This window comes from Moschus berezovskii, chromosome X (genome assembly GCF_049115385.1).
Source record: "Moschus berezovskii isolate FMDL1 chromosome X, NW_MosBer_1.0, whole genome shotgun sequence".
In the NCBI taxonomy this organism is placed as follows: Eukaryota; Metazoa; Chordata; class Mammalia; order Artiodactyla; family Moschidae; genus Moschus; species Moschus berezovskii.
Window position 1 is genome coordinate 97,216,441 of NC_142488.1, and position 288,358 is coordinate 97,504,798.

At 38.1% G+C, this 288,358-nt stretch overlaps 3 protein-coding genes and 1 pseudogene across 7 annotated transcripts; 2 read left to right on the forward strand and 2 right to left on the reverse strand.

Moving 5' to 3' along the window:
• Positions 1-16,696: 16,696 nt before the first annotated feature.
• On the reverse strand, positions 16,697-84,344 carry RBM41 (RNA binding motif protein 41). Of its 5 annotated transcripts, none has more exons than XM_055438197.2 (8): positions 84,298-84,344; positions 81,253-81,369; positions 80,499-80,691; positions 79,838-80,042; positions 77,898-77,969; positions 49,225-49,628; positions 24,980-25,127; positions 16,697-22,778 (listed from the first exon to the last, which is right to left on the reverse strand). In XM_055438197.2, exons 1-8 carry the CDS (start codon positions 84,303-84,305, stop codon positions 22,612-22,614), a joined length of 1,314 nt encoding a protein of 437 aa, XP_055294172.1. In that variant the 5' UTR covers positions 84,306-84,344; the 3' UTR covers positions 16,697-22,611. The 5 variants fall into 5 exon arrangements, with proteins under 5 accessions (XP_055294172.1, XP_088690319.1, XP_088690317.1 ...); XM_088834193.1 differs by lacking the exon at positions 84,298-84,344 and adding an exon at positions 83,988-84,215 and having other exon boundaries at positions 24,980-25,055; XM_088834191.1 differs by lacking the exon at positions 84,298-84,344 and adding an exon at positions 83,988-84,215.
• Positions 84,345-88,307: 3,963 nt separating this feature from the next.
• On the reverse strand, positions 88,308-174,903 carry NUP62CL (nucleoporin 62 C-terminal like). Its single transcript, XM_055437637.2, has 10 exons — positions 174,779-174,903; positions 132,291-132,394; positions 130,658-130,756; positions 125,448-125,604; positions 123,375-123,525; positions 123,082-123,131; positions 122,809-122,940; positions 119,700-119,811; positions 115,730-115,796; positions 88,308-89,554 (listed from the first exon to the last, which is right to left on the reverse strand). The coding sequence occupies exons 2-10, from the start codon at positions 132,346-132,348 to the stop codon at positions 89,463-89,465; spliced, it is 918 nt and encodes a 305-aa protein (XP_055293612.2). The 5' UTR covers positions 132,349-132,394; positions 174,779-174,903; the 3' UTR covers positions 88,308-89,462.
• A 197-nt stretch (positions 174,904-175,100) lies between these two features.
• On the forward strand, positions 175,101-223,582 carry DNAAF6 (dynein axonemal assembly factor 6). Its single transcript, XM_055393399.1, has 7 exons — positions 175,101-175,163; positions 181,319-181,441; positions 185,998-186,061; positions 188,281-188,386; positions 191,184-191,280; positions 218,561-218,646; positions 223,418-223,582. Exons 2-7 carry the CDS (start codon positions 181,322-181,324, stop codon positions 223,545-223,547), a joined length of 603 nt encoding a protein of 200 aa, XP_055249374.1. The 5' UTR covers positions 175,101-175,163; positions 181,319-181,321; the 3' UTR covers positions 223,548-223,582.
• Positions 223,583-280,192: 56,610 nt separating this feature from the next.
• Positions 280,193-281,329, forward strand: LOC129564401 (splicing factor C9orf78 pseudogene; annotated as a pseudogene).
• The last annotated feature ends 7,029 nt before the right edge of the window (positions 281,330-288,358 follow it).

Here is a 288,358-nt window from a genome sequence, read left to right on the forward strand (position 1 = left end):
AAGGTTCCGTGTGTGCTTGAGAAAAAGGTGAAATTCATTGTTTTGGGGTGAAATGTCCTATAGGTATCTATTAGGTCTAACTGGTCTATTGTATCATTTAAAGTTTGTGTTTCCTTGTTAATTTTCTGTTTAGTTGATCTATCCATAGATGTAAGTGGGGTATTAAAATCTCCTACTATTATTGCAATGTTGTTAATTTCCCCTTTCATACTTGTTAGTAATTGTCTTACATATTGCGGTGCTCCTATGTTGGGTGCATAAATATTTATAATTGTTATATCTTCTTCTTGGATTGATCCTTTGATCATTATGTAGTTTCCTTCTTTGTCTCTTTTCACAGCCTTTGTTTTAAAGTCTATTTTATCTGATGTGAGTATTGCTACTCCTGCTTTCTTTTGGTCTCTATTTGCATGGATCTTTTTCCAGCCCTTCACTTTCAGTCTGCATGTGTCCCTCGTTTTGAGGTGGGTCTCTTGTAGACAACATATATGGGGGTCTTGTTTTTGTATCCATTCAGCCAGCCTTTGTCTTTTGGTTGGGGCATTCAACCCATTTATGTTTAAGGTAATTATTGATAAGTATGATCCTGTAGCCATTTTCTTTATTGCTTTGGGTTCGAATTTATACACCCTTTCTGTGTTTCCTGTCTAGAGAAGATCCTTTAGCATTTGTTGGAGAGCTGGTTTGGTGATGCTGAATTCTCTCAGCTTTTGCTTGCCTGTAAAGCTTTTGATTTCTCCTTCATATTTGAATGAGATCCTTGCTGGGTACAGTAATCTGGGCTGTAGGTTATTTTCTTTCATAACTTTAAGTATGTCTTGCCATTCCCTCCTGGCCTGAAGAGTTTCTGTTGAAAGATCGGCTGTTATCCTTATGGGAATCCCCTTGTGTGTTATTTGCTACTTTTCCCTTGCTGCTTTTAATATTTGTTCTTTGTGTTTGATCTTTGTTAATTTGATTAATGTATGGCTTGGAGTATTTTGCCTTGGGTTTATCCTGTTGGGGACTCTCTGGTTTTCTTGGATTTGGATGATTATTTCTTTCCCCATTTTAGGGAAGTTTTCAACTATTATCTCCTTAAGTATTCTCTCATGGTCTTTCTTTTTGTCTTCTTCTTCTGGGACTCCTATGATTCGAATGTTGGAGCGTTTAACATTGTCCCAGAGGTCTCTAATATTGTCCTCATTTCTTTTAATTAGTTTTTCTTTTTTCCTCTCTGTTTCATTTATTTCTACAATTGTATCTTCTAGCTTGCTTATCCTGTCTTCTGCCTCTGTTATTCTACTGTTTGTTTCCTCCAGAGTGTTTCTGATCTCATCTATTGCATTATTCATTGTATATTGACTCTTTTTTATTTCCTCTAAGTCATTATTAAACCTTTCTTCCATCTTCTCAATCCTTTTCTCCAGGTTATTTATCTGTAACTACATTTTGCTTTCAAGATTTTGAATCATTTTCACCACCAAAATTCGAAATTCTTTATCAGGTAGATTCCCTATATCTTCCTCTTTTGTTTGTGTTGGTGGGCATTTATCTTGTTCCTTTACATTGTACACGAGACAGGGACCAAGATCATTCCCATGGAAAAGAAATGCAAAATAGCAAAATGGCTGTCTGTGGAGGCCTTACAAATAGCTGTGAAAAGAAGAGAGGCAAAAAGCAAAGGAGAAAGGGAAAGATATAAGCATCTGAATGCAGAGTTCCAAAGAATAGCAAGGAGAGATAAGAAAGCCTTCCTCAGCGATCAATGCAAAGAAATAGAGGAAAACAATAGAATAGGAAAAACAAGAGATCTCTTCAAGAAGAGTAGAGATTCTAAGGCAACATTTCATGCAAAGATGGGCTCGATAAAGGACAGAAATGGTATGGACCTAACAGAAGCAGAAGATATTAAGAAGAGGTGGCAAGAATACACAGAAGAACTGTACAAAAAAGATCTTCACAACCAAGATAGTCACGATAACGTGATCACTGACCTAGAGCCAGACATCTTGGAATGTGAAGTCAAGTGGGCCTTAGAAAGCATCACTAGGAACAAAGCTAGTGGAGGTGATGGAATTCCAGTTGAGCTATTTCAAATCTTGAAAGATGATGCTGTGAAAGTGCTGCACTCAATATGCCAGCAAATTTGGAAAACTCAGCAATGGCCACAGGACTGGAAAAGGTCAGTCTTCATTCCAATCCCAAAGAAAGGCAATGCCAAAGAATGCTCAAACTACCGCACAATTGCACTCATCTCACATGGCAGTAAAGTCATGCTCAAAATTCTCCAAGCCAGGCTTCAGCAATATGTGAACTGTGAACTCCCAGATGTTCAAGCAGGTTTTAGAAAAGGCAGAGGCACCAGAGATCAAATTGCCAACATCCGCTGGATCATGGAGAAAGCAAGAGAGTTCCAGAAAAACATCTATTTCTGCTTCATTGATTATGACAAAGCCTTTGACTGTGTGGATCACAATAAACTGTGGAACATTATGAAAGAGATGGGAATCCCAGACCACCTGACCTGCCTCTTGAGAAACCTGTATGCAGGGCAGGAAGCAACAGTTAGAACTGTACGTGGAACAACAGACTGGTTCCAAATAGGAAAACGAGTACGTCAAGGCTGTATATTGTCACCTTGCTTATTTAACTTCTATGCAGAGTACATCATGAGGAATGGAGCACAAGCTGGAATCAAGATTGCTGGGAGAAATATCAATAACCTCAGATATGCAGATGACACTACCCTTATGGCAGAAAGTGAAAAGGAACTCAAAAGCCTCTTGACGAAAGTGAAAGAGGAGAGTGAAAAGGTTGGCTTGAAGCTCAACATTCAGAAAACAAAGATCATGGCATCTGGTCCCATCACTTCATGGGAAATAGATGGAAAAACAGTGGAAACAATGTCAGACTTTATTTTTTGGGGCTCCAAAATCACTGCGGATGCTGACTGCAGCCATGAAATTAAAAGACACTTACTCCTTGGAAGGAAAGTTATGACCAACCTTGATAGTATATTAAAAAGTAGAGACATTACTTTGCCAACAAAGGTCCATCTAGTCAAGGCTATGGTTTTTCCCGTGGTCGTGTATGGATGTGAGAGTTGGACTGTGAAGAAAGCTGATCGCCGAAGAATTGATGCTTTTGAACTGTGGTGTTGGAGAAGACTCTTGAGAGTCCCTTGGACTGCAAGGAGATCCAACCAGTCCATTCTAAAGGAGATCAGTCCTGGGTGTTCATTGGAAGGACTGATGCTAAAGCTGAAACTGCAATACTTTGGCCACCTCATGCGACGAGTTGACTCACTGGAAAATACTCTTATGCTGGGAAAAGTTGGGGGCGGGAGGAGACGGGGACGACAGAGAATGAGATGGCTGGATGGCATCACCAACTCTGTGGACATGAGTTTGAGTGAACTCCAGGAGTTGGTGATGGACAGGGAGGCCTGGCGTGCTGTGATTCATGGGGTCGCAGAGAGTTGGACACGACTGAGCGACTGAACTGAACTGAACTGAACTTACTTGCTGGGTATTTCTCTGCCTCATCTTGTGTATATTGCTTTGCTTGGTGTGGCCTTTCCCTCTTCTGGCAGTTTGTGGAGTTCTCTTTATTATGTAGTTTCCTCGCTGTGTGTGGGGTTGGACGGGTGACTTGTCAAGTTTCCCTGGTTAGGGAAGCTTGTGTCAGTGTTCTGGTGGGTGGAGCTGGATTTCTTCTTTCTGGAGTGCAATGAAGTGTCCAGTAATGAGTTAGGAGATGTCAGTGGGTTTGGAGTGACTTTGGGCAGCCTGTATATTGAAGCTCAGGGCTATTTTCCTGTGTTGCTGGAGAATTTGCATGGTATGTCTTGCTCTGGAACTTGTTGACCTTTGGGTGGTGCTTGGTTTTAGTGTAGGTATGGAGATGTTTGATGAGCTCCTATCGATTAATGTTCCCTTGAGTCAGGAGTTCTCTGGTGTTCTCAGGATTTGGGCTTAAGCCTCTTGCCTCTGGTTTTTGGTCTTATTCTTGGAGTAGCCTCTAGACGTCTCTATCTGTCATTTCCAAGGTGGTTCCCTCTGTTTTAGCTTCTGTTTGCTGGTTCTTCAGTGTCTAATTTCAGCCCTGACACTAGGGTGCGGGTAGACACTTTTTAAGGCTCAGTTGTTCAGTCCTGTTCTGGGAAGGGAGGAACACTGCAGACAAATATCTCTGGCGTCTGTGGGGAGTGCTCGCAGCGTCTCGGCCACACTGGGTTTGCCCCTGCTCACAGCGGGTGTGCTGTCCCAGTCTACACTGCACAGGACTCTAGGTTGCTCTGCCGGAAACTGTCCGAGGCCGGCGCCGGGTTGTATGCACTTCCCAGGTCTGAGTGGCTCAAGTTCAGGTTCTCGGGTACTCCACAAAGGTGCAGACTTGGTTGGGCCTGCGTTTTGTGCCTTCCCTGGTCCGAGCAGCTCAGGTGACCAGGTGTTTGGCGAGCGCAGTCGCTGCGACTTATCGCCTCCCCAGTCCCTGCCACTCGGTTTTCTGGGTGTACATCCGGCGCACCTTCTCAGGCGGATATCGACCGGCCCGAGCCCAAGAAGTCTTGATTAGCAATGAAGCCTGCCTGCAGTTTGGTATCAGATGCCTTTCTGGGGATGCGGTTGCCCCCTCCGGCTCTGGCTGACCTCCCTGCCTGTCTCGGAGGGGGATGGGGGATGGGCCGATCGCATCCGGCTCGCTCTGCTCAGCCCTTTGTTAGAGCTTTCCGCCTTTTCGTGGGGAAGCTATCGCAGTCTGCTTTGCTATCCCCAGTTCTCTCAGATTGCCCTCGCGGCATTCAAGCCCAGTCCTCTCTCTAAGCAGTTCAGCCGGCTCCTCCCTGCCCAGCCCCCGCTCGCTAATGGCATATGCAGGCGTATGCAGGTGTCTGCGCTGCTTCTCCGCTGGGAGTTACCGTTTGGCGGGTAATCTGTGGGTTTTAATTCTTTCTTTCTTTATCCTCCCGGTTATGTGGCCCTCTGAGCTTCCAAGGCTTGCCACAGATTCGCCAGTGAGAGTGTTTCCTGGTGTTTGGAAACTTCTTTCTTTTTAAAGCCTCCCTTCCCAGGAGGGAGCTCTGTCCTTACTTCTTTTGTCTCTCTTTTTATCTTTTATGTTTTTTCCTACCTCCTTTCAAAGAAAATGGGCTGCTTTTCTGTGTGCCTGATGTCCTCAGCCAGCATTCAGAAGTTGTTTTGTGGACTTTACTCCGTGTTCAAATGTTCTTTTGATGAATTTGTTGGGGAGAGAGTGGTCTCGCCGTCCTATTCCTCTGCCATCTTGTTCCTTCTCCCCCCTTTCAAATTTCTAATGGCATGTTTCACAGAACTAGAACAAAAAAATTCTAAAAATTTATATGGAATCATAAAATATCCTAAATAGCTAAATCTTAAGAGGGAAGAATGAAACTGGAGCTATTACTTTCCTTGATTTTAAACTATCCTACAAAACTATAGTAATCAACACAGTATCATATTGGCACAAAAACAGAGACACAGATCAGTGGAACAGAAGTGAGGGGTTGGAAATGAACCCACAGGTATGTGAACAATTAATCTGCAACAAAGGATCAAGAAATATACATTGGAGAAATGACAGTCTCTTCCATAAATGGTGTTAGGAAATTCGGACAGCCACATGCAAAAGAATTAAACTGAACTACTATCTTATATCATATACAAAAACTAACTCAAAAGGGATTAAAGACTTGAATGTAATACCTGAAACCATAAAATTCCTAGAAGAAAACATAGATGGTAACCTCACTGACATCAGTCTTACTAATGTTTCTGTGGTTCTGACTCCAAAGAAAAAGGAAACAAGCAAAAATAAACAAAGGATTACATTAATCTACAAAGCTTTTGCACAGTGAAGCAAACCATCATTAAAACAAAAATGCAACCTAATGGCTGGGAGTAGACATTTGCAAATCATATAGCCAATAAAGAGTTAATATCCAAAAAGAATTCATTTAACTCAACAGCAAAAAAAAAAAAAAATTAAAAATGGGCAAAGGATCCAAATAGACCATTTTCCAAAGACATAGAGATGGACAACAGGCACATTAAGAGATATACAACATCACTAATTACTAGAGATATCCAAATCAAAACCAAAATGAGATATCACCTCAGAACTGTTAGAATGGCTATTATTGAAAAGACAAGAAATAACAAATGTTGGAGAGGATGTGGAGAAAAAGGAACCTTTGTATACTGTTTGTGGGACTGTAAATTGGTGCAGTTCAGTTCAGTTCAGTCGCTCAGTCGTGTCCGACTCTCCGCGACCCCATGAATCACAGCACGCCAGGCCTCCCTGTCCATCACCAACTCCCGGAGTACACTCAAACTCATGTCCACAGAGTCGGTGATGCCATCCAGCCATCTCATTCTCCGTCGTCCCCCTCTCCTCCCGCCCCCAACCTTTCCCAGCATCAGAGTCTTTTCCAGTGAGTCAACTCGTCACATGAGGTGGCCAAAGTATTGCAGCTTCAGCTTTAGCATCAGTCCCTCCAATGAACATCCAGGATTGATCTCCTCTAGAATGGACTGGTTGGATCTCCTTGCAGTATAAGGGACTCTCAAGAGTCTTCTCCAACACCACAGTTCAAAAGCATCAATTCTTCGGCGATCAGCTTTCTTCACAGTCCAGCTCTCACATCCATACATGACCACGGGAAAAACCATTGCCTTGACTAGACGGACCTTGGTTGGCAAAGTAATGTCTCTGCTTTTTAATATACTATCAAGGTTGGTCATAACTTTCCTTCCAAGCAGCAAGCGTCTTTTTAATTTCATGGCTGCAATCAGCATCTGCAGTGATTTTGGAGCCCCCAAAAATAAAGTCTGACACTGTTTCCACTGTTTTTCCATCTATTTCCCATGAAGTGATGGGACCAGATGCCATGATCTTTGTTTTCTGAATGTTGAGCTTCAAGCCAACCTTTTCACTCTCCTCTTTCACTTTCATCAAGAGGCTTTTGAGTTCCTCTTCACTTTCTGCCATAAGGGTAGTGTCATCTGCATATCTGAGGTTATTGATATTTCTCCCAGCAATCTTGATTCCAGCTTGTGCTTCCTCCAGCCCAGCGTTCCTCATGATGTACTCTGCATATAAGTTAAATAAGCAAGGTGACAATATACAACCTTGACGTACACCTTTTCCTATTTGGAACCAGTCTGTTGTTCCATGTCCAGTTCTAACTGTTGCTTCCAGACCTGCATACAGGTTTCTCAAGAGGCAGGTCAGGTGGTCTGGGATTCCCATCTCCTTCAGAATGTTCCAAAGTTTATTGTGATCCACACAGTCAAAGGCTTTGGCATAGTCAATGAAGCAGAAATAGATGTGTTTCTGAAACTCTCTTGCTTTCTCCATGATCCAGCGGATGTTGGCAATTTGATCTCTGGTGCCTCTGCCTTTTCTAAAACCTGCTTGAACATCTGGGAGTTCACGGTTTACATATTGGTGCAGTCACTAGGAAAACTGTATGGAGATTCTTCAAATACTTATGAATATATTCCACTTCTGAGTGGAATTAAAACATGAAAACAGTAATTAAAAAGATAAATGCACCCCTGTGTTCATTGAAGCATTATTTACAATAGCCAAGATATGGTAACAACCTAAGTGTCCATCAATGGTTAAGGAAGATGTAGTATATAAACAGAATGGAATATTCAGTTCAGTTCAGTCGCTCAGTCGTGTCCAACTCTCCACGACCCCATGAATCACAGCACGCCAGGCCTCCCTGTCCATCACCAACTCCTGGAGTTCACTCACACTCATGTCCATCGAGTCGGTGATGCCATCCAGCCATCTCATTCTCTGTCGTCCCCTTCTCCTCCCGCCCCCAACCTTTCCTAGCATCAGAGTCTTTTCCAGTGAGTCAACTCGTCGCATGAGGTGGCCAAAGTATTGCAGTTTCAGCTTTAGCATCAGTCCTTCCAATGAACACCCAGGATTGATATCCTCTGGAATGGACTGGTTGGATCTCCTTGCAGTCCAAGGGCCTCTCAAGAGTCTTCTCCAACACCACAGTTCAAAAGCATCAATTCTTCGGCGATCAGCTTTCTTCACAGTCCAACTCTCACATCCATACATGACCACGGGAAAAACCATTGCCTTGACTAGACGGACCTTTGTTGGCAAAGTAATGTCTCTGCTTTTTAATATACTATCAAGGTTGGTCATAACTTTCCTTCCAAGGAGTAAGCGTCTTTTAATTTCATGGCTGCAATCAGCATCCGCAGTGATTTTGGAGCCCCCAAAATAAAGTCTGACACTGTTTCCACTGTTTTTCCATCTATTTCCCATGAAGTGATGGGACCAGATGCCATGATCTTTGTTTTCTGAATGTTGAGCTTCAAGCCAACCTTTTCACTCTCCTCTTTCACTTTCATCAAGAGGCTTTTGAGTTCCTCTTCACTTTCTGCCATAAGGGTGGTGTCATCTGCATATCTGAGTTTATTGATATTTCTCCCGGCAATCTTGATTCCAGCTTGTGCTTCTTCCAGCCCAGCGTTCCTCATGATGTACTCTGCATAGAAGTTAAATAAGCAAGGTGACAATATACAGCCTTGACGTACTCATTTTCCTGTTTGGAACCAGTCTGTTGTTTCAGGTACAGTTCTGACTGTTGCTTCCAGACCTGCATACAGGTTTCTCAAGAGGCAGGTCAGGTGGTCTGAGATTCCCATCTCTTTCAGAATGTTCCACAGTTTATTGTGATCCACACAGTCAAAGGCTTTGTCATAGTCAATGAAGCAGAAATAGATGTTTTTCTGGAACTCTCTTGCTTTCTCCATGATCCAGCGGATGTTGGCAATTTGATCTCTGGTTCCTCTGCCTTTTCTAAAACCTGCTTGAACATCTGGGAGTTCACGGTTCACATATTGCTGAAGCCTGGCTTGGAGAATTTTGAGGATGACTTTACTAGCATGTGAGATGAGTGTAATTGTGCGGTAGTTTGAGCATTCTTTGGCATTGCCTTTCTTTGGGATTGGAATGAAGACTGACCTTTTCCAGTCCTGTGGCCATTGCTGAGTTTTCCAAATTTGCTGGCATATTGAGTGCAGCACTTTCACAGCATCATCTTTCAAGATTTGAAATAGCTCAACTGGAATTCCATCACCTCCACTAGCTTTGTTCGTAGTGCTGCTTTCTAAGGCCCACTTGACTTCACATTCCAAGATGTCTGGCTCTGCTGCTGCTGCTGCTAAGTCACTTCAGTCGTGTCCGACTCTGTGTGACCCCGTAGACGGAAGCCCACCAGGCTCCCTCGTCCCTGGGATTCTCCAGGCAAGAACACTGGAGTGGGTTGCCATTACCTTCTCCAATGTGTAAAAGTGAAAAGTGAAAGTGAAGTCGCTCAGTCGTGTCCGACCCATAGCGACCCCATGGACTGCAGCCTATCAGGCTCCTCCATCCATGGGATTTTCTAGGCAAGAGTACTAGAGTGGCTTGCCATTGCCTTCTCCGTGTCTGGCTCTAGCCAGCTACAAAAAAGGACATCCTGCCATTTGTGACAATATGGGTGGACCTTGAAGATCTTATGCTAAGAGAAATAAGCCAGATGGAGAAACACAAATGCTGTATGATTTCATTCATATGTGTAATTTAAAGAATGGCCACAAATGAACAAACAAAATAAAACAAAAATTCATTGATGAGATTAGTGGGAATTTAATCTCAGAGGGAAAGGGGCCTGGAGGGGTGAGTTTAACAGAAGGAAGTCAGCTGTATGGTGATGGATGATAACTAGACTTGTGGTGATCATTTTGTAGTATATACAGATATCAAATTATAATGCTGTATACCTGAATATATTTTTTAAAAAGAGAATAGTGTTTCAAGAAAGAGGTAGTGGTAAACTGCATTGGGTATAGCTGAGCAGTTGAGATGTGGACAGAGAAATTACCACTGATTTGGCAAGATGGATGGGAGAGGTGTTCCAAAGACCTAGTAAAGAATTGTGTCTTACTGAAGCAAATTTAGGGGAAAATGAAAGTGGAGACAATGACTTTATAGAGAACTTCAAGAAATTGTGCTGAGTGGCATAGAGAAATGGAGCAATAGCTTGGTTGTAAGTTTTTTTTTTTAAGTAAATGGGACATACTATACCATATATATATGCTGATGGAAATAATAGACTGGTGACACAGAGATTATAAATACATGTGTTAAGTCTTGAGAAGTGAGCTTCCCCAGTGGCTCAGCGGTAAAGAATCTACCTGCAATGCAGGAAACATGGGATCTATCCCTGGGTAGGGAAGATCTCTTGGAGGAGGGCATGGCAACCCACTCCAGTATACTTGCCTGGAGAATCCCATGGACAGAGGGGCCTTGTGGGCTACAGTTCATAGGGTCTCAAAGAGTTGGACACGACTAAAGCAACTGAGCACACATGCACATAAGACTTGAGAAATCAGAGAACTGGAATCCAAAGTACAAACAAAGTGGATGTAAATGATAATCTTTCATTTATTGAACTCATAGTATGTACCAGATACTATTCCAATACCTTATAGGTATTCATTTAGTCCTCAAAACAACCCTATGGGGTAGATGCTATTATTGCTGTTGTTGTTAAGTTGCTAAGTTGTGTCTGACTCTTTTGTGACCCCATGGACTGTAGCCCAACAGGCTCTTCTGTCCATGGGATTTCCCAGGCAAGAATACTGGAGTGGGTTGCCATTTCCTTCTCCAAGATACTATTATTACCCATATTAATTTTAAAAATAAAAAACCTGAGGCATAGCAAGATTAACTTGTTCAAAGCCACACAGCCAGTAAATTATAGTCAGTATTTGAACATGGCATTAGATCCCACACTCTTAACTACACTGTTGTACAGTGAATGGAGGATGCTAGAATGTAGGCACAAATATAAGTAGACAGTAGATTTGGTGATAAAAAGATGAAGCCATCATTTGATTGCTTTTATTTACACAATAAAATAAGAAACAAAGGTCCACATCAATATATATATAGATCAGTCTCATTCCTGTTAATACCAACATGATACTTTATCATACGGTTGTGCCACAATTTACTTACTTAACTAATAAGTCCCCTATCAAGGAAATTTTATTTGCAGACTTTTGTTATTACAATGCTGCAACAAATATTCTTGTGTATACTCAGTTCAGTCACTCAGTCGTGTCTGACTCTTTGTGACCACATGGACAGCAGTACTCCAGGCTTCCCTGTCCATCACCAACTCTCGGAGCTTGCTCAAACTGATATCTATCGAGTCGGTGATGCCACCCAACCATCTAATCCTCTTTCGGCCTCTTTTCCTCCTGCCTTCAATCTTTCCCAGCATCAGAGTCTTTTTCAATGAGTCAGTTCTTTGCATCAGGTGGCCAACGTATTGGAGCTTCAGCTTCAGCATCAGTCCTTCCAATGAATATTCAGGACTGATTTCCTTTAGGATGGACTGGTTGGATTTCCTTTCTGTCCAAGAGACTCTCAAGAGTCTTCTCCAATACCACAGTTCAAAAGCATCAATTCTTTGGCCCTCAGCTTTCTTTACGGTCCAACTCTGACATCCATACATGTCTATTGGAAAAACTATAGCTTTGTTAGTAACGGAATGTCTCTGCTTTATGATGTTTAGGTTTGTCAAAGCTTTTCTTCCAAGGAGCAAACGTCTTTTAATTTCACTGCAGTCACCATCTGCAGTGATTTTGGAGGCCAAAAAATAAAGTCTGTCCCTGTTTCCAGTTTCCCCATCTATTTGCCATGACCTTAGTTTTTTGAATGCTGAGTTTTAAGCCAACATTTTCACTCTCCTCTTTCACTTTATCAAGAGGCACTTTAGTTCCTTTTCACTTTATGCTATAAGGGTGGTGTCATCTGCATATCTGAAGTTATTGATATTTCTCCCTGCAATCTTGCTTCCAGATTGTGCTTCATCCAGTCTGGCATTTCACATGATGTACTCTGCATATAAGTTAAATAAGCAAGGTGACAATATACATTCTTAAGGTTCTCCTTTCCCAATCTGGAACCAGTCCGTTGTTCCATGTTCGGTTCTAACTGTTGCTTCTTGACCTGCATACAGATTTCTCAGGAGGCAGGTAAGGTGGTCTAGTATTCCCATCTCTTTAAGAATTTTCCACAATTTGTTGTGATCCACACAAAGGCTTTAGTGTAGTCAATGAAGCAGTAGATGTTCTTCTGGAACTCTCTTGCTTTTTGTATGATCCTAGGGATGTTGGCAATTTGATCTCTGGTTCCTCTGCCTTTTCTAAATCCAGGTTTAACATCTGGAAGTTCTTGGGTCATGTATTATTGAAGCCTAGCTTGGAGAATTTTGAGCATTACTTTGCTAGCATGTGAGATGAGTGCAATTTTTTTGTAGTTTGAACATTCTTGTGTGTGTATATATATACATATATATATAATATATGAACATATTTATAAGTATTTATGTATAATGGACTTCTAGAATTAGATTTTCTATATCTTCACAATTAAAAATTTAAAAGATTTTAATTGTCCTCCGAAAAGATTACACTTATTTATACATCCATCCAATGTATATGAGTGTCTATTTTCCATATCCTTGGAAACATATGATGTTATCAATCTTTACAATATTGACTTTCTGAAGGTTGTAGAAACATAACATATAGTGTGCAAATCTTGGTTTCTAAATACCACTTTTTTTTCCAATAAAAGGTACTAGGGAACCATGTAGAAATGGTTGATTCTAGTACTGGGGTAGGGAATACACAAGATGAACCTGGAAAATCTTATAGTGCCAGAAAATAAAGTAGTCAAAAAATGGAGACATCAAAACGACGTAGAAGCTCCCAATGGCCAAGGTTGGAGAATTTGAACAACAAAACAATGATAGCATTATGTTATAAGTCATAAAATAAAATAAACATCCATTAGTCTACATGGCTATAAGTAAATACGTGAATAAATGGGCGAGGAGGGTCATCTTCCTCATAGAATTTCATTTAATACAAACAGATGAAATAGGAGAAATAGAAAATCACCATTAGGTAAATACCACAGTAGTTAATTGTCATCATAATAACCACTGATGAAAGCTGAACTTGGTGGGTAAAAGTATGATGAGAAAACAATGTTTGAATGGTCTCAATATATCTTCCTATAAGGTATTTATTAATTATAAAGAGGAAAATATGAACTTTACAGTGAAGCATAGCAGACACTACCTTAACCAGGTGATCAAGGTTACATGTCACCAGTATTAAGACATGTCAGAATCAGATATCTCCTGATATGATGTACTAAAAAGGATATAACATCATTTCTGTGGTATCCTTACCAAATATGCATAGCATCAATCTAATCATGGCAAAATATCAGAGAAACCCAAATTAGGAACATTCTACAAAATAACTGACCAATGAGAACTGTCACAGTTAGGAATAGATTAAGGATACATGATAACAAAGTGCAATGTGAGATCCTAGATCATAAAAGGACATTAGTAGGACAGATGGAAAAAATCAAATAAGGTCTGCACATTAGTTAATAGTACTACATCAATATTATTTTCTTAGTTAACTTTTCTATGGTTATGTAAGATGTTAACATCGGGGGAGCTAAGTGAAGGATATATGGGAACTCTATTTGACTTTTCTATAAACCGAAAAAGGCTTTTTAAAAAAAATTTATTTTAATTGGAGGCTATTTACTTTATTTCAAGTCTTGAAAGATGATGCTGTGAAAGTGCTGCACTCAATATGCCAGCAAATTTGGAAAACTCAGCAGTGGCCACAGGACTGGAAGAGGTCAGTCTTCATTCCAATCCCAAAGAAAGGCAATGCCAAAGAATGCTCAAACTACCGCACAATTGCACTCATCTCACATGCTAGTAAAGTCATGCTCAAAATTCTCCAAGCCAGGCTTCAGCAGTATGTAAACCGTGAACTCCCAGATGTACAAGCAGGTTTTAGAAAAGACAGAGGCACCAGAGATCAAATTGCCAACATCCGCTGGATCATGGAGAAAGCAAGAGAGTTTCAGAAAAACATCTATTTCTGCTTCATTGACTATGCCAAAGCCTTTGACTGTGTCGATCACAATAAACTGTGGAACATTCTGAAAGAGATGGGAATCCCAGACCACCTGACCTGCCTCTTGAGAAACCTGTATGCAGGTCAGGAAGCAACTGTTAGAACTGGACATGGAACAACAGACTGGTTCCAAATAGGAAAAGGTGTACGTCAAGGTTGTATATTGTCACCTTGCTTATTTCACTTATATGCAGAGTACATCATGAGGAACGCTGGGCTGGAAGAAGCAGAAGCTGGAATCAAGATTGCTGGGAGAAATATCAATAACCTCAGATATGCAGATGACACTACCCTTATGGCAGAAAGTGAAGAGGAACTCAAAAGCCTCTTGATGAAAGTGAAAGAGGAGAGTGAAAAGGTTGGCTTGAAGCTCAACATTCAGAAAACAAAGATCATGGCATCTGGTCCCATCACTTCATGGGAAATAGATGGAAAAACAGTGGAAACAGTGTCAGACTTTGTTTTTTTGGGCTCCAAAATCACTGCAGATGCTGATTGCAGCCATGAAATTAAAAGACGCTTGCTCCTTGGAAGGAAAGTTATGACCAACCTTGATAGTATATTAAAAAGCAGAGACATTACTTTGCCAACCAAGGTCCGTCTAGTCAAGGCAATGGTTTTTCCCGTGGTCATGTATGGATGTGAGAGTTGGACTGTGAAGAAAGCTGATCGCCGAAGAATCGGTGCTTTTGAACTGTGGTGTTGGAGAAGACTCTTGAGAGTCCCTTATACTGCAAGGAGATCCAACCAGTCCATTCTAAAGGAGATCAATCCTGGATGTTCATTGGAGGGACTGATGCTAAAGCTGAAACTGCAATACTTTGGCCACCTCATGCGACGAGTTGACTCACTGGAAAAGACTGATGCTGGGAAAGGTTGGGGGCGGGAGGAGAAGGGGACGACAGAGAATGAGATGGCTGGATGGCATCACCGACTCTGTGGACATGAGTTTGAGTGAACTCCGGGAGTTGGTGATGGACAGGGAGGCCTGGCGTGCTGTGATTCATGGGGTCGCGGAGAGTCGGACACGACTGAGCGACTGAACTGAACTGAACTGAACTGATTTACTTTACATTATTGTATTGGTTTTGCCATACACTGACATGAATCTGCCCCGGGTGTACATGTGTTCCCCATCTTGAACCCCCCCCCACCTCCCTCCCCATCCCATCCCTCTGGGTCATCCCAGTACACCAGCCCCGAGCATCCTGTCTCATGCATCGAACCTGGACTGGCGATTCGTGTTTCAATGCCATTCTCCCAAATCATCCCACCCTCACCCTCTCCCACGTAGTCCAAAAGACTGTTCTATACATCCGTGTCTCTTTTGCTGTCTCGTATACAGGGTTATCATTATCATCTTTCTAAATTCCATTAAAAAAGAGCTAATTGCAAATTTCCTGGCAGTCTAGTAGTTAGGAAGTTAGGATTCCATGCTTTCACAGTGGAGGGCCTAGGTTCAATCCCTAGTTGGGGAACTAAGATCCCACAAGCCACATAGCATGGCCAAAACAACAACAAAAAACAAAAAAGAGAGCTAATTGTCCTAATTTTTATTAATACTCTGAACATTCAAAATTTTCTAAGTTTATCATTTATATTTGTTTCTCTATAAATTTTCATTTTGTTTACCCACTTTTTAATTGGATTAATGACTTTAGTATACTAAGAAAACTGTATGAATTCTATATTGAAGAAATTAGCTCCTGTGTGTGGCAAATTATTTTCCAGTTTGACCTTTGATTTTTTTTTTTATGGTGGGTTAGTGTGTATATGTGTATATAGATTTTCTTAAATGATTCCTGCTGACCTGTAGGCAGAAAATAAGGAATAGTAGTCAAGTGACTTTAAGTTTTCAATAGTAATCCAAAGACCACAGAATAGAAATAATATTTTATGGAAATGACTTTAAGAAACTTTCTTTCCTCCATTAAAAGCTACATTTATTTAAACATTTACATACAGTAAAATTCATCCTTTCTGGTGTACAATTCTAGGAGTTATCACAAATGCATACACTCATATAATTATAATCAAGATACAGAAAATTTCCATTATTAAACAAATTCCTTGTGCTACCATTTTGTAATCAGTCTCTTATTTTTAACCCGTCATCCACTGACTTATTCTGTTCCCATAAGAACTTGCTTTGTCCTTTTCAGAATGTTATATAAATGGAATCTAACAGTAAGTAGCCTTTTGAGTTTGGCTCTTTTACTTAGCAAAATGCATTTTAACTCTATCCAAGATGTTGCATGTATCATATTGCTCATGACAGTTTTTATTGCTGAGGAGGATTCCCTTGTATGGGTATACCACAGTTTATCTATGCACCAGTTGAGGGACATCCTCTGTTTTTATTTTCCCTTATTGTTAATGGTCTGTAGGTCTAGTAAAGGGCAGAGGTGAGATTTCATACAACAGGAAGAAGTTTCTTCTGAAAAGTCCACCTTAGAAGTATGCTCCTAGGTAACATGTGCAAAAGGTTATACCAGGATAACTTACTTCTTGTCCTTTAAACTATATTTAAAATTGGAGTTAATCCAAAGTGAGCAGTTTATCAAAGGAATAGATGTTTTTCCTGAGTATAGTTAGATGATATCCTCAGAGCAGGCCTGACAAATATTCTGCAATGCAAGTCACTGGCAGAGTATTAAATTTTTCTTTATTAAAAAACACTGAAAAAAGTAAAAATCAGCCCAAATCACACCTTAAAAATTTTATAAAGCAAAAGTCCCCTTTCAGTCTATCCAATCACATCTCTAAAAGGTTTACAATTTGGTATGTATATTTCCCAGATTTTTCCTAAGTTTATTCAGAAATATCTATATATACATATATCATATGTATACAAATGCTTTTGTTTATAAAAAAGTATTCACATATACATATATATTACTTTTTAACTTATTACAAAATCCTAGACACTATACAGATCAGAATGCATTAATAGATATACCTCCATTATTTTAACGGCTATATAGTATTCCACTAAATGGATGCATCATAATTTATCCATTCTCACACTGATGGACATTTAGGTTGTACCCACTATTTCAGTGTGTGTGACTTTATTAAAATATAATTTGGATATCATAAAATTCACCCATTTAAAGTATATAATTCATGGTTTGTACTACAATAACCAAGTTGTATAATCATCATCATAATCAATTTTAGAACATTTTCATCAAGTTCTAAAGAAACCCTATACACTTCAGCTATTGCCCCCAACCCTAAGCAACCACTATATATTTGGAATCATATAATATACAGTCATTTGGAATAGCTGCTTTCATTTAGCATGTTTTCAGCATCCTTCCACATTATAGCATATTTACCTGATATGTTCCCTCCTCTTCTACTTTTTGGAAGAATTTTTGAAGAATTTGTATTAATTCTTCTTTAATGTTTGTGAGAATTAATCTGAGAATCTATTTATGTTTAGGCTTTTCTTTTTGGGTATTTAAAAAGTTTTAATTAACCTCTTATTATAGGTATTTTCAGATTTTCTTTGTTCTCCCTTTTTCAACGATTGGTTTCAGTAATTTGTGTCTTTTTAGGAATGTGTTCATTACAAATAAGTTATCTAATTTATTGGCATAAAATTGTTCATGATGTTCCTTCATAATTTTCTTTAAATTTCTGTAAGATTTGTAGTAATGTTCCCTCCTTCATTTCTGATCCTAGAAATTTTAGTCTTCTTTTTTTTTAAATTTTGTTGGTCTTTACACAGAGCCAACTTCTGGTTTCATTGAACTTTTTATTCTCTATGCCATTTACTTACCTAATCTTTAAAATATTTCCTTCCTTCTGCTTTTTCTAGTTAGTTTTCTCCTCTTTGTCCAGTGTCTTAATGTACAAAGTGAGGTTATTGATATATGATATTTCTTCTTTTTAATTACAGGCATTTATACTTATAATTTTTTTCTAAGCATTGCTTTAGGTGCATCCCACAAGTTTTGGGATGCTGCATGAACCAGATATCAAACTGCCAACATCCTCTGGATCATGAAAAAAGCAAGAGAGTTCCAGGAAAACATCTATTTCTGCTTTATTGACTATGCCAAAGTCTTTGACTGTGTGGAACACAATAAACTGTGGAAAATTCTGAAAGAGATAGGAATACCAGACCACCTGACCTGCCTCTTGAGAAACCTGTATGCAGGTCAGGAAGCAACAGTTAGAACTGGACATGGAACAACAGACTGGTTCCAAATAGGAAAAGGAGTACGTCAAGGCTATATATTGTCAACCTGCTTATTTAACTTATATGCAGAGTACATTATGAGAAACGCTGGGCTGAAAGAAGCACAAGCTGGAATCAAGATTGCTGGGAGAAATATCAATAACCTCAGATATGCAGATGACACTACCCTTATGGTAGAAAGTGAAGAGGAACTCAAAAGCCTCTTGATGAAAGTGAAAGAGGAGAGTGAAAAGGTTGGCTTGAAGCTCAACATTCAGAAAACGAAGATCATGGCATCTGGTCCCATCACTTCATGGGAAATAGATGGGGAAACAGTGGCTGACTTTATATTTTTGGGGCTCTAAAATCGCTGCAAATGCTGATTGCAGCCATGAAATTAAAAGACGCTTACTCCTTGGAAGGAAAGTTATGACCAAACTAGATAGCATATTAAAAAGCAGAGACATTACTTTGCCAACAAAGGTCCATCTAGTCAAGGCTATGGGTTTTCCAGTGGTCATGTATGGATGTGAGAGTTGGACTGTGAAGAAAGCTGATCACCGAAATGATGTTTTTGAACTGTGGTGTTGGAGAAGACTCTTGAGAGTCCCTTGGACTGCAAGGAGATCCAACCAGTCCATTCTAAAGGAGATCAATCCTGGGTGTTCATTGGAAGGACTGATGCTAAAGCTGAAATGCCAATACTTTGGCCACCTCATGTGAAAAGTTGACTCACTGGAAAAGACTCTGATGCTGGGAGGGATTGGGGGCAGGAGGAGAAGGGGACAACAGTGAATGAGATGGCTGGATGGCATCACCAACTCGATGGACATGAGTTTGAGTCAACTCTGGCAGTTGGTGATGGACAGGGAGGCCTGGCGTGCTGTGATTGATGGGGTTGCAAAGAGTCGGACAAGACTGAGCGACTGAACTGAACTGATGTTCATTTTCACTCATCTCACATTAACCTTGTAATTTATTCTTTGACATATTGGTCATTTAAAAGTGTATATAATTCCCATTTGTGTCTCCTGACTTTCTGTTATTGATTTCTAATAGAAGTTTCATTCTATGTGGTCAGAGAACATACTTTGCATAGTTTGATCCACTTTAATTTACCATGATTTGTTTTATGGTATGTGATATAGCTATGATTTTTCCAGTAATCATGTATGGATGTGAGAGCTGGACCATAAAGAAGGCTGAGTGCTGAAGAACAGATGCTTTCAAACTGTGGTGCTGGAGAAGACTCTTGTGAGTCCTTTGGACTACAAGGAGATCAAATCAGTCAATTCTAAAGGAAATCAATCCTGTATATTCATTGGAAGAACTGATGCTGAAGCTGAAGCTCCAATATTTTGGCCACCTGATGTGAAGAGCCAACTCATCTGAAAAGACCCTGATGTTGGGAAAGACTGAGGGCAGGAGGAGAAGTGGGTGACAGAGGATGAGATGGTTGGATGGCATCACTGACTCAATGGACATGTATTTGAGCAAATTCTGGGAGATAGTGAAAGACAGGGATGCCTGGTGTGCTACAGTCCATAGGGTTGCAAAGAGTTGGGCAAGACTGAGTGACTGAACGACAACAAGAACAAAATGTGATATGGTCCATCCTGGAGATGTTTCATGTGTATTTGAGAAGAATGTGTGTTCTGCTCTTGTTAGGTGAAGTGTTCTATAAGTATCTTTAAGGTCTAGTTGATTTATAGCATTATTCAAGTCTTCTATTCCTTTGTTCATAATTCTGTCTAGTTCTTAATGAAAATGGGATACTTAATCCCCCACTTTTTGTTGTATACTTTTATATTTCTCCATTCATTTCAGTTTTTGATTCATGTATTTTGGTACTCTGGTGTTAGATGCATATGTGTTTATAATAGATGTCACTATCTACAGTAATTTTTTTGCTTTAAAGCTCATTTTAAATAGACTTTAGATAATAGTATAGCCACTCCAGCTTTCTTATAATTGCCATTTGCCTGATATTTCTATCCTTTAACCTTCAATCTGTATCTTTGAATCTAAAGTGTGACTACAATAAATAGCATAGAGGTAAGTCTTGTTTGTTTTTCTCATTTGATGATCTCTGCCTTTTGACTAGATTGCTTAATCCATTCATACTTATGTCTCAAGTTTTTACTTCTCCATTCCTCTTTTTACTTTCTTTTGCATTGGACATTTTCTAATAAGACATTTAAGTGTATTTAATATTTTTACTATATATTTTTAGCTATTTTGTTAGTGGTTGCTCTAGGGTTTATCATACACATCTTAACTGGCTTCAGCTATATACTAACTAAATTCCAGTGAGATGTAAAAACCTTATTCCTATGTAAACCTATTCCTTTTCTCATTTTTTGTGATATTATTGTTAGTAATGTTATCTCTACATGTTATAAACCCAGTAATATGTCATTATAATTATTACTTAGTATAACTTTATGTCTTTTAAAGAAGCTGACAGAAGAAAGAGCAAGTATATTATTTATAGCTTTTTTATATTAGCCTTCTTATTTCCTATTTCTTGTTTCCTTCATTTGTTCCTATGGATTTGAGTTACCACTTGGACTCATTAATTCAATACAGCTTTGTTTCTACCTTTGTCCCGCTATTGGTAAATATATTAGTTTTATATGTAATAGATCCAATAATGCAATTACATATATATTGCTTGATAAAATAGCTTTTAAAATCGATTAAGAAAGAAAAATGTATTTTGACTATCTTTTATAATTACATAATTACCTTTACCAGTGCTAATTTTTTGTATGTGTAGATTTAAATTACTGTCTGAGGTCACCTGTTTTCTACCTGAAGAACTTCCTTTGATATTTCCTGCTAGTCAGGTCTGACAGCAACATATTCTGCCAGTTTTTGACTGTGTGGGAATGTTTTTATTTCATCTTCATTTTTGAAAAACAGCTTTATTGAACATGGAATCTATGTTGACAGTTCTTTTTCATTTCAACACTTTGAGTAAATTTTCCCACTGCCACCTCCTTTCTTTCTGATGAGAAGTCATCTGTTATTGAAGCTTCCTTGTAAATGATGCTTCATCTATCTCATTTTGCTTTCAAAAGTTTCGTCTTTGGGTTTTAGCATTCTTATTGTGGTGTGTTTGTGGATTTCTTGTTTATCTTACTTTGGATTCATTGAGATCTCTTGGATGTGTAGATAATGTTTCTTATCAAATTTGGGGTGTTTACAGCCATTATTTATTGGAATATTTTTTTTTTGCTCCTTTCTTTCTCTGATATTCCCATTACAAGTATGTTAGAGTGTTTAATGGTTCTATACTCTGTTATACTTTCATTCTTTTTTCTTTCTGATCTTCATCCTGGATACGATCACATTTAATCATCACAACCCAATGAAGTAATATTACTATCCTCATTTTTATAGATGAAAAAAATTGAGGCTCAGATTTAATGACTTGCCAAAGTCACAGAGTGGTTAAATATGGCTGTGAAGTTCAAACAGGTCTGATTCCAAAGTTTATACTACTTCCTGTATATTATGTCATTTTTCTATTCTCCAACAATTATAAACAAACAACTGGGGGACTTGGGGCTGGCTGCCTCTCTTCTAGAAAGCTCTTTTCTTTCTACACTCCTTTGGTATTCTTTGCTAGTATGCTCCTCTTCTAAAATTCATATATTTAATCCCTAACATGTACTGACAATGATTCAATGCTTATTGCTTTGAATTCAATCATTATTCAATGGTAGCTAGTGTAAATGATTGTGAGAACACTGTTTTGATCTAAATTCTTTTATTAGAAAAAATGAACAGCTTTTTGAAGATACTGATAACTTAATAGGGAAGTGTGCATTAAATATTTGCTGACTAACCTGTGGAAACTACCTACTGTTACTGCTGAAGGTCTAATTCAACAGCATTTACTGATGTTTAGGCCCCTGGTCACTTATTTACTAGGTGAATAAAATTAGGGACAAGTGGGCTCTAGATATAAATATTTCAACATTTAATGACTTTTTTAGTTTTATATATATATAGGAGGCAGTCTTGGAAAGAACGTCGTCTCTAGGGATAAATATATAAGACCTCATATAAATTACAATGATTTAAAAAAATCCTTGGAAGTAATCTACTGTAATTTATCCTGAGAAAATGATACTCTTTATATCCAACCCTCTATACTCATTATATTGCCTATCCTAGATAATCTTTGATTATAGAAAATGTATCCTGCCAATTCTTTCTAAAAGCTGAAAGGGATTATCTTAATATTGCTTTCTCTCCCTCCGTTCCTCTTCTTCAGTTCCAAACAAACTGTTATCTATAAACAAACCATAGATCCTAAATTCTGATGTAAAAAAGACCTCCTGGGACTCACAATTTTTGTATCTTCTAACTGCCACTGATTTCAGTAGTATTATCTGTAGTAGATGATATTAGAGAAGCAGCCTGGAGATCTGGCCGTTGCTTTTTGTTCTTTCCAAATTCTATCACCAATATTTTCCCACGTAGCTTATATCCATTTACTAGACGCAATGCTTGCCATGCTATTTCTGTATCTAAAAGAGAAAGAAAAACCACCAGTTTACGTATGGCTTAATAATTCAATTTTATTCCAAGTCTAGTTTATGTTGTTTTGCCTTGGAGTACAATGTAGGCTATAATGCCATGTAGTTATTTGAGTTTATAGCGTTTTCCACAATCCCAAATTTGTATAACTCAGCAAGATTAAACTAATGGCTAAGAATAATGACAATAGAATCTTAAAAAGGATGCTTGAGAGTGTCTCCTAATTCAAGGATATAGGTAAAAAACAAAACGAAACAAAACAAGGATATAGACAGTGTGTTAAAGAGGGCTAAGCCACATCTAATAATATACAAACTTGTATCTTAGATAACACATTATAGGTGCTAAGAGAATGAAATAATTTTCAAAATAGGAAACACAAAAGAAGTTATTATGGTACTGGGGACATTTTCCTATTAATACTTTTCCTTTTGATTAGAGAGTGGTTGTCAGAGCCCTCATTTGGATAAGTTTAAGAATCCTTGTAGGCATATAGAAGCTTGAAGTGTAAGAGTATATAGGGAATAGCAGGAGGATTTAATTTATGGGTCTCAGAGTCTAGATGTGGGAAATTAGGAAGGAATGGACTTATTGCCCAGAGTCTGTCAAATCTTAAGTAGACAAGCAATAGTTTTAGATTGAACCAATTTATGTCTTATACGTATGGTCTACAAATTTTCAAACGTATTCATAACTAGTAAAACAGCTATTTATTTAAAAGCACTTAGTGTATAAAGCCTTTTTATTATATATTTTTTCAACTAATGGATCATATTAGGTGGGGGGTACATGAAATAATATTTTAAGTTTAAAAGGTTTCTTACACTTGAAAAGACTGAAAATCACTAAAGCTGAGGATCCAAAAACGTTCAGTGAGATAGGAAAGATGGTACAATGCTATATAAGAAGACTGCAGGGGAATTTGGCATTGCTCATGTGCAAAAGCACTTGCCTTTAAATATATTACTATGCAGTATATAAATTATGATAGTTTAGGTATAATAAAAGGTATAGTTCCTACCTAGCCTCCACCAAAAAAGAAAGATAGTTTGGTCTGTCATAGAAACTGGAATTCCTATAGAGATATAACTTGTTTAATTACACATTGTTTTATTATGCTTTGCAGATAATGTTTTTTTTTTCCAAATTGAAGGGTTTTAGTAACCCTGCACTGTTAGATGATAGTATTTTTTACTAAGAAAGTATTTTTAAATTAAGGTATGTACATTGTTTTTTGGACAAAATGTTACTGTTCACTTAATATACTACAGTATAGGATAAACACAAGGCTTTCCAGGTGGCTCAGAAGTAAAGAATCTGCCTGCAGGAGATGCAGAAGTGGGTTTGATCCCTGCATTGGGAAGATCCCATGGAGTAGGAAATGGCAACCCATTCCAGTATTCTTGCCTGGAAAATTCCATGGAGAGAGGAGCCTGGTGGGCTACAGTCCATGGGGTCACAGAGTCAGACACAACTGAGTGGCAGTGCATGCATGCATGCACCCTTTCTCCCAGTCTATGGTGATAATCTGCATACGATAGTGTAAATATAACTTTTATATGTACTAGGAAAACAAAAAATTCATGCAACTCACTTTATTGAGATAATTCACCTTATTGCAGTGGTCTGGAGTTGAATCTGCAGTATCCCTGAGACATGCCTGTATTATTCTTCCCTATGGTTTAGGATACTTAAGTCATGTATTAGGATGCAAACAACAGTTAAACAATGTATCACCCACTAGTTAATTATGAATTACTAATGAATTATCATAATATAGCATAATATCATAATAGCTTACAGTCTTACTCCTAAAGGAATAGGGCATATGCAACTATAAGTGTTCTGATAAGAATACCAATATGTTAATAATTAATGTAATTATAACTTGGACTAGAAATATTACTTTCAGCAAATGGAAAGTAAATTTTGATACAGTGAGTAGAAGTGCCAAGACTGGGGAAAAGAGAGGACAATGGTGTAAGGTGGTGGTGCACTCTCAAGGAGAGGAAACACAGAAGGGAGAATAGAAAAAAAAAAAAACACAACATGTTTTCCTTAGTTCTCTTCCCTTCCTCCTATGTGCTTCTTTTGTGGGCTATATTTAAATTAGAGAGGGTATACGTAGTTGCTAGTGAATTTATTAGTGACTCAGCCATAACTGAGTAATTATCCAGATGAAGCTACTTACTGGGAAAAGTGATAAAAGCCTGCCCCCTCATTCGTCCAGTCATCATTCGGAATTGAATTGGAGGTCCTTTCTTTTCCTGGAACCGAGCGAATAATGAGACAAGATCTCTTTCAGTCACCCGAGGGCTAAGGTTCTTCAGGTATAACACCTAATACAAACCAAGGATCAACAGAAATATCACATTAGGGAGATAAGGCAACTATTTCATTGTGGAAGGACTTAGTTTCAGATAAAGGTGATGGATTGAATACATGCATCTAATCTCAATCCCTCCAAAAAACTTTAAAACTATAGGGACTTAAAAAAAAAAAGTAAGGAAGAACAAGGAAATGAGGCAATAGCAACAATATTCTGGAAGCTGTAAAATAACTGAACAAGCATATTTGAGAAAGCTGAATCTTAAATCAGCAGTGGGGGAAACCAAGAACTAACCCAATCCACATCTAAGAATCCTGAAACATTTTAGGAACTGATATATTCTAGTATCTCTGGAAATGGATATAAAGAGCTGGAGTTAAGATAAGGTGGGTATGTTAAAAGTTCTTTAAAAAATTAGCTTATATCTTTAAACACCCTCCCCTACAATATGCTACTGGGTAAAGACCACTCCCAATCCTGCTGTATACTGGAGGTTCATTCTCTGAACACAGGGAATGTTAGACACCATTGAGGATGTGAATGGTGTTCCTGAAAATTAGGCTTTAAGAGAAATGATGCATTCTGAATGATGAGGATACCCCAAACACTTTCCTTCATTTGGCTCCTACAATGCTGGTGGTACCCTCCCCAACTGAGATTTCTGAAGTCTTCTCTGGGAAATCTAATCAGTCCCAAGAGGAAAGGTCTAAAAATGCTGATTTAGAATGGGGAATTTCTCTAACAAATGAATGAGCCAGATGACTTTAAGTGAAGCTTAAACTCAATAAGGATCACTTATTTGATCAGAGCTTCCAATTTTTGGCTCCTACTCATAAATATGAGCAGAAATTATCAGGCATCTGAGAAAAACTACTAATGTGAAAGAGACAGAACAAAAAAATAAATAAAAGCAAGTGGGAGAAAACAGAAACTATGCAAGGAGGAAAAAAAAAAACCTCAAAGAGCCATCACTAATATCCTCAGAGAAAGAAGAGAAAATATCCCATCTATTAGGAATGAAATGCTTTTTTAAAAAAGAAACATTCAAGAAAATAAACAAAAAGAGCTCTTCAATGTGATTGAACTTAAGTTCTCAATGGCTTAATAGATTATTACAAGGTGTTTTAAGTAAGTACCTTTGTAATCATAATTAAAATACCTATAGAAGGCACACAAAATGAGAAAGGAAAAAGGCAATTCACTACTAAAAAATTAGCAACAAGGGCTATAAAACAGAAAACAACTAACAAATGGCAATAGTAAATCCTCTCTATCAATAATTACTTTACATATAAATGGATTAAACTCCCTAGTCAAAGACATAGAGTGGTTAAACAAACAAAAAACAAAATGTGATTAAGTGCTGTCTACAAGTAACTTATTTTAGATTTAAGGCCATACACAGGCTGGAAAAGAAAGGATAAAAATAAATTCCATGCAAACTGCAACCAAAAAAAGAATAAGGTTGGCCATGTTTAATCAAGATAAAATAGACTTTAAGTCAAAAATTTTCAAGAGAGACAAAAAAGGACATTATATAATGATAAAAGGGTCAGTTCACCAGGAAGATATAATGACTATAAATACATATGCACACAACATGAGAGCACTTAAATATATGAGCAAACATTGAAAAAACTGAAGGGGGCTATAAATAGCAACATAACACTACTAGGACATTTCAATACCTCACTTTCAGAAGCAAAAGAAAAACTAGAAAATTCACAAATATGTGAAAACTAAACAACATAATCTAGAACAACCAATGGGTCAAAGAAGAAATCAAAAGGTAAATTAGAAAACACCTTGATACAAAGGAATATGAAACCACAACATTCCAAAATTTATGGAATGCAACTAGGTTAATACTAAAATGGAAGTTTATTGCATTATGCCTACATTAAACAAGGGGAAAGCTCTCAAACTACTTTGCATTTCAAGGAGCTAGGAAAAAACCAAACTAAGCTCAAAGTTATTGGACAGAAATAATAAAGATTACACAGAAATGATTGAAATAGATTAGAAAAATAATAGAAAAAAATCAACCAAACTAAGAGCTGTTTCTTAAAAATATCAACAAAATTGACTACTTTTAGCTAGGCTAAGAAAAAAGAGAAGACTCAAATAAAATTCAAAGTGAAAGAGGAGACTTTACAACTGATGCCACAGAAATAAAAAAGGATTATGAGAGACTACTCTGACAATTATATGCCAACAAATTGGATAATCTACAGAAAAGGATAAATTCCTAGAAACATAAACCTACCGAGATGAAATCATGAAGAAACAGAAAATTTGAATAGACTTATAACTAGCAATATTCAGTAATCAAAAATCTCCCAACAAAGTAAAGCCCAGGACCAGATGGCTTCACAGGTGAATTCTACCAAATATTTAAAGAATTAATACCAATCCTCCTAAAATTCTTCCAAATATTTGAAGAGGCAGGAACACTCCCAAACTAATTTTATCAGGCCAGCATTAACATGACCCAAAACAGAAAAAGATATTATAAGAAATGAAAACTATAGGCTAATATCCGTGATGAATACAGATGTAAAAATTCTTAACAGAAAAGTAGTAAACTGAATTTAAAAGCACATTAAAAGGATCATGGCCAAATGTGATTTATCCCTGGGTGCAAGGATGGTTCAACATATGAAAATCAATCAATATCACATAGCACATTAACAGAACGAAGGATAAAAATCACAAATCATTTCAATAGACATCAATGGACAGATCTTCCAGACAGAAAATCAGTAAGGCAACAGAGATACTAAATGACACAACAGAACAGCTAGACTTAATTGCTATTTTCAGGACATTAAATTAAAAATAAACCCAGAATACACATTCTTTTCAAGTGCAAATAAAACATTCTCTATAATAGACCACAAACTAGGACACAAAATAGGCCTCAAGAAATTTAAGAGGCCAGGGATTATTTCAAGCATCTTTTTGACTACAATAGCATGAAAGTAGAAATCAGCCACAGAAAGAGACATGAGGAAAAAAGATTACATGGAAACATAACATGATACTAAAGAAACTAATAGGTTAACAGTGTAATCAAAGAGGAAATTAAGAAATATCTTGAGACAAATGACAATGAAAACTCAACCGGTTGCAGAAAAGGTAGTGCAAAGAGGGAACTTCATAGTGATAAAGGTCTTCCTCAAAAAAAAAAAAAAAAAACAAACCAAGAAAAATCTCAAAGAAACAACCTAAACCACCTAAAAGAATTAGAAAAAGAACAATCTAAAGTCAACAGAAGGAAGTAAATAATAAAAATCAGGGAGGAAAATAATAAAATAGAGATTAAAATTGAAAAAAATGAAAACAAGAACTGAAAAGGTAAACAAAATTGACCAACCTCTGGCCATGCTCACTAAGAGAGAAGGCCCCAATTAAATGAGGAGAAATAACAACAGATATTGCAGAAATGCAAAAAAAAAAAACAAACATGAGAATACTATGAACAATTATTTGCCAACAGACTGGACAACCTAGAAGAAATGGACAAGTTTCTAGAAACACACAGCCCACCAAAACTGAATCAAAAATAGATAGTTTGAACACACCAATCACTAGAAGTGAAATAGAATCTGTAATTAAACAACAACAACAACAAAAAAAAAACCTCCCTGCAAACAGAAGTTCAGGACTGGATGTCTTCACTGGGGAATTCTACCAAACATACAAAGAAGAACTTATATTGATTGTTCTCAAACTCTTCCAAAAGACTGAAGAGAAAGGAATACTACCAAAGTCATTCTATGAAGCCACTATTACTCTGATACCAAATCCAGACAAAAACACTACCAATAAAGAAAATTACATTCCTCTTTGATGAATACAGATGCAAAAAAATCCTCAACCAAATATTAGCAAACCAAATCCAACAACACATAAAAAAAGATCATACACCATGATCAAGTAGGATTTATCCCAGGGTCATAAGGATGGTTCAACATACGTAATCATTCAGTGTGATACATCACATCAGCATAAGAAAAGATAAAACTCACATAATCATCTCAATAGATGCAGAAAAGCATTTGATAAAATTCAGCATCCATTCATGATAAAAAACTAATATCTTTATTAAAGTGGGTCTAGAGAGAACATATACGAATGAGTTCTGTTCCAAGAGCACAATTATAAGTCCAATTTGTTCGTAAGTCCAACAAAGTTAGCCCAGGTACCCAACTTAACACAACTGGCTATATAGTACTGTACTGTAATATGTTTACAATACTTTTCACACAGATAATACATAAAAAACAAGCAGAAAAAATAAAGACATCTTTAATACTGCAATACAGTATCTTGAAAAGTACAGTAGTACAGTACAACAGCTGGCATATAGGGGCTGGCATTGAGTGAACAGGCTAGAAGAGTTACTGACTGGAGGAGGGAGAGGAGCCGGGAGATGGCAGAGCTGAAGGATCATCAGAAATAGGAGATGGAGGGCAGGTTACAATTTCACTCCCACCTGATATTGATGATACACACTTTCACATCTTTGAGAGTTTGCAACTTGAAGGTTCACATGTAGGGGACTTACTGTAAAAGCTATTTATGGCAAACTGACAGTCATTGCTCAATAGTGAAAAGCTGAAAGCCTTCCTATTAAAATCTGGAACAAGACAATGATGCCCACTATTACCATTTCTATTCAATGCAGTATTCTAGCCATAGCAATAAGATAAGAAAAAGAAATAAAAGGTATCCAAAAATGGAAGAGAAGAGGTAAAACTGCCATTATATACAGATGACATTATACTATATATAGAAAATCTTAAAGACTCCACCCTTATAGCAGAAAGTGAAGAACTAAAGAGCTTCTTGATGAAAGTGAAAGAGGAGAGTGAAAAAGTTGGCTTAAAGCTCAACATTCAGAAAACTAAGATCATGGCATCTGGTCCCATCACTTCAATGCAAATAGATGGGGAAACAGTGGAAACAGTGGCTGACTTTATTTTTCTGGGCTTCAAAATCACTGCAGATGAAATTCAAAGATGCTTACTTCTTGGAAGGAAAGTTATGACCAACCCAGACAGCATATTGAAAAGCAAAAGGTCCGTCTAGTCAAGGCTATGGTCTTTCCAGTGGTCATGTGTGGATGTGAGAGTTGGACTATAAAGAAAACTGAGCGCCAAAGAATTGATGCTTTTGAACTGTGGTGTTGGAAAAGACTCTTGAGCGTCCCTTGGACTGCAAGGAGATCCAACCAGTCCATCCTAAAGGAGATCAGTCCTGGGTGTTCATTAGTAGGACTGATGTTGAAGCTGAAACTCCAATACTTAGGCCACCTGATGAGAAGAGCTGACTTATTTGAAAACGACAGAGGATGAGATGTCTGGATGGCATCACTGACTCAATGGACATGGGTTTGGGTGAACTCTGGAGTTGGTGATGGACAGGGAGGCCTGGTGTACTGCAGTTCACGGGGTTGCAAAGAGTCAGAAATGACTGAGCGACTGGACTGAACTGAAAGACTCCACACAAAATCTAGTAAGAAAATTCAGCAAATTAGCAGGATATAAGAACTGATAAGCAAATTCAGCAAAGCAGCAGTATACAAGATTAACTTACAAAAACCTGTTCCATTTCTTTACAATAAAAATGAAATATCAGAAAGGGAAAATATTAAAAAAAAATCCTCTTAAGACTGCACAAGAATCAAATACTTTGGAATAAAATTTGACCAAGGAAGTGAAAGACTTACATGCTGAAAACTGTAAAACACTGACAAAGGAACCAGAAGATGATTTTAAGAAATGGGAAGATACACCATATTCTTGGATTGGAACAATTAATATGGTTAAAATGGCCATACTACCCAAAGCAGGTTTAATGCATCCCTATCAAATTATCCATGACATTTTTCACAGACTAGAACAAATAAGTCTAATATTTATGATGAACCAGAAAAGACCCAGAATTAGCAAAATAATCCTGAGGATAAACAACAAAGCAGAAGGCATAACTCTCCAAGACTTCAGACAATTACAAAGCTACAGTAATCAAAAGAGTGGTACTGGCACAAAAACATACATATAGATCAACAGAATAGAACAGAGAGTCCAGAAATAAACCCACACACCTACAGTCAATTAATCTTCAATAAAGGAGGCAAGATATACAATGGAGAAAAGACAGTCTCTTCAGCAAGTGGTGTTGGGAAAGTTGGACAGCCACACATAAATCAATAAAGTTAGAACACCCCCTCACACCATACACACAAAGAACTCAAAATGGTTTGAAGATTTACATATAAGAGAGGACACCATAAAACTTCTAGAAGAGAATATAGGCAAACATTCTCTGGCATAAAACGTGCCAATGTTTTCTTAGGTCAGTCTCTAAAGGCAAAAGAAATACAAGCAAAAATAAACAAATGGAACCTAATCAAACTTATAAGCTTTTGTACAGCAAAGGAAACCATAAACAAAACTAAAAGACAACCTATCACTGGGAGAAAATATTTGCAAAAGATGTGACCAACAAAGGGTTAATTAAAAAAATATACAAACAGCTCATAAAACTCAGTAACAAAAAAACAAACAACCCAATCATTAATGGACAGAAGATCTAAGTACAAATTTCACCAAAGAAGACATACAGATAGCCAATGAGCACATGAAAAGATGTTCAACACTGCTAATTAGAGAAATGCAAATCAAAACTACAATATGGTATCATGTCACTGGTCAGGATGACCTTCACCAAGAGTCTACAAATAATAAATGCTGGAGTATTGGAGAAAAGAAAATCCTCTTACACAGTTGGTTGGAATGTAAACTGGTGTATATGAAGAACATTACAGAGGTTCCTTAAAAAACTAAAAGTAGAGTTGCCATATGACCCAGCAATCCCACTCCTGGGCATACATCTGGAGAATACTCTAATTCAAAAAGATACATTCACCTCAATGCTCACAGTAGTACTATATATAATAGCCAAGATATGGAAGCAACCTAAATATCCATCAACAGATGAATGGGAAGAAGATGTGGTAGATATTAATATATACAATGGAATACTACTCAGCCATGAAAAATAACGAAATAATGCCATTTGTGGCAACATGGCAGAGAAGGCAATGGCAACCCACTCCAGTACTCTTGCCTGGAAAATCCCATGGACGGCGGAGCCTGGTAGGCTGCAGTCCATGGGGTCGCTAGAAGTCGGACATGACTGAGTGACTTCACTTTCACTTTCATGCATTGGAGAAGGAAATGGCAACCCACTCCAGTGTTCTTGCCTGGAGAATCCCAGGGATGGGGGAGTCTGGTGGGCTGCCGTCTATGGGGTCGCACAGAGTCGGACACGACTGAAGTGACTTAGCAGCAGCAGCAGCAGCAGCAGTGGCAACAAGGATGGAACAAGAGATTGTCATAGCAGGTAAAATAGGTCAGATAGAGAAAGAAAAATATCATATGATATCACTTACATGTGGAATCTAAAATATGATACAAATCACAAAACAGAAATAGACTCACAGACATAGAAAACTAACTTATGGTTATCAAAGAGGAAAGGCAGGGAGGAAGGATAAACTAGGAGTTTGGGATTAGCAGGTAGAAACTACTATATAAAACAGATAAACAATAAGATCCTACTGTACAGCACAGGAAACTATATTTGATATCTTGCAACAAACTATAATGGAAAATAATCTAAAAATTATATATATAATATAAATGTAAAAGTTGTTTTATATATAACTGAATCACTTTGCTGTACACCAGAAACTAACACAACATTGTAAATTAACTATATTTCAGTAAAAAAAATATATATATATAAAAAAATTAAAAAAGAGAGAAATAAATGTAAAGACACCCCATACTCATGGATTGGAAATATTAATACTGTCAAAATGTAATACTAATCAAAGCAATCTACAGATTCAATGCAATTCTTATCAAAATACCAATGATGATTTTTATGGAAACAAAAAATATCCTAAAATTCATATGAACCACAAGAGACCATGAATAGACAAAGCAATCTTCAGGAAGAAGAACAAAGTAGGATGTGTCATATATCCTGATTTCAAACTACAGTAATCAAAACAGTAAGGTACTGGCATAAAAAAGTACATATTGACCAATGGACTAGAATAGAGGGACTAGAAATCAACCATACATTTATGGTAAGCTGATCTTAGACAAGGAGGGCAAAAATGCACATGGGGAAAAAACAGTCTCTTTAATAAATGGTGCTTGGAAAACTGGATATCCAGTACAAAAAATGAAATTAGATGCTTCTCTTACACCATACACAAAACCCAACTCAAAATATTAAATACTTAAAAATAAGATATGACACTCTAAAACTCCTAGAAGCAAACAGAAAAATCTTCTTGACCATTGGACTTGGCAATAATTTCTTAGATATGATATCAAAAGCACAGCCAACAAAAGCAAAGACAGACAAGTGTCATTAACTCAAACCCATATTCGTAGCAAAGAAAACAATCAGTAAAGTTAAAAGGTGACCTACAAAATGGGAGAAAGTATTTTCAAATCATATCTAATAAAGGGTTAACATCTAATCCATGTCTCTTTCTCCTGCATTTGCAGGCGGGTTCTTTACCAATAGCACCATGTGGGAAGCCCAAAATATATAAGGGACTTCTGAAACTCAAAAGCAAAAAAAAACAAAGATGTGCTGGTGAGGATGTGGAGAAATTTTATCCTTATGTACTGTTGGTGGGAATGTTTAAGCTGTTATAACCACAATGGAAAACAGTTGGAAGATCATAAAAAATTTAAACTAGAACTCATATAATCCAGCAATCCCACTTGGCTATATATCTAAAATGACTGGAAGAAAAATCTGCATTCCCATATTCACCACAGCATTGTTCACAAAAGCAAAGACATGGGAACAATCTAAATGTCTATTGAGAGATGAAGGGATAAAGGAAATATGGTGTGTAAATACAAAAGGATATTATCTAGCCTTAAAAATGAAAAAATCTTGTCATTTGCTGCAACATAGGTGAACTTGGAAGACCTGCTAAGTGAAATCAACCAGAAACAGAAGAAAAAACACTACATGATCCCACTTATATCAGGAATCTAAAGTAGTCAAACTCACAGAAGCAGAGAGTAGAATCATGCTTACCAGGGGCTAGGAAGAGGGGTAACTGAGGAAGTGTTCATCAAAGGGTATATAGTTTTACATATGCAACATGAATAAATCCTATAGATCTATCATATAGCATAGCATATATAGTTAACAATACTGTATTTGATAATTAAAATTTTGTTAAAAGGATAGATCTTATGTTAAATGTTCTTATCAAAAGAAAAACTAGAGGGAGGAAATTTCTGGAGGTGATGGTTAAGTTTAGGGCATTGTATTGGTGATTGTTTCATGGTGTATATGTACCTTCAAACCCAACAAAATGCATACATTAAATATGCACAGCTTTTTAATAATGCCAAACATACTTCAATTAAAAAGAAAAAACTTAACCAAGGAAGTGAAGGACTTATATACTGAAAACCACAACACACTGCTCAAAGAGATTAAAGACAACACAAATAAATGAAAAGATGTCTCATGTTCATGGACTGGAAGAATAAATTGTTGAAATGTACATACTATCCAAATTAGTTTACAGATTTAATGTAATTCCTATAAAAATTGCAATGGCATTTTTTGTAGAAATACAAAAACAACCCTAAGATTCATAAAAACAAAAAGGGAACCCTAAGTAGCCAAGCAATCTTGAGAAGAAAGAACAAAACTGGGGAGGCCTCACACTTCTTAATTTCAAAACACGTTTCAAATCTACAGTAATCAAAACAGTATGCTACTGGCATAAAGACAGACCTGTAGACTAATAGGAGAAAATAAAAAGCCCAGAAATAAATCCACACATATACAGTAACTGATTAATGGTGGGGGGCGGGGGGTGGGGTGGGGCAAGAATACACAATGGGGAAAGGATAGTCCCTTTGACCAATAGTGTTGGGAAAAGTTGATATCCACATGTAAAAGTATAAAACTGGCCTCATTTATACCATCTACAAAAATCAGCTCAAATTGGATTAAAGATTTAAACATAAGGCCTGAAACTCTAAAACTTCTAGAAGATAGCATAGGGGGAAAAACCTCATGATACTGGCCTTCGCAATTATTTCTTAGATATTATAGCAGAAATACAGGTAACAAAAGCAAAGGTAAAGTGGGACTAAATCACTAAAACACATCTGCACAGCAAAGGAAAACAATCTAAAGTGAAAAGGTAGCCTACAGAATGAGTGGAAATATTTGGAAACCATATATCTGATTAGAGGTTAGTATATAAAATATATAATTAACTACAAAAACTCCATAGCAAAAAGACAAATAACCTGGAAAAATGGGCAAATGACATAAATAGGCATTTCTTCAAAGAACACACACATAAAGTAAGTGTCGATGAGGATGTAGAGAAATTGGAATCTTTGTGCACTTTTGGTAGGAATGGAAAATGGTGCAGCTGCTATACAGAACAGTATGGCGGTTCCTCAAAGAATTAAAAATAGAATTACCATATGATTCAAGAATCCCACTTCCAGTTATTTATCCAAAATAATTACAATCAGAATTTTGAAGAGATATCTGAACTCACGTGTTTATTGCAGCACTGTTCACAAAAGCCAAGAGGTGGAAGCAACCTAAATGTTCATCACAGATGAATAAATTAAAATAACAACAACAAATGTGGCATATACATACAATGGAATATGATTTGGCTAGAAAAAAGGAAGGAAATCTTGCAATATTCTATGATGTAGATGCGCTTTGAGGGCACTATGCTGAGATAAGCCAGTCACAGAAGAAAAAGTACTACATAATTTCACCTTATATGGTATCTATTGTACTTAAACTCACTGAAGCAGAAAATAGAATAGTAGTTGCCAGAACTTGAGAGGATGAGGAAATGGGGAGTTGCTGTTCAGTGGGTATAAAGTTCAGTCATACAAGATGAAAAAGTTCTAGAGATATGCTGTAAAACATTGTGCCTATAGTTTACAATACTGTAATTTACACTTGAAATAGTGTTTAAAGGTAGATCTCAGGTTACATGTATTTTGCTACACTGGAGGAGAAAGAGATGCATAAGTTACTTATTTTATAACTTAAAAAAACTTGAGAAAAAATTCAGATAGGAGCAGCAAAAGCAAAGAGCTAGAAAACAGAGCCAGCTTAAACGACTTATCCACTGAAATATATGAGTAAATATGTTGAACACTGCAATAAGCAGTAGACTCTATGTCTCAAACCCTTTAAAAGCTGGATATTCACATATTTAGCATTTAACTATACTCTTAAAGGCAAGGACATAGAATAACTGATTTGTGATTCACTTAAGTAATTTCAGGTGATCTAGTTTTGGCTCTGAAATACTCATTATAAAAGCATCATTAAATTAAATAACCATAGAAAGGGAGAGGTATGTGACACATATTGCAAGTTTCTCACCAAGTAGGAAAGATCCATACTAAGATTATTGCCTTTGATATGAACATTTTTAAAAAATCAAGAGGACATCTAGTCAGGATGACTTGGTCACGTCTTGCATAGATGCATCTTCTCTGCTTCAAAAATATACATATATGCATGCATACATACATACAATATACATGGTTATGTATGTATGTATATATCTACAACATACATACATATTCATATATACAAAGATACACACAAAGACAAAACTAGGCTCAAAAACAAGATAAATATTTCTGTGAAAGAGAAAAACAGAAACTTCAAGTGATAATAGAGGATGAAACTCTTCCTGGTATCCCTCTGCAATTATTGTTTTATAGTTTTTGAACTTTATATAAATGGTATTATACTGCATGCAGTCTTCTGCATCTACCTGTTTAAATTTTTTAAAAATAGAGCTTATTTGTAAAAGTTTTAGATTTATAGAAAAATTGAGGGGATAGTACAAAGAATTCCCATACACCCCACACCCAGTTTCTCTTATAATTAACATCTTACATTATTACAGTACATTTCTTAAAATAAATAAATAAATATTGGTATATTATTATTAATTAAGTCCTGTTTGGGACTCTCTGTGCTTCCTGGATTGACTACTTTTGATTGACTATTTCCTTTCTCATATTAGGGAGTTTTTGACTATAATCTCTCCAAATATTTTATCTGACTCTTTCTCTTCTTCTTCTGGGACCCCTATAATTCAAATGTTGCTGCATTTAATGTTGTCCCAGACGCTTCTGAGACTGTCTTCAATTCTTTTAATTCTTTTTTCTTTATTCTGTTCCTTGGCAATTATTTCTACCATTCCAGCTCATTCCAGCTCACTTATTTGATCTTCCTCAATCTGCTATTGATTCCTTCTAGTGTATTTTTAATTTCAGTTATTGTATTGTTCATCATTGTTTGTTCTTTAATTCTTCCAGGTCCTTGTTAAATATTTCTTGCATTTTCTCCATTCTATTTCCAATATTTTGGATCACCTTTACTATCATTATTCTAAATTCTTTTTCAGGTAGATTGCCTATTTACTCTTCATTTATTTGGTCTTGTGGGTTTTTACCTTGCTCCTTTGTCTGTAACATATTTCTCTGTCTCCTACATTTTGTTTAACTTACTGTGTTTGGGGTCTCCTTTCCACAGGCTGCAGGGTCATAGTTCCTCTTGCTTCTGGTGTCTGCCCCAAGTGGGTGAGGTTGGTCCAGTGGTTTGGGTAGGCTTCCTGGTGGTGGTGGGGAACTGGTGCCTTTGTTCTGGTGGGTGAAGGTTGGATCTTATCCCTCTGATGGGCAGGCCATGTCAGGTGGTGTGCTTCAGGGTGTCTGTGAGCTTAGTATGACTTTAGGCAGCCTGTCTGATAATGGGTTCCTATCCTGCTAGTTGTTTGATGCTCAACATCACTCATTATTACAGGCATGCAAATCAAAACTACAGTGATATATCACCTCACACTGATCAGAATGACCATCATCAAAAAAATCTACAAACAATAAATGCTGGAGAGGGTGTGGAGAAAAGGGAACCCTCTTGTGCTGTTGGTAGGAATGTAAATTGATACAAACACTATGGAGAACAGTATGGAGGTTCCCTAAACAACAGAAAACAGAACTACCATATGATCCAGTAATCCCACTACTGGGCATATACCCTGAGAAAACAATAATGCAAAAAGATACATTACCCTCAGTGTTCACTGCAGCACTATTTACAATAGCTAGGACATGAAGGCAACCTAAATGCCCATTGACAGATACAAATGTGGTACTTAGCGATAAAAAGGAATGAAACTGGGTCATTTGTAGTGATGTGGATGGACCTAGAGTCTGTGATACAGAGTAAGTTAGAAAGAGAAAAACAAATATTGTATATTAATGTATATGTATGGAATCTAGAAAGATGGTACAGATGAGCTTATTTGCAGGGCAGGAATAGGGATACAGATGTAGAGAATGGACATGTGGACACAGCAGAGAAAGGGGAAGGTAAGATGAATTGGGAGAGTTGGATTGACACATATACACTACCATGTGTAAAACAGATAGCTAGTGGGAAGCTGCTGTTTAACACAGGAAGCTCAGTCCAGTGTTCTGTGATGACCTAGAAGGGTGGGATGGGGTTTGGGGTGGGAGGGAAGCTCAACAGAAATGGGATATATATGTACTTACAGCTGATTCATGTTGTATAGCAGACCAACACAACATTGCAAAGCAATTATACTCAAAAAAAAAAAAACCCAAAAACACAAAGCAATAAAGTCCATAGCTTATTTAGATTTCCTTAGTTTTTCTCTAACATCCTTTTTGTGTTCCAGGACTCCATCCAGGATATCATAGTACATTTAGTTTTCATATGTCTTTAGTCTCCTCTTTGCTGTGGCAGTATCTCAAACTTTTCTTGTTTTTAATGATCTTGACATTTTTGAGGAATACTGATCAGATATTTTATAGGATGTTCCACAACTAGAATTTTTCTGCTGTTTTCTCATGGTTATATTGTGCTTATGGATTATTAGAAGGAAGATTATAGAGAAAAAGAAGCAACTCTGATCACATTATATAAAGCATACATACTATCAACATGATTTATGAATGACCTTTGCTTTGATTGCCTGACTGAGGCAGTGTTTGTTAGGTTTCTACACTGTAACATGATTTTTTTCCCTGTATTTCCATACTGTACTCTTTGGAAAGAAGTCACTAAGAGTAGCTCAAAATTAAGTGGTTTGGTTGGGAGTTATGCTTCCTTTCCTTGAGGCAGAACATCTACTAGTACATAAACTATTTTTTAAAATTAATTAATTAATTTTAATTGAAGGCTAATTACAATTTTGTGGTGGTTTTTGCCATACATTGACATGAATCAACCACTGGTGTACATGTGTCTGTCCATCCCGAACCCCCTCCCCCCTTCCTCTCCATCCCATCCCTCTGGGTCGTCCCAGTGCACTGGCTTTGAGTGCCCTGCTTCATGCATCAAACTTGGACTGGTCATCTATTTCACATATGGTAATATACATGTTTCAATGCTATTCTCTCAAATCATCCCACCCTTGCCTTCTCCCATAGAGTCTAAAAGTCTGTTCTTTATATTTGTGTCTCTTCTGCTCTCTTGCACATAGGGTCGTCGTTACCATCTTTCTAAATTCTATATATATTTGTTAATATACTGTATTGGTGCTTTTCTTTCACTTTGTATAATAGGCTCCAGTTTCATCTACATTATTAGAACTGACTCAAATGCATTCTTTTTAATACCTCAGTTATATTCCATTGTGTATATATACCACAACTTTCTTATTCATTCGTCTGCTAATGGACATCTAGGTTGTTTCCAATTCTTCTTCATGTGATATTTGTCTCCTCTCCATCATTTACTGATTCACTCAATTATTTTATTATCAATATTGACTCACAGATATTCTATACTTTGGGTTATAATCCAATATTAATTTACTTAGTTTGTTGTACAAATTATTCCATCTTTAGTTATTAGAAACTCTCAGTTGGCTCCTTTGTGCCTGACATATCCCCAACAATATTTTTACATTATTTTGAGCACCTGCTTACTTTCTTGCACTACATGCTCAGCATCTTTTCTCCCATTCCTTCATTGAGGTTGTGTTATATATTTGTAATAGTTAAATTCTCGTCACAGTCTGCATTCTTTCCAGGGGTTACTCAATCTCCTAAATGATTTTTTAAAAATATTTATATTGTGTCATTCTTTATGCTGGACAGTTTCATGGATTTTGACAAATGCATTTCTCACATCCACTATTACACTATCATACAGAAAATTCATACTGCGCTAAAAACCCTCTGTGTTCACCATTCCTCTCTTCTCCACTCCTCCTGAAGTCCTGGCAACCATTGTTAACTGTTCCTACAGTCTTGTGTTTTTCAGAATGTCATATAATTGAAATCATACAATATGTAGTCTTTTCAAACTGGCTTCCTTCACTTATTAATAAGCATTTATAGTCCCTCTATGTCTTTTTGTGACTTGGCAGATTGTTTCTTTTTATTGCTGAATTATATCCCATTGTATAGATGTAGCACAGATGAATGTATCCACTCATCTATTGAAGGACACCTTGATTGCTTCCAGTTTCTGGGAATTATGAATAAAACTGCTGTTAACAGTCACATGCTGGTTTCTGTATGAATGTAAGTTTTTAAATCAATTGAGTAAATAACTAGGAACTTCATTACTGGATTGTATGGCAAAGCATGTTTATCTTGGTAAGATACTGCCAAACTATCTTCCAAAGAGGTTGTGTCATTTTGCATAAGAGCAATGAATAAAAGTTCCTGTTGTTTAGCATTCTCAATATTATCTGGTATTGTCAATTTTAGCCATCCTAATAGGTGTGTAATGGCATCTCATTATTATTCTATTTTGCAATTTCCAGGTGACAAATGATGATGAGCTTCTTTTCATATGCCTATTTGACATGTATATAACTTCTCTGGTGAGGTGTCTGTTCCTTTGCCCATTTTTAAATTGGGTAGTTGTTTTACTACTGTTGAGTGTTAGGAGTTCCTTGCTGTATTTTGGATATAAGTACTTTATGAGCCATGTGTTTTACAAATATTTTCTTCCAGTCTGTGGTTTGTTTTTTGATTCTCTTAAAAGCATCTTTCATATAGCAAAGTTTATAATTTTAATAAAGTAGGATTTATCAATTTTTTGTCTCATAAATCATGCTTTTGGTGTTGTACCTATAAACACATCACTAAACACAATGTCACTTAAATTTTCTGTTTTCTTCTAGAAGATTGATATTTTACATTTAAATGTATAATCTATTCTGAGTTAATTTTTTGAAGAATGTAAAATCTGTGTCTAGATTCTTTTTTTTTTTTGCATGTGGATATCCAGTATTTCTAACAAAATTTGTTGAAAAGATTATCCTTTCTCCATTGAGTTGCCTTTGCTCCCTTATCTAAGATCAGTTCACTATATTTGTGAAAGTTTATTTCTGGAGTCTTTATTTTACTCAATTTGTTTTCAGCCAGCATCAAACTACGTGATTATAGTTAGTCTTAAAGTTAGGTAACATCAGTCTTTCAACTTTGTTCTTCTTCTTCAGTATTGTATTGAGCATTCTGGATATTTTCTCTTTCTAAATAAACTTAGAATTAGTGTGTCTATATCCACATAATAGCTTGCTGGGATTTTTTGGGGACTGTGTCTTCCAATCTATGAACAGAGGATATCTCTGCATTTATTTATGTCTTTAATTTTTCACCAGGGTTTTATATTTTTCTACATATAGATCCTACACATATTTTGTTAGATTTGTACCTTAGTATTTCACTATTTTGTGGTGCTATTATAAAGGGTGTTGTGCTTTTTATTTCAATTTTAATGGTTCATTTCTTGGTATACAGGAAAGCAATTGATTTTCAAATATAAATCTAATATCCTCCAACTTTCATATACTCCTTAGTTTCAGTAATTGTTTCATGTTCTTGTTGATAGGTTTGAATTTTCTACAAAGACATACACGTCACCTGTTTGTTAACAAAGATAGTTTTATTTTTTCCTTCCCAATCTGCGTGCTTTTTAATTTCCGTTCCTTCTCTTTTTGCACTAGCTAGAACTTCCAATACAGAGATGAAAAGAAATTGAAAGAGGGGACATATTTGTCTTGTTTCTGATCAAAGGGGAAAACACTCAGGCTTTCACCATTAAGTATGGTGTTAGCTGCAGGGTTTTGTTGATACACTTTACCAAGTTGAAAATGTTCCCTTCTATTCCTAGTTTGCTGAGAGTTTGTGTCATTAATGGGTGTTTGTATTTTGTCAAATGCCTTTTCTACATCAACTAAAATAATATTTTTCTTCTTTAGTCTGTTGGTGTGGTGGATTCCATTAATTGGTTTTCAAAAGTTGAATCAGTCTTGGATATCCGGAAGAAATCCCATTTAATAGTGATTCTTCTGATACATTGTTGGATTCGATTTCCTAATATTTCATTTTTTTATCAAAATATTTCAATTTTCCTAATACAAAAGTCCCCCTTTATCCAGTTTCAATTTCTGTGGTTTCAGTTACAAAGGTCAACTGTGGTCTGAAAATATTAAATGGAAAATCCCAGAAATAAGCAATATATAAGTTTTAAACTGTACACCATTCTGAGTAGTATGATGAAATCTTGTACCATCCCACTCTATCCTGCTCTGTCCCACCCAGGACATGAATCATGCCTTTGTTCAGCATATCCACCCTGTATGCCCCATTAAGTAGCCATCTTGGTTATCAGATCAACCATCACAGTATTGCAGTGGTTATGTTTGAGTAACCTTTCAGTTAATAATGGCCACAAAGCTCAAGAGTAGTGATGCTGGCAATCTGGATATTTCATAAGTTAAAATTTTTCATAGGTAGGTATTGTTGCTCAGTTGCTCAGTCAAGTCTGACTTGTCATGACCTCATGGACTGTAGCACGCCAAGCTTCCTTGTCCTTCACCATCTCCAGGAGTTTGCTCAAACTCATGTCCATTGAGTCAATGATGCCATCCAACCATCTCATCTTCTGTTGCCTCCTTCTCCTCATGCCCTCAATCTTTCCCAGCTTCTGGGTCTTTTCCAATGTGTCGGCTCTTCACATTAAATGACCAAAGTATTAGAGCTTCAGCATCAGTCCTTCCAATGAATATTTAGGGTTGATTTCTTTTAGGATTGACTGGTTTGATCTCCTTGCAGTCCAAGGGACCCTCAAGAGTATTCTCTAGCACCACATTTCAAAAGCATCAATTCTTCAGTACTCAGCCATCTTTATGGTCCAACTCTCACATCCGTATATAAGAAAAAAAGCAAAAACAAAACTAAGTTTCAGTACAATCTGTGGTTTCAAGCATCCACTGGGGGTCTTGGAATGTATCTCCTGAAGATAATATGGGACTACTCTATTTAGGACTTTTGCATCTATGCTCAAGAGAGATTGGTTCATGGTCGTTCTTTACTGTAATATCTTTATCTGATTTTGGTATTAACCTAAGGCTGGTTTCAAAGTCAGTAAGAAAGTGTTTCTTTTGCTTCTATTTTCTGGAAAAGACTGTAGAGAATGGATATTTTCTGCTCTCTTTTAGTGTATCAATTATATCTTTTTATAATTTTTAGTAAAATACCTTAGAGTTTGCAATATAGCTTTAAAATTAATCTAAGTCCACTATGATATAATATGATACCACTTGACAGATAGTGGAGATACCCTGTAACAGTTATACACACCAAATACAATTCCTTTTTTCTATCCTTCATTCTATCATTCCTGCCATCCATTACACTTATTCACATCCTCTAATTACCTATCATGTTGCTATTACTATTTGGAACAGTTATCTTTCAGATCATTTAAAATAGGAAATTAAAAATTCTATTTCACCTTCATGTATCCTTTCTCCTACACTCTTCCTTTCTTTATAGAGATCTTATTTTCTGACATATATAATTTTTCCTTCTCTCTGGAGAACTTATAAACAGAAATATCTCTTGAAAGGCAGGTTTCCTGGTGACAAGTTCCCTCAGTTTTTGTTTGATAGTCTTTATTTTTCCTCCACTTTTGAATGACTGTTTTTCCTGGATACTGAATTATAGGTAAGTATTTTTCCCTCTCATCACTTTAAATATTTTACTCCACTCTCTTCTTGCTTGCATGATTTCTGAGGAGAAAGCCAATGTAATTATTATCTTTATTTCTCTATTGGTAAAGAGTTTTTCTCTTTAGGGTTGATTTCCTTTCCAAGATGTTCTCTTGGTCTTCAGTTTTCTGTGTTTGAACATGATATGCTTAGTTGTTTTTTTTTGAGGGGGGGTATTTATCCTACTTTGTGTTCTTTGCTTGGATCCTGGATCTGTAATGCGGTGTCTGTCATTAATTTTGGAAAATTCTCAGTCATTCTTACTTCAAATATTTCTTTTTTTCCCCTTCTGCTCCTTTCTTCTTCCACTACTCCAATAATGTGCATGGTATACCTTTCAAAATTGTCCTTGGATATTCTGCTACATTTTTAAAGTCTTTTTTAAAAATCTTTGCATATCAGTTTGGCAGGTTTCTATTGACATGTCTTCAAGCTACTAACTCAATCTTTCCTCATCTGTATCCAGTCTGCTGATAAGCCTATCAAAGGCATTGTATTTATTTTTGGCCATGCCACATGGTTTACAGAATCTCAGTTCCCTGACCAGGGACTGAATCTGGCAATGAAAGCCTAGAATCCTAACCACTAAGCCACAGGGAACTCCCAAAGGCATCATTTCTGTTACACTGTTTTTGATTTCCTACATCTCTTTATAGAGTTTCTGTCTGCTTATATTATCCATTTGTTCTTGCATGTTGTAAACTATTTCTAGCAGACTCATTAGCATATTAGTTACAGCTATTTTTAAAAAACCTGTGTCATATCTGAGCTTGGTTCTGATGTTGGTTTTGTCTCTTGAGACTGTGGTTTATCTTTTGGTAAGCCATATCATTTCTTTTTTGTTGAAAGGAAAAAATCATTTCTTTTTTGTTATGTTATATGTAACACAGTAGAAACTGAGATAAACAAGCCCTTCATGTGAGGTTTTATGTTAATCTGGCTAGAAGTTGGGCTATGTTTAATGTTTGCTTTAGCTGTAGGTGTCAGAGGTTTTCCAGTTTCCTCTAATATCCTTGTTTTTGTCTCCTTTGTTTTCTTTGAGTTTCCCTAAAAACATTTTAGAGTTTGAGCCTTGCAGGTTCTTCAGCTATAATTCATAGTTATCATACTGAAGACCTGTTGATGTGGTAGTAAGGTGCAGGGTATGGGAAAACATTCTGCATCTTATAATTAAGTCTCAAGCATTTACTGTGCCCATGTATCCAGCCTGTAACCTTCACAAGTATTTCACAGCTTTTGGCAACCCACTCCACTGTTCTTGCCTGGAGAATCCCAGGGACGGGGGAGTCTGGTGGGCTTCCACCTGTGGGGTCGCACAGAGTCGGACACGACTGAAGCGACTTAGCAGCAGCAGCAGGCAGCATTCTCTTTCTCATAGATGACACAGTAAGACTAGAGGGGCCTGGAGTTCAGTAATTTCCCTTCTCCCACACTAGAGAAGACTTTGGTTAAGTTGTTTTACTTGCTGGATAGCTCTTTGTTAGGTAGAAGCTCTGGATGCATTTCAAGTGGATTCCTTTTCCTATCAACATGCCAGAAACAGAAGACTTATTCTTGGCTCTTTACATTGAGAACCCAGTGGGGTTCCTGGAGGCAAAAGTCATGAATATGTGGGGGCCCCCTTAGACTGTAGCCCCCAGAAGTTTATTACTCAAACACTAATCTATACTCTGTTTCCAGCAATTTGTCAAAGTTACCACTTAAGTGTTCCTACCAATTTATGGCTCAGTGCTTTCTGTTTCTAATAAGCAGATCTGGGAAGTGATTCTTTGTAATTGCCTGTCTCTCCAGATTTCATGGTTGCAGTTTGCTCTCTGACTTCAAATCTCTGATGAATCCAAGAAAAGTCATGGATTTTTTAGTCTGTTCAGCTGTTCTTCCTGTTGTAAGACAGTAGTGATGACTTCTAAGCAGTATACATGTTGGCACTGAAACCCAAAGTCTCAAACAAAACGTTTTTCATTCAACATTGTTTCATCCATGTTGATACCTGTAGTTCTGTTTCATTCATTTTTTCTTTCATATCATATTCTATTTTATGAATTCACCATGCTTTATCCATTCTCCTGCTTATGAACATGTATGTTGTTCACAATCAATGCTACTATGAGCATCCTTATAACATCTCCTAATGTGTATGTGTAAGAATCCCTAGGATAGATACCAGGGAGTGGGATTACTGACCTACAGTGTTGAGCATCTTTCATTTTACTGAGTATTGCCACAATGTTCTTGAAAGTGGTTATACTCATTTATATTCACCCAGTAGTATATTAAAGAATTCTTACTGTTCCATACGTTCACCAGTACTTGGCATAGTCAGGCCTTTAAATGTATGCCAAATGTAAAAAGGTATTAAATGATATTAAATAGTATCTCATTGTAGTTTTATTTTGCATTTCTTTGATTACTAATGAGACTTCATATGTTAACTGGTCATTTGTGTTTTCTCCCCTATGAACTGCCTGTTCATATCTTCTGGCCATTTTTATTGGATTGCTTGTCTCTTTCTTATTGATTTATAGAGAAAGATCTCCTTCAAATATCTCAAAAAGCACAAACCATCAAAAAATACTGATGATTTAATTATGTCAAAATGAAAGACTTCTGCTTAACAAAAGATATCAGAAACAATGTTAAAAATACAAGCTACTCACCTGGTGCAGCAAAGGTTTGTGTCTAGAATTCTAAAATAAAATCTATAGGTAATACTAAAACCTAAATAATCAAAATCTATATATACTATTAAAAACTAAATAAATAATGCAAAAGAAACAGAACAGGCAATTCACAGACGGTTCCTGAAAGACTAATGAATATATGAATACATGCATAACTTCATTGGAAATCAGGAACATTGAAATTAAAACCATGAGATACCTTTCAAATACATTGAGTGGCCAAAATAAAAAAGCAAACATTTTTAAGCCTTAGCAAAGATGTGAAAGAGATTTCTTAAACTCTGCTCATGGAGGTGAAAATATACATATCCTATATTACAGTAATTCCACTTCTAGATGTATAATCTAGAACAGTGATTCTTAAAACGTCACTCAGACCAGCAGCATCATCAGTATCTCCTGGGAACTTGGAAATGCAAATTCTCAGGTCCTACTCCAGATGTATAGAACAAAAAATTCTAGGGGCAGAACCCAGCAATCTGTGTTTTAACAAGCCTTCCGGAGGATTCTGGTACATGCTAACGTTTGAGAATCACTGCAATAGAGCAATGTTTTTCTGGCCCTTTTGACTGAGATCTATAGGAAGAAATGTATTTTATATTCTGGCCCACACACATATCACACACAAAAGCACAATAAACAAAAGCTTCAAAAAACAATAATTATCCTTACTACTCTGTGGAATGCACTTTGATATTTTCTATTTCTTTAAAAAATTGCTGCTTGTGACCTACTAATAGTAATCTAAAGTTTGAAAAACTGTCCTGGAGAAACTCCTGTACATGTGCAACAGGAGATGTGTACAATAGTATTTGTTGCAGAACTGTCTATAATGGAAAAAAAAAGAAAAGAAAAAATCTTCAGGAGAATGGATAAATGAATTATAGTATCTTTCTACAATGGAATACTACACAGTTCCTTATATCTTTAGAGATAAATTTAAAAAACATGTATATTGAGTCAAAAAGCAAGTTGTAGAAGGATACGTAGAGTATGATATCAACTATGTAGTTTAAAAATAAATAAAATTACATGTTGATTATGAATATACAGATTTATAGTAAAAGTATAAAACCTGCATGGGAATGATAAATGGCAAACACAGGATGGTGGTTACCACTGAAAAAGAGAAAGGGGAATGGGAGTGGTGCAGGGTATATGAAAGTTTCCAGGTGTCTCTGTAAGGCCTTATTTTTAAAAATCAACCAAATATGGAAACTGTTAAGAATTGATAGGGAATTCCCCAGCAAACCAGTGGTTAGGGTTCCGCACTCTCACTGCCAAGGGGCTGGGTTCAATCCTGGTCAGAGAACTAAGATCCCACAAGTCGTGTGGTGCAGCCAAGGGAAAAAAAAAAAGGCAACAATTGGTAAAGAGAGTTGGTTAGGTACAAAGGTTCTTGCTATATTATTCTCTGTAACTTTTCATAGTTAATAATTTGCATAATAAAAAATTAAAAAAATCCAGCTACCCTTGAACATCAAGAATATATTAGAAATGTAATCACTCAAAGGAAACTGCTTAATAATACCTTTTTAAAATACCTTTTTAAAAATTTAGGGACAGCCAGAAGCTAACATTATTTTTCTGGTTTTGTTTTTTAAATTGAACACAAGTATATGCTCCAGGGTCTTGTGTTGCTTTTTTGAGTGACATGATAATGAAATTTTCAATTCTGGATGTAACACATACCATGAATGTGACATAATGATCTGATCAACAAAATGAGGATTATTTACAACTTTTCTTAGATATTCGCCAATTCCTCAAGGCTTAGAGGCCCTGTGCTTTCACTTTGCTGCTAAGCTACCAGCAATTTAAGTCATATGTCAAATGAAAGCCAGGTGGAGCATTCTGAAGAGAAAAACTCATGTGGTAATGGCAAACCCTACTCACAACCAGGCACATGGCTACTAGATATGGTGGGCCTATGAATTTTTCTTTAGTTGAGGGTTTCTAGTGGGCATGGACTAGAGTCTGATCAGGATTTCTTTAAAATTCTTGTTTTTTAAATAAAATTCTAAGGATAGCTTATGACGTTAGAAAACCACAACGAACATCATAGGAAATATGCTACTTATATAGTCAGAGCTACCTATATAGCAGAGAATTAATAGTAAAGGTCAAAGAAAAACACAATCACTGTGCCTATGTCATGATTCTTTGGTATAATCAAAGCTAATACAAAAGTATTACTTTAAGTAGAGGTTAATAAAAATGAAAACAACCCATTTTTTTTTTCTTGGTTTGGCCTATACCTTGTTTGGCTCCCCTGGATTATATGAAGAAAACATAGGAATTTTTCGGATCTCTTCCTCTGACAAACGATTTCTCTGGATCTCATCTTCTGGGACAAATTCTATTGGCTGCGTCAGCTTCTTAGGCCCAGTCCAACACTGCTCAGGTGAATTATCAATAACTTTTGCCACATGGAGACTGGGACCTTTACCCTGTGCTGCCTGTTTTCCCTTGTCCTGGAGTAATGACGGGTTCTCAGCTGTGCCACTATCTCCCACTGATGTAGCTGAGACCAGTGAGTGGGAAGCAAAGGGTTCACCTCTCATTAGTTGGAACTCTTCAAGATGCTTTTTCATTATCATCTCTTGGTAAAAACTTTCCAGCTTGTTCATGGGATCACCTTTGTTCTTCTTTTGGGGTTCATCTGGATCAAGACAAAGAGATACGGAAGTTCTACAAAGCCTACCAAAACAACCTTTGACAAATTAATAAAAATTAAATCTTGAATCTCAGATAATTAAACTCTGCTGGGGCAGGTATTTACAACCTGTGAAAAATGACAATAATATATAGCTATGTTATTACAGTGCATCTTGGGCAAGCCCGGGACTATGGTGAGGCAAGTGAGGCACCTGGGGTCCAAAATTTGAGGTGCTCACTCTCAGGGTCATGCAAGTACATGCATCTAACTGATAAAGGCATTTGAAAGAATGTAACTAGTATGGCATTATCACATTTTACAAAATTAATAATAATTCCTTACCATTATCTACTACTGAATTCATATTCAAATGGCCCTGATTTTCTCAAAGATGTCTTTTTACACTTGGTTCAAGATCTAAACCAGCCATTGGCTGTTATGTCTTTAAAACCTCATTAAAACACACACACACACAGCTTCCCTTCTTTCTCAGCCCTCAAATCCTTTTTCCCCCCAATCCCACTTATTCATTAGAGAAGCCACATCATTTGTTCAGAACAAATGAATTTAATTGGTTGTTCCTCATGATATTATTTAACTTGTTTGTCAATCCCCTCTATTTCTTGCAAACTGGTAGTCAAATCTAGAGCTATGCTACCATGTGGCCACTAGCCACATGAGTCTATTTAAATTAATTTTTTAAATGTTAGTTCCTCTGTTAAACTACGAATATCAAATGTTCAACAAGCACATGTGGCTACTAGATATCATTCTGGGCAGAATAAAGACCATTTACATTATTGTAAAAAGTTGTATTGGATATTGCTGATCTAGATTTGAGTTATTTTTAGGCAAGAATCCTCCATATGTTATATAGATGTGTATTTCCTATTACATCATATCATTAGGCACATAATGTTCAGTGGTCCCATTTCTAGTGATGTTAAAATTGATCAGTAGATTCAGGTGCTTTTGGTATGATCCTTCCATTATGAAGTTTTCCCATTTGCTTTTTAACTAAGGGGTTTGTGTCCATTGATGGCCATTGCTTAAATCCATTAATTTATTAAGAGTTGTAAAGTGGGGCTCCCCTAATTCTATTCTTTATTTTGTACTTATTATTTCTATTATTACTTCTGTATTAATTATTTGGAATCCTATAATGGACTTACCATCATCAACTATTTGGTTTCCCTACATAAGTTCATACAGGAAAAGTAGGACAAATGCTTGATTTGTTTCCCATGATTTTTCAACTATAAGAGTTTAATGAATTGGTACTTTAAAAGTGTCCAACGGTGACCAATGATTATTTTTAGTATAATTGTGAGACATGTATTTTCATATATTTGATGTGTTTCAATTAAACGTAGTTATTCTTTTTAGTGATTAAGTTATTCCACTTAGGATCAGTGCATGCGTGCAAAGTTGCTTCAGTTGTGTCCAGCTCTTTACAATCCTATGGAATGTAGCCTGCCAGGCTCCTTTGTCCACGGGGATTCTCTAGGTGAGGATACTGGAGTGGGTTGCCATGCCCTCCTCCAGGGAATCTTCCTCACCCAGGGATTGAACCCATGTCTCCTGCTGCTGCTGCTGCTGCTGAGTCACTTCAGTCGTGTCCGACTCTGTGTGACCCCTTAGACGGAAGCCCACCAGGCTCCCCCGTCCCTGGGATTCTCCAGGCAAGAACACTGGAGTGGGTTGCCATTTCCTTCTCCAATGTGCGAAAGTGAAAAGTGAAAGTGAAGTCGCTCAGTCGTGTCCAACCCTTAGCGACCCCACGGACTGCAGCCTACCAGGCTCCTCCATCCATGGGATTTTCTAGGCAAGAGTATTGGAGTGGCTTGCCATTGCCTTCTCCGGGCTCCTGCATTGCAGGCAGATTCTTAACTGCTGAGCTACCAGGGAAGCCCTAGGATCAGTGAAAAACCCTTAAAATTGGCTCCTGTACTGCTTTCTAGTTTTCTGGCATAGCAAGATATCCTAAGTTCATCTTACATATTTCCCGACTCAAAACTGAAATATTTCTCTAAGGACCACTGGCTGATGTTAATGTGAAATAGTATTTAGAAACAACATGTTGCTAAAGCTGTTCATAAATGTTGAGTTGTTGTTGCTTCAAGGCCTTTCTCAGCGAACAAAGGTAGGAAAATTTTTATGAAAAATAAACCAAAAATTTATACTGGTATTTCCACTTCAAATTAAGATTACAAGATTATTACTCAAGTCCATGATTTTTTACTTGTATCTCTCTCACATGTGCTTAGGATACTGGCTCCTAATGATATTAGCAAAATTATTTATTAGCTTTTTCCTACAATATATAGAATTTTAAAATGTCAATAACAATACTAACATGATTATCAAAAATAAAACTACTGAATATAGTTTTAAAATTCTTTGCAGTTACTTTTGTCCTTTAAATTATATCCTATTTGGAATATGCAAATATTATTTTAAATAATTTTAAATAACTATTTTCTCTGTATGGTTATGATACCAACTTTATTCATAGTTAGGCTAATTTGCTTCAGGCTGTTTATGAATTTTAGGGATTTATTTTTTTCCCTTTTGATTAATTTTTAAAATTATGCAAAACATTTACATGGGTCTAAAATGAAAACGAGGGCTTCCCTCATAGCTCAGTTGGTAAAGAATCTGCCTGCAATGCAGGGGACCCCGGTTTGATTCCTGGGTCAGGAACAACTGCTGGAGAAGGGATAGGCTACCCACTCCAGTATTCTTGGGATTGCCTTGTGGCTTAGGTGGTAAAGAATTCACCTGCAATGCGGGAGACCTGGGTTCAGTCCCTGGGTTGGGATGATCCCCTGGAGAAGGTAAAAGCTACTCACTCCAGTATTCTGGCCTGGAGAATTCCATGGACTGTATAGTCCATGGGGTCAAAAAGAGTCGGACACGACTGAGCGACTTTCACTTTCACTTCACTAAAGTGAAAACTGTATTATACAGTACCTTCAAAGAAGTCTCGCTTTCCATCTCTGTAAACTTCATCCCACTCCTTTCCTTCTCCATAAATAATAATTTTACTAGTTTTGGCTTTATGGTTCCATTGTTTCTTTTTTGAAATATAAGTAAATAGGCACAAACACATAACACATGCATACACACACGTGTGTGTGTTTATGTTTTTGTTTAGTTGGTCAGTCATGTCCAACTCTTTTGCAACCCCATGGACTGCAGCCCACCAGGCTCCTCTGTCCATGGGATTTCCCAAGGAAGAATACTGGAGTAAGTTGCCACTTCCTTCTCATACATATATATAATTCAGTATATCCCCTTCTCCTATATAAAAGGTAACTTACTATAAACACTGTTCTACAACTTACTTCTTTGCACTTAACAATATATCCTGGCAATAATTCCATGTTAATGTATAGAGCTCTTCCCTTTCCTTCTTATAGTTGCATAGTACTTCACTGTGTGGATGTACAAGAGTTTATTCAACTACTCCCCTACTGATGCACCCTGGTGGTGTTTCCAGTCTTTACTGCTACTGTGAATAATGCCCTGACAAACAGCCTGTGCATACAGGATTTTGTATTTTCTCAGTATATCTTTAAAATTGATTCCAAGAGCTGGCACTGCTGAGATAAAGGGTAAATGTATAACAAATTTTTCTCTATGTATTTCTAAATTTCAATCTGTAAGAATTGTATTATTCTGCATTTCCACCAGCAAGGTATAAGAATATTTAATGAAGGATTTCTTAAGACCTAAAAAGCAGTAACTATTAAGGAATATATTGACAAATTCAACTACATTAAAATTAAAAGCTTCTGTTCATCAAAAATATCCTAAAGAAAAAACTCACAGAATGGGGAAAGATATTTGTTGTACAAATAATTGATAAAGAAGAGAATCACTAGGAAAATGGGCAAAAGACAGAAAAAGGTGCCTTGCAAAAGAGGAAATACATTGGCTAATAAATATAAGGAAAGTGCTCAATATCAGAATTCAGGGAAATACTAATTAAGAAAGGAATACCATATTGGCAAAAAATAAAAAAGAATACCAATACCACATGTCAGTGAGGTTGTGGAGCAAATACATTGCTGGTAGGAATGTGCAAATCACTATAACATTATCTACTGACGCTGAATATGCTCATAATATGACGCATCAATTCAACTCCTACATATATACCCTAGAAGAATTTGAGCATAGTGCACCAAGGTACAATAATAAGAATATTTAGATCAGTACTATTTATAATAGCCTGAAACTAGCAAAAATATAAATGTCCATCTAAGAAGATTTATAAAACTGTAGCAAGTTTATATAATAAAATCCTATATTACAACAAAAGTCAGCAAATTTTGGCTACATATGATCAAGTAGATGAATACACTAATGTATATACTCAAAAGTATTTATTCGGTGGCCATTCTGATCCAGGTACTATTCCTGGTTCTTAGGAAACATTGATAAATAATACAAAGATCCCTATCTTCAAAGAACTAAGTGAATTATATGGTATGCTAGAAGGTTATGAGTGCTATGAAAAAGAAAAAATACAGCAGGATAAGGGATAATTGGAAGGGCTAGGGGTGACAGTAGGGTTGGTGGCAATTTTAATGCTGGTCTGAGTAGGTCTCATTGAGAAGGTAACATTTGAGAGAAGCCTTATGGAAAGTGAGGTAATCTATCATCCTGATATTGGAGTGAGGGCTCCATGGTAGGAGTATGTTTCAAAAAATTTTTAAAGTCTGAAATTACACAAAGTATTTCTCTGAACACAATGGAATCACATTAGGGATCTATTACTAGAAGAAATCTGGGAAAATATAAATATCTGGATATTAAACAAACACACTTCTAAATAACCCATAGGTCAAAGAACTTCCAAAGGAAATTTTTAAATATTCTGAACTAAATAAAAATGAAAACACAACATTTATGGATAGAGATAAAACAATGCACAGAGCTTTAAACACCTGTATCAGAAAGGAGGAATGGTTTCAAAGCTATAACTTGAGCTTCCAATTTAGGAAACTAGAAAAAGAGCACACTAAACACAAAGCAAGGAGAAGTAAGAAAATAATAGATTACAGAATCAGTGCAACAGTAAACAGGGGAAATATGGAGAAAAATCAATGAAACCAAAAGCTGGTTCTTTGAAAAGATTAACAAAATGGCAAATTCTTAGCTAGACAAACCAAGAAAATAAGAAGGAAGACAAAAATGACTAAAGTCAAGAATTAAAAGGGAGGCATCATTACTGATCCTATAACGATAGAAACAATTAAAAGGGAAAATTATATATAACTTTAGGCCAACAAATAAGAAAGCTTAGATGAGTGGACAAATTCCTAGGGAGATGTGAATTACCAAAGCAGTCTTAAGAAGAAAAAGAATAGCTGAAAACCCTATAATAAGAGAGCTTGACTTAGTGGTCAACAAACTGCTCACAAAGAAAAGTCCAGATTCAGATGGTTTCACTGGTGAATTCTACCAAATATTTAAGAAATAATATCAATCCTGCACACTTTCAGAAAATAAAGGAGGTAATATTTTCCAACTTATCTATTATGTCATTATTACACTGAAATCAAAGTTTAAAAAGATACCAAAAGCAAAGAAAAATCACAGGCCAATATCTCTCATGAAAATAGACACAAAAATCCTCAACAAAATATTAGCAAGCCTAATCCAGCAACATATAAAAATGATTATAATGATATACTTGTAAGTGGGTTTATCCCAGGAATGAAAGATTGTTTTAACATATAAAGAGCAGTTAATAAAATGTCATATTAACAGACTAAAACTTTAAACCACATACTCACTATGGTAGGTGCAGAAAAAGCAGTAAACGAAATCAAACACTCGTTCATGATTTTCAAAAAACTCTCAAATATCTAGGAATAGAAGGGAACCTCTTCAACCTACATGGGGTAGGCACCAAAGATGTCTGCACCCTGCACCCTGGGATCTTTGAAAATGTCGCATGGTAAAAGGGACTCTGCAGATGTGATTGTTACTGATAATGGAGGTGGGCCCAATGTAATTATAAGGGTCCTTACAAGAAGGAGGAAGAAGGGTCAGAAACAGTAGGAGATGTAGGATGGAAGTAGAGGTAAGAGTAATGTGAGGAAGGGGCCATGAACCAAGAAATGCATGTGGATTCCAGAAGCTGAAAAAGGCTCCCCTAGAGAACCCCAGAAGGAATACAGCCCTATGACCATTTTGATTTTAGGACTTTTGACCTCTAGAACTGTAAAAGAAAAATTCTGTGTTTCTTTAAGCTGTTAAATTTATGGTAATTAGTTACAGCATCCATAAGAAAGTAATATATTTCTAAAGGCATGCACAAAAAATCTAGAGGTAAGATCATAGTTAATGGTTAAAGATGGAATGTTTTCCCCCTAAGACTGGGAACAAGGCAAGGATGTCTGCTCTCACTATTGGTGAAATAAATTACATAAAATCAAAATAAAGGAAGATACCTTCCATATTCATGGATTAGAATATGCAATATTATTAAAATGGAAATTTCCCCAAAATTGAATTACAGATTCAGTACAGTCCTTATAAAAATTCCAGCAGGCCTTTTTTTTTTTGGTAGAAAAATTGACAAGCTGCTTCTAAATTTACATGGAAATATAAAGGACCTAGAATAACCAAAGCAATTTTGAGAAAGAGAAACAAAACTGGAGGAATTATACTACCTGATTTTGAAACTTACTATAAAGGCATTACTTTGCCAATCAAGGTCCGTCTAGTCAAGGCAATGGTTTTTCCCGTGGTCATGTATGGATGTGAGAGTTGGACTGTGAAGAAAGCTGATCGCCGAAGAATCGATGCTTTTGAACTGTGGTGTTGGAGAAGACTCTTGAGAGTCCCTTATACTGCAAGGAGATCCAACCAGTCCATTCTAAAGGAGATCAATCCTGGGTGTTCATTGGAGGGACTGATGCTAAAGCTGAAGCTGCAATACTTTGGCCACCTCATGCGACGAGTTGACTCACTGGAAAAGACTCTGATGCTGGGAAAGGTTGGGGGCGGGAGGAGAAGGGGACGACGGAGAATGAGATGGCTGGATGGCATCACCGACTCTGTGGACATGAGTTTGAGTGGACTCCGGGAGTTGGTGATGGACAGGGAGGCCTGGCGTGCTGTGATTCATGGGGTCGCGGAGAGTCGGACATGACTGAGCGACTGAACTGAACTGATAAAGGTAAGGAGGTTCAGAGTGTAAGGATAGGCATATATATTGGCATATAGATCAAGGGAACCAAACTGAGTGTCCAGAAATAAACACTTATATTTATGATCAACTGAGTTTTCTACAAAAAATCTTCCCTGGTGGCTCAGTCAGTAAAGAATCTGCTTGCACTGCAGGAGACCCAGGTTCAACCCCTGGGTAAGGAAGATACCCTGGAGAAGGAAATAGCAACCCAATCCAGTATTCTTGTCTGGGAAATCCCATGGACAAAGGAGCCTGGTGGCTACAGTCCACAGGGTTGCAAGAGTTGGACATGACTTAGTGACTAAACCACCATTTTTCTGCAAAAGTGCAGGGATAATTCAATGGGGAAATAATAATCTTTACAATAAACAATGCTGGGACAACTGGATATTCAAACACAAAATATGAACTTCGATCCTTTATCTTAACACAGAAAAATGAACTTAAAATAGATAATAAATGTAACTGTAAAGGCTAAAACTATAAATATTCTAGAAGAAAACATAGGAGAATCTCTTTCTAATCTTGAATTCAGCAAAGATTTCTTGGGTATGATACCAAAAGCACAAGACATAAAAGAACAAATTAATAAATTGAACTTTGTTAAAATTTTAAAAAATTGTTCTTCAAAATACATTATTAAGAAAATAAAAACAAATAAACTGGAAGAAAATATTTGCAAAGCATGTATCTTGTAAAAGACTTGCATTCAGAATACACAAAGAACCTTCACCACTCAATACTAAGAAAGCAAACAACCCAATCAAAAACTGGGTAAAAGATTTACAGAAACTATAAAACTCTTAGAGGAAAACTTAGGCAGAAGACTCGATGACACAAAACAAAGCAAGATCCTCTATGACCAACCTCCTAGAGTAATGGAAACAAAAACAAAAGCAAACAAGTGGGACCTGATTAAACGAAAAGCTTTTGCACAGCAAAGGAAACTATAAGCAAGGTGAAAAGACAACCCTCAGAATGGGAGAAAATAATAGCAAATGAAACAACTGACAAAGGATTCATTTCCAAAATATACAAGCAGCTCATACAACTCAATGTCAGAAAAACAAACAACCCACTCAAAAAGGAGAAAAAATACCTAAACAGACATTTCTCCAAAGAAGACATACAGATGGCTAACACATGAAAAGATGCTCAATATCGCTCATTATTAGAGAAATGCGAATTGAAACTACAATGAGATATCACCTCACACCAGTCAGAATGGCCATCATCAAAAAGTCTACAAACAATAAATTCTGGAAAGGGTGTGGAGAAAAGGGAACCCTCTTGCACTGTTGGTGGGAATATAAATTGATACAGCCATTATGGAAGACGGTATGGAGATTCCTTAAAAAACTAGGAATAAAACAACCATATGACCCAGCAATCCCACTCCTAGGCATATACCCTGAGGAAACCAAAATTGAAAAAGACATGTATCCCATTGTTCATTGCAGCACTATTTACAAAAGCTAGAACATGGAAGCAACCTAGATGTCTATCGACAGATGAATGGATAAAGAAGCTGTGGTACAAATACACAATGGAATATTACTCAGCCATAAAAGGAATACATTTGAGTCAGTTCTAATGAGGTGGATGAACCTTGAGCCTATTATACAGAGTGAACTAAGTCAGAAAGAGAAAGATAAATATTGTATTCTAACGTATATATATGGAATCTAGAAAAATGGTACAGAAGAATTTATTTACAGGGCAGCAATGGAGAAACAGACATAGAGAATAGACATATGGACATGGGGAGAGGGGAGGAGAGGGTGAGATGTATGGAAAGAGTAACATGGAAACTTACATTACCATATGTAAAATAAGACAGACAACAGGAATCTGCTGTATGGTTCAGGAAACTCAAATAGGGCTCTGTATCACCCTGGAGGGGTGGGATAGGGAGGGAGATGGGAGGGAGGTTCAACAGGGAGGGGATATATGTATACCTATGGCTGTTGGTGATGGACAGGGAGGCCTGGTGTGCTGTGATTCATGGGGTCGCAAAGAGTCGTACACGACTGAGCGACTGAACTAAACTGAACTGAATGGCTGATTCATGTTGAAGTTTGAAAGAAAACAACAAAATTCTATAAAGCAATTAACTTTCAATTTAAAAAAATAAATTTATAATAAAAAAGCAAAAAAAAAAACCTGGGTAAAAGATTTGAATAGACATTTCATCAAAAGACATATGAATGGCTCATAAACACATGAAATAGCATCAAGATTATTTATTACAGAAATTAAAAATAAAACTAAAATTAGATACCAGTACACACCCACAAGAATAGCTGAATAAAAAATATGCAATAACAACTGTTGGCAAGGATGTAGAGACGTAGGAATGCTCATACATCACTGATGAGAAGGTAAAATGATACTGCCACATTGGAAAACCATTTGGTAGTTCCTCAAACATTTGTACATAGAGTTTGACCCAGAAATTGTAAGTATTTCTGTATGACCCAGAAAATATTCACTCAAGAGAAATGAAAACATATCCACACAAAAACTTGCAAATGAATATTTATAGCATTGTTCATAATAGCCCCAAAGTGGAAACAACTCGGTGTCATCAAGTGGTGAAGGGATAAACAAAAAGTGGTATATCTATACAATGGAAAACTATTTAGCAAAAGGAATGAATGACTGATACATGCTACAACATGAGCAGACTTCAAAAACATCATGCCACCTGAAAGAAGCAAAATTTCCAACATCAAATATTAAAAGACTCTACTTATATGAAATATTTATAAATGACATATTCATAGAGACAAAGATGTAGGGTAGACATGGGAATTTATTTACTACAAATCAGTTCAAGGGAATTTTGCAAAGTCAAGGAAAAGTCCTAAAACTGGATGTAGTAATGACTGTACAATTCAATAAACTTACTAAAAAGTACCTAATTGAACAAAATAGGTGAATTTCATCATATGTAAATTGAATACACAGAAGAACTATATGAAAAAGGTCTTAATGACCAGGAAAACCACAATGGTGTGGTCACTCACCTAGAGCCAGACGTCCTAGAGTGTGAAGTCAAGTGGGTCTTAGGAAGCATTACTACAAACAAAGCTAGTGGAGGTGATGGAATTCCAGCTGAGCTATTCCAAATCCTAAAAGATGATGCTGTTAAAGTGTTGCACTCAATATGTCAGCAAATTTGGAAAATTCAGCAATGGCTGTAGGACTGGAAAAGGTCAGTTTTCATTCCAATCCCACAAGGGCAGTGCCAAAGAATGTTCAAACTACCACACAATTGCGCTCATTTTGCATGCTAGTAAGGTTATGCTCAAAATCCTTCAAGCTAGGCTTCAGTAGTACGTGAACTCAGAACTTCCAGATATACAAGCTGGGTTTCAAAAAGGCAGAGGAACCAGAGATCAAACTGCCAACATTTGCTGGATCATAGAGAAAACAAGGAAATTCCAGAAAAACATCTATCTCTGTTTTGTTGACTATGCTAAAGCCTTTGACTGTGTGCATCATAACAAACTGTGGAAAACTCTTAAAGAGATGGGAATACCAGACTACCTTACCTGACTTATATCTCTTTATGGAGTGAGTAAGGGCCTCTTGATGAGAATGAAAGAGGAGAGTGAAAAAGTTGACTTAAAACTCAACATCCAAAAAACTAAGATTATGGCATCTGCTCTCATTACTTCATGGCAAATAGAAAGGGAAAGAGTGGAAACAGTGACAGATTTTATTTTCCTGGGCTCCAAAATCACTGAGGATAGTGATTGAAGTCATGAAATGAAAAAACGCTTCCTTGGAAGCAAAGTTATGACAAACCTAGACATCACATTAAAAAGCTGAGACATCACTCTGCTGACAAAGGTCTGTCTAGTCAAAGCTATGGTTTTTCCAGTAGTTATGTAGAGATGTGATAGTTGGACCATAAAGAAGACTGAGCACTGAAGAATTGATGCTTTCGAATTGTGGTGCTGGAGAAGAATCTTGAGAGTCCCTTGGACTCCAAAGAGGTCAAACCAGTCAATCCTAAAGGAAATCAACCCTTATTGATTCAACCAATATTCATTGGAAGGACTGATACTAAAGCTGAACCTCCAATACTTTGGCCACCTGATGAACAGAGGAGACTCTTTGGAAAAGACTCTGATGCTGGGAAAGATTGAAGGCAAAAGAAGAGGGAGGCAGAGGATGAGATGATTGGATGACATCATCGAATCAATGGATATGAGATTGAGCAAACTCCAGGAAATAGTGAAGGACAGGGAAGCCTGGGGTGCTGCAGCCTATGGGGTCCCGAAGAGTTGAGAACACAATTTAGCGACTAAACAACAACAAAAGCTGCTTAAAAAATTAAGAAAAAACTAATCAGTTTCATAAAATGTTATAAGAAACAGAATAAAGAAAATATACTGAAAAATTAAAGAACAATTGAATGAATGAAAAGATAGATCATATTTACATTCCAAGATTTGAAGATACATATTATCAATATGTCAATTGTCCTTAACTGATTTCTTTGATGGAAACTCAATCAAAATCACATCAGAGAGAGTATATGTTTGTGTGTAAATGTGTGCATGCGCACGTGTGTGTGCAACTTGATGAGCTGATTCTAACATTTCCATGGAAAAGCAAAGTGCCAAAAGTAGATAAAACTCTTTTGAAGAAGAACAAGGTGGAAGAAATTGTCCTTCCGCTGTACAAGGTATCAAGACATAAAAAAGCTAAACTTATGATACTGGTTCTGTAATAGTTAAAAAGATCAAAGGAACCCAGAAGAACACCCATGCATATATGAATAACTGATATATGACAGAGTTAAAATACTATAACAGTGCAGGGACAATATTTTCAATATATGGTGTTGGGATAGAGGGTTATCTATATGAAAAAAAAAAGAAACTGGAATCCTTATTTCATATTATACATATAAATGAATCAACTTAATGACTTAAATGTGAAAGGAAAAAATCATAAAGCTTTTAGAATAAAGGAGAGTATCTTCCTGAGTTTATGTAGGGAAGGATTTATTAATCAAAACACAAAAGCACTAAGGAGAAATGAAAAATTAATAAATTTTATTACATAAAAATGAAGAACTTTTGATTCAATAAAGGATACCATAAAGGCAGTGAAATGAAAAGCCAAAGAATGGGAATAGATAATTTCAACACATATAAGTTGACAAAGAGTAAGTATCCAAAACGATAAAGAACCTGTACAAATTTATAAGAAATGCATATAAGATTAGAGATGAAATTTGGAGATGGACTATTCATGACATATAATCACAAGACTTTTCTAACATCCTCTTCTCTATAGCAGTACTGAAGTAAGTAGTAATCACTGAGATCTGCTATACATATCCTAGGGCTTTGGGGTTGAACTATTGTTTTGATACATGCTTAGTGACCTCTGAAACAAGAGTACATCTGAATATTTAGTGAATTTGGGAATCAACAGGTACACATCAATTTACTTAATTATTTTTGAACTTTTTATTTTGTATTGGAGTATAGCCAATTAACTATGTTGTGGCAGTTTCAGGTGGACAGCAAAGAGACTCAGCCATACATATACATGTACCATTCTCCCCTAAACTCCCTTCCTATCCAGTCAGCCATATAACATTGAGCAGAGTTCCCTGTGCTGCTCAGTAGGTCCTCACTAGTTATACACATCGCTATATTTAAAATGAATAACCAACAAGGTATAGCACAGGGAGGATGTGTTCTTAGGAGATGCATAACAAAGTATTTAGGAGTAAAACTTAATGTCTCATATTTTCAAATAGTTAAGCAATAAACAAACCACACATACACGTACACACCATTCTCATGCAAATGAACAGAGACATAAAGCAAATGTGGCAAAATGCCAACAGTTGTTAAATGTAGGTGAGCGGTATAGATGTATTATTTTTTCGATTTTTCTCCACGTTTAAAATTTTAAAAATAGAAAGCATGGAAAATAACACTTTACTAAAGATTAAGAAAATAAAAAGTAATATAAATGAATGCTAACTGTTTAGAAACGGGAAAAAGAATACAATAAAATACAAGCAAATACCAATTAGATTAGAGTCTGACAATACCTAGCATGGACAAAGATATGGAGCAACCTGAACCTTCACACATGGTTGGTGGAATTTTAATTTGTGACAATTCCTTCATAAAAGAGTTTACATCTATTAAAGCTGAAGATGTGTAAACTCTTCACGCCTTAACTCCACTCTTACACCTCCAGAAACTCCTGCACATGTGTCCCAAGATATATATACAAGAATGATCACAGTAGCAGCATGGATACTTACACCACCACAAATGGAAAGATCCACATGTCCAGAACCTTAGAATGTAATCTTATTTAGAAATAGGGTATTTGCATATATAATTAGGTAAGATGAGGTCATAGTGGATTAGAGTGGGCCCTAAATTCAATGACTTATGTCCTTTTAAGAAGACCATGTGAAGACACAGACACACAGGGAGAATATCACATGATGAAAGGAGCAGAGACTGGTGAAACATCTAGAAGCCAAAGACTGTCAGCAACCACAAGAAGCTAGGAGAGAGGTGTCGAGCAGATTCATCCTCACAGCCTCCAGAAGAAGCCAACCTTGCCACCTTTGATTTGAACTAGCCTCCAGAACTGTGAAAGAATAAATTTCTGTTGTTTTAAGCCATCCAGTTTGTGGTATTATGTTAAAGCAGTCCTGGGAAACTAACACCTAAAACTGTAGAAGTGATTTTGAAATTGGGTAATGGGCAGAGGTTGGAAGAATTTTTGAGGTGCTTGATAGCAAAAGATCGGTTACTTTGAAGGGACCATTGGTAGAAATATGAATGCCAATAACAGTTCTGGTGAGTGCTCAGAAGGAAGTAAAAAGGACAGTAAAGAAAATGTCTATCATCTCAGAGAACACCAATGTCATCATGAACAAAATTTTGCTAGAATACTGCTTGTGAAGCCTTAGAAGGAAATGATGAACACTGAAAATGTTGATTTTCATTTCAAATGATGATTGAACACTGAAAGAAAGGTGATATTTGTTATCAAGTGGCAGAAACTTGGCTGAATTGAGTTCTGATGTTGGGTAGAAAGTTTAACATAAATGATGAACTTGCATTTTTCAGTTCAGTTCAGTCGCTCAGTCGTGTCCGACTCTTTGCGACCCCATGAATCACAGCACGCCAGGCCTCCCTGTCCATCACCAACTCCTGGAGTTCACTCAAGCCAATATGCATTGTGTCATGATGCCAACCAACCATCTCATTCTCTGTCATCTCCTTCTCCTTTTGCTCTCAATCTTTCCCAGCATCAGGGTCTTTTCACATGAGTCAGTTCTTCACATCAGGTGGCCAAAGTATTGGAGTTTCAACTTCAACATCAGTCCTTCCAATGAATATTCAGGACTGATCTCCTTTTGGATGGACTGGTTGGATCTCCCTGCAGTCCAAGGGACTCTCAAGAGTCTTCTCCAGCACCACAGTTCAAAAGCATCAATTCGTCGGCGATCAGCTTTCTTCACAGTCCAACTCTCACATCCATACATGACCACTGGAAAAACCATAGCCTTGACTAGACGGACTTTCATTGACAAAGTAATGTCTCTGCTTTTTAATATGCTATCTAGGTTGGTCATAACTTTCCTTCCAAGGAGTAAGCATCTTTTACATGGCTGCAATCACCATCTGCAGTGATTTTGGAGCCCAGAAAAATAATTCCCCATCTATTTGCCATGAAGTGATGGGACCGGATGCCATGATCTTAGTTTTCTGAATGTTGAGCTTTAAGTCAACTTTTTCACTCTCCTCTTTCATTTTCATCAAGAGGTTCTTTAGTTCTTCTTCATTTTCTGCCATAAGGGTGGTGTCATCTGCATATCTGAGGTTATTGATATTTCTCCCAGCAATCTTGATTCCAGCTTGTGCTTCCTCCAGCCCAGCGTTTCTCATGATGTACTCTGCATATAAGTTAAATAAGCAGGGTGACAATACACAGCCTTAATATATTCCTTTTCCTATTTGGAACCAGTCTGTTGTTCCATGTCCATGTCTAACTGTTGCTTCCTGACCTGCATACAGGTTTCTCAAGAGGCAGGTCAGGTGGTCTGGTATTCCCATCTCTTTCAGAATTTTCCACAGTTTATTGTGATCCACACAGTCAAAGGTTTTGGCATAGTCAATAAAGCAGAAATAGATGTTTTTCTGGAACTCTCAAGTTTTTGATGATCCAGAAGATGTTGGCAATTTGATCTCTGGTTCCTCTGCCTTTTCTAAATCCAGCTTGAACATCTGGAAGTTCACAGTTCACGAACTGTTGAAGCCTGTCTTGGAGAATTTTGAGCATTACTTTGATAGCATGTGAGATGAGTGCAGTCGTGTGGTAGTTTGAGCATTCTTTGGCATTGCCTTTCTTTGGGATTGGAATGAAAACTGACCTTTTCCAGTCCTGTGGCCACTGCTGAGTTTTCCAAATTTTCTGACATATTGAGTGCAGCACGTTCACAGCATCATCTTTCAGGATTTGAAATAGCTCAACTGGAATTTCATCACCTCCACTAGTTTTGTTTGCAGTGATGCTTCCTAAGGCCCACTTGACTTCACATTCCAGGAAGTCTGGCTCTTGGTGAGTATGAGTGATCACACCATCGTGATTATCTGGATCGTGAAGATCTTTTTTGTATAGTTCTTCAGTGTATTCTTGCCACCTCTTCTTAATATCTTCTGCTTCTGTTAGGTCCATGCCATTTCTGTCCTTTATTGTGCCCATCTTTGCATGAAATGTTCCCTTGGTGTCTCTAATTTTCTTGAAGAGCTCTCCAGTCTTTCCCATTCTATTGTTTTCCTCTATTTCTTTGCATTGATCACTGAGGAAGGCTTTCTTATCTCTCCTTGCTATTCTTTGGAACTCTGCATTTAAATGGGTACATCTTTCCTTTTCTCCTTTGTCTTTCACTTCTCTTCTTTTCATAGCTATTTGTAAGGTAGACAATCATTTTGCCTTTTTACATTTCTTTTTCTTGGGGATGGTCTTGATTCCTGTCTTCTGTACAATGTCACGAACCTCCATCCATAGTTCATCAGGCACTCTATCAGATCTAGTCCCTTAAATCTATTTCTCACTTCCACTTTATAGTCATAAGGGATTTGATTTAGGACTGCTGTTGAAGTTGAAACTCCAATACTTTGGCCACCTGATGTGAAGAACTGACTCATGTGAAAAGACCCTGATGCTGGGAAAGATTGAGAGCAAAAGGAGAAGGAGATGACAGAGAATGAGATGGTTGGTTGGCATCACTGACCCAATGGATATTGGTTTGTGTGGACTCCAGGAGTTGGTGATGGACAGGGAGGCCTGGCGTGCTGTGATTCATGGGGTCGCAAAGAGTCGGACACGACTGAGCGACTGAACTGAACTGAAAAATGCAAGTTCATCATTTATGTTAAACTTTCTACCCAACATCAGAACTCAATTCAGCCAAGTTTCTGCCACTTGATAACAAATATCACCTTTCTTTCAGTGTTCAATAGCATGTTCATCATTGATTTAGGTCATACCTGAATGGTCATACCTAGTGGTTTTCCCCACTTTCTTCAATTTAAGTCTGAATTTGGCAATAAGGAGTTCATGATCTGAGCAACACTCATCTCCCGGTCTTATTTTTGCTGACTGTATAGAGATTCTCCATCTTTGGCTGCAAAGAATATAATCGATCTGATTTTGGTGTCGACCATCTGGTGGTGTCCATGTGTAGAGTCTTTTCTTGTGTTGTTGGAAGAGGGTGTTTGCTATGACCAGTGCGTTCTCTTGGCAGAACTCTATTAGCCTTTGCCCTGCTTCATTCTGTACTCCAAGGCCAAATTTGCCTGTTACTCCGGGTGTTTCTTGACTACCTACTTTTGCATTCCAGTCCCCTATAATGAAAAGGACATCTTTTTTGGGTGTTAGTTCTAGAAGGTCTTGTAGGTCTTCATAGAACCATTCAACTTCAGCTTTTGCAGCATTACTAGTCAGTGCATAGAGTTGGATTACCGTGATATTGAATGGTTTGCCTTGGAAATGAACAGAGATCATTCTGTCGTTTTTGAGATTGCATCCAAGTACTGCATTTCAGACTCTTTTGTTGACTATGATGGCCATTGCATTTCTTCTAAGAGATTCTTGCCCACAGTAGTGGATATAATGGTCACCTGAGTTAAATTCACCCATTCCAGTCCATCTTAGTTTGCTGATTCCTAGAATGTCAGTATTCACTCTTGCCATCTCCTTTTGACCACTTGCAATTTGCCTTGATTCATGGACCTAATATTCCAGGTTCCTATGCAATATTGCTCTTTACAGCATCAAACCTTGCTTCTATCACCAGTCCCATCCACATCTGGGTGTTGTTTTGCTTTGGCTCCATCCCTTCATTCTTTCTGGAGTTATTTCTCCACTGATCTTCAGTAGCATATTGGGCACCTACCGACATGGGGAGTTTATCTTTCAGTGTCCTATCTTTTTGCCTTTTGATACTGTTCATGGGGTTCTTAAGGCAAGAATACTGAAGTGGTTTGTCATTCCCTTCTCCAGTGGACCACATTCTGTCAGACCTGCCCACCATGACCCCTCACGTCTTGGGTGGCCCCACACGGCATGTCTTAGTTTCACTGAGTTAGACAAGGCTGTGGTCTGTGTGATCAGATTGGCTAGTTGTCTGTGATCGTGGTTTTAGTCTGTCTGCCCTCTGATGCCCTCTCTCAGTGCCTACCGTCTTATTTGGGTTTCTCTTACCTTGGACGTGGGGTATCTCTTCTATATTTAGGTGAAGAGATTTCCAAGCAAAGTGCGAAAGATGTAGCCTGGTTTCTCACTGATACTTATAAAATGAGAGAGAAGTGAGTTAAATTGAGTAAGTATCTGTTTAAAAAGAAATTCAGAACTTGATGATCTGGAGAATTCTGAGCCAATTTAGATAGCCCTAGATAAAGGGCCAATGGTATGTGGCTAGACAAACTTTAGACAAACTTTCACTGAAGAGATTATGTATGTGACTCATGGATCCAGTCAACCCTTTCAGCAGAAGCCAGGAGCAGCCAAGGGGTTATCCAGAAAGGATCTGTCAAGAATCCTCATATCTAATGGTGTGGCTCTCTTGACATACACAAGAAACCAAGAAAGTTTATAAGGATTTTATATGAGCAGAAACAGTGCCAGCCTGAGGTAAAAATGACAGAGACAAGCTAAAATGAAGGAAGGTAAAATGAAGCTGCAAAAGCCAGAGAGGGTGGGGCTGTAGCTGCCCTGGTAGGCTAAGATGATGGTTCTGTCCCAGAGTACCCAGAGAGCAAGGCTACCCCTGGCGACCACAGGACAGAGCACTGAAGCCAAAACATTACTCTTAGGTCTTGAAATCTAATGGAATTTGCCCTACTGGGCTGCTAACTTGCTTTAGAACAGTAACCCTTTTATTCTTTCCTTTCTGCCCTTTCAGAATGGGAATGCCTACTCTATGCCTGTCTCACCATTGCCTAGTTTCATAGGTCTCTGGACAGAAGGGAATTTTGCCGATGGAACATACTCAGAGTCCACCAACACCTGATTTAGATGAATTAGATAATGAGATTTTGGACTTTTTGAGTTAATATTTAGATGAGATTTGGGACTTAGACTTGATGCTGAAATAGGTTAAGACTTTAGGGGATGCTGTGATGAGGTGAATGCATTTGCCTTGAAGACAGATATGAATTCATGGAGGCCAGAGGGCTGATTATACTGGGTTGAATAGTGAACCCTCAAAATTCATGTCCATTCAGCTCAATATGTGACTTTATTCAGAAATAGGGGGTTGACAGATGTAATTAGTTAACATAAGGCCATAATGGATTAGGATGGATCCTAAATTCAAAGACTAGTGTCCTTAATAAGAATGCTATGTGAAGACATGGCTTCCCAGGTGGCTCACAGAGGTAAAGAATTCATTTGCCAAGCAGGAGACTCGGGTTCAATCCCTGGGTAGGGAAGATCCCCTGGAGGAGGAAATTGCAACCCACTCTAGTATTCTTGCTTGGAAAATGCCATGGACAGAGGAGCCTGACAGGCTACAGTCCACGGGGACACAAAGAGTTGAATGTGACTGAGCAGTAAGCATGTGCAGATACAGAAACACAGACACACAAGGAGACTGTCATGTTATAACAGAGGCAGAGACTACAATGATGCTTTTGCAACACCAAGGAATGTTGGCAATCACCAGAAGCTAGAAGAGATGAAAGAGGATCCTCTTCTAGAACTTTAGGAAAGAGCATAGCCTTGTCAACACCTTGATTTCAGACTTCTAGCCACCATCAGAGGATAAATCTCTGTTGTTTTAAGCCACTAGATTTGTTATGGCAGTGTTAAAAAACTAACAGTGATTTTAGAAAACTCTTCCAAGAAATTTTGCTTCATAGAGAGAAGGCAAAATTATAGATACACACAGTATAAATGAATCTCAAAAATGTTATACAACATTGTGTAAGTTAAAGGAATCTTACGCAAAGAATATAAGTGCATCGTTACAGCTATCTGAAGTTCTGTAACAGGCAAAACTAACCTATAATGGAAAAAATCAAAATACTAGTTGCCTCTGTGAGAGTGGGGTGGGAGTTACTGAGAAGAGGTATGATGAAATTTTCTGGGGGTGATGGTAACCTTTCATGTGTTAGGTCACAGAGATGCAGGTATGGTGAACATGGTTGGTCCAATGATTGTGTGATAACACATCGGTACCTTGAAACTGGCCATTGTAGGAATATGTATATCATGAACCGGCAAATGATACAGATAAGAATCTTTTTTTCCTGGAGAGCTGGCTGCTAAATATTTGCCTACACATCACTACAAAGATGTATGCTGCTAAGTCACTTCAGTCGTGTCCGACTCTGTGCGACCCCATAGACGGAAGCCCACCAGGCTCTCCCACCCCTGGGACTCTCCAGGCAAGAACACTGGAGTGGGTTGCCATTTCCTTCTCCAATGTGTGAAAGTGAAAAGTGAAAGTGAAGTCGCTCAGTCGTGTCCGACCCCTAGCGACCCCATGGACTGCAGCCTACCAGGCTCCTCCATCCATGGGATTTTCCAGGCAAGAGTACTACGCAAGTCAAAAGTCAGCAAATGAATACTTAAGGTTTGTGCATTTCATTGCATGGAAATTTTACATCAAAAGAAAAAATGTTAATATACATTTTTAGCTAACAATATATATACTGACATATTTAGGGGTACATGTGTTTACATTGGTGATCCATTTAAATAAATCAATAAAGTAAGATGGTTTAATAGATGGATAGAGGGATAGATAGATGGATAATAAGGATCACACTTACTGATTTCAAAATAGATTACAAAGCTACAGCAACTGAAACAATATGGTAGTGGCTTAAAGACAGATATGTGAACCAATGGAAAAGAATACAGAGCCCAGAAATAAACCACACATGTATAGTCAACTGATCTTTGACAAGGGTGCCAGGAATACATAATCAGGAAAGGATAGTCTCTTCAACAAATGATGCTTGGAAAAGTGTATATCCACATGCAAAAAAGTGAAACTGTACCCTTATCTTATGCCTTTAACAAAACTCAATTCAAAATGGATTAAAGACTTAAACGTAAGACCTGAATTCTCAAACTCCTACTGAAAACATAGGGAGAAAGCCTCTTGACATTAGTATAAACGTTGGCAATGTTATTGGCTATAACCTCCAAAACACAGGCAATGAAAGCAAAAATACAGAAGTGGGACTACATCAAACTAAAAAGCTTTATCATAGCAAAAGAAAGAATAGAGTAAAAAGGAAAGTTATAGAATGGGAGAATATACAGTAGACTCTTGAACAATACCAGTTTGAACTGTACAGGTCCACTTAATGCAAATTTTTTTTTTTTTGCAGTAAATATATACTATAGTACTATAAGATCAGTGGTTGATTTAATCTATAGATATGAAAACATGGATATAGAATGCTGATTATAAAGTTATACATGGATTTTTGACTGCTTGGAGTGTCAGTGCCCCCAACCCCTATGTTGTTCAAGAGTCAACTGTATTTGCAAACTACATATCTGTTAAGGGGTTAATATCCAAACCGTAAAGGAAATACCTACAATTCAATGGCATAAAAATAAAACCTGATTAAAAAATGGACAAAGTATTTGAATAGACATTTCTCCACAGCAGACATACAAATGGCCAACATTTGTATAGGTACATGAAAAGGTGCTCACCATCACTAATCATCAGGGAAATGCAAATCAAAGTCACAGTGAGATACATGTGCATGTGTAAGTATATGCCAAGGAAAGTGAGGGTCTCAGAAGTCACTAATCTCTCACTTCTAACTGATCGTGAGGCTCAGCATAAGCAGGAAGTAAAGTCTAAGATAGTGTTGCAAACTGCTTCCCTGAGCATTGAAAGAGTAACCTAACACACACACACACAGAGCCCCTTGATAAAGGCGCGTATACTTTTTGATTTAAGACATTTAAGAAAAATTCTCTCCAATCATTAGTTGCTCACTATGCTAACTAGACAGAGACTTCAGTGACTTCCCACGACAAAGAAATAAAAATTGACAGAATTGGTCCAGGAACGTCACTAAACAAACAAATAGCAACCAACAAACCCTGGGTGGGGAGGGGTTGATTGACTTTTCAGAGTTGTCACATAATATTATTTTAAATGTCTAATTTTCAACAATAAAATTATAAGACTGTAAGGGACTGAATATTTGTGTCCCACCCCGAATTCATATGTTGAATCCCCACCCTTCAATATGATAGTAATAGGAAGTGGGGATGCTTGAGTAGTAATTAGGATTAGATAAGGTCCTAAAAGTGGAGCCCTCATGTACGGGATTATTGCCCTTCTAAGAGTCATTAGAGAGCTTGCTTCCTCTCTCTGCTCTCTACCAGGTGAGGATCCAGTAAGAATTCAGCAGTCTGAAATCCATAAGAGGGTTCTTATTGGAACTAGACCATGCTGGAACCCTGATCCTAGATTTCCAGCCTCTAGAACTGTGAGAAATACATCTCTGTTGTTTATAAGTTATCCAGTTTGGTACTTGTTATAGCAGCCTGAGATGACAAAGGCATTGAAAACAAAACAAAACAAAACACCCCCCGCATTAAAACCAAGAAAGTATGATCCATACACAGGAAAAAAGAAACAGTTGATAGAAACTCTCCTGAGGAAGCACATTGGGCTTCTCAGAAAAAAACTTTAAATCATTATTATAAGTTATTCAAAAAAAGGAAACCACGTATGAAGACCTAAAGAATGTTTCAGAATATCTTACCAAACAGAGAATAAAAATAAAGATAGAAATAAAGAGTCAAATAGACATTTTCAAGCAGTATAATAACTGAGATGAAAAATACACTAGAGGGGCTCAACAGGAGATGTGAATTGACAGAAGAATCAGCAAACCTGAAGATATGTCAACTACATAATTTGAGGAAGCTTACTAAATTTGAGAAGCAGAAAGAAAAAAAGAATGAAGAAAAAGACAACGGAGCCTTGGGAACCTATGGGAGACAAGCAAGCATACCAACACGTGCATAATGGACTCTCAGAAGAAGAAACAAAAAGAATATCTGAAGAGTTAATGGTTGAAAGCTTCCCCAAATTGATGAAAAACACTAATCCATACATCATGGAACTTCAATAGACTCCAAGTAGGATGAATTCAAAGATACTTATGTGGAGTCTGTCCAAAGAGACACTTAGATAAGTAGTCAAACTGTCAAAAGTAGAAGATGAAGAACAGATCTTGAAAGCAGTAAGAAGAGGCTCACCATGGACAACGGGTCCTGAGATTAATAGTTGACTTCTCAATAGAAACTAGAAGGGGCCAAAAGGCAGTTGAGATGATACATTTGATCTGTTAAAAGAAGACTTCCAACCAAAAATTCAATGTCCAGCAAAAAACTATAATGTAAAACTAAAGGAGAAATGAAAACATCCCAAGATAAAGAGTTCACTACAAAATGATCTACCCTATAAGAAAAACTACAGGGAGTCTTTTAGACTGAAATAAATGGACACTAAATAGTAACTCAAATTTACCCAAAGAAAGGACACTAGTAAAGTTGACTACATAGGTAAACATTAAAGACAGTATAAACGTTTTTATCCCTGTAATTTTTTTGGTTGCTGTTCCATCTGACTTAAAAGATAACCACATGAAGCAATAATTATAAAACTCTGTTGATAGGCTTAAAATCTAGAAAGATGTCATTTGTATGACAATAATAGTACAAAGGAGGAAGGACATAACAGAGGTAAATAAGAATGAAGTTTTTGAACACTATTGAAATTAAGTTGGCACTAATACAAACAAAATTGTTCAAGCTAAGGTGTTAATTATAATCCCCAGGGCAAATTACTAAAAGAATAAAAAAAAAATAGTAAAAGAAGCAACAAGTTAATTAAGATGACACACTGTAAAAGCTTATTTAACATGAAGGAATAAATGAAGTAATAGAGGAACAAAAAGATACAGACATATAAAAATAAATAGCAAAATGGCAGATGCAGAACCTACCTTATCAACAGACTCCACTTAAATGCATTAAATATAAATTAACACTCTACATAATTGGAAGCAGGGATTTAAAAAAACCATTATCTAAATAACTATTTGCTGTCTACAAGAGACACTTTGGTTTTTTAAAAAGTTGAAAGTAAAAGGATAGAAAAAGATACTCGATGCAACAAAGAAAGTAAAGCAGAGTACAAGAAATTTGAGTCTCCCTTTTCTCCTCGGTAAGTCTAGCTAAAGGACTATGAATTCTGTTGTTCTTTCCATTGAGCCGACTTTTGGCTTTCTTGATTTTCTCTATTTTTTATTTATTTTTCATTTATTTTTGCTCTAATCTTTATTTCTTTCCTTAAGCTAGATATGGGTTTATTTGCCTTCTTTTTGTAGCTTTTTTCATTAAACTTCAATTTTCTTAGAGGGTCAGACACGACTGAGCGACTTCACTTTCACACATTGGAGAAGGAAATGGCAACCCACTCCAGTGTTCTTGTCTGGAGAATCAAAGGGCTGGGGGAGCCTGGTGGGCTTCTGTCTATGGGGTCACACAGAGTCGGACACGACTGAAGTGACTTAGCAGCAGCAGCAGCAGCAGCAGCTGTAGCTTCATAGCAAAATTGAGGGGAAGATATAGGGATTTCCCACCTATTCCCCTGACCCCACGCATGCTTAGTCTCCTTCATTACCTCCCACCAGAGTGGGACATTTGTTACAACTGAGGAGCCTACACTGACACAACATAATTACTCCAAGTCTATAGTTTACCATTTACTCTTGGTACCATATATCCAATGGGTTTGGACAAATTTTTGTAGTTTCTTGAGGTGGAAGTTTTGGTTATAAATTTGAAGTTTTTCCTCTTTATTAATATGGGCATTTATAGCTTTAAATAGCCCCTTGAGTACCTCTTCTATTGCATTCCTGAAGTCTTTGTATATTTTGTTTTCATTCATCTCAAAGTATTTTCTAACGTCCCTTGCAACTTCTTTTTGATCCTTGGTTATCTGGTAGAGTGTTAAATAATTTCCACATATTAGTAAATTTCCTAAATGTCCATCTATTATTGATTTCTAATTTCATTTCACTGTAAACAGAAGTGGCGAGAGTGGACATCCTTGTCTTATTCTTGGTATTGGAAGGACGATTTCAATCTTTCACCATTAACTATGATGTTAATTATTAAGACAAATAATGGCCAATAGATTTCTGACAAAAATGCAAAAGCAAGTTAATGGAGAAAGAATACTCTTTTCAACAATTAGTACTGGATAATCAGATTTTCATAAGCAAAAAAGTGAACCTTAACATAAACCTTACACCTTATATAAACATTAAGTCAAAGTGGATCATAGACTTAAATGTAAGATATACAATTATAAAACTGTTAGAAGAAAATAAAGAAATAAACCCCTTTTCATAAAATCTAGTGTTTTTAGATATAAAAAAGCACAATCCATAAAAGAAAAAATGGATAAACTGGATTGTATAAAAATTTAAAATATTTGCTCTGAAGCAAAAAATTTGCATACTGAAAACTACAAACGTTTGCCGAAAGACATGAATAAATACAAAGACATTCTGTGTTCATGGATTGAAGATTTAGTATTGTTGTCAGTACCACCCAAAATGATATACAAATTCAAAGCAATACTATCAAAATCTCAATGATGTTTTCTGCAGAAAGAGAAAAATCTGGGAATTTCCTGGTAGTCCAGTGGTTAAAGACTCAGTGCTTTCACTGCAGTGGGCCTGGGTTCGATCCCTGGTAAGGGAACTAAGATCCCACAAACCATGAGGCATGGCCAGAAAAAAAGGAAATAGAAAAATCTATCCTAAAATTCATATGGAATCTCAAGGGACTCAAACAATGAAAACAATTTTGAAAAAGAAGAGCAAAATTGGAGGCCTCATACTTTCTGATTTCAAAGTTTACTACAGATCTACAGTAGTTTAAAAAGTGTGGTACTAACATAAAGACAGACATATATACCAATGGAATAGAATGGGGAGTCTGGAAATATACTCTTTCATTTACACTCAAATGATTTCAGAGAGTGTGCCAAGACCATTCAATGAGGAAAGGCAGTCATTTCAACAAGTAGTACTGGAAAAGCTGGATATCAAACATGCAAAAAATGAAGTTGGATCCCTTATATATGAAGTTAACTCAAAATGGATCAAAGACCTAAACATAAGAGCCAAAATTATAAAACTTTTTGAAGATAACATAGGAAAAACGGTTTATGACATTAGACTTGGCAAGATTTACTGGATATAACAACAAAAGCACAGGGAACAAAAAAATAGACAAACTGGACTTTATCAAAAATAAAAACTTTTGTGCATCAAAGGATACTATTGACAGAATAAGAAGGCAACCCATAGAATAGGAGAAAATATTTGCAAATCATATATCTGAAAAGGGAGTAATATCCAGAATACATAAAGAACTGCAACTTAACAACCAACAACCCATTTAAATACAAGCAAAAGACATCCTTGTACATTGCTGGTATGAATTTAAAATGGTATAGTCTCTATGGCAAACAGTATGGTGGTTCCTCAAAAGATTGTTTAATCTTTTATGTTTAATCTTTATATGGATTACCATATAATCCAGCAATTCCACTTAACATATTCAAAAGAATGAAAGCAGGGACTGGAACAGACTGTTGTACATCCAGGTTCATAGCAGCATTATTCACAATAGCCAAAAGACAGAAACTACATAAGTGTCTATCGACAGATGAATAGATTAACAAAATGTAGTAGATACATACAATAAAATATTATTTAACCGTAAAATGGGAGGAAATCCTGATAACATGCTACAATATGGATGCTAAGTGAAATAAGCCAGACACAAAAAGACAAAAACTGTATGATTCTGTTTACATGAGGTACCTAGAATATTCAAATCCATAGAGAGAGAGAGCAGAATGGTGGTTTGTAGAAGATAAGGCACGGGGAGAATGGGGAGTTAGTGTTTAATGGGTACAGAGTTTCAGTTTGGGAAGATGAACAAGTTCTGGAGATGGATGGCGATGATGGCTGCAGAACAGTGTGAATATACTTAATGCCACAGAACTGTACACTTAAAAAATAGTTAGAATGATCGATTTTATGTTAGGTATATTTTACCACAATAAAAGAAAGTTTGCTCTGCAGAAGACACTGTTAAGAGAATGAAAAGACAAGCTGCACACTGGGATAAAATATTTGTAAATCATATATCCAACAGAGAATTGTGTTTTGACTATATAAAGAACTCTCAAAAGTCAACAGGAAAAAATAAACAACTAAATGAAAAACAGCAAAAGAGTTGAACAGACACTTCAGCAAATAGGATATAAGGATGGCACATAAGCATATGAAAGATGTTTAATATCATTAGCCACTAAGGAAATGCAAATTAAAGCTACAATGAGAAACCACTTCACAGCTATTAGAATAACTAAAACAAATACCAACAATACCAAATGCTGACAAAGATGTAGAGCAATTGGAACTCTCATACATTGCTGGTGAAAATGCAAAATGGTTCAGCCACTCTTGAAAATGGTTTGGCAATTTCTTATAAAGTTAAACAAACACTTACCATATGACCCAGTAATCCCACTCCTAGATATTTACCTTAGAGAAATAAAAATTTTATGTTCACACAAAAGCCTGTACAAGAATATTCATATCAGTATTATTTATAATCACCATAACCTGGAAACAGCCCAAATGCACTTGAATGGGTGAGTGGATAGACAAACTTTGGAACATTCATACAATGGAATGCTTTACTCAGCAAAAATGAACTATTGATACACACGACTTGGATGAATCTCAAAGGCACTACACTGCATGAAAGAAGTCACTCTCAAAAGATTACATTTTGTATGATTCTATTTGTATGACATTCTCTAAAAGACAAAATCACAGTGATGGAGAATAGATCAGTGATTGATTGCCAGAGGTTATGGGTGGAATTGGGAGTGACTTCAATGGACAGTATGAAGGAGTTTGAGGGTGATGGAGTTGTTCTTTATCCTGATTGTGGTGGTGGTTACATGAATCTATGTGATTAACATGATTTACAATTCACAGAATTGTACACACACCTCCTCCCCCAAAATAAACAGGCAATTTTATTGTAAGTTCATTTAAAAAATAAAGTAAAATATTAGCTACTATATCATCATCAATAGTTATACTTCACTGATTAAAAATATTCAGGATTATGAAATAGGATCAAAAAGACATTAAGGTCATTTTATGTCTGGTACAATAACTTAAAAGGTATAGAGAAAAAGATCAACAACACTAAATGTTAAAGCTTTAAACTTCTAACTCCTCTCTTTAATATTCTGTATCAGGATAATATGCTCCCTGTGGATCATGTCCTATAAACATTGTCATATACTGAATATGAAATTAAATAAGAACTCAACTTAGGAGTCTGGGACCCTAAGTTACATTCCTCAATCTAACACTGTAAGAAAACTCTCGACTTGCCTTTTGTGCCTAATTTTATCTTCCTCTTCATTGAGGTCATGTACTTGTCTGCACTTGTCTTTTTGTGGTATGCTGTGAAGGTGTAAAGCAAGGAGTTTCAAAGATAGGAAACAGAACAGATTCATACACTACCCACCCACCCCAAATACCAGGTACTGCTTTAAGTGATTTACATGTATTACCTCTCTTAATCCTAACAATCCTACAATATAGCTACTATTAATATTCTCTTGAAGGAAATCAAGCACAGTATGGTAACTTGCCCCACATCTTTAGATAGTAAGTGGGGGAGCCAGGATGTTCCCAGCAGTCTGTCTCCATAGCCCATGTTCTTGATCAGCAAGCTATAATGTCTCTCCACAAAAGCTGTTTCTTCATTCCTTCCTTCACCACTGCTCTTTCATGTCTGTGGTCTCTCTGTCTCTAACAAACCATTCATTCATTCTATTGACTTTATTGTCTAAGCATAGAGGAGTCCTGATTCTATGAATCTAGTTCTGCCCTCTCCCTGGAGCTTCACTGCTACATTTCCAACAGCCTCCTCAATATCTGCACTGGATGACCCTGCAGTCTCACAAATTTAACATGTTTAAAATCAAACTCATCATTTTTCCTCAAAATTTCCCCATAAAGGCTTTCTTAATTTTGTCAACTGTTAAGTCACACAGCCTTGAAACACCTGGGTTATCTTTGACACAGGCCTCTCCACTGACCTTCATTCTCAGTCAACAAGTTTTACCAATTGTTCTTTTGTGATGTCTCTTATAACCATACCTTCTTTTCTTTCCAATTTCTTTGCCATCATCCTAGTGCAGCTCTTCCTGAAGAAATGACTGTGATTACTCCTAAACTGTTTTCCCTGCTTCCAGTTCTCCCGCTCATGTATTTGATTTACTGGTCACCAGATTCATCAAGTTCAGATACTGCTTTTATCACGTTACTCCTAGTTCAAAGACCTTAACTATACCCAAAATGACTAACTGGATAACTAACTCCATGTAGGTCTATATTACTTGCCAAATAAAGTTCAAAAATTTTAGCTATCTTTTTAACTTTGTCTCTCACAATACCTCCAAACATGACTTAGTTCATGACATCTGCTACAAGTGAAATGCCCCTCCCTCTCCTTCCTGAAGACTTGGTAGTTTTAAAAGAACATTTAAATCTTATCTCCTCTGAGAGGCCGTCTTTAGTCACATCAATGCACAGTGACCTTTCCCTTCTCTGAACTCCTACAGCACTTAACAACTGTATCTAGCCTTGTTACTAAATGCTGTGTACTTCTCTCTCCAACTAGATTCCAACCGGCACAAAGTCAAGAAGTCATTTCTTAAACTTCTGCATACCTTCCACAGTGCCTAGCACAACTTCTCTGTTAAATCCACTCTTTCTGGCTAAGACACACATTTATCTGTATATTTTGTGCTAATTTATAGTTCCACCTCAGGCCCCTTCACAATCTAGCCTCACCTACCTTTTCCAGTGTCATCTTCTGTCAGTCCTCACCATGTCCTACACATTCTGTCACAATGAACTTTTCACTGTTCCCTAGACACACCAGGTTCTTTCACAATCTTGTTCCTACTCACCTACTATCTATAATGCCCTCTTCCCACTATTCACTGACAAATGCCTGTTGATCCATCAAGACTTGGTACAAGTACAAACATAAACTCCTGACTCACCCAACTAGACTTAGATGCTCTATGTCTTAGGTCCCCTCAGCATTTTATTCACATCTCTACAATAGCAATTTCCAGGGTGTACTGCAACTAACTAGGTACATATTTGTCTTTCTCATGGGACAATATATACATTCCTCAAGGGTAGCGATAGTTCATCTTTCCCCCACTCCCTCCACTAACTCTTCATAGTTAAGGCCCTGATGTTAAATCTTTCTGCCAGTGAAAGAGTGTATCAAGTCAGTGGTGATCACATACCTTGGTAATAAAGAGCCTTGAGGAAAGAGTGACGATCAGCTCCCTGAAATAAAGAATTTTCTATTTCCATTTCTCGCCGAGTCAGCTGTTTGCTCTTTGCAAATCTCTGTGGCAGGCAAAGGATGCGCTGACGCTCTGAGATCCTTTCCTCAATATCTTGAAGACGGTTCTGTATTGCTTCAGGGGTTGCCCTAAGTCTCGTCCTCTGAAATTGGAGAAATGAGGGCATATATCACAGAGGACACACCCTGAAAGTGACAATCTGATGCCTTAAACAAGAAAGAAAATGATCAGGGCCCCAAAATAGTCATTTATAGATATATCAGCTAGGAAGTCAAGGAGTGGGGATTCCCTGGTTGTTCAGTGGTTATGACTCTGTGCTTTTACTATTGAGGGTACAGGTTCAATCCCTGGTTGTGGAACTAAGATCCCATAAGCCACATGGTACAGCCAAAAACAAATAAAATTAAAAAAATAGAATCCCATTTGTTAAAAAAAAAAAAAGTCAAGGAGCAGCTTCTCTTTTACCAAGGTCCTTACCTTAAAAACCAAAGATTCAGACACAAGCTCAGTGTTGTAAGAACTCAAAATGAAAAGGTTGTCAGTATTAAATGAAGAAATTGTCCTTTTTATTCTCTAGAAAAAAAATTGCCCCACTCACCTTTTCACCTGAAACATGGCTCTTCCAAATCAAGATTTCCGTTTCATTAAGCCCCAGTTCCCTGAGAGAAGCAGTCTCCTGGTCCTTCTCATGCAGTGTCTGGAACTGGGACAAAGTCATAGTCCCAGCTGCTTCCTTCCCAAAGGGCTTATACATAGTACCAGGAGCAAAGCTCTCTTTCTTAGATACACATCTGCAAAACAAGCAGGAAGAGAGTAAGAACATCTTCAAGTTACCACAATGCACAGAAATGGGACTTGCCATTAGAAGGCACAATGAAACTCAGGGGCAATTTCTCTCTTACATCCTATTTCTAGGTTAAAGCACTACTACAATGATATGGAATTCCACCAGTAGTCCAGGACTAACAAATGACTGAATCAAATATTTATTTACTGAGCACTTACTATGCATCAGACATTGTGCCAGGTACTGAGGATTTAATAGTAAAAAAGACAACACTTTCTGCTTTGTGCAAGGAACTGTAGGAGAGAGGCAAGTAAGCAGGCAATAACACTACTGGATTATAAATACTATGAATGTTAAAGGAAGATACAGGAATGGTACTCAGCCTAGACAGAGTGGGATATGGAGGACTTCCTAGAAGAGACACAGAAGTAAAACTGTGACTAATCAGTAGAAATCTGCCAAGGAAAGGCGGGGTGAGAAAGGAGTCTTCCACCCAGACTTAAAGAGGTATCTGTCACCTGGAGCTGAGGGTCTATCATACTGTTTTTGCAAAATCAATACCTACTCCTCAATGGAGACAGAGGTGTCCAGTTGATGCTGAAGGAGGCTTTTCAGCTGCCTCTCCCCTTCTGTTTCCAGCTCCTCCAGGACATGCTCATCACTCTTGACACAGCTATTTACCCTGGAATAGATACAAGGATATATATGGAAAGTAGAAGAGACACTGAATCTCAAAATATATTATTTAGCTATATATATATATTATATATTAGTGATCCCATTTGTTCAAAGATACTTCTCTATTTGTTGCCCTTTATCATTCATTCCATAAACATTAACTAAGTACCTGTTTATACACAATGAATGCACTCTGCTGGGTACTGATGGAGTCAAAGATATGCAAGACACAGTCCCTCTCATTAAGAAGCCTGCATTTTATTTAGGGAAAAGTAATAGATATGGATGTGTTGTATGCGGGTGCCTGGGGGTGAGGGCAGAGCAGGAGAGAGGGAGGGAGGGAGAATGAAAAGCACAGGTAGAGAGTGACAGAGAGGAGAGAGAAAGAAAGAAAGAAGAGAAGGAAGATATAAAGAAGTATATGCCAAATCAGTAAGAGTTCACAGAAGAAATAACTAGGAGGCAAGGTAGTAAATGAAGACTGTGGAAAGGTAATTCTTACACTGGCATTTGAAGGACTCTGTGTGATGAAGGAAAGAACAGGGAGAGAGAGCATGAAGAGACAGAAGTATGTTCTGGGGGATAATAAGAAATTTAATTTATCTGGCATTCATGTATGGCAACCTTGGGAGATCATGCTGGAGGGATAGTTAGACTGTGAATGGCCTTAAATACACCAACTAAGAGGTCTCAACCTTAATGTACAGACATTAGAAGGCAATTTATGAGGCAGTTAAGTGACATGGTATAAGTGATGGTTTAGGAAAATGAATGTGGTTGTAATAAGCCTTATGGATTAGTAAGAACAAAACCAGAAGAACTAGTTAGGAAACTATATAATTTATCAAACGTGATGTGATGAAAGTTCAAAGTGCAGTGCTAATAGTGACAATAGAAAGGAAGGCTTAAATGAGAAAGGACTTTTGAACATAGGGGTAAGGAAGAAGTGAAAAATAACCCCAAATTTCAAGCTGTGAAACTGAGCGATGGGACCAATGAACTAAAGTGGAAGTTCCAGATGGAGTAAGTGATTTGGGAAAGGGAAGTCATTCTTATTTTAGCTATGTTGAGTCAACTAACTATTACAATTGAAATACCAGCATGAAGTATCAGGAATGCTTCAAAAACATACTGAGCCTGGGGTGACAGAAGGTGATATTGGCTAGAAGGAAAGTGAGAGAGAGAAGAAGTGTTGTATAGATGAGAGTCTGAGGTTGCGCATGGAAATCTTGAGTCATCTGTATTGTCAGGATCTGGAGCTGTGAGAGAGGAGATCACCAAAGGAGAGAGTATAGAAACAAAGGTGAAGGGGATCATAACATTTTATAGCTTAAGCACTACTGTGTGGATATCTAGGTAATGCTAAATAATGAAAAATTCTGAGCATAAAGAAACAGCAGGACCATTTAAGTGTGCAAGAACAGATTTTAAAAGGAAAAAGCAAAGTGAGCTAACTTGATGAGGAAAATAAATACTAAATACCTTTCTTAGCCCTTTACTATTGGGGTTATGATGAGACCTAGAAGATGTATCTCTCATAAGGAAAATTCCCATACTCTAGAAAGACTTATAACAACTCTGGGAAATTTTAAAAGATCCATAGGCCCAGGGTTTTTAAAAATTCCTTTCAAGTATCTTAATATTTCCTTATTATTTAGAATTCTGAAAGTTCTTGCTAAATTTGAAGTGGCTTTGAAATGAATAAATCCTAGCTAAATACATCAGCACATATAAATTTCAAAAAGAAATGTAGAGTGAAAATAGCACCAGAAAAATTCATACAATATGTGTCTATATAGAGTTGAAAATGGAATAACACTAGCGATATTTTGTTTAGATATAAATTCATATGTGGCAAAACTATTTAAAAAGAAAAAAGCAAAGAAATGATTAAGGCAAAATACTGGATAGTGATCCTCTCGGGAAGGGAAGAGAAACACTCAGGAGCACACAAGCAGACTTCTGATACTGATAATATTCTATTGTAGTGAGGACGACTCTATTATTATTCTTTAACCTGTACATATTCATAATTTTGCATGTATGAGAGATATTATAAACAATTTTTAAAAGGCATTTTGAAGCAGGGAAAAGCAGAAACTACTTTTTAAAAAAGATGCAGAAACTAACGGTGCAGGAGAGCATCATACCTGTAAGAATTAAAATGCACTGCCATATTCCAGTGATTATTCTACTTGCAAAATGAATACAAAACTAATTTGATAAGGAGCCTTAAAAAAGGTTTCGTGTACCGTCAGTAATCGATTGCAAGCGCAGGCTTTCAACAAAGATCAGCCAAGTTAAAGCTGCCATTTCCTGCAGAACCGGTAGGGGGAACTGCTCGCAGCGGTGCCTTTCTTTTCTTACAATAGATGGATACGGGTTTGGTACTTTGCTTCCAAATTTGTAGAACACAAAGTATCACTTGCTTACTTTCAGGTCTGAAAGTACTACACGGTCTGTGAGCCCGAAAAAGTCCGCTATAAACACAAACACTGCACATAAACGCGCCCACCCTGAGCCCATTTCTGAGGATGGAGAGGAGGTCGGGCGGGACAGGAAGGATCTGGCCCGGGATTCTAGGGCACAGACTGGTTTCATCAATCGGTCAAGACCTTTTACCTGAGTGGGTCGGTCTGAAACAGAAAGGAGCCACAGCATCTGTCCCGGGGCCAGCGCCGTTGCCTAGGGGCCTGTGCCAGGAGGGCATCGCTACGGGGACCCGCAGCGGCGGCGGCGGCCCTTCCTGAACTTAGCCCTACAGGCCTGTCCAGCCCGTCTCCCCTTTTCCCTCCTCCTCTGTCTTCCCGCTCACACGAAACCCTATCCCCAGAACGTGACATACCCCAAACCCAAAGTAACAAAAGCCATTTGAAAAGTCAAAAGGTAGAACAGAGCACCCTTCGCCGTCTGTTCTCAGACAATCCCTTACCTCTTCATGTTTCCACTGGCCCCTAGATCTAACTTGGGTAAAATAGGCCGCGGACTTCAAGTCCCAGAACTCTGCGCGGCCGACTCGAAGGGGATTGTGGTGGAGCGCGGTACTCTGGGAATTGTAGTCTTGCGGAGCTAGAAATCGAAAGCCCGTACTGAGCAACCGGTATATTGTGAATTGCCCGAATATTTCTCTTGAATTTCTCGTATAGGTTAAATATAACACCCAAAATATCCAGCTCATAAACCTAGGAGTCGCCTTTGACTTCTTAACTGTCTCATTCAGTATCACCAGATCCTGGCCCTTCTAATTTTCCTCGAACGTGTCCCTATCAACCTTGCTTCTGCTTTCAAGGACTTCTTATCCCACATCCTGCCTACTTGCTATTTCCAGTTGAGTCTCTGGTCCACCCTCTGCAGTGTAGCCAGGGTGATCAGAGAGTGGCCACATCACTAGCACCAATGGTTCACCTCTAACAGAGGCTTACAAGACATTGTACTTCCTGAGAATCACACAACCACACATATTCAAGCTCATGAATATTTTTACTGATAATTAAGATGACTCAAGAGACTGGTAGAGCATACTAGTTAAGATAATGGGCTCCTAGTTTCTAGAAATGGAAATACGTATATCCTTGGTGGTGGTGGTTTAGTTGCTAAGTCGTGTCAAATTCTTGCACTATGGACTGTATCCTGCCAGGCTCCTCTCCGTGGGATTTCTCAGGCAAGAATACTGGAGTGGGTTGCCATTTCCTTCTCCACTATGTCTTTAAGTATATGAAAAGAAAAACGTTTAATCTCACTCATAAGTGACATGTAAATTTCAAAGTACATGGACTATAAAATATCTGACCTCTACAGCTCCAAATTGTCGAGGTCACCAAACCATTAAAAGTCCTTGTCACAGCTAAAGGAATCAAAGGGACATAACTAAATGTAATGTGGTATCCTGGATGGGATTCTGGAACAGAAAAAGAGCCCTGAATAAAAAATAAGGAAATATGAACAAACTATGCACTTTAGTTAAGAGTAAGATTCATCAGCTGTGACAAATATACCAGTTATATATGATGTAAACACTAAACCAAGTGGAGGAATACAGAATTCTGTACTTGGCAACTTATCTTGTGTGTGTTTGCTTGTATATGCAGTAGAATACCTTGCAGAAAAGGAAGACATACTTCCTATCCTGAGAATTTCTAAAAGATGAGACTGTCATGGCAAGTACTAGAGTTATCCAAAACCTGGCCTCATGTATTAGTCGCTCAGTCGTGTCCAACTCTTTGTGACCCCATGGACTGTAGCCTGCCAGGCTCCTATATCCATGGGATTCTCCAGGTAAGAATACTGGAGTGGGTAGCCATTCCCTTCTCCAGGGGATCTTCTTGTTCCAGGGATCAAATCCAGGTCTCCTGCATTACAGGCAGATTCTTTACTGCTGTCTGATCCACCAAGCAAAACTTGGCATATGCAAACAACTGTGCTTCTGAAGCACACAGGTGAATGGATACAGCTCTAACATGCCCTTTTGTGGCTTTAGCACAGAACAGGGTTGGAATCTAAGCAAAAACAGTGTGGGTCATATCATAGTCCACACCAGGTAAATTCTATTTGGTGGTGGGGATGAATTCTGCTGCTCATCCAAACTGTCCAGTTGACACAGTGATAAACGACGAAATGGAAAAATACACCAAGGTTGCTAGTGTGTCTGTCCCCTGGGAAGGTGGCAAAGGGTGGAATACTACACTGACCACCACACCAGACTTGTACGCAACTTCTAATAAAACATATATCCTATTGGTACTGAAGTGATACACATTACATTACAAATCCACTAGGTTGGATGAGTGGAGAATGAATGGCTAAAGACATATACAGGGTGGAATTACTAGAAAGCAAGATCATAAGGAAGTGCTCTATGTACCTGTGTATAATTGTAGCCAGTTTAGTGGTAGGTACCAAGGGACAAACACTTAAAAAATTGCACTAGAAGGAAAACTGGGTTATTTCTAGCTATGCCAAATTTATTAACTGTGGAATAATAATTATTCCATTTCCCACAGCATCCTCTCCCCAGTTCATAAGGTTATCGGACAGTATATAAAAAGTGTTGAGATTTCTAGATGTTATTCATGGGCACAGAGATCATATCATGAGGTAATTTCACAAATTCACCCCAGAAGAATTTATGACAAGCTGAAAAATATGCCTCATTTGTCTTTCTGACAATTTAACAAGGTTAGTTTAATTAAGCCAGAAGTTCCTCCTTAACACAGACATATTTTCAGGCTTTGTCCTTTTTAGGTGCTTTGTTCACAACACACTTTTGATGAATATATTATGAAGCAATTATAATTTCCAGATATGAAAAGATGCTAGAACCAAAAATCTTCTCTTGAAGAGGAACATCACTCATCTAATATTAAGAGTAAACAATTGTGCATGTCTTTCAAATTCTCCAAATTAGATAGCATAAATGCCATTATAGAGAGAACAAATATAGCATCTTTTTCAAAGGACAAAAAAAAGTAGATAAGCACTGGGAAAGTGTCAGCATGACAAATTTAAGAATTCTCCTTCAGCTAATACAGCTGGTCTGTAACAATGGTTGAGGAGTGGAGGGGTCTCAACAAAAATGTAGACTTAAAATTACTGGCATGAATAGGTTATTTCTGATCTTGTAACTCATGTCTGCTCAACAATGTCACATTTTTTAGACACATTAGAACCACAGTCAGTGAAAAAGTCAAAGTATAAGTCACTCAGTCATGTCCGACCCTTTGCGACCCCATGGACTATACAGTCCACGGAATTCTCTAGGCGAGAATACTGGAGTGGGTAGGGTAGCCTTTCCCTTCTCCAGGGGATCTTTCCAACCCAGGGATTGAATCCAGGTCTCCCACATTGCAGGTGGATTCTTTACCAGCTGAGCCACCAGGGAGCCCAAGAATACTGGAGTAGGTAGCCTATCCCTTCTCCAGGGAATCTTCCTGACCCAGGAATCGAACCAGGGTCTCCTGAACTGCAGGCAGATTCTTTTACCAACGGAGCTATCAGGGAAGCCACGTCTTTTAGATACATGTTAGAACTACAGTCAGAAGTAACCTTCAAGACGATTTAGTCCAAGGCTCCAAACAGTACAGAGATCCACCAGTAAACTGACAGTGTAACTGCACTGATCTAGAAGTCACGTGCCATTCACTTGCCTTTTTTATGTCCTGGAAAAAAAATATTAGACCTCTCAATGTAAAGTCAACAGGAAAACTATCAGTTCAGTTCAGCTCAGTTGTGTCCGACTCTTTATGTTACTGAGGAAGTTTTATAGTAAGCATGTACTGGTAGTGAAAAGATATAAAGGAACCACGAAACTTGAGAGAAGTGGAAACTAGTTTATTCCAGTTGGGAAAACTTTCATATGGTCCAACTCTATTATGTTGCAGACAAAAGATAATTCTCCAAATGAAAGTATATGTCTAGTTAATTAAGCAGGGACAAGAGTAAACCCAGTGTTTTCTTCTATATATTATGTTCTCTTTACTGAATGTGAAACAAAGTATTCACAGACTACAAGAGTTAAATTGTCAAAAAAATACAGAAAATGTCTTTATCTAGGGTGCAGTAGTAATAATATTGTACTCAAACATTAAAGATTACTCAAGATTATACTCAAAAGCTGTATACCTACAGAAATCATCCATAAAATTAAATGGCCTCTGAATTTTTTTCATATTCTATAATTTTGAGAGGTAATAAAAACTTATCTGATTAGAAGCTGCTACTTTGAGAAGTGTGGGTAGGAAAAAAAAGAGGCCATGTAAGTATTGATTGGCTTACTCATAAGGTGATGTAAATTGCTAATACTCATTTCAAAAATATTTTCTTTCCATAATATGCCTCCCTCAGGATGGTCATGTTCAGTCAGTACAATAGAAATTCAGCGCAGTAATGACAAGTAACTAGCACTAGTCACTCAAAAACTTTTTAAGTAGTTTATTTTATTTTTCAGCGCATCACCTTTATTTATGACTTAGGTAAAACACGAAACAAGAAATCAGAAGCTAAGAACAGGGCTTTTTCTTGAAAAACAAATAAATACACAAACCCCACAAGTATTAATCACATGCTAAAATCAAGTAAAATGCCAGATTATTTGCACATTGAAAATAAACTGCCTGAACCATACCCTTTAAAAATAGCCTAATTCAAGCCCTAAATCCACTCTAACTTTTCCTCCCTTCTCTGAAATTCTTTTAATATTTTTATTTATTTATTTATTTGACTGAGCTGGGTCTTAGTTAAGGCAGACAGGATCTTTTTTTTCTGATTTATTTATGATTTTTTAAAAATTAATTTATTTTAATTGGAGGCTAATTACTTTACATTACTGTATTGGTTTTGCCATACATTGACATGAATCCGCCCTGGGCGTACATGTGTTCCCCATCTTGAGCCCCCCTTGTGGCATGCAAGGACTTTCAATTGTGGCATGTGAACTCTTTAGTTGTGGCATGTGAACTTAGCTGTAGCATGTGGGATCTAGTTCCCTGACCAGGGATTGAACCTGGGCCCCTTGCATTGGGAGTACAGAGACTGAGCCATTGGATCACTAGGGAAGTCCTACTTCCCTGAATTTCTATAGCATACTTTCTGTAATTCATAACACGCTTTTTGTATTGTCTATACTATTTTCATACAGAAGGCATTAATTGTATCTCAAAGGAGACAGTAAATGCCTTTGAGGAGAGAGACTTCATAGTAACTAACACTATATGCTGAATGTTAACAAGCACCCAGTAAAGACTGGCTGGCATCTATTTTTTGGCAAACATTTCTCTATGATCTGGCTGGAGTGAAAAGGACAATGTGTACTGGCAGTAAGATATGGAATCTGGGAGAGTATGCCATGAATTACACACACAGGGTCAACATCAAACAGGTTGCTGCCTAGACAGAAGAGCTGATAAAGTTTTGATTTGCTAATACTAAAAGCCAAACTACAGTATCATTTTCAAACAGCACAATATTTCAGTGGAAAAAAATACATGCATACTTTATTGTCACCAAAGAGGGAATAGTAGCTGTAAATACTATTCTAATGAACACCATCAAAATTTGAAGGTGATGTATAATCCAAAAACAACATGCTCAAAATAGGGTCATTTAATCAAAAGCCATCTTGACATTGCATTCTTCCTCCTGGTAACGGCGATCTAGAATTTGTGTTACCTCTTCTACCTTCCTCTGCAGCATGTCTATAAGGGAAAAAGGCACACAGCATTACTCAGAGGTAGAAATATCCCAGGCACATAATAACTTAATTCTCCCTTCAACATATGATTGATAAAACTTTACATGTCAATTTTAATAGTGTTAAGTATTAAAAGAAGAGAAAAACATGTGTCTATCTGGTAGGAAACTACTGGAGAAGAGTGTTCTTGATTTTCTCTCCCTAGCTTTCATGGAAATATGGTCTATCCTGATATTTATGTTTTGCTGAAGAGAAGTGTTAACTGCTTTTTACTCATTACAGCCTAAAAGTGCCATACAGGATGGCCGTGAAATTGAATGTGTAGATCTTTGCTGCCTATAAGCAAATTAGTACACTGAGTAGCTTCATATTTCTATTTCATTCTAATGATTAATTTAACTTGGTGGTCCTTAAATTTGCTCAGAGCAGAGCAACACAAAATACCATTAGTTTTACAATATAAAACAGTAACTTTCTGTAGTAATAAAAATAAGCTGTTGAAGTAAGTGTGATAATCTAAGTTTTTCTATTACTGTGCATAAATAAATGTGGTCATTTCTTTTAGTGTTCATTAATGCTCACTGGCTGATAAGCAATAACTGGGCCCAAAAATTTAAGAAAAATTTTACAAGAGAAAAACTAAAAAGTGTAGAGCAATATAGTTTAATTTTCTTCAGCCAATTGGAAAAGAACAGATGTTACAGAGTTTTTGAAGTGTAATACCTCATTTTATCTTATGACATACAGGTGCTATAAGATCACATCTTTTAAGAACAAGTGATTTAAATGATGGTTGTCTACTGAAAGGCTAGGAAAACAGTCTGGCAAAAAACATCTCCTTTCTGTTGAAATAACAAACTGCAGAGTGCAATTTTTCCCCCTAAATAACATTCTTCAATGTGATAAAAGCACAAATGAGCACTACAACAAATCATTAACTTGAGGCCAGAAGTGTCAACATAAGCACAATCTACTTAATTTGCTGATTGATATATATTAAAAGCAAAGGAGTAAATTTACAAACATTTAAAAAAATCAATGAAATGTTGAGAAACACAAGTCAGCATTATTAAGAGAGCCTTACCATAAATATTTTGTCATGTTTTCAAACTGAATTCTCAAGACTATTTCTGTATTAACATACTTCATATTTTTCAGAAGTGTCATTCTTTAAGGGCAAAAACTGCACCTAGGCACTTAACTGCCCAGAGTAATGGTCCCATGATATGCATCAGTGATTAGTCCCTGCATGTGTGCATGCTAAGCCACTACAGTGGTGTCCAACTCTTTGTGATCCTATAGACTGTAGCCCACCAGGCTCTTCTGTCCATGGGGTTTCCCAGGCAAGAACACTGGAGTGGGTAGCTGCTTCCTCTTCCAGGGGATCTTTTCAACCTGGGGATCGAACCTGAGTCTCCTGTGCCTCCTGTATTGCAGGCAGATTCTTTTACTGCTGCAGGCATATTTAATTATATGCCACACTAGAAGTAAAATGCTAGTAATAGTTGAAATTTGATGGGAAATACACTATACCTATACCCATTTGCCATTATTTACAAAGGAACTGTACTGAACAATATGAAATTGAAATTAATAAAATAACTCCATTCACAATAGCATAAAAAAGAAAACACTCAGGAATAAATAAACTAAAGATAAATTTAGGAATAAACAGCAAGTGAACTATAAGACTTGTACAATAAAGACTATAAATCACAGCTAAGAGAAACTAAGAAGATCTAAAAAAATGAAAAGATATTCCATGTTCACGGACTGAAAGACTCAATAGATTTAAAATGTCAATTCTCCACAACTTGATCTACAAATTCAATGCAATGCCTATGAAAATTCCAGCAGGCTATTTTTTGTAGAGATAAACAAGCTTTAAAATTTACATGGAAAGACAAAGGACCCAAAACAGCTAAAATAATCCAAAATAGAATAATAAATTGCAGGAATTATATCAACCAGTTTTAAAACTGATTACAAAGCAATGGTAATCAAGACACTATGGTATTATTATAGGATAGCCACAGAGATCAATGGAACAGAAAAAAAGTCCAGAAAAAATCTTATATTTATGGCCAATTCATTTTTAACAAACGTACCAAGATAATTCAATGGGGGAAGCATAGTCTTCAACAGATAATACATGGAAATGAAGTAGAACTCCTACCTCTAACTGTGAACAAGGTGGACTACTGGTTAAACCTAAGAGCTAAAATTATATTTGGAAGACAAAACACAAACGTCAAACAATTGATGAATGGATAAACAAGATATGATATGTCCATACACTGGAATACTACACAGCAGTGAAGGGGAATACAATACAACGATATGTTACAACAAATTGAACCTGGAAAACATTAGGTCAGATAGAAAAGGCCACATATAATATGAGTCCATTTAATTAAACTCTCCAGAAAAGGCAAATCAATAACGACAGAAAGTAAATAAGTAGCTGCCTAGGGTTCAGAGTAGGAATGGGGATTAACAACAAACAAGCTAGAGAGAACTTTTCTGAGGTAATGGAAATGTTCTAAAAGTGGATGGTGTGATGTTTGCACAGGCCTATATCTTTAAACAGCTATTGTTTAAGACTGCATATTTGTGTGTTCAAAATATTTCTTAAAAATGACTTCCCCCAAAAAGGTTCTGGTAAAACTGCTTCCAGCTAGCTCCATTCTGTTTAGGGACAGACGTTTTCTTTACCTTTCTTAGTCTACTTGCAAATATTTCAGATAAAGATTGCAAGATTTTCATAGTAATTTATGAAAATTAGCAATTTGGTCATTAAACACAAGCAGAGCCTTCTACTGTAATTACTTTTAAGTTACACACATAAATATTATTAGATGCTATTAAATTCACTATCAACAGAAGCAAAGTATTCTTATAAACACTACTATAGTATACCTCTTATTCTCCTTTTAGAAAAACAATTGGGGTATTAAAGGAAAAAATAATCTGACAAAAAATGATCAAAAGACACAAATAGGCAACTTAGGAAATGAAGTTTCCAAGGAAATTGTTTATAAACATTTTTAAAAGACTCAACCTCATTAATAATGACAGGAATGTAAATTACACAAGGGAAATATTATTTTCATCTATAACTTTGAGCAAGGAATGATAACAACGATGATGGTGGTAGTGATGATGATTTCAGGTGCAGAAAAATGGGTACCTATATGAATTGTATGGATGTGAGAGTTGGACCATAAAGAAGGCTGAGCACCAAAGAATTGATGCTTTTGAACTGTGATGCTGGAGAAGACTATTGAGATAGTCCCTTGGACAGCAAGGAGACAAAATCAGTCAATCCTAAAGGAAATCAACCCTGAATATTTACTGGAAGGACTAATGCTGAAGCTGAAGCTCCAATACTTTGGCCACCTGATGTGAAGAACTGACTCACTGGAAAAGACCCTGATGCTGGGAGAGTTTGAAGGCAGGAGGAGAAGGGGACAACAGAGGATGAGATGGCTGGATGGTATAATTGATTCAATGGATATGAGTTTGAGCAAACTCCGGGAGATAGTGAAGGACAGGGAAGCCTGGCATGCTGCAGTTCATGGGGTCGCAAAGAGTAGGACATGACGGAGTGACTGAACAACAATGAATTGGTAGTGAAAATATAATTAGGTCAACTTACTTGGAAAGAACCATAAGTCAAAAGCCTTTAAAACAAATATTACTCCTAATTCAGCATTTTAACTTCTAAGAATTTTATCTACATCCAATAACTATGGATATATACTAAAATTTACCTACATTGGGGCTCACTGAGGCACAATTTAAAAAAGCAAAAAGCTAGAAACATTAACTAATATGTAATAACAGGTACTAGTTAAATAATAGTGTATCCTTATAATGCAAAATTTAACAACCATTAAAATGCAGACTATTTAATAATATGGAACAATATTCATGTACACATGTCTGTTACCTCTGTATCTCTTTTACCATCAAAGACTGAGTACAGTGTGCTGTGTAAATATCAGGGGATAAATAAATTAACAACATATATACTGGCCCCCAAGTTCACCTCCAGTGAACCAGTGAAGTTACTCAGTCATGTCCGACTCTTTGCGATCCCATGGACTGCAGCCTACCAGGCTCCTCCATCCATGGAATTTTCCAGGCAAGAGTACTGAAATAGCTTGCCATTTCCTTCTTCAGAGGATCTTCCTGACCCAGGGATCAAACCCAGGTCTCCTGCACTGCAGGCAGACGCTTTACTATCTGAGCTACCAGGGAAGCTCAAGTTCATCTCAGACAATGCTAAGTTCTGAAGATAGACAAATAACTAAGATATAACCTCTATCATCAATAAGCTCAAATTCCAGTAATGAAGGTAAATATGTGAATAAATAACTACAACAGTGTACAATAAATGTTGACATTATTGTGTATAGAACAAGCTATTAAAAACAGGAGTCAAGGAAGACTACATAGAAGAGATGGTCTGACATGGGAGCAATTACCAGGCAGACAATGATGGGGTGGGGTAAGCTGGGAGAATCAACTGAATATCCAAAAATATGGATAAACGAATACTGAGTATTTGCAAAACCATAAATATTACTCACACACATAGAAAACAAACTTATGGTTACCAAAGTGAAAAGGAAAGGAGGGACAAATTATGGGTATGAGATTAACAGACACAATCCACTATACATAAAACAGTTAAGCAGCGAGGATTTACTGCATAGCACAGGAAACCATACCGAACATTTTGTAATAACCTATAATGGAATATAACCTGAAAGATACCTGAATCATTATGCTGTATTCCTGAAACTAACACAATATTGTAAATAAACTACACTTAAATTTAAAAAAGTAATGCTGCAATCAAAAGATGAGGCTGAAAAATAGGTAGGGGCTAGATTATACATGGTACTCTGTATATTATGCAAATAAAAAATATAGAGCAATGGGAAGTACTGAAGACATGATTAGCAAAGAGTATCATTATATCAAAATCAATCTGGCAGTTGTGTAAAAGTGAATTGGATTGGGGTAACACTGGGAAAATGAGATCAATAAAAGACTAATTAAAGATTTAAACATATGCATTTATTGCTGCTGCATTCCAAAACACTTGTGAAATGGCAGTAAGGAGATTAAAAAAAAGAAGAAAAACATAAAAGCACAAAACCACAAGGACAAAGATGTAAGAAAGGAGACAAGAACAAAATTTTGAAAACTGTAACATCTGAACCCTAGAAAGGATATGGAATTAGCAGGAAAAGGTAATTCAAAGTGGTGCTGAACTATTTACAACAGTTAGGACGTGGAAGCAACCCAGATGTTCATTGACAGATGAATGGTTAAAGAAGATGTGGTACATATACACAATGGAATATTACTCAGTCATAAAACGGAATGAATGTGAGTCAGTTGTAGTGAGGTGGATGAACTTAGACCCTGTTATACAGAGTAAAGTAAGTTAGAAAAACAAATATCATATATTAATGTATATATGTGGAATCTAGAAAAATACTACTGATGAACCTATTTGCAGGCCAGGAATAGACAGAGACATAGAGAACAGACATGTGGACACAGTGGGGGAAGGAGGAGAGGGTAAGATCAATTGAGAAACTAGCATTTACGTCTATACACTATCATGTGTAAAACAGGTAACTAGTGGGAAGTTGCTGTATAACACAGGGAGCCCAGCCTGGTACTTTGTGATCATCTGGAAAGGTGGGATGGTGGGGGGTGGGAGGGGATATATATATAAACACCATATACCCATGGTGGTATATATATTATGAAACGTGGTGTTAGTTGCTCAGTCATGTCTGACTCTTTGTGACCATATGGATTGCAGCCCATCAGGATCCTCTGTCCATGGAATTCTCCAGGCAAGAATACTGTCGTGGGTTGCCATTCCCTTCTCCAGGAGATCTTCCCAATCCAGGAATCAAACTGGGGTCTCCTGCATTTCAGGCAGATTCTTTACCATTAGAGCCACCAGGGAAGCCCCACATATATTGTATGTATTGCACAATTTTATATATATATATATAATTTATAATATATATTTATATATATATATAAATGTATATTGCATTCATATTTTATTAATAATATATTACACATGAATAGAGAGAAAGAAATGGGTGTGGTAAAAAGAGTTAAATCCGCACCTCTCACTTTGGGAAGTCAATATAGAAGGCCTAAAATGGAAAAGCTACAAAGTAATAGCATACACAGTTTTTAGAGATATAGAAATGCTTTTTTAGAAAACAGCTAAAACAACGAATATGTTTCTGGGGAGTGGGAAATGCAATGTGGACAAGGGGTTGATGTTTTTCATAAACCTAATAAAACTGATCTTCTTTTAAGGAAGGAGATGAAGACCCTAAATAAGGCAGTAACAGAAATCTACTTAAAAGAAAAGATTCAAGAACTATTTAAAAAGTATAATCATCATTGGACTTCCCTGGTGGCTGAACAGTAAAGAATCCACCTGCCAATGCAGGAAACACAGGAAAAATAGGTTCGCACATTATTGAATATCAATACTCAATCCAAGTCTATGCCCTAACCAGTAATGTTGAAGAAGCTGAAGTTGAATGGTTCTATGAAGACTTACAAGACTTTCTAGAACTAACACCCAAAAAAGATGTCCATTTCATTATAGGGGACTGGAATGCAGAAGTAGGAAGTCAACAGATACCTGGAGTAACAAGAAAATTTGGCCTTGGAGTACAAAATGAAGCAGGGCAAAGGCAAACAAAGTTTTGCCAAGAGAATGCACTGGTCATAAAAAACACTGTCTTCCAACAACAGAAGAGACGACTCCACACATGGATATCACCAGATGGTCAATATGCAAATCAGATTGATTATATTCTCTGCAGCCAAACATGGAGAAGCTCTATACAGTCAGCAAAAACAAGACTGGGAGCTGAGTGTGGCTCAGATCATGAACTCCTTATTGCAAAATTCAGACTTAAATTGAAGAAAGTGGGGGAAACCATATTCATGACAAACAGGAGGCAGTGATCAAGACCACCCCCAAGAAAAAGAAATGCAAAAAGGCAAAATGGTTGTCTGAGAAGGCCTTAAAAATAGCTGAGAAAAGAAGAGATGCTAAAGGCAAAGGAGAAAAGGAAAGATATACACATTTGAATGCAGAGTTCCAAAGAATAGCAAGGAGAGATAAGAAAGCCTTCCTCAGTGATCAATGCAAAGAAATAGAGGAAACAATAGAATGGGAAAGACTAGAGATCTCTTCAAGAAAATTAGATACCAAGTGAACATTTCATGCAAAGATGGGCACAATAAAGGACAGAAATGGTATGGACCTAACTGAAGCAGAAGATATTAAGAAGAGGCGGCAAGAATACACAGAAGAACTATACTAAAAAGATCTTCATGACCCAGATAACCATGATGGAGTGATCACTCACCTAGAGCCAGACATCCTGGAATGTGAAGTCAAGTGAGTCTTAGGAAGCATCACCACGAACAAAGCTAGTGGAGGTGATGGAATTCCAGTTGAGCTATTTCAAATCCTAGAAGATGATGCTGTGAAAGTGCTGCACTCAATATGCCAGCAAATTTGGAAAACTCAGCAGTGGCCACAGGACTGGAAAAGGTCAGTTTTCACTCCAATCCAAAAGAAAGGCAATGCCAAAGAGTATTCAAACTATCGCACGATTGCACTCATCTCACACACTAGCAAAGTAATACTCAAAATTCTCCAAGGCAGGCTTCAACAGTATGTGAACCATAAACTTAGAGATGTTCGAGCTGGATTTAGAAAAGGCAGAGGAGCCAGAGATCAAATTGCTAACATCCGCTGGATCATCAAAAAAACAAGAGAGTTCCAGAAAAACATCTACTTCTGCTTTATTGACTATGCCAAAGCCTTTGACTGTGTGGATCACAATTAACTGTGGAAGATTCTGAAAGAGATGGGAATACCAGACCACCTGACCTGCCTCTTGAGAACCTGTATGCAAGTCAGGAAGCAACAGTTAGAATTGGACATGGAACAACAGACTGGTTCCAAATAGCAAAAGGAGTATGTCAAGGCTGTATATTGTCACTCTGCTTATTTAACTCATATGCAGAGTATATCATGAGAAACACTGGGCTGGATGAAGCACAAGCTGGAATCAAGATTGCTGGGAGAAATATCAAATAACCTCAGATATGCAGATGACAACACCCTTATGGCAGAAAGTGAAGAAGAACTAAAGAGCCTCTTGATGAAAGTGAAAGAGGAGAGTGAAAAAGTTGGCTTAAAGCTCAACATTCAAAAAACTAAGATCATTGCGTCCAGTCCCATCACTTCATGGTAAATAGATGGGGAAACAATGGAAACAGTGTCAGACTTTATTTTGGGGGGCTCCAAAATCACTGCAGATGGTGATTGCAGCCATGAAATTAAAAGACGCTTCCTCCTTGGAAGAAAAGCTATGACTAACCTAGACGGCATATTAAAAAGCAGAGACATTACTTTGCCAACAAAGGTTCATCTAGTCAAAGCTATGATATTTCCAGTGGTCATGTATGGATATGAGAGTTGGACTATAAAGAAAGCTGAGTGCCAAAGAATTAAGGTTTTCAACTGTGGTGTTGGAGAAGACTCTTGAGAGTCCCTTGGACTACAAGGAGATCCAACCAGTCCATCCTAAAGGAAATCAGTCCTGAATATTCATTGGAAGTACTGATGCTGAAGCTGAAACTTCAATACTTTGGCTACATGATGCGAAGAACTGACTCACTGGAAAAGACACTGATGCTCGGAAAGATTGAATGTGGGAGGAGAAGGGGATGACAGAGGATGAGATGGTTGGATGGCATCATTGACTCAATGGACATGAGTTTGAGCAAGTTCAGAGAGTTGGCAATGGACAGGGAAGCATGGCATGCTGCAGTCCATGGGGTCATAAAAAATAGGACATGACTGAGCAACTGAACTGATTCAACTGAATGAAATGTAAACAGCCTACCTTAAGTCCTGAATAAATAGCAGCAATCAACTGAAAAACTGAAAAGTAGAAGGGGAGTTACAGACCTGGGAGACCCAGGAGAGAGTGAAGATAATGAGTTTAGTTTTATACAAGTTTAATTTGAGGTGCCATGGGATGTCTTACATGCAGATGTTTGTTAACATGAAACTTTAGAACAGACAGTCAGAGAAATATTAGTGAAACTGATGGTTAGAGATGACACCTGAGATTTCAAAAATGCTGATTATCAGGAAAGCCTTAGAAGAGAATACTTTTAGAAACAATGAGAGGTTGCAAATAAAAATCTAACTTCTTAATTCCTGAAAACTGAAAAAGAGCAAAATGAACCCAAAGCAAGCAAAAGGAAGGCAATAATGAAGATAAGACCAGTTATCAATGAAATTGAAACCAGGAACACTACTGAGTAAAAGCAATGAAACAAGCAGCTTAATTCTTCAGAAAAAAAAATCAGTGAAGTTTGTAAACTTCTACCAAGATAGAAAAAATAAATTAGAGAACATGAATCACCAATATAGAAATAAAACAGGATAGAGCACTACAGATCCTGCAGCCAATAAAAGGATAAAAATCCTATGAACAACTTTATGCTCATAAATTAAATGACCTAGTAGAAGTCCACCACAAATTATAATAACCACAGATTATGAAAATTCAACCAAGCTTATCTGAATAAACCTAGAAGCATTAAAGAAAGTGACTTCGTATGTAAAAAGCTTTCCCAAAAGAAATATCCAGGCCCAGGTGGTTTCACAGCAGAATTATACTAAATACCTAAAGAAGAATCAAGAACAGTTCATAAATGCTTCTAAAAATAGAAACCAGTATTAGCCTAATAACAAAACTAAAAATGACAGTATAAAAAAGGAGAAAACTATAGATCAACAACTCTCATGAACAGTAAAAAATCTCTCACCAGAGAGATAGAGGGGGATAAATTAAGAGGTTGGGATTAAGATATACACACTACTATATAAAAGACAGATAATCAACAAAGACCTATGTATAACACAGGGAACTCAACTCAATACTCTGTAGTAACCTATATGGGAAAATAATCTGAAGAAGAATGGATATATGGACGTGTATAACTGAATCACTTGGCTGTACACCCAAACCTAATACAACATTGTAAATCAATTATATTCCAGTGTAAAATAAAAAAATTTAAAATCTCTCACTTAAAGATCCTCAAGAAAATTCTAGCAAACCAAATCCAATAATATAAAAGAAACTAAAAACTAGGACCAAGTAGAATTTATTCCATAAATGTAAGGCTGATTCATTTGATGTTTAAAACTGTGTCAACGTAGGGACTTCCCCAGTCGTTCAGTGGTTAAGAATCCGCCTTGCAAAGTAAGGATGCAAGTTCGATCTCTGGTCAGTTAACTAAGACCCTACATGTTGCAGAGGCAGCTAAGCCCACACATGGCAACTACAGAACCTGCACATTCTGGAGCCCAACAGAGACCCCGTGTACTGCAATTAAGATCTGATACAGCCAAATAAATAAATACTTTTAAAGAATGCGTCAATGTAATCTACCATATCAACAAGTTAAAGAAGAAAAATCATATGATTATATCAATTGATGTAGAAAAAGCAATTGACAAAATCCAATATTCATGAATGATAAAAATTAGTGATCAAAAAGAAGTCAGGAAAAGAGTAGAAGTAACTCAATTTGATTTTTAAAAAGCATCTATTAAAAAACCTATAGCTAAAATCATATACTTCTAGTGAAAGATTAAACTCAAAGGCAAGGTAAACATGTTTGCTCTCATCACTCTTATTCAACATGGTACTGAAGCTCTAGCCAGTGCAATGTAAGAAAAAGAAAGAAATAGCATACTTATTGGAAAGAAAGAAATAAAACTGTCCCTTTATGCAGATGATGTAATCACCTCTGTAGAAAATCCCAAGTAATCAAAAACAAAAAACAAAACTTTCCAAATCAAACTCTTAGATCTAAGAAGTGAATTCAGCAAGCATACAAGATCAACATTAAACACTGTGATTTTATGTACCAAAAATGAACATGTGGAAACCAGAATTTAAAACACAATATCATTTATAATCACTGCAAATAAAATGAAACACTTAAGTATCAGTCAGTTCAGTTCAGTCGCTCAGTCATGTCCGACTCTTTGCGACCCCACAAATCACAGCATGCCAGGCCTCCCTGTCCATCACCAACTCCCGGAGCTCACTCAAACTCATGTCCATCGAGTCGGTGATGCCATACAGCCATCTCATTCTCGGTCATCCCCGTCTCCTCCCACCCTCAATCCCTCCCAGCATCAGACTCTTTTCCAGTGAGTCAACTCGTCGCATGAGGTGGCCAAAGTATTGGAGTTTCAGCTTTAGCATCAGTCCTTCCAATGAAAACCCAGGACTGATCTCCTTTAGAATGGACTGGTTGGATCTCCTTGCAGTCCAAGGGACTCTCAAGAGTCTTCTCCGGCACCACAGTTCAAAAGCATCAATTCTTCGGCAATCAGCTTTCTTCACAGTCCAACTCTCACATCCATACATGGCCACGGGAAAAACCATAGCCTTGACTAGACGGACCTTTGTTGGCAAAGTAATGTCTCTGCTTTTTAATATGCTATCTAGGTTGGTCATAACTTTCCTTCCAAGGAGTAAGCGTCTTTTAATTTCATGGCTGCAATCAGCATCTGCAGTGATTTTGAAGCCCAAAAAAATAAAGTCTGACACTGTTTCCACTCTCTCCCCATCTATTTCCCATGAAGTGATGGGACCAGATGCCTAAGTCTAACAAAACCAAAACATACACATGATGTGAGTGCTGAAAATTACAAAATGCTGATAAAAGAAATCACAGAAGACCTAAATAAATATTTAGACATACTATGTTCATGCATGAGAAGACTCTACATGGGAAAGATGTCCATTTCCCCTCAAACTGATCTATAAATTTAATGTGTGTGTGCTTAGTTGCTCAGTTGTGCCCGACTCTTTGTGACCCCATGGACTGTAGCCCACTAGGCTCCTCTGTCCATGGAGATTCTCCAGGCAAGAATACTGGAATGAGTTGTCATGCCCTCCTCCAGGGGATCTTACCAACCCAGGGAAAGAACTCAGGTCTCCCACATTGCAGGCAGATTCTTTACCATCTGAGCCACCAAGGAAGCCCCTAGTAGCTCATAATGATATGAATTTAATGTAATCCCTATCAAATCACAGCCCAGCAAACTTTTATGGAAATGCAAACTAATTAAAATAGCTAAAACAACCTTGACGGAGAAAAATAAAGTGGGAGAAATCAGTCTCCAAGATATTAAGGCTTACTACATAGCTACATTAATGAAGAGAGTATGGCATTGGTGGAGGGAAAGACATAGATCTATGGAACAGTGATTCCAGAAAACAATTTGATTAGGGAAAATTTTCCATAAATGGAAAAAATGTTGATCTAAACCTCTCATCTTATACAAAAATTAACTCAAAAAGGATCATAGCCTTAAATGTAAAATATAAAACAATAAAACTTGTAGGAAAAAAACAGTAGAAAATAGGGGGGATATAGGACTACACAAAAAGCTCTTAGACTTGACACCAAAAGCATGATTCATAAAAGGAAAAACTGATAAACTGGACTTAATTGTAAAACTTTTGTCCTATGAACAACTCTGTTATGAATAGACAAGCTACAGAGTAGGAGAAAATATCTGCAAACCACATAGCTAGCAAAGGACTAGTAGTGACTGGAATACACAGTAACCTCTTAAAACAACAGTTAAAAAATCCAGTTAGGGATAACCAACAAGGACCTACTGTATAGCACATGGAACTCTGCTCAATGTTATGTGGCAGCCTGGATGGGAAGGGGATTTGGGGGAGAATGGACACATGTATATGTATGGTTGAGTTCCTTTGCTGTTTACCTGAAACTATCACAACATTGTGAATCAGCTATACCCCAATACAAGATAAAAAGTTTTAAAAAAATAGTAACCAACAATATATAATTCTCAGTAACCAAATGAATCATCTAATCAAGCTTCATAATGTTATAAATAAATAAATATAAAGTTGAAATATATTGTTATATATTGGCATTAATTTATTATTTTTGAAAAGTGCTTTCTTATTTTAAAATATTTTAATGACACATAGTACAAAAGTAATGATACAATAAATATGGATATATCCCACATAAAGGTTTATTTTATCTTACCCTGATAACTTTATTTATTTTCCTGTTTTTAATAAAACGAGATTCCAGCTAGAGTTGATGCCCTTTGCGTAACTCCCCACAATCATACCATATACCTCTTACCTTTCCTGCCATAATCACAGACTTGAATTTGTGGTTAAATATTGCCAGCAATGGTACTGTATTTTGCTGAATATGTATATCTTCATAAAAATTACACAATGTGATTCAGAAGACTTTTATATTTGATACAATAGATATTATATTCTACTCATAATTCTTCAACTTGCACATTTCACACATTAAGTTTTTAAAATTAACCTACGTTGATGTAAGTCAAATTTGTTCATGTGAATTTTTAAATACTTGTACAATATCCAACTGAACAAATATAACATCAACTTATTTATGCGTGCTCCTATTGATGAATATGTGGGTTGCTATATATTCTATGTCATTACAAATAACAATTGCAATGAATTTTTAAAAATCTAATTAGAAAATGGACAAAAGATGAAAACTGACATTTCATCAAAAAGGATATGCTCATGACAAATAAGCACATGAAAAAGATGTTCAACATCATTAGTCATTAGGAAAATGCAAATTAAAATTTCAACGATATCACTACACATCTATCGGAATAGCTAAAATGAAAAAAAAATAGTGAAAATACCAAATGTTCAGGACACAGACAAATTAGATCACTCATACATCACTGGTGGGCATGTAAAAAATGGTACAGTCTCTCCGGAAAACAGTGTAACAGTTTGTTATAAAATTAAACACTCAACTACCACATGACCTAGCAACCGGACACTTGGGCATCTATCCCAGAGAAATGAAAACGTATGTTCACATAGGACTCTGTACATAAACATTCATAGAAGCTTTACTCATAAGTAGCCCCAAACTGAGAACATCTAAGATGTACTGTAACAGGTAAATCTATAAACAAATTGTAGTACATCCAAACCATGGAAAATTACTCAGTAACTAAAAGGATCAAATCATTGATATTAATGTACATAGCAATTTAGATGAATCTCTGGGGAACTAAGCTGAATGATAAAAAGCCAGCCCCTGAATTTTACATGCTATATGATTTTATTTTATATAGTATTATCAAATGGAAAATTTTAGAATGGGAGACTAGATTAGTGGTTGCCAAGAACTAGGGAGCAGCGATTAGGGGGATTAGAGGTGGGTATGACAATAAAAGGGGAATATGAGGAATTCTTGTGGTGATAGAATTATTCTGCATTTTGACTGTGGTTGTGAATATAAAGTTGTTTATGACTAAACACACACACGCACAAGTAAAACTGGAAATTTGAACAAGACAGATTTCATTGATACTTATATCCCAGTTGTGATATAGTACTATAGTTTTGTAAGATGTTATCACTGGGGAAAACTAGGTAACAAGAAATAGGAGCTCTACGTTATTTCTTCATTACCTATATTATTTCTTATGTTATATGTGAATTCACAATTACCTCAGTAAAAATTTCATTAGTGTAAAAGACTAATAAGATTTTGAGTCCCAACTTCTAGAAGTGCCTGCTGATTAGGCACATAATATGACCCCAAATTTTTGTGAGGCAACAAACAGCTTTAACAAATTTATTCTTACTGCTTAGTATGGTTGGCCATCTTTTCAGCTTCCAATATGGGTTTCTTCACTGTTGTACGATTGCTAAGCCAAAGGCACATTTAAAGGTTTTTAGTTACTGTAGTATATACTAGGTTAGGCTGCTGCTTAAAAGCAACCTTGAAATCTCAGGAGCTTAACCTAATTAAGGTTTATTTCTGATTCAAAAAGTAGAAGAAGGAGGTAGGAAGAGGAAGAGGGGTGGAGGGAGAGAGGAAGAAAGAGAGAGAGAGAGAGAATACTATCCTCCGACTTGTCATTGGTACTTTCAAGAAGATTCCCAGGTTATTGAAACTAGAGTAACACTCAGAATAAATACACTTGAATTCTTAGTGCTAACTATGGCCTGATAGAAAGAAGAGTGTTTCTAGGGATGTACAAAGCTCTCAACTCTGCCATGAGAATTCTCATCCTGATCTTATCATTGATACATTAAGGTGATGATGGTAACACAGTCTGCTTGTATATAGCACTACTGCTTACTCAAAATTAATAAAAAATACGTTTCAAGGAAAGGAATAAAAACAAAAGATGGTAAAGGTATTATGAATTCTTCGAGGCCAGGGTGGGAGAAAGATAGTAGAATTATTACATTTGAAGTGGTCCTCAGTCATCTTGTTGAAATGTTACTTACTCTTCAAGTCTTACTTCAAATTCTAGCTGTTCTAGGAAACCAACAGAAGATAGGTTTCTCTTTCTTTACTGACCCCACACTTTGAAACTTTTCAAGGCAGAGATGCATGTCATTGATATTTATATCTCCTACACCGATTTAAGAGAACACCTTGACACATAGTAGGTGCTTTGCATTGAGAATCACTATTCTGTGGTTTTGACTTGCATCTAAAAGAACACTTTCCATTATACAGCACTTGAGCAAAATGCCTATGCATATTACCTTATTTGATTCCCACAATAGCTTAGGATGAAGAGAATAACTAAAAACTCCAGAATGCTCAGTGGCTTCCCAAAAGCCAAAAGTAATGAAAATTGACAACAGAACTCATATCTTCAGACTCCCATCTAAGAATGCTTTTTCTATTACAATGCATCTGTATGTCAAATGCTATGAAAATTTTAAATAAAATGTACTAACTGGAACCACAACGTAACATTATTTGTTATTCCTTCACATACTGAAGTGCTCAAAATAGGGCAGTCCTATCTAAACTCCAACTGAGGAGATTTCATTGGTGAAATACTATCAGGCCACTTTATAGATAAAGTACTATATAGATGAAGTACCTCATAGATGAGGTAGCCATAGAGTGTGGGCCCCTAAACTGCATTATAGCAAGGATCCAGTATATTTATAGTTTTTAGTCACTAACAGGAAGAAAATTCCTTTGGAGAAAAATCTGTATATCTCACAAACAATATAAATTCTGCTGTTTGGGAGTGATTTAAATGATGTTACATATAATTCATCTGGGGAAACGCTCCAGCTTGAGGAAGTTCACTTGGGCACAAAATGTACACAAGGAGGATTAGTGGAAATCTATTTTGCAGATGTATTGAGTGTGTTTCAAATCTGGATTTACATATAGAAAAGAAGTTTGGGAAGAGGAGCTCTGAGAATGTTAACCATCATACATTCGTTGCTAACAGGAGCTGAAAACATGATCATTTTTAATCTTAGTACTCTAATCTAACCAACAAGAAATTCTTCAGAATCAAGGAGAAATCGTGTGACAATAAATCTATTTTGTCTGTAATGGGGAACAGAGATGAGTGGGTACCTCAATTAAACAATGGAAAGATACAAAATACCTTTCAATTAACAGGCAGTGGGAAGAAGCAAGTGAGTGGGTGTCTCTGTTGAGCTTAAACAGACCTTTAAAGTGAGTCTTTGTGTTGTTGCCACATCTCTGACAGATCAAGAGTTTTCACCTCTGAAGTATCTGAAGTGGAACATTATACTCCAGAACACAAGAGATGATCTCATCGATCAACCAATGTGTCACCAAGATTTCTCAAGGAATTTCAGAAAAAGGTAAAAGAAACCAGTTCAATCTGTAAATCAGATTCTGCTCTAGAAGATGAAATGGGAAAAAGACACTTTGATTGGAATTCAAAGTGTCTTTTAGTATCTCAGCATTAGATACGCTTCAGATATGAGAGGGCTAAAAGTAATTAATAAAAAAAATTTTTAACCATTTCTTATCTGGGCCAAAGCTTCTTAAAAAATATAGCAAAGTAACTATAGTTAATGCGTGTATGCATGAGCGCTCAGTCATATCCAACTCTTTGCAAGCCCATGGACTGTAGCCCACCAGGCTCCTCTGTCCATGGGATTTTCCAGGCAAGAATACTGGAGTGGGTTGCCATTTCCTTCTCCACGATAGTTACCAATACTGTACTGCATATTTGAAAGTTGCTAAGAGAGATCTTAAAAGTTCTCATCTCAAGAAAAAAAAAAAAGCTTTGGTAACTATGTAAGGAGACGGATGTTAACTAGACATCGTGGTGATCATTTGGTAATGTCTGCAAATATTGAATCATGTGATACATCTGAAACTAATATAATGCTCTATGTCAAATATACCTCAATTTTTTTAAAAAGATAAAAACATGCCCAGACCTGAAAAATCCAATTTAAAATAATCTCTCAAACAATAATCGCTAACACTGGGTAAAAGTGAAGAATGATCATGACATATCACAAAAAGCTGCTTCTCTAAAATGATCCTGAGGGTATTTTATGCAAGTTAGTTGAATCATGCTAGATGACCAAGTATATTTTACATTGAAAATAAATAATTAAGGTGTTCACAGATCAGTGATAATAGAACTATATTGGAGAAATATCACAAAACTCCTTATGGCATTTTAGTTACTCTAAAGATTTTTCTCTTTCTGTCATAAATAGCAGTCTAAATGTTGTAAGCAACTATTAAATAATTATGGGGTAATCCATGAAAGACTACAATGATTATGGGTAAAATACATTTTAGTCACTTATTATCATCATGAAACTCTGGGACACTTCATGAAAGAAGCAAATGCCATCAAAATACTCAAGGAACTTATGACAAGCATAAGATTTTCCACTGCCTGTCTCTTTATTATGGTGTTTGATAAGTATTGACAGATAAGATAAGGTTGGTTATATGAAGAAATACAAAACACCTAACCTTCAGCCCTATCTCCCTGCTCTAAAAGAAGTAGCTTCATATATTTAAAATAAATAACAAGTTGGTTCAGATTGATTGCCAACCCTGTCATAAGTGGTCCCAGCAGAGCTGGAGCTGCTGCAGTTTCAGTGACTGCCAACTGAGAAGACAGATGTGTGACTGTAGCACTGCCATCAAGCCAATCTTGAAATAATGACAAAAGTGTGCACAAAGAGAAAGATGAGAGAGGGAACCAGTATTTGACTATCAGTTCAATTCAGTTCAGTTCAGTTCAGTCGCTCAGTCGTGTCCGACTCTCCGCGACCCCATGAATCACAGCACGCCAGGCCTCCCTGTCCATCACCAACTCTCAGAGTTCATTCAAACTCATGTCCATTGAGTCGGTGATGCCATCCAGCCATCTCATTCTCTGTCGTCCCCGTCTCCTCCCGCCCTCAATCCCTCCCAGCATCAGACTCTTTTCCAGTGAGTCAACTCGTCGCATGAGGTGGCCAAAGTATTGGAGTTTCAGCTTTAGCATCAGTCCTTCCAATGAAAACCCAGGACTGATCTCCTTTAGAATGGACTGGTTGGATCTCCTTGCAGTCCAAGGGACTCTCAAGAGTCTTCTCCAGCACCACAGTTCAAAAGCATCAGTTCTTCGGCGATCAGCTTTCTTCACAGTCCAACTCTCACATCCATACATGGCCACGGGAAAAATCATAGCCTTGACTAGACGGACCTTTGTTGGCAAAGTAATGTCTCTGCTTTTTAATATGCTATCTAGGTTGGTCATAACTTTCCTTCCAAGGAGTAAGCGTCTTTTAATTTCATGGCTGCAATCAGCATCCACAGTGATTTTGGAGCCCAAATAATAAAGTCTGACACTGTTTCCACTGTCTCCCCATCTATTTCCCATAAAGTGATGGGACCAGATGCCATGATCTTCGTTTTCTGAATGTTGAGCTTCAAGCCAACCTTTTCACTCTCCTCTTCTACTTTCATCAAGAGGCTTTTTAGTTCCTCTTCACTTTCTGCCATAAGGGTGGTGTCATCTGCATATCTGAAGTTATTGATATTTCTCCTAGCAATCTTGATTCCAGCTTGTGTTTCTTCCAGCCCAGCATTCCTCATCATGTACTCTGTATATAAGTTAAATAAGCAGGGTGACAATATACAACCTTGACGTACTTCTTTTCCTATTTGGAACCAGTCTGTTGTTCCATGTCCAGTTCTGACTGTTGCTTCCTGACCTGCATACAGGTTTCTCAAGAGGCAGGTCAGGTGGTCTGGTATTCCCATCTCTTTCATAATGTTCCACAGTTTATTGTGATCCACACAGTCAAAGGCTTTGGCATAGTCAATAAAGCAGAAGTAGATGTTTTTCTGGAACTCTCTTGCTTTCTCCATGATCCAGCGGATGTTGGCAATTTGATCTCTGGCGCCTCTGCCTTTTCTAAAACCTGCTTGAACATCTGAAAGTTCACGGTTCACATATTGCTGAAGCCTGGCTTGGAGAATTTTGAGCATGACTTTACTAGCGTGTGAGATGAGTGCAACTATAGTTACTATTAATTTTCAGTTAGCTATATTAATCATGAGGAAAAGAGGCATAGAAAATGTTTCTAAAATAGATAAATATCAAATTTGAAAAAATTGGAAGAAAAGTTATGACAAAACCAGACAGTGTATTAAAACGCAGAGATATACCTTTGCTGACAAAGGTCCGTCTAGTCAAATCTATGGTTTTTCCAGTAGTCCTGTATGATGTGAGAGTTGAACCATAAAGAAGGCTGAGTGCTGAAGAATTGAAGCTTTCAAACTGTGGTGCTGAAGAATACTCTTTAGAGTCTCCTGGATGGCAAGGAAATCAAACCAGTCAATCCTAAAGGAAATCAACCCTGAATGTTTACTGGAAGGACTGATGCTAAAGCTGAACCTCCAATACGCCGGTCACCTGATGAGATGAGCCAACTCATTGGAAAAGACCCTGATGCTGGGAAAGACTGAGGGCAAGAGGAGAAGGGGATGACAGAGGACGAAATGATTGGATGGCATCACCAACTCAATGGACACGAGTTAGAGCAAATTCCAGGAGATAGAGAAGGACAGGGAAGCCTGGCATGCTGCAGTCCATGTGGTTGCAAAGAGTCAGACACTACTTTGCAACTGAACAACAATAGCAGCATATATGTTCAGTGTGCTCAGTCACTCAGTTGTGTCCGACTATTTGCGTCTCATGGACTGTAGCCTGCCAGGCTCCTCTGTCCATTGGATTTTCCAGGCAAGAATACTGAAGTGGGTGCCATTTCCTCATCCAAAGGATCTTCCTGACCCAGGGATCGAACTTGCGTCACCTGTGTCTTCTGCACTGAGCAGGTGGGTTCTTTACCACTGAGCCACCTGGGAAGCCACTCTCTCATTCAAAACTCTTATACTTACCTCTTCCTGGTTTGGTTCCATCAGTGAAGTTCTATGTAATTTAGAGGAAGAAAGGGGCCTGATTCTCTACTTACTCATGGATATTGAAAAGTTGACTGGACAGTATAATATTTTAACATACATAAAGCGTAATGTGTGATTTTCAAATCACTTTTAAAGATAAGCTGATTTTTAAGTTAAATATATAGCACAACAGTTATGTTTCAGAGCAGAAAAAAATTCTGTACTGTCGTTAAAGATACCAAATCATAAAAATATTTCCCAGAAATGTTTCAAATATAGATTTCAGCTTTAAAATAATTTTTTTAGAAAAACCTGCCAGTTAGATATTTCTCTTTACAATTTTTTTTAAATTTCTATTGTTAAAATAACATATGTTTTGGGTTTTTTAAAAACTATTATTTGGATGTGAATAAAGAGATTCATTGAAAAGTTTAACCTTAAAATTTCTCAGTCCACAGATGATTTCAGCAGACATGATGCCATTAATTATTAAGAAGTAAAATAAACCATCACTACCAAAAACAAAAATCCCTCTTAGCATAATTAAATCCTGCCACTCTCCATTCCCTGATCATGTCTTTTCCTGATATGAAAAAGAAAGGTTTCTTGTGGGAACAGAAAAAAGGAGCCCAGAGTATCAAGAATCTCTAGGCTTTTTTCCATTATCATGGCGTCTCCATTTCATTTGAGAACCTGTATGAGCTCTCATTGACTCTTCAGTTCAACTCAATTTTTAGCAGAAAAGTAACTCCAAGTAATCATTACTCTCTATTGTCTTACCTTTTTTACTGTGTTGACTGAAGCTTTACCCAGACCACTAGAATTTACATCCTATCCGAGTACTACCATTATCATATTTTGAAAACCCATGTCCTCCACTGTTAGGTAAATGATTGGGATTTGTTTTTATATCCAGTGACGCCCACATTAGAATTGTTTTAAGGGCATATCAGTAGAAAAAATACTATTCTGATGATTATTCTGGTCTGAGCTCTGCCACTAATTAACTGTGTGTTCTTAGGGAAGTCGTTTAACCTCTCTGAACCACAGTTCCTTCATTTACATAATACAGTAAGTTCTTGGTAGCGCTGCTGCTGCTGCTGCTGCTGCTGCTAAGTCACTTCATTCGTGTCCGACTCTGTGTGACCCCATCGACGGAAGCCCACCAGGCTCCCCCGTCCCTGGGATTCTCCAGGCAAGAACACTGGAGTGGGTTGCCATTTCCTTTTCCAATGTGTGAAAGTGAAAAGTGAAAGTGAAGTCGCTCAGTCGTGTCCGACCCCCAGCGACCCCACGGACTGCAGCCTACCAGGCTCCTCCATCCATGGGATTTTCTAGGCAATAGTACTGGAGTGGCTTGCCATTGCCTTCTCCGCTTGGTAGTGCTAACAACCTTAATTTTATTAGTAGGAAAACAGTGGCTGAGAGCCTTGAGATTTCATTTATGACAAAGAGGATCCCAGCCAAGAGAAAAAAATCATTATAATCTTTCTTTACCTAATTACATTTTGACATCCCCCCAACTCCATCCAAGAAGCAGTGCTCACTGTAGGAAAATATGCAACAGACAGGAATACAACTGAGTCACACTTTGTATGATCTCATCCCTCAGTGTTCTCTAGCCAAGGGCATGCTTCCACATCATAGCTGTTCTTAACCACTTCTCTAGTTAAGTGGTTTTCAACGATAATGTGTGGAACTGCCTTCTCTGCTGCTGCTGCTGCTGCTGCTAAGTCACTTCAGTCGTGTCCGACTCTGTGTGACCCCACAGAGGGAAGCCCACCAGGTTCCCCCTTCCCTGGGATTCTCCAGGCAAGAACACTGGAGTGGGTTGCCTAGCTACCTTTTGAACCATATGACCCTTTTTGTCTTTCTCCCCCAACCCATCCCCACCCACAGCAAACTCTGACAACCAGTTCTGCCGCTATCATTTACCGACCACCAATCATGGAACAGGCACTGCTTAAGGAAACTTCAATGTTGCTTCTTTTAATTCTTACAAAAGCCCTAAAAGGTAAATATTACTCATTTTTTAAAATGAGGAAACAGACTCAGAGAAACTGAGTTACAATTAAGGTCATACAACTATTAAGTGGTAATACCTTGACTTGAGGGCTTCCAGGTGGCAAGTGGTAAAGAATCTGCGTACCAATGCAAGAGATACAAGAGATAGGGGTTCGATCCCTGGGTTGGGAAGATCCCCTGGAGTAGGAAATAGCAATCCACTCCAGTATTCTTGCCTGGAAAATCTCATGGACAGAGAAGCCCAGCAGGTTACAGTCCATGGGGTCACAAAGAGCTGGACACGACTGAGCATGCACACACACACACACCCTTTGACTTGAATCCATATCTATCTGATTCAGAAACCTCTCCCCAACAGGTAATTAATACTAAAGTGAAAATCGCTCAGTCGTATCCAACTCTTTGCGACCCCATGGACTGTACATTCCATGGAATTCTCTAGGCCAGAATACTGGAGTAGGTAGTCTTTCCCTTTTCTGGTGGATCTTCCCAACCCAGGGACTGAACCTAGGTCTCTCGCATTGCAGGTGGATTCTTTACCAGCTGAACCACAAACTAAAGCAATATAGAATTTAACCTCCCTCTGATGATTCTGGAGAAGGAAATGGCAACCCACTCCAGTGTTCTTGCCTGGAGAATCCCAGGGAAGGAGGAGCCTGGTGGGCTTCTGTCTATGGGGTCACACAGAGTCGGACACGACTGAAGTGACTTAGCAGCAGCTTAGCAGCTGATGATTCAAACCACAGTTTAGAATAAAATAGGACATTTTTAACACAGGAAAGAAGGAAATAAACATGGATGATGATGATATAGGTATATTTGGAAGGGAAAGAAGTAGAAGTTCATGGTTGATGACCTCTATTAATGCAGAGAATGAGGAATCTATAAACCCAACTAAGAAGATCTGTATTATTTTCATACCACATCTTTAAAAATAGTAACGCTGATTGGTTAACTAGCTCCCATTTGTCTCAATTACTGACATCTAAATATATTCCATATTTAGGCAAAGATCTATGACAATCATTTCCCACCAGTTTTTATTTTAAATCTATTGAAAAGTTGAGAGAATAGAAAAAGTCATAAATTTAAATACCTTTTTCCTAGGTTAACCGACTGTTACCATTTTGCCACAAATTTCTCCGTCTTTTTAACAAACGATTTTGGTTGAACCACTTGAAATAAAATTAGCATGCAGCTAATTTTATTCTCTAAATGTAGCGTCTAAGAGTAAAAATATTTCCTTGTATAACCATAATAACATACATAGGAAAATAAAAAATCCTTTAATATTTAATGTGCAGTTTATACTCAGTTTCCCTAAATGTTCTAAATAATGTCTTCTTGGCTTTGATCCAGTATCTAATCAAAGTTAACATGGTAGATTTGATTGTTATATCTCTTTTAATCTATAACAATCCCCTTAATTTTTTTGTTTTGAACTTTCTAGTTACCCATGACTGATTTTTCAAGAGTCAAAGTAAATTATCTTTCAGAATATATTGCCCATAGAATGTCTGATTATTTTCTTATCGTTAGATTCAGGTTAAACATTTTTAATAAGAATACTACATATGGGATATTATGCACTTCTCATGTCAGATCAAGAAGCACACAATGTCAATTTATTGCAATACTAGTGATATTAAATTTGATCACTTGATTGTCAGATAGCACTGTTGCAAAGGTGCATTTTTAAATAATGGGTAGAGTTTTAGCATTACTAAGTGGTTTTAGCATTCCTCAATGACTCTTGTCAGAATCAATCGATAAGCTAGGGCTACAAAATGGTAACTCTCTCATTAAATTGTACAATTAAAATGACTGCATATAAATTCAGTATATAAATTATACCTAAATAAACTTAAAAATCACTCAGTAACTTGTAATCTATATCTGATCAGTTTCCTGTCTGTATAGACATATATTTTTGGCCAAGAAATGACTGACGGTTTAAATATAAATGAGGTATTCAACATCATGGAAACCTTAAGGAAAGTATTCTTTTGAAAATGTTTTAAAGGGTGGTTCTCTATTTCTTCTAAAATTATTAGCTGTACAATCATTCCTTCTACAATTATCAGCTGCCATGCTTCTATAAAGACTCTTCACTGCATCTCCCATTTCTGTCTCTGTCTTTTTGGGAATATCACTGTGGTCTCATGAGGTTTTTCTCCCTCAGTGTATTATAATCCACCACTGTCATTATTCTTTTTGATGTTGAACCTGATTTGGCCAGTAGAAGCCCATTAAAGAACCATCTCGTGTCCTGAATATCTCATTAGTTTTTGAATAATCTTTGTTTTCTGGCATAAAAAGTGCCAAACTCACCCTGTACTTTCCATGTATAAGACCTGAGATCAGATATTTCTCTAAGAAGGCTTGGTTCATTTTAATGGTAATGCTATCTAGAAACCAAGATCTAGGTGCTAGGTGTGCTCACTGCTATCAGGGTATATCATTGCTTCTTGGCCCTTTCCATGTATAGAAAAAGGGAACAGTAATTCATACTGATGTTTGCAATTCAAATTTATAACAAAATATGAAAGAAAGAAAAATATCTTATTTCTGCTTTATCTTTTAATGAAAATCTTGGTTTCTATTATTAATAAATGTGTGCATTTGCTTTCTTGGAGAAGGCAATGGCAAGCCACTCCAGTACTCTTGCCTAGAAAATCCCACGGATGGAGGAGCCTGGTAGGCTGCAGTCCATGGGGTCGCTAAGGGTTGGACACGACTGAGCAACTTCACTTTCACTTTTCACTTGCACACATTGGAGAAGGAAATGGCAGCCCACTCCAGTGTTCTTGCCTGGAGAATCCCAAGGACGGGGGAGCCTGGTGGGCTTCCGTCTATGGGGTCACACAGAGTCGGACACGACTGAAGTGATTTGTAGTAGCAGCAGCAGCATTTGCTTTCTACTATACTTATAATGATGGGCTTCCCAGGAGGCACTACCAGCCTGCCAATGCTAGAGATGTAAGAGATGTGGGTTTGATCCCTGGTTCGGGAAGATCCTCTGGAGGAGGCTATGGCAGTCCACTCCAGTATTCTTGCCTGGAGAATCCCATGGTTAAAGGAGTCAGGTGGGCTACAGTCCATAGGGTTGCAAAGAGTTGGACATGACTGAAGTGACTTAGCAAGCACACACATATTTATAATGGTAGAAATATCATTATACCACATGCATATGTAATATATAGCATCATCCTGAAACATGATAAAATTATTAGGAAAGCTTAATATTTCTTTGTAGATTTCTTTTTATCATTAAGCTTACATCCTAGCAAGGATGCACCATCAAAAACACAATGTACAAAAGTTATCTGAACTGCATATTTATGTTATAAATTAGTTACACAGGTGTGTTTGGTTTCATTTTGTATTCAGTTTTAGCATTTGTCTTTTTTCCCATCATTTTTGGCTTAATTTTATTTTTTTAATATTTCAACTTTTACATGGTCCAGAAGTCAAAACTATATAAAAAGGCATACCCAGAAAAACCCTGTTTCCATTCCTACCACCTCCACCCCATTCCTAAACACTCCTTATTTTCATTAGTTTCTAGTTTATACTTCCTATGTTTCATTTTATAAAAATAAGCAATTACAGTTCTTCAGAATTAATACAGACATAACATGTGTTAAATAGTACTCCTACAACTGAGCTCTTGTTTGAGTGTGGTCATGGTGCACAAAACCTGACTTATATCACATTTTCTACTTACAGATAACTTGGGGTACAAATAAATTCCCACCTGAAGTATGATTAATCCACTGTAGACAGTCCAAATGAACATTCAGAATTCTGCAGATCTGCTGGAGCTAAAAACACACAGGAATGCATTTGAATCAGTTCTAATAAGGTGGATGAAACTGAAGCCTATTATACAGAGTGAAGTAAGTCAGAAAGAAAAACACCAATACAGTATACTAATGCTTATGTACAGAATTTAGAAAGATGGTAACGATGACTCTATATATGAGACAGCAAAAGAGACACAGATGTAAAGAACAGTCTTTTGGATTCTGGGAAAAGGCGAGGGTAGGATGATTTAACAGGGTAGCGTTGAAACGTGTACATTATCATATGTGAAGCGGGTCGCCAATCCAGGTTCAATGCATGAGACAGGGTGCTCAGGACTGGTGCACTGGGATGACCCTGGGGGATGGGATGGGGAGGGAGGTGGGAGGGGGATTCAGGATGGGGAACACATGTATACCCATGGCTGATTCATGTCAATGAATGGCAAAAACCACTACAATATTGTAAAGTAATTAGCCTCCAATTAAAATAAATAAATTTATATTAAAATAAAATAAAATTTTTGAATAACCAATAAATAAATAAATAAAATAAAAAACTGTTCTGTAAAGCAATTATCCTTCAACTAAAAAAATAAATTTAAAAAACTGGAAAAACAAACAAAAAACCACACAGGATTCTTAGATTATGATTATTCTGATATGGTAAGCAAAAAATAAACATAAAAAATGAAATTAGGAAGTTATTTACATTTCTTCTGATAAGAAATTTACTGAGAATATGATAAGTATTAATTGCATGGGTTTTTTGCTATTTTATGTTTGTAATGTTCATATATTAGTTCAATCTATTTCAGCTGTCAAGAGTTCAATTCCTACAAATCAGTAAAAAAAACACCTAACTTCTATAGTACAAAAATAAGTAAAAAACATTAAGAGACATTTGACAGAACAAGAAATTCATATAAAACTTTTAAAATATGACCTTTTATCAACCAAACTAACTTTTTTAATTGAGGTATAATTGATACATATAACATTATATTATTTTCAGGTATATACAATAATGATTTGATATTCATACATATTATGGAATGACTATCACATTAAGTCTGACTAGTTAACATTCACCATATAGTTACAAAAAATTTTTTTCTTGTGATAAGGTCTTTCCCAATCTATTCTTTTAGCAATTTTCAAATATGTAATACAGTATTATTAACTGTAGCTACCATGGTTTTTTCATTTTGTAACTAGAAGTTTGTACCTTTTGACTCCCTTCAGCCATTTTGCTCCCCACTCACCTCCATCCTCTGGCAATCACCAATCTGTTCTGGGTATTTATGAGCTTGGTTAGTTTTAGTTTTTTGTTTTCAAATTCCATATATAAGTCAGATCGTATGGTACTTGTCTTTCTCTAACTGATGTATTTTACTTTGCATAATGCTCTCAAGGTCCACCCATGTTATCACAAACAGCAAGATTTCCAGATCATCAATTTTTAATAAACAGTAATATTCAGTTGTCAAGTGTGTGTGGAAAATAGGTACATTCATACACAGCCTCCGTTCCGTTGCTCAGTCATGTCTGAATCTTTGAGACCCCGTGGACTGTAGCCTACCAGGCTTCTCCGTCCATGGGAGTCTCCAGGCAAGAATACTAGGGTGGGTTACCATTTCCTTCTCCAGGGGATCTTCCCCACCCAGGGATCGAACCCGGGTTTCCTGCATTGGAGGCAGACGCTTTAACCTCTGAGCCACCAGGGAAGCCCTTACACAGCCTATGATAATATAAATTGATCCAGCTATTCAAAATGTAAATTTTTGCAATATATATCAAAGTCTTATATATATATCAAACTATGATATATATCAAATAATACATATTATATATATATCAGACTTCTATATATATATCAGAAGTCTGATATATATATAAATATCTTATGTATATATATCAAACATTTATATTTATAAATGTATATCAAACCCTGAGCTATCAGGGTTTCCCTGGTAAATGGTAAAAATAAACAAGTAAATCCCATCACTGTGAATATCGTTGAACATACTTGCTATTTTTCTACCCTAATGTACTGGCCTACAGTAATAAGGCTTTGTTGATCTGGTTACAATTAATTATCTACAAGAATATTATTGTTCAGCAAATGTTTTCTCTGCTTCCTGTCCAATGATTTATGCTATCGGAGAAAAGAGATGAATTGTTGCTGATTTCTTGCTTCTTTTTTCCTGCTATCAAGAGCAATTATCCTTGCATTCACTCATCTTAAACATCTCAATCACTTTTGAAAGGAAAAACAGAAACGAAAGACTCAAATCATTTTCTCCCTACTACTAAAACAAAATAAAACAATCCAAGACTTAGCAGAGATAAAGATAAGGATAGGATTACAGTTTCCTTTCACTTACTCTGTTTAGAACACTTATCTTACATTAATTCAACATAGAGACTAAACATCAGCTCTGCCTTATGTCTAAATCTACATGTATTTATTTATGCATCAAAGTTCTATGACAAAACAATCTTGAATTTTGGAATCACAATGGTGATCTAATCTTTCACTAAAAAGAAAGTCTAGAATGTTAACTCTTACAGGAAGATGGTAGCATGTGTAAACACAGGCTAATTTACATTTGTTTTTGTTCAATTTTAGATTCACTTGAAGTGTGTGTGAAAGTCACTCAGTCGTATCCGACTCTTTGTGACCCAATGGATATACAGTTCATGGAATTCTCCAGGCCAGAATACTGGAGTGGGTAGCCTTTCCCTTCTCCAGGGGATCTTTCCAACCCAGGGATCGAACCCAGGTCTCCTGCATCGCGGGCTGATTCTTTACCAACTGAGCCATAAGGGAAGCCCAAGAATAGCAAATTTTTATAGTTGGAGGAAAATTCAAGATCATTTAGTCCACCCTTGACATTCTACAAAAAGGGCTAAGACTTAGATTAAGTGACTTGAATAAAATTCTAGTACTTTCTCAACTATACCATGCTGTCTCTTTCTAATTAAAAAAGCTAGTAAAATGTTATATAAAGAACTGTCTGTATAGAATTGGACAAAGAGCTTAATCACTACTTATAGATATGTCATTCATCCTCACCTCTCCAGCTCCAGGCTCCATTCCTAATTATAATCAACTGATAGAAAGTACAACCTGAACTCCCACAAGAGAAGATTTCTCTTACCATTACTGTCATGGGGTGGGAGTGGGGAAAAGGGCTCCATTTAGCTACTAAGACAATAGGGAAAGGCAGAGGAAATAAGTTCTTTAATTAGAGTATAGATAAAGGAAAAGAAATCAATCTTTTCTTACCACCAAATTAATTTAAAACATCTCAACTCTCTAACTGGATCCTCAGCTGTATTTTCTCATGTTATAATAAATTTACATTATCAGTTAACTAGGATTCCACAAGGCAGGTGGAAGCTTAATAACTATACTTAAAATTTCTATGGAAAAATATACTGTAAGTCTTGAGTAGTTGACTTTTTGAACTTTTGAAATATAACCTAATTATAAATTAAGGATTGCCTGGATATACCTACAAGACACAAAACGTGTATATATATATATATACACACATACACTCACAAATATATCAACATGTAGATGAATATGTAAAAGGACAAATAAACTAGCTAATGAGTAAGTGAATAGAAAAATTAGAATATAGACATACTTATTGGAAGAACAGAGAGAAAACCCTGAAAATTTTGGGAGATCACTAATTTTTTTACCCTTCTGGAAATAATCACAAAAAGCTCACAACCTTTTTCTGCTCCTGAGTATTTCCTGCTCCACTAACTACACCAAAAACTTTGTACCTCTGGAGGCAGGTAAGGAACACTATAGAGGACAGGAGAAGGTGACTAGGTAAAGGAACAACAGAATGCTGATTTCATACTAAATTTTGGTTGTCTAAATAGATAAAGCAGTTAACACACCGGGTCAGTAGAGTCAGCAGGACTTTCAAATATATTCAGGTACTCAATGATGTCCTTGAGATCTTGGGTCATTTGTTTCAGCTGAGCGTCTACATTTTCTGCTAACTTGTAACTGAAAAGGCAGGTAAAATAAAGGGATTAACAAAAAAATGTTTTCTCCGCTATGCACTGTTGCTGACATACAAAGAATGATACTGACAATTGAATTTGTCCTCATTCCCCTACCTTCTCACTGTGTCTCAGTTATGACTAACAACATATTTTTATGGATGTAGCATTCACGACCATATTCTAAAAAGACTCCATAGATGAAGGCTTTTATGCACTTTGCCATTTTTAGTCACCCATTACTTCACCTATTAGATATCAGAATAAATCCATAGGTTACTTAGTTATATGAGAAATCATTTTGGTATTTAGTGATTTTAAGAAATGTTGAGATGTCTGCAACAATTTTGAACACATAAATTTTCAAAGTAAAATCTCATACAAATATACTTCATCATCCAAGAAAAGATATTTTAAGAAATGAGATTCATAACAATCAAAGTCAGAAAAATCTGTTGAGTTCACAACAAATCGATTAGTTGGCTAAATTCTCAAGATTTCCACCCCAAGTATTTGTGCGTGCACACGCACACAGTTAACCTAGTCAATGAATATGAGAATTAAAGTGAGCAGAGGATTTTTCAATGTTTATCAGTTCAGTTCAGTTCAGTTGCTCAGTCAGGTCTGACTCTTTGTGACCCCATGGACTGCAGCACGCCAGGCCTCCCTGTCCATCACCAACTCCTGGAGTTTACCCAAACTCATGTCCGTTGAGTCGGTGATGCCATCCAACCATCTCATCCTCTGTCGTCCCCTTCTCCTCCCTCCTTCAATCTTTCCCAGCATCAGGGTCTTTTCAAATGAGTCAGTTCTTCCCATCAAGTGGCCAAAGTATTGGAGTTTCAGCTTCAGCATCAGTTCTTCCAATGAATATTCAGGACTGATTTCCTTTAGGATGGACTGGGTGGATCTCCTTGCAGTCGAAGGGACTCCCAAGAGTCTTCTCCAACACCACAGTTCAAAAGCATCAATTCTTCAGCGCTCAGCTTTCTCTATAGTCTAACTCTCATGTCCATACATGACTACTGGAAAAACCATAGTCTTGACTGCTGCTGCTGCTATGTCGCTTCAGTCGTGTCCAACTCTGTGTGACCCCATAGACGGCAGCCCACCAGGCTCCACCATCCCTGGGATTCTCCAGGCAAGAATACTGGAGTGGGTTGCCATTTCCTTCTCCAATGCATGAAAGTGAAAAGTGAAAGTGAAGTCACTCAGTCGTGTCCGACTCTTAGCGACCCCATGGACTGCAGCCTACCAGGCTCCTCCATCCCTGGGATTTTCCAGGCAAGAGTACTGGAGTGCGGTGCCATTGCCTTCTCCGTAGTCATGACTAGATGGACCTTTTTCTATAAAGACTAAATAACTCAATTAAATTTATTTGTAACTACTGCCTTTCTGTCCCAAAATACTTATAGATAATTGGCTGCCTAGATTGTTGAAGATTCTAGTAAAGATTCCAATGTAATATAAATCTGACTACCTAAAAGCAATTACAAAGAAACTAATATTTTTGGGGCTCCAAAATCACTGCAGATGGTGACTGCAGCCATGAAATTAAAAGACGCTTGCTCCTTGGAAGCAAAGTTATGACCAATCTAGATAGCATATTAAAAAGAGATATTACTTTGCCAAAAAAGGTCCGTCTAGTCAAGGCTATGGTTTTTCCAGTGGTCATGTACGGATGTGAGAATTGGACTGTGAAGAAAGCTGTTCGCCGAAGAATTGATGCTTTTGAACTGTGGTGTTGGAGAAGACTCTTGAGAGGCCCTTGGACTGCAAGGAGATCCAACCAGTCCATCCTAAAGGAGATCAGTCCTGGATGTTCATTGGAATGACTGATGCTAAAGCTGAAACTCCAATACTTTGGCCACCTCATGCAAAGAGTTGACTCATTGGAAAAGACTGATGCTGGGAGAGACTGGGGGCAGGAGGAGAAGGGGATGACAAAGGATGAGATGGATGGATGGCATCACTGACTCGATGGACATGAGGTTGAGTGAACTCTGGGAGTTGGTGATGAACTCCTGGCGTGCTGCGATTCATGGGGTCGCAAAGAGTCAGACACGACTGAGTGTCTGAACTGAACTGAACTGAATGTTTCTTCAACCTACAGGTAGGATCACATGACTGAAAATGTAACTCTGTTTTCAAGAAATAATAGAATGCATAGGATAATCAGTGCAATGAAAAGAAAGATTCACAAAGGCTGAAATACAAAAGAAGAAACAGAAAGCTAGGGTTCATACAGATTAGCTGTACTTACCACATTTAATACATCTACAAAAAGTTAACTTGCAAGGTTTTAAAAAAATAAGCTCAGTCTTAACTCACTAATAAGCCATTGATAAAATCAATCAGATTTAGTTTATGTAGCACATTCATACAAGTTCTTCTAATAACATTTTATAATTTGGCCTGATTACCAAATCTCAGTTCTAAAGAAACAAAGTTACTGTGGGAATATTGGCAATATATTGACCAAAGGTAAAGACCAAATCACACACAAATAAAATATACTCAATCTAAGACATCGACAAAACCATTCAATGTTTAAAAGTCACACAGTCTGCCCCTAGATTAACAAATTTCCTTTAAAATAAGAAATGGATTTATCACTGAAGCAATCACATGAACATTAGGTTTAAAAGAGTCAGTATAAATAGGCGGTCATAAATATTCCATAATATCATAATACCACACACATGAAATTTGTATTTCTAATTTAAGAACAAACTTGACAAATATAAAAACTTAACAGTGGTCATGTCTAACCCTGAGATTAATAACAGTGTACAAAATGCTACAAAGCAAAACTGTCAGAATGACTACTTCATTTTCAAGCATCATGAAAACATAAACAGCAGTCAAATAAGTTGATAAATGGCAACTACCAGAACTTGCACTTTTCTCCTGATTTTTATTCCCTGCCTTCAAACTCATTTTTACCTTTGTTTAGTAGCTAAGACCTTCCCTATTCCTCAATATTTATTTAGTTACTTACGTCTTCTCATGCTCATCTATATACTGTGGATAAACAGACCCACTATGGTCCCTTAGAGACTCCTCCAAAGGGATCAAGATATCTTCCAGTTCCTTCTGCTGTGATAGGATAAAATCCAATTCTTGTTCCAGCCTGAAAAAAAAAAGTCAATAGAAGGGCTGATGAAAGGAATTGGGAGTGACAAAATAAATGTCAATAAACTATAACAAGGAAAAACAACTAGACAAAGAAATAGATCTTTAATCTCCAAACCTAGGGAAGCTAAGGTTCTACCTTTTCTGATCCAGTTTCACTTTTTCTACTTCTCCATGTAAAGCAGTTATCTATAAAGGAAAATAAGAATATAATAGTATAAATATTTGAATTTATATTATAACTATAAGGCAATATTTATTTTGTAATATACACTTCAAGTATGAAAGAGTTCCTAATTCAGGGCACTTATTACCTAAGGAAAATATTTTCAGGTTTATCACTAATATTGGAAGTAAAAATTAACCATGAAACATGGGTCTATTTTTTGCGTTCATCAGAATGCAGGTAAATTACTGAGCACATCTTCTTACCTTCTCACCATTCTTCATCAGTGTATAGTCCCAAGCATTGACCACGGTGGCCTGGTGAAGAAAATGTTTCTCTTGATCCTCTAACTCAAGGTTCCATTTGTTTACCAGACCATCCAGCTGACCATATGTCATCACAGGAGTTATGATTGCACTAAAAAGAAAGATACAGTATGATTGGATGATCATACTTTCCAAAGTATGATCAGATTTTTAAAAGTATAACACAGAAGAACTTACAGAAAAAATTACCACATTTTACAGGCATTTCTCCGACCTGCTCCCCAACAAAACCACCAAAACTGGTAAGGATTATTTTAAAAACAACCATTCAAAGTCTCTGGAAGTTATCCTAAGGAAATACAGCAAATGTAAAACTATAAATCTTTCAGAAAAATATTAGGAGAAAATCTTTGGAACTTAGGCAAAGAGTTCTTAAACTTGACACTAAAAGTACAATTCATTAAAGGAAAAATTGATAAATCAGACCTTGTCAATTAAGTTTTGTTTGGTGAAACACTCTTTAAAAGATGAAAAGATAAATTACAGAGTTAGAAAAAACTGTTCATAAACCACATATCTAACAAAGGGCAGGTATCTAGAATACATAAACTCTCAAAACTCAGTAAAAAAAATTGAAGTAGAAATGGAAAAAAAGATATGAACAAACACTTCATCAAAGAGAATATGCAGATGGGAAATAAACATATGAAAAGATGTCCAACATCATTAGTCGTCAGGGGAATGCATATTAAAACTACTATGAGCTGGAGAAGACTCTTGAGAGTTCCTTGGACTGCAGAGATCAAAGAAGTCAATCCTAAAGAAAATCAACCTTGAATATTCATTGAAAGGACTGATACTGGAAGCTGAAGCTCCAATGCTTTGGCCATCTGATGCAAAGAGTTGACTACTGGAAAAGACCCTGATGCTGGTAAAGATTGAGGGTAGGAGAAGAAGTGGGCAACAGAGGATAAGATGGCTGGATAGTATCACCAACTCAATGGACATGAGTTTGAGCAAACTCCAGGAGAGAGTGAAGGACAGGGAAACCTGGCATGCTGCAGTCCATTGGGTGGCAAAGAGTCGGACATGACTGAGCAACTGAACAACAAAAATAAAAAATAGTGACAACACCAAATCCTGGCAAGAATATGGACAAGCTGAATCTCTCATACATTGTTGTTGGGGAGGTAAAATGGCACAGCCATTCTGGAAAAGATTTATAGCAATTTCCTTAAAAACTAAACTTGCAACTGCCATACCACCCAGCAACTGTACAGCTGGGCTTTACAGAGAAATGAGACTTAGGTTCACCAAAAGTGTTAGTTGTTCAGTCATGTCCGACTCTTTGCAACCCCATGGACCATAGCCCCAAAGGATCCTCTGACTATGGAATTCTCCAGGCAAGAATATTGGAATGGGTAGTCATTCCTTTCTTCAGGGGATCTTCCTGACCCAGGGATTGAACCTGGGTCTCCTGCATTGCAGGAAGATTCTTTACCATCTGAGCTACCAGGGAAGCCCAGGTTCACCAAAATCCCGTACACAAATGTTCATAGCAGCTTTATTCATAATAGCCCCAAATTGGAAATAAAGTATTTCCAAACTGGCATAAATTATAAGAGTTCAGACTCTAGAGCTTGACTGCCTGAATTTTAATCCTGGCTCAACCAGGTATATGACCAGAGGCAGATTATAAAATCTTAATGTGCTCTGGTTTCCTCATCTATAAAGTGAGAACAAAATAGTACCTAACTCACAAGGTTATTGTGAGGATTAAATGATATGATGTGTGTGTAAAGCACTGTCATATTGCTCAACATATAGTAATCACATAATAAATATTATATATTATTCCCAACAGTAATAATTGTATTATAATAATATTCAGAAGACAAAAGTATCCTTTTAGTTGTTCGACTTCTAAGAAACAGATAGCCTTTCTCTAATTTCTCCTTGACTCTGAGTCATTTACCTAATTTTCAAACACTGTTCTAAAGATACACAAGCAAACTACGTCTTGTGTATGACAAATAAAATGAAACTGATACAAATTTTCAAATGAATACTTACTTAACAGTCGGAGTAAAAGGTATAGATGTAATGCTGACTGGAACAGTGTTATTAATCCCAGTTGATGTCAGTGGTTTTAGATTCAAGGTAAAGCTACTAGTGGTGGTAGTAGTGGTGGTGGTGGTAACAGTGGTGGTAGTGGTGGTTGATGCTGTAGCTAGAAAATAAAGTGTATAATGTTAATAATAAGTAAGAAAATTTAAAACTCAGCACTTGATCATTCAGGATAAGAAACCATAGAAGTGCTTTAATGTGAATTTAAATTCAAAGTTGTAATGGGTTTTAACTCAACATTGCTATAATATATGGCAGGCCAGTTATCTGGATTAAGCTTCCTGCTAAAAACTGAAAATCTTGGATAAATGTGTAGAAAAATAAAATTTATAACCTAACCAGACCTATAACCATTAAAGAAATCGAATCAATCCTCTAAACTCTTCCCATAAAGAAAATTCCAGACCCAGATAACCTCACTGGTAAGTTCTGCTAAACTTTGAAGAAAAGAATAATTGCAATCTTACACAAAATCTCTGTACATCTCTAACCTGGCATACTTACTTGAATATATCTGTGTAATTAATCCTAGAAATGAAATTGCTAGACCAAAGGGTCAGCATGCTCTAAATTGTAATTATTTCTCTCCAAATTCCCCTGTCAAAAAGATTTTGCCAATTTGCATTTCTATCAGTAGGGAAGACTGCTGCTTCTCTACACCATAGCTCATAGTTGGCATACATCTTAGCCAGTATTATAGTTAAAAGCCACAATTTTTTGTGCATTGTTTGTTAAGTGATCATTGTGTAAGAAAGAACAAAAACTGCCATAAAAGTTCAGAAAACCAAGAGAAAACTACAGGTAGAAGAGAAGTGGGCAATAAACATGGGGAAGGATAGAGTTACTAAAACTCTATCCTTTGATCCTAGTTCACAAGGGTGGGCATCTATGTTACTGGCAGCCTATGAGAAGGTCTGGCACAAAAAGCTCTAGCCAAACAGGGATAAGATGGGTCAGAATCTCATTTTCAAAAATTTAGAACTCTGGAAAGAATCAGATGGCAGGTAAAAATATAGAAGTATTTCCAGAAATATGGAAAGCATCAGACTCTAAGCAGAAATTTGGAAATACTTCCAAACATGTAGAAAGAATCAGACAATAGACAGAGGACTGACAGAGGAAAAACGTGAAGTTGAATTAAAGAGTCATGAGAAAGTCAAAATTAAAAATAAGCTAAAATAGTAAGGCAGAAAAAGGGGTAAAGAAACCAAAAAGAAGTTAAAAAAAGATTTAAAAAAAGACAAAAGGAGAATGGCTAAATTATGTTTATGCAACATTAAATTCAGGAGGTTCCTAAAGCTGACTTTAAAACAACTTCTAAATTCCAGTTTCCTTGAAGTTCATTGCCATGATAATACCTGTATTAGCTTTCTACAAGATTTCATTTCCCTTTTGGCCACAAGGATTCTAACGATAATTCCCCCCTTCTTTGTGTTAGAAAGTGGAATGGGCAAGAGAAGATCATGGGGTCACCATCACTTAAAACACTGGAGAGATTACAGATTAGATCCCATGTGGCATTCTTTACTGACACATGTCATCACATTCTTCATCTAAGAATAAAAAATCTGATCTGAAAAGAATTCCTTCCTCAGAAATGCTGAAAATTAATGACATCAAGACCCCCCCTTTTACTGATTAATCATTTTAACATTGTGTAATTACTACATTCAAGACAGAACTGCGATGAACCAGAGGAATGGGTTGGGGAGGGAAGTGGGAGGGGGGTTCAAGATGGGGAACACATGTACACCCGGGGCAGATTCATGTCAATGTATGGCAAAACCAATACAATAATGTAAAGTAATTAGCATTTAATTAGCATTTAATTTATTAGTAATTAAATAAATTAAAAATTAAAAAAAAAAGACAGAAAAACAGATAAACCATTAAGAAAAACGCAAGTCTTTCTTGTAAAGGAGCTTATCTTCACCCAAAGAAGTTTCTTTTAAGTCAGCATTTCCTGACATGGACAGATGTCCAAAGATAATATATACTTAAGAAAATGGCAAATTCTAAGATTAAGTATAAGTATCCCATTTTTGGAAAAACAAAAACACATTTAATGTATGTTTGCATGTGTTTGGAAAAAAGGCTGTTAAGGAAAGAACCATACTGTTCCCTCCAGAGGGTGTGATATATGTATGTATGCATGTGTGTATGGTTTCTGTAATATTTAGAAAAGCAACTACCATCACTAACATTAAACAAAGAAATTAACACAAGTCAATGCCTCTCCAAAGATGCTGTGTGATACCTTCAGGAAATTAATACCTGTCAGTCTAAACACAAAGGCATGATTATTTTATTCCTTATTTTTAAGCTATTTTTAAAAGGTATAAATTAGCTCTGTCATAGTAGACAATATTAAAATAACAATAACATTTCAACTAATTCCAAAAGAAGCAATAGTTTTGAAAATGAAGGTTCTATCACAGTCTGATTTTACAAGTTACAACTCTGGTCAAAACTAAATACGAGTCAACTCCATGTTACCTGTGCACTGTTTTATAAATAATATAAAATAATACATAACAAATTTGGATTTACATTTAAATAAATCTCATTCTGATAATCTAAAAAATCACACATAAAAAAGTGAGTGCTCAATGTGCTATACTCAGTGTGGTCAGTCGGGTCCAACTCTTTGACATCCCATGGACTGTAATCCACCAGGCTCCCCTGTCCATGGGATTTCCCAGGCAAGAATACTTTAGTGGGTTGCCATTTCCTCCTCCAGGGGATCTTCCTGACCTAGGGATCGAACCACGTCTCCTGCACTGGCAGGTGGATTCTTTACCACTGCACCACCTGGGAAGCCTAAAATAGTGAGACCATTCTTTAAATACAATTCAATTTTCCTATCCTGTCTGATCAACAACTATGTATCTTATTCCATGCTAGGAATGGACAGCATTAGACTCATTTCTTAAGACTCACTTTAGATTCACTTTCTTAAGACTCATGCAAAAGATGAGACTGACAACAAACAAGCTTCTCTTAAAACTTGCGGATTATACCTAGGACAGAAAACAATCCCAAATGGCGATAGATTTACAGACACAGATATCTGAGAGCTGCCCTACAGGGCTAATTTGTGAGATGAATCTGAGCAAGTAAATATACTTGGGGAGAAAGAAAGGTGCTGCTGCTAAGTCGCTTCAGTCGTGATCGACTCTGTGCGAACCCATAGACGGCAGGCCACCAGGATCCCCCATCCCTGGGATTCTCCAGGCAAGAACACTGGAGTGGGTTGCCATTTCCCTCTCCAATGCATGAAAGTGAAAAGTGAAAGTGAAGTCGCCCAGTCGTGTCCGACTCTTAACGACCCCATGGACTGCAGCCTACCAGGCTCCTCCATCCATGGGATTTTCCAAGCAAGAGTACTGGAGTGGGGTGCCATTGCCTTCTCTAGAAAGAAAGGTGAGTAGGGGAAAAAAAAACAACTCTGGGCTGGGTGTACTGAGTTGAAACATGTCTGATGGGAGGTGGGTTAAGTACACAAGGCAATGGTAGATACATGGGCTTGTAGCAGAGGTACCAGTATGCAGGAAGGAATTTGAAGACTTAGGTAGGGGTGAGGTATGGCAGAGTCACCAAAGAGCTTGCAAATTCATACTTCACTGACTCAACCCAGGACTGAAAGAATCCATTTTTTGTTCAGCATTTTATAAGGGAAACTATGTGTTACATTTTTTTGCAAATACGGTAACTTAAAAAGTTCTCAAGCCATACCCTTCATAATGCTCATAGGATGGCCAATTAGCCAAATACACAGTAGAAACTCAGTTAAGTGTTGGTCATGCAAAAGATGGTATACACCTCTGTTTACAAATAATTACTTTAAACTTAAGACGGACTGACTTTTAGCTTATGACAGGTTTGAAGAAAGATTCATTTCAGCCCTAAGTAAACTTTTAAAATTGAAAACAAACAACACTTCCCTAAAGTGGAGTCTAACTTAAATGGTAGGTTTAAGTAGTAATTGATCTCTAACCACCCAGCTCACAATAGGTAACAGTCAATGGATAACTACAGGTAATAGGCAATGGATAACTAGGGGCTTCCCTGGTGACTCAGATGGTAAAGAATCTGCCTGCAATGCAGGAGACCTGTGTTTGATTCCTGGGCTGGGAAGATCCCCTGGAGAAGGGAATGGCTACCCACTTATGTATTCCTGCCTGGAGAATTCCATGGGCTACAGTCCATGGGGTCGCACAGAGTCAGACACAACTGAACAACTAACACTTTCACTAATGTATAACTAAGTTTTCTTTAATTTACAACCTGCTGCTGCTGCTAAGTTGCTTCAGTCGTGTCCGACTCTGTGCGACCCCATAGACGGCAGCCCATCAGGCTCCCCCGTCCCTGGGATTCTCCAGGCAAGAACATTGGAGTGGGTTGCCATTTCCTTCTCCAATGCATGAAAGTGAAAAGTGAAAGTGAATTTACAACCTACCTAGTACCTAAATGCGGAGAAGGCAATGGCAAGCCACTCCAGTACTGTTGCCTGGAAAGTCCCATGGATGGAGGAGCCTGGTAGGCTGCAGTCCATGGGGTCGCTAAGGGTCGGACACGACTGAGTGACTTCACTTTCACTTTTCACTTTCACACATTGGAGAAGGAAATGGCAACCCACTCCAGTGTTCTTGCCTGGAGAATCCCAGGGACGGGGAGCCTGGTGGGCTTCTGTCTATGGGGTCACACAGAGTCGGACATGACTGAAGTGACTTAGCAGCAGCAGTACCTAAATGGCAGAAATAAATTTAGGATACATCTACAGAAACTCCTGTAATCAACTTTAGGAAAGGATCAACACAGGTCAAATCTTAGATTAATTTTTAGAGACTAAAACTAGGAATCCCAATATATTGGGTCACTTTAAACAGTATGATCAATAATAAAAATGTTTAAGCTTCAAAGTTGACAAGAATTTGATAGCAGCTCTGATTATAGTCATCTGAAAGAAGTAATATCATTGGTATCAACTATCTCCTTCCACTCTTCGACAATTCTCAACATTGATGTACCTTTTGGATACTCTGATGAGATGGTCAAAACCAACTGAATCCTAGAAACTAAGGAATACAACCTACTTACTGTTCTTACATTTCCAATGAGCATCCAAATACATCCCAATAATTGTAAAATCTTACTAGATGCAACAACAGCTGCTCCATATGCTCCAGAGAAACTTAATCCAAATCCCAAAGGTGTACCACCAAACATTCCAGCTGAAGTTACTGGGGCACCAACTGCAAAGAATAACATAATATTACCTATTACCCTTTTAATCAAAAATAGTGAATGAAGAATTTATATAGAGTCTTTTTCATTTGAGGAGTCCTTTAGTAACTTTGGCTAAATTTCAAAAAACTATAGTCAAACCATTTATATGAAAAGTGCAGAAAGGCATAGATAGAGACAAAAAATAGATCAGTAGTTGTCTTGGGCTGAGAGATCTTACTGGGATGATACAAATGTTCTAAAACTAGATTATCATGATAGTTACACAATTCAGTAAATTTTTATTAAAAATCACTGAAATACACACTTAAAATAATTTTATGACATGTAGACTATATCTCATTAAAGTTAATTTTATAAAATACTGTGGTCAGGATTTCTTTTCATTTTGTAGGCAAGGACATCAAGGACAGGAAAGAAAAAAAAACCTATCAAAGATCAGAAGTCAAAGACTTTGAAAATGGAATTTGTTCAAGAATTCTAACTCCCAACCTCAGATAGGGTAATATTCACAACATCTATTATGCTTGAGAAAGATATTATATATCAAGAGGTTTTCAGAATCTCAGTCATGTCTCAATATTAAAATCATCCCTACTTGGAAGAAAATATAACTCAAGTGGTAACCTGCAATTTGAACCAATGTTCACCTATGCCAACTGCACAAGATAATGGGGATGGCAAGCCACCATTTTTCATGCTGAACTAGCTATTAGCAATTCCTGGCAAGTTTTTTTACCAGAAATGGTGACAATTTTGCTATAATAGAGCTTTGGGAGGACCATATTACTGCTAGGATTTTAATAACAAAATCTAATGGTTAATATCATGGCACTGTGTAGATACCTCCAAAGTACCAGCAGTTTATGTGGAACTGTAAAACATAATTACCTAAGATATATACAGAATTCAATATTCTCAACATTTGTTACTACTCTACTAATGGAAGATGTGTAGCAAAGAAGTTGGAGTTATGAGATAATTAATGTCCCAGTTCTCAGCTCAAAGCATCCAGGTGTTCATCTTTAAGAAGAGAGAACAGGAGACATCCCACACTGTCATAAAAGTACAAAACTACAGCTGGTCCTTTTGTCATGTAACACTTCTTATAGGTAAAATGTAAGGATCACAAACCTGGTCTATATAGAAGAATAAAATACAGCAAGGCTCCAACATTTGTTTCCCATTTTATCTTATTCACAAGGATAATAAGACTTCTTCCCTTCAGACATACTTGGCAAAACTCCCACTCTTCCTATTCCCATTAGCTTCAAGAAGTTGTTTCAAAACATTACAATGTTAATGAATTATATGCTTAAAGTCATCACGTTAAGCTGTAATAATCATGTTAATATAAAATTCACAGCAGAAGCCATGACAATTAGGTTCTTAAGCAAAGCTACTACTGATATCAGCAATTACAGATGGGATCGAGCATAATGATAACTTATGAGATGCCAGAGATCCATAGCTTATACTGGCAAATTGAGTTAAATGGCCTAATGTGAAACAATTGTATTTTCTTTGCCACCAGTAACTTACACGAGGGCCCAGTAGCAGCAGTGCAGGTGGAAGAATTTGAAAATGAGGTAAATAACATGGCGCTTGAACTAGCAGCGGCAGCAAGAGTAGATGCTGGAGTAACCCTAAATTAAAGTAACAAGCGAAAGAAAAAGTCAAAATCATTTTTAACAAGTAAACACCATTATAACAAACTTTACTTATATAGAGAAATAACAACAAAGCAAGGAAAATGTATGACAAAGTAAAATCCTGATTTAAAAAATAGTTCATCAGTATTGCTTAGTATGAGCTTCCCAGGTGACTCAGTGGTAAAGAATCCGTCTGCCAGTGCAGAAGATGTGAGTTCAATCTCTGGGTCAGGAAGATCCCCGGAAGAAGGAAATTGCAACCCACTCCAGTATTCTTGCCTAGAGAATCCCACTGAAAGAAGCCTAGTGGCTTACAGTCCACGTGTGTGCTCAGTCACTCAGTTGTGTTCAACTCTTTGCAACCCCATGGATTGTAGCCCACCAGGCTCCTCTGTCCATGGGATTTCCCAGGCAAGAATACTTGGGCTTGGTGGCTCAGATGGTAAAAAATCTGCCTCCAATGCACGAGACTTGGGTTGGATCCTTGGGTTGGGAAGTGCGCCCTGGAGAAGGAAATGGCAACCCATTCAGTATTCTTGTTTAGAAAACCCCATGGACAGAGAAGTATGGTGGGCTACAGTCCATGGGGTCACAAAGAGTCGGACACAACTGAGCGACTAACACTTTCACTTTCACTTTCAAACACAGAAGGTTACGTATTGTATGATCCTATTTATATGAAATGTCCAGAAAAGTCAAATCCATAGACAGAAAGTATAATAGTGGTTAGTTACCAGGAGCTGGGAGGAGAGGGTAATGAGGAGTGACTGCTAACGGTTACAGAGTTTCTTCTTGGGGTGATGAGAATGTTCTTGAATTACATAGTAGTGATAGTTACACACTCTGTGAATACATTTTTAAAAAAACACTGAATTGTACATTTCAAAAGGGTGAATTTTAAAACATATGAATGATACCTTAATTATCTCATTATTTTAAAAATACATGATCATCTCAATAGAAGCAGAAAAAGCATTTGAGAAAATTCAACACTTTTTCATGATGAAAACACTCAACAAACTAGAAAAAGAAGGGAACTTCTTACACGGGATTAAGGGTATTTATGAAAAACTTACAGTTAACATCATTCTTAATAGTGAAAGACTGAATACTTTTCCACTGCCACCAAAAACAAAACAGGATGTCTGCTCTTACCACTTCAACAATACATAGGAAGTTTTTGCCACAACAATTAAGCAAGAAAAAAATTAAAGGCAACCAGATTGCAAAGAACAAATAAAATGATCTCTATTAACAGATGATATGATCATGAATACATAACAACCTAAGGAATCCATAAAAAAATCTATTAGAACAATAAGTTCTGCAAAGTTGCAGGATACAAGATCAATATAAAAATAAATTACAATTCTACATATTATCAATGAACAATCCAAAAATGAAATTAAGAATATTTCATTTATGATTATTCAAAATGAATAATAATTATGAACAACCCTAACAAAAGAAGTGCAAGCCTTGTATCCAGAAAAACTTTAAATATTACTGAAAGAAAGACATCCTAAATAAATTGAAAGATGTCATGTGCATGGATCAGAAAATTTTATATTGTTAAGATGGTGTCATAGACAGAAAAATGGTGCCCCAAAGATGGTCACATCCTAATACCCAGAGACTGTGAACACATTACCTTATTTGACAAAAGAGATTTTATAGATGAGGTAATGGTTAAATTGGTTAAGTAACTTGATATAGGGAGTTTATCCTGGATTATCCAGGTAAGCAAAACTAAGGACATGAATCCTTAAATGTAGAGATCCTTTCCAGGCGGTGGTCAGAAGAAGATGGTGACTAAACAAGAATGGTCAGAAAGATTCAAAGTTGTTGGTACAAATGGCCACCTAACACTTGATTAATGTCATCAGTCATTAGGGACTTGCAAATCAAAACCACAGTGAGATACTATGTCATAGCAACTAGAATGGCTAAGGGTTTTCCTCATGGCTCAGCTGGTAAAGAATCTGCCTGCAGTGCAGGAGACCTGAGTTCAATACCTGGGTTGGGAAGATCCCCTGGAGAAGGGAAAGGCTACCCACTCCAGTATTCTGGCCTAGAGAATTCCATGAACTGTATAGTCCATGGGGTTGCAAAGAGTCAGACACACTGAGCAATTTTCACATCAAAAAATCAAAAAGAATGGCTAAAGTAAAAAAGAGATAATATCAAGTGTTGACAAGGATATGGAGAAATTAGAAACCTCATGCAATGTTGATAGGAATGTAAAACAGTAATCTCTTCAATAAAACTGTGTGGCACTTTCTCAAAGTGTTCAACATAAAGTTACCATATGACCCAGTAATTCCACTCCTAGGTACACAACAAAAGATATGATAATATAGATCCACACTGAAATATGTATACGAATGTTCACAGCAGCATTATTCATATCAAAAGATGAAAGAAATCAATCCAAATGAATATCAACTGATGAGATAATGAATAAAATGTGGTATATTAATACAATGGAATTTTATCTGGCCATAAAAAGGAAAAGAATTGAGCCTTGAAAACATGCTAAGAGGCTAATCACAAAATACCATATATTGCATGATTCTATTTATATGAAATGTCCAGAACAGAGCAGTCTATAGAGACAGAAAGCAGATTTGTGGTTGCCAGAACTGGGGTGAAGAAAGAATGGGCAGTGACTGCTAATATGCATGGTGTTTCTTCGGTGAATGATGAAAATGTTGTAAAATGGAATTCAGTAATGATTGCATAACTCTGTGAATATCCTAAAAACCAATTAACTGTGCACTCTAAATGGGTAAATTATGTGGTATGTGAATTATACAATAAGTCTGTGAGAAAAAATAATAAATAGAAGTCTGGAATAAAGTTTCAGAAAACATTACTTGGCCGCTTGCTTGAAAATTTAAAATAAAAACTATAAAAGAAATAAAGTTTGAGAAATCAAGTACATAAAGACACAAATAAGATTAACTGGTTAACAGAAAACAGTTTATCTTTTCATCCTCACTATAGATCACTGCACAGGGCACATGATACTAAGTGCTCAATAAATATCTGTGCTGAATTGAACCAACTGTTTCCAGACTCCAATACATAATTACAGATATTCTTCTTCCTTTTCAAAGGGAAAAAAAGTGCTTAATAAGTAACTGCCTTTGAATCTATTGCTGCCTACATCCAACTGTTAAACAATTCATGACAATAAATAAGACCCTGCTATCCAAAACATGTAGGGCCACTGGGGGTTTGGGGACAAGGAGGAGATGCTGGGAAGGAATTGGGAACATTACCACCTACTCCAACTATCATGGGGAATTTCCCTGGTGGCCCAGTGACTAAGACTCTGAGTCCCCAATGTGAGGGGCCTGGGTTTGAACTCTGGTCAGGAAACTAGATCCCACATGCAGCAACTAAGATCCTGGGTGCCACAACTAAGACCCAGTGCAGCCAAATAAATAGATTAATTTAAAAAACTGAAGCCTATTATACAGAGTGAAGTAAGTCAGAAAGAAAAACACCAGTACAGTCTATTAACACATATATATGGAATTTAGAAAGATGGTAATGATGACCCTATATGCAAGACACCAAAAGAGACACAGATTAAAGAACATACTTTTGGACTCTGTGGGAGAAGGCAAGGGTGGGATGATTTGAGAGAATAGCATTGAAACATGTATATTACCATATGTGAAAGAGATTACAAGTCCAAGTTCGATACATGAAACAGGGCACTCAAAGCTGGTGCACTGGGACAACCCTATTGGATGGGATGTGGAGGGAGGTGGGAGGGGGATTCAAGATGGGGGACACATGTACACCCATGGCTGATTAATGTCAATGTATGGCAAAAACCACTACAATATTATAAAGTAATTAGCCTCGAATTAAAATAAATAAATTGATTTTAAAAAACAAATGGAGAGATATTCTATGTTCTGTATAGGAAAAATCAATATTGTGACAATGACTATACTACCAAAGGCAATCTACATATTCAATGCTATCCCTATCAAATTACCAATGGCATTTTTCACAGAATTAGAACAAAAAATTTCACAATTCACATGGAAACACAAAAGACCCCGAATAGCCAAAGCAGTCTTGAGAAAGAAGAATAGAGCTGGAGGAATCAACCTTCTTGACTTCAGATTATACTACAAAGCTACCATCATCAAGACAGTATGGTACTGGCACAAAAACAGAAACACAGACCAATGGAACAAAATAGAAAGCCCAGAAATAAACCCATGCACCTATAGGTACCTTATTCTTGACAAAGCAGGCAAGAATATACAACAGGGCAAAGACAGCCTCTTCAATAAATGGTGCTGGGAAAAGTGGACAGCTACACGTAAAAGAATGAAATTAGAACACTTCCTAACACCATACACAAAGATAAACTCAAAATGGATTAAAAACCTAAATGTAAGACCAGAAACTATAAACAACTCTTAGAGGAAAACACAGGCAGAGCACTTGACAACATAAATCAAAGCAAGATCCTCTACTGACCCACCTCCTAAAGTAATGGAAATAAAAACAAAAGCAAACAAGTAGGACCTGATTAAACTTAAAAGCTTTTGCACAGCAAAGGAAACTATAAGCAAGGTGAAAAGACAACCCTCAGAATGGGAGAAAAAAATAGCAAATGAAACAACTGACAAAGGATTCATTTCCAAAATATACAAGCAGCTCATACAACTCAATGCCAGAAAAACAACCCAACCAAACAGTGGGGAAAAGACCTAAACAGACATTTCTCCAAAGAAGACATACAGATGGCTAACAAACACATGAAAAGATGCTCAACATCGCTCATGATTAAAGAAATGCAAATCAAAACCACAATGAGATATCACCTCACACAGGTCCGAATGGCCATCATCAAAAAGTCTACAAACAATAAATGCTGGAGAGGGTGTGGAGAAAAGGGAACGCTCTTGCACTGTTGGTGGGAATTGGTGGGAATGTAAATTGATACAGCCACTATGGAAGATGGTATGGAGATTCCTTCAAAAACAAGGAATAAAACCACCACATGACCAGCATTCCCACTCCTAGGCATATATCCTGAGGAAACCAGGGTTAAAAAACACACATGTACCCCACTGCTCATTGCAGCACTATTTACAATAGCTAGAACATGGAAGCAACCTAGATGTCCATCGACAGATGAATAGATAAAGAAGCTGTGGTACATATACACGATGGGATATTACTCAGCCATAAAAAGGAACACATTTGAGTCAGCTCTGATGAGGTGGATGAACCTAGAGCCTATTATACAGAGTAAAGTGAGACAGAAAGAGAAAGAGAAACATCATATTCTAATACACCTATACGGAATCTAGAAAAATGGTACAGAAGAATTTATTTACAGGGCAGCAATGGAGAAACAGACATAGAGAATAGACTTACGGACATGGGGAGAGGGGAGGAGAGGGTGAGATGTATGGAAAGAGTAACATGGAAACTTACATTACCATCTGTAAAATAGACAGACAACAGGAATCTGCTGTATGGCTCAGGAAACTCAAACGGGGCTCTGTATCAACCTAGAGCAGTGGGATGGGGAGGGAGACGGGAGGGAGGTTCAAAAGGGAGGGGATATATATATATATACCCATGTCTGAGTCATGTTGAGGTTTGAAAGAAAACAGCAAAATTTATAAAGCAATTATTTTTCAATTAAAAAAAATTGACAGGTGCTATGCTATCTAGCTGCCATTTAATGTGTCAGAGAACTGCTTTATTTTTAAAAATTATTTATTTATGGGTGTGCTCAGTCTTTGTTGCTCTGCCTGGGCTTTCTGGGCTTTCTCCTGTTGCAAGGACGGGGCTACTCTTCATTGCAATGTGCCAGCTTCTCATTGCAGTGGTTTCCCTTGTTTTTGGAGCATGGCTCTTAGAGAACATGGGATTTAGTAGATGTGTCACATAGGCCCAGTAGTTGCAGTTCCCCAGCTCTAGAGTGGGGGCTCGGTAGTTGTGGCCTACAGGCTTAGTTTCTCCCTAGCATGTGGGATCTTCCTGGAACAGGGGTCAAAACCATGTCTCCTGCATTGGCAGGCAGATTCTTAACCGCTAGACCACCAAGGAAGTCCGGAGAACTATTAATTTTTGTCCTTTTTCTATTTATAATAATTGCACAAAAACTAAACAGGCAACACGGTTTTCACACAACCTACAGTAATAATAGGGGCTTTTAGGCTGGGTGAAGTGAATTGAAGTGAAAGTCGCTCAGTCGTGTCTGACTCTTAGAGCCACAAGGGAAGCCCAAGAATACTGGAGTGGGTAGCCTATCTCTTCTCCAGCGGATCTTCCCCACCCAGGAATCAAACCTGGGTTTTGTGGCTCAGCTGGTATAGAATCTGTCTGCAATGTGGGAGACCTGGATTCAATCCCTGGGTTTGGAAGATCCCCTACAGAAGGGAAAGGCTACCCACTCCTGTATTCTGGCTTAGAGAATTCCATGGACTGTATAGTCCATGGGGGTCACAAAGAATCGGACACCACTGAGCGACTTTCACTTAGGCTGGGTGCCAGCATCCATACTAATGCTATAACAAGCAGAGCCCTATCACCCCAGGCAACAGCATCTACTCCTTTTGTTTTTGGTCCTGTTAGCTCTGTTCAGTGTGCAACTGCAACAGGCTTCTTATTCACATTGGTGGAAGTGCACTGCAGACTGGTTGCACCAGTTTCAATATAGTCTTGATGAGGAATGCAGCATTTGTAGGATTACTCTTCACTCCTGTTACATGATTATTTAGTGGGACAACTGCTACATAATCAATTGCTTTTTTCAACCATAGCAGACAGTCCACTGGTAGGGTTTGAACTGTGCTCTCTAATGGAGAAGCACAATATTGTATAATGGAGAAGAAGATTGATTTCGAAGAAGACTGATTGACTCACCCGAATATGACTTCCTTCTCTTGTTGGAGATTAGTAGTATTGAAGGATGTGATAGAAATTAAATCTAAACTACTACTTCTGATTTTTCAGTTTTAGGTTTAGAACCAAGGAATGTTTGAGGGGGAAAGTTACAACCTTCTGAGAATGAGTAGTCTAGACAAATTGGCCTCTAGTAATAATAGAGTTACACTGAAGTGTTTTGTTCAACTTGCTTAATGCTTGTATTAACCAAGTATATATATTTTCACAATCTGTTGCTATGTTCAGTTTTCCTTTTTAAAAATAAAACTTCAGAAATGAAATTTATCAGGAGGTACAATAGAACAGGAAAGAACATTTTTTGCAGTAGAAGAAAATTTTAGAGAATATTAAAATAATAAAATAAAGTGAGTTATATGGCATAGTTGGGAAATGGTGAAATATTTAGGCTAGTAGAGACATCTTATTTGCATGGGTTATAGTTTCTAAATAAGTAGGATTCAGTAAAATACATTTAACCTAAGGGAAATTAATGAGAAGACATTTAGGATCTTGCTAAAGCAAAATGCAATTAATAAAGAGTACTGGTTTATAAGCCATATAAGCATGGTTTTATTGTAGATGCCTTAGAACTGAGTGAGATATTTAAGCATTTTACTTTATGGTATATTTTATTAAATTATAAATTCATAGTCATAATTTCAGAGCTTTTAGAAACAACCAAAAAGGTAAATTATTTTTACAATTATAGATAATAGAGAAATAGCTTATTTATACTTTGTAATAGTGGTAATTGAACCAAATTTAATTGGTTTGGCATTGTAGGACACATTAAAATCATTATGATGCTAGAATAGTTGGTCACTACCTTGGGGGGGCATTATTTTAATTTTGCAGAAATGAATTTTTGATACAAATAATATACATCTGTTATCAAAAAATAGCTACAAAATAAATGTTTGGATCTTGGCTCTGATTTTTACTAGTTCTCTAACCTTGGAAAAGTTACTTTAATCTCTTAATATTTGGTTTGCTCATCAATAAGTGCTCAACATTTTACCTTGTAAGGTTGTTGTGAGGATTGGGTAAGTTAAGTGAATATAAATAAAGTAAATGCTTAGAACCCTGTCTGACATGCATGTAATAGGTACTCAATAAATATTAGCTATGTTTGTTATTTTTATGAAAGTATACATTTCCCTGCAGTATTAAATATGTTGGCTATTATCCCTTTTGTTTGTTTGTATTTTAAGCTTTGGTAGTTTAACACTGAAAATAGTTTCATGGCATTTTCATCTACATTTTCTTTAATTATTAGTAACACTGACTTCTCTTCAAATTATTGATTAATTGTACTTGTGTTCTTTTGGTATATGTTTGTGTGGGGAGGAGAGTGGGAATTGAATTAATTCCCTTTTCCCTTTTTGTATCTTTCGTTGCTCAGTTTTCTTTCTTTTTTCTTTTTTGGCCATACTGCGTGGCCTGTGGGATTTTAATTCCCTGACCCAAGACTGAACCTGAGCCCTTGAACCTGAGCAGTGACAGCATGGAGTCCTAAGTATTCAACCACCAGGGATTTCCCTGCTCAGTTTTCTAATATAGTGTTTATCTTTTTTCTTGTTTATATGCAGTTGCAATATCTTAACTCTGATATTTGTATAAGAAGTATTTTCATACCTGTGATTTCTGTTGGTGACAAAAATCACAGGTTCTGCTAACTTTTGTGATTTGTTTCCTACCTTTATAATTAAGGGAAATGCTCAATTTCTGCTAGACATTAGTGAAGATAGATGTAACTCCCCTCCCCAAAAAAGTATTTTCCCCCATTTGTTTGTTTTATTTTTCTTAGAATTTTATGGATATTAAAAGATTTTAAATTTTTAAATTGCAGTTGTATGAAAAATACAGAGTTCCCACCCACATCCCCTTTGTCCATTTTCTTCTGGTGGTAACATATTGAAAACTATAGCACAGTATCACAACCAGAATGTTGATATTGGTAGTCAAGATACAGAATAGTTCTTCTCACTACTAGGATTCCCCATTTTACCCTTTGATAGCAACACCTACTTTTCTACTGCTCCCATACTCTTTAATCCTGACAGCCATTAATCTGTTCTCCATTACTATAATTTTGTCATTGCAAAAATGTTGTATGGGACTTCTGTGGTGGTGCAGTGGATAAGAATCCACCTGCCAATGCAGGGGACACAGGTTCGATCCCTGGTCCAGAAGATTCCACATGTCGCAGAGCAACTAAGCCTGTGTGCACCACAACTACTGAGCCCACATGCCCTAAATACTGAAGCCTATGTGCCTAGAGCCTGTGCTCTGCAACAAGAGAAGCCACCTCAGTGAGAAGCCTGCACGCCACAACAGAGAGTAGCCCCCCCTCACCACAACTAGAGAAAGCCCACACACAGCAATGAAGACCCAGTGCAACCAAAAATAATAAAAAAATTTTAAAATGTTGTATGAATGGAATCACATGGCATATAATCTTTTAGGAATGGCTTTTTTCACTCAGTATACTTTTCTTTAGATCATCCAGATTGTTACACATGTGTTTTTTGTTTTATTGCTTCATGGTGTTCCATGGTATGGATGGACCTCAGTTTGTGTAACTATTTGTCATTCAAATAATTTTTCCTCTATAGGTCAGATGCCGTTTTTCTCTTGCTGTTTTCAATATTTCTTCTTTGTCTTTAATTTTCAGAAATTTAATTATTATTAAGTGTCTTGGTGTGGATTCCTATCATTCTGTCATCAAGTTCACTAATCTAGGATATCCCTTCTAGTCAACTACTGAGTCCTTTTGCTTAGCTTTAACTTTGGATTTTGGTTATTGGTTATCTGGTTATCTCAATTTCCACTTGGCTCTTTTTTCTGTCTTCTGTTTCTCTGTAGAGATTTTTATTTCTTCTTTTTTTTTGCTAAGGCTATTTTTTCTTGTGTTTTAAGTGTGTTCGTAATTTCTTTTTGATGCATTTTTATCACGGATGCTTTAACATTTGTCATCTTGGTATTGTCTTTTAAAATTCCATCTGAGATCTTTCTGGTTCTTGGTAGGATGAGTGATTTTTAACTGAAACCTGAACATATTATGTTATGAGACTAAATCAGATCGAAGATTTTTGCTTTAGCTGGGTTTATTTGCCACGAGAAAGAAGGGTTTTGCTGTGTTACTGTAAGGACTTTGTTTTCCCCAGTTCGTCTCCATTGCTACCCAAGGCAAAGGTCTGCTAGTTCCTGCTTCTGATGTGGTTTCCCCTGACACTGTGAGGACATGGTTCATTAACTGCTGGCAGAGATGACATCCTGGCTCCCTACTTGACCTCCTCTGATACTATCCTGGCTGGGATGTTGAGACACCTCACTGTAGCTTCACAGTGGCGGAAGTTTAGGCTCCTCACTTGCTGTTCTCTGGGATAGGTAGGTTGTGGGGCCACACTTTTTTTCTGTGGTGTTTGGTTACTGAAGAGTGGTTATTGTCTAAAAGTTTTCTGTCTTATTATTGGTCTGTCTCTTTCTTTGTCTTTTGTCTAAAGAGCAGACTTTTGTTGGGTTTTGTTTTTCTATACCCGTTGTTGTTTCTTGCTGGCCAGCCTATTCAACTCCATGCCTGGGAAGTATGAGACAGAAAGAAAACCTATGGAATTCATTACCACAATGTTTCTTGGGTCTCAAGATCCCTAGCTGATTTGCCTTCTTCTCTCCACCTTTCAGGGTTTTCTTGTTTGTTTTGTATATGATGTCCAGGGGTTTTAGCAGTGTGTAGGAGGAAGAATAGGGAAAAGTACATTTTCCTGGAAATGGAAATCCTTAAGATTTAAATTTTCATGTTTTCAAATCTCTCATTCTTCTGAATTTCTCTCTCTGGACTTCTTTGTATAGACATTTTTCATCTTAAGATTTAATCCTTTTTGTTCTTTTATGGTTTATATTTTTAGGAATTTCCTGCCTTCCTATTGATTACTTCAACATTTTTAGGAATCTGATTTTTTTGATCAGTGAAACCATTATTTCATTAAATAGCCATTCTTTCCCTAATGATTTGAGATGCTGCCTTCCTCATACACCAAATTATTATATATGGTTAGTTCTGCTTCTGGGCATCCTATTTTGTTCTATTGATCTGTTCTTTCTTGTTCTAGTATTACCACTTTGTTATTATAGCAAGTGCCACTATCTTGTAAGGTATGGCCACCTTCCCCTATTCTGTTAAAAAAAAAAATCATGCTTACTTTCTGTGGTCAACAATTTATTAAGATAGTTGATATTTTCCTGTGTTCATAAATATGAAGACATTAAGGCTGGTTTTGTTATCTTTACAGCACTAGATGGAGAAAATTGTGATATTGAACTCTTCCTCTTGTCCAGTGGAGGCGATTTTCATCCCCTCTCCCAGAGGATGTTTGTCATTATCTGGAGACAATTTTTTAAAATAATATTATTTATTTCTTTATTTTTGGCCACGTCGAGTCTTAGTTGGGGCCCTGGGGCTTCTCTCTTGTTATGGCACAGGAGCTTAGCTGCCACGCTGCATATGGTATCTCAGTACCATGACCAGGGATCAAACTCTCGTCCTCTGCATTGGAAGGTGGATTCTTAACCAGTGGACCACTGAGGAGGTCTCTCTGGAAACATTTTTGGTTTTCCAAACTGTGTAAGTGTTCCTGCATCTAGTGGGTAAAGCCCAGGGATGCTGCTAAATACTTCACAGTGCACATAAAGGAAATTTTTACTGTTCTCGACACACACTTTTGACACCAAATATGTGGGGGTTCTTCCCATACCAACTATTTCTCCCAACTCTCCAGACACCAGCTGGGTGTTCTACAGTTCAGTTATGATGCTCACCACCTCAAAGAACTCTGGAAAACACTTGACTTAGAATTTCTGGTTCATTATAAATGCTGCAGTTTAGGAACAGCCAAATAGAGAGATGCTGTAAGGCTCAGCATGGGGGAGCAGCATAGATCTTTCATGTCCTCTCCAGGCACCAACACCCTCCTAGCACTGACACCAACCCAGAAGCTCTCCAAACCCCTTCCTTTAGGGTTTTGATGGAGGTTCCATTATGTTGGCATGAATGATTAAATCTTTTGCCTCTGATGATTAAACTCAGTCTCCAGTTCCTCTCCTCTTCAGGGAGGTCAGAGGGTTAGGCTAAAAGTTCCAACCCTCTAATCACCTTGGAAGGAAAGTTATGACCAACCTAGATAGCATATTAAAAAGCAGAGACATTACTTTGCCAACCAAGGTCCATCTAGTCAAGGCTATGGTTTTTCCCGTGGTCATGTATGGATGTGAGAGTTGGACTGTGAAGAAAGCTGATGGCCGAAGAATTGATGCTTTTGAACTGTGGTGCTGGAGAGGACTCTTGAGAGTCCCTTGGACTGCAAGGAAATCCAACCAGTCCATTCTAAAGGAGGTCAATCCTGGGTGTTCATTGGAAGGACTGATGCTAAAGCTGAAACTCCAATACTTTGGCCACCTCATGCGACAAGTTGACTCACTGGAAAAAACTCTGATGCTGGGAGGGATTGGGGGCGGGAGGAGATGGGGACGACAGAGAATGAGATGGCTGGATGACATCACCGACTCGATGGACATGAGTTTGAGTGAGCTCTGGGAGTTGGTGATGGACAGGGAGGCCTTGGTGTGCTGTGATTCATGGGGTCGCAAAGACTCGGACACGACTGAGGGATTGAACTGAACTGAACTGAATCACTTTGTTGGTTCCTCTGGTAACCAGCCTCTAAGCCTGAGGGGCTTTCTAAAGTTCACCTCATTAACATAAATCAGTTGTGGTTGAAACCTTTATTGCTCTTGGAGCTGTTTCTGGAACTGAGAAGAAAACCCAAATAAGCTTCTGTCTTTCTCCTTACTTAGGAAGTTACAAGGTAGTTAGGATCTTTGTCCCAGAAAGGGGACAAGACCAAATATACATGCCTTATATCTTACCATGGGACAGCCCTCTGCGATAAAGAATTATCGGGTCCAGTGTCACCAGTGCCATGTTGAAAAACTCTGCTCTAGTCCTATGATTAGGAAAATGAGACTTTGTTTTTTAAAAGAGCTATTGGGTTTGCATTATTTATTTTGTAACTGGCCTGTATTACTGAAACCTCTTCAATAAAGAGTAAGGCTTTAGTTTGAAAGCAAGTCATATTAAATGGCATTTGTTTCCTTAGTTACCTCTGGGTATGTGATTTAAGGTCAGGCTCCTGAAATTATGCCAGTATCTGAGACACATGATCAAGATTTTAAAATATGGGCATAAATCAAGTGTAAATTTAATTAGTGCTAGTGAAGAGGTTTCAGTAATGCAGCCAGTTACAAAATAAATAATGCAAAAAACAATAGCTTTCCCATGTTTCAGTTCAGTTCAGTCGCTCAGTCGTGTCCGACTCTTTGTTTCAGTTCAGTTCAGTTCAGTTCAGTCGCTCAGTCGTGTCCAACTCTTTGCAACCCCATGAATCACAGCACGCCAGGCCTCCCTGTCCATCACCAACTCTCAGAGTTCACTCAGACTCATGTCCATCAAGTCGGTGATGCCATCCAGCCATCTCATTGTCTGTCGTCCCCTTCTCCTCCTGCCCCCAATCCCTCCCAGCATCAGAGTCTTTTCCAGTGAGTCAACTCTGTGCATGAGGTGGCCAAAGTATTGGAGTTTCAGCTTTAGCATCAGTCCTTCCAATGAACACCCAGGACTGATCTCCTTTAGAATGGACTGGCTGGATCTCCTTGCAGTCGACTCTTTGCTTAAACAGTAGTAATTGGGAAATAAAATGGAGGAAGTTCCCATTAACAATTTCAACCAAAAGTATGAAGTACCTAAGAGTGAATTTTAAAAATATGCATAACCTATATAAAGATAACCGTAAAATTTACTAAGGCATATAAGAGAAGACATGAATAAATGAAGAATACACAGACTCAATAGTATAAGAATGTCATTTAGCACCAAATTAATTGATGCATTTAATATGATTCTTATAAAACCACAGTGGGAATCTTTGTGGGAAGGAAAAGAAGGAGGGTCTCGACAAGATTCTGAAGTTTAAATGGAGGGGATAAATGCATGAGATTAGTTATCTCTTGTTTTTTAAGGAAAGTAATGATAACTTGCTTGTAGAAAAACATGAAAATATATTGTAAGTTTATTATCTGACTGTAAATTTAAAATATTTAATACAAAAATAAATGATTTCTAGTGCTTCAATAATTGGAAATCTCTTGTAGAACAAGGATAGAAAAATCAGTGAAAAATTTTAAAGTACAGAATCAAACCTGAGTTTATGAAGATTACATTTCCATTCTGGAGAGAGAGGATGGAATAGTGAATAAATGAATTGCAGTAGCAGGCTAGCCAGGTGATTTGGGGGAAGCGGGTTATGTTTTGCCTAAAGAGATTAACTGAAAGAAATACTAGGTGAGTTAAAGCTAGAAAATGAAACCATAAATACTTAAATTGCATAAATATGAATATGAAAATATATAAATAATAATTGTTGGGTTGGAGAGAGGACTGTTTATTGAAGTATAATTTTACAATACATAATATAGTCAGTCAAATGGTTCAAAAATAAGACTATAAACATAGTATAAATAAGTATACTGTCCCCCATCTACCTTGTATTACTCTCTCCCCACTCTCCCCGTCTATTCAGCTAACCACTGTAATTATATATATCCTTCCAAAGTTTCTTTATGGCTTTGCTAATAAAAATATATATTCTTAGCCCTCTGCTTGTTTTAAAAATATAGGTAATAGTATATTCTACACACTGTACCTTGCTTTTTAAACTTAAAGCTTTATACAATTATTTTAAACATTTTGTAACTCTTTTCACATCAGTAAGTATATGGAGAGCTTCCTCAGAATTTTTATAGCATCATACATTGTCTGCATGTGCTACAGTTTATCTAGCCCCTTGCTGGTGTGTTTGGGTTGTTTCCTCTTCTGCTAATATAAACAGTGGTGCAATGGATATAATTTTACATGTCATTTTACAGATGTATATCTTTGTAGATAAATTTTCAAAAGAAGTATTATTGGTTCAAAAGATAGATGCATTTGTACTTTTTTAAAACACTGGCCACTTATTTTCCATAGGGATTATAGCAGTTTGCACTCCCATTAGAAATCACAGAAGTTGCCCCTTTCTTCTCAGTGTCCTCAAACAGTGTATTACTAGCTTTTTCTTAATTTCTTCCCATATATTAGGTAAAATTGTTCTTAAGGTAGATATAATTTGTGATTTTTCTCCTAAAAATGAGGTTGAACATTTCATATGTTTGAAGGAATTTTGAAACATGACATGGAGACATAAACCAGAAAGAAGAAAATGGTGGAAAGATTTGACTACATAAAAAATAGAAACAAAATAAGGAAAGCAAATGACAAACTGGGGTTGGGTAGTACTTGCAACATTTGACTAAATAGCTTTGATATATACTTTTATTAAAAATCAGTAATAAGAAGACATTAATCCAATGAGAAAATGGGAAGATGATATGAATAGGCAATTTTGAATGAAGAAATTAAAGTAACCATTAAACCCATGATAAAAATTTAGTCTCACTGATAGGTATTGAATTAGAAATATTAAAACACCTTTGTGATACTTTGTTACTTCTTTAAAAGTATATATGTTATACACGTGGTGCTTCTCTTAAATGAAACACAGGGATATTCTATGATATACATTTTATTTTATTATATTTTTAAAGCAATGCTACCATTAAAATTTTTTTCTTTTTATTATTTTATTGAAGGATAATTGCTTTATAGAATTTTGTTGTTTTCTTTCAAACCTCAACATGACTCAGACATGGGTATATATATATCCCCTCCCTTTTGAACCTCCCTCCCGTCTCCCTCCCCATCCCACTGCTCTAGGTTGATACAGAGCCCCGTTTGAGTTTCCTGAGCCATACAGCAGATTCCTGTTGTCTGTCTATTTTACAGATGGTAATGTAAGTTTCCATGTTACTCTTTCCATACATCTCACCCTCTCCTCCCCTCTCCCCATGTCCGTAAGTCTATTCTCTATGTCTGTTTCTCCATTGCTGCCCTGTAAATAAATTCTTCTGTACCATTTTTCTAGATTCCGTATAGGTGTATTAGAATATGATGTTTCTCTTTCTCTTTCTGTCTCACTTTACTCTGTATAATAGGCTCTAGGTTCATCCACCTCATCAGAGCTGACTCAAATGTGTTCCTTTTTATGGCTGAGTAATATCCCATCGTGTATATGTACCACAGCTTCTTTATCTATTCATCTGTCGATGGACATCTAGGTTGCTTCCATGTTCTAGCTATTATAAATAGTGCTGCAATGAGCAGTGGGGTACGTGTGTGTTTTTTAACCCTGGTTTCCTCAGGATATATGCCTAGGAGTGGGAATGCTGGTCATGTGGTGGTTTTATTCCTTGTTTTTGAAGGAATCTCCATACCATCTTCCATAGTGGCTGTATCAATTTACATTCCCACCAATTCCCACCAACAGTGCAAGAGCGTTCCCTTTTCTCCACACCCTCTCCAGCATTTATTGTTTGTAGACTTTTTGATGATGGCCATTCGGACCTGTGTGAGGTGATATCTCATTGTGGTTTTGATTTGCATTTCTTTAATCATGAGCGATGTTGAGCATCTTTTCATGTGTTTGTTAGCCATCTGTATGTCTTCTTTGGAGAAATGTCTGTTTAGGTCTTTTCCCCACTGTTTGGTTGGGTTGGTTGTTTTTCTGGCATTGAGTTGTATGAGCTGCTTGTATATTTTGGAAATGAATCCTTTGTCAGTTGTTTCATTTGCTATTTTTTTCTCCCATTCTGAGGGTTGTCTTTTCACCTTGCTTATAGTTTCCTTTGCTGTGCAAAAGCTTTTAAGTTTAATCAGGTCCTACTTGTTTGCTTTTGTTTTTATTTCCATTACTTTAGGAGGTGGGTCAGTAGAGGATCTTGCTTTGATTTATGTTGTCGAGTGCTCTGCCTGTGTTTTCCTCTAAGAGTTGTTTATAGTTTCTGGTCTTACATTTAGGTTTTTAATCCATTTTGAGTTTATCTTTGTGTATGGTGTTAGGAAGTGTTCTAATTTCATTCTTTTACGTGTAGCTGTCCACTTTTCCCAGCACCATTTATTGAAGAGGCTGTCTTTGCCCTGTTGTATATTCTTGCCTGCTTTGTCAAGAATAAGGTACCTATAGGTGCATGGGTTTATTTCTGGGCTTTCTATTTTGTTCCATTGGTCTGTGTTTCTGTTTTTGTGCCAGTACCATACTGTCTTGATGATGGTAGCTTTGTAGTATAATCTGAAGTCAAGAAGGTTGATTCCTCCAGCTCTATTCTTCTTTCTCAAGACTGCTTTGGCTATTCGGGGTCTTTTGTGTTTCCATGTGAATTGTGAAATTTTTTGTTCTAATTCTGTGAAAAATGCCATTGGTAATTTGATAGGGATAGCATTGAATATGTAGATTGCCTTTGGTAGTATAGTCATTGTCACAATATTGATTTTTCCTACACAGGAACATGGAATATCTCTCCATCTGTTTATGTTGTCTTTGATTTCTTCCATTAGTGTCTTATAATTTTCTGTGTATAGATCTTTTGTCTCCTTAGGTAAGTTTATTCTTATTTAATTCTTTTTGTTGCAATGGTGAATGGGATTGATTCCTTAATTTCTCTTTCTGATTTTTAATTGTTTGTATACAGTAATTTCTGCATATTGCTTTTGTATCCTGCAACTTTGGTAAATTCACTGATTAGCTCTAGTCATTTTCTGATGCTGTCTTTAGGATTTTCTAGGTATAGTACCATGTCATCTGCAAACAGTGAGAGTTTTACTTCTTCTTTTCCAATCTGGATTCCTTTTATTTCTTTTTCTTCTCTGATTGCTGTAGCTAGGACTTCCAGAACTATGCTGAATAATAGTGGCGAAAGTGGATATCCTTGTCTTGTTCCTGATCTTAGGGGAATGCTTTCAGTTTTTCACCATTGGGAATAATGTTTGCTGTAGGCATATCATATATACCCTTTACTGTGTTGAAGTAGGTTCCTTCTATGCCCATTTTTTGAAGAGTTTTAATCATAAATAGGTGCTGAATTTTGTCAAAGGCTTTTTCTGCATCTATTGAGATGATCATATGATTTTTATCTTTCAATTTGTTGATTGATTTGCATATATTGAAGAATCTTTGCAGACCTGGAATAAACCCAACTTGATCATGGTGTATGAGCTTTTTGACGTGTAACTGAATCCTGTTTGCTAAAATTTTGTTGACAATTTTTGCATCTATGGTCATCAGTGATATTGGCCTGTAGTTTTTTTTTGTGTGTGTTGTCTTTGTCTGGTTTTGGTATCAGGGTGATGGTGGCCTCGTAGAATGAGATTGGAAACGTTCCTTCCTCTGCAATTTTATGAAAGAGGTTTAGAAGGATAGGCATTAGCTCTTCTCTAAATGTTTGATAGAATTCTCCTGTGAAGCCACCTGGTCCTGGGCTTTTGTTTTTGGGGAGATTTTTGATCACAGCTTCAATTTCAGTGCTGGTAATTGGGTTGTTCATAATTTCTATTTCTTCCTGGTTCAGTCTTGGAAAATTGAACTTTTCGAAGCATCTGTCCATTCTTCCAGGTTATCCATTTTATTGTCATATAGTTGTTCAAAATAGTCTCTTATAATCCTTTGCATTTCTGCATTGTCTGGTGTAACCTCTCCTTTTTCGTTTCTAATTTTGTTGATTTGATTCTTCTCTCTTTTTCCCTAATGAGTCTGACTAAAGGCTTGTCAATTTTATCTTCTCATAGAACCAGCTTTAGTTTTATTAATCTTTAATATTGTTTCTTTCATTTCTTTTTCATTTATTTCTGCTTGGATCTTTCTTTCTTTCCTTCTACTAATTTTGGGGGTTTTTTTTTGTCCTTCTTTTTCCAGTTGTTTTAGGTGTAAAGTTAGCTTGTCTATTTCGGAGAAGGCAATGGCAAGCCACTCCAGTACTCTTGCCTAGAAAATCCCATGGATGGAGGAGCCTGGTAGGCTGCAGTCCGTGGGGTCGCTAAGGGTCGGACACGACTGAGCAACTTCACTTTCACTTTCACACACTGGAGAAGGAAATGGCAACCCACTCCAGTGTTCTTGCCTGGAGAATCCCAGGGACGGGGGAGCCTGGTGGGCTTCCGTCTATGGGGTCACACAGAGTCGGACACGACTGAAGTGACTTAGCAGCAGCAGCAGCAGCAGCTTGTCTATTTGATGTTTCCTTGTTTCCTGAGGTAGGATTGTATTGCTATAAACTTCCCTCTTAAAACTGCTTGCGCTACATCCCGTAGGTTTTGAGTTGTCGTGTTTTCACTGACATTTGTTTCTAGAAATTTTTTTATTTCCCTTTTAACTTCTTCAGTAACCTGTTGGTTATTTAGAAACGTGTTGTTTAATCTCCATGTGTTTGTGTTTCTCACACCTTTTTCCTTGTAATTGATATCTAGTCTCATAGCGTTGTGGTTGGAGAAGATGCTTAATATGATTTCCATTTTCTTAAATTTACTGAGGTTTGATTTGTGATCCAAGATGTGGTTTATTCTGGAGAATGTTCCATGTGCACTTGAGAAGAAGGTGTATTCTTCTGCATTTGGATGGAATGTCCTAAAGATATCAATGAGATCCACTTCATCTAATGTATCATTTAAGACTTGTGTTTCCCTATTAATTTTCTGTTTTGATGATCTGTCCATTGGTGTGAGTGGGGTGTAATGTTAAAGTCTCCTACTATTATTGTGTTACTGTCAATTTCTCCTTTTATGTCTGTTAGTGTTTTTGTTATGTATTGAGGTGCTCCTATGTTGGGTGGATAGACATTTACAATTGTTATGTCTTCCTCTTGGATTGATCCCTTGATCATTATGTAGTATCCTTCCACATCTCTTGTAATCTTTATTTTAAGGTCTATTTTGTCTGATATGAGGATTGCTACTCCAGCTTGATTTTGCTTCCCATTTGCATGGAATATATTTTTCCATCCTCTCACTTTCAGTTTGTATGTGTCTTGAGATCTGAAGTGGGTTTCTTGTAGACAGCATATATATGGGTCTTGTTTTTGTACCCAGCCAGCCAGTCTGTGTCTTTTAGTTGGAGCAATTAATCTGTTTACATTTAAAGTAATTATTGATATATACATTCCTATTGCCATTTTCTTAATTGTTTGGGGTTGATTTTGTAGATCTTTTTTCTTCTCTTGTATTTCTTGACTATATAAGCCCCTTTAACATTTGTTGTAAAACTGGTTTGGTGGTACTGAATTCTCTTACCTTTTGCTTGTCTGAAAAGCTTTCTATTTCTCCATCAATTTTGAATGAGATCCTTCCAGGATACAGTAATCTTGGTTGTAGATTTTTCCCTTTCAGTATTTTAAATATATCCTGTCATTCCCTTCTGGCGTGCAAAGTTTCTGCTGAAAGATCTGCTGTTAAGTGTATGGGGTTTCCCTTATATGTTACTTGTTCCTTCTCCCTTGCTGCTTTTAATTCTCTATCTTTGTGTTTAGTCTTTGTTAGTTTGATTAATATGTGTCTTGGCATGTTTCTCCTTGGGTTTATCCTGTATGGGACTCTTTGTGCCTCTTGGACTTGTTTGACTATTTCCTTTTCCATGCTGGGGAAATTTTCAACTATAATCTCTTCAAAAAATTTCTCATACCCTTTCTTTTTCTCTTCTTCTTCTAGCACCCCTATAATTCGAATATTGGTATGTTTGATATTGTCCCAGAGGTCTCTGAGACTATTCTCTGTTCTTTTCATTCTATTTTATTCTGCTCTTCAGAAGTTATTTCCACCACTTTATCTTCCAGCTCACTGATTCATTCTTCTGCTTCAGATATTCTGCTATTGATTCCTTCTAGAGTATTTTAAATTTCAGTAGTTGTGTTGTTTGTCTCTGCAGGTTTATTCCTTAATTCTCCTAGGTTGTTGTTAATTGATTCTCGCATTTTCTCCATTTTGCATTCAAGGTTTTTATCATCTTTACTATCATTATTCTGAATTCTCTTTCAGGTAGTTTGCCTATTTCCTCTTCATTTACTTGGACTTCTGTGTTTCTAGTTTGTTCCTTCATTTGTGTAGTATTCCTCTGTCTTTTCATTATTTTTTTTAACTTATAGTATTTGAGGTCTTCTTTTCCCAGATTTCAAGGTTGAATTCTTTCTTCCTTTTGGTTTCTGCCCTCCTACGTTTGGTCCAGTGGTTTGTGTAAGCTGAGTTTTTGTTTGTTCGTTTGTTTTTCCTCTGATGGGCAATGCTGGGTCAGGTGGTAATCCTGTCTGCTGATGATTGGGTTTGTATTTTTGTTTTGTTTGTTGTTTAGATGAGGCGTCCTGCACAGAGTGCTATTGGTGGTTGGGTGATGCCAGGTCTTGTATTCCAGCGGTTTCCTCTGTGTGAGTTCTCACTATTTGATACCCTCCTAGGGTTAGTTCTCTGTAGTCTAGGGTCTTGGCATCAGTTCTCCCACTCCAAAGGCTCAGGGCTTGATCTTGTCAGGAACGAAGATTCCACATGTGGTTTGTTATGGCATTAAGTGAGATTAAAACAAATTTCCAAAAATGAGAAACCAAAGATGAACCCCAGACAAATGGCACTTACGAAATCAGGTAAATAACAATTAAAATAATGGAACATACACATATACATATACACCCATGAGCAAAGTCAAAAGAGACCAAAAAAATAAAGTACAATATATTGACATGGCGAACAAAGGAAATCAAAAATTATATTTACCAGTTAAGAACAAGACTAACTAAAGCACAACCTGGAAAACAAAACTAAAGCAAGGTGCCAACTTGGGAATAAAGCAATGAAAATAAAACTAACAAATATGTTGAGACTAAAGGAAAGAAAGAAAAGAAAGAAAGAATAGATATGTAAAGTTAAATAGTGGTAGATAAAGAAGATTTATATATAGTAAAGATTAATTGCAAGGGGAAAAGAACAGTAGGAAAAGCAAACAAGGGAATAAATGCAGAAGAAATAATAGGTATTAAAAATTAAAATTATAAAAGAGAGGGAAAAAAAAAAGTCTCCAGAACTGCAAAAGATAGAGGAAGAAGTTTATAACAACAATAAAAAATGTGACTGAGAAAAAAAACAGAAAAAAAAGAAAGCTCAAAAGCTTAATTAGATTTCATACAGCCAATAAAATTGACAACTACAATGGGGCAGGGAGATGGGGAGGAAAAAAATCCAAAGGAATCTATAAAACAAGTCAAAACATAAGAATAATAAATGTTTTTCTTTAGCCTTTGCTGTCAGAGTCCTTTCCCTCGCTGGGAGTCACAGTACACTTCACCTCCCTAGGATGCCCTCTAACACTGTGCTGATCTCTGGACCTTCTGTAGGGGGAGCTCAGATTCTGTTCTGGTCCTACTCCTCTGCGTTCTTACCTTCAATGTCCACAGCTATCAGAACTAGTGTGTTTTCTTTTGTGGGAGCTCTCAATGACATTTTATATATTCCATTGACACAGAGTCTGCCTAGTTGATCATGTAGATTTAATCTGCAGCTTATACAGCAAGAACACACAGAAGAACTGTATAAAAAAGATCTTCATGACCCAGATAATCACGATGGTGTGATCACTCACCTAGAGCCAGACATCCTGGAATGTGAAGTCAAGTGGGCCTTAGGAAGCCATCACTATGAACAAAGCTAGTGGAGGTGATGGAGTTCCAGTTGAGCTATTTCAAATCCTAAAAGATGATGCTGTGAAAGTGCTACACTCAATATGCCAGCAAATTTGGAAAATTCAGCAGTGACCACAGGACCGGAAAAGGTCAGTTTTCATTCCAATCCCAAAGAAAGACAATGCCAAAGAATAATCAAATTACTGCACAATTGCACTCATCTCATACGCTCGTAAAGTGATGCTTAAAATTCTCCAAGCCAGGCTTCAGCAATATGTGAACTCTGAACTTCCAGATATTCAAGGTGGTTTTAGAAATGGCAGAGGAACCAGACATCAAATTGTCATCTAATCTCTGCTGGATTAGAGAAAAAGCAAGAGAATTTCAGAAAAACATCTACTTCTGCTTCATTGAGTACGCTAAAGCCTTTGACTTTGTAGTGAAAGTGAAGTCGCTCAGTCGTGTCCGACTCTTTGCGACCCTGTGGACTGTAGGCCACCAGGCTCCTCCATCCATGGGATTTCCCAGGCAAGAATATTGGAGTGGGTTGCCATTTCCTTCTCCAGGGGATCTTCCCAACCCAGGGATCAAACCCGGGTCTCCCACATTGCAGGCAGACGCTTTAACCTCTGAGCCACCAGGGAAGCCCCACAACAAACTGCAGAAAATTCTTCAAGAGATGGGAATACCAGACCACCTGACCTGCCTCCTGAGAAATCTGTATACAGGTCAGGAAGCAACAGTTAGAACTGGACATGGAACAACACACTGGTTCCAAATAGGAAAAGGAGTACGTCAAGGATGCATATTGTCACCCTGCTTATTTAACTTATATGCAGAGTACATCATGAGAAATGCTGGGCTGGAGGAAGCACAAGCTGGAATCAAGATTGCTAGGAGAAATATCAATAACCTCAGATATGCAGATGACACCACCCTTATGGCAGAAAGTGAAGAACTAAAGAGTCTCTTGATGAAAGTGAAAGAGGAGAGGAAAAAGTCGGCTTAAACCTCAACATTCATCCGGTCCCATCACTTCATGGGAAACAGATGGGGAAACAGTGGCTGACTTTATTTTTCTGGGCTCTAAAAACACTGCAGATAGTGACTGCAGCCAAGAAATTAAAAGACACTTACTCCTTGGAAGGAAAGTTATGACCAACCTAGACAGTGTATTAAAAAGCAGAGACATTATTTTGTCAACAAAGGTCTGTCTAGTCAAGGCTATGGTTTTTCCAGTGGTCATGAATGGATGTGAGAGTTGGACTATAAAGAAAGCTGAGTGCCAAAGAATTGATGCTTTTGAACTCTGTTGTTGAAGAAGACTCTTGAGAGTCCCTTGGACTGCAAGGAGATCCAACCAGTCCATCCTAAAGGAGATCAGTCTTCGGTGTTCATTGGAAGGACTGATGTTGAAGCTGAAACTCCAATACTTTGGCCACCTGATGTGAAGAGCTGAGTTATTTGAAAAGACCCTGATGCTGGGAAAGATTGAGGGCAGGAGGAGAAGGGGACGACAGAGGACAAGATGGCTGGATGGCATCACCGACTCAATGGACATGGGTTTGGGTGGACTCTGGGAGTTGGTGATGGACAGGGAGGCCTGGCGTGCTGCGGTTTGTGGTGTCGCATAGACTCAGACACGACTGAGCGACTGAAGTGAACTGATACAGCTGGTGGGAGGGTGTTGGGTCTTCTTCCTTAGTCACACTGACCCTGGGTTTCAATTGTGGTTTTATTTCCACCTCTGTATGTGGGTCATCCACTGGTGTTTGCTCCTGAGGCTGTCCTGGAGAACTTTGGTTTGCCCCTGTGCAGGCCAGGTGTGGAGGTGGTACAGTTGCTTGGGTCGCAGGGGTTCTGGCAGCACCAGGTCCTCAGGGGAGTTGATGGCTAGGGCAGTAGGAAATATAGTGCTCTAGAAGGGTATGGCAACCAGTATTGGCCAATACACTATTCTTACCTGGAGAATCTCCCTCCCTGAGAGAGAAGCCTGCCAGGCCACAATCTACAGGGTCGCAAAGAGTTGGACACTACTGAAGCAACCCTACATGCACAGGCGCAAGACTTTTTGCCTGTGGCAGCTCTGTCCCAGTGACAGCTGAGCATGAAGGTGGAGAAGTTTCTTGCCTTGCAGGGACCCTTGCGTGGACTCTGGCGGCGCCAAGTGTTCAGGGACACGGACTGCCTCCACCCCAGGAATTATGGCCTTATCAGAGTCTTTTTTCAAGCCTCTTGTAGCTGGCGATCAGGCGTCTTTGGCCAGTCTTTCTTCGTAGCTCTGCACGTTCAGGCACTTAGAGGGCTTCCTTGCCTGGGGTCCTTCTCTGTTGTTCAGTGCTTCCAGCACACAGAGTACCCGCCACCCGCCCCAACTGGGGTCCTACTCTGTAGTTCAGTGCATCAGGCATTTGATGGGCCAGCCTCTCTATTGTTCAAGTGCCAGTGCTGGCCTGTTGGGGAAGAGAGGTGAAGTTCCCCCTATGGTGATGGCTCCACCCCCATGCGTGATTCAGCAGTATCATCTTGCTTCCATGGCTGCCTGGCTTTCCTCCAAAGGCATTTCCCACCACGATCTCCTCCCTCACATCCCTTCAATCCATCTCTCTGCATTCAACAGCAGCCCTCTCCCTAGGATTGCTCCACAATCCCTAAACTCCAGCTCCCAGACACTGTGCCGTCTAGGGTATGTATGGCTGCAGCAAGAACTGTCTGATTCTCATTCCATTTAGTCTGCCACAGATCAGCTGTTTCATCCTCAGCCTTAAATGTTTCTCCTCTGAACTCCAGACAGTTGCCCCGATGTGGGGATCGGACCCTTGCTTCAGTTCCCCCACCTGCCAAGGGCATGTCTAGTCCTACTAACACTCCTGTTTTTCCCCTCTAGTTTCTTCATCCTACCGAGTTTTGCATGGGTCTATATATTCTTTTCTGCTGGTCAGGTACTCCTGTCCTCTCTCAGCTGGTGTTCTGCATGTACTTCTGTGTCTGAAGGTGTATTCCTGATGTATCCGTGGAGAGAGATGTACTCCACATCCACCTAATCCTCCACCATCTTGTTCTCCCTTCCGAATTAAGTTTTAAATATGAACATTTTATAAGATTTTACTCTATCGGTTATTTCATCTCAATACAGAAAGAAAGACAACCAGATATTAATACAGGAATATATGTACAGAGATCCCTATTTGCTCATCCACAGATAAAGGTAGCCTAATTTGGTCTACTTTAAGGTGAACTAAAAAAGATTTAAAGGTTTTAATGGGGAAGGAGTAGTTCAGAAATGTTTATTTTCAGTAGCAACAAAAGAACTTACACTTCTTCTATGAGTCTGACAGAGTTTATTAAAAATGTTAATTTTTTGTTTTAGACACTGAATCATAAAGTCATATAAGAGGCATACCTCTAATAGAGTTTCTAGAAAACTTTAAATGTATTTCATGACCCATGAAAAAAAAGTGCTTCAGTATTTAAATTACCCATCCTAAGGAAGGTTATTTAACACTCAATTACAAGTTATTAGATAACTAACAGTATAGAGGAGAATTCCAGCGGGAATACTCCAGTTTTCGTCAGGCTATCAGGTATTACTGAAAGAAAGGGCTGTATCCAACTGAATTTACATAGAAAGTCATTTTAAAAAATGCTTCTTTTAAAAATTCTGAGATGCAGGAGGGGACAATGTATATCCAAGGTCATTACAATGATCAATAGACAAAGATCTCTCTAGAGAGAAACATTTAACAAGCAAGCAGTCTAATTTCAAGATGATATATGTTCAAAACCCAGTGAGTACTCTTCCTATGGCTCACATTAAATGAAAGGATACTACAGATCAGAATTCAATGTGCCTTGTGTCTCAAATCAGAAATGACTTCAATTTATAGGGCTATCTTGGGAATGAATGACATAATTCCTAATAATTGACTTAGAAATGCCATACCATCCCTTTACCCTCTCCACACTCTGAACTGAGAGTTTGTCTTTCAAAGATGATTCCCTTTGTAGCCACTAAAGGAATCATATTCCTCTTCTTACCCCAAGGAAAATCAAGTTCCTACTGGGATAAGAATTGAAGCAACTGGTACTCCAAAGCTGAATCCTGTATTCTGCCTAGCTGGAGTTGTGTTACTGAATGAGAACTGGTTGGTAGAAGATGAAACTGTTTGGAATGGAGTCCCCAAGTTAAAACTTCCTATACCAGGAGTAGAGAAAGCAAACCCTAAAGCTGAAGTGGTTGTCTTTGCAGAGCCAGAAGTGAACCAACCTGCAGGGGTACCAGTTCCTCCAAAAATAAACCAGTGCCTGACTCCAAACCCTAAATGAGAGTAAGAGAGGAATGGAAAAAGAAAAATTCTAGAGATCTCAAGGAGACCTTTGGGATCCACACTGGAATCAACTCTCTTAAACTCCAAACTCCATGAAGTATCAGTTTAAATGCACTTACTGAAAGACATTTAAAAAATACAAAGCAGAGTTTTTAAAGAAAGAAAGACAAATTTCCAGATGCCAGACAGGGAATTCATATCTATGAGTAGAAGCTGAAGCTACTTAACCCAAGGGGGTGACTTGAATGAATATGTGCCCTAAAAGCTGGGAATATGCTAGATTGAGGGTAAATCTGAGGCCATAGCGTAAGGTCACAGGCTCCTCAATCAATAGAGACCTAGTGAAGCTTAAATCTGGGAAATCGGTACAGGAGGATGGAAAAGGCAATGGAGACACATAGGAACCCCAAGCTGATAAAGAAGATGTACACAGATGGCCTGAATTCAATTTTCCTTTGTGGTGTGGAAGCTTCAAACTAATATGTTAACATAAACACTAGTTAGGAGCTGATGAAATTTTCAGGGGCCAAGCAGGTTGTGCATAACATCACTTACCAGAGGTATCTCCGCTTCCTATGTCTCCACTTCCATAATCCAAAAAGCCCTGAGAAAATTAACTCAAAGACAAGGACTATAAAACATCGAAGTAAGTAGCCTATAGACCTGAAAATTGAGGAAATTCTCATCTTAGGAATTAGAAATAATAGAGCAATATGAATGGCATATTAAGATGTTTTATATGTTCAAGGAGCTCAAGAAAGAAATAATATACATAAAAACAAACAAGTGAAGGTGAAAAAGGACCATGGAGATATCCAAGAAATGGTTACAGTATTAGCAATAAAATGGCTCAAAGGATAGGTTTAAATAGTAGACTAAACATAACTGAAGAGGAAAAATAAATCATTAAACAGGAAGAGAGAACAGAAGAAACCTGCCAGAACACAGGGCAGATAAAGTGATGGGAAAGAAGAGAGAAAGAGATAAGGAGAATATAAAAGAGAAGTTTCAATATATATCCAGAAGGAATGTCAGAAGGAAAACAACAGAATGTCAGAGACAATATTCAGAGTTAATAAATGAGTTTGCTAGAACTGAAGAAAAATCAGTAACGTTTAGACCCACCAAGTGCAAGGAGGCAACCCCTCCCATCACCATACAGACACACACATGCACACACACAGACTTTATAGTGAAACCCTAGAATATTAAGTATAGAAAAAAAATCTGAAAGTTACTAAAGAGAAAAAAACACTTACCTAATAAGGAGTAACAACCAGGTTGACAGCAGGCTCGTCATTAGCAACCATAAATGTTAGAAGAAGATAAAATAATAGCTCTAAATATCCTTTAAAATGTAAGGATAAAAATCACTGTGTACTTAAAATTCTATCTCAGTCAAGATTTATAAAATGGGATGTGACTATCAATTTTTACACAATAGCTCTGAAAGGCTATTCTAAGAAATTAGTATCAAAAATATTTCATCAAAGTTAAGAGCCCTATTACTTTATGCACCAGTAAAAAAGAAAAAAAATACCAACTTGTCACGATTTCTTATCATTTAAAATTTTTTACACTTTTCGAAAGAGCTCCTTTCAGTGTAGACACAGATTTTAATCAAACATGCATACATTAAGAAAAATATTCAGAATCCAATTTTCAACTCAAATTTCTTGAGGTCTTCTGTGCCACCAGGAGCACTGTTGCTTCAGCAATTCTTAAAAGAATTCACAAGAGAACTAAAAGCCATTTTTGCTGCGCTTTCAAGCCAGCTTTGCCAGTATGTAGACTAGCTTCCTTTTGTCTCCCACTTCAGCGTAATCAATAACTAAACTTGATTAACCATCTTCTCCATTGACTCCCCACAACCACTGGTTTCTAGAAGTTTCAGGCTATTGCCTATTTTCTTTGGGATTTTCGCTCAAGCCACCCATTATGCAGGTTTTGGTCCTAGATGTGCTGATATTACATGTGCATATGAAAACAATTATGACATTCAGAACTGCCACCGAACCAAAAGGGATTGTAAGATACTATCAACTGTTAAGACTCATTTCAATTTCAGAGATGTTAAAATATGGAAAACTGTACCTCTTAAAATTGATGAAATACAGTATCTTGAGTAGTGTTAGTGTTACAAGTGAACACCTACCTAAGGGGAACTCTGAAGGACAAAATTTATCTAAATGTGTTAATATGACATGCTAATTTTTATGTGATACACATCTTAAAACTTTAAACTTTTAAAATGTGAGCTCCAAAGGGTGATTTCAATGATGTAATAACTCAGTCCTGAAAGGCATAGAAAGAAAGTTATTCTGTACAGAATAAGGGCCCTTGCTGTACTTTCTTTTTTTCTCTTTTGTTGGCCAGCATGTGGGATCTTAGTTCCCTGACCAGAGATCAAACCTGTGCCCCTTGCACTGAAAGTGCAGTCTTAACCACTAGTCCTCAGTATTTAGTCTTCTATTCCCAAAGGTACCAATCTCCTGAGATTATAGGCATTATGTTATAAATTATATTATAATATTACATTATCATGTTATATAATTATATATACATATTTATGATATGCAAGTATATCGTAATATTACAGATGCCGACAGAAAAAATACTGTTGTCAAACCATTGTTCTGATATTGTCATAGAAACTGATCCTTTCAGACTGGGTACTGTCATCAGTGTGATACTGTAGGTCAAATTAAAACTGGTAGCCATCAAAGGGTGGAATTTTTCTGTGCTCTTGCATTTCTGGACTTTCTTTTCATTTGGAAGGAATTTAAGAATTACCTTGTTATTAGAATTTCTCTATTTAATGTAGCATGTACATTCAAATTTTTTCTTCCTTAGGAATTTGAAAAATAAATGAAAATCACCTTTGGATTAAAAATGTCTCTTTGTCATTAAGAATTTGGAGTTAAAGATTCTTTCTCTTCCATCTCATTTAGATCATATATCTGTCACATCCTTGTACTTTAAAAAAAATTTTTAATCTATTTTGCTTAACCAGTTTCTGACAAAAGTGTTTTAAGTCTCTCATTATTATTAGAGATTGTCAATTTCTCCTTATAATCCCATTGCTTTTGCTTTATATATTTCAAGACTATGTTGTTAGGGGCATAGATTCATGGTCGATATTCTCTTGGTAGATTCCCTTCTTTCATCAGTGTGAAGTATCTGTTTAATACTAAATTGCCTTAAACAGTATTTCGTCTGACATTAATGTTGCCTCACCATTTTTCTTTTGGTTGGCATATGCCTAGTGTATCTTTTCCCATCACTTTGTTTTCAACCTCTCTGAGTCATTTTCAGTGTGTTTTTTATAAATAGCAAAGCTGAAAATTTTAAAATATACTCTTGTTTTTGTTGTCGTTTAGTCGCTAAGTTATGTCCAACTCTTTTGCAACCCCTATAGTCCACCAGCCTCCTATGTCCATGGGATTTTCTAGGCAAGAATACTGGAGTGGGTTGCCAATTCCTTCTCCAGGGAATCTTAACAACCCAGAGATTGAACCTGCATCTCCAGGTTGGCAGGTGGATTCTTTACCACTGAGGCACCTTGGAGGCCCTAAAATATAGTCTAAGAATCTCATCCAAGGTGGAAATGCAAGCTGAGTTCAACATAGAAAGCTGTAGTTTTGTCATCTTTAAGCTTCTAGTCAGGCAGTGTGGATAAGGAGAGAGTTTTGAAGAGAAACAGAAGTTGGCTAGAGAACTCAACATTGACAGAAACAGATATTCCTACTCATAGCCACCCAGAGGGAGTACAGAGTTGTTTTCCATTTTTTTATTAAAACATTGATATGCAGAGAGAAGCTAAGTGTGCTAAGGTCTTTTTTGTTAAAAAGGATATAGAATACTCATTAACTTCAGGCTTTGTTAGAAGAACGTGAATTTAAACATGTTAAAGAATTCAAGAGAAACTCTTACAAATAAATATTATTAGAATATGTAACTTCCCAAGTATGGGAAAAATGAAGGAATACAGAAAATTTCATCAATTCAATTATGCAAAAAAAGATAAAAGATAATACAACATAGCAAATAAAATAGAGACACTGAGATTTAGTGAGCTGAGTTTAATTCACATTTATATGCCTACTGATACAACTTGACACTTATTTAGTCCATCCTATTTTGTTTTATTTATTTTCCACATTGTAGTATCTTTTATCTTTTTCTGCATAATTGGATTGATGAATTTTTCTGTATTCCTTCATTTTTCCCATATTTTGGAAAAGTTACATATTCTAATTACATTTATTTGTATGAGTTTCTCTTGAATTCTTTAACACATTTAAATTTACGTTCTTCTAACAAAACCTGAAGTTAATGAGTATTCTATATCATTTTAACAAAAAAGACCTTAGCACACTTCAGCTTCTCTCTGCATATCAATGCTTTAATAAAAAAATGGAAAACAACTCTGTACTCTCTTTATGTGGCTATGAGTGGGCTGTGAGTCTTTGTCAATGTTGAGTTCCTCTAGCCAACTTCTATTCCTCTTCAAAACTCTCTCCTTATCCACACTGTCTGAGTAGGAGCCTAAAGTTGATAAAACTACAGCTTTTTATGTTGAACTAAGCTTACAGTTCTACCCTGGATGCCTTAATGCAAGCACACATGTTCCGACTCTTTGCGACCCCGTGGACTGTAGCCTACCAGGCTTCTCCGTCCATGGGATTCTCCAGGTAAGAATACTGGAGTGGGTTACCGTTTCCATCTCCAGGGGATCTTCCCAACCCAGGGATCGAACCCGGGTCTCCCGCATTGGAGGCAGACGCTTTAACCTCTGAGCCACCAGGGAAGCCCCAAATAAGGAAATAATAGGTGGTAAATGACTCAACTGAGTCCTTTACACAAACACACACACACACCCCCCCACACACACACAAAGGAGTTCTGCAGAAAAATCACTAGGCATACAGAAATCACCAGAGCTCCCTGAAAAGGCTCCTGGAAATGGGCAGATGATCCTTGTCTAGTAGTCCAATGTAAATGAAGTTTACTGAATTAACTAAATACTTGGATAGGAAGAAAACAATTCAATGAGTGTTACTGCCTATCGCAGGGCTTCTCTGGTGGCTCAGACAGTAAAGAATCTGCCTGCAATGCAGGAGACTTGGGTTCGATCCCTGGGTTGGGAAGATCCCCTGGAGAAGGGAATGGAAATCCATTCCAGTATTCTTGCCTGGAGTATTCCATGGACAGGAGAAGCCTGGCAGGCTACACTCCATGGGATCGCAAGGAGTCAGACACAACTGAGTAACACTGCCTATCTGACCATGCTAGTCACTTAAATGCATTAGAATCTCAGTTTCCTCACCTCTAAAATTCTGGCAGTTCCACTAAGTAAGAAACCAAAATGTTTTCTTAAAAATAAGTTTACAAAGGGCCCTCCAAATATATTGTCTTGTCTAATGTAAAGTGCTATACGAAAGTTTTCCAAAATATAATGCTGGGGTTCTCCTCACTATCAGTGAAGGATCAGTCAAGCAGGGATATTTATGGAACACTCTCTGAGCTGGCCCAGAAAGTGAACATAAATTGCATTTCAAATTACAATTCAAAAAAAATTATTACATGACTATCTCATTTATCAGCATGCAAATTATCTTCTCTGTATACTATCAATCATCATTTATAGATCCTGGGAGTCTTTTGGGTAGTAAGAAATCTGACTGAGGATCAGTAAATAATGGTAGGTCATTTCAGGATACACCATTTTATCTCTTAAGTTCTTGAATCTCTTATATAAAAGGAAAATGACAAAATCACTTATTGAATCTGAAATTTCTCATCTTTGAATTACCTACAACAAACCATTTCGATCTCCATATTATAGCTGAAGAAACTGAGGCTCTCAGACACTAAATCACTTTCCCAAGGTCAAACAAGTAGCAAGTGAAGGAATTGGACATAATACTTTCACTGTGATATTAGTTTAAGTAACAGATTAGGAAGACAAATTTGATTCTCAAAGGGCAGATTCAAAGTAAGTTCAAGTCTGGGTACCTATTATAAGCCATTTCAGCATAAATGTTTATGGGCTTCTGTCTCACAAAGTACAAATGATTTGGGGGATCACTCATGCCATCATTTCCCTACATTACTTTGAGAAATGACTGTCAAGAAGTGACTAGTATAAAAGTTCAGCCCTGTAACTATTTAAAAACTCCCCCACCTTCTTGAAAGCAAATCTTCTTTGGAGACAATATTCTCCCTAAAATGCCTAGTTACTTGATAACCATTAAGTGTCACGAATTCACTTCACCTTCTCAAGAACATCATGACTAACCGATCTGGTCTGAAAATTCATGCAATGTGATTAGTCATGTTATAAAACCATTCCTATAAATAGTCACTTCTGATGATACATACAGTTCCTTAACATATCATTAATTATCAAACTAAGGAGAAAGACAGAGAAGCAAAGGAAAAATACAAAATCACTGAAGAAACCTCTTGTTCCACCAAGAAAAGCCTTACAGAAATGGAACTAAAGAAAGTAGGAAAATTGAAGCCTCAAAGTACAGCAGGGTCATTATTTGCACTGACAGTCATTGATGCCAACTCTGGAAGTAGAAACTGAGTTACAAACGTTTTATCCTAAGTGTTTGAGTCCCCAAAGAGAAATGGATAGGGAGAGGTGAGATCAGTACAGCCACTGTAAAGGAAATAGGATGGGGTCAAACTTCTAATGGTGATCATTTGTACTTTATGCCAAACTAAAACATAGAGCTACTGAAAATGGTGCATTAGATTTCAGTTAATATTAAACATCTTAGGCAATGTAACACACTGATTATTATTCACATTAAGCGCTTTTCTCTCCCTTTGTACTTTAACTTATCAAAGCCATACTGTTTGAATCTTATTTTAAGGGCTAGAAGTGAGTGAAAGCCGCTCAGTCACGTACAACTCTTTGCAACCCCATGGACTACACAGTCCATGGAATTCTCCACGTCAGAATACTGGAGTGGGCAGCCTTTCCCTTCTTCAGGGGATCTTCCCAACCCAGGGATCAAATCCAGGTCGCCTGCATTGCAGGTGGATTCTTTACCAGCTGAGCCACAAGGGAAGGCACAAGGGAAGCCCCCTTGAAGGGAAGGACCAGAAAGAGTTTTTCAAATCCCCAAATTAAGACCAAACTTTCCAAATATTACAAGTCTGACACCGCAGAAGACTGTAGCTTTCCATAAAACAGGTCTTATTTTCAGCAAATGCCTTCAGCAGTTACAAAATTGGAACACACCAGAGATGGGACCAACGGGGAGAATGAGCAGAAAGACTCAAGAGAGGAGAAATCTGGGAGGAGCTGAGAAGGATGCAGGAGTGGAGCAGAGTTGGGGGAATAGGGGTGGTACTCAAGAGAGGACCAGAGTGGAGGGTGGAGAAACCCAAAGGGAAGGCTGGGCTAAATGGAAAGGAGGCGGAGGGATCCAAAAGGGCAGAGCTTGGGGGAGGCACTGGCAGAGTATGGGGAGCAGCAGTGAAAGAACAGGTTAGGGGAGGGGAGAGGAGAAAGGAAAGTAAATCACTGGAGAAAACTAGCCCAAGAAATGAAAGAGGAATGGTATTCTAATGCAAAATACAGCCTCAAAGGCCTACTCACTTTCAGAAGTATCGTCCCACAAAACCTTTGAGGAAAAAAGCAAAAAGAACCAAAAAAACTGGAGACTTCTGAAGTATAGTATTCATAAAAATCTTGTAGAAGCATGAAGTAACAGTAGTTATCTAAAGATTTCAAAAATTTTGATTTTACAAGGAAAAACAGATCTGGCTAATACAACTTAATTTGCTTATTTAAAAAATACATTTCACTTTTCTCAGGGCTTTACTCCACAAAAAGCAAGTCATAGAGTATATGTCTCCAAAAAATAAGTGTAATTCTTATGTTTGTAACTTTTTATTGTGGCAAAATATACATAATGTAAAATTTACCCTTTTAACCATTTTTAAGTGTACAATTCAGTGGCATTAAGTATTAACACAGTCACAACATTGCTCAACCATCACCACTACCTATTTACAGAACTTTTTTTATCACCTCAAACAGAAACTTTGCACCAATTGAACAATAATTCCCCACTGTCCACTCCCCCAGCCCCTGGTAACCTCTATTTTACTTTCTGTCTCTATGAATTTTCTATTTTAGGGACCTCTTTTAGTGGAATCATACAATATTTGTATGATTTACATGAACATTTGTGTACCTGAAACAACCTAAATGTCTAACAACAACAGTGGAATTTTTAAGTGGCATACTTATATAAGGACTACCTTAGGGTAATACAAATAACTAAGTTTTTTTTTTTTTTTAGTTAATTTAGATTTTATTACTCCTAAGTGATTTTCTGTTTTAACCTTTATTCGTGGATTGTGCAATAACTTCACTGGGAGAAGCCTATGAAGATTGCACATATTAAATGGCAAGATAGCATTTTTGAATATTTCTGTGTTATGGAAATAACTGTGTGAAAAATAAAAAAAAACACTTCATATTTTAGTATTTATGTTATATATATATGTCATATAATTTTAAAATTTTATTTAATTAATTTTTATTGGCATATAGTTGATTAACAATGTTGTGTTAGTTTCTGCTGTAGAGCAAAGTGAATCAATTATACATGATTATCCTGCTGCTGCTAAGTCGCTTCAGTCGTGTCTGACTCTGTGCGACCCCATAGACGGCAGCCGACCAGGCTCTGCGTTCCCTGGGATTCTCCAGGCAAGAACACTGAAGTGGGTTGCCATTTCCTTCTCCAATGTGTGAAAGTGAAAAGTCAAAGTGAAGTTGCTCAGTCGTGTCCGACTAGTAGCGACCCCATGGACTGCAGCCCACCAGGCTCGTCTGTCCATGCAATTTTCTAGGCAAGAGTACTGGAGTGGCTTGCCATTGCCTTCTCCGATACATGATTATAGTGTATATATATCCACTCTCTTTCAGATTCCTTTCCCACATAGGTCACTGCATGCTAAATCACTTCAGTGGTGTCCAACTCTTTGCGATGCTATGGACTGTGGCCCACCAGGCTCCTCTGTCCATGGGATTTCCCAGACAAGAATACTAGAGTGGGTTCCCATGCCCTCCTCCAGGGAATCTTCCCAACCAGGGATCAAACCTGCGAGTTCTTTACCACCAGCGCCACCTGGGAACCCTACACAGGTCATTACAGAGCACCAAATAGAGTTCCCTCTGCTATATATAGAATAGGTTCTTGTTACCTTTTATATATTGGGCTTCCCTTGTAGCTCAATCGGTAAAGAATCTGCCTGCAGTGCAGGAGACCCATGTTCAATCCCTGGGTTGGGAAGATCACCTGGAAAAGGAAATGGCAACCCACTCCAGTATCCTTGCCTGGAAAAATCTCATGGACACAGGAGCCTGGTGGGCTGCAGTCCATGGGATCGCAAAGAGTCGGGCATATAGTAGTGTGTGTATAAGTCAATCCCAATCTACCAATCTATCCTCCCCCCAGGTAACTAACTTTATCTACATTTATCAGTATAAATCTGATAAACATCAGATAAATCTCAAAAACAATGTTGACCTTAAAAAAGTTGCAGAAGAGTAAATACAGTAGACTGTTTTTGTAAATGTTAAAGGACATACAAAACAATATATTACAAATCAATTATGGTCATCTATGTTTGAGTGCACTTAAAAACAAGGAAAAATATTTAGTAACTTCAGAAGAACAATTATCTCTGGGATGGGAAGGAAATGTGGCTGGGAAGGGGTAAAAAGAGGTAGGGTTTTAGTTTTATGCTTAATTTTAGTGTAATGCTTGGTTCTTTAAAAAAACAGTACCTAATGAAAATATAGCAAAAGGCTGCTGCTGCTGCTGCTAAGTCACTTCAGTTGTGTCCAACTCTGTGCGACCCCATAGACGACAGCCGACCAGGCTCCGCCGTCCCTGGGATTCTCCAGGCAAGAACACTGGAGTGGGTTGCCATTTCCTTCTCCAATGTGTGAAAGTGAAAAGTGAAAGTGAAGTAGCTCAGTTGTGTGCGACTAGTAGCGATCCCATGGACTGCAGCCCACCAGGCTCCTCTGTCCATGCGATTTTCTAGGCAAGAGTACTGGAGTGGCTTGTTAACACTTGCTAAATCTTTGGTAGGTACATGGATGATAATGCATAACAGTCTGTACTTCGTTTGAAATATTTTACAGATTTAGAAATAGGGGCTAGTTAATGTTTTAGAATGACAGAAAATAAGACAGTCTGTATGCTTTGAAAAGGGGGAATGTGTTAATACAGACCAATTATAGCTTTTATTCTCCCAGTCAACTTAATTGCTCCCTTTATAAAAATTTAAATTACAAATGAATACACACTCATATAATCTTTGGAAAAGATATTCAAAAAGAAAGCTAATCACCATGACGGTTATTATGGCACTTGAATCTGCTTTGATCATATATTTCTTAAAGTGTATCCTTTTGAAAATGTCCATATTTATTAGTTTAAAAATACATTCACCCTAACTCATGCATATAATGAGTATCCTGGTTGATAACTGCTACTCTAGCACATAGATACATAGATGGGCAAATCCATACATCCAATGGGGCAAAAACTCACAACTCAGGTCCAGATCACTGGCTTTCCTGTTAGGATTCCTCTTGAGTGTATGGAAGGTAAAAGTTATACAAATGATTTTAAATAGCCAAGACTTTACAGTGTTATCAATAACATGGAATAATCAGAACTAAATCTGTTGTTGGTTTAGTTAGGCTGAGTAAATTATGGACATCTCACTTTATGGAATATCAAGGTGCCATCAATAATGAAAAACATGAGGACTATAAACAACACAGAAAAAATTCCCAGAACTGTATTAAATAAAAGGAACAAAGCATTGTATAAACAGGGATTAAGATCACGCAAAAAAAAAAAATCAATACATTTGGATAAAATAGGAGAAAAACAGAAATATCAGTTCTATCTTGATAACAGAATTGAGGAAAATCTTTCATTTTTAATTTCTTCTAATTCTGGTTTAATAAATTAATTAGTGTTTTAAAACAGTTTATATATTATAAAAGAATCAGAATTAGCTAAGCTATATCCCTTTGTCACACCTATAACTAACAGAAACGTTTAGTTGTCTTTTTTAACTTTTGGACCTCTCAAGTTTCCCTACTTTAAGATCAAATTAGCAGTCAAAACCAGAAAGAAAGGCAATGCCAAAGAATGTTCAAACTACCGCACAATTGAACTCATCTCACATGCTAGCAAAGTAATGCTCAAAATTCTCCAAGCCAGGTTTCAACAGTACATGAACTGTGAACTTCAAATGTTGAAGCTAGATTTAGAAAAGGCGGAGGAACCAGAGATCAAACTGCCAACATCCGTTGGATCACTGAAAAAGCAAGAGAGTTCCAGAAAAACATCTATTTCTGCTTCATTGACTATGCCAAAGCCTTTGACTGTGTGGATCACAATAAACTGTGGAAAATTCTTAAAGAAATGGGAATACGAGACCACCTGACCTGCCTCCTGAGAAATCTGTATGCAGGTCAAGAAGTAACAGTTAGAATTGGACATGGAAAAACACACTGGTTCCAAATTGCGAAAGGAGTACATCAAGGCTGTATACTGTCACCCTGTTTATTTAACTTATATGCAGAATACATCATGAGAAATTCTGGGCTGGATGAAGCACAAGCTGGAATCAAGATTGCCAGGAGAAATATCAATAACCTCAGATAGGCAGATGGCACCACCCTTATGGCAGAAAGTGAAGAAGAACTAAAGAGCCTCTTGATGAAAGTGAAAGAGGAGAGTGAAAAAGTTGGCTTAAAACTCAATGTTCAGAAAAGTCAAATCATGGCATCCGGTCCCATGACTTCATGGCAAGTAGATGGGGAAACAGTGAGAGACTTTGTTTTTTGGGGCTCCAAAATCACTGCAGATGGTGATTGCAGCCATGAAATTAAAAGACGCTTACTCCTTGGAAGGAAAGTTATGACCAACCTAGATAGTATATTAAAAAGCAGAGACATTACTTTGCCAACAAAGGTCCATCTAGTTAAGGCTATGGTTTTTCCAGTAGTCATGCATGGATGTGAGAGCTGGACTATAAAGAAAGTTGAGCGCCAAAGAACTGGTGCTTTTGAACTGTGGTGTTGGAGAAGACTCTTGAGAGTCCCGTGGACTGCAAGGAGATCCAACCAGTCCATCCTAAAGGAAATCAGTCCTGAATATTCATTGGAAGGACCAATGCTGAAGCTGAAACTCCAATACTTTGGCCACTTGATAGAAAGAACTGACTCACTGGAAAAGACCCTGATGCTGGGAAAGATTGAGGGTGGGAGGAAAAGAGGATGACAGAGGATGAGACAGATACATGGCATCACCAACTGGATGGACATGAATTTGAATAATTTCCAAGTTCCAGGAGTTGGTGATGGACAGGGAAGCCTGGCATGCTGCAGTCCATGGGGTAGCAAAGTGTTGGACACCACTGAGTGACTGAACCGAACTGATGGATTCAACCTTGCAGGGGCAAAATGAAGAGACAGTTATAGTCCTAAACATAAATAGCATTTGTTTCCCAAGAAGAAAACTATTATTTATTAAATATTTGTGCATCTGGTACCTTGCCCAGCACTTTATGTTTGCTATATGAACTTTTGCGGGGAACCCACCACAAAGGGACAGAACCAGTTCCTGTAGTAAGCTAGGGAAACCTGCATTTGTAACAAACAGGAATCCTAAGTGTTTCCTAAACACACACAAGTTTGAAAACCAATGATCTAAGACCAGAGTTTTCAAATTGTGAATGACAATCCATTAGTGGGCAGTGGTCCACATTTAAATATACATATACTATATATACACACACATATAAAATTGGAAGTTTCAGAGAATTTTCCAGAATTCCACAACACGCGTCTCTTAACACAGGGCAGAAAGGGGGCATGGGGAGAGTGAGTGAAACCGCAGCAAAATCTCCTCAGCCCCCGGGCCACTGAGCTACTCTTCAGCCCCCCTGCTCTGAGTCGGCGGGAGAACAAGAAAGATAAAAGCAATCAAGAAAGAAGAGACAGCTGTTGCTGCTGCTGCTAAGTCACTTCAGTCGTGTCCGACTCTGTGCGACCCCATAGACGGAAGCCCACCAGGCTCCCCCGTCCCTGGGATTCTCCAGGCAAGAACACCGGAGCGGGCTGCCATTTCCTTCTCCAACGTGTGAAAGTGAAAAGTGAAAGTGAAGTCGCTCAGTCGTGTCCGACCCTTAGCGACCACATGGACTGCAGCCTAGCAGGCTCCTCCATCCATGGGATTTTCTAGGCAAGAGTACTGGAGTGGCTTGCCACTGCCTTCTCCGAAGAGACAGCATAGCTTACATAACTTAAGCTCCACAAGTATCTGAGAGAAGTAATATTTAATACACTTCAACTCTGATCACCTACAGTAATAAGGGGAATTACGGTATAGGTAATTTGACCAAAAAGCCAAAAGTTTAGCCAAAACTTAAATGTTCTACGTTCGCTTTTTGTTTACTGTGGTAATAACAAGTAGAATAGACAAATTACTCAAGCTTTACTATTCCCTTCACCAGAGAGCAGAAAGACGGAAAACAATTTAGTTAATTTATAACTGAATTCCAAGCCCTGGAAAACCACCAGTTCAGTTCAGTCGTTCAGTCGTATCGGACTCTTTGCGACCCCAGGAGTCACAGCACGCCAGGCCTCCCTATGCATCACCAACTCCCCGAGTTCACTCAAACTCACGACCATCGAGTTGGTGATGCCATCCAGCCATCTCATTCTCTGTCGTCCCCGTCTCCTCCTGCCCCCAATTCCTCCCAGCATCAGAGTCTTTTCCAGTGAGTCAACTCTTCGCATGAGGTGGCCAAAGTATTGGAGTTTCAGCTTTAGCATCAGTCCGTCCAATGAACACCCAGGGCTTATCTCCTTTAGGATGGACTGGTTGGATCTCCTTGCAGTCCAAGGGACTCTCAAGAGTCTTCTCCAACACCACAGTTCAAAAGCATCAATTCTTCGGCCATCAGCTTTCTTCACAGTCCAACTCTCACATCCATACATGACCACTGGAAAAACCATAGCCTTGACTAGATGGACCTTTGTTGGCAAAGTAATGTCTCTGCTTTTTAATATGCTACCTAGGTTGGTCATAACTTTCCTTCCAAAGAGTAAGCGTCTTTTAATTTCATGGCTGCAATCAGCATCTGCAGTGATTTTGGAGCCCCCAAAAATAAAGTCTGACACTGTTTCCACTGTTTCTCCATCTATTAAAGCCGCCCTATCTCTCCTCGGAAGGAAAGTTATGACCAACCTTGATAGTATATTAAAAAGCAGAGACATTACTTTGCCAACAAAGGTCCGTCTAGTCAAGGCTATGGCTTTTCCAGTGGTCATGTATGGATGTGAGAGTTGGATTGTGAAGAAAGCTGATCGCCGAAGAATTGATGCTTTTGAACTGTGGTGTTGGAGAAGACTCTTGAGAGTCCCTTGGACTGCAAGGAGATCCAACCAGTCCATTCTAAAGGAGATCAATCCTGGGTGTTCATTGGAAGGACTGATGCTAAAGCTGAAACTCCAATACTTTGGCCACCTCATGCGACAAGTTGACTCACTGGAAAAGACTCTGATGCTGGGAGGGATTGGGGGCGGGAGGAGAAGGGGACGACAGAGAATGAGATGGCTGGATGGCATCACCGACTCTATGGACATGAGTTTGAGTGAACTCCGAGAGTTGGTGATGGATAGGGAGGCCTGGCGTGCTGTGATTCATGGGGTCGCGGAGAGTCGGACATGACTGAGCGAATGAACTGAACTGAATTGATCTCTCCTCACTTACAATACACAAATACTGTATGAAGCGACCCACTAGCGAACACAGCCGGTCGGTTCCGAACACTCCAAGTGTTTATTAAGCCAAACAAACCACAGGATTCTGGAGAAATAAGGGTCACAACGGAACCTCTAGACGAAGGGCAAACACTCAGATAGTCAAGCAGTGACAAACCCGCGGAGCTCCTGCGTTTCTCCACTCTAAGACGGGAAACGTGGGGCAGGGAGTCTGGCGACGTTCCCGGGAGTGGGACCAACACGTAGCTCTTGCCCTCTAGTAGCCTCACGGCAGCAGAAGAGGCGCTCCCCACTGGGGCTCCGGATCCCGAAGGCTTGCACACCACGGGAGGGGAAGGGGGGAAACGCGATCCCACCCTACACACACATACACACAAACACACACAAACGGTAAGTCGGGATGTTACCGCAACACGCGTCTCTAACACCCGGCAGAAAGGGGGCGTGGAGAGCGCGAGTGAAGCCGCACCAAAATCTCCCCAACCCCCGGGCCACACAGCCCACCCTTCCATCCCCCTGCTCCAGAATGGCGGGAGAACAAGCAGTCCGACCTAGAATTCACGCTCAGGAAAAAAGTAACGAGGGAACCGGCTGATGCCCGTAACAAACGAAACCCCGCAAACTTACCCTGGTGGCACTTCAAAGTAAATCGTGAGACGGCCGAGACTGCGAGAGAGGCGGGGTCCGGGCCTTCTGGGGCCGGAAAAAACCGGTCTCCACGGTGGGCGCGTCCCCTCCGGAGCGACGCTCACTGAGACCGACGCTTAAAGGGGTCGACTTAATTAATTAGAAAGGGCGGTCACGGACCCCAACTGACACGGGCTCCGATTGGTTGATTCCCGTGAGGGTTCAAAGAAGAATCCTCTATGATTGGCCAGCAAAGTCAAGCGGGAACCCGGAGGTGGGGGTTGGGGGAGTTGGGAAACAAAGTTGTTACCCAGGCAACAGGGCGAAGCAGAGCTCTCCGCAGTTTATTTTCGGAGCCAAGAGAACCACCCCGAAAGTGACACAGGTGAGGAAACGACCCTTAGGAGAGGAAAAGAAGGGGTCCTCATATACCTTAGCTATCCGAGAAACTATGGAGGACTCTAAATACTAACGACGCTGAGAGATACCCTGCAAACGCCGCAAGTTGCAGATAGAACAGTCTTGTTCTAAATCCCCCCAGCCTTTGGCGCTAGAAGCAGGATTCAGCTTTAACAAAACTCAGTCTATTAGAATGTGAGTGAGATGAGCCAGTTTTACTAGACAAGGGATGTATGCTTCTCAATGTCAGAAGGCCAAAATGAGCCTGTGCTGCCTTACCCACGTCTTTAGACACTCACACGCACTTAATGGTTGTAGTGCTAATCTGACAGTGAAAACTTTTTCCTTGTAGGTAGATCTGGGTGCTCCAAGTTGCAGCAGCCATTGTAACTTTTTGTTTTACACGTATAGGCATGCTTTATCTTAGACCAGCATGCTTGGTTGCGATGTATTTTTAGGGGGTATTTCGCTGTTCAGACTGTCCCTTGCTACGTGGACAATGCCCTGTGTGAGGGAATGTGAATGCTGTGGCCTGAGAGCTCTAAGGGATGTTGATCAGATCAGCTGAGTGAGAAGCGGTCAGATGGCACTTGGGGGTCTGGAGCGTGGTGTGTAAAACACTACTTGTACCTACCAAACCTGCTACTCACCAAGGATTGTGATAGTATTATATTCTTCGCATCAAAAGGTACCAGATTGTGACAAAAAATAAAATCTGAGTGAGGGTAGAGAATAGAGTTTGAGCCGAGAGTTAGGGGTCATTTCTCCGAAGAGCTTTGATTCAGAACAGAGACTATTTCCTGAAGAAATGAATAAAACAGACCTGTTGACTTGGGGAGAAAATTTAAAAGTACTAAAGGATAATGAGACATCTCAACTTTTCAGATAAAGGTGGAGTATGGGAATGGGACAGAAACAACAAAAAAATTATTGGCAAGTGTATTAAGTGTGGCTAAAATAAAAAATAATGGATATAGGAAATACTAAATCAAGCGGCTCATTTCTTGACTTTTACGTTTATGAAATATCCCGGGTACTTTCAAAAATCATCTTCCAGGCAAAACCAATACAATAATGTAAAGTAATTAGCCTCCAATTAAAATAAACAAATATTTTAAAATTGTAATTAAAACTCTGTTAAGTCCCCATAGTTACTTACGACTTAGTACACTTGATGACAGTGAAAGTTAGAGACCTAAAATAAGAAAATTATTCTTGGTATTTTAAAAACAAAGTCAAAATGAATAAGTTATAATAGTCAGGGAGGGATTTCTCTTGTGGTTCAGTGGTTAAGATTCCATGCTCTCACTGAAGGGGTCACCAGTTCCATCACTGGTCGGGAAGTTCCTAAAGCATGCACAGGCATGGTGCAGCCAAAAAAGAAGGAAAACAAAAATAGGGAAGCATTGATGTGTATAGTTGTCAAAAATGTAAGAAAAAAAATGCAGTTAACCAGTATATTATAATTTAACTCAGACATAGGCAGCGATGATGTTCACTTTTGTGTTTTTGGAAGAATTTTAATACAGGAATTGTTAAATAAGGCACTATGTAAATAAACTTGCAGAAGATATGCCAATTTTAAGAGAGTAAATGAATTTTTAATACTTTCAAATCATTCAGCTGTAAACAGTACTCTATATGGGGATATGTGTTTACCTATTAAACAAGTTCCCAAATGATAATATTTGGTAAGTCTTTATTGCTCTAATTTTATTTGCTATATAAACTTGAATCAATAAGATATCATTTCTTTTTGAATGGTGTGTAGTTCAGAGTTTTCACCAATTTAACCTAGACTTTCCTCCAATTAGTTCAAGTCAGAGAGCCATTCCTATTGACACTGTAAAAATAAAAAGAAATAAAAGGTAAAAATAAAAAGGAAGCATGACCCCAGCCCTCTTAACTATAGTCTGACTTAATTTCAGGTTATTGATATTATTGTTTCAGTACTATCAGTCTGGAGTAATCCTAGTTGATCTTATTTAGTCCCTAAATGGCTCCAGTATTTTGGTTAAAGAGCTTATCCTGAAGCATTTGCCCCTTTAGCTCACTGTGGCTAGTACCAAGAGAGATCCCCCCATTACCTGTGAAGGCCCTAAGGTTTCAAGTTGATGTGGGAAAAATGAAAGGTACTGTCTAGAAAACTCTGCCACTAGAATTGGCCAGCAAAAGAGGGTGAGAGAAAACAAAAGGGGGGGGTCTAGAAAATTTATTTTCTATATAACCAAACCTCAAAGAAAACATTTAACAGTGTATTTTTAAAATGAAATTCCTACTTAAACTGGCCTGAAATTTATTCCTGGCCTGTTTAAGTGGCAATGCCAGAAAAATCACTATGCTCTCAGTACTGTAAGCAAAAGGAAGAATACATTCCAGGAGATTATAGGGTATGTTTAATAAGAAGTTCAGTTTTTAACAGAATGCAATTACATGTAGGAGAATAATAGGATGGAAAGGCAGAAAATTAGGCTGGGGTTATATTCTGAAGGTCCTTGATTGCCAGGCTCAAAATGAACTTTATATCAAATTTACAAATAAAAGATAGTCCTACAAATAAATAACAGTGCATAACTCATAAAAAGGCATCTTGCTCTAAATTTTCCAATATGATTTATTTGTATCAAATGAATTACAATAGGTTTTTAATAGTTTAATGAATTATTCTTGATTTGTTAGACTTAAAAGCTAGTAGAATCTTCATTTCCGTTGAACTTAGAATATAGTTTTCCAACAATTCAAATTCTTGTTTTTCTCTTTAGATACTTTGAGTTCTTTGATTAATATTAATATTACTGATTTTTTTGTTTGTTGGAATACAAAATCGAGAAGCTTGTCATGGTTTATTATTTTGTGCTTATAGGTGATTATTATAGTTGCTATGGTAAAAATTATTTTTGCTGGTATACCAACTTTATTATGATATTTCTACTTCAATCTATCTAAGTACGAATCTATGCCATTCTATGCCAGCATAATTTGGAATTTAAGAATTCTGATTCCTAATATAGTTCAGATATAAAGAACATTATTATAAATTATTGTGATTTGTATTACATCCCAAGGAGTGGTATTCCCTTCAAAGAGTCACTTCGGGAGACTATCCACTTATTAAAATGCTGTTGTTATTGCTCAAATTACTTTTGAAACTACTCTTTTAGAATCGCTTTAAGGCTTGTTGCTCATTCTTTTGAATATCCTCAAAGTATCAGATCTTCATAGTTTGAAAGTAGATGTGATATATAGATATAGCTAGAAATCACTTGGAGACAAATCTGATGTGTAATCCAACTGAGTGATACCATAACGACACCTGTTTTTTTGGTGATACATATGAAGGCAATTCCAAAATATTTTGAGCATTGATAGCATAATTTCCATCAATGTATAACCTTCCAAGATGACTAGGAAATCAACTTTTGTATGAATTGAATCTTGCTTTGTTCAGTATTCACCAGCTGCTGACTACATACCAGCTCTAGTTACTGAAGACACTCAGCTTCCAGGTGTAGCTTCCCATTGCCAACACTGCTCTGTCTCTCACCAAATGAGAACAAAGGCCAGAGGTACTTCCCCACTGATGTGCATTTAGAATTGATCTGCTTTTCCTAAATACAGTATCCAATGTACCTAATGAACCACAGCCTTTCTTCATAACCTCTCCTGGGACATTAGAAAGCCTCTGATGGAGTGTCTGGTTCCTCTTCTCTTTTCTAGCTGTGATGCTGAACCCTACCATATTCTGAACCTTTATCTGGCTGCCATCTCCCACCTCAAAACCCCACCCTGCCTCCTGTACCCCCAACTGTGGACCAGGGTCCTGCTTTACCTAAATAGACCTTGCTGTAACCATGGCTATTCAACCTTTCTGCTGAAACACTGTTCATGTCCTGAAACTCTCGCTGCCATGTCACTGCCAAGCTGATAAGCATGCATGAATAGCAGTTCTGATTGCTGTATTTGGGACTTCTGAATGCCTTTCTTCTGGGTTAGCTCTACTGGTTCCAGTTTCTTCCTCTCTCACCAGCCCACCATTGATCTCTACCAGTCCTCATCATTATGTTCCTGTGGTACTGGCACTATGTACCAAATAATAATATTTTTAGAAAGCTTTTCATATTTTAGCAAACTCTTTCACCCACATTGCATAATATAGCCATCACAACAATACTATGAAGTAGATAATGCTGGAATAATAAAACAATTTCTGCTATATTTGTTTTTTAAAAGTCTCATTGTACAATCTCAACTCAAAATACCACTTATATCATTGCATCTGATATCTGGATCCATTTTTCCCTTTCGTTGTCTAAGGTAGAAAATGTTTCAGTAAACTTTTTGCTTTTAATGTTAAGTAAATATTTAATGAACACATAATCAGCTAGGACTTGAAAAATATAAACAGGAGCCTCTTCATTTAATTTAATGTGTCAATTATTCATTTCCATAGCAGACTACCAGACCATACTGTGAGAGAAGACTGTTTTATTGCCTCTTATTTCACCTTTTCCAATTTAATGAGTTTTCAGTGTAATGAGTTTTATCATTAAGTTATTTGACATCATTATTAGAAATGATATTCATGCCCAGCAAAGTTAAATTTTTAAAGAACCAATAATAGCTAACATGTGTTGGGTACTTGCTATGTGCGAGGCACTTTCCCCAGCTCTTTTATGTGCATTAAGCTACTTAATGATTATAACAACCCTATGAAGTAGCACTATTATCATTCCCATTTTATAGATAAGGAAAATGAGGTATAGAGAGATTAAATGATGTGTCCAGAGTCGCAGAGTAGGAAGTAAATGATAGATACATACCTAGGCAGCATGACTCCAGAGCCCTTACTCTTAACCACTGTGATATACTTGCCTCTATGCTAGATGTGCAGAGTTATTTAACATTTGTTTCATACCCTTGACATCTCCAATAAGCATTCAGATCAGTTTTCCCTTTAAAAAGGAAAGTCATAATAATGGTAAAACATAAGAGTAAAACAATAGATTTGTAAACTGCCATTACATGCAGTTGATTTTGACAGGAGATTGTACCAGCACTCTTTTGAGAATCCTTTTATATTACTTTTCTATGCACAATGGAAACATTTTAATGGATCATTTAATATAAGCACTAAAGAAATTTTTCCTATGAATTAATTTTATAGAATAATGTTTGAAAAATATCAGCAGAAGTGTAGAAAAGATTCCTATTATATTTATGCCCAAATCACTAATAATAAGCCTAATTCTACAGTCTTTATTCAGGTTTTTCATTAGAGTCTGACACTTTCAAGATTTTTAAAAATCCTGAACTCCTACTCTAAATACAATGGTAGAGAGTATTTTAAAGACTGACATCTGGTTGGTAGGAGTACAGGTATTTGTGATTTTCTTATTTCTACTTTTAATGTATTATTTCCTAAAATTTCCACAATAGACATATATAGTATCACTATTATAATCAAGAGAAAACAATTTGTTTCCATGAACTTTCACTAAAGTTAATGAACCAACTCACTAGAGGCCTCAAACAGCCGTATAATGCGAGGCATCACCAAGGGTTGATTAAAATTTTAAATAACAGAAAGTACAGGGCTGCCTGAGGCAAAAGTGTGAAATGAATAACTTTCCTTGAGACATTCACCCCAGCAAACATCCTTTTCAGTTCACTAAATAGAATATACAGCTTAGACAGCATAAAAGAGACAAGGTAAAAAGGTAGTCTACATAAGTACGTTTCTAAATAATGATGTACATTCTACATGACACTGACATACCCTTTCTCTAGAGGTAGAGTTTAAGAATGTGCATTTTTAGTTAATTCCCCAGTGATTCTTAAGCACACTAAAACCTGAGAACCACTATGTATGTAGGTGCTCAAGAAATTCTTATTAGATTGAGCATAAAGTTTTAATAAAGCAAGCTGAATACTTCTCTCTACTTGCTGTCCTGTGAGTCTGTGAGTCTCTGTGAATCAGCACAATATATATATTTGAAGGAGTTTACAAGGATTTTCAAGGAGGAATAAGAGATCATGGAACGACCCAGGGAAAGTAGGGCAATAGGACAATTTAGAAAAATCTTCATGTCTTAAATAAAATAGAAAACTAAAATACCTCTTTCTGATTATCTTCTTCCTCAGAATATGGAATCTGAAAATGCAGAAAATGAAAATATGGAAATTGAAACAATTTCTTCTGTTTCGGCATTACAAGCTATCTCTAAGCTACTTTATCCTGAAGAAGATGACTTTGAGTCCGAACAGGTGGTCGTATACTTACAGATGAATTAGTTTTGATCACACTAAGTCGTGAAACTATATTTGAACAACTTGTTCCAGTCTTGCTGTGGGAGCAGGGCTGTGTCATCTAATACATTCACAGGAGGTTGCAGGGCTCATTATGCATGAGAGTATAACCTCTAGTACATTTCTAGCAAACATAATTATATTTTTTCTAAACTACCTGAACACTGAATAGGAAAATAGTTCTGTAACTATGGTAGCGATAGCCACATTTCAAAATGTTTGTCATTTATATTTATGGCCAGAGAATGCTTGACAACCAATGCAAAGAGTGTAGCTAGGATTTTTAAGCCTAGACAATACTTCTATAAAACAAATAATTTTAATTAGGCAGTATTAATTAAACCCCCAAACCCTTAATTTTTTTGATTTGTCTACACATGAAAGCAGAACAGAAAATATTTTGAGCCAAATAATGGGACAAACTAGCTTCAGCCTATTAAAATTGGCTTCCGGCTGCATGCTCAGATAGAGCTGTGGAATCTAGTTAGCCAAATAGCATTTGGGGTAAGGAAAGGGAACCTCGGGGAGTCTTGCAGAAGCAGGATGGGCTTCATTTTGGGTAGGAGAGTTGCATGAATTGACCTTTGACTATTTCACACTCACTGCCAGTATGCTCAGAATACTCAAAACACTTCCATGTAACCCCTTGCTCTCCATTCTCCATCTCCGTGGACATTAGCAAACTTTGACTATCAGACTGCCAATGTGAAGGCACACAAAATTTGTTTGAAAGCAGAAATCTCCTAGTATAGCAGAATATATCAATTTTCTTTAAATTATTTTAATGTTCTTTGTTATCATGGCCAGTTTACCATGAATAAACCATATCCCATGAACATACGTATCAATTTTCTCCTCCCCAAATTCTTTTTTCCGATAGTGTGGAAAAACAAGTAGTATAATCTAAATAGGCAGCCAATTCAGTGGTTCAGGTTGACACTGGATTGAGCTTCTACCCTCCAGGAAGAAGTTAGGTGGAACAGAGCAAGTAAGACTTGCGGGTGGAAATAAAATTTGTAGAGGAGGGGAACTGAGTTGGCTTGGAGCCAGAATTAGTAACCAAGAAGTTTTAGTCAAGGAAAATTCTTAGTAGAGGCCAAGGAAAGAAAAATAAGGTCATTAATAACAGCACTGAGGATATACAACAAATAAGACACAGAAGAAAAAGTTAAGAGCAATATACCAATAAGTTGGGAAGGCAAACTCATTTTTGCTACCTTAGCTGAGATAGAGTGGTACATCCTGGGAAAGGTAAGGTTATGCCATGTAGAAAAAGTATAGTCAGTGCTTGAGAAATAGTGATCTTGAATAAAGTGAAATGGAACTTGTAACTGGAACAGATTCAGAGATAAGAATTTATCCTGGTTACAAAGCCTGTTTCCTTTGGCATTTATGTATGGTGATGTTTATTTGCAACTAGAGGCGTTTTCAGGGGAAAGATGAGTGCTTATGAGAATAAAGAGACTAGAATCATTTTACCAAATTGTACAATTTATAGAGGAAAATTACTATAATAATCTATAATTCTGTATATCTGGATTATAAGCAATTTTGAGATAATTGGTCATTCAGACGCCACAGTACAGATATCATTAGAGGATATAGAATTGGAGTATCAGAACAGTTAGAGAATAATTAATGTTTCTAATGAACTATTAAATTTTCCAGGAGAGAAATGACTTTTCATTTTTTAACATGCATTAATCTTGGGAACTGCAGAATGATTACAAGAGTGATGTGTTTTGGAAAATACACTTACTGTAAACAGCATTTAGAACTGTTGCATACACATTGGTTTATTTACACTATCCTCACCATGAATTGTTAAGAATATAGGAGATTGGGAAAGAATACGTCTGTTAACTTTTAAACTCACGAGGGGATTTTAAGACCTTGGGAAATAAGGTTCACCACTTTGCACAGATAACATACCAAGGATGTTCTAACTCCCTTACGTATTGCAGGGTGGCATGAATTGCAATGATAAATTGCTCAGATAATTGGATGTAGATTCATGGTATAGACTGAAATGATAATCTTATAGAAACAATTGCCAGATGGTTTTACTGTTTTTTATTATCCTGATCCATCTTTTCACATGAAAATTTTATTTTTAATTATTTATTTTCATTATGTTAACTGAAACTCCTCCTCTGTTCTGATATACTGATCCAATCATCAGTGTTCATAGAGGGCATACCAATTTTTGTCAGGAATGTTCAAGTTTTTATTTCTATGGATTTTTATTTGCTATGGAAGGCAACACTCAACAAAACAAGAGGCCCTCATGTTCCAAAAAATTCTTTACCCTGATTGACTGTTAGTATTATTAGTATTCTGGTGATTAATAACTTAAGAAAAGCACTACAATTTTATATGACTTTAGTGATTTAAAAGAAAAAAAATGTACAGAATATTATCTTGGGAGTTGTACATTAAAACGCCTATAACACCTTAAGGGCTTCCTTGGTGGTTTAGTAGTAAAGAATCTGCCTGCAATGCAGGAGACACAAGAGATGTGGGTTCAATCCCTGGGTCAGGAAGATCCCCTGGAGGAGGAAATGGCAACCTACTCTAGTATTCTTGTATGGAGAATCCCATGGACAGAGGAACCTGGTGGGCTACAGTCCATGGGGTCACAAAAGAATCAGACACAATTTAGCAACTAAACAACAACACCTTAACCACAGACATAGCACTTTTGAAGCAACTTTCTGGAAAGGAATAGTTACTGCCTGAGAAAATGTTGAAGTGTTATAGATTAATTTATAACTAATAACCTACAGCTGTTGGAATAATTTAGCATAATAAAGACAGGTGAGATTTTCCACCAGCTTTCAAGGACAGACCCTATTTCTCTTGACCAAACAGGACATTTTAACTTTTGTACTTGTCTGAAATCTTGGGAGATAAGGGCAGGATTCTGGAAAGGGAGAGTTAGAAGCACTGCTTGGCCAGCGCCAAGTGATAAGAAGTTTTGACTGCCAGCAATGGAGTGAATTGGAGCTACAGAATCTGACATCAGCAAGAACAATTAGTAAAAAATTGGGATTTTCTTGAAATATCAAAGAACTCCTGAGCGGGACCAATGAAGTGGTTACCAGTATATTGAAGGTATAATGTGTGTTATGGCAAATAGATGGGGAAATAATGGAAACAGTGAGAGACTTTATTTTGGGGGGCTCCAAATCACTGCAGATGCTGACTGAAGCCATGAAATTAAAAGACAGTTGCTCCTTGGAAGAAAAGTTATGACCAACCTAGACAGCATATTAAAAAGCAGAGACATCACTTTGCCAACAAAGATCCATCTAGTCAAAGCTGTGGTTTTTCCAGTAGTCATGTTTGGATGTGAGAGTTGGACTATAAAGAAAGCTGAGCGCTGAAGAATTGATGCTTTTGAACTGTGGAAGAAGTTGGAGAAGACTTTTGAGAGTCCCTTGGACTGCAAGGAGATCCAACCAGTCCATTCTAAAGGAAATCAGTCCTGAATATTATTCGGAAGGACTGATGCTGAAGCTGAAACTCCAATACTTTGGCCACTTGATGGGAAGAACTGACTCATTGGAAAAGACCCTGATGCTGGGAAGGATTGGAGGCAGGAGGAGAAGGGGATGACAGAGGATGAGATGGTTGGATGGTATCACTGACTGGATGGACATGAGTTTGAATAAGCTCCGGGAGTTGGTGATGGACAGGGAAGCTTGGCGTGCTGCAGTCTGTGGGGTCGCAAAGATTCAGACATGACTGAGTGACTGAACTGAATTGAATGTGTGTTATACTTAGTGGAAAAAAGAAAACTCTTCTGCTGGTGAGCCAGGGGCAGTCCTATAAGCAGTGTGTTGGGGAGGGCGGGGTATGTATGCTTGTGCAGAAGATGACAAAGTAAATCTGAATTTGCATGAAGACTGAAGTGGTTCATCATGTGTTTGACACTATTACTTTGGGGTTGCTGTTTAAATTCACTCATTTAGTGTCATGAGGTGGTGAGACGAAGTATTTCATACCCACGGTGGAAAGAAGTAAAAGCTATTAAGACTTTTAAATGAGTTGTTTGATGTCTAAATAGTTGGACTCTATTTAGTTGTTTGTTTCCATTTCTATAAAACTTTCCCATACTTCTGTTCCCCATCTAACTAGGACCAGACAACTGCCAAAATCCAAAATCCATGTTCTTATACTAATGCTTGGTTATAATCTTCAAAGAGATGAATGTCCCTCATTCCCTTATCCCCAGAAATACATGATTCACTGGGCTGGAACTGGGGATTCAGTCTGATCAAAGATCAATTCTGCCTTAGGGTCTATTAAACCAAATGCTTTTTGAAAGGACAAGGAAAACACATTCAAAATAATACTTGACATATGTCTCTTGGTTGTGTAACAATGGATAATTAAACTGGGTAGCTCAATGAAATTGTACCTGGAAAGCTTATCAAATTTAAAGTATTACTGGTCATATAAGTTATACAAGTAGTAATTATAGAACCTTAGACTTTTTTCTTCTCCTCCAGTCATCAGCAATGGGAGCCATGGGACCTGGAAATATTGGACCACCAAAAAGAGAAGAGAATAAAGGTAAGTTATACTATAAGAAGTATAGCATGTAGATCAATATAATCAGTATACTCTCTTCTTTGGGAGCAAAATTATAGGGAGAGTAATGCTAACACTAGCACTTATCAACAATGAACTCAAATAATTGTGGGGATGATGAACAGCTATTTACATATAAAGATGCAGTTTTTACTCTGTGTTGCAGGTAAGTTGTTTTTCTAGTAGTTGAAGTTAATTTGCCTTGAGTTATTCACATTTTGGGGCATATTTCCTGAGATGAAAAAACAAGAAAGTCCATGTAGTTAGAGAACTTTTTTTATTATTTAGGGTCTAGTTACCAAGATGCTTAGCTTCTTCACCTTCTATGCTGCTGTATTCTGGCAGTTTCACAGAATTCATTCATTAATTCATTAAATACATATTTGTTGAGAGCCTATTATGTACCAAGTAGAATGGTCATCTCTGAGACTACAGTGGAGATCAAAATAGAGTCATTTCCCCCTTTGAACAAATAGTCTTCTGGAAAACACAATAAAAGAAATAACTACAATATTTCATCTCATGTTGAAAAACATAAATTAAAGCCCATGGGGTGACTTATAAAGTCATGGGTCCAATAAACTAGAATAAATATTTTTTGGATGTTTTACTTGTGTTTTACTTGTACATTTTCACAGAGTTGAATATTTTACACAACTTAAAAAATCTAGAAAGTTCTAATTCTATTGGTCATGATCCCAGTTACCAGAGGATGGACTGGGAAAGGAAATGAAGTACTTAGGTAATTGTAACAAATTTTGTCTGGAAAAATGTTTAAAATAATGACTAAAATTATGTCTGAGTGGACAATTTTAAAATTTCAGTAGTTATTATTCTACATACTCAAGAGTTTATTTGCCTTATTCAAGAGATATTCACTTCATAGAAGACTAGTTCAAATTTGGATGTATTTCTGTGCTGCCTGTATTTCTTATAATGTTATGTCTAATAATCCTGAAATTCTGAGAACAATGAGTCATACGTAAAACTTTATATATAAAACTGTAATTATGCTTTACAAAGCCCATGTTAGATAGACACAGATCATTTCAAAAGAACTGGCAGAACTGAAAACCTGACAATCAGGTACATTTCTGGGAATGCTTGAAAGACTCAAAATACTGTTCTGTACCTAATGTGGGTTGCCATTTGCTGCCCCGATAGTTGGAACAAATTTAAGCTAGGGTTTTGCATGCTTATTTACTTTTAAACATTCAAATATGACATGTAGAAACCCAGGAACATGCTCAATTTGACATAAAAGACAAGTAAGAGAGATTTTCTTTAGAGCTTACGTCTACATGAGGAAAATACTGGATTAAAAACAATCATTGTCTCAACTGTTTCCAATTTCTTTCACTGATAGAATTTTTAAAGAATTATGTCAGGCTTGCATGGAGAAGGTATTGAAGGGCTTTTATATAACAAAACTTCAGTTCAGTCGCTCAGTCATGTCTGACTCTTTGCTACCCCGTGGACTGCAGCATGCCAGGCTTCCCTGTCCATCACCAACTCCCAGAACTTGCTCAGACTCATGTCCATTGAGTTGGTGATGTCATCCAACCATCTCATCCTCTGTTGTCCCCTTCTCTTGCCTTCAATAATATAGCTAAGTACGAGATAAAATATTTCTACCCAAATCATCTTGATTGCATGTTTGATTTGTTCTTTGATGTAAAAATATTTTACATATGATCCTATCTGTTTCTGAAAAACAGTGTAATATTTCTTTGCACATATGTTGTGCAATATATTATATATAATATATATTTTATATTAAATGTTATTTTATGTACTAAATATTTATATATTATATGTTTTATATGTGTATATATATATATTTGTAGATATGCACACATATACAGAGAGAGACTAGGAAGATATACACCAGAATGCTATCATTGACTATCTATGAGTGGTTGGATTGTAGATTATTTTATTTTCTTCTTTTTTGCTTATATATCTCTTCCAAATTTTCTACATATATTATTACAACTCTTCAGTGTATTGGTTGTGTGTTAATTAAAAACTTTAAGTCAATTGTTACTAATTTAGCTTCTTTTGACCAAAAAACAAGCTAGTGATTACAAATAGAAAATGTTTCACTCTAGTGATCCCAAATTTAATGTGAAGAAGGACAGGAGGAATTTCAAGGGATAAAAGGGGCAGGAGCTTCAGCTTTATCTCCCCTTTCTTCACAGTCATCCCTCAAACTAGTAGTGAAAATTGTGAAGAAATCTGGAATCCAGAGGAAGTTTCAGAAGGAGCAGAGCATCGTGATACCTGGGATGTTAGAGACACACCAGAGTAAGTCAAAAGAAGTCAGGAACATGTTTGGAATTTTAAGTTAGAGTTGTCATCTAATACTGTTCTATTTTTGACAAGATTCACAACGTAATCTCTACCACATAAAAGGTAAAACTGTGGGGACACACAGAAAGCGTGTGTAATTGATTATTTTTTTCCTTTTAGAGCAGAAACAAATAATAAAACATAGTACCTTTCAGTTATTATCTAGCAAAAGATGAAAAATACAGTCACTTCCATTATAAATTTATATTTAGTATCATTTAGTTATATAGTGTGTAAGTACCACTGGGTAAAGCCAGCCAGTTAAATTACAAGCATCCATACAAACTAAATTGTTATACCATGTTTTTGTGTCAAAGACCTGTTTTTAATTACTCGGTGTTCCATAATCTGAGTAAAATGCTATGTTCTTCCACCAATTATCAGCTGTTACCTGGACTTATTTACTACTTATTTTAGTATTGTGTTTAGTATATTTTGTAGGCAGGATTAAAGGCTTGCTTTTTAGTCTTTTCAATAGGAATCATAAATATGAATTTTAGAATTATCATAAAAAGCCTTGCATACTAATAAATGAAATCACTCATTCTTTTAAGAATTAAAGTATGTTTACATACATAATTGAAATTAATGATTAAATACACTAAACTTTAAATATATGTAAAAAAATCTTATGTAAATATATGTAAATAAAATCTTGGTTGAATATTTAGAATAGCTTGAAAAACAAAGGCAATACTTATTGAATTATAATGTACTTTAGAATTTATTGAAAACTTCTATGGTAAGTGATCTGAGAAATTTTCTAATTCCGACTGTAAAACTGTGTCCAATATTTAAAAAAAAAAAACTTATGCTTCTATCTTCTACCTCAGTTCTGAAAATAGAAGCAGTGGGAGGCTGCAGATAATTAACTGGAAAAAAGTAGTCAACTTTCAAATAAACAATGTTTTAGAAAAAGTAAATTTCATAAAAAGAGAAATCAAAGAGATTTTAAAACATTTCTGTCTGCATCTTAAATATCAAGGGAGTGAATCCCAGGTTATGTTTATACAGTGCCCACACATTCCTGTGAAAGGTAAGAATTAAATCATTCCTTGTCATATAGTTTAGTGAATGTCAAACAGCCATATGTGGCAAGCTTCAAATCTGAGTAAATTTTTACTTTTCATCCTGATATTTGATGTTCTGTCAAAAGAATATCCCTCAAAACTTTAAATGAACAAGAACTCCGGTCAGGATGTGAAGAAAATTGCTTTATAAGATTTTTTAATCTTTATTTTCTATCTTATGCAAATACATTTCAAAATGTTCTAATTGATAAAGAACAAAATGGATAGAGAATGGGAACAGGCAGATCACAAAAGAAGAATCACAAGTTACCAAATAAAAATAGTAAGGAGCTGAGCTAAGTCACTGACCTTAGAGAGAAGTATAAGGGTCTTTATCTGAGAGATATTTGAAGGAAGATTTGGTGTTTGATTAGATATGATGAATAAGAGGAAAACATCAAAGATGATGCTGAGATTACTCACTTGGGTGACTGGGTGAAGAGTGAAGCCATTAACTGCGATTGGGAATGTAGTGAAGTAGAAGTGGTGGGAGTTTGATTTTGGGTGTGTGGATTGTGAGGTGCCGTGGGACCTTCAGGCAAATATATATAGAAGGCAGTTGGAAAATTGCATCTGGAGATGAGGGGAAGGGCAACAGCTAGAGCAAATCCATGTGGGAGTCCAGGGCATGTAGATCAATATCTTTCTGTTTTGTTTTAACCTGGCTTCACCTGTGTAAATACCTGGGAGCTGTTATAGTCTATTAAGAAAAAAAGTGTTCCATCTCAAAATGCTGTTTACTCTTAGTCCTGTTCCAACTCAGAGAAATCCCTCTTTCATCCTTGGGTATTCCGGTTCGCAAGTGGTCAGAAATTCAATGTTGTCCTTTACTCTTTCTATCCAGAGATTTGCCATTTCTTCATTAGAGTAGAATTAAACAGACAAGATTATGTGTAAATGTTTGCTGACTTCATTCCATCTAAAAAGATAGGGTTCATTTATGGCTGGGGGTTTCTATAAACCACTGTATCCCTATGGTCCCAAATTTGGGGCCTAGGAAAGATTTGTGGATTGTCTTATGTGAGGTAAAATACCAGGAAAATCATTTGCTGAAATAAGGATTCTGTAGATTCTAAACACTATAGTTGTAGCTGTGCTGTCCACATGATCAATATTTCTACTGTAGAATTTTTGAGGTGGAAAAGACAATAGAGATCATTTAGTTCAGACCCACCCTTTTCCATAAATTGTACAAATCTAGAAGCTGAGACCACATGAGTTTGGGACTTGTCCAAGATCACACAGTTAATGACAGAAAGAGTACTAAGCCTGGATTTTTCTCACTCTACTCTGTGGCTTAAAGTTGGCAGAAGGTTTCTTTCTATCCATGAAACCCTGGATTATGGGCCCACTATTCTTCTGAGCCATTGTTTTCCAGGAAAGGACCTTCCTTTTTTCTTCTACTTTTACTGTTTGTATAGCTCTGAAACAGTTAAGTTTTATTTTTAGACAATTAAGTATATACAACATAAATCCTACTTTACAGTTTTAGGTATTTTTGACTAAATTTCTGACTTCTATTTTCTTTATGTTTTGCTACATGCCTTAAAAACTGCAAACATTTTATTTATTTTGTCCTTTTATTTTTTGTAATAACATGTTCTCATAAGTTTCTGGTTTTCTGCTCTGAGACAGGAAATTGCTCTTTCATTTGAGTCTCTGTATCACTGGCTTTTTTTCAGATATGAAATTGTATTCAAACAGCAGGTGGGAACAGAAGATATGTTCCTAGGATTGACCAGAAAGGATGCGTCAACTGCATGTTGCAAGGATTTAGTGGTAAGCCTCTCCCCTCTTCCCCATTTTCCATATGACCATTATAGTTAAATTGACTGTTATACAAGGCTGTAATAATCTCAGATATGCAGATGACACTACCCTTATGGCAGAAAGTGAAGAGGAACTCAAAAGCCTCTTGATGAAAGTGAGAGAGGAGAGTGAAAAGGTTGGCTTGAAGCTCAACATTCAGAAAACTAAGATCATGGCATCTGGTCCCATCACTTCATGGGAAATAGATGGAAAAACAGTGGAAACAGTGTCGGACTTTATTTTTTGGGGCTCCAAAATCACTGCAGATGCTGATTGCAGCCATGAAATTAAAAGACGCTTACTCCTTGGAAGGAAAGTTATCACCAACCTTGATAATATATTAAAAAGCAGAGACATTACTTTGCCGACAAAGGTCCATCTAGTCAAGGCTATGGTTTTTCCCGTGGTCATGTATGGATGTAAGAGTTGGACTGTGAAGAAAGCTGATCGCCAAAGAATTGATGCTTTTGAACTGTAGTGTTGGAGAAGACTCTTGGGAGTCCCTTGGACTGCAAGGAGATCCAACCAGTCCATTCTAAAGGAGATCAATCCTGGGTGTTCATTGGAAGGACTGATGCTAAAGCTGAAACTGCAATACTTTGGCCACCTCATGTGACGAGTTGACTCACTGGAAAAGACTCTGATGCTGGGAAAGGTTGGGGGCGGGAGGAGAAGGGGACGACAGAGAATGAGATGGCTGGATGGCATCACAGACTCTGTGGACATGAGTTTGAGTGAACTCCGGGAGTTGGTGATGGACAGGGAGTCCTGGCGTGCTGTGATTCATGGGGTCGCAGAGAGTCGGACACGACTGAGCTACTGAACTGAACTGAAGCCCTTTAAAAATAGTGGTTGCTATGTTTGCAGCACTAAGGGAATAATAGAATAGACTATTTGTTTAAAATTGGTAAACATGTACAAAATAAAATAAGTTTACACGTGTGGATAAGATTTACAAATAGATAGAATCATATGATGTAACACTATTTCTAGCCTAGTAACACCACCTAATCTGGACTGAATTTTCTTTCATCCTAGCTCTGTCCTATCCATACCATCTGATTGGTTATTAATTTCTGATGAGTTGACAGTCAATCAGAATGAAATGTTTCCTTCCCTGAATCTGTCTTATCTCTTATATCTGTATCTTTTAATGACTAAGCTTATATTAGGGAATATAAAAGGGGATTTTTTTCCCCTTAAATTTTGGATCTGAACTACTGACTTAACACTCTAAAAAGACATCCAAAATGTTGCTTGGCTCCCTTATCTGAATGACGTACAGCATGTTGGAGAGCATCCTTTGCCAAGCAAAGGATGTTTGTTTCTGTGTAACAATAGCGATACCAGTGATATCAGTGAGACTACCTTATTGGATCTAACCAAGAGTGTGAACTGCAACTCACTTTAGCAATTACACTAGTAATTCTGGTGTTTGGTGCTGGGAGTTTATTTTTTGAGAGTAGAGTCTGTGCATCTGTATTTTCCCATCCCTCTCTTAGAATACTACTCTATGACATAGAATACTGAGGTGCCCATGCTGCTGCTGCTGCTAAGTTGCTTCAGTCGTGTCCGACTCTGTGTGACCCCATAGACGGAAGCCCACCAGGCTCCCCCATCCCTGGGATTCTCCAGGCAAGAACATTGGAGTGGGTTGCCATTTCCTTCTCCAATGCATGAAACTGAAAAGTGAAAGTGAAGTCGCTCAGTTATGTCCAACTCTTCACGACCCCATGGACTACAGCCTACCAGGCTCCTCCACCCATGGGATTTTCCAGGCAACAGTACTGGAGTGGGGTGAGGTGCCCATAGGAAATGCTTAATATTTTTCCTTAAGCAAATGGTAAATGGATTATCTTTTGCATAAATTTCAGGTTTTCTCTTATTAACAAAATCTAAGACATTCAATTGGATCAAATAACATAATGGGAATAGCATCTTTAAGGACCTCAGGAGATTTTTCAAACTCTAATGAGTTAGGTTTCAAGTGATCTTGAAGTAATTAGCTCCCAGGGTTTTACCAGTAATATTCAAATTTCTCTCTTAAATGACTGTAAGATTATGTTTTTGATGTTTGATATTGCGAATTACTCTAAACTCTAAAGAAATTTTAGGCCCTAAATAAATAAAACTGTTGTGAGCCTTTCCATTTCCCTCATGAAAATTGCTACTAGCATTAATAATAAAGGTATTCTGAGTGAAGAATCTTGGAAACTAAATCACATCTCAGAATAGGAGTGTATAGTTTATCTGAAACAGGTATGTACAGAAAAAGACTTGATCTCCCCCTCTAACGATCTTATAATTGATTGGAGAAATAAAACTAGCATAAATTAACTCGTTTTATTATTAACAATTATGCTCTGTGTTGATGATTGTAATTTTACCAGGAGTTCAGAAGGTTTGGACAAGACATGAACACCTTTGAATGCAACAAATGTAATATTTGTTCATGCTATGGCACTTCACCACATGTATAGCATTCTTTTTATTCATGCATTCAATCTTTAAATACTTGCTGAATACTACTGCTTATTAGGCACTGTCCTTAAGTATTAGGGATGCAAAGACAAATAATAAACAGTCAATTACCATCAAGGAATTTATAGTTAAGGGGATGGAAACCTAATAAATCATTGTAGTTCAATGTGGTAAGTACATATTTAGAGGCATATACCGAGTGTGTGGTGACAAAGTAGAAAGGGATCGATGCTGGGTGGATAGGATTTCTCCAGTGGACAACATTCCAAGAAGAGCATTCCAAGCAGAAGAAAGAGCACATGGCAAGGTATCCAGGCATGAAATGGCATGGCCTATTTGGGTAAGCATTGAGTGTAAGCAAGAAGACAGAATAATTGTGGACAGTGGTGTACTGGTAAGCTGTCTCTCAAAAAAGAAAAAAAAAAACAATCTGTAGCTTGAATTTTATGATGACATCCACTGTCATTACTTAACCCCACTGGGAAGGCTCCAACTGCAGAGGTTGATGACCTCATCTCAAATATTTCTTGCACAAATTTTAAGCTTAGTATTTCTGTTGATAACATGGCATTTTCTCAACTCTAAGACATCATCAAATTATAGATATACCATTTGTTTAGTAACAAAAGAAAAATAGGTATCAGTTCAGTTCAGTCGCTCAGTCGTGTCCGACTCTTTGCAACCCCATGAATCACAGCACGCCAGGCTTCCCTGTCCATCACCAACTCCCAGAGTTCACACAGCCTCATGTCCATCTAGTCGGTGATGCCATCCAGCCATCTCATTCTCTGTCGTCCCCTTCTCCTCCCGCCCCCAATCCCTCCCAGCATCAGAGCCTTTTCCAGTGAGTCAACTCGTCGCATGAAGTGGCCAAAGTATTGGAGTTTCAGCTTTAGCATTAGTCCTTCCAATGAACACCCAGGACTGGTCTCCTTTAGAATGGACTGGTTGGATCTCCTTGCAGTCCAAGGGACTCTCAAGAGTCTTCTCCAGCACCACAGTTCAAAAGCATCAATTCTTCGGCGATCAGCTTTCTTCACAGTCCAACTCTCACATCCATACATGACCACTGGAAAAGCCATAGCCTTGACTAGACGGACCTTGGTTGGCAAAGTAATGTCTCTGCTTTTTAATATGCTACCTAGGTTGGTCATAACTTTCCTTCCAAGGAGTAAGCGTCTTTTAATTTCATGGCTGCAATCAGCATCTGCAGTGATTTTGGAGCCCCCCAAAATAAAGTCTGACACTGTTTCCACTGTTTTTCCATCTATTTCCCATGAAGTGATGGGACCAGATGCCATGATCTTTGTTTTCTGAACGTTGAACGCACCTTAGAATTAGCTAAATATGATGTTTGGGGCCTGGATCTGATCTCTATGTAACAATCTGACACAGAGACTTTAAGAAGAAGCCCTGTGCTAAAGCTGAGGAAGGTACTGGGTTGTCCAAAAAGTTTGTTCATGTTTTCCATCACATCTTGCAGACAAACCTCAATGAACTTCTTGGCCAACCCAATAATAGGACCATAAACAATCTATTTAAATACAAGGACTGATTTGGAGTTTAAAAATTTATAAGAACCACCTTTCCTTTACCCTTTCCAGACTCCAAATAAGAAATCAAGATTTATGAGTCCTAAATCAAATAGTGAGTCCTAAACAAAAATCAGAGTTAGGAATATGTATGTTTTCAGCAAACCTTACATCCTTTCCTTCTAACCCCAACCAGAGAGTTCCATTATCCAAATTATGCCTGCTGCTCCAATTCTGAGTTTGTAGCTACCAAGCTTCCCTTGCCTTAATCTATATTTAGGCATCTTATTTTTAAATAAAAATTGTGTGTATTTAAAGCACATAATATGTTGATTTGATATACATAGACATAGTGAAATGATTCCTACAGTCAAGCTGATTAACATACCATCTCCTTGCCTACCATTTGTGTGTGTGTGTGTGTGTGTGTGTGTGGTGAGAGCACCTTAAGTCTACTCTCTTAGCAATTTACCAGTATTCAATACAGCATTATCAACTATTATCATCATGCTGTACATTAATTTAAGAGCTAGAACTAAGCCAGTGGTTTGCATGTTTGTTTTATTTTGGGTTGCCAACCCTTTTCTTCAAGCAAAATTCTATGAGAAAGCCAAACATATAAAACAAATGCTGCTGCCTTAGTTAAAAGGGTACTATCATCCATGACCCAGCTCCTAGGAGAAAAAATTGGGCTCTTTGGAACAGTTTGAAAGATGTTGATTTAGGATTTCCTCCTTATATTACAGTTGAGAAAATAAGGTCAAGCTTACAAGGTCTTTTATACTAACATAAGAGAGTCTAGAGGGCCTTTTCTCCTAGATGGTATGCATGTTTTTCTTTAATCCTCATGAGTAGAATCCTTCTATTTTATTTTATCTTAAATCATATTTTATCTTTTATACTCCCCATTCCTCCCCACAAGACTTCTACTATAATGGATTTGATACATATCATTGAATACATATTTATCATTGTTTTCTGTAATTTTTAAAATTCAGCACATACTTGTTGAGCATTTACTGTAGGCCAGACACTTGACATGCAGTGTTGAACAAAATAAATATAAGGTTCTCCTTCTCTCCAGGTGATTACTGTTAAGAGATCAAACAGTCCATAAGCAGCACAGATTTTCATAGATCCATCCAATAAGGAAATAAGCCCCAAAGGATATAGATTATGATTTACACAAATGGCATAAGCAGAATCAGCATGGTGTCAGATCTCCATGTCCCTTTGCCCCACAGGACGACAGTGAACTACAGGAGCCTGATGACAGGTAACATGAGTAGTGAGACACTCTTGCTGAAGAACCAACTTTAGGCTGCAGCTAAGCTGTTTATAGCCTGCATCTATACCCAGGGAAAGGGAGGTGGAAAGTCCTTTGCTTTGTTGGAACCTCATGACAGCCTCTTGAAAGATAGGGAGCTTCCCACAAAGTAGAAAGACAGAAAGAAACAGCCTTGAGACAGCTCCTCACAAGACCGCCTGTCTTCTCAGGCTCCAAGAGAATTACAGGATGTTCTGCCAAGACCTCGGGCAGACTGCAGCTGTGCCTTGCCTACATGGCCTAGGTGAATAGTGCAAGATTGCCAGAGTGCCATAGTGGAGCCACTTCTGTACATTTATGGTCCATAAATAAAAGTTTTTATCCTTACTGTTTTCACTTAACATGATATAATAACAACAAACAATTGATACAATGCTTACTATGTGCCAGGCATTTCCCTAAGGACTTTGCACATAGTAACTCATTAATCTCCACACCAAAACTCTATGAAATAAGTGCTATTATTCCTGTTTTACAAATACAGTTCCTGAAGCACAAGGAAGTTAAGTAACTTGCTTAAGGTCATGCATTTAGACTCTGGCAGAACTACAGTTTGAACCTAGGCCCAGTGTGAATTTGATAGAAGTGTATGCACAGTGATCTGATGACATTTGAGGGACATAATGGTTTGCCAGGTTGGAGCTAAGAAGCGTAAATAGGGTGAGCAAAGGTGTAGTGCTGTGAAAGTATAATATACAATGTGTTTTGAGAACTATTTGTAATGGTCTTCGAGGCCCAGAATTCTTTGGCATGGAGTAATAAAACAGAATACCCAGCTTAGAGCTAGTTGTAAAAGTCTTTGAATATCATACCATATGTTACAGACTGAATTGTGTCCCCCTCAATTTGTATATTGAAACCCTAACTCCCAACGTGATGGTATTCAGAGATAGAGCCTTTGGCAGGTAACTAGGTTTAGATGAGGTCACGTGGATAGGGCCATCATGATGATATTAGTGCCCTTATAAAAGAGACACCAGAGCGCTTTCTCTGCTGGTTTTCTATCCCTGCCATGTGAGCATAATGAAAAGGTAGCCATCTATAAGCCAGAAAGAGAGCTCTCACCAGAAGCCAATCATGCTGGGATGCCTGACATACTCAGACTTCCAGTCTATAGTACTTTGTTATGGTAGCCTGAGCAGACTCAGATGCCATGAAATTTGGACTTACTGTGGGATTTAGAGTTCTTAGACGTTTTAAAGTGGGTGAGTTAAATGAGTAGATGTATATTTCAAAACAACTCTATTTTGGCAGATTATGGTGGAGAATTTGGTGGAGATTATGGTGAGAGATGAGTGTGAGTTTGGGAGACTGGTGATAGGAAAACCAGCTGATAGTCAATCGCATTAGTTCAGGTAAGAGAAATAAGAGCCTGGACTTTGGCTGTGGGGACAGAGAGGAAAAAATTGATTCAGTAGACATTTTGGAGATACAGTTGACTCTTGAACAGTGTGGGGGTTTGGGGTACCTACACTCCATACAGTCAAAAATCTAATTCTGACTTTATAGTTGGAACTCTACATCTGTGAATCTGCACCCATGGATTCAGCCAACTGCAGATGTGTAGTCCTGTAGTATGTATTTATTTAAAAAAAAAATACACAGATAAGTGGACCCACACAGTTCAAACTCAATGTTGTTCAAGGATCAATTGTAGTACTTTTTGAATTAATTAATTAATTTATGGCTGTGCAAGGTCTTTGTTGCCACGTGGGCTTTTTTTTTTTTAATAGTTGTGGTGAGCAGGGTCTCCTTTTCGTTGCAGTGTGCAGTCTTCTCACTGAGGTGGTTTCTCTTGTAGCGGAGCATGGGCTTTAAGTGGGCAGGCTTCAGTAGTTGTGGTGTGTGGGCTACGTTGCTCTGCAGCAAGTGGGATCTTCCCAGACAGGGATCGGACCTGTGTTTCCTGCATAGGCAGGCGGATTCTTTACCACTGAGCCACCAGGGAAGCTCTCAATTGTAGTGTTGATAGTATTTAGAAAGTGGTCGAATGTGATGTGTAAGGGAGAAACAGGAGTCAGATTTCTAGCTTGGGTGACTGGCATTAATCAAGATATGGGAAGGTAAAGTGGTTTATATCTGGATAGCAGACTTATGTTTTTTAATTCATATTTGCTCATCTGAATTTTCTATATTTTTTATAACTACTCTGTATTACTTCTGGAATGAGAGTAAACAAAGGGTGGTTTTGTTTGTTGTTTAGGGATCGGGTATGGAGTGCAAAAGAAAGAAGACAAAATTCTAGAACAAAAATATTAAGTTTGAGCTATACTGAGTTTGAAATGCAAATATGTATGGAATTCAAAAATAGAGACTAGAGATGTTGATTTTCAGATTGGTGTTTGTTCTCTGTAGGGGTTAGAATATACTACCACAGACAGCCACACAGGCTTTGCGTATGGCTTGGAATGAAGTAGAACTGTTTTTAAGTAGTAAGTGTGTGTGTTTGGAGAGGGGGAAATATGAAGGGGCTTATACTGCAAGGAGATCCAACCAGTCCATTCTAAAGGAGATCAATCCTGGATGTTCATTGGAGGGACTGATGCTAAAGCTGAAACTGCAATACTTTGGCCACCTCATGCGACGAGTTGACTCACTGGAAAAGACTCTGATGCTGGGAAAGGTTGGGGGTGGGAGGAGAAGGGGACGACAGAGAATGAGATGGCTGGATGACATCACCGACTCTGTGGACATGAGTTTGAGTGTACTCTGGGAGTTGGTGATGGACAGGGAGGCCTGGCGTGCTGTGATTCATGGGGTCGCGGAGAGTCGGACACGACTGAGCGACTGAACTGAACTGAACTGAACTAGGAAACTTGAAGAAATGGGACTAATTGAAGACAGAATAGATGACCCTTGGGAAGGCTCAACAGTCAGAGACAAAGTTCAAATAGACATTGTAAATTCTCAGTCAATTTCCAGGCTAAGTATTGAAAACTGAGAGACGTTAGCCCAACGAAATGAGGTTGGAATTGTGGCATGGCTTTAGAGATACAAACAATGATGGTGGAGAAGCCAGGAAACTGTCATAGAAGCAAGGTGAGAAGAATGGGAGCCTGCCTACCCCTGACAAACAGGGATGACTGTGGTACCTGACCTCTTGGGTGCCAGCTTGGGAGTGTGAAAAAGGAATTTTAGGTATTAAAGATGTGTAAGGAGGCCTCCCCATAGGACTGTTGATGGCAGGAATGAGGATGGGTGCAGTGAAGAGGTAGGTCAGTGGATTTCCATCTTTACCCATGGGTGTTTAACAGCGCACTATCTCTAAAATCCAAAAATGAATGACTAGGTTTCTTGATTTTCTGCCAAATGACCCATCATTTGTTCTAGGAGCAGGGACAAGCCAGCAGATGGCTTCATACTCTTTTTGAGCTGCAATGGATACATAATATTTTGGTGCTCCTACTATAATGGATCTCTATTGATAAGGGAACATGCTGATGTGACTTTAAAAACAAGCCATTAAGCCTGTTTTTATTTTTCATTGTCATGTCCTCACTGGGATATGAGCCTTACTCCATCTCTAAATCTAACTGGGAATGGACTAAGAGTCAGGGATAGGATGGGAGTCAGTCACCATCTGGCAGACACAATCAAAAGTCACATGTTTATCACACGTATTCATCTCAGAAAGAACTAGCAATCATTCTGAGCAAAGTGTCTGCAAATCCTCTGAGAATTCACTTGTTTTTTGAATGGTATGCTTCTCAAATCCCGATTTCTCTCTTAAGGTTAAAACAGTCATTTTCATTTACTTCTTATAAATAAATAGATTTGGCTGCTTGATAATGAAATGGATTCTCTTTTCCATTTATAATTCTGGAGAATGGACACCTTTTTTTCTAGGCTTTCTGATTCTGCCAACTTTACTTGATTGGTTATATATCAGACTGTGTGGCAGGGAGAAAGATATTTGAGCTGTAATACAATTCCTCATTATCAGCTCCAGGCAGCACAGTAAACCTTCAATTAAATTTCTAATAGTTCTTTCAGTAATATACATACATTATAGTTAATATCATAATATTTTTCCATAATGATGGTAGGGGGATGAATACCTCCTTAATAGCTAATCTATCTGTATAGACTTAATATATATTTAATGATGGAAATTATATATATTTAAAGTTTTAAATAATACCAAAATTAGTAGAGTTGAAAATAAAAGTCCCCTATAAGACTTCCCTCGGAGAAGGCCGTGGCACCCCACTCCAATACTCTTGCCTGGAAAATCCCATGGACGGAGAAGTCTGGTGGGGTCCATGGGGTCGCTAAGGGTCGGACATGACTGAGTGACTTCACTTTCACTTTTCACTTTCATGCTTTGGAGAAGGAAATGGCAACCCACTCCAGTATTCTTGCCTGAAGAATCCCAGGGACAGGGGAGCCTGGTGGGCTGCCGTCTATGGGGACGCACAGAGTCGGACACGACTGAAGTGACTTAGCAGCAGCAGCAGCATAAGACTTCCCTACTGGTCCAGTAGTTAAGACTCCTCACTCCCACTGCAGGGAATACAAGTTTGATCCTTGGTTAGGGAAGATCCCACAAGCTGCAGTATGTAGCCAAAAAAAAAAAGTTCCCTGTAATGAGAAAGGTATAGATAGAGAGAGAGAGAGAGAGAGGGAGGGAGTTTGAGATGGGCTTAAGGTCATGGATTAAATAAGGGTGAAAGATGTCCTATGTATATTATTTGGTAGCAAAATCAGTAATTTCACATTTTGATTATGTCATTTGAAGGAGGTTTCATCAAATATTTTAATTATATGGTCCAGAATTCTTGAACCAGAACTGAAAGAACCTTCTGAAACCATGCAAGCAGATTCACAGATAGACCATAGGAAATATAAATATTTGAGGGATGGATAAAGGAAAGGAACAGAAAAGGATATGCAGAGATGGGGAAAACCATAATAGTATCTACTGCTGCAGAGAAGTAAAGCAAGATTAAGAAGTCTTTGGTGATTTTTGAAAGAGAGCAGCTTCAGAGGCATGATAGTGGTTAACACTGGGTTGCAGAAAGCTGAGAAGTGGATAGGAAATGAGGGAGAGAAGGCAGTAAATATAGATTATTCTTTGAGACAGTTTACCAGTGAAAGGGAGGAGAGAGAGGAGATGGGTGGTAAAGAGGAGGCCTGGTTTAGGGATTTTTAAAAGAATACTTTTCAGTTAATGACAGGGATCCATTCACTTACTCATGTAATATTTATTGAGTGGCTACTATGTGTCATTAGACTTAATGAACAAACGATAAAGAAGTAGTCATGGTACCGGCCCTTAGGGGACTTCTAGAATTGGGTAGGGGCTACTCAGGTGACTCAGTGGTAAAGAATCTGCCTGCCAATGCAACAGATGCAAGAGACTCGGGTTTGATCCCTGGCTGGGGAAGATCCCCTGGAGTAGGAAATGGCAACCCACTCCAGTGTTCTTGCTTGGAAAATTCCATGGACAGAGTAACCAGGCAAGGCTGCAGTCCATGGGGATGGAAGGAGTCGAACACGACTGAGCGTGCACACAGAAATGGGTAAAGGCATTTTTTGCTACAGGATGTTATTGACCTTTAGTACTCAGGGGCCAGGGATTCTCTAAATCCAGCAATAAGAGAAACGATCCTAAAAAATGAAGAGTTGTCCTAGACAAAATTAGAAAAAGAGAGGTTGAAGACATGAGAATGACCACTCAGCAATATTCTACCCTGTTGATTACTCCTTCCTTCTTTTTTTTTGAATACAGAAGTATTTATTTTAATAAACTTTATATTTAGAATAGAATTTTAATCTGTCTACTCACAAAACCTAATTCAAAACATGATACATTTATCTCTCTAGCTGATTTGAGGTTACTCTTTTACAAACAGTACTCAAACTGTAATTGTTTTGTATTAAGACTAGAAATGCAAAAAAGCAAAATGGCTGTCTGAGGAGGCCTTACAAATAGCTGTGAAAGAAGAGAAGCGAAAAGGAAAGATATAAGCATCTGAATGCAGAGTTCCAAAGAATAGCAAGAAGAGATAAGAAAGCCTTCCTCAGCGATCAATGCAAAGAAATAGAGGGAAACAACAGAATGGGAAAAACAAGAGATCTCTTTAAGAAAATTAGAGATACCAAGGGAACATTTCATGCAAAGATGGGCTCGATAAAGGACAGAAATGGTATGGACCTAACAGAAGCAGAAGATATTAAGAAGAGGTGGCAAGAATACACAGAAGAACTGACAAAAAAGATCTTCACGACCAAGATAGTCACAATAACATGATCACTGACCTAGAGCCAGACATCTTGGAATGTGAAGTCAAGTGGGCCTTAGAAAGCATCACTGCGAACAAAGCTAGTGGAGGTGATGGAATTCCAGTTGAGCTATTTCAAGTCTTGAAAGATGATGCTGTGAAAGTGCTGCACTCAATATGCCAGCAAATTTGGAAAACTCAGCAGTGGCCACAGGACTGGAAAATGTCAGTCTTCATTCCAATCCCAAAGAAAGGCAATGCCAAAGAATGCTCAAACTACCGCACAATTGCACTCATCTCACACGCTAGTAAAGTCATGCTCAAAATTCTCCAAGCCAGGCTTCAGCAATATGTGAACTGTGAACTCCCAGATGTTCAAGCAGGTTTTAGAAAAGGCAGAGGCACCAGAGATCAAATTGCCAACATCCGCTGGATCATGGAGAGAGCAAGAGAGTTCCAGAGAAACATCTATTTCTGCTTCATTGACTATGCCAAGCCTTTGACTGTGTGGATCACAATAAACTGTGGAACATTCTGAAAGAGATGGGAATCCAAGACCACCTGACCTGCCTCTTGAGAAACCTGTATGCAGGTCAGGAAGCAACAGTCAGAACTGTACATGGAACAACAGACTGGTTCCAAATAGGAAAAGGAGTACGTCAAGGCTGTATATTGTCACCTTGCTTATTTAACTTATACGCAGAGTACATCATGAGGAACGCTGGGCTGGAAGAAGCGCAAGCTGGAATCAAGATTGCCGGGAGAAATATCAATAACCTCAGATATGCAGATGACACCACCCTTATGGCAGAAAGTGAAGAGAAACTCAAAAGCCTCTTGATGAAAGTGAGAGAGGTGAGTGAAAAGGTTGTCTTGAAGCTCAACATTCAGAAAACAAAGATCATGGCATCTGGTTCCATCACTTCATGGGAAATAGATGGAAAAACAGTGGAAACAGTGTCAGACTTTATTTTTTGGGGCTCCAAAATCACTGCAGATGCTGATTGCAGCCATGAAATTAAAAGACGCTTACTCCTTGGAAGGAAAGTTATGATCAACCTTGATAGTATATTAAAAAGCAGAGACATTACTTTGCCGACAAAGGTCCGTCTAGTCAAGGCTATGGTTTTTCCCGTGGTCATGTATGGATGTGAGAGTTGGACTGTGAAGAAAGCTGATCGCCGAAGAATTGATGCTTTTGAACTGTGGTGCTGGAGAAGACTCTTGAGAGTCCCTTGGACTGCAAGGAGATCCAACCAGTCCATTCTAAAGGAGACCAGTCCTGGGTGTTCATTGGAAGGACTGATGCTAAAGCTGAAACTCCAATACTTTGGCCACCTCTTGCGACGAGTTGACTCACTGGAAAAGGCTCTGATGCTGGGAGGGATTGGGGGCGGGAGGAGAATGGGACGACCGAGAATGAGATGGCTGGATGGCATCACCGACTCTGTGGACATGAGTTTGAGTGAACTCCGGGAGTTGGTGATGGACAGGGAGGCCTGGCGTGCTGTGATTCATGGGGTCGCGGAGAGTCGGACACGACTGAGCGAGTGAGCTGACTGACTGATTGAACTAAATGAAGTCTATTTTATCAGAAAACATTTCCCTTTAATCTTAAAGAGTGCTTTTTTCGATGCATATTACGGGATGCTCGGGGCTGGTATGCGGGGATGACCCAGAGGGAGGATAAGGGGAGGAGGGAGGTGGGAGGGGGGTTCGGGAAGGGGAACTCATGTACACCTGGGGCGGATTCATGTCAATGTATGGTAAAACCAACCAATATAATATTGTAAAATAATTAGCCTCCAATAAAAAAAAGTAAAAAAAAAAAGTAAAAATAATAAAATGAAGGCACCGACAAGAACTACTTTCAGATGGTACAGAATTTCTTATTTCTGAAAGACTCTGTGGTTGACCACTTTTTCATTAGTTCCCTGTAGCAAGACACTTTCTATTTTACTCTCAACACTTTTTTTCTCTTTAATGACCTCACTCTCCTGGTTTTCCTCCAAAATCTCTGGACATCCCTCATCTCCCTTGCTTCCAGGTCACTGGCTGTTCTCCTGCCTGAAGTTCTCTAGGGCTCTGAAAAAGATCTATGTATTATTTCTCCAATATCTTTCTATCTAGTCCCATGGTTTTAAATGCTGTTTATCTGTATAGTCTAAATCTCTTCAGTGAGCTTCAGATTCCTATAACCAATCTCTCACTTGACATCTCCCACTTGTTTAATAGGTAGTGCAAACCTAAACATGTCCAAAACAGAACTCTTGTCTTCCCCAAGCTTATTTCCTATTGATCTTCCTCATCTCAAGAGAAGACAACATTCATACAATTACACAAGCTAAAAATATAAATCATTCCTTATTTCTCTTCTCTTTATACCTCACGTGAAATTCATCAACAAGTCTTATTGGCTCTGGTTTCAAAATATATTCTATCCATCTAATTGTTATGACCACAACTTCCATCATCTTTCAGACCACCATCACCTCTCAACTGGACCATTATGATTCTCTTTTGATTCACCTCCCTGCTCCCACTATTGCTTCTTTGGAAACTTCCCACAGTGTCCAGAGAAATCCTTTTAAGAAATGTATCACATCACTCCTTTACTCAGAACTCCCGATAGATTCTTATTGCACTTAAGACAAAATCCAAATTCTATATCTTAATCCTTGAGGTCTTAGATGATCGGCCCCTGCATACTCTTCACTTTCATCTAATGCCACATTTTCTTCCTTGTTCATTATGTTCTAGCCTTGTTCTTTCTGTTCCTTCCGTATGTCAAGTTATTTCCTGATTCTTGCTCTTCACTCCAGTTGGAAGGCTCTTCCTTCAGTTCAGTTCAGTTCAGTTGTACAATCATGTCTGACTCTACAACCCCATGGACTGCAGCACGCCAGGCCTCCCTCTCCATCACCAACTCCCGGAGTTTACTCAAACTTATGTCCATTGAGTTGGTGATGCCATCCAACCATCTCACCCTCTGTCGTCCCCTTCTCCTCCTGCCTTCAATCTTTCCTAACATCAGGGTCTTTTCCAATGAGTCAGTTCTTCTCATCAGGTGGCCAAAGTATTGGAGTTTCAGCTTCAGCATCTGTCCTTCCAATGAATATTCAGGACTGATTTCCTTTAGGATGGACTGGTGGCTCTCCTTGCAGTCCAAGGGACTCTCAAGAGTCTTCTCCAACACCACAGTTCAAAAGCATCAATTCTTTGGTGCTCAGATGTCTTTATAGTTCAACTCTCACATCCATACATGACTACTGGAAAAACCACAGCTTTGACTGGCAAAGTGATGTCTCTGCTTTTTAATATGCTGTCTAGGTTGATCATAACTTTCCTTCCAAGGAGCAAGTGTCTTTTAATTTCATGGCTGAAGTCACCATCTGCAGTGATTTTGGAGCCCCCCAAAATAAACTCTGTCACTGTTTCCACTGTTTCCCCATCTATTTGCCATGAAGTGATGGGACCAGATGCCATGATCTTAGTTTTCTGAATGTTGAGTTTAAGTCAACATTTTCACTCTCCCCTTTCACTTTCATCAAGAGGCTCTTTAGTTCTTCTTCGCTTTCTGCCATAAGGGTGGTGTCATCTGCATATCTGAGATTATTGATATTTCTCCCAGCAATCTTGATTCCAGCTTGTGCTTCATCCAGCCCAGTGTTTCTCATGATATACTCTGCATATAAGTTAAATAAGCAGGGTGATAATTTAAAGCCTTGAGGTACTCCTTTCCCAATTTGGAACCAGTCTGTTGTTCCATGTCCGCTTCTAACTGTTACTTCTTGGCCTGCATACAGATTTCTCAGAAGGCAGGTCAGGTGACCTGGTATTCCCATCTCTTTAAGAATTTTCCACAGTTTGTTGTGATCCACACAGTCAAAGGCTTTGGCATAGTCAATAAAGCAGAAGTAGACAATTTTCTGGAACTCATTTGCTTTTTCGATGATCCAATGGATGTTGGGAATTTGGTCTCTGGTTCCTCTGCCTTTTCTAAACCTAGCTTGAACATCTGGAAGTTCATGGATCGTGTATTGTTTAAGCCTGTCTTGGAGAATTTTGAGCATTTTCTCACGTGTGAGATGAGTGCAATTGTGTGGTAGTTTGAGCATTCTTTGGCATTTCCTTTCTTTGGGATTGGAATGAAAACTGACCTTTTCCAGTCCTGTGGCCACTGCTGAGTTTTCCAAATTTGCTGGCATATTGAGTGCAGCACTTTGACAGCATCATCTTTTAGGATTTGAAATAGCTCAACTGGTATTCCATCACCGCCACTAGCTTTGTTCGTAGTGATCCTTCCTAAGGCCCACTCAACTTCACACTCCAGGATGTCTGACTCTAAGTGAGTGATCATACCATCATGATTATCTGGGTCATGAAGATCTTTTTTTGTATAGCTCTTCTGTGTATTCTTGCCACCTCTTCTTAATATCTTCTGCCTCTGTTGGGTCCATACCATTTCTATCCTTTATTGTGCCTATATTTGCATGAAATGTTCCCTTGGTATCTCTAATTTTCTTGAAGAGATCTCTAGTCTTTCCCATTCTATCGTTTTCCTCTATTTCTTTGCATTGATCACTGAGGAAGGTTTTCCTATCTCTCCTTGCTCTTCTTTGGAACTCTGCATTCAAATGCTTATATCTTTCCTTTTCTCCTTTACCTTTAGCTTCTCTTCTTTTCTCAGCTATTTTTAAGGCCTCCTCAGACAACCATTTTGCCTTTTTGCATTTTTTTTTCCTTGGGGATGGTCTTGATCCCTGCCTCCTGTACAATGTCATGAACCTCTGTCCATAGTTCTTCAGGCACTCTATCATATCTAATCCCTTGTATCTATTTCTCAGTTCTACTATATAATCATAAGGGATTTGATTTAGGTCATATCGGAATGGTCTAGTGGTTTTCCCTACCTTATTCAATTTCAGTCTGAATTTTTGGCAATACGGAGTTCATGATCTGAGGCACAGTCAACTCCCAGTCTCATTTTTGCTGACTGTATAGAGCTTCTCCATCTTTGGCTATAAAGAATATAATCAATCTGATTTCGGTGTTGACCATCTGTTGATGTCCATTTGTAGAGTCTTCTGTTGTTGGAAGTGGGTGTTTGCTATGACCAGCGTGTTTTTTTGGCAAAACTCTATTAGCCTTTGCCCTGCTTCATTCTGTACTCCAAAACCAAATCTGCCTGTTGCTCCAGGTATTTCTTGACTTCCTACTTTTGCATTCCAGTCCCCTATTATGAAAAGGACATCTTTTTTTGGTGTTAGTTCTAGAAGGTCTTGTAGGTCTTCATAGAACTGTTCAACTTCAACTTCTTCAGCATTACTGGTCAGAGTACTGACTTGGATTACTGTGATATTGAATGGTTTGCTTTGGAAAGGAACAGACATAATTCTGTTGTTTTTGAGATTGCATCCAAATACTGCATTTCAGACACTTTTGTTGACTATGATGGCTACTCCATTTCTTCTAAGGGATTCTTGCCCACAGTAGTAGATGTAGTGGTCATCTGAGTTAGATTCACCCATTCCAGTCCATTCCAGTTCGCTGATTCCTAAAATGTCAACGTTCACTCTTGCATCTCCTTTTTGACTACTTCCAATTTGCCTTGATTCATGGACCTAACATTCCAGGTTCCTATGCAATACTGCTCTTTACAGCATCAGACTTCACTTCTATCACCAGTCATATCCACAACTGGGTGTTGGTTTTGCTTTGGCTCCTTCTCTTCATTCTTTCTGGAGTTATTTCTCCACTCTTCTCCAGTAGCATAATGGGCACCTATCGACCTGGGGAGTTCATCTTTCAGTGTCCTATCTTTTTGCCTTTTCATACTGTTCATGGGGATCTCAAGGCAAGAATACTGAAGTGGTTTGCCATTCCCTTCTCCAGGGGACCATGTTTTGTCAGCACTCTCTACCATGACCTGTCCATCTTGGGTGGCCCTACATGGCATGGCTCATAGTTTCATTGAATTAGACAAGGTTGTGGTCTATGTGATCAGTTTGGTTAGTTTTCTCTGATTGTGGTTTTTAGTCTGCCTGCCCTCTGATGGAGAAGGATAAGAGACTTATGCAAGCTTCCTGATGGGAGATACTGACTGAGGGGGAAACTGGGTCTTGTTCTGATGGGCGGGGCTGTGCTCAGTATATCTTAAATCCATCTGTTGACGGGTGAAGCTGTGTTCCCTCCATGTTGTTTATGTGGGACCAAACTATGGTGGAGGTAATGAAGATAATGGCGACCTCCTTCAAAAGGTCCCACGGATGCACTGCTACACTCAATGCCCCCAACCCTGCAGCAGGCCACCGCCGACCCATGCCTCCACCAGAGACTCGTGGACACTCCCAGACAAGTCTGGGTCAGTCTCATGTGGAGTCACTGCTCCTTTCTCCTGGTCCTGGTGCACACAAGCTTCTGTTTGTGTCCTCCAGGAGTCTGTTTGCCCAGTCCTGTGTAAGTTCTGGCAGCTCTGTGGTGAGGTTAATGGCGACCTCCTCGAAGAGCGCTTATGCCATACCCAGGTCTGTTTTACCCAGAGCCCCTGCCCCTGCAGCAGTCCACTGCTGACCCGCACCTCCTCAGGAGACACCCAAACTCAGTTCTGTCTCAGTCTCTATGGGGTCTTTGGGTCCTGGTGCACACAAGGTTTGTTTGAGCCCTCTCAGCGTCTCTGGCAGGTATTGGGTTTGATTCTAAACACTATTTCACCCCTCCTACCGTCTTGCTTGGAAGGACTGGGGGCGGGAGGAGATGGGGACGAGAGAGAATGAGATGGCTGGATGGCATCACCAGCTCGATGGACATGAGTTTGAGTGAACTCCAGGAGTTGGTGATGGACAGGGAGGCCTGGCGTGCTGTGATTCATGGAGTCGCAAAGAGTCGGACATAACTGAGCGACTGAACTGACTGACCGTCTTGCTGGGGCTTCTCCTTTGCCCTTGGACATGGGGTATCTCCTCACAGTTGCTCCAGGGCCACACAGCCGCTGCAGCTTCAGCACTGCACAGCCACTGCCGCTCTTCCTTCAGATAATAATAATTTTACCTCCTAATTCTTTCCTCCTTCTTAATAAATCTTCTTTCCCTGGAGAAGGAAACGGTAACCCACTCCAGTATTCTTGCCTGGAGAATCCCATGGACGGAGAAGCCTGGTAGGCTACAGTCCATGGGGTCGCAAAGAGTCGGACACGACTGAGCGACAGAACGGAACGGAACGGAATGGAACGGAACGGAATTCTTTCCTATTGAATTGCATGAGTTAGTACCTCCAGAACTATGTTACATAATAGTAGTAAATAATGGTTTTACTTCTTATTTCTCCCCTTTAGAATATTTCTGATTTTTCCTCATTCACCCTGATACTAACTTTTGTGTTGTGTGTTAAGAACCTGTTCATCTATTCTGATTGATCAAATGCCTTTTTAATGTTTATGGAGATCTATGATATTTTTACTTTTGATCTATTGGTAAATTCAGTTTCTTAATATTGAAACATCTTTGTATAAATTCATTTACTCAACACATATTTATTGATTACCTGTGATATTCCAGGTACTGTTCTAAGCATTGAGATCCCATAGTAATAAACAAAACACAAATATCACTGTATTCACAAAGCATACTTTCAGTGGGAGAGTAAATGAAAAAAATAAATGCATAAATTGTATTTTACATTGTAAGGTGATTAATGCTATGAAGGGGAAAAAGCAAGGGGAAGTGACAGGGTGTACTAGGGTAGCTAGTGGCTATAGTTTTAAATACTGTGATCAGGGAAGACCTTACTGAGAAGGCAATTTGTGCAAAGACTTGAAGGCATCTCTCCCCATCAGGAAGTGAGGCTAGGATGCTGGAAAGTTTATCTAAGTGGATATTTAAATCACCAGTGCTTAAGATACCAGATTCATGGGGTTACAAAGAGTTGGACACGACTGAGTGACTGAACTGAACTGAACTGAATGTTAGAAATATCAATAGAGAACAGAGAACTATTCTTAGAGAAAAAGGTGTAGGAGATCTGACTCAGGAATTGGTAGGTGATACCAACAACGAGGGTAATTGGTGGTATAGTATCATGAGAAACACTGGGCTGGAAGAAGCACAGGCTGGAGTCAAGATTGCCGGGAGAAATATCAATAACCTCAGATATGCAGATGACACCACCCTTATGGCAGAAAGTGAAGAGGAACTCAAAAGCCTCTTGATGAAAGTGAAAGAGGAGAGTGAAAAGGTTGGCTTAAAGCTCAACATTCAGAAAACTAAGATCATGGCATCTGGTCCCATCACTTCATGGGAAATAGATGGGGAAACAGTGTCAGACTTTATTTTTTTGGGCTCCAAAATCACTGCAGATGGTGACTGCAGCCATGAAATTTAAAGAAACTTACTCCTTGGAAGAAAAACTATGACCAACCTAGGTAGCATATTAAAAGCAGAGACATTACTTTGCCAAACAAGGTCCGTCTAGTCAAGGCTATGGTTTTTCCAGTGGTCATGTATGGATGTGAGAGTTGGACTGTGAAGAAAGCTGATTGCTGAAGAATTGATGCTTTTGAACTGTGATGTTGGAGAAGACTCTTGAGAGTCCCTTGGACTGCAAGGAGATCCAACCAGTCCATCCTAAAGGAGATCAATCCTGGGTGTTCATTGGAAGGACTGATGCTGAAGCTGAAACTCCAATACTTTGGCCACCTCACGCGAAGAGTTGACTCACTGGAAAAGACCCTGATACTGGGAGGGATTGGGGGCAGGAAGAAAAGGGGACGACAGAGAATGAGATGGCTGGATGGCATCACCGACTCGATGGACATGAGTTTGAGTAAACTCTGGGAATTGGTGATGGACAGGGAGGCCTGGCCTGCTGCGATTCATGGGGTCGCAAAGAGTCGGACACGACTGAGCAACTAAACTGATGAAGACGTGAGATTTATTTTTAAAAAGATGGAATGAAGTGGGAGCAGGCCTAATGATATATGGGAATTGGGAGGGGAAAAAAAGGCACAAATTGAGAAGACTATAAGGGAATCAGTGTCATCAAGGTAAACTAAGGTAAACCATCAGTTAAACTAAGAAAAATTGCAGAGAATATTCAGAGAGGCTTATGAAATAAGGGATGTTGTGTTCCAGAAGATCTAATGGAAGGGTTTCATGAGTTGGTAAGGGGTAGGAAATGGAAACAAAATAAAAGCTAGGAAGATCAGATGGTAATTATTAGGTGATAAGGAAAGACTTAAAAATATGAGGCTTCCTGGTTTTATTGACAAACAGAGATAAAAAGTATAATGAATTTAAATTTAGTTCCAGCAGTCTCAGAACAGATAATGGCAGTGAGGCTGTGTTTGGGGATAAATGTGGGTACCAATAAAAGTATGAGGTCCTCTAGGTGAGTGTTGTTACACCAGAATGAGCTAGGCTTACTCTGGACTCTTGTGAAAGGAGAGGAATCATGCTCATGATCTTACGAAACAGACATGGTCATATGGTACTGGAATGTTATAGAAAATGTATCCATTACTTTTAAAATATACCTGTTGGTTTCATATCTTAGTTTTTGAGAACATATACCTCCATATTTTTATTCTCGAGAAGTAAATATTTATACAACTTCAAAGTGTGGGGATCTATCACCTTTAATTTTTTTTTCATTTTCCTATCGATTATCATTGCTCCTGAGAGTTTTAATAAAATACTATGGTTGCACTGGAAAAAATATCTCACATGTGTTTCCATAGGTAAACAATGGGAAGTTAAATCACTGAAGCAATTCAAAATGAGACTTAACCAAACTTTTCTGTTCATCAAAATCTCCTAATATTTTTATGTTTCAAATGGAAACTCATATAGTCTTAACTTCTTTGTTGAGAATCAAATATACTGGAGGTGGTTGCTGTATTTCAAATTTTTCTGTATATTTTAAGCTTCACTAAAATTTCAGTAGATCACATAGACTAGTCAAGTCACATATATAAGGTATGTATCACTTATTCTTCTGTTCTGGCATTCAGGAAGTGACAGTTCAGGAGAAAGCCTAAAATGGTTGATTTCTAACAAACACTTGCTATTTGACTTTCTCATTTTGATTTTCAAACAACTTAGAATATGATCAAAGACACTTATCAGAGGACCTGGAAAGTCTATATTAATCACTTACAGATTATAGGAATATACTGTCTTTAAGAACCATCTTGTCATATAAATCTAACATAAGAATAAGACAATAAAGAGGAAATTTAAAACTCAAAATGACAATCTCACATTAATGACCCCACTCCCAAATGCTTTGGCATATTAAGCTAGCTCTGTTACAACTCATAGGGAAGAATAAATGAATGACAGTAAAAACAATTGGTAAGAAATTTGACCTACATTTACCCATTTCCAAGAAAGCCTCAAAGTGAATTCCTAAAGAGACTGAAGAAGTAGTTTTGACTACTCTCCTGAAGACAAGCTGAAAGTGGAAAGAAGGAATCTTACAAACTTTAAATTAGTGGACTCTTTTCCAGTTTTATCCACATGGCTGGAAGGCAGAAGTGTAATCTGAAGTTTGTGTTGGGTACAGCAGTAGTCAGGCTTTGAGATAGACCACAATGATTCTCACCTTCTGATATTCTTCCCTTTGTGTATTCCACTCTCACATCGAATGGGGCTGACTTGTATAACCACTAGGATATTACAGAAATGAAAGTATACAACTTCTGAGGCTACATTTCTGAAAAAGGCATGCCTTCTGTCTCACACTTTTGGATCATTCACTCAGGGGAGAAGACAGCTGTTGTGTGATAAGGACAGTCAAGGCCCTAAGTCCGATTGAGAAGTCCATGTGGTGAAGAACTGATGTTGCAGGAAGGGGAACCCCTTCAAGGGCCCGAGAGTGGGCTCTTGTCTAACACTTGGAAATGAATTATCTGAAGAGACACACATGCTGACAAGGCAAGAGACTATTGGAAAGGGGTGCCTGGGTGGAGAGTAGCAGGGTAAAGGAACATAGAACTTCTCTGCCACGTGGCTCACAGTCTCCAGTTTATAGTAATGGAGTTAGTTTCTAGGTTGTCTCTGGCCAATCATTCCGACTCAGGGTCCTTCTTAATGGTGTATCACTCAGCCAAGATGGATTCCAGTGAGAAGGATTCTGGGAGTTTTGTAGGACATATGAACTAGCATCTACTCTCTCCTTTTGACCTTTCCTGAATTCTTCCTGTTGGTGGTAGCTTGTTAGTTCCACATTCTTTACCAGGACCTCCTGTTGTAAGATAATTCATACATATGGTTACTATGGTGCCTAGCCAGTGTAGGTTGTTTTGGTCAGTGATTCCCTTAACACTGAGGTCTCTTGCCATCAGATATGTGAGTGAGTCATCTTGGAGGCAGATTCTCTAGCCCCAGTAAAGCCTTCAGATATCTGCAATATCTTGAACACAAACTCATGATAGACCTTACCTAAGACAGAGCTACCTAACTAAGCCACTTCTGAATTCCTAACCTATGGAATATATATAAGATAATAAATGTTTATTGTTGTTTTTGAGTCATAAATTAAGGAGGGAGGAGGTATAATTGGTTTTGGTTATACAACAATAGATAACTAATAAACACTATTAGGTTGATACAAACATAATTGTAGTTTTTGCATTGTTGAAATTTGCCATTTGATGTTAAAATACATTCTTAATAAATGTGGTTATGTTGGACATCATTTCAATGTGCATTTCTCACTTTATGCTTTTTTTTGCTAATGACTTTGCATGCATGCTAAGTCGCTTCAGTCATGTCCGACTCTGTGACCACATGGACTGCAGCTCACCAGGCTCTTCTGTCCATGGGGATTCTCCAAGCAAGAATACTGGAGTGGCTTGCCATGCCCTTCTCCAGGGAATCTTCTTGACCCAGGGAAATGACTTATTACTTGCTATTTTATATTAATTTTGGACTATGGGAATAACGTTAGACAAAAAGCAAATTCAAGCGATTTTCATATTTGAGTTCAAAATGAGTTGTAAAGCAGCAGAGACAACTCGCGATGTGAACAATACATTTGGCCCAGGAACTGCTATTGAATGTACAGTGCAGTGGTGGTTCAAGAAGTTTTGCAAAGGTGATGAGAGACTTGAAGATGAGGAGCATAGTGGCCAGCCTTCAGAAGTTGACAGCAACCAATTGAAAGGATCAATGAAGCTGATCCTTTTACAACTACACAAGATGTTGCTGAAGAAATCAATGTCAACCATTCTATGGTCGTTGAGCATTTGAAGCAAATCGGAAAGGTGAAAAAGCTTGATAAGTGGGTGTCTCATGAGCTGATTGCAAATTTTTAAAAAAATCATTTTGTCGTGTCATCTTCTCTTATTCTTCCCAACAACAAACCATTTCTTGATCAGATTGTGGCGTGTGATGAAAGTGAATTTTATATGACAACTGGCAACAACCAGCTCAGTGGTTGGAACAAGAAGAAGCTCCAAATCACTTCCCAAAGCCAAACTTCCACCAAAAAAAGGGTCATGGTCACTGGTGGTCTGCTGTCAGTCTGACGCATCTTTCTGAATCTGGCAAAACCATTTTCTGAATCCGGCAAAACCATTATATCTAAGAAGTATGCTGAAAGCAAATCAATGAGATAGATGCACTGAAAATTGCAACACCTGCAGCTGGCATTGGTCAACAGAAAAGGCCCAATTCTTCATGACAATGCCTGACTGCATGTCATACAACCAGCACTTCAAAAGTTGAACGAATTGGGCTGCGAAGTTTTGCCTCATCTGCCATATTCCCCTGACTTCTTGCCAACTGACTACCACTTCAAGCATCTTGACAGTTTTTTGCAGGGAATATGCTTCCACAACCAGTAGTATGTAGAAAATATTTTCCAAGAATTCGTCAAATCTCGAAGCATGGATTTTTATGCTACAGGATTAAACCAACTTATTTCTTGTTGGCAAAAATGTGTTGATTGTAATGGTCCTTATTTTGATTAATAAAGATATGTTTGAGCCTAGTTATAACGATTTAAAATTCAGTCTGAAACTGCAGTTCCTTTTGCACCACCCTAACAATAGGTGACAGAACCAGAATTCAAGCCCAAATTTGACTCCAAAGGTTGATCTCCCAAAAGGTCGAAAATTTGCCAATGAAATTTTTATCAGTTTTCCTTAGTTACCTATTAAAATAATTTTTCTTTGAAACAAATTTAATTTGTATCCTATGTAAAGAGAGGAACATCAATTCCTTTAGTCAGTGAAATACTGTGTTTACTAATACTGGACACGTTAGGTCTTGGGTACAGTCAGTTATAAGTCAATAATAGCCATGTCTATTTTCCAGGTATTCATTAAAAGTATTTTTTAAGAAGTCTGATTCATGTTTCAGGAGGAGTCTTTCTGTTGACTCTTCATTGAATCTTCTACTTTATGAGATATTAGTGTGTACCATTCCACTTAATTTGTTCTTTCTCCTTTCTCTCTTCTGAAACCATTTTAGTACACAATTTTAATTTTCTCAAAAAGAAAAATTACTGAGTTGTTTCTGAATTACCTTTACCTAGACTTGCAAACAATTTTAAGAACCACTTTGAAGTTTCTACCCAAAAGTTGTGTCAAAATTTCATGTAAGTTATTTTTTTTAATTCAAATGTCATTTCAAACCTGGGGAAATAATCTTTTACCTTGAAAGATATAAACATTTCAAGCTAAAGAAAAATTTTTGTATTTCTGAGTCCAAGTGAAATGAGTCATCTGGCAACTAAAGAACATCTCAACCCGACTATCCTATCTGAATGTTATTGTAGTAAAAATTGGTCTTTCTTGTCCAATAGACTGCTCATTTAATTTGAGGTAGAGACCCTATAACTACCTCTTTGAGAAATATTCTGTTTCTCTCATTAAAAACATCTCTATTTTAGAAGATTTGAATTTTCAAAATATAAATTAGGAAGTAATTCTTTGTTTAATGAAAATATGAACCAAAGGATACATTTAAATGGTAGGACCTCTAGAGTTTTATTTACAAATGTTTGTTTATATACAGATTTAATAAAGTAAAATATAACTTACAGGCATGTATTTATCCACATACTTTATATTGTGAAAACATTATTGCTTATTTTAATCTTCTTGTAAGAAATTCTGATTTTTCCCCCTATTTATTTGATATGTATTTCCTTCATAATGTATTGCTTTTATCCTTGCTATTCCAGCTCTGAACTCAACAGATGTTCAGTATTTCAAGTCTTCTAGCTCGGCAATGGCAAGCCACTCCAGTACTCTTGCCTAGAAAATCCCATGGATGGAGGAGCCTGGTAGGCTGCAGTCCGTGGGGTCGCTAACGGTCGGACACGACTGAGCGACTTCACTTTCACTTTTCGCTTTCCACTTTCACACATTGGAGAAGGAAATGGCAACCCACTCCAGTGTTCTTGCCTGGAGAATCCCAGGGACCGGGGAGCCTGGTGGGCTTCTGTCTATGGGGTCACACAGAGTCGGACACGACTGAAGTGACTTAGCAGCAGCAGCAGCAGCAGCTCATATTAGTGAAGACTTCATAATTTAACTTAAACTTGTTTATGGAAACTATATGCCGAGAGAGAGATCAACTTCTATTGAAAAGATAATGGATTAGAGATGAGACTTTGTATTGTGATAAAAGACACGTAATATACAATTTACCATTAGTGACATGTAGTGTGCTCACAATGTTGCACAACCATCACCACTATCTAATTCCAGAACATTTTCATCAACCCAAAAGGAAATCCTTTTGTCACACCTCTTTTCTCCTTCCCCAGTCCCTCCAGTAACCACCAATCTGTTTTCATTCTCTATAGATTTGCCTATTCTGGATATTCCAGATAACTAGAATCCTACAATATGTGACTTTTTAGCTTAATGTTTTCAAGGATCATTCATGTAATAGTACTTCATTTGATTTTATGGCTGAATAATACTCTGCGGTAGGGATAGACTACATTTTGTTTATCCATTCATCGGTTGATGTGCATTTGGGTTTTTTATGCCTTTTGGCTATTGTGAATAATGCTGCCCTGAACAAAAACATTATGTACATATTTTTGTTTGATTGGTTGTTTTTAATGCTCTTGAATACACACACACACACACACTCAGGAGTTGAATTGCTGGGCCATGTGGTAATTGAGATAAGAGTTTTGAGTGAAATCAATAACTAGTCCCATTTTTTGAGTAGTGGTCATATTGTTGTTTCTCTTTTGTTATGTTAGCAAGTTTTCTGGACTCCTACATTTCTCTAGGAAATGTGGCATGGGAGTTTAGCATCACCAACCCACACCCAACATGAGAACTAACCAATTTTTATACAAAGTACCCAGTGATACAAAGGCAGTGGAAGGTTCCCAGCTCTAGCAGGTGTACTAGCATGCACTTGCAAGCAATGAAGGTACTGGTATGTAACCAAAGTGTTTCAATAATAACTTTGAAGGCAGATAATCTTAGTCAAATTATAGATGGTTGCCTTGGTTCATTCACTAAACTTCTCTGTATCTTGGTTTCTCCATTTGTAAAATAAAGGTAATAAACACTGCTTCTCAAGATTGTTATAAGATCAGAGTCTGGCACATAGTCGGCATTTAAATAAATGTTAGTTCTCATTCCCTCTTATTTTATTGGACTCTTCAAATTGTTCTTCAAGACAACATATTTTTCTTCTCATTTTTTCTTTCAGGTAAAAGTTAAACTGCCAAACACCAACCCTTCTGATATTGAAATTGACATTCAGGAGACAATCCTTGACCTCCGTACTCCTAATAAGTGAGTAAAACTTGGAGCTAGAATAATGAATGTTATAATATTTATGAATCTTTAGTCAATATCCTTTATAAAAGTGTATGTGGTTATTTTGTATCACCCCAAAGTCAGAAGAAAAGTGAAAAAGTCAGTTAATCATTCAGATGTTTGATCTGGTTAATATAAACATAAATATATTTGTAAATACCTAGATTTTTTTTTACCACTTTGCATGCATAGATTTGGAGTAGGTTGATACCACCAAAACATAGTCCCTGACATTCAGATACAGTTTGCTTACCTGTGAGGAAAAATAGCTAGAGGTGAAAATCTCTTAAGTTGTAAGTCTTGCATGTGATATTTTGGTACAGTGATGGCATAAAAGAAGCAATCTTTAAACGTTTTGGATATTGTGGAGCTCTAAGGCTATTTGATTATATTCATCTAAAAATCAACAAAAAGTCTTATCAATTACTTAAAACAAAAATCTAACAGCTAATTTATCACTGGATCCTCAAGTTGCATGAATACATTTTAAATTAATGCAGATGATAATGGAATAATTCAATTAAACATTTGATATTTTCAAAAATAGTCTTGTTATGCAAGTTCAAATCATGTTCCCCAAACACAATATATAAGGTAAAATTCTGATAAAATGTTTACCCTGAAACCTGGATAAATCAACCCTCTCTCTCAAAACTAACTATATAAGGAGGGGATCGATAGAACCTGGCATGTGCTAGATAAAATACCTGAATATCTCACTGCTTTGTTCACTTTTCAGCTGAATGTATATCAGTTAGCACACATGGTTGACTGCAGTGGTCCTTTCTCTGTTAACTGATAGACATTTCAAAATGGGTGTGGGGAGCAGTCGGATGCTAGCATATTATCTTCCTTCCATTATCAGTACCTATAGTTCTTCTTTGTTGATCATAGGGCTTTGAGAAAGTAAAAAAATTAGATCTCTGCTACAAAAGACTTCTATGTGTAAACACACCAATGTACATGCATAGCTTAACCTTGATTTCTACAATAGAAGAATTTAACCACAAATGACCTACAGAGGAATACATATGAAATATTTTCTCCTTACTTAATATAATTTAAAAAATGTATTCACTCAAAACTTGTCTCATGTTATGGAAACCACATTGCTTATTTTCACCATTGACATCAAGGAGTATAGTAATTTTTTCATTACATGCTATACACACATTTACTCTTTCCACACAACCTTCACAAGGAAAGTTGGTTAAATGAACAGTCAATCTTCCATGATATTTGTGCATTTGTTAAAAGCACAGACATATCTACACACCATGGAGTTAATTTCCATTCCTGTAGCAGTTCTTGCTGTCTCCATCAATCTTTAGGCAGCTGCTCTGGCTATGCTGTCGTTCCAGATATCTTTCAAAGCCCACTAAATGAAAGACTCACACAGAGATATTTTTCCATATACAATGTGAGTTGCAGTAGGTCATTTGGATCATACAGAACTTATATATTAAATGCTCAGCACATAAAAGTACTGTCTGTTAAGAAAAGGTCATTAATTAGGATAGAAGAGCGAAGATAGAATTAAACTTTTTATCACTTTTCCTAAAAACTCAAACGTTCTTTGGAGCCCTGTTAGTATCTGAACTTGTATTATTGGAAATGTGTCTTGCTTTGAGTTTGTCAATATTCACATCTACTTTCTTTAGTTCCTAACTTTGACACCCTGTAACACTATGCTTACTGGTTTCAAGAAGCATAACAGTGGACATTCTGTTCATGTACCTATAAGGGAAAATGAGTGGAATTATTTTAACTAAATTGACTAGATATCAGTCTATTGATAGTCAATTGCATTAAAATTATGAATAAAACCCAGATTTTTAGCATTATAGAATGAAAAGAAATGTTTGCTGAATCCTTCATTTTAAAAAATGGTTGTTTTGGCATATAGATTCCCAGCAGGGTAGATAGGAAGGAGGAAAGATAGGGGAAATTGTATAATTTCTCAAAAATCTCCTGACTTTATGTTCATATGGGGTATCATTATTTTTTAAGATGGACTCTAAGAATATCATCAATGAATTCCTTGAATGTGATAATAAAAACACATTCTAAAGATAAATATGAGTTATTTTCTGGTTGTGTGTTACTTTAGATTATCTCACCTTTGCTGTGCTCCTTTGATTTAGATTGAGTTGACTGATATTCAAAGACATAAACACCTAAAAAAAAGTTTTCTAAATGGAATAGTGAATTGCAGCTCAGTAGCTGTTTCTGTTTTCTTGAAAATAGTTATGTCTCCAATAGGAAACTTTAAAAAGGGCCATGTATTTTTTAAGCCCAGATATGTAAATCAAAAAATTCATAAACTATATAAAATAAAAAGTGCATTATGTGAATATGCACAGAACAAGGTTGTTGTATATTTATATCTCTTGGCAAGAAACATCAACTTGAATTCTCTAATATAAATGTAAGCATGTAAGTCTCTAAACTAGAATTCACTGTATAGATAATTTTTTGTTTTTACTTTCATATATTATTATTTGCATTTAAATAATTTCTAAAGAAAAGCAACACTAGAGAGACTTTTTTTTTTAAACTTTTTATTTTATATTGGAGTATAGCCGATTAACAATGCTGTGATAGTTTTAGGTGGACAGCAAAAGGACTCAGCCAAACATATGCATGTATCCATTCTCCCCCAAACTTCTCTCCTATCCATGCTACCACATAAAATTGAGCAGAGTTCCCTGTGCTACATAATAGGACCTTGTTGGTTATCCATTTAACACTGGATAAACATTTGATCAGTGACTAAACTTTAGCTACTTATAAAGCAAACATTTTTCAATGTAAAGGCAGAGAGATTGGTTTAAATGTTCATTCATATTTTATTATAGTACTGATCTATACTCGTTATTCAAATATCATTTTGTAGTGACCTATTTGCTTTTCATTCATTTATTCATTCACTCAACAAATAATACTTTCCTTCTTTTAAGAGCCTAAATAAGTTAAACAGTTTCTACTCAAAATTTTCGTATGTGAAGCTATACTACTAAGGACTAGACAAAATTGCAGGGATGGATGGATCATTCCAGTGGTCACTAACTGTCCTTTTTTGAATTTATTTCTCTCTGGACAGAGAAGTCCACATTATCATTGGAACTTCTTCAGCTGATTTATAGTTGTCTTTTAGTGCAATGAAACTGTCACCAGTGAGCTTTGCTTTCTTTTAAATGTGAATATATTATCATTTGTAGAATAAGGGATGAAGCAAATCTAACTCTAGTACAACCTATATTGTAAACAACTTTAAAAAGATGGACTCTCAGGAACTCCCTGGCGGTCCAGTGGTTAGAACTTGGCACTTTCACTGCCAAGGGCCCGGTTTAATCCCTGGTTGGGGAACTAAGATCCTGCAAGCTTCATGGCACAGTCAAAAAAAAAAAAAAAAGATGGACTCTACATGGTTTTTGCACCCACTTTTTTTTTTAAGATTCCAAATATTACAGGGTATATTAAAATACATTGTGATTTCATTACTTCAAGTGGAGAGAATTGTTTCTCCTACCCCAAATATCTGGAATGAAACAAAAGTAACAGAAAACTTCTCCTTTAGGTTCCAGAGCTGTGTGATAAATGCTTATAGTGAGCCCAGTTTCCTGAATTTAGGTCTTTGCAAATGAATAATGAGGAGATTGATTTTCGAGGATTTTGTTTTCAAATACTAGCTCTTTGTACAAGTATTCAATAAGTACCCCTTAAAAATTACCCAAGTTACCATATTCCTTTACTGATTTGGATCTTATACCTTCTAAAAGAGCTTTTCTGTCCACTTTTTATAGAGATCCTCAAGCCTCCTCCATTGAGAATGTGAGGTAACAAGTGCTTCATGTATTTAATTTCCTTCAGATACCAGCATGTGCTGGCCCCGTGCATAATTCAGATTCATACCACTATGACATATTTATGGATGTCTCATCCCAGCTATGCGTCTGAAGCATACAGCTATCCAGCAACTGAGCCATAAACCACAAACTACACTCAGCAGTCTTTCACAGGAAATTTCTGTCAATGTAAAGTAGAAAGAACCAGAGGCAAGCAAAATAAAGCACTTTCAATTGATTTGGTATTGAAATCACTGCAAGCCTGGGTTTCAATAACTACACCTGGAGTAGAGACTCAGTTTAAAGTAGTGTTAGCAGAATTATTGTAGAACTATTCATATTTCAGATTTCTATTAGGCAGTCAACATTTCTTCTACACATAAGGATGACTGGCAACAGAGCAATCCAAACAACTTAAAGTTGCAGTGGTTCTATTTCTATGCCAATAAACATAGCCTGAGACTATGTTTATATAATGCAAAATGAGGTCAATTTAGAAAAATGCTTGCATGCTTGCTAAGGCACTTCAGTAGTGTCTGTCTCTTTGTGACCCTATGGACTTAGCCTGCCAGGCTCCTCTGTCCATGGGATTCTCCAGGCAAGAATACTGGAGTGGGTTGCCATGCCCTCCTCCAGGGGATCTTCCCAACCCAGGGATCAAATCCGCATCTCTTAAGTCTCCTGCATTGAGGGGTGGTCCAAACCACTGCTTGGATTTTTCGGGCCAAAATTAAATGGGATACTATTTGTGTTAATTAGGCATATTTTTGATCCAGTATTCATACTGTCTAGTTTTTTGGTTCCTAACATTGTGATGATATATATTGCTTCCCATTGCCTTTATTAAAAGTGGTATCTTCTTGATGTCACTGATTCTAGGTTTTTATTTTGTTTTTCAGGAAGCTGCTGGTAACCTTTCCCCATCCTGTGGACTACATCAATGCCAAAGCCTTCTATATCCTTGATACTGAGACTCTCGAAGTCACCATGACTATGAAACGAGAGTTGGATTTCATTAATTTCTTCTGAAACAGTATGGACAAGGATGAAAAGTGGCAAATAACACTGATAAAAAATAAAAAACTTTGAAAAAATTAGTTAATGTTTTCTGTCTTCTCTTTATTATTCTGACATCTTTCAAAAAGGGCTTATATTCAATTCTAGTGCTATTCTGATCACTTACAAGTCATTTCTATTAATCTAGTAGGAAATACTGTTTTCTCATGCTAATAAATTATCCCATTTTTATAGTGATAGCTGGATGGAATTTACAGGTTAACCAATTAGATTGCTACATGTCAATTAAATAACTGAAATAGGACCATTAAATGGTTGGTCCACTTACTTCAATAGTCTAAAGGCTTTAAGCCATTTGATTATACCATGATAAAATCAGTAACATAGGAATTGGTCTTTATTATCACCAAAAAAGTTTAATTGGTTTCCTTTTTTATTTCATCAAAGGATTTCTAGTGTTCTCTGTTTAGGCTCTCACTATTGTTCACGAATATACAAATAACAGAGGATTATAAATATACAAGGCTTCCCTTGTAGCTCAGTCAGTAAGGAATCTGCCTGCAGTACAGGAGACCAGGGTTGGATCCCTGGGTTGGAAGATCCCCTGGAGAAGGAAATGGCAATCCACTCCAGTATCCTTGCCTGGAAAATTTCATAGATAGAGGAGCCTGGTGGGCTGCAGTCCATGGGGTCACAAAGAGTTGGGCACGACTGAGCGACTAACACACACGACTAACACATAAGTAGTTTGATGCACCATACTAACAACCTGTTTTATTTGAATAAGAAATACTCTTGAATACACAGTGTTATTTGGCTTCCTCAGTCTTGTTCTCACTGTTTGGATCTATTTAGGTTAAAAATATTTTCCTTTTGTGCACTAATATTATTCAGTTCAGTCGCTCAGTCGTGTCCCACTCTTTGCGACCCCATGAATCACAGCATGCCAGGCCTCCCTGTCCATCACCAACTCCCAGAGTTCACTCAAACTCATGTCCATCGAGTCAGTGATGCCATCCAGCCATCTCATTCTCTGTCGTCCCCTTCTCCTCCCGCCCCCAATCCTTCCCAGCATCAGAGTCTTTTCCGGTGAGTCAACTCATCGCATGAGGTGACCAAAGTATTGCAGTTTCAGCTTTAGCATCAGTCCTTCCAATGAACACCCAGGATTGATCTCCTTTAGAATGGACTGGTTGGATCTCCTTGCAGTCCAAGGGACTCTCAAGAGTCTTCTCCAGCACCACAGTTCAAAAGCATCAATTCTTCGGCGATCAGCTTTCTTCACAGTCCAACTCTCACATCCATACATGACCACTGGAAAAACCATAGCCTTAACTAGATGGACCTTTGTTGGCAAAGTAATGTCTCTGCTCTTTAATATACTATCTAGGTTGGTCATAACTTTCCTTCCAAGGAGCAAGTGTCTTTTAATTTCATGGCTGCAATCAGCATTGGCAGTGATTTTGGAGCCCCCCAAAAATAAAGTCTGACACTGTTTCCACTGTTTCCCCATCTATTTCCCATGAAGTGATGGGACCAGATGCCATGATCTTTGTTTTCTGAATGTTGAGCTTCAAGACAACCTTTTCACTCACCTCTCTCACTTTCATCAAGAGGCTTTTGAGTTCCTCTTCACTTTCTGCCATAAGGGTGGTGTCATCTGCATATCTGAGGTTATTGATATTTCTCCCGGCAATCTTGATTCCAGCTTGCGCTTCTTCCAGCCCAGTGTTCCTCATGATGTATTCTGCATATAAGTTAAATAAGCAGGGTGACAATATACAACCTTGACGTACTCCTTTTCCTATTTGGAACTAGTCTGTTGTTCCATGTCCAGTTCTAACTGTAGCTTCCTGAATTAACAGTGCCTTTTTGAGTATTGTGTTTATATTTAGTAGTTGAATGCCTTGACACTTGAATACAAAGAAAAGTGTGGTGCATTTACAAATACTGTTCTCTCTCATTTCCTATATTTATTCATAATTGGACATACTTATTTTATGAATTATGTCAATGTACCCTGCCTCTTCTGTACTATATTGCTTAAGTTTATTTTAGAATTATTTATGAATAAATAATATTTTTAAACTTGTGTGACTTGGTCTCACACATAATTGCAGAAATCGGGAGTTACCTGGGGGTAAGTTTTGAAAAGAGATAATGGAAAGATGTGAGCTATTGTGATGTGAGCTAAATACTCAAGCAGATATTTTCTAAGCTTAATTATACAGACAACTAGTAGTTGTGACTTAGATCAAGTAGAAGGAAAAGACTGAGATTTTGGGAAAAGTGGTTGTGTTAAAACCCTAAGTTCTTGCAGAGAATTTCTTTGAAATTACCACCATGACTTTCTTCTGTGGAGGCAGGAGTTGAGGGTGGTATTAACTGAAAGGAAATTAATGTCTGTGAATTTAAGTCCATGATGTTACAGAATTAAGAGTGTCCTACTTTGCTTTCATAAGATCTTTTTAAAAAGCTGTATTTTAAGAATTTAAGATTACACCCTAAACTTTAAACTCTGGAATAAGCCTAAGCAGTAACCAAGCTTTTTCTTCTCCAGAGAGCAACAGTGAGTCAGTGGAAATTGTATCTTTTTCTTCCCTGTGTACTGGCCCTAATTACAAAGACCATTATTATTCAAACTGATCATGTGTACAAGTTGTCCCTGAAGAGAAGATAGAGCATATCCAAGTCAACTTGAATCAGGCCTTGGTTATGTGATACTGTATCAGTTTTATAATGAAACAGAGCTTCAAGACAATGAAACGTGATCAGTAATTTATACCCATCCAGGAATCATCCTACTTCACTGTCTTTGGCCTCAGAAGTAATAACTTCATTAGCATTGTTGTTTGCTTTTAAACTAATTCACAGGACTTTTCTCCTTTAAATAGGAATTCTCCACTAAAGCAAATGTAGATAAAGAGAATACAAAAGGACATTTATCTTCTCAGAATTTTTCAATGCCTCTCAGCCATGACCCAAAGAACTGGAAGTTAAAACCAGGATTGTGGCATATTATTAACCTTCTCCTTCATGAACTTTACCTCCCTTTTTGGTTTTATAATCTCTGGTCGACTTTGTACATATTCATTTGTTCATGCACTCATTAATTCATTCTTACAACAGATATTTACTTAGCATTTATCACATGCTAGGCACTATGTTAGATGGTAGGCATATAGCAATGAGCAAACTAGATGTGGTCATTGTCCTCATGGAGCAAATAGTTTAGCAAGGGAGACCCAACAATAACCAAGTAAACACATAAACATGTATTTTCAAATTTATTATTAGTATGAAGAAAAAAAGGGTGGTTTTGAGAATATCTGGCAAGCCACTCCAGTACTATTGCCTAGAAAATCCCATGGATGGAGGAGCCTGGTAGGCTGCAGTCCTTGGGGTCGCTAAGGGTCGGACACGACTGAGCGACTTCACTTTCACTTTTCACTTTCACACATTGGAGAAGGAAATGGCAACCCACTCCAGTGTTCTTGCCTGGAGAATCCCAGGGACGGGGGAGCCTGGTGGGCTTCCGTCTGTGGGGTCACACAGAGTCGGACACGACTGAAGTGACTCAGCAGCAGCAGCAGCAGCAGTCTGGGAAAGGAGAGCATAGAAGGCTTCCCAAAGGATCTGATACTCAGCTGAAACATGGAGAATACCTAGGATTTAACCATGCAAATAGAGTGTTGAGGGAAGGAAGGTAATAGGGCTTCTAGATGCTAGGAGTAGCAAATGTGAAGACCCAGAGTGGAAACAACCTGGAGCACCGAGATCAAGGAAATGAGTCCGTGCAGCTGGAGTAGAATGAAACTGGCAATGACTGGTAGTAAGGTTGGAAATGCAGGCTGGAGCAATCTCATGTAAACTTTATAGGCTAAGGTTAGGAATTTGAATTTATTCTAAGTGTTTTGGAGAAGAGGATGTATTTGGAGCCAAGAATGGAAATAGGGAGACCACTTAGGAGACTGTAGCCCAGGCAAGTTATTTTACACTTCATGCTAAGTAAAATTCATTGTTGATTTTTTTGTAATTAGAAAAAAAAAACTGCATGCTTACACAGTCCAAGCAGGAAAATTTAACAATACAGAAAAGCTCTTCAAAAATAAAGCAAAAATTTCTCACCACGGTTCGGGACCCTGGATGTGGAGAGCCCTTCGAACTGGGATAGTGGGCGTGGCCAGAAAGTTTTTATTTTTCTTTTAGAAAAAGAAATGAAAAATAAAGCAAAAATTAAAATCATCTGTAAGCCAACCATATATAACCACTCTTAACCATTTCTAATGCTTCTTTCTAACCCTTTTTCCTAATGCATAATATGGATATTATTTTTCTGCAAATAGGAAGATAACACACAAACCAGTTTTATAACCTACTTTCTTTTAATTTCCAACTGCATTCTTTTTTATCATCTGTTTCTGGGAATTCCAGTTGTGTTGCATTGTGATAAAAGAGTGTGATAAATGATCCATGTATATTTTTAAAGAATGAATATTAAATAATGAATATTCTATAATTATTGGGTATAGAATTCTATACATATATATAAATTCAAGGTTTTTTAATATTTTAATTTTATTGAAGTATAGTTTCTTTATAATTTTTTTTATTGGAGGCTAATTACAATATTATATTTGTTGGTTTTGCCATACATTGACATGAATCCGCCTCGGGTGTACATGTGTTCCCCTTCTTGAACCCCCCTCCCACCTCCTTCCTCCCCATATCCTCCCTCTGGGTCATCCCCGTGCACCAGCGCCGAGCATCCTGTATCATGTGTCGAACCTGGACGGGTGATTCATTTCACATATGATAATATACATGCTTCAATGCCATTCTCCCAAGTCATCCCACCCTCACCCTCTCCCACAGAGTCCCAAAGACTGTTCTATACACCTGTGTCTCTTTTGCTGTCTCATATACAGGGTTAAGGTGACCCTCTTTCTAAATTCCATATATATGCATTAGTATACTGTATTGATATTTTTCTTTCTGGCTTACTTCACTCTGTATAATAGGCTCCAGTTTCATCCACCTCATTAGAACTGATTCAAATGCATTCTTTTTAATGGCTGAGTAATACTCCATTGTGTATATGTACCAAAGCTTTCTTATCCATTCGTCTGCAGATGGACATCTAGGTTGCTTCCATGCCCTGGCTATTATAAACAGTGCTGCAATGAACATTGGAGTACATGTGTCTCTTTCAATTCTGGTTTCCTTGGTGTGTATGCCCAGCAGTGGGATTGCTGGGTCGTATGGCAGCTCTATTTCCAGGTTTTTAAGGAATCTCCACACTGTTCTCCATACTGGCTGTACTAGTTTGCATTCCCACCAACAGTGTAAGAGGGTTCCCTTCTCTCCACGCCCTCTCCAGCATTTATTGCAGGTAGACTTTTGGATAGCAGCCATTCTGACTGGTGTGAAATGGTATCTCATTGTGGTTTTGATTTGCATTTCTCTGATTATGAGGGATGTTGAGCATTTTTTCATGTGTTTGTTAGGCATCTTTATGTCTTCTTTGGAGAAATGTCTGTTTAGTTCTTTGGCCCATTTTTTGATTGGGTCACTTATTTTTCTGGAATTGAGCTGCATGAGCTGCTTGTATATTTTGGAGATTAATTCTTTGTCAGTTGCTTCATTTGCTATTATTTTCTCCCATTCTGAAGGCTGTCTTTTCACCTTGCTTATAGCTTCCTTTGTGCAGAAGCTTTTAATTTTAATTAGGTCCCATTTGTTTATTTTTGCTTTTATTTCCAATATTCTGGGAGGTGTGTCATGGAGGATCCTGCTGTGATTTATGTCAAAGAGTGTTTTGCCTATGTTCTCCTCTAGGAGAAATTCAGACTTAAATTGAAGAAAGTAGGGAAAATCACTAGACCATTCAGATATGACCTCAATCAAATCCCTTATGATTATACAGTGGAAGTGAGGAATAGATTTAAGGGACTGGATCTGATTGATAGAGTGCCTGATGAACTCTGGACGGAGGTTCGTGACATTGTACAGGAGACAGGGACCAAGACCATCCCCATGGAAAAGAAATGCAAAAGAGCGAAATGGCTGTCTGAGGAGGCCTTACAAATAGCAGTGAAAAGAAGAGAGGCAAAAAGCAAAGGAGAAAAGGAAAGATATAAGCATCTGAATGCAGAGTTCCAAAGAATAGCAAGGAGAGATAAGAAAGACTTCCTCAGTGATCAATGCAAAGAAATAGAGGAAAACAACAGAATGGGAAAAACAAGAGACCTCTTCAAGAAAATTAGAGATTCCAAGGGAACATTTCATGCAAAGATGGGCTCGATAAAGGACAGAAATGGTATGGACCTAACAGAAGCAGAAGATATTAAGAAGAGGTGGCAGGAGTACACAGAAGAACTGTACAAAAAAGATCTTCACGACCAAGATAGTCACGATAACGTGATCACTGACCTAGAGCCAGACATCTTGGAATGTGAAGTCAAGTGGGCCTTAGAAAGCATCACTACGAACAAAGCTAGTGGAGGTGATGGAATTCCAGTTGAGCTATTTCAAGTCTTGAAAGATGATGCTGTGAAAGTGCTGCACTCAATATGCCAGCAGATATGGAAAACTCAGCAGTGGCCACAGGACTGGAAGAGGTCAGTCTTCATTCCAGTCCCAAAGAAAGGCAATGCCAAAGAATGCTCAAACTACCGCACAATTGCACTCATCTCACACGCTAGTAAAGTCATGCTCAAAATTCTCCAAGCCAGGCTTCAGCAGTATGTAAACCGTGAACTCCCAGATGTTCAAGCAGGTTTTAGAAAAGGCAGAGGCACCAGAGATCAAATTGCCAACATCCGCTGGATCATGGAGAAAGCAAGAGAGTTCCAGAAAAACATCTATTTCTGCTTCATTGACTATGCCAAAGCCTTTGACTGTGTGGATCACAATAAACTGTGGAACATTCTGAAAGAGATGGGAATCCAAGACCACCTGACCTGCCTCTTGAGAAACCTGTATGCAGGTCAGGAAGCAACAGTTAGAACTGGACATGGAACAACAGACTGGTTCCAAATAGGAAAAGGTGTACGTCAAGGCTGTATATTGTCACCTTGCTTATTTAACTTATATGCAGAGTACATCATGAGGAACGCTGGGCTGGAAGAAGCGCAAGCTGGAATCAGGATTGCTGGGAGAAATATCAATAACCTCAGATATGCAGATGACACTACCCTCATGGCAGAAAGTGAAGAGGAACTCAAAAGCCTCTTGATGAAAGTGAAAGAGGAGAGTGAAAAGGTTGGCTTGAAGCTCAACATTCAGAAAACGAAGATCATGGCATCTGGTCCCATCACTTCATGGGAAATAGATGGAAAAACAGTGGAAACAGTGTCAAACTTTATATTTTTGGGCTCCAAAATCACTGCCGATGCTGATTGCAGCCATGAAATTAAAAGACGCTTGCTCCTTGGAAGGAAAGTTATGACCAACCTTGATAGTATATTAAAAGCAGAGACATTACTTTGCCAACCAAGGTCCGTCTAGTCAAGGCAATGGTTTTTCCCGTGGTCATGTATGGATGTGAGTGTTGGATTTGAAGAAAGCTGATCGCCGAAGAATTGATGCTTTTGAACTGTGGTGTTGGAGAAGACTCTTGAGAGTCCCTTGGACTGCAAGGAGATCCAACCAGTCCATTCTAAAGGAGATCAATCCTGGATGTTCATTGGAGGGACTGATGCTAAAGCTGAAACTGCAGTACTTTGGCCACCTCATGAGACGAGTTGACACCCTGGAAAAGACTCTGATGCTGGGAAAGGTTGGGGGCGGGAGGAGAAGGGGACGACGGAGAATGAGATGGCTGGATGGCATCACCGACTCTGTGGACATGAGTTTGAGTGTACTCCGGGAGTTGGTGATGGACAGGGAGGCCTTGGCGTGCTGTGATTCATGGGGTCGCGGAGAGTCGGACACGACTGAGCGACTGAACTGAACTGAACTGAGTTGTGGTATGCGGACTTCTCACTGCAGTGGTTTCTCTTGTTGAGGAGCACAGGCTTTAGGGCACACAGTCTTCAGTAGTTGCGGCTCCTGAGCTCTAGAGCACAGGTTCGATAGCTGTGGTGCATGGGCTTAGTTGCTCCATGGCATGTGGGATCTTCCTGGATCAGAGATGAACCTGTGTCTCCTGCATTGGCAGGCAGTTTCTTTACCACTGAGCCACCAGGGAAACCCTTGGATTTTTAAATGCAACAAGGATTCTGTCTTTAAAGTCACATATTTTAGTCCAGTTATATTTATTTTGATTAATGATACACTTGATTTATTAATGATTTATTTATATCACCTTATCATGGGATTTCTGTCTTATTTTACTTTTTCTATGCTTTTTTCTCCTATCTTGCTTTTTTCTATTAGTTTTCAAAATCTTTTTTTCCTTCAACTGATTTGAAAGTTATATATACATTTTTTAAAACTTCAAATGTCTAATGTTTCTCAATAGTTCTACCCATCTTTAACAAAATTTAAGGACATAGAAAGTTTTAACTAAAGTGTACCTCTCCAATTTTGTTTTCATACCCCAACTTATCCATCATCCTCATTATTTTTTTTTTACAGCCAATGTTTATTTAGATCTACCCGCATGTCTATCAATGCTTTGCTCACCATTCCTTTTTCCACATCAGCGCTTCCTTTCTGAACTACATACTTTAAGTATTTCTTTCAGCAACAGTTTATGACTTCTTGATTCTTTCAGTTCATTTCTAGAAATGTTTTTATTGCCCTAACTTTTGAACAATAATTTAGCTGGACTTAGAAATCTAGGTTGACAGTTATTTTCCTTCAGAATTTTGAAGATAACTGTTTACCTGTGTTCTGGCCTAAATTTTATAATTTAAAAGTCTGCTGTTAATCTCATTGATCCTTTGAAGGTAATCTATCTTTCCTCTCTGGTAGTTTTAAGATTTTTCTCTTTCTTTTGGGTGTTTTGCAGTTTGACTATAATGTGTCTGAATATATATTTAATTGTATTTATTTTGTTCAACACTTGTTTTTAAATCTTTCATCAGTTCTGGAAAATCCCCAGCCATTATGTACTCAAATATTTCCTTTCTCCCATTCTATTTTCCTTCTGGAACTCTTCTTAGGCTGGACCTTTCATTCTGTACTCAGTCATATTTTCCATCTCTATTTTTCCTTAATATTGGGTAATATTCTCAAATCTATTATCCCCCAGCTCAGTGATTCTCTGGATTCTAATCTTGCTGGTGATTGTGTCCACTGACCCCCACTCATGGTAGATCATTTATTCTTTTTTTTTCTGGTAATTAATTTATTTTTTATTGGAGGCAAATTATTTTACAATATTATATTGGTTGGTTTTGCCATACATTGACATGAATTCGCTCCGGGTTTACATAAGTTCCCCCTCCTGAACCCCCCTCCCACCTCCCTCCTCCCTTTATCCTCCCTCTGGGTCATACCCCCATGCCAGCCCCGAGATCTTATAACATGCATCGACCCTGAACTAGTGATTCGTTTCACATATGAAAACATACGTGTTTCAATGCCATTCTCCCAAATCATCCCACCCTCACCCTCTCCCACAGAGTCCCAAAGACTGTTCTATATATCTGTGTCTCTTTTGCTGTCTCGTATACATGGTTATCATTTGCATCTTTCTAAATTCCATATATATGCATTAGTATCGGGAAGATCCCCTGGGGAAGGAAACGGTAACCCACTCCAGTATTCTTGCCTGGAGAATCCCATGGATGGAGAAGCCTGTTAGGCTACAGTCCACGGGGTCGCAAAGAGTCGGACACGACTGAGCGACGGAACGGAACGGAACGGAACGGATACTGTATTGGTGTTTTTCTTTCTGGCTTACTTCACTCTGTATAATAGGCTCCAGTTTCATCCACCTCATTAGAACTGATTCAAATATATTCTTTTTAATGGCTGAATAATACTCCATTGTGTATATGTACCAAAGCTTTCTTATCCATTCGTCTGCAGATGGACATCTAGGTTGCTTCCATGCCCTGGCTATTATAAACAGTGCTGCAATGAACATTGGAGTACATGTGTCTCTTTCAATTCTGGTTTCCTTGGTGTGTATGCCCAGCAGTGGGATTGCTGGGTCGTATGGCAGCTCTATTTCCAGGTTTTTAAGGAATCTCCACACTGTTCTCCATACTGGCTGTACTAGTTTGCATTCCCACCAACAGTGTAAGAGGGCTCCTTTCTCTCCACACCCTCTCCAGCATTTATTGCAGGTAGACTTTTGGATAGCAGCCATTCTGACTGGTGTGAAGTGGTATCTCATTGTGGTTTTGATTTGCATCTCTCTGATTATGAGGGATGTTGAGCATTCTTTCATGTGTTTGTTAGCCATCTTTCTGTCTTCTTTGGAGAAATGTCTGTTTAGTTCTTTGGCCCATTTTTTGATTGGGTCACTTATTTTTCTGGAATTGAGCTGCATGAGCTGCTTGTATATTTTGGAGATTAATTCTTTGTCAGTTGCTTCATTTGCTATTATTTTCTCCCATTCTGAAGGCTGTCTTTTCACCTTACTTATAGTTTCCTTTGCTGTGCAGAAGCTTTTGATTTTAATTAGGTCCCATTTGTTTATATTTGCTTTTATTTCCAATATTCTAGGAGGTGTGTCATGGAGGATCCTGCTGTGATTTATGTCGGAGAGTGTTTTGCCTATGTTCTCCTCTAGGAGTTTTATAGTTTCTTGTCTTACATTTAGCTCTCTAATCCATTTTGAGTTTATTTTTGTGTATGGTGTTAGGAAGTGTTCTAGTTTCATTCTTTTACAAGTGGCTGACCAGTTTTCCCAGCACCACTTGTTAAAGAGACTGTCTTTTCTCCATTTTATGTTCTTGCCTCCTTTGTCAAAGATAAGGTATCCATAGGTGCGTGGATTTATCTCTGGGCTTTCTATTTTGTTCCATTGATCTATATTTCTGTCTTTCTGCCAGTACCATACTGTCTTGATGACTGTGGCTTTGTAGTAGAGCCTGAAGTCCGGCAGGTTAATTCCCCCAGTTCCATTTTTCTTCCTCAAGATTCCTTTGGCTATTCGAGGTTTTTTGTATTTCCATACAAATTGTGAGATTATTTGTTCTAGTTCTGTGAAAAATATCGTTGGTAGCTTGATAGGGATTGCATTGAATGTATAAATTACTTTGGGTAGTATACTCATTTTTACAATATTTATTCTTCCAATCCATGAACATGGTATATTTCTCCATCGATTAGTTTCCTCTTTGATTACTTTCACTAGTGTTTTATAGTTTTCTATGTACAAGTCTTTTGTTTCCTTAGGTAGATATATTCCTAAGTATTTAATTCTTTTCGTTGCAACAGTGAATGGAATAGTTTCCTTAATTTCTCTTTCTATTTTCTCATTATTAGTGTATAGGAATGCAAGGGATTTCTGTGTGTTGATTTTATATCCTGCAACTTTACTGTATTCATTGATTAGCTCTAGTAGTTTTCTGGTAGAGTCTCTAGGGTTTTCTGTGTAGAGGATCATGTCATCAGTGAACAGTGAAAGTTTTACTTCTTCTTTTCCAATTTGTATTCCTTTTCTGTCTTTTTCTGCTCTGATTGCTGTGGCCAAAACTTCCAGAACTATGTTGAATAGTAGTGGTGAGAGTGGGCACCCTTGTCTTGTTCCTGACTTTAGGGGAAATGCTTTCAGTTTTTCACCATTGAGGATAATGTTTGCTGTGGGTTTGTCATATATAGCTTTTATTATGTTGAGGTATGTCCCTTCTATTCCCACTTTCTGGAGGGTTTTTTATCATAAATGGATGTTGAATTTTGTCGAAAGCTTTCTCTGCATCTATTGAGATAATCATATGATTTTTATTTTTCAGTTTTTTAATGTGGTGTATTATGTTGATTGATTTGCGAATATTGAAGAATCCTTCCATTCCTGGGATAAAGCCCACTTGGTCATGATGTATGATCTTCTTAATATGTTGTTGGATTCTGATTGCTAGAATTTTGTTAAGGATTTTTGCATCTATGTTCATCAGTGATATTGGCCTGTAGTTTTCTTTTTTTGTGGGGTGTTTACCAGGTTTTGCGATTAGGGTGATGGTGGCCTCATAGAATGAGTTTGGAAGTTTCCCTTCCTCAGCAATTTTCTGGAAGAATTTGAGTAGAATAGGTGTTAGCTCTTCTCTAAATTTTTGGTAGAATTCGGCTGTGAAGCCATCTGGACCTGGGCTTCTGTTTGCTGGAAGATTCCTGATTACAGTCTCTAGTTCTGTGCTTGTGATGGGTCTGTTCAGATTTTCTATTTCTTCCTGGTTCAGTTTTGGAAAGTTGTACTTTTCTAGGAATTTGTCCATTTCTTCCAGGTTATTCATTTTATTGCCATATAATTGCTGATAGTATTCTCTAATAATCCTTTGTATTTCTGTGTTATCAGTTGTGATCTCTCCATTTTCATTTCTAATTTTATTGATTTGGTTCTTCTCCCTTTGTTTCTTGATAAGTCTGGCTAGTGGTTTGTCAATTTTATTTACCTTCTCAAAGAACCAGCTTTGGCTTTGTTGATTTTTGCTATGGGCTCTTTTGTTTCTTTTGCATTTATCTCTGCCCTAATTTTTACAATTTCTTTCCTTCTACTGACCCTGGGGTTCTTCATTTCTTCCTTTTTTAGTTGCTTTAGATGTAGAGTTAGGTTATTTAGTTGACTTTTTTCTTGTTTCTTGAGGTGTGCCTGTATTGCTATGAACTTCCCCCTTAGCACTGCTTTTACAGTGTCCCAGAGGTTTTGGGTTGTTGTGTTTTCATTTTCATTCATTTCTATGCATATTTTGATTTCTCTTTTGATTTCTTCTATGATTTGTTTGTTGTTCAGCAGCGTGTTGTTCAGCCTCCATATGTTGGCATGTTTAATAGTTTTTCTTCCATAATTGAGATCTAATCTTACTGCATTGTGGTCAGAAAAGATGCTTGGAATGATTTCAACTTTTTTGAATTTACCAAGGCTAGATTTATGGCCCAGGATGTGATCTATCCTGGAAAAGGTTCCGTGTGCGCTTGAGAAAAAGGTGAAATTCATTGTTTTGGGGTGAAATGTCCTATAGATATCTATTAGGTCTAACTGGTCTATTGTATCATTTAAAGTTTTTGTTCCCTTGTTAATTTTCTGTTTAGTTGATCTATCCATAGATGTAAGTGGGGTATTAAAATCTCCCACTATTATTGCATTATTGTTAATTTCCCCTTTCATACTTGTTAGTAATTGTATTACATATTGTGGTGCTCCTATGTTGGGTGCATAAATATTTATAATTGTTATATCTTCATCTTGGATTGATCCTTTGATCATTATGTAGTTTCCTTCTTTGTCTCTTTTCACAGCCTTTGTTTTAAAGTCTATTTTATCTGAAATGAGTATTGCTACTCCTGCTTTCTTTTGGTCTCTATTTGCATGGAATATCTTTTTCCAGCCCTTCACTTTCAGTCTGTACGCATCCCTCGTTTTGAGGTGGGTCTCTTGCAGACAACATATATGGGGGTCTTGTTTTTGTATCCATTCAGCCAGCCTTTGTCTTTTGGTTGGGGCATTCAACCCATTTACGTTTAAGGTGATTATTGATAAGTACGATCCCGTAACCATTTTCTTTATTGCTTTGGGTTCGAGTTTATACACCCTTTCTGTGTTTCCTGTCTAGAAAAGATCCTTTAGCATTTGTTGGAGAGCTGGTTTGGTAATGCTGAATTCTCTCAGCTTGTGCTTGTCTGTAAAGCTTTTGATTTCTCCTTCATATTTGAATGAGATCCTTCCTGGGTACAGTAGTCTGGGCTGTAGGTTATTTTCTTTCATCACTTTAAGTATGTTTTGCCATTCCCTCCTGGCCTGAAGAGTTTCTGTTGAAAGATCGGCTGTTATCCTTATGGGAATCCCCTTGTGTGTTATTTGCTGTTTTTCCCTTGCTGCTTTTAATATTTGTTCTTTGTGTTTGATCTTTGTTAATTTGATTAATATATGTCTTGGAGTATTTCGCCTTGGGTTTATCCTGTTGGGGACTCTGGGTTTCTTGGACTTGGGTGATTGTTTCTTTCCCTATTTTAGGGAAGTTTTCAACTATTATCTCCTCAAGTATTCTTTCATGGTCTTTCTTTTTGTCTTCTTCTTCTGGGATTCCTATGATTCGAATGTTGGAGCGTTTAACATTGTCCCAGAGGTCTCTAATATTGTTCTCATTTCTTTTAATTTGTTTTTCTTTTTTCCTCTCTGTTTCATTTGTTTCTACAATTCTATCTTCTAGCTCACTTATCCTGTCTTCTGTCTCTGTTATTCTACTGTTTGTTCCCTCCAGAGTGTTTCTGATCTCATCTATTGCATTATTCATTGTATATTGACTCTTTTTTATTTCCTCTAAGTCCTTATTAAACCTTTCTTCCATCTTCTCAATCCTTTTCTCCAGGTTATTTATCTGTAACTCCATTTTGCTTTCAAGATTTTGAATCATTTTCACCACCAAAATTCGAAATTCTTTATCAGGTAGATTCCCTATATCTTCCTCTTTTGTTTGTGTTGGTGGGCATTTATCTTGTTCCTTTACTTGCTGGGTATTTCTCTGCCTCTTCATCTTGCTTATATTGCTTTGCTTGGGGTGGACTTTCCCTCTTCTGGCCGTTTGTGGAGTTCTCTTTATTATGTAGTTTCCTCGCTGTGTGTGGGGTTGGACAGGTGACTTGTCAAGGTTCCCTGGTTATGGAAGCTTGTGTCGGTGTTCTGGTGGGTGGAGCTGGATTTGTTCTCTCTGGAGTGCAATGAAGTGTCCAGTAATGAGTTATGAGATGTCAGTGGGTTTGGAGTGACTTTGGGCAGCCTGTATATTGAAGCTCAGGGCTAGTTTCCTGTGTTACTGAAGAATTTGCGTGGTATGTCTTGCTCTGGAACTTGTTGACCGTTGGGTGGTGCTTGGTTTTAGTGTAGGTATGGAGACGTTTCTTTTCCATGGGGATGGTCTTGGTCCCTGTCTCCTGTACAATGTCACGAACCTCCGTCCAGAGTTCATCAGGCACTCTATCTATCAGATCTAGTCCCTTGAATCTATTTCTCACTTCCACTGTATAATCATAAGGGATTTGATTGAGGTCATATCTGAATGGTCTAGTGGTTTTCCCTACTTTCTTCAATTTAAGTCTGAATTTGGCAATAAGGAGTTCATGATCTGAGCCACAGTCAGCTCCTGGTCTTGCTTTCGTTAACTGTATACAGCTTCTCCATCTTTGGCTGCAAAGAATATAATCAATCTGATTTCGGTGTTGACCATCTGGTGATGTCCATGTGTAGAGTCATCTCTTGTGTTGTTGGAAAAGGGTATTTGCTATGACCAGTGCATTCTCTTGGCAAAACTCTATTAGCCTTTGCCCTGCTTCATTCCGTGCTCCAAGACCAAATTTGCCTGTTACTCCAGGTGTTTCTTGACTTCCTACTTTTGCATTCCAGTCCCCTATAATGAAAAGGACATCTTTTTTGGGTGTTAGTTCTAAAAGGCCTTGTAGGTCTTCATAAAACCGATTAACTTCAGCTTCTTCAGCATTACTGGTTGGGGCATAGGCCTGGATTACTGTAATATTGAATGGTTTGCCTTGGAAACAAACAGAAATCATTCTGTCGTTTTTAAGATTGCATCCAAGTACTGCATTTTGGACTCTTGTGTTGACCATGATGGCTACTCCATTTCTTCTAAGGGTTTCCTGCCCACAGTAGTAGATATAATGGTCATCCGAGTTAAATTCACCCATTCCAGTCCATTTTAATTCAGTGATTCCTAGAATTTCGACGTTCACTCTTGCCATCTCCCGTTTGACCACTTCCAATTTGCCTTGATTCATGGACCTAACATTCCAGGTTCCTATGCAATATTGCTCTATACAGCACCGGACCTTGCTTCTATCATTGGTCACATCCACAGCTGGGTATTGGTTTTGCTTTTGCTCCATCCCTTTATTCCTTCTATAGTTATTTCTCCACTGATCTCCAGTAGCATACTGGGCACCTACCGACCTGGGGAATTCCTCATTCAGTATCCTATCATTTTGCCCTTTGTTACTGTTCATGGGGTTCTCAAGGCAAGTATACTGAAGTGGTTTGCCATTCCCTTCTCCAGTGGACCACATTCGGCTGTGGTCCATGTGATCAGCCCTGTGATTACGATTTCAGTGTGTCTGCCCTCTGATGCCCCCTAGCAATACCTACCGTCTTATTTGGGTTTCTCTTACCTTGGTTGTGGAAAATCTCTTCACAGCCGCTCCAGCAAAGTGCAGCCGCTGTCCCTTACCTTGGACGAGGGGTATCTCCTCAAGGCCGCCCCTCCTGACCTTGAACGCGGAGTAGCTCCTCTCGGCCCTCCTGCGCCCATGCAGCCACCGCCTGTTGGATGTGGGGTAGCTCCTCTCGGCCGCCGGCCCTGGCCTCAGGTGTGGGGTAGCTCCTCACGGCCACACCTCTTTGCGTGGTTCGTTGCGCCCGGGCTGGCGTCTCTCGCATTGCGTCTGCGCCGCAGGAGAGCGAAATGGCTGTCTGAGGAGGCCTTACAAATAGCAGTGAAAAGAAGAGAGGCAAAAAGCAAAGGAGAAAAGGAAAGATATAAGCATCTGAATGCAGAATTCCAAAGAATAGCAAGGAGAGATAAGAAAGACTTCCTCAGTGATCAATGCAAAGAAATAGAGGGAAACAACAGAATAGGAAAAACAAGAGAGCTCTTCAAGAAAATTAGCGATTCCAAGGGAACATTTCATGCAAAGATGGGCTCGATAAAGGACAGAAATGGTATGGACCTAACAGAAGCAGAAGATATTAAGAAGAGGTGGCAGGAATACACAGAAGAACTGTACAAAAAAGATCTTCACGACCAAGATAGTCACGATAACGTGATCACTGACCAAGAGCCAGACATCTTGGAATGTGAAGTCAAGTGGGCCTTAGAAAGCATTACTACGAACAAAGCTAGTGGAGGTGATGGAATTCCAGTTGAGCTATTTCGAGTCTTGAAAGATGATGCTGTGAAAGTGCAGGACTCAATATGCCAGCAGATTTGGAAAACTCAGCAGTGGCCACAGGACTGGAAGAGGTCAGTCTTCATTCCAATCCCAAAGAAAGGCAATGCCAAAGAATGCTCAAATTACCGCACAATTGCACTCATCTCACACGCTAGTAAAGTCATGCTCAAAATTCTCCAAGCCAGGCTTCAGCAGTATGTAAACCGTGAACTCCCAGATGTTCAAGTAGGTTTTAGAAAAGGCAGAGGCACCAGAGATCAAATTGCCGACATCCGCTGGATCATGGAGAAAGCAAGAGTGTTCCAGAAAAACATCTATTTCTGCTTCATTGACTATGCCAAAGCCTTTGACTGTGTGGATCACAATAAACTGTGGAACATTCTGAAAGAGATGGGAATCCAAGACCACCTGACCTGCCTCTTGAGAAACCTGTATGCAGGTCAGGAAGCAACAGTTAGAACTGGACATGGAACAACAGACTGGTTCCAAATAGGAAAAGGTGTACGTCAAGGTTGTATATTGTCACCTTGCTTATTTAACTTATATGCAGAGTACATCATGAGGAACGCTGGGCTGGAAGAAGCACAAGCTGGAATCAAGATTGCTGGGAGAAATATCAATAACCTCAGATATGCAGATGACACTACCCTTATGGCAGAAAGTGAAGAGGAACTCAAAAGCCTCTTGATGAAAATGAAAGAGGAGAGTGAAAAGGTTTGCTTGAAGCTCAACATTCAGAAAACAAAGATCATGGCATCTGGTCCCATCACTTCATGGGAAATAGATGGAAAAACAGTGGAAACAGTGTCAGACTTTATTTTTGGGGGCTCCAAAATCACTGCAGATGCTGATTGCAGCCATGAAATTAAAAGACGCTTACTCCTTGGAAGGAAAGTTATGACCAACCTTGATAGTATATTAAAAAGCAGAGACATTACTTTGCCAACCAAGGTCCGTCTAGTCAAGGCAATGGTTTTTCCCGTGATCATGTATGGATGTGAGAGTTGGACTGTGAAGAAAGCTGATTGCCGAAGAATCGATGCTTTTGAACTGTGGTGTTGGAGAAGACTCTTGAGAGTCCCTTGGACTGCAAAGAGATCCAACCAGTCCATTCTAAAGGAGATCAATCCTGGATGTTCATTGGAGGGACTGATGCTAAAGCTGAAACTGCAATACTTTGGCCACCTCATGTGACGAGTTGACTCACTGGAAAAGACTCTGATGCTGGGAAAGGTTGGGGGCGGGAGGAGAAGGGGACGACAGAGAATGAGACAGCTGGATGCCATCACCGACTCTGTGGACATGAGTTTGAGTGTACTCCGGGAGTTGGTGATGGACAGGGAGGCCTGGCGTGCTGTGATTCATGGGGTCGCGGAGAGTCGGACACGACTGAGCAACTGAACTGAACTGAACTGAACTGATGGAGACGTTTGATGAGCTCCTTCGATTAATGTTCCCTGGAGTCAGGAGTTCTCTGGTGTTCTCAGGATTCGGGCTTAAGCCTCTTGCCTCTGGTTTTTGGTCTTATTCTTGGAGTAGCCTCTAGACGTCTCTATCTGTCATTTCCAAGGTGGTTCCCTCTGTTTTAGCTTCTGTTTGCTGGTTCTTCAGTGTCTAATTTCAGCCCTGACACTAGGGTGCGGGTAGACACTTTTTAAGGCTCAGTTGTTCAGTCATGTTCTGGGAAGGGAGGAACACTGCAGACAAATATCTCTGGCGTCTGTGGGGAGTGCTCGCAGCGTCTCGGCCACACTGGGTTTGCCCCTGCTCACAGCGGGTGTGCTGTCCCAGTCTACACTGCACAGGCTCTAGGTTACTCTGCCGGGAACTGTCCGAGCCCGGCGCCGGGTTGTATGCACTTCCCAGGTCTGAGTGGCTCAAGTTCAGGTTCTCAGGTACTCCACAAAGGTGCAGACTTGGTTGGGCCTGCGTTTTGTGCCTTCCCTGGTCCGAGCAGTTCAGGGGACCAAGTGTTTGGCGAGTGCAGTCTCTGCGACTTATCGCCTCCCCAGTCCCCGCCACTCAGTTTTCTGGGTGTACAACCGGCGCACCTTCTCAGGGGGATATCGACCAGCCCAAGACCAAGAAGTCCTGATTAGCAACAAGCCTGTCTGCAGTTTGTATCAGATGCCTTTCTGGGGCCGCGGTTGCCCTCTCTGGCTCTGGCTGCCCTCCCTGCCTGTCTCGGCGGGGGATGGGGGATGGGCCGACCGCAGCCGGCTCGCTCTGCTCAGTCCTTTATTCTGTGCGCGGGGCTGGCCGAGTCTTAGGTTAGAGCTTTCTGCCTTTTCGTGGGGAAGCTATCCCACAGTCTGCTTTGCTCTCCCCATTTCTCTCAAATTGTTCTCACGGCATTCAAGCCCAGTCCTCTCTCTAAGCAGTTCAGCCGGCTCCTCCCTGCCCAGCCCCCGCTTGCTAATGGTGTATGCAGGCATCTGCGCTGCTTCTCCGCTGGGAGTTACCATTTGGCGGGTAATCTGTGGGTTTTAAAAAAATCTTAAAAAAAAAAAGAGGCTTATGTGGCCCTCTGAACTTCCAAGGCTCGCCACAGATTCACCAGTGAGAGTGTTTCCTGGTGTTTGGAAACTTCTCTCTTTTTAAAGCCTCCCTTCCCGGGACGGAGCTCCGTCCTTACTTCTTTTGTCTCTCTTTTTATCTTTTATGTTTTTTCCTACCTCCTTTCGAAGACAATGGGCTGCTTTTCTGGGTGCCTGACGTCCTCTGCCAGCATTCAGAAGTTGTTTTGTGGACTTTACTCTGCATTCAAATGTTCTTTTGATGAATTTGTGGGGGAGAGAGTGGTCTCACCATCCTATTCTTCCGCCATCTTGTTCCTTCTCCAGATCATTTATTCTTGTGGGTTTTACAATATCTTCCTTAATTGGGCTTTACAAAATTTCTTAGTCTCTGTTGAGGGAGCAGCCCTTCAAGGTGGTTTTACCTTTGCTTTTTCCAAGCGCCTCGGTAGAGTTTTCCTGGTCATGCAGGTAGTATAAAATTAAAACTCAGCTCACATGAGTTTCAGGCCTGTGCTTTAAATTCTCAGAGGAAATTTTTTCTTCCATCTTTGACTTCCCAGCTTATAAACTTACTGGTTTGCCTATGCCAAAGATGCAGATTTTGTTTCTATTCCAACCTTTTATAGAGAGTACAGCCCTTCCAGGGGATCTTCAGGACGGTCCAAGATCTTGGGTCCAAGACCTCATTTCCTATCCCTGTGGTTCTTTTCTTTTCTTTTATTTTCTTGGCTGTGCTGGGTCTGTGCATGGGCTTTCTCTAATTGCGGTGAGCAGGGGCTACTCTTAGTTCTCTTAGCTGCAGTGCAAGGGCTTCTTATTGTGGTGGCTTCTCTTGTTGCTCAGCACGGGCTCTAGACACGTGGGCTGTAGTAGTTGTGGCTCATGGGCTGAGTTGCCCCATGGCATGTTGGATCTTCTCAGACCAAGGACTGAATCCACACCCCCTGCATTGGCAAGTGGACTCTTAACCACTGGACCACCAGGGAAGTCCCTTGTGGTTCTTAAAAGCTGAAGCTTCCTTCCCAGGGTAACCTCAACTCTCACTCACAAGATTACAACTCTGATTTTCCATTTGCTCTTCATTTCTGGCACTTAGGAGTTTTCTTTTATTTCTTGTGAAGTTAGTTATGCAATTAAAAAAATGTTTGTGTATTTTATCTTGCACTCACAGAGGTTATTTTTGGGGGCTCCAAAATCGCTACAGATGGTGACTGCAGCCATGAAATTAAAAGACGCTTGCTCCTTGGAACAAAAGCTATGACAGACTTAGACAGCATATTAAAAAGAAGAGACATCACTTTGCCAACAAAGGTCCATCTAGTCAAAGCTATGGTTTCTCCAGTAGTCATGTATGGATGTAAGAGTTGGACTATAAAGAAAGCTGAGTGTTGAAGAATTGATGCTTTTGAACTGTGGTGTTGGAGAAGACTCTTGAGAGTCCCTTGGAGTGCAAGGAGATCCAACCAGTCCATCCTAAAGGAAATCAGTCTTGAATGTTCATTGGAAGGACTGATGCTGAAGCTGAAACTCCAATACTTTGTCCAACTGATGCGAAGAACTGACTCATTGGAAAAGACCCTGATGCAGGGAAAGATTGAATGTGGGAGGAGAAGGGGACGACAGAGGATGAGATGGTTGTATGGCATCACCGACTTGATGGACGTGAGTTTGAGCAAGCTTTGGGAGTTGGTGATGAACAGGGAAGTCTGGCGTGCTGCAGTCCATGGGGTCGCAAAGAGTTGGACATGACTGAGCAACTGAACTGAACTGAACACAGAGGTTTGTATCAAAAGGGTTTTCAGTTAATCGGTCATGTTGCCAGAAATGGCCAATCAGCTTTCTTAATTTAGCAAAATATTTTTAATATATTCCCTTGTTAATATTCTTCAGCACAATTGTTGTAGATTGAATTTCCCAGAAATCAAACTCCAACGCAGCAACAGTATATTAGCGAGTTCTCTTGGGATCAAATCTGTGGGAGGAAGGAAAGCAAAAAAAGATTGCACAAAGAGAGAAGTTGAGCTGTAATGCAGTCAGAAGGCCTTAGCACACCACTTAGGGAGCTCTGAATCTGGAATAATCTCTTAGAATTGTCCCCAGTTGGAGCAAGGAGGCGGAACCTTTATACTCCATCATTGACTGGTCATTGAATGCAAGCTGCTCCTTGGAAGAGAGTGTAACCTTGAGGTAGGTCACTCTCTTTGGCTGAGTTCCCAGAAAAAGCTGACAACTGAGGACAGTATGCCAGCAGCTCTGCTAGCTGCTGGAGGAATAGGGCCTTCTGTCTTACAGCAGGATCTGTGTGCACATAATAGTGTCCATGACAATGATTTTAAATGGTTTCAGAGCATTCTATCACATGTATGTAACACAATTTACTGATTCTATATAACCAATAATAATGGACTAGCTATTGCTAATTTTTCTATATCAATAATACCAATAAGAACATTGTACTTTCTCTTTGTCCACTTGTTTCCTTAGGTTAAATTCATAGAAGTGAAATCATTAGATACATGCATTTTAAAATATTTTTATTCTTTAGCCAATTTGCCTATCAAAATGCTTATACTAGTGTGTATTTCCCAAAAAACTGTATGAGCACCCATTTACCTACATTCTAAGAAATCCTGAAAAATCATCATACCTTTTCATCATTTCCAATTTAATAAGAAAAAATAGCATCATGTCATTTTCACAAATGACTTTCTTTGACATTGTTTTGTGTTTTTCTCCATGTATCACTAGTGATGCCTGTGGCACTCACCTGGGCCTGTACTACCTGTGAGGAGGCCCCATAGACAGTTTCCCATGTGTGCATGCATGTGTTGTCATTTCAGTCATTTCTGATTGTTTGCGACCCCATGGACTGTAGCCCTCCAGGCTCCTCTGTCCATGGAATTCTCTAGGCAAGAATATTGGAGTGGGTTGCCATGCCCTCCTCCAGGGGATCTTCCTGACCCAGAGATAGAAACTGTGTCTCCTGTATCTCCTGTATTGCAGGTGGATTCTTTACCCCTGAGCCATCAGGAAAGCCCCAGAGAATTCCCCAACTGGAGCCAAAGTTGTGGCAAGACTGATCATTGTGGTTCTTATTATAATTGCAAGACACTCTTCTGCCACAACCATCAGGGAACTTTGAAAAAACAAGGTATGTTACTTAGGTTCTAGACAAGGTTCTGGACAGTACACAGCATGTCCAAGGGTCACAGAGAGAAGTCATGGGTAAAAAAAGTGTGTGGAACTGGGATCCTGCCTTTGCTGGGTTAAAGGATGAAGTGCCCAAGGTTCCCCTTGGTTCACCCTTCACTGGTAAACATGAGAGCAAGAATTAAAGCACAGTAAAGGAAATATAAGTGATCAGTTATCTAGGTCACTCAGGGCTTTCTAAATTGAGAACTTCATAGGTGGGGTGGCCTGGCTCTTTATCTACTGGTGGAGCTGGCACTACGTTTATTGAAGATGGATATCTTTGAAATGGATGCCACAGCAATTGAAAGCTTAACGTCAAGCATATATTACAATAAAAAAAGCTAATTGTTGGGCATTTACACTACAGACACACTAGTGAGGTTGAACAGTGTTTCATAACATTTATTGGCTGTTTATGTTCTCGCTTTTTTTTTTCAGTGAATATCCTCCCAGACTTTATTCTTTGCAAATTCAAATATACACACACTTTAAAATAAATCATCATAAAAATTCTGTTAATTTTTACAAGAGAAAATAACTACATATTTACCTTGTATTTTAGAAGTAATACATATTTACTATGCAACATTAAGATGTAAAACAAAGTAAATATTATTGAGAGTCCCATCACTCAGAGATAAATCACCATGAACATTCAGGTATATTTTAAAAATTTTTTCAGAGATATCTGGATATATATATATATATATATATATAGCTATGTACATTTAATTTTAATAGATATATGCATTTTAGTCTAAGGATATACTAGAATTTATTCTAGGATATATTTATATCTAAGGATATACGAGAATTATGTTCTCGCTTTTGAGGACTGTTTTTCTTTCAATCATTTTACTTTTGTAGCTTGGGCCTCTCTTTATTTTTTTCCCCTTTTCACCTGTGGAGTGTTTCAATTTTTGCTGAATACACTCCACCAATATGTTTGTAGATGACAGCTGATTTTATTTTACAAATACAATCTGTTCAATATACAGACATTAAAAAAAAACACAATGAGCTGAATCTCAATTCTTGCTAGACACTTTAGAGGTGCTGTATAGAAGTACACAGTCAAAAAACCTACAGTATAGTTTGGAAAATAGGAGCAACACATGATACACAAGCAAACAAATTATATATATACATATACATATATATATATATATATATATACACACACACATATGTGTGTGTGTGTGTGTGTGTTAAATTGCAGGATGTTAGCAAAAATGGTAGTGTAAGGACTGCTGAAAATCCCCTTCTCCATAAAAGCAGTGAGAAAACTAGGAAAAATTCTTAAGGATTAACTAAGAACTCTAGAAATTTAACAAAAAGCTTGCAATAATCCAGGGAATTTAAGGAACATGGCTATATCTGAGTAAAAATAGAAAGATTTGTGGTACTATAACTTACCCTATTCCTACCTCCACCTTTTCCCTGATTTCACAGTAACTGAAAATCAGTGGCCAAAATCATGGTGAATACAAGCAGCCTAGAAGTCAGTGGAGGGAGCAAAATGAGGTTGGAGCTTGTGTTGATTAATTGTATGAGTCAATGTGACTGGATTATAGAGTGTCGAGATATTTGGCTAATCATTATTTCTCGGTGTGTCTGTGAGGGTATTTCTGGTTAAAATTAGCGTTTTGAATCTATGGATTCAGTAAAGCAGTTTGCCCTCCCCAGTGTGGGTGGGCATCTTCCAATATATTAAGGGCTTAAATGGAACAAAAAAGTGAAGGAAGGAAGAATTCAGCCCTTCTTGTCTGATTGCTTGAGCTGGAACATCAATCTTATCTTGCCCCTGTGTTCCTGTGGTTCTCAGGCCTTCAGATTCAGACTGGAATTTATGTCATTAGTTCTTCTGATTCTCAAGCTTTAGGACTCAGATTGAAATATACTACTGACTTTCCTGGATCTCCACATTGCAGATGACAGATCATGGGATTTCTCAGCCTCTGTAACTGTCTAAGCCAATTCCCTATAATAAATCTACATCTGTACACACCATCTCTTATTGGTTTTGTTTCTCTAGAGAGCTCTAATTAACGCAGAACTCCTTCAAGTTCCACACCTAGTATTACTCTGATACCTAAACAAGCAAAGACATCATAAGAAAATTACAGATAAATATTCTTTATGAATATAGATGTAAAAGTTCTGAACAAAATAGTAGCAAACTAAATCTAGCAATGTATCAAAAGGATCATACACCATGACTGAGTGGGATTCATCCCAGGAATGGAAGGCTGGTTCAACAGATGAAAATAAATCAGTATATAGCATAACATATTAATAAAATAGAGGATAAAAACCACATGATCATCTCAATAGATACAGAAAAAGCATTTGACAAAATCAAATATTCTTCATGACAAAAACATTAAACAAATTAGAAATAGAAGGAAATTTCCTCACCCTAATAAAAGGCATCTATGAAAAACCATCAGCCAACATACTTAATGTTGAAAAGCAGAAAGATTTCCCCCTAAGATCTGGAACAAGACAAGGAGGTCCACTCTTACCACTTCTATTCAACAGTTGACTGGAAGTTCTAACCTCCAGAAAAAGAGATAAAAGTCATCCATACTGGAAAAGAAGTAGTAAAACTATTTGCAGATAACATGATCTTGTATATAGAACCAAATTGACAGATTTTTGTATATAGAAAACCAAGACCCCTCAAAAAACTCATAGAGTTAATAGCTGAATTAACCAGAGCTGTACGAAATAAAATCAACCGCAAAAACCTGTTGTATTTCTATAAACTGGGAATGAACAACATGAAAATGAATCAAGTAAACAATTAGCATTTACTTTGGCATGTATTTGTGCTCAGTCATGTTGGACTCTTTGTGACCCCATGGACTATAGCCTGCCAGGCTCTTCTGTCCATGGGATATTCCAGGCAAAAATACTGGAGTGGGTTGCCATTTCCTATCCGAGATGATCTTCCCAACCCAAGGATTAAATCCATGTCTCTTGCATCTCCTGCACTGGCAGGTGGATTCTTTACCACTGTACCACCTGGCATCAAAAATTAAAAAAAAAAAAACTGGTGAATAATTTTTTTAAAAAACCCGTAAGACTTGTGCATGGAAAACTATAAAATACTGTTGAAAGAAATTAAAGAAGACCTACATAAGTGGAAACACAATCCACGGTCATGGATTAGAAAACAATATTTTTAGGATGATAATATTCCCTCAAATTAATCTAAAGATTCAACACAAATCCTATCAGAATCCAAGGTAGCTTATTTACCTGGGATTCTACCAATCCCAGAAATTGGTAGATTGATTCTAAAATGTATGTGGAAATGCAAGGGACTCAAAATAGCCCAGACAATCTTGAAGAAGAGAAACAAAGTTGGAGAACCCACGTGTTCCAATTTCAAATCTTACTAGAAAGCTACTTTGATCAATAATGTTCAAATCTACAGATAGAAAGTAGATTTATGGTTGCCTATGTCTGACAAAAGGAGGGATGTGGAGGAATGGGCTAATGGGAATGGGGATTCTTTTTGGAGTGATAAAAATGTTCTGAAACGTGGATATGGCTTGTGCTCCCTGGAAAGGTTGGGGGCGGGAGGAGAAGGGGACGACGGAGAATGAGATGGCTGGATGGCATCACCGACTCTGTGGACATGAGTTTGAGTGAACTCCGGGAGTTGGTGATGGACAGGGAGGCCTGGCGTGCTGTGATTCATGGGGTCGCGGAGAGTCGGACACGACTGAGCGACTGAACTGAACTGAACTGAACTGACATCTAAAATGAGGAGGAAGGCGTGGATCTAATAGTCTAATGGTAAGTCATCCTCCCCAATCTACTCCTGAGTATAAGGTTCCCTGAATAAATAACCCTCCTTATCACAGGGACCAGGCAAAATTCCTGCTTATCTTTAAGTAAAAGGTTTCAGCTCCCTGCCAGTCTGTGAAATTATTTAAACAAATCAATCACATTCTCATGTAGGAATCAAGGATCACTCCATCCTCCTGATACTACAAAGCTTGTCTCCCACAGTCTCTGCTTATTCATTCTGTTCCCCAGAACAACTTTGTGGCCTTGTGTGACGTGCTATGTCTTCCCGTGGGGACTGAGTATATGTGATTAATAAAGTGCTATGAATCTCATCTGTCCAGTGTCAGATGTCATGTGCTTGGCCATCCTCATAAACCTGGGGTGGGACGCCGTCTCTCACCACCTGGGGTGAAGAGTAGGCAATAAATATATGATTGTATATCTTTGTGAATTATACTAAAAACCACAGGACTCTACACTCTAAAACAGTGGATCCTATGGTATGTAAATTATAACTCAATTTTTAAATCATTGAAAAATAGACCGATGAAAAACTTACATGTTATTGATGGTAAATTCTATAGGTTTTTAGAGGAATAGATCAGGAAAATCTTCATATAGGAGATGAGTCTTAATCTGGCTTTTGAAGGATGGCTGAGATTTGAGCACTCTTGGTAAGTGAAGGCCCAGAATGAGAAGTGAATTTGACAGATTTGAAGCACAGTATGCAAACTGATCTAAATTGGATGATTGCTTTAGGAAATAGCAGAGAATAAATCTGGCTAGGTAGGTAGAAGAAAAATTAGAGAGGAGCTTGAAAGTCAGAAGAAGAGTTTAGCCTTGGTTCAGTAAATCCAGATTTTTATCACATAATTGACATGATATGGAGAGAAGAGGCAATATATAACTTAGTAATTAAAGAGAATAGCCTGTAGAGTCAGAGAAACTTAGAACTAAATTGTGGCTCAGACTATTTCCACCACGAATACTGTACCTTCACTATTTCACAGTGTTGAAGTTAGGTAATACCTTTGAATCTCGATATGGCAAGACATCATTGTCACTTTCTCTCATTAACTGTGCTAGCATTCTCCCACTTACTGCTTGTTCTAAATATTCTTTTTTTAAGCCTAAATGATTTAGCAACAAGATTCTGGAAAAGCTTGCTAATCTGGTCCTCAGTTACATTTAAAATGCTTAGAATTTTTTTTTAAGTAGTTTGACTTGAACCAAGCTAAAATTCATCTTTCATTGGTTTTCTAGGAAATGATGTAAACAAAATGATATATTATCTTGAAGTTTTGAGAAATTAATTTTGTGACGACTTTAACAATTGTTTTAATGGAATAGATGCCTGAGATAATGGATAACAGTTGGAGCAAACAATAGATTACCTAAAAAGCTTAAAAGGAAAAACTGGAAAATGAATCGTCCATAGGGACTTTGAAAAGCTAGTGCATATTTCTTGTAATCTAGAAGACCAGGCACATATGTAGAACTGTGTACATACCCAGGAAAGACCTGAGAAAGCCATAAGCTTTCATCTTCTCCTGGCTGATTTGTGGTTCTGTGCAAATAGGAAGTGTAAGCTAATGCAGAGTTGTTGTAAGGTGTTTAGATAATAGTTGAAGGTGTGCCCAACATGCTTGCAGACCCCCTTTGCAAAGACTCAGAGATTTTTAGATCTAGGCAATTAAGCTGCCTTCTAAAGCAGAGACATTACTTTGCCAACCAAGGTCCGTCTAGTCAAGGCTATGGTTTTTCCCGTGGTCATGTATGGATGTGAGAGTTGGACTGTGAAGAAAGCTGATCGCCGAAGAATCGATGCTTTTTAACTGTGGTGCTGGAGAAGACTCTTGAGAGTCCCTTGGTCTGCAAGGAGATCCAACCAGTCCATTCTAGAGGAGATCAATCCTGGGTGTTCATTGGAAGGACTGATGCTAAAGCTGAAACTCAAATACTTTGGCCACCTCATGCATCCAGTTGACTCATTGGAAAAGAGTCTGATGCTAGGAAGAATTGGGGGTGGGAGGAGACGGGGACGACAGAGAATGAGATGGCTGGATGACATCACTGACTCGATGGACATGAGTTTGAGTGAACTCCGGGAGTTGGTGATGGACAGGGAGGCCTGGCGTGCTGTGATTCATGGGGTCGCAAAGAGTCGGACACGACTGAGCGACTGAACTGAACTGATTGCTCATGAAAGAGGCTCAATGAAATCAAAGTAGGACAAACTAAGAGATTCACACTGAGACACATAATAATCAAACTGTCAAAAGACAAGGAATTTTGAAAGCAGAATGAGAGAAATTACTAAGCAAACACAAGAGCTCTTCAATAAGGTAAGCAGCTAATTTCTCATCAGAAATCATGGAAGAAAGAAGGCAGTGGGATGACACATTCAAAGTGCTGAAGGAAAATTGTTAAAGGTCAACCAAGTGTTTTATATCTGGCAAAATTACCTTCAAAATGAAGGGGAAATGAAGACACTCAAAGAGAGACAAAAATCGTGAGCATTCATCTCTAGCAGAACTGTTTCTCCGAGAACATGAAATGGAGTTTCGCAGGCTGAAAATAAAGGACACAAGATTTTAACTTAAATTGACATGAAGAAATAAAGGATGCTCACAACTACATAGAAAGCTATAAAAGACAGTGCAAATGTATTTTTGCATGTAACTCCATTTTTTCATATCTGATTTAAAAGACAACTTCATAAAGCAAAAGTTATAAATCTATGTAGAACACACTATATAAAGATGTAGTTTGTGACAACAATATGGATGAAAGAGGGGTGGATGAAGCAATGTAGGAGCAGTTTTTGATACTATTGAAATTCCATTGGTTTTAATCTTTATTTTTTTTAATTTGTTGCTCTGGATCTTCACTGCAGTGTTTTCTTTTGTTGTGGAGCACAGGCTCTAAGATGCATGGGCTTCATTAGTTGTGGTACATGGGTTTAGTTGCTTCACAGCATGTGGAATCTTCCTGAATCAGGATTGAACCCATGTCCCCTGCATTGGCAGGTGGATTCTTAACCACTGAACCACGAGGAAAAACCTCCATTGATTTTAATCTAAACTATTTTCTTACAGATTAAGAGGTTAATTATACTCCCTAGAATCACCACAAATATACTCTAAAATATATATAGTGGGAAAAGAAGACAAGGATTTAAAATAATACACTAGAAAATATTTAACACAAAATAATGCAGTAACTGAGAAATAATGAAATAAAAAGAGCACAAGACACAGAAAAAATAGCTAAGTGGCAGACACAATCCTATCTTAACAGTTATTAAATGTAGATGAATTAAACTCTCCAATCAAAAGGTAGAGATTAGCAGAATGGATGAAAAACAAACTCCAATTGCATGCTGTCTTCTAGAGACTCATTTTAGATTCAAAGATAAATATATTGAAAGTAAAAGTATGGGAAAGATATATCACTCAAACAGTAACCAAAAGATTGCTAGGGTGGCTAGACTAGTAACAGACAAAATAGACATGAAAACAAATATTATTTAGAGAGACAAAGGACATTTTATAAGAACAAAATGATTAATCCAAAAAGAAGATAACAAAAGTTACAAATATATATATGTATCTAACAACAGAAATCCAAAAATATTTGAAGCATATACAGGCAGAAGGGGAAGATAGACAATTCAACAATAATAGTTGGAGATTTTAATACACCATTATCAATTATGGTTAGAATAGCTAAACAGAAGATCAGCAATGATAAAGAAGATTTGTACAACACTATGGGCTTCCCTTGTGGCTCAGCTGGTAAAGAATCTGCCTGCAATGCGGGAGACCTGGGTTGGGAAGATCCCCTGGAGAAGGGAAAGGCTACCCACTCCAGTATTCTGGCCTGGAGAATTCCATGGACTATCCATGGAGTCGCAAAGAGTCAGACACGACTGAGTGACTTTCATTCATTTCATTAACCAAGCAAACATGACAAACATGGGAACAACATTCCATCCAATAACAAAATATATGCATTCTTCTCAAGTGTCCATGGAACATACTTCAGGATAGAAGATGTATAAGGTCATAAAACAAGTATCAATAAATTCAAGAGTACCTAAATCATAGAAAACATGTTTTCTGAACACAGTGGAATGAAATTAGAAATCAATAACCAAAGGAAATTTTGGAAAATTCACAATTATGTTGAAATTAAACAACTAATTGACCAAAAAAGGATTGCAAAGCAAGTAAGATAATTATTTCAGATGAATGAAAGTGAATACACAACATTTAAAAACTTAGGAGATGGAATTAACTCAGTACTGAGAGGGAAATTATAGTTGTAAACATCTACATTAAAAAAGATCTCAAACTAAAAATCTTACCTTCCACCCTGAGAAACACACACACACACACACACACACACGAGAAAATTAAACCAAAAGCAAATATAAGGAAGGAAATAATAAAAATTAAAAGAGAAATAAATAACATAGAGAATAAAAATACAATAGAATAAGTCAATGAAACCAAAATTTTCTCTTTGACAAACCTTTAGCTAGACTGACCAATAAAAAAAGAATGAGAGAAGACTGACAGAGCTAAAACTAGAATGAAAGAAGGGGTATTACCAACAACCTACATAAAAGTAATTATTACAAGGGAATACTATGAATAATTGTATGTCAGCAAAGTAGATATTCTAGATGAAATAGACAAATTCCAAGAAACATAAACTACTGAAACTGGTTTAAAAATAAGTAGCAAATCTGTTTAGATCTGTAACAAATAAAGAGATTGAACTTGTAATAAAAGAATTTCCCACAAAGGAAAATTCAAGACCAGATGGCCTCAATGGTGAATTCTGCCAAATGTCTAAAGAAACATAAACACCTATCCTTCTCAAACTTTTCAAAAAATTTGAACTGAAGGAAAACTTCCTTACATATTTATGAAATATTACTCTGATACTGAACACAAAGACATCAACACAAAAATAAAACTAAAAACCAATATCCCTTATGAATATAGAAGCAAAACGCTCAACAAAATGTTAGCAATGTGAATCCAACAACATATGAAAAGGCATATATACCATGACCAAGTGGGATTTATCCCATGAATGTAAGGTTGATTTAAACACTCAACAATCCAGAAATAGAAAGGAAATCCCTCAACCTGATAGAGAATATGCATGAAATACTCACAGCTTACATTATGGTGAAAGACTGAAATGCTTTCCCCATGAAACAGGAGCAACACAAATATGTCCATTCTCACCACTTCTTTTCAACACTGTACTTAGGGTTAGGGTTAGGGTTAAGATTAGGGTTAGGGTTTGCTGAAAGTTCTAAGCAGAGCAGTTTATCAAGAAAAAGAAATAAAAGTTATCCAAACTAGAGAAAACTATCTCTATTCACTGATGGAATCAATCTTACAGAAAGTTCTAAATAACAAAAAATCTTCTAGATCTAGTAAATGAATTAAGCAAAGTTTCAAGATACAAGATCAACATACAAAATCATGGGACTTACCTGGTGGTCCAGTGGCTACGACTCCATGCTTCCAATGCAGGGAGCCCAGGTTTGATCCCTGGTCAAGGAACTAGATCCCACTAAAGATCTGCAACTAAAGATTTTGCATACTGCAACTAAATATAAAAGAACACACATGCCTCAACAAAGATTGAAGATCTTGCATGCTACAACTAACACCTGGTACAGCCAAATAAATACATAAACGTTTTTTAAAAACATACAAAATCCTTTGTATTTCTATACAGTAGGAATGAATTTGAAAAAAAAAATTAAGGAAACAATTCCCTGGTGGTTCAGATGGTGAAGAATCTGCCTGCAATGCAGGAGACCTGGGTTCTATTCCTGGGTTGGGAAGATCCCCTGGAGGAGGGCATGGCAATCCACTCCAGTGTTCTAGCCTGGAGAATCCCCATGGACGGAGGAGCCTGGCAGGTTACAGTCCATGGAGTCGCAAAGAGTCAGACAGCACTGAGTCACTAAGCACACACACACTAGAAATGAACAATCTGAAAACAATTAAGGAAACAATTATGCAACAGGATCAAAAAGAATTAAATACTTGGAAATAAATATAACCAAGGAAGTATAAGACTTATACACTGAAAACTACAAAACATTGTTGAAGGAAATTAAGAAGACATAAATCAATGGAAAAAATCTTATGTTCACAAATTGGAACTCTAAATATTGTAAGATGATAATATCACCTAAAGCTATCTACAGATCCAATGCAGTCACTATTAAAAGGCAACTGAATCATGTTGAGGTTTGACAGAAAACAGCAAAATTCTGTAAAGCAATTATCTTTTAATAAAAAATAAATTAATTTTTTAAAAAGGCAGCTGTCTTTTTTTTGCAAAACTGAACAAGATTATCCTAAAATTTATATGGAATTTCAAGAAATTCTGAATAATAAAAATGATCTTGAAACAAAAACAAAATTGTAGGAGTCACACTTCTCAATTTCAAAACTTACTACGAATTATAGTAATCAAAATAGTCTGTTACTGGCATAAAGACAGACATGTAGATCAATGAAATAGAATTGTGAGTCAGATAGAAACCCATACACTCTATGTTCAACTGATTTTTGAAGAGGTGCAAAGTTGGTGCAATGGGGAAAGAATAGTCTCTTCAACAAGTTGTGCTGGGACAATTGAACATCCACGTGCAAAAGAAAGAAGGTAGACCCATACCTCACACCACATACAAAAATTAATTCAAAGCAGATCAAAGGCCTAAATGCAAGATCTAAAATTATAAGTCTCTTAGAAGAAAACATAAAGGTAAAAACCTTGAATTTGGCAGTGAATTATTATTAAATAAGACAAAAACATAAACAATGAAAGAAAAACTACACAAATTCAACTTAAACAAGATTAAAATTTGGACCATCAAAGAACACTATCAAGGAAGTGAAAACACAACACAGAGAATGAGAGAAAATATTTAAAAATCATATACTTGATAAAGGTTTAGCATAAATATTATGTATAAATTTATATATAAATATTATACATATTTGCATGTATTATACACAAGAACATATACATATGTTGTTATATATTAACAACAAAAAAAGACAACTCAATTTCTAAGTGGGCAAAGGAGTTGAATTGTTTCTTATTGAAATAAAATATACCAGTGGCCAATAAACACATGAAGAGATGTTCAACATCATTAGTCATTCAGTTCAGTTCAGTTCAGTTGCTCAGTCGTGTCCAACTCTTTGCGATCCCATGAATCACAGCACGCCAGGCCTCCCTGAGTTTACTCAAACTCATGTCCATCGAGTCGGTGATGCCATCGAGCCATCTCATTCTCTGTCGCCCCCTTCTCCTCCCGCCCCCAATCCCTCCCAGCATCAGAGTCTTTTCCAGTGAGTCAACTCTTTGCATGAGGTGGCCAAAGTATTGGAGTTTCAGTTTCAGCATCAAAATGCAAATCAAAACCATACTCAGATACCATCTCACACCTGGAAAGATGGCTATAATTAAAACCAAAAAGAGAAAATAACAAGTGCTGGCAAGGACGTGGAGAAATTGGAACTTTCACACACTGTTGATAAGAATGTAAAGTAGGTGAGCCATTGTGGAAAGCATTTTGGTAGGTCCTCAATAAGTTAAACATAGAGTTACCATCAGACCCAGCAATTCCACTCCTAGAGAAATGAAGACATATGTCCACTCAAAAACTTGTGCATTAATAGCAGCATTATTCATGAGTGAGAAAGCAGAAATAATTCAATTGCCTATAATAGGGTATGTTACATGCAATGGAATATTATCTAGTCACAAGAAGGAATAAAGTATTGGTACATGTTACTGATACAATATAGATGAACCTTGAAAACACAAAAGTTTATACAGTATATGATTCCATTTTAATATGAAATATCCAGTATAGGCAAGTCCATAGACACAGAAAACAGATTAGCGCTTTCCAGGAGCTGAGGGTAGACAAAGAGGAATGCACAGTGATGGCTTAATGGGTACAGGGTTTCTTTTCGGTAGGTGGAAAATATTTTGAAATTAGATGTTGATAATGGTTTCACAATATTGTAAATAAACTAAAAGCATTTGAAATGTACACTTAAAGCGGCTACAATGGTGATTTATAAGTGATGTGAACTCTGCTGCTGCTAAGTCATTTCAGTCGTGTCCGACTCTGTGCGACCCCATAGACGGCAGACCACAAGGCTCCGCCATCCCTGGGATTCTCCAGGCAAGAACACTGGAGTGGGCTGCCATTTCCTTCTCCAATGTGTGAAAGTGAAGTCGCTCAGTTGTGTCTGACTAGTAGCAACCCCATGGACTGCAGCCTACCAGGTTCCTCAGTCCATGGGATTTTCTAGGCAAGAGTATTGGAGTGGCTTGCTATTGCCTTCTCTACCTCAATATAAAAAGGATATGTGGTACTGGCATAAAGATGGACATATAGATAACTGAGATTGGTAAAAACCTGTCTGCCAATGCAGAAGACATAAGAGATGCAGTTTTGATCCCTGGGTTGGGAAGATCCTATGGAGGAGGACATTCCAGCCCACTCCAGCATTCTTGCCTGCAGAGTCCCATGGACAAAAGAGCCTGGTGGGTTATAGTTCCTGGGTTTGCATAGAGTCAGACATGACTGAAGAGACTTAGCACACATGCATACATTGAGAAAGAATTGAGAGTTCTGTAATAGACCAGTGCATATGTGGTCAATTGATTTCCTACAATGGTGCCAAGACCAATCAATGGGGAAAAATAGCCTTTTCTAAAATGAGGTGTCTATCACATTGCTAAAGATGAAGATCAGTTGAGGATTGAGGTCACAGCACCATGAAAGAGAAAGTTTCTCAGAATGTAGTCCTTGGACAACTGAGTTCAGAATCAGTTGGGAATAGATTGGGAGTTTGGGAAGGACATGTACACACTGCTATATTTAAAATAGATTACCAATAAGGACCTACTGTATAGCATAGGGAACCCTGCTCAATATTATGTGGCAGCTTAGATGGGAGGGGAATTTGGAGAATGGATACATGTATATATATGACTGAGTCCCTTCACAGTCCACCTAAAACTATCATTACATTTTTTGTTAATTGGCTATACCCCAATACAAAATAAAAAGTTAAAAAAAAAAACTGTATGGCTCAGGAAACTCTGCTCAATATCCTGTAATAACCTAAATGGGAAAAGAATTTGAAAAAGAATAGATAAATATATATGCATAACTGAATCACTTTGGTGTACACCTGAAACTAACACAACATTGTTAATCAGTTATGCATGTGTGTATGCTAAGTCGCTTCAGTTGTGTCTGTCTCTTTGAGACACTGTGGACTGTAGCCTGTCAGGCTCCTCTCTCCAAGGGATTCTCCAGGCAAGAATACTGGAGTGGGTTGCTGTGCCCTCCTCCAGGGGATCTTCCCGACCCAGGGATCAAACCTGAGTCTTCTATGTCTCCTGCATTAGCAGATGGGTTCCTTACCACTAGTGCCACCTGGGAAGCCCTGATCAACTCTGCTGTGATGTGCTTAGTTGCTAAGTCATGTTTGACTCTTTGTGACCCCGTGGACTGTATCCCGCCCGGCTCCTCTGTCCATGGGAATTCTCCAGGCAAGAATACTGGAGTGGATTGCCATGCTCTCCTCCAGGGGATCTTTCCAACCCAGGGATCAAACCCAGGTCTCCTGCATTGCAGGGGAATTCTTTACCATCTGAGCCACCAGGGAAACCCATCAACTATACTCCAATATAAAATAAAAGTTAAAAAAAAAATTAAATGCCAATTCCCGGGCCCTAAAATCACTGCAGATGCTGATTGCAGCCATGAAATTAAAAGACGCTTGCTCCTTGGAAGGAAAGTTATGACCAACCTTGATAGTATATTAAAAAGCAGAGACATTACTTTGCCAACCAAGGTCCGTCTAGTCAAGGCAATGGTTTTTCCCGTGGTCATGTATGGATGTGAGAGTTGGACTGTGAAGAAAGCTGATCGCCGAAGAATCGATGCTTTTGAACTGTGGTGTTGGAGAAGACTCTTGAGAGTCCCTTATACTGCAAGGAGATCCAACCAGTCCATTCTAAAGGAGATCAATCCTGGATGTTCATTGGAGGGACTGATGCTAAAGGTGAAACTGCAATACTTTGGCCACCTCATGCGACGAGTTGACTCACTGGAAAAGACTCTGATGCTAGGAAAGGTTGGGGGCGGGAGGAGAAGGGGACGACGGAGAATGAGATGGCTGGATGGCATCACCGACTCTGTGGACGTGGGTTTGAGTGTACTCCGGGAGTTGGTGATGGACAGGGAGGCCTGGCGTGCTGTGATTCATGGGGTCATGGAGAGTCGGACACGACTGAGCGACTGAACTGAACTGAACTGAACTGAACTGAATATAGTGAATCAGGTTTGAGGTTCAGGAATCTGCATTTTAACTAGCTCCTTAGGTAATTCAAATGCACACTAAAGTCTGAGAAACAACTGATGTAAAGAGCAACTGCATGGGTTTTGGAGCCAGAAGAACTTGGGTTCAAATCTCAGCTCTGCTAATTAGTAGTTTTACCTTCTCTTTTTAGGTGTCACTGCTAATTCTCTGCCTTCACATCTGTGTTCCTATATCACTGGCTTAGCTGTTACCCTCTGAGACCAGGGTTGATTACTTGTTACATACAGGAGTCACAGTGTAAATGAACAAACCCAGGTGCTAAGTCCTTCTTTCCAGCACTATCTCATCTCTTATCCCAGTGCCTCCAACAATGCCCTGCACTCCATGTCTGGTGCCCCGTCTCTCCTTTTCATTGCATTTTGAGTGGGCTCATCTTCCTGTTGGGGATGGGAGACATGAAAACAGAAAGGCTTCATAAAAGGGGCTTCAACCTGAAAACCTTGGAAAACAAATAGGATTTCCACATGCAGAGATGGGAAAAGAAAGAAAGTTCCAGAAGGAGAAAGGAGAAAAGGCCAAAAACATTAATGTAAAGAGAGGGGTTGCTGCACAGATTGAAATTTGTCACTGGAACAAATCAGGAGGCTAGGCCTGCGTTACTTCGTTATTGGTTTCCTTCAAATTGTAGTTTATGTTCATTTTTCTGATCAGCACTGGGGTGGGAACTCGCCCTCACTAACTTTGTTTTTGGTTTCCCCTCAACTCTCTTCCCTTAGAGCAACCCTAACTTCTGTGTACAAACTATATGCAAAGCTGTGCTCCTTCCTGACCTTTCTAGCCTAGCTGTCCCAGTGTCGATATTCCCTTGAACCCTAGCACTAATGCCGTTCCATAACTCCTCATGGTCATAGGAGAGGTCACATCCATTTAAGGTAGAGGACATGGAATCAGGAAAGGCTTTACAAAGGAGGCTGTGTTTATATCAAGTTTTGAGGGAGGGGGGCATTTCCCCAGAGATGGAAGAAAAAGGCATCTCAAAAAGAGGCAATAATATGAAATTATTTATTCAAAAATATTTATTGACCATTCCTTTTTCTCCCATAAATCAGTAATGCAACACAATTTTTACTGTATAGTGCAGGGAACTCTGCTTAATGTTATTGTGGCAGCCTGGATGGGAGGGGAGTTTAGGTGAGGAAGGATACATGTATGGCTGAGCCCCTTTCCTGTCCACTTGTAACTATCACAACATTGTTAACTGGCTACACTCCAATATAAAATAAAAGGTTAAAAAATAATGCCACACAATTTTTAGAGCATCTACTAGGTGCTGTGCTGGGCTCTTAGATGCTTGTTCATTCACCCAAATTTTGACTTAACAAGACTTTGCTGATCACTTACCCATCATTGTACTCTGTAGCTTATGGAAATGTGCTTTAAGGACTACCTGCACCACTTACCTGAGTGGCATCTCATATACTAACTTCTGTATTTTTGTTGCAGTGTTCCAGGCCCTACATAATCCTTACCTTCAAAGCTTCAGGCTTATCGGCAACTACATTCAGGGCATCAGGCTTCCCATCCTCTCCTCCAGCCTACCACCACCCCCAACTACCTAGTGCCTACTCATTATCAGGGTTTTTTTGTTGTTGTTGTTAATTGAGGTAAAATACATATAGCATAAAATGTTAACCATGTTTAAGTATATAATCAGTGCCATTAACTACACTCAAATTGTTGTACAATGATTACTACAATATATCTCTAAAATATTTTCATCACCCCAAACAATAACTCCCCATTTCTTCCCTACTCTAGCCCCTGGTAACCTCTAGTCTACTTTCTGTCCCTATGAATTTGCCTATTTCATATAAGTGGAATCATACCATATTTGTCCTGTTGTGTCTCTCCTATTTCATTCAGCATAATGTCTTTAAAGTTCATTCATGTTTGGAGTAGGAAACAACAATCCAGTCCAGTATTCTTGCCTGGAAAATTCCATGAACAGAGAAGCCTGTAGGGCTACAGTCCATGGGGTTGCAAAGAGTTGGACATGACTAAGTGTACACACACACACATGTTGTAACATGTGTCTGATCTCCACTCTGCTTGAAGGGATTTCATTTCTTTTCATGGCCAAATAATATTCCATTGTGTGTGTGTGTGTGTGTATATATATATATATATACCACAATTTATTTATCCATTTATCCATCTATGGACATTTGGGTTGTTTCTACTCTTTGGCCATTGTGAATAATGCTGCTGTGAGCATTTGCATATAAGTATTTGTTTGAGTCTGTTTTCAGTTCTTTGAGGCATATACCTAGGAATAGAATTTCTGGGTCATATGGTAATTCTACGTTGAACTGTTTGAGGAACTGCCAAACTTTTCTATAGCAGCTGCACCATTTTATATTCCCACCAACAATGCACAAGGGCTCCAATTTCTCCACATGCTCACCAACACATACCACAAACTGTAAATAGCACCTGAATTGGAAAATATACCTTTACTCTTCAGATTGGCTTATATGAAACTAAAGATGGTATCCTTAATTGTACACACTTCAACAATGAAATCTAAGGTGGAGAAACTGAAATGGATTTCAGGTCATAGTGACAACTGAGCAGAAAATCTTTGAAAGAATTGGAGATGATTAGGAAAGAGAGATTGGTGTCCTTTGACACCCTTTCATCGACTGAATTCAAATTTATTCCGGTGACAGCATCTGCAGCTGCGATAGAAAGGTTAACATTTCATAGATCACTTAACAACTCTGCCCATAGCCATTGAAGTGAAGAGGTCAGCAGACTTGGAAGAAATGACACTCTGCCACTCACATTCTGAGTGATTCCTTTTAGCTGATTATTTTAGACCTTTTTGGGTGATACAATTTGGCCATTTCTCCCTATTTTTAAAGTACTCAGGCAATTTAGGCATTTAAATGTTCTTCCATCTGTAAGAGGTTTAATCACTTAGCCCTGCATTTTCAATCTTCTTGAATCAATTGAAGCCTTACAAAATGTTCCTTTTAGCTAAGGTTGGAAAGAGAACAGCAGCAGCTGGGCCAACCCTATTATTTGGTATCAGAATGGAGATCAGAGTTAGTGAGGCAAGTTGGGCCTCAACCAAACCTTTTGATTCATGTTGCAGTGCCTCAAAGTGTGGCCTGGGGACAGCCTGCACCAGGAACACCTGAGGCTGTTGTTTTAAAACAACTCATTCAGAACCAGGGTGACCGATCATCTGGGTTTTCCCAAGACTGAGGGGTTTTCCCAAATGTTGGACTTTCAGTACTAAAACTGGGAAAGTGTCGGACAAACATTCATGGGTCATCACCCCTACCCCAAGTCTACTGAATCAGTATCACTTCTTTCTTATCAATACTGAAGTTTGAGAACCACTGCAGGGAGCAAAGCACTCCACCTCATTCACTCCCCACTGAAGACCACTGCCTACACACACACACAACGCCTGCAGCTGGCTCACTGTGGCACTCACTGCCTTGGCTAAATTGCTTTAACTGACATATAGGTGGCCCTTCTTCTTCATTTGGAAGATGGTGCTTTTAGGGAAATATAATGGCCAAGCAAATATCAGAATCATCACTGTTGCTTGTGTGATCAATGTGTGAGGTGAAACAGAGAGGAGATTGTAGTTCATTCTTTCATCTATTCATTCTAGGAATATTTACTGGAAAAAATGTATAATATATATATGCATGTATATGAATATATATATATTTTTAGTGTGTGTATATATATATGGAGAGAGAGAGTGAGCCATAAGTTCCTCAGAGAAAAGAGCCTAAGTTTAGGTGTGAATATAGGCATCTATGTAGGGATTTATGTCTGGCATGTTCCAGCATACAGATGGAGAACCTCCACTTTCCTAGAACTACAACTACAGTTAGCCTTTCATATCCACAGGTTCTGCCTCTACATATTTAACCAACCACATATTGAAAAATATTTGAAAAAATTCCAGAAATTTCCATAAAGCAAAACTTAATTTGCCATGTGCTGGCAACTATTTGCATGATATTTACATTGTTATTAGGCATCATAACCTAGAGGTGATTTAAAGTATACAGGAGGATGTGCATAGGGCGTATGCCAATACTACACCATTTTATATAAGGGACTTGAGCATCTGCAGCTTGTGGTATCTGCCAGGGATCCTGGAAACAATCCACAAAGAAATATATTATGACAGGAGCTTTGATAAATGTTATGAACAAAATAAAATCGAGTAACATGATTGAGATGGAGAATCTACTTTTGATTGGTTGATAAGGGAATGGTTCTCTGAGGAGGTGACATTTGAGCCAAGCTCTAAATGATAGAAAGCCAGACATTTGCAGGCTGGGAGAGAAATGTTCCAGACAGAGGGAATAGCTGGTACAGGAGCCTGAAGGCAGGAAAGTGCTTAACGTGTTGGAGAAATACAAAGAAAGCTGGTGTGAAAGGAGTGTCGTGAACAACAGGAAGAGTCATATGAGAGAAGTCTGGGGAGGCAGGAAGGGTCTAAATCTGGAGGTCTGGATTTCATTCTTTTTCTGAGTACTCGTTCAGAAAAGATATTGGAAGGTCTGAAGCAGAGCAGTGAGATGGCCAGATTGACATTTTTAAAGATCTCTTTGATATTTTCAGAGAATAAATCATCATAGAGTAAAAGCAGAAGCAGAGAAACCAGTTAGGGGACTATTGGCAGTAGCCAACGTCAGAGGTGGTGGTGGCTTGGAGTAAAGTGACAGGGAGTAGAGAAAAGGACAATTCTGTGTGTGTTTTGGAGTTAGGGTTTTGGTGATGGTCTGAATGTTTGGGTCTAAAAGAAAAGAGAAGACTCGGGGTGTTCCCAAGTCTCTCGACTTGGGTGAGTGGTGAGATCGTTTGCTAAAATGGAAAGACTCAAAGAGGAGTTGGTCAGGTATCAAAAATTCAGCTTTAGACATGTAAAGGTTGAGATGCCTTATAAAATTAAAAATTGAGGTGTCAAATAATCAGATATACATTCTGACTTCTGGGTGATATGAGAGTTGGAGATACAAATTAAATTTTGAGTCAACAGCAGGTAGATAATAGTTAAAGCCCTGTGATTGAGTGACCTTGTCTAGGAAGAGAATGGAACAGAGAAGAGGAAGAGGTTCCTGGACAGAACTGTGGAGCCTCTAACATTTAGAGGTCAAGCAGAGTACTTTGAGTAGTTACAGCAAAGACTTACTTTGCTGGTCAAGTAAACAGCAAAAGAGGCTGAGGGGCAGTAAGGTGTAAGAGAAACCGGAAGAGCATAGTGTCACTGACTCTTAGAGAAAAAAAGTGAGAGTTTCAAGGAGACAGAGTGCAATTATTTCCATTTTATAGGTAAGGAAACTGAGGGATGGGGGTATTAGTAATCTGCCCAACGTCACATAGCTAGTAACAGAGGAGAGGGAGTTAAGCCCAAGCAGTCTGACTTCAGAGTCTATGTTCCAAACCACTATATCTGTGGCTCTTCAACTGTAGTGTTATCAGTCATGTGAATGACTTTTTAACAGATTGCTGAACCCCACCTCCGGAGTTTCTGATTCAGAAGGCCTTGGATGGGGCCCAAGATCTTGCTCCTCTAACAGACTCCCAAGTTATACTGATGCTGCTGGTCCAGAGACCACACTTTGAGAATGACCATCCTTCTGTACATTACCTCGCACATCTTCTATACATTGTGATAACATTGGTATTGCTTGCTTTCTCCAACTGGCTTTGAAAGTTTCTTCCTTAGTTTGTGGGGGAAGAATTAGCATACCATCCTGTCTAGAAGTATCTTAGTAAAGCACCCATATTTCTGACTAGTATAGGAGAGATCAGTTGAGTTCTAGGGCCTGAGGGATGTGGTGGGACTGGAGAAAAAGATGAGCCTACCAGCTCCTTGGTGTTTACCCCACTCCTATGATAGCCTAGATGGGACATTGCTAAACCAATCCAAAGCCTGAGAAGGCAAGTAAAGGCTTCAGGGTAGTCTTGTCTCAGGACTCAAACAAGAGAGGGACTGAACCTAGAGATATCCCTTTGACAGTTGTCACATCCTTCCTCTACACTGCTTATAGTCATCTGTTTCAGCTTTATAAAGGCACTAAGTAGCAAAATCATGCAGGGCAACGGGAGGCAGAAGACTGGAAAAATTGATCCTGGCCTGGGATACACATGCAAAAAAGCCTGAGGGCAAAACTGGCATGCTGTGAAGTCTAAAGGCAGAAAGTTCAAGAGTAATTGAATAATAATAAATGAACACTCACTAGAGGGGGCAAGGACACTGCTGACAGAGGCCCCAGAGAATAGTGATCAGTGTGAGCTCCCAGGAGGTTGCATCAGACCCAGCCCTACCAAACAACCTACAGCCTTCAGCGCTGGAATGACCCAGGCCAGACAACCAGCAGGATAAGAACACAAATCCACCCATTAGCAGACAGAGTGCCTGAAGCGATACTGCGCTCACAGCCACCTATAAACATCCCCCTTGACGCATTGCACACCAGAGGGACAAGACCCAAATCCACCCACCAGTGGGCAGGCACCAGTCCCTCCCACCAACAGTCCTGTACAAGCCTCAGAACCAACCTCACCCACCAGAGGGCAGATACCAGAAGCAGGAGGAACTATGAGCCTCCAGCCAGCAGAAAGGAGACCACAAACACAGAAAATTAGATGAAATGAGATGACAGACAAATGTGTTTCAGACAAAGGAACAAGATAAAACTCCACAAGAACGAATAAATGAAGAGGAGATAGGCAACCAACCTAAAACAGAATTTAGAGTAATGATAGTAAAGATGATTCAAGATTTCAGAAAATAGTAAATGAGCACTTACTGTATGCTGGGCATTTAACATATGTTATCTCTTTTCATCCTCAAAGCAACTTATGAGGTAGATATTAATATTACCCTCATTCACAGATGAGGAAACAGACTCAGTAGCCTAAGGTCACAGCTGCTGCTGCTGCTTAGTCACTTCAGTCGTGTCCGACTCTATGCGACCCCATAGACGGCAGCCCACCAGGCTCCCCCATCCCTAGGATTCTCCAGGCAAGAACAGTGGAGTGGGTTGCCATTTCCTTCTCCAAGGTCACAGCTGCTGCTGCTGCTGCTAAGTCACTTCAGTCGTGTCCGACTCTGTGCGACCCATAGACGGAAGTCCACCAGGCTCCCCCGTCCCTGGGATTCTCCAGGCAAGAACACTGGAGTGGGTTGCCATTTCCTTCTCCAATGTGTGAAAGTGAAAAGTGAAAGTGAAGTCGCTCAGTCGTGTCCGACCCTTAGCGACCCCACGGACTACAGCCAACCAGGCTCCTCCATCCATGGGATTTTCTAGGCAATAGTACTGGAGTGGCTTGCCATTGCCTTCTCCACTAATTCCAAAGCTCTTGTTCTAAAACAGTACACTCTAAAATGATGAAAAAACATTTTCTAGATGACCAGACCACCTGACCTGCCTCTTGAGAAACCTGTATACAGGTCAGGAAGCAACAGTCAGAACTGTACATGGAACAACAGATTGGTACCAAATAGGAAAAGGAGTATGTCAAAGCTGTATATTGTCACCTTGCTTATTTAACTTATAAGCAGAGTACATCATGAGGAACGCTGGGCTGGAAGAAGCAAAAGCTGGAATCAAGATTGCTGGGAGAAATATCAATAACCTCAGATATGCAGATGACACTACCCTTATGGCAGAAAGTGAAGAGGAACTCAAAAGCCTCTTGATGAAAGTGAAAGAGGAGAGTGAAAAGGTTGGCTTGAAGCTCAACATTCAGAAAACAAAGATCATGGCATCTGGTCCCATCACTTCATGGGAAATAGATGGAAAAACAGTGGAAACAGTGTCAGACTTTCTTTTTTGGGGCTCCAAAATCACTGCAGATGCTGATTGCAGCCATGAAGTTAAAAGACGCTTACTCCTTGGAAGGAAAGTTATGACCAACCTAGATAGCATATTAAAAAGCAGAGACATTACTTTGCCAACCAAGGTCCGTCTAGTCAAGGCTATGGTTTTTCCCGTGGTCATGCATGGATGTGAGAGTTGGACTGTGAAGAAAGCTGATCGCCGAAGAATTGATGCTTTTGAACTGTGGTGTTGGAGAAGACTCTTGAGAGTCCCTTGGACCGCAAGGAGATCCAACCAGTCCATTCTAAAGGAGATCAATCCTGGGTGTTCATTGGAGGGACTGATGCTAAAGCTGAAACTGCAATACTTTGGCCACCTCATGCGACGAGTTGACTCACTGGAAAAGACTCTGATGCTGGGAAAGGTTGGGGGTGGGAGGAGAAGGGGACGACGGAGAATGAGATGGCTGGATGGCATCACCGACTCTGTGGACATGAGTTTGAGTGTACTCCGGGAGTTGGTGATGGACAGGGAGGCCTGGCGTGCTGTGATTCATGGGGTCGTGGAGAGTCGGACACGACTGAGCGACTGAACTGACTGTATAAAAAAATGCAGGAGAGCAGCATGGCTTAAGGAAGGACTAGCCTGGAAGACTAAGTAAGGCTGCCAGATCTATCTGAGATAGCCTGTCAGTGCAAGACCCTGGGCCAGTGACTTCTACACTGTCATTGTTTCAAAATCACTAGATTTATAAAAAGACAAACAGTTCATCAATAAGAATACTATGTGTAAGAAGTGTGTGAAATGAGACAGGAAACATGACCAAGAAATGTTTGGCAAGATGCACACAACACACAGCAGCAAAATGGGGGCAAGTGACAAAGTATAGGCACATAAGTGAAGACATTAATGAAGAAAAAGGTCGGCGTTAAAAGATGAGACATCTGGCAGAAGCAAATAGATGAAGGGACTTTATTACATTGGACAACTCTGAGGTCAAGCACCTTCTTTTCTTCTTTTTTTTAAGCTTCTCTGACATTTTAATTGGATATTTAATTCAGAATTGTAAATTCACATGAAGTTGTAAGAAATAATACTTTGTCTGGTTTCTCCAAAGGGTGACATCTTGCAAAATTATAATATTACAATCAAGATGTCAACATTGATATAATGTATCAATCTTACTCAGATTTCCCCAATTTTCTTATACTCTGTGTGTGTGTGTGTATCAGTTCAGTTCAGTTCAGTCGCTCAGTTGTGTCCGACTCTCCGCGACCCCATGAGTCACAGCATGCCAGGCCTCCCTGTCCATCACCAACTCCCGGAGTTCACTCAAACTCATGTCCACAGAGTCGGTGATGCCATCCAGCCATCTCATTCTCTGTCGTCCCCTTCTCCTCCTGCCCCCAACCTTTCCCAGCATCAGAGTCTTTTCCAGTGAGTCAACTCGTCACATGAGATGGCCAAAGTATTGCAGTTTCAGCTTTAGCACCAGTCCCTCCAATGAACACCCAGGATTGATCTCCTTTAGAACGGACTGGTTGGATCTCCTTGCGGTCCAAGGGACTCTCAAGAGTCTTCTCCAGCACCACAGTTCAAAAGCATCAATTCTTCGGTGATCAGCTTTCTTCACAGTCCAACTCTCACATCCATACATGACCACGGGAAAAACCATAGCCTTGACTAGACGGACCTTTGTTGGCAAAGAAATGTCTCTCTGTGTGTGTATAGTTGTATACAATTTCATCACCTGTGTAAGGCCATGTATTCATCATCACAGTCAAGACACTGAACTTCCATCACCACAAAAATCCTTCCTGTGGCCACTGATAGCCAAGCTCACCTTCACCTTTCACCATAGTCCCATCCCCGACCCCTGGCAATCACTAACCTTCTCTCCATCTCCATACTTGGCAATCACTAACCTTCTCTCCATCTCCATACTTTTGTCAGCAATGTCATATAAATGAAATCATATAGTGTGCAAGTTTTTGTGATTGGCTTTTTTTACTCAGTATAATTTCCCTGGAGATTCATTCAAGTTACTGTGTATATCAATACTTTGCTTCTTTCTATTGATGAGTAGTATTCCATGGTATAGATGTATGACAGTTTGTTTAACGATTCAACTGTTGAAGGACATCTGCATTTCCAATTTTTGGCTATTATGAAAAAAGCTGCTATGAACATTCATGCACAGGTTTGAGTGTGAATATAAATTTTCATTTCTCTGGGATAAATGCCCAGAAGTGCACTCACTGGGTGGTTTTATAGTGGCATGTTTAATTTCTTAAGAAAATGCCAAATGTTTTTCAGAGTAGCTGTAGCATTTTGCATACCCACCAGCAATGTATGAATGATCCAGTTTCTCTAAATCTTCACCAGTATTTGGTGGTCTCACTACCTTTTTATTGTCATTGTTGTTCTTAGTCGTTTGAATACGTGTGTAGTGATGTCAGTATTTTATTTTTTAAAAACACAAACTTGAAAGGAGAAGCTGTTTTGAAATTCCTTTGAGATAAGACCTCTTATTGTTTCAGTTTAAGCATCCTGACTGGTTTTGGCTGGGAAGCCATTTTGAACTTTGCAATTAAAGATCTCCACTCATACCAGAGCCAGTAGCCCTAAAACCACAGACTAACTGCGTAGCTTCTATTAGGCCCAAAGAAAAACCAAGCAAGCTACAGGAGAATAATCTGAGGTAATCAGAAGAGCCAGGCAAAGAAGGGATATCAGGAAAGATTTTCCAGGACTATATTCACAAATGGTAACTTCTCCATTTTATTCCATATTCCCCTCTGAGGGGGACAGCGGTATGGTTTACACGCTCCAGGAGAGAACTGAGTTGTAAAGGCAACATGAAGAGAGCTGATTCTGCACATGTATTCTTTTTTTTTTTTAATTTTTTTTATTTTTTTTGGTAATTAATTACTTTTTTATTGGAGGCAAATTATTTTACAATATTATATTGGTTGGTTTTGCCATACATTGACATGAATTCGCCCCGGGTCTACATAAGTTCCCCCTCCTGAACCCCCCTCCCACCTCCCTCCTCCCTTTATCCTCCCTCTGGGTCATCCCCGCATTGCACATGTATTCTTAACTGTGTGTTCAGTGACCTTGTGTTGGTAACTGCCATGGTGGGAGTATTTACACCACAAAAATTGGTAAACACTACAAATCAGAGCACTTTTTAATCCAGGGAATTGGTTGGTAAACATTAATTAACACAATGTTGTGCATTTCTTTCCAAAGCATGTTCTCAATCATTAAAAGGAAGAAGATAAGGAAATATTAATTGAGCACCTACTATATTTGTTAGCTCATATAAGTCTCATGACAACTTTATGAGATAGGTATTATTTTACTCATATTGCAGATTAGAAAAATGAGATTCAAGACATTAAGTTTTGTTTGTTTGCTTGTTTTTGGCCATGCCTTGTGGCTTACAAGAACTTAGTTCCCCAACCAGGGATAGAACCAGGGCCCATGGCAGTGAAAGCACTAAGTCTAACCACTGAACCACCAGGGAATTTTGAAGACATTAAGTATATTATTAATGTTGTATGTCAAGTAAATATCCGAGCCCTAATTCAGTCTTGCTCAATATAGTCTAAGCTCAATACATTGACTCTCTAGAGAGGAGGAGACATTATATATCAGAGAGAAATGATGAGGCAAAACTTAAATATTTTCCTTGATGTTAATTTTCATTTTTTTGGCTGTGCCACATGGTTTGCAGGATTTTAGTTCCCTGACCAAGGATCAAACCAGCGCTCCCTGCAGTGGAAGCACTGAATCCTAACTACTGGACCACCAGGGATTTCCCAACCTTAACATTAATTTTCAAAAAAAAAAAAAGTTAATTAAAAGGAAAAACAAGTTTGCCTCTGGCATTGTGTAGCATATTAGCTTATCTAAAATATATTTATATTCTTATCTAAATTGTATTTACATATATGTAGTCCATCTGTAGTGGACATATTAACTATGGTTTCAGTCTACTTTTTCCTACTTCTCTTCTGGTTCCATTGGAGAACACTCCCCCCTTTCCATATGACCCTAGTAAAGCTCACAAGGGCTCTGGCCTCCCCTGACCACAGGTATAGCTGAGCCAATGAGGATCCTTCTCAGGACCTGTCTTTTTTTTTGAAGTATAATTGATTTACAATGTTGTGCTAATTTCTGGTATATAGCACTGTGGTTCATTTATACATACACATACACATATATATCCTTTTTCAGATCCTTTTCCCTTATAGGTTATTACAAAATATTAAGTACAGTCCTCTGCACTATACAGTCAGTCTTTGTTGGTTATGTATTTTTTATATAGTTATGTATATATGTTAATCCCAAGCTCCTAATTTATCCCTCCACGACTTTTCCCCTTTGGTAACCATATGTTTGTTTTCTATGTCTGTGGGTCTATTTCTGTTTTGTGTATCAGCCATAAAAAAAGAATGAAATCACGCCATTTGTGGCAGCATGAATCCAACTAGAGATTATCATACTAAGTGAAGTAAGTCAGACAGAGAAAGACAAACATCATATGATACCGTTTAGATTTGGAAACAAAAAAATATACAAATGAATTTATATACAAAAAAGAACTAAGACTTGCTTGTTAAAGCTAGAGGGGAAGAGACTCTTTTCCCTTCTCGGGTTGCTTACCTAGGACATTGTGAGTCTGGGGCTCCTATAGCATCATCAGAACTGTTGCAGTCTTGGCTATGTTATTTTCACATGGTGCGCAAGATAGCTTCCTGCAGTAGGTTTCCCAGTTAATTGAGCCAATAAAGTATCATCCCCATCTTCTCTGTGTGTGTGTTCAACTGTTGAGTTTTCATCATTTGTTACCAAGAGTCCCATCTCTTCTGTGACTGTTTCAGCTTTCTATGAATTCTTACAACCCAACTATCTATACTAGCTCAGTTCAATAGAAGGGCAATGAGCCACATTTATATATAACTTTAATTTTTCTAATAGCTACATTTTTAAAATTGAAAGGAAACAGGAGAAATACATTTAACATTTTATTTAAGCCAATATATTTTTAAATTATCATTTTAAACTATAACCAATATAAAAATTCTTAATGAGATGGTTTACATTCTTTACTTTGTCCTGAATCTTTGAAATCTGGTGTGAATTTTATATTTATGGCACAACTCAGTTTTAACTAGTCATATGTCTGTTACTGAATCACCATGGCTACATATTAAACCACACAAATTTATACGTTGGCACCTAATCATATATCATGATGTATTGCTATTTAAATGTTTCATGTGTAAATGTCTAACTTTTCCACCTAACATATAAGCTCCTTGAGAACAGAAATGTCACCTTAAAATTATTTTATGGCCCGCTCCTGGGTATATATCCAGAGAAAACCATAACTAAAAAAGATAGATGTACCCTAATGTTCCTGGCAGCACTATTTCTAGTAGCTAGGATATGGAAGCAATCTAAATGTCCATCAACAAAAGAAAGGTAAAGCAGATATGGTACATATATACAATGGAATATTACTCAGCCATAAAAAGAACAAATCAACGCCATTTGCAGCAACATGGATGGACCTAGAGATTGTTATGCTGAGGAAAGTAAGTCAGACACAGAAAGACAAGTATCGTATGATATAGCTTATGTGTGGACTAAAGAAAAGGCTACAAATGAACTTGTCTACAGAACAGAAATAGAGTTACAGATGTAGAAAATAAACTTGCTGTTACCAGGGGGTAGGGGGAGAGGGATAATATGGAAAATTGGTATTGACACATATACACTACTATATTTAAAACAGATAACTACTAAGGACCTACCGCATAGCACAGGGAACTCTACTCAATGTTCTGTAATGGCCTATATGGGAAAAGAATCTTTAAAAAGGTGTATATGTATAACAGACTTATTTCACTGTACACCTGAAATTAACACAACATTGTAAATCAACTATACCTCAATAAAAATTTAAAAATAAAAAGCATTTGGCAATAAGAAAAAAATTCCTCTACGGCCCTCAAGTTTTACCATGGTATTACACTAAAAAAGTGGAAAATCAAGAGATGCCTGGAGTAACAGAAAAGTTTGGCCTGGGAGTACAAAAATGAAGCAGGGCAAAGGCTAAAGAATTTGCTGAGAGAATACACTGGTCATAGCAAACACCCTCTTCCAGCAACATAAGAGATGACACTACACATGGACATCACCAGATGGTCAATAGAGAAATCAGATGGATTATATTCTTTGCAGCCAAAGATGGAGAAGCTCTATACATTAAGGAAAAATAAGACCTGGAGCTGACTGTGATTCAGATAATCAGCTCTTTATTGCAAAATTCAGGCTTAACTAGAAGAAAACAGGGAAAACCACTAGGCCATTCAGGTATGACCTAAATCAAATCCCTTATGATTATACAGTGGAAGTGACAAATAGATTCAACGGATTAGATCTGATAGACAAAGTGCCTGAAGAACTATGTACAGAGGTTTGTAACATTGTACAGGAGGCAGTGACCAAAACCATCCCCAAGAAAAAGAAATACAAGAAGGCAAAATGGTTGTCCAAGGAGGCCTTACAAATAGCTGAGAAAAGAAGTGATAGGCAAAGGAGAAAGGGAAAGATATACCCAACTGAAAGCAGACTTACAGCGAATAGCTAGGAGAGACAAGAAAGCCTTCTTAAGTGAGCAATGCAAAGAAAGACAAAAACAATAGAATGGGAAAGACTAGAGGTCTCGTCAAGAAAATTGGAGATACCAAGAGACTATTGGTATTTAAAAATACCAAGGTGGGCACAATGAAGGACAGAAATAGCAAGAACCTAAGAGAAGCAGAAGAGATTAAGAAGAGGTAGCAAGAATACACAGAAGAACTACACAAAAACAGTCTTAATGATCTAGATAACAATGATGGTGGTCACTCACCTAGAGCCAGACATCCTGGAGTGTGAAGTCAAATGGGCCTTAGGAAGCATTACTACAAACAAAGCTGGTGGAGGTGATGGAATTCCAGCTGAGCTATTTTAAATCTAAAATATGATGCTGTTAAAGTGCTGCACTCAATATGCCAGCAAATTTGGAAAACTCAGCAGGGGCCACAGGACTGGAAAGGTCAGTTTTCATTCCAATCCCAAAGAAGGGCAGTGCCAAAGAATGTTCAAACTACCACACAATTGTGCTCATTTCACATGCTAGCAAGGTAATGCTCAAAATCCTTCAAGCTAGGCTTCAACAGTATGTGAACCGAGAACTTCCAGATGTACAAGTTGGATTTAGAAAAGGCAGAGGAACCAGAGATCAAATTGCCAATATCCATTGGATCATAGACAAAGCAAGGGAATTAAAAAAAAAAACATCTACTTCTGCTTCACTGACTATGCTAAAGCCTTTGACTGTGTGGATCACAACAAACTGTGGAAAATTCTTAAAGAGAGATGGGAATACCAGATCACTTTACCTATTTCCTGAGAAACCTGTATGCAGGACAAGAAGTAACAGTTCGAACTAGATATAGAACAATGAACTGGCTCAAAATCGGGAAAAGAGTATATCAAGGCTGTATATTGTCACCCTGCTTATTTAACTTACATGCAGGGTACATAATGTGAAATGCTAGGCTGGAAGACTCACAAGCTGGAGAAGATTGCCGGGAGAAATGTCAACAACCTCAGATATGCAGATGGTACCACTGTAATGGGAGAAATCGAGGAGGAACTAAAGAGCCTCTTGATGAGGGTGAAAGAGGAGAGAGAAAAAGCTGGTTTCAGACTCAACATTCTTTGAAAAATTAAAATGGGTCAGTTTTCCAAAAAAAGAAAAAATAAAACGCAACATTCAATAAACTAAGATCATGGCATCTGGTCCCATTACCTAATGGTAAATAGAAGGGGTAAAAGTGGAAACAGTGACATATTTTATTTTCTTGGACTCCAAAATCTCTGAAGATGGTGACTACAGCCACGAAATTAAAAGAAATTAAACTTGCTTCTTGGAAGAAAAACTGTGAGAAACCTAGACAGTGTATGAAAAAGCAGAGACATTACTTTTCCGACAAAGGTCCATCTAGTCAAAGCTGTGGTTTTTCCAGTAATTTTGTACGCATATGAGAGTTGGACCTTAAAGAAGGCTAAGTGCTGAAAAATTGACGCTTTAGAATTGTGTTGCTGGAGAAGACTCTTGAGAGTCCCTTGGACAGCAAGGAGATCAAACCAGTCAATCCTGAAAGACATCAACCCCGAACATTCATTGGCAGGACTGATGCTGAAGCTGAAGCTCCAATAATTTGGCCACCTGATATGAAGAACTGAGTCACTGGAAAAGACCCTGATGCTGGGGAAGTTTGAGGGCAGGAGGGGAAGGGGGCAACAGAGAATGAGATGGTTGGATGGCATCACTGACTCAAACATGAGTTTGAGGAAACTCCAGGAGATAGTGAAGGACAGGGAAGCCTGGTGTGCTACAGTTTATGGGGTCACAAAGAGACAGACACGACTTAGCACGACTGAACAACAGCAATGCTAATAGTAGGCAATAGCATGAATAAGTGATTTGATTGCATTGTAGAATGTGCAGAGGGTTGTAATTCACACTTTAGTAAAGAAATGTGACTGAGAAACATACCACAAGTCCACTGGAGACGTGTCAGGCATCTGCATATGACTGCTGTAAATGTTTCTCTGATAGCAAATTATCAGACCCCAGGCAAAGGAGATAAGGACCAAAGTGATAAGAATGCCTTATGATTCGCAAATGAAAAGTGCTAAATTTAAAGTGTAAAATGAGTATCCTTTTCCACTGCCATTGATGAGAATACTAAAGTACAAGATGAGTGATTTCTACCTCTGGTAATGTGTAACCAGCAAATTATTAGCATCTGAGCAAAGACAGAGGCTATTTATTTTGCCTCATATAAGCCACTGCTTTTCAAAAAAAACAAGGCAGTGGACAGTGTTGGAGGGGGTGTTAGGATGAGGAAAAGGTAGCGGAGAAAAGAAATCAACTTACAGCTTTTTTTCCTAGTGTACATTCTCCATCCCTATTCTATCACACACAGCGCATGCACACACACACACACACACACACACACACACACACACACTCTTTCCATCAATACATCAGTGATTGATTCATCAGAGTTCAAACGAAGTCTAAGATGTCTAGTGCTCCTAAATCTTACTGGACCTCCCCCCGAACACAAATACCCAGCTTCAAATAACCCTTCAGATCAGTTGGTCATTCATTCTTTTCATTCACTCATTTATTTGGTATATGTTATATGCCAGCCACTATGAAGGCTATAAAAATCAAAGATGCAATCTCTTTTCTCACAGAGCTCAATATATTGTGAGTATGTTTGTGTGTTGAGGGGTGGCAATGATGGCAGAGATTATTCACTATATGCTGCATGATAAACACTAAAGAAGGGCTATGTCCCTTATGTTATTATAGAATGTAGTGTAGCAGTTTTTAGAATAAAGTGAAGTTTAAGGCAGTGGTTCTCAAAGTGTGGTCCCTAAACCATCAGTTTCAGCTCACCAGAGAATTTTTTAGAAATGCAAGTTCTTGGGCCTCATCACAGACCTACTGAATCAGAAATTCTGGAGGTGAGAGTCAGAAATTCGTGTTTTAACAAACCACTCCAAGTGTTTCTTATGCATACTCATATTTGAGAATCACAAGTTTAAAAAGAACAAGGCTATGGAATGAAATTTATATATAGAATGTGTATATATATATACGGGCTTCCCTGTGGCTCAAACAGTAAAGATTCTGCATGCAATGCAGGAAATCTGGGTTTGATCCCTGGGTTTGGAAGATCCCCTGGAGAAGGAAATGGCAACCCACTCCATAATTCTTGCCTGGTGAATTTTGTGAACAGAGGAGCCTGGCGGGTTACAGTCCATAGGGTTGCAAAGAGTCAGACTTGACTGAGTGACTAAATTTCACTTTCAAATTTCATTTAAAACCATTGACCTAACCTTAACTGAATGCTTTCAATATGTATTTTAATATACATATATATGTACTTGTAGGTACATATAATATGTCTCTGATAATAGGGGTTACTTCTGGATAAGGGATTAGTTTGCAGGGTAAGGAGGTAGATAATTGAGCCTTTATCTTTCCCTGCATTATTTGAATCCTTTAAGAATATATTCATATATTAATTGAACAACTAAAAAGAAAGAAATGCTATTTTAAGATTTTTTAAGTACTCTGGAAATACAAAGGAAAGAACATTAAATCTTTCCAGAGGAGGTAGCTTTTGAACCAGGCTTTGGGGCTCTCCTAGTCTTTGCTCTACATCCAGCCCTGTGGCTCTCCCATGTCTAGAACATAGCTCAATTTTTTTGTATCCTTGTCCTTTCAGATGACAGAGGCATCTCCAGAGAAGCTACAATGTGATTTCTTAAATAGTAGAGTGGGACACCTATTAGTCCCCCAAACTTCAAGCCTTAGAGAAAGCACTAAGCTAAAATCCTGAGGTGAAGATTGAATTGGAAAGAAAATGTGACTATTCTTTCAATAGAAAGAAACTGCCCTCCATCCTGCGTTTTAACAGCTATGATGCTCTGAGCAGCATATTAGGGTGGATGAAAAACATAAAGCAAAGATCATTATTGATTCACCCTGGGCCAGGCTCATTCAAATTCCAAATGGAAAGGCCTTTAGAGAGCCATCCATGTCCTTGTATTCCAGTGTTCAGTGACAAACCATTTTGGGGAAAAAAGCACGCCCTTTAGAAGGCCAAGCCCTGCATCCCATTGACCTACTCTCTTTCACAGTCTGTTCTGGTTCTTTTTTAGCTGATGATACTAGTGGGAGGTGACAGAGGGAAAATAACAATAGTAAGATTCACCCAGAGCCCCTAGTAGGAACATGGCCTTTTCAAGTTATAAAGATAAATAACTATCCAAGCCACATTCTAGGGAGTTTGTTTCCAGTAAAGTGAATCTGAGGAGAAAAAAATAGTCACATTAACCTCTAACACAGCTTTCCAGGCAAAGGCTTTCATAACTAAGGGCCAATAAAATGATGGCAGGAAGAGGCTCTGTAGAATGGGCCAGGTTGCCCTATACAATCAAGAAGGGTAATGAAGCCAACAGGCTGGGGAGGAGCCCCTATCATTATGATCACTTTCTGACTGCCTGAATATTAGAGAAATGGACAGATGCATCCCAGAGTTAAGTGACTTGATAGACTGTGGAGAAAAGGACAATTGCAAAGTTTCTCTTGCTTCCTAAAAGGCCTGAGATGGAGAAACAACACAACATACTGGGAATTTTGACTTTGGAACCAGGGTTGTTTGTACTAAAAGAGCCTCTGGGGCTTTTGCTATTAGCAGGAGGTAACTCTCAATTAACAGAGAGCAGAAGGACTTAGAGCTTGAAGGGTTCTCCTTGAAAGAAAATTTCTTTGATCCAAGTCATGAATTTTGCTCTGATCTGAGTATTATATAGGATGCTTGCTCTCCGCTAAAGCATGTCAAAGCTGGTAACTGAGCTCAGAAAACTAATTATCACTCAAACGATTTGCCTTAACATGGAGATGTTGAATTTCATCTTTTTTTTGAGATAGATAGTTTTTATCAGGCTAGAAATATTTTTAAATGTTTAGTGGAGACCCACTATGTGCATAGCACTTCTTGATTTCTATAACAAATACAAAGAAATAGATGTTAAAATATACTCTCAAGGAAATTATAGTACAATTCAGGAGGGGCAGTAGAGGATGAGCTGAGTTCGCATACATGATGAGTTAACACTACAATGCAATTCATGATTAACAAAAGCAATTCATGATTTAGTGACAGAAAAATAATACAAAAACGTCAGGATAAAAATAGAGAAACCGCCTGATCTCGGCGCAGAGGTTTGGCGGCTCTAGACCTCGGTGCCGGTTAGACTATGCCGGTCACCGGGAAGAGTTTCCGTCGGCGCCGCGCCGACTCGGAGTCGGAGGAAGACGAGCAGGACTCAGAGGAGGTTCGATTAAAACTGGAAGAGACCCGAGAGGTGCAGAACTTGAGGAAGAGGCCCAACGGGGTGAGTGCTGTTGCCCTGCTGGTGGGAGAAAAGGTACACGAAGAGACCACTCTGGTGGATGATCCCTTTCAGATGAAGACAGGCGGGATGGTGGACATGAAGAAACTAAAGGAAAGAGGCAAAGATAAGATCAGCGAAGAGGAAGACCTCCACCTGGGGACGTCATTTTCCGCAGAAACCAACCGAAGGGACGAGGACGCTGACATGATGAAGTACATTGAGACAGAGCTGAAGAAGCGGAAAGGGATCGTGGAACACGAGGAACAGAAAGTCAAGCCAAAGAATGTAGAGGATTGCCTTTATGAGCTGCCGGAAAACATCCGGGTTTCCTCGGCAAAGACGGAGGAGATGCTGTCCAACCAGATGCTGAGCGGCATCCCCGAGGTGGACCTCGGCATCGATGCGAAAATAAAAAACATCATCTCCACGGAGGACGCCAAGGCCCGTCTGCTGGCTGAGCAGCAGAACAAGAAGAAAGACAGCGAGACCTCCTTCGTGCCCACCAACATGGCTGTGAACTACGTGCAGCACAACCGATTTTACCACGAGGAGCTCAACGCTCCCATACGGAGAAACAAAGAGGAGCCCAAAGCCCGACCCTTGCGAGTTGGGGACACAGAGAAACCGGAGCCTGAGCGGTCCCCTCCCAACCGCAAGCGTGCTGCTAATGAGAAGGCCACGGATGATTATCATTACGAGAAGTTCAAGAAGATGAACAGGAGGTACTAGGGAGGTGAAATGGGGAGATGTGCAGTGTGGGATGTAAATACTGCTGCCCACTCCCTTTACCCCCATGATAAAAGATTTCCCAGACAGAAGCCTGCTCGTTGGCTCGCAGATGGCTCCCAGAACAGACTGTCAGCCCCGCTGCTTACCTGTGGGATTTTCAGGCATTGAATTTGTAACTTTTTGAAACAATGTGTAGTTTTCTTATTTGCGGGCAAACTAGTCTTATGAGAATTATTAAATCTTGTTTGTAAAAAAAAAATAGAGAAACCTCTGTGGATGGGACAAATCAGAAAAGTTTTGGGGAGAAGAAATTAAACGAGGTGTTAATAAGCAAAGAATGAATGCTTTTTGTGTGTCTCAGAGGTTTACTATGAGGCCGAGTACCACTGGCCATTGGTAATTGATCTAGTGCAAAATTATAAAGTAAAAATTTGTCTTCCTTGCCTTTTCATTCTATCCCTTTCCCTAGACAGTGTCTAATACTGCTTAAGTTAGCTAGGAGATAAGGGATAGTATCCAAGTTGTTGCCCTCTATTTAACCCAACTCACCTGTCCTATGTTCACATTTTTCTCAGAATCCACCTTCTCCTTGGAAACGAATTAAAGCTAAGGTGGTTATGATCTTTAAGTCTTAGTGTGATGGTGGTGGTGATTTACTGGCTAAGTTGTGTCTGACTCTTGCGATCCCATGGACTGTAGTCCGCCAGACTCCTCTGTCCATGGAATTTTCCAGGCAAGAAAGAGTATTAGAGTGGGTTGCCATTTCCTTCTCCAGGGTATCTTCCTGACCCAGGGATTGAACCCGGGTCTCCTGCATTGCAGGCAGATTCTTTACCAACTGTGGCTTAGTGTGATACTCTTTCCAAATAGCATTTTGGAAAACATACATTGCAAGCTTACCATGCTAAATTGCACTGTTTAATTTTTACAACAACCTGGTGAGATGTTATATTCTTCCTATTTGTCAGATGAGTAAACTGAGGCCACAGAAGTGAAGTAAACTGAACAAGTTAAATTTATCAGTGAAAATGTCAGAATAGGGAATTTCAAGGGCCCATCCTTCCACCAAAACAGTGTCAGAATCTACTCTATTGGAGCTCTGGAACCTAATCAAATGTTAAGAGCAACCAAGCAAGTGCTTAATCAAGAAAAATCGGGGAATGAATCTTTGTAGAAGAGCTTCGTGACTTTCTACTTACTAACCAACTACTAAGCTAAATTAATAGAAACTTCAATAGCCATGGGCTTCCCTCATAGCTCAGTTGGCAAAGAATCCACCTGCAATGCAGGAGACCCTGGTTCGATTCCTGGGTTGGGAAGATCCCCTGGAGAAGGGACAGGCTACCCACTCCAGTATTCTTGGGCTTCCCTTGTGGCTCAGCTGGTAAAGAATCCGCCTGCAGTGTGGGAGACCTGGGTTCGATCCCTGGGTTGGGAAGATCCTCTGGAGAAGGGAAAGGCTACCCACTGCAGTATTGTGGCCTGGAGAATTCCATGGACTGTATAGTCCATAGTGTCTCAGAGAGTCTGAGCAACTTTTGAGACAGCTGACAACTGAGCGACTTTTACTTTCACTTTTAACTTCAATAGCCATGCAGAACAATGAATATAGAGTTTACAAAATTAGTTCAGAAAAGTCACTAAACAAGCAAACAAGAGCAAACACAAGGAACAACAGAAAACTATGTGGGGCAGGAGAGGGGCAACATAATTTCAAGAGTTGCCATAATAGTCAAAATGTTTAGTGTTCAACAAAAAATTACAAGGCATGCAAAATAAATAGATGCATACATACATAAAAGTAGATCTCATATAAGAAAAAAAAAAGGAATTAATAGAATCTGTCCCTGCAGAAGCCCAAACACTGAACTTATTAGAATAAGACTTAAATCAACTAACTTAAATATACTGAAGAGATAAGGAAAACCATGTATAACGAAATAAAGGAAACCACGAGAATGATGTCTCATCAAATGCTCTCAGTCCCTCAGTCATCTCCGACTCTTTGTGGCCCCATGGACTGTAGCCTACCAGGCTCCTCTGTCCATGGAATTCTACAGGCAAGAATACTGGAGTGGGTTGCCATTTCCTTCTCCAGGGAATCTGATCTTCCCAACCCAGGGAATGAACCCACGTCTCTTGCATCTCCGTCATTGGCAGACAGATTCTTTACCACTAGTGCCACTTGGGAAACCCCATCACCAAATAGATAATATGAATAAAGAGATTGAAATTATAAAAAGGAACCAGATAGGAATTCTCAGGTTAAAAATTATAACAACTGAAATTAAAAATTCACTATGGAGAAGGAAATGGCAACCCACTCCAGTGTTCTTGCCTGGAGAATCCCAGGGATGGGGGAGCCTGGTGGGCTTCCGTCTATGGGGTCACACAGGGTCGGACACGACTGAAGTGACTTAGCAGCAGCAGTAGTAGCAGCAGAGGAGTTGAACAGTAGATTTCAATCAGTTTCAAATAGTAGATTTTCAATCAGATTTCATAGTACTATTTCAATCTACTATTCATTCAAGAAAATGAATAGGTGAAGATAGGACAATTGAACTTAACTAGTCTGAGGAGCAAAAAGAAAAGGGAATGAGGAAAAGTGAATGATGACTTGGAGACCTATGGAACACTGTTAAGTGTACAATCATATGCATGAGAGTGGTCACTGAAGGAGATGGGGGTGTAGAAAGAATATTTGAAGAAATAATTGCCAAAAATGTCCCAATTATAATGAAAAACATGTATCTACATGCAGAGTAAGATCAAGAACTCAAAAAAAGGATAAAATCCAGAGATCACATTATAATCAAACTGTCAAAAGAAAAAAATAAAGTATTAATAACTCACATACAAAGAATCCTCAATAAGATAAGCAGCTAATTTCTCATCAGAAACCATAAAGGCCAGAAGACAGTGGGAAGACATCTTGGAAGTTACAGCATGTTGCTACATGAAATAAAATGAAAATAAATGACAGTCAACCAAGAATTTTATACCGTATTGGCAAAAATAAAGAAAAAACTGTCATTCCCAGATAAAAATCCTAGAGAGTTCATTACTAGTAGGATTGTCTTATAAGAAATGCCAAATGGAGTCTTTCAGGCTGAAATAGAAGCACTAAACATAACTTAAATTGATATGAGGAAATAAAAATCACTGGTAATGATAAATAAATACAAATTCAATATTACTTTATTTTTGATTAGTATATCCTCTATTTTTCCTACGCAATTAAAAAATAATTACATAAAGCAATTACTATAAATCTATGTTGCTAAATTAAAAATGTATAAATATATAACTCGTGACCAAAACAATATGAAGGGGAAGGACAGAGCTTTATAAAAGAAAAGTTTTTAGAAACTAGTGAAATTAAGTTGGTATTAATTTCAACTAGATTGTTATAGATTCAGTTCAGTTAGTCAGTTCAGTCACTCAGTCGTGTCTGACGTTTTTCAGCCCAAAGGATTGCAGCACATCAGGCTTCCCTGTCCATCATCAACTCCCGGAGCTTGCTCAAACTCATGTCCATTGAGTCGATGATGCCATCCAACCATCTCATCCTCTGTCATCCCCTTCTCCTCCCGCCTTCAATCTTTACCAGCATCAGGGTCTTTTCCAATGAGTCAGTTCTTCGCATCAGGTGGCCAAAGTACTGGAGTTTCAGTTTCAACATCAGTCCTCCCAATGAATATTCAGGACTGATTTCCTTTAGGATGAACTGGTTGGATCTCATTGAAGTCCAAGGGATTCTCAAGAGTCTTCACCAAAACCACAGTTCAAAACCATCAATTCTTCGGCACTCAGCTTTCCTTATAGTCCAACTCTCAAATCCATACATGACTACTGGAAAAACCACAGCTGTGACTAGACGGACCTTTGTTGGCAAAGTAATGTTTTTATTTTTTAATATGCTGTCTAGGTTGGTCATAGATTTTCTTCCAAGGAGCAAGCATCTTTTAATTTCATGGCTGCAGTCACCATCTGCAGTGATTTGGAGCTCCCCAAAATAAAGTCTCTCACTGTTTCCATTGTTTCCCCATCTACTCGCCATGAAGTGATGGGACCAGATGCCATGATCTTCGTTTTCTGAATGTTGAGTTTTAAGCCAACTTTTTCACTCTCCTCTTTCATTTTCATCAAGAGTCTCTTTAGCTCTTCTTCACTTTCTGCCATAAAGGTGGTGTCATCTGCATAACTGAGGTTATTGATATTTCTCCTGGCAATCTTGATTCCAGCTTGTGCTTCATCCAGCCCAGCGTTTCTCATGATGTACCCTGCATATAAGTTAAATAAGCAAGGTGACAATATACAGCCTTGATGTACTCCTTTCCTGATTTGGAACCAGTCTGTTGTTCCATGTCCAGTTCTAACTGTTGATTCTTTACTTGCATACAGATTGCTCAGGAGGCAGGTCAGGTGGTCTGGTATTCTCATCTCTTGAATATTTTTCCACAGTTTGTTGTTCTATTCTTTGTTGTTGATCTACACAGTCAAAGGTTTTGGCATAGCCAATAAAGTAGATGTTTTTCTGGAATCCTCTTGCTTATTTGATGATCCAGTGGATGTTGGCAATTTGACCTCTGGTTCTTCTGCCTTTTCTAAATCCAGCTTGAACATCTGGAAGTTCATGATTCACATACTGTTGAAGTCTGGCTTGGAGAATTTTGAGCATTACTTTGCTAGTGTGTGAGATGAGTGCAATCATGCGGTAGTTTGAGCATTCTTTAGCATTGCCTTTCTCTGGGATTGGAATGAAGACTGACCTTTTCCAGTCCTGTGGCCACTGTTGAGTTTTCCAAATTTGCTGGCATATTTTGTGTAGCACTTTCACAGCATCATCTTTTAGGATTTGAAATAGCTCAACTGGAATTCCATCACCTCCACTAGCTTTGTTCATATTGATCCTTCCTAAGGCCCACTTGACTTTGCATTCCAGGATATTGGGCTCTAGGTTAGTGATCACACCACGTGGTTATCTGGGTCATGAAGATCTTTTTTCTATAGTTCTTCCATGTATTCTTGCCACCTCTTCTTAATATCTTCTGCTTCTGTTCAGTTCAGTTCAGTCGCTCAGTCGTGTCCAACTCTGCAACCCCATGAACCACAGCACGCCAGGCCTCCCTGTCCATCGCCAACTCCCGGAGTTCACTCAAACCCATGTCCATTGTGTCAGTGATGCCATCCAACCATCTCAACCTCTGTCATCTCCTTCTCCTTCTGCCCTCAATCTTTCCCAGCATCAGGGTCTTTTCAAATGAGTCAGCTCTCCTCATCAGGTGGGAAAGTATTGGAGTTTCAGCTTCAACATCAATCCCTCCAATGAACACTGATCTCCTTTAGGATGGACTGGTTGGATCTCCTTGCAGTCCAAGGGACTCTCAAGAGTCTTCTCCAACACCACAGTTCAAAAGAATCAATTTTTCTGCGCTCAGCTTTCTTTATAGTCCAACTCTCACATCCATACATGACCACTGGAAAAACCATAGCCTTGACTAGACGGACCTTTGTAGACAAAGTAATGTCTCTATTTTTTAATATGCTGTCTAGGTTGATCTTAACTTTCCTTCCAAGGAGCAAACGTCTTTTAATTTCATGGCCTACAATCACCATCCACAGTGATTTTGGAGCCCATTAAAAAAAGTCAGCCACCGTTAGGTTCATACAATTTCTGTCCTTTATTGTGCCCATCTTTGCATGAAATGTTCCTTGGTATCTCTAATTCTCTTGAAGAGATCTCTAGTCTTTCCCATTCTATTTCTTTGCATTGATCACTGAGGAAGATTTCTTATCTATGCTTGCTTTTCTTTAGAACTCTGCATTCAAATGGGTATATCTTTCCTTTTTTCCTTTGCCTTTCACTTCTCTTCTTTTCTCAGCTATTTGTAAGGCCTCCTTGGACAACCATTTTGCCTTTTTCCACTTCTTTTCCATGGGGATGGTCTTGATCCCTGTCTCCTGTATAATGTCACGAACCTCAGTCCATAGTTCATCAGGCACTCTGTCTATCAGATCTAATCCCTTGAATCTGTTTGTCACTTCACTGTATAATCATAAGGGATTTGATTTAGGTCTTACTTGAATGGTCTAGTGGTTTTTCCTACTTTCTTCAATTTAAGACTGAATTTGGCAATAAGGAGTTCATGATCTGAGCCACAGTCAGCTCCTGATCTTGTTTTTGCTGGCTGAATAGAGCTTCTCCATCTTTGGCTGCAAAGAATATAATCAATCTCATTACAGTATTGACTATCTGGTGATGTCCATGTGTAGAGTCATCTCTTATGTTGCTGGAAGAGGGTGTTTGCTATGACCAGTGCGTTCTCTTGGCAAAACTCTGTTAGCCTTTGCCCTGTTTCATTTTGTACTCTGAGGCCAAATTTGCGTGTTACTCCAGGTATCGCTTGACTTCCTGCTTTTGCATTCCAGTCCCCTATGATGAAAACGACAGCTTTTTTTGGTGTTCATTCTAGAAGGTCATATAGGTCTTCATAGAACCATTCAACTTTAACTTCTTCAGCATTACTGGTTGGGGTATAGACTTGAATTACTGTGATACTGAGTGGCTTGCCTTGGAAACGAACAGAGATCATTCTGTCATTTTTGAGACTGCACCCAAGTACTGCATTTTGGACTCTTTCATTGACTATGGTGGCTACTCAATTTCTTCTAAGGGATTCTTGACCACAGTAGTAGATATAATGGTCATCTGAATTAAATTTGCCCGTTCCAGTACATTTTAGTTCACTGATTCCTAAAATGTTCACTCTTGCCATCTCCTGTTTGACCACTTCTAATTTACCTTGATTCATGGACTTAACATTCCAGGTTCCTATGTGATATTGTCCTTTACAGCATCAGACTTTACTTCCATCACCAGTCACACCTACAACTGGGTGTTGTTTTTGCTTTGGCTCTGTCTCTTCATTCTTTCTGGAGTTATTTCTCCACTCTTCTCCAGTAGCATAGTGGGCACTTATCAACCTGGGGAGTTCATCTTTCAGTGTCATATCGTTTTGCCTTTTCATACTGTTCATGAAGTTCTCAAGGCATGAATACTGAAGTGGTTTGCCATTCCCTTCTCAAGTGGACAACATTTTGTCAGAACTCTCCACCATGACCTGTCTATCTTGGGTGGCCCTACATGACATGGCTCATAGTTTCACTGAGTTTGACAAGGCTGTGGTCCATGTGATCAAATTGGTTAATTTACTATGATTGTGGTTTTCCGTCTATCAGCCCTCTGATGG

Excerpts from the sequence above, each read along its gene's own strand:
- RBM41 (XM_088834191.1), bottom strand. The coding sequence starts at position 84,208 with ATGTCACGTTCTGGGGATAGGGTTTCGTGTGAGCGGGAAGACAGAGGA. Across the intron at positions 80,692-81,252 it reads ACCTCTGTCTCCATTGAGGA|ATGTGTATCTAAGAAAGAGA; the intron begins GTAGGTATTGAT and ends CTTGTTTTGCAG. Across the intron at positions 22,779-24,979 it reads GGCTTTTATCACTTTTCCCA|ATACAGAAATAGCATGGCAA; the intron begins GTAAGTAGCTTC and ends TTTCTCTTTTAG.
- DNAAF6 (XM_055393399.1), top strand. The coding sequence starts at position 181,322 with ATGGAATCTGAAAATGCAGAAAATGAAAATATGGAAATTGAAACAATT. Across the intron at positions 181,442-185,997 it reads ATGACTTTGAGTCCGAACAG|TCATCAGCAATGGGAGCCAT; the intron begins GTGGTCGTATAC and ends CTTCTCCTCCAG. Across the intron at positions 188,387-191,183 it reads GATGTTAGAGACACACCAGA|ATATGAAATTGTATTCAAAC; the intron begins GTAAGTCAAAAG and ends GCTTTTTTTCAG.
- NUP62CL (XM_055437637.2), bottom strand. The coding sequence starts at position 132,348 with ATGTTATTTACCTCATTTTCAAATTCTTCCACCTGCACTGCTGCTACT. Across the intron at positions 130,757-132,290 it reads TGCTGCTACTGGGCCCTCGT|TTGGTGCCCCAGTAACTTCA; the intron begins GTAAGTTACTGG and ends TATTCTTTGCAG. Across the intron at positions 115,797-119,699 it reads CTGCTGACTCTACTGACCCG|CTCCAGCAGATCTGCAGAAT; the intron begins GTGTGTTAACTG and ends GTGTGTTTTTAG.